A 288,358-nucleotide genomic window follows, 5' to 3' on the forward strand; every position below is an offset into this window, starting at 1 on the left:
TGATGAGTTCTGGTGCCAGGCATGGGGAAGTAGGCCCAGTGTCACACTATGCAATTGATGAGAGTGTGGACTGGTACAAAATCATTGAAGGGCACTTACCATCTAACAAAATTGTAAAAACTAATCTCTTGGACCAAACACTTTCACTGCCAGCCATTTATCCTACATGATTGTATAAAAACACATATTAGGGGATCCCTGGGTGGCTCAGCAGTTTGGCGCCTGCCTTTGGCCCAGGGCGCAATCCTGGAGTCCTGGGATCAAGTCTCGCATCAGGCTCCCTATGAGGAGCCTGCTTCTCCCACTGCCTATGTCTCTGCCTCTCTCTCTGTGTCTCTCATGAATAAAAAAATAAAATCTTAAAAAATAATAAGAGGAGAATAAGAAGGAATGAGGATTAAAAAGAAGTTGGGATAGTGAATAGAAGGATCAAATAAGAATAAAAAGGTCAGCCTGATTTGTGTGTTCTATAAACTAGAGTTGTAAGACTTGAAGTGATTAAAGCTATAAAGTTTCGGTTATTGGAATATGATTTGAACTTAGCATTGCAGAGCACTATTCTTGAAGCCAAAATGCCCCTGTTATCATAATGTGTGATTAGCAAAAAGACATCTGATGTAATGAGCCAATGTAACAAAATTCCTCTAGAAGTCAGAAATGTCAAATATCAGTGTCTGACACATCCCTGTGATATCTGTAAAATGGGAATAAAGGTAGTAATAGGCATGTACTAATGTAGATGTTAATGTATGGACCAAGTGCCATGGAAGAATAACTTCATTTAGTCCTCATCAAATCCTTCAAGGTAGTTGACCTCTATCCCCAACCTACAGATGAGAAAGTGGGGGCTCAGTAACATTGAGTGGCTTATCTAAGGCACGGCACTTGTAGATAAGAGAGCTCTCGTGGAAACTCATACCTACGGGCTCTTCAGAATGTTTTTCCTGTCATCCTGCCTCCCTTTGGGGATAATTGTACCTACCTCTGTGCTTCAGAGATTGTCTTGAATTTCAACATGGAGAATTCTGGGCACCCAGGAATATGTCTTTTAAAATGGTACCCTAGTGATTCTGATGGAGGAAGTCTATGAATTATATACTGGGTAACAGTGTTTTATGTGTTTTGAGGATAATAAACCATGTCAGTCCTACTAAATATAATGGTAATTGTTATTATTGATTGCTATGAGATTTTCTTGGAAAGGACAGGTCAATTTCAACCTAAAACTCTGAATGAATAGTGTGTGTGTGTGTGTGTGTGTGTGTGTGTGTGTGTTTATTGCATTTACAGGTGTGCATGAACTTCAAGCTCCTTGTCAGCGCTCCCAGGCATGGCCAGCCCTCTTGTGTAGTAGCCTACTCATGCGGCTGAATGACTTTTCTAAGAACCATGTAAGTAGAGGATGGTCAAAGGGATCACAGGCTTGCTTTCTCTTCATTTCTTAGGCATCAGCAGTAAACGGCTTGGCGTGTGTGGCTGGATCCTGTTTTCCCTTTCTTTGTTGCTGATGATCATTACTTTCCCCTTCTCCATATGGATGTGCTTAAAGGTAACACCCTGGGAAATAAACTGGGCTCTTTCTATGAGCTGATGAACCATTAGGACTAAATTCTCTGCCTTAATCTCTTAGATCATTAAGGAGTATGAACGTGCTGTTGTATTCCGACTGGGACGCATCCAGGCTGACAAAGCCAGAGGGCCAGGTAGGACACCCCTGACAAGGATCATGGGCACCTAATACCTATAACTGTTACCACCAAAATTTTCCCCAGCAGCCTCTCTTGATAAGCAAAGAAAAAATCACAGGAAGCTGGAGCCCCTTGCCTGTTTGTAAAATGGGAAGATGTTGTTCTGCTATGCGAGTTAACAGGAGTGACCACTAGACCACTAGTTTGAGAGGTCGGAAATCTGACCTTGTTTCCTAACATTCCCTCTGAGAGATTCAGTGAACAAGAGCAAAGACTTGCTCTGTTACATTGGCCGGACTTCACTTGTTATCAAGACCCCTAAAAGAAAGATAGAAGAATGAAGGGAGGGAGTAAATGGTCCAGTAGATGATTAAGTTACTCAAGGAGACTATTCCAGGAGCCGGTTTTTGATTCTCACTCTTTGAAAAGAGCTAATGGAAAAAGTAAAAAGGAATTTCTTCTCCTGGCAAGCAGAGTAATAGAAAGCTGGAAGCCATTGTACAATTCCTTTGATCAAATGTTGTGTTTCTTTCCATCCTTTCTCTACCTTAGAATGAAAACTGTTCCAAATTCTTCATGTTATAAGAAGATGGGATTTGGTGGAAGTGGGGGGGAGGGGTGGACATGGGAAAGTGTTAGGTACTAAAACTCTAGAAGTTAGGTATTGATTTAATTCTCATAACTTCTCTTGGTATGTATGTAGTTGAACTATATCAAATTGCTAATATTTGTTTTTGATTCTCAAGCATGACAATTTCACATGATAAATTCTAATGTTTTGAAAGGAGAGGTCATAAAGTACATTTTAAAAAGTACTGTTATTTGCAGTACTTCTCTAGTAACATTTGTTTTCTGCCTCCTATTATGACTATAAGCCCTTGGGGGTGGGGGGCAAGAACTTTCTATTCACTGCTATACTGTATGTGCTCTGTACTTGGCCATGCACTATGGTAGGCACTCAGATATCTGTTGCATAAAAAAAAGAGAAATTTCAAAAGCAGAAGCTTGTTAAGAGGCTTGGTCATTTCAAGTAGTATAATCCTACTTGTCTGATTTCATGAACAATGTATGGGAGAGAGGGCAAGAATGACTTTTTATGGTTGTTCTTACGAGTTTGTCCAAATATAATTCATTCAACTGAGGTATAACAGACCAAGGTTTACCCCATCCAGGTCGTTGCATCTGGTGGGGCCGAGCTTATAAGTAAAGTAAAACTTCATTTGAAAGAAGTAGACTAGCTATAACTTGGAAGTCTCTAGAGAAAAGTGTATCTCTTTTAAATGAATTTTCCCAGAAGATTTCACCACTAAATGTCCCAGGATAATTACTCTCGTCATACGCGTCTCTGGGGCAAATGAGTCCCCTCAGAAAGCCATAAAAGCTAGAGGGAAACAAGCCAAATTGCCAATTGTTTTCCATTAAACCTCTCCACTTTTGTAAATTGTAAATTATTCCTTAATAATGGAAAGTATTAATAATAAGTGTTACCACTTCTTGAGCACTTAATATATACCCAGCACTGTGTTTAGTACTTTATTTCATTATCGTGTTGAATCATGCTTAATCCTCGCTACCATCTTCTAGAGATTCAGTAACTGAAGCTCAGGAAAGTTGTATGTGTTCCCAGGTCACAAGCTAGTAAGTGCGAGGGCTAAGACTTAACTGTAGTTTTAGGAGTCATGACCCCAACCAGTGACCTGGCACCAAAAACGGAGGTAAATTAGGCCACAAGCCTCACTGCAAGTCTCAGGAGAGTTCAGAGACCAATGGAAAGAAAGCTCCTTAGCAGTGTTTTCTGTTGATGCTACCAGCCATTTGCATGGTACACAACCTACAAACTTGTTTCTCCCTTGAAAACAAAAACAACAGCACGAAATCTTTCTGGTGAACAAAAATGGATTGGTGTCTCCATCTTGCTGACATGCCTTGTGGTTCTAATCTTTGTAACTCTTGCTGTAGAGAACATTCACCAGGCTCATGTGAAGGATTCATGGGATCCTCAGTTGAATTTCTGTATCCCCACCCTTCCCCTACCCAGCCCCAAATCCAAATACTTCACAACTCAAAGAGAAGTGAAAGTGTTTATAATTGGGGGATGCCATTATCTTTGAACTAGAACATAGCTCTGGAGAAATAGCAAATTCTGAAAAACATTGGTTTTAGGGACTTGGAAATATATTTTTTTAAGATTTTATTTATTTATTCATGAGAGACACTGAGAGAGAGAGACAGAGACATAGGCAGAGAGAAAACAAGCTCTCCTCAGGAAGCCCGATGCGGGACTGGATTCCCAAACTCCAGGATCACGCCCTGAGCTGAAGGCAGAGGCTCAACCGCTGAGCCACCCAGGGGTCCCAGGACTTTGAAATTTTAAGGAGATTTTAATTCTATTTCTTCAGTATTATTGAAGATGAATGAGAAAGCTGACAGTCAATGATATTTAAGATAAAATATCTATTACTTAAATCTTTTTTTGTACAGATATTTTTAATAAGGACACCAATTTCCAAAATATCTTTTTAAATTAATGTCAAGGGATGGCTGGGTGGCTCAGCAGTTGAGCATCTGCCTTTGGCTCAGGGCGTGATCCTGGGGTCCTGGGATCGAGTCCCACATCAGGCTCCCTGCATGGAGCCTGCTTCTCTCTCTGCCTGTGTCTCTGCCTCTCTCTCTGTGTCTCTCATGAATAAGTAAATAAAAAATATTTTAAAAAATTAATTAATTAATGTCAAGTTCAACTCGGGTAGAAGAAGGTTGAGTGTTTTAAAAGTAAAATCTAAAAATTAAATGTCAAGGATCTTTAGCTTTTTACCACAAGATTTTAATTTCTAGGGAATCACTTTTTTTTAGTCACTGACTGGAAGGAGGAGCTAATTTTCCCTAAAGTTAGAGGAGTACATATTGAAGATTGTCTGAGAAGCGTTTATAGTCTCATGAAAATAATGTGTCATATAGTTAGGAGATAATTTGTTGTAGTTAGTTTTGATAGGATAAACTTTTAAGCTATCTTTTGTTTTTTATAGGTTTGATCCTGGTCTTGCCCTGCATAGATGTGTTTGTCAAAGTTGATCTCCGAACTGTTACTTGCAACATTCCTCCACAAGAGGTAATGCTGGGTAGAAATAAAACCTGTATCAGGCACCTGGGCCACTCAGTGGCTGAGCATCTGCCTTTAGCTCAGGATGTGATCCCAGGGTCCTGGGATCCAGTCCCACGTGGGGCTCCCCGCAGGGAGCCTCCTTCTCCCTCTGCCTGTGTCTCTGCCTCTCTCTGTGTATCTCTCATGAATAAATAAATAAAATCTAAAACAAATTTAAAACCAAACCAAACTAAACCTGTATCTTCCCCATTACATGGACAGTTGAAGTTTTACAACATGTTTTCAAACTGTAAGGGACCTGCTTGAGGAACCAAAGGTGGGCTTTGCTTTTCCAATTGAGAATAAAGCTGATGGCAAGGGCTGGACTGTTATAAGATTTGCAATGACTTGGAGGGGCAAATCCCAGGAAAGAGAGAGAAAAGATGCAGTTGGCAGAGAAACTGGGATGGAGAGCAGTAGATGAGAGGCTTGGAAGAGTCAGATAAGTCATATAAAGGAACTGGATTTAATTTGGTGGAGGGCAGGATCTGGTTAGGATATTATCCTCACTCTCACCTATCCAGAAGGTTTTTTAGTAAAATCTTTAGCATTCACTTTTTTTGTGAGTGATTGGATGCAGCACAGCTGGTGGGTGTGGGGAAAGAGCACAGAGCCCATCTGCATTTGGATTTCAAATAATTCTTTCCAGTTCATAAAGTGCTGTAAATAAATATCCAAGGCCAGTAGCAAGGCAATAGGGAAGAGAAACAGAATTACTAAGAACCAAAACGATCCAGGAAAACGAAAGAAAATGTGAGTAGGGCCTATAGTGCAGGAGGGCAGAAATGATAGAGGATTATGAGTCAATGTTCATTTTCTTTTCTCTGGTCCAGGAAACCCAGTCAAGACTCAGCAGTTTTAGTGACCGATCATGGTTCTTTTCTGGCTCCATAGTCCATAATTCTATATGGGAGTAGAGAGTTCTAGGTTCTGCTACTTTGGGTCTGCCAGAGGACTCTCAATGGCTGCAAAGCACCTTGTCACATTATTCAGAATATTAACACAGAGCCTCTATAAAAGCAAATAGAGGGGCTCCTGGGTGGCTCAGTCGGTTAAGCATCTGCCTTCAGCTCAGGTCATAATCTCGGGGTCCTGAGATCGAGCCCCACATCAAGTCCTACATTGGGGTCCCTACTCGGTAGGGAGTCTGCTTCTCCCTCTCCTCTCCTCTCTCTCTCTCTCTCTCCCTCTCCGTCCCTCCCTGTCATATAAATAAATAAAATTCAAAATAAAAAATGTTTAAAAAGCAAATAGATTTGTGCTTATTCTCACCATGTGCTTATTCTCACCATGGCAAATCATCACCAACAAAGATGATATCATACTCTAGCCAGGGCAGATTTTTGGTAATGTTGGCATCATGCTCTCCTCCTGCAGAGAGGGCTCTTAGGCTGCCTGACACTTTGTCATTTGCTGTGAAAGTCATAATAAACATGTGATTTTCCCTATCCTTGCCCTCTAGATCCTCACCAGAGACTCTGTGACTACTCAGGTGGATGGAGTCGTCTATTACAGAATCTACAGTGCTGTCTCAGCAGTGGCTAATGTCAACGATGTCCACCAAGCCACATTTCTGCTGGCTCAGACTACTCTGAGAAACGTCTTAGGGACACAGACCTTGTCCCAAATTTTAGCTGGCCGAGAAGAGATTGCTCATAGCATCCAGGTAAAGATGCTGAGAATGAATAGCCTGTATCTTTGGTTCATTTATTTTAATTATCAGACTATCAAATATCAGTAATTCAAAGAACCCCTCTCATGTGCATGCATGTGCATTCACACATGCAACACACACACACACACACACACAGCTGCTGTAAACGCTGACCTTCAGTTTGTGGTTTTATTCCTTTACAATCACAAGGTGTAGATTTAAATATCTGAGCAGGAGGAGGAGAGCTGTAGGAATTGTACACCTTATCCATTTTCTTTGGAAACTTGGAAAATACAAGTTAGCATTGTACACATTAGGCTTTCCTGAAGAGGTTAGCATCCTTTTTAGTTGAAGTTGCTCCAGAAGGGCCACCACTTCTCAAACACCCCATGTCTTTCTGCACTTTAGTGGAATATTAGAGCAGGATTCAATTGAGACAGCAGAGGCCTGTGATCCCTGGAAAATCTGACATGGCAATACCTATATCAGTAATTATGTTAATAGTAATCATTATTCTAATATTGATGAGAATGTTGCAGGAATCCATCTCACCCCTTGCACGCCCTAGTTTATAGACAATTACATTTCTGTGTGGTCCGAAATCAATTGTACTTTGATTCTGAACCTCCCTTCTGTAAGTTGGGAGGGAAATTCAGCTTTGGTCCTTGGCATCTCTTTCAGGACCTATGGTGGCACACAGACCCCAAAGTTTTATGAAATATTGTCAGTTCTGTATAACTCTGCAAATCAATTGTAAGAGCCCCATGAGTTTGACAACTCAGATGTTTCCCCAGCTACAGTCCAGTCACTGGGTTCTTGGGAGGTCTCACCATGTCCCACAATTCTGCAGAAATCATGGAAAGGCAAGAGATGGCTTGCCACTTGGTAGCAGAGATCTCTGCCGCTGCCCTCTGAACTACCCATCTGGTCTCACTATTTCTCAAGGCGTGCATTTTCATCCCTCCCTCTGCAGGATAACCAACGTGACATCATCGGTGGTCTTAAGTTTTTACAAAGGACAAGTATGTTTGATTTTAGGCTGCTTGTGCTATATATATATATATATATATCTGGCTACCTGGGGAGTAAAACTAGCCCACAGCAGAGGTTAAACAGAGCAAGGCACATAATATCTCAAAAAATACCCAATAACATTTACTGAGCAATTGTGAGTCATTGGTAGATCTCTCACATGTATTATCTCCAAATTCCATAAAAATCCTGAAAGGAAACCTTTTATAGATGAGAACACTAAGCATCAGAGAGGTTAAGTGGCCCAGTGACTCACAGCTACAAATGGCAGGGCCAGGACAATATCCAGGAGTGTCTGAGAAGCCCATGTGTTGCTGCCTACTTGATGTCATTGACAAGAAAACGTGGGGTATTTGCTCAACTCTAGATGGATGGCACATACTTCATTAGGAATAGTTGAGGTGGGGGGTCCTGGTACGTCCTGAAAGATCTGTCAGTTTAAGCTTCTGAATCCTTCTTGGGAGTCACTTCAATTCCTGGGAGTGATCAATAAGAACTCCTTTTCCTTTCCCAAATTGTCTCACTCCAAATGCTGCAAATACTAAAGGAGACAAAGCAGAGGAATTTATCTTGCGAATATAAAGCATGTCAGAAATTTACATCATCTGTGTTCTGATCGATGTCCTTTCTTTTGCTTTGGAAACAGACCTTACTCGATGATGCCACGGAGCTGTGGGGCATCCGGGTGGCCCGAGTGGAAATTAAAGATGTTCGGATTCCCGTGCAGTTACAGAGGTCCATGGCGGCTGAGGCTGAGGCCACCCGGGAAGCCAGGGCCAGGGTAAGGGCCACTCCGTCCACACTGGAAGGCAAAATGCCCAGCTTTGGAGCAGATAAAGATGGACGTTGAATGACAGATCAGGCCTTCTCAATTATTTTGATAAGAATAGGGGTTCTTTTTCATACTTTTTACTGAGAATTTCCTCCTGAATTAAAAGGTAATAGGCAGCTTAATACATCTTGAGGATTTTTTTAAAAAGATTATATTTTTATAAAAAGATTATATTTATTTATTTTAAAGAGGGAGAAAGAGTAAGTGTGAGCTGGAGTGGGAGGCAGAGGGGCTTTGGGAGAGGAACAAGCAGACTCTGTGCTGAGTGCAGAGCCTGATGTGGGGATCAATCTCATGACCCAAGATCATGACCTGAGCTGAAATCGAGTCGAATGCTTAAACTGACTGAGCCACCCAGGCGCCCCTATCTTGAGGAGATTTGGCAACAGGTCTTGGGTCAAGGGGTGCTCAGTAAATGCTTAGTGACTTAGCAAGGTGGGTCCCAGGTCTGGCTGCATTTCAGTCCCCTAGACAGAACTGACGACAGCAAACAGTAATTCTCAGGCCTCACCTCAGACTCAGTAAGGCAGTCTCTTGTGGCTTAAGAATCTACATTTTTATAAAGCTAGTAATTATGACTTTTTTATTATTATTGAGGTACAGGTGACATACAATGCTAGATTGAGTTCAGGTGTACAACATACTGATCTGACAATCCTATATATTTACTCAGTGCTCACCCCAATGGGTGTAGTCACCATCTGCTATAGCCAACCTGGTGCCTGTCTTTTGAACATTGCTGTTAAGTGTGGTAAGTTGTGCTGAACTGAAAGGGAGTGGTGATGGTGATGATGAAACACAATCCAGGTTAGAATTACAAGACGTGAGCATACCCTGGCCTCGAATGTTCTTGTGTCTGTTGGACCTGCAGCCTTCATGTCGGATGGATTTTCTGGAGTATCAGAAACCAGATAAGATGAGAGGCCTTTTGTATACTTCCTCAAGAACTAATGAGTTTTTCTCTACCCTCATCCCTCCCCCATCTCTGGTTTATCTGGGAAGCTCCAGGAGCGTCTCACCAGTGGACTTGGTGGGTGGTTTGGCACAGAGGTAGTGAGTACCCACTCCTGAGGCAACCGAATCAGCCTTGGGCAGGAGAGAACTAGAAGGGAAGCCAGCACTTAAGAGAGCCTTCCAGTGGGTGTTGTCAGACTGGCACTTACTGCTCCTGGTTAATCAAGAGCAGAGAGACTTGAAACAGTGCTTACATTGTAAGAGTGAGGCTCAACTGGCAGCAGAATGCAAGAAAAACATCTCCTAGGGCGAGTAAAAACAAGAGAGAGAAGCCAGGTGGAGGCCTTGGATTTCAGACTTCCCTGAAGGCTAATGCAGGGTTGGGGGCTCCAGAGAGATCTCCGAACAGAATTAGGGTGACCTCCCAGTCTACCGGGCTGGGTTAAAGGCGGTGCTCGTATTTGGTTTGCAAAGGAAATCTAGGGACTCATAATTTGTCAAATATCTCCCCGCTTCCTGCAACCTCCTCAGATTCTCCTACACCATTAGAATGCGAAACTGTCCCCCTTGCCAAAGAAGTAACTGGATGAAACCCGCGTGGCAAAGTGGGGTCTGGCAGAGAGGCATCAGGATGCCGCTGCCAGAAAGGGAAAGCCCTTGTTATAGTCGCCAACTTTTATGTCTGAGCTCTTTTTAAAAATTTTTATATTTTTAAAGATTTTATTTATTTATTCATGAGAGACACAGAGAGAGAGGCAGAGACAGAAGCAGAGAGAGAAGCAGGCTCCCTGCAGGGAGCCTGATGTGAGACTCGATCCTGGGTCTCAGGATCACACCCTGAGCCCAAGGCAGATGCTCAGCCACTGAGCCACCCAGGGGCCCCTATGTCTGAGCTCTTTTATTTCTGCCCCTTTTAGGTCCTTGCAGCGGAAGGAGAAATGAATGCCTCCAAATCTCTGAAGGCAGCCTCCGTGGTGCTGGCCGAGTCCCCCATAGCCCTGCAGTTGCGTTACCTGCAGACTTTGACCACCGTGGCCACCGAGAAGAATTCCACCATCGTGTTCCCTCTGCCCATGAATATCCTGGAGGGCATTGGTGGCATCAGCTATGATAACCATGAGAAGGTTCCCAAAAGAGCCTGAGGTCCTCCCGCTGTCGCCAGCCATTGCTTTGGGAGTCCCTTCTAATTCTCAGGAGAAGCCAGCAGCTAGAAGTGCTGAGAATCGCAACATCACAGAAGCAGAGGGACTCGCCGCTGGAATAGCATTAGCAGGGAAAAGCCATAGAGGCTATTAAAAAAAAAATGAGGGCTGTGTACTACCTTTATTATTCAAGAGCATTAAACGACTTTGCATTATCCTTATTAGTCATTAGATAGCAGGCATTCCTGATTAGAGCAGGCGCTTTCTTGCAGTAGGGGGAAAAAATCTTTGGGTGACCGTGACTAAGATTTCAGCATTATTTTTGATTGGTTTTAAGAAGCCCTCTAGATAATTTATAAAGTAACAGAGGCCTCCTATTTCTATTAGATACTTGCTTTTTATAATGCCCAAGTGACTACTTGCTAAATCTCCAATAATTACAACACCCCCCCACCATGTTTGAAAGTCTGATTGATTTTGGAGTGAAAGACCCAAGCGGCATTGAGGTTTCCAGCTGCAAACTTACAGCTAGCCCAGGGCAGACTGCACCCAGCTCTCTTGCTGCCTGGCACCCTGCCTGGAGCGGTGGCCTGTGCTCAGCCTCTGGGCACCTTTGTCAGCTGGAGGGAGAGGGCACAGTACTTACAAGTGAGAATGTTTATAATGGGTGCTGTCGGTTGGGATCACTGGAGAACATCATCCCGTGGACTTCATGTTTTCACCCATTACCAGTCCTAAGAGCCACCAGTTGTCAAGAATTGTTTGCAAACTCTATTCTCTCCCTCGCAAAACCCTCCAAACTGTTGAAAATAAAGAAGCCATAGAATAGAATACAGATGTGATGCATTTTAAAAATTGCTTTATCAGAGGTTTTTTTTTTTTTTTCCTACCATGGTACAATTTTCTTTTGAGTTCCATTTTGAGAGACAGGCTAGGATTTTTTGTTACCATTTATTGCATGTCTGCTATGTGTTAACACTGGGCTCAGCCCTTTATGGATGCCAAGGGGTATCTTTATTTTGCAGATGAGAAAGTGATATCAAGAGGTTGAATAACCTGCCCAAGATCCTGCAGCTAGTTTTGGGTTAGGATTTAAAACTAGGTCTGACTCCAAAGTCCTTGCTCTTAAACATCATCCAGGTTTCCTTGGGGGAGGTGGGAGGAGGGCAGGGATGGGGCTCTTCCCATTCCCTCTTGTATTGCAGGTTCTGGAAGCGTAGGTGTCCACTACGGTTTTGCACTGTCTTCAGGAGCGTGAAGACATGCACGCACATGTGCACACACACACCCCACCTATCTCACGCTCCTTTTCACAGTGCCTACATACTCTCTAGATAACCCCAGCCTTACATTCTCCTCCCCCAACGCCCTCATCTCTGCTCCCCTCCCCTCCCCTATGTGTTCCCCTCACACACATCCTGTCAACGTACAGATACTTGCTACATGTAAATGTAAAATAGGGATCGCATTCTACCTTTGGTTTTGTAACTGCTTTTTTCATGGAACCGTATCATACTTGATATAAATTCTAGACAACTCATGGTTAATACATTTTTAGTAGATTCTACTGACTCTATAACTCTAGCACTCAACTTTAACTCACTGAGGTTCATTTTTTTTTTTTCCTTAGAAGCTAAACACTTGCATTTTAACAAGAACTGGTGATAGAGACCTATCATAGCTCATCCCCAGCAGCCAGAATCCGAGTCGATGAAGCGCATAGACACATAGCCAGTGACTGTACATCTAATGAATGGTGGTGCAGGGACTGACCACAGGCTTGGACACCTGTGGCATTGGGGTCACCTGAGGGGGGCGGCCCTACCTGTACAAGGACAATTTTTGAGTGCCCTTCCTACTCTGCTTCCAGAAACCCATACTTCTTTTGTTTTCCACGATTGCGCTAAAAATGCAAAACTTCATGTCAATGTATAGCAAACTCTAAACTGGTGGTTCTCCCTGAAGGTCAGAGTTCTCTCACTCATTAGATACTCTTTTTTGAAATGCACAGCCCACTGGCATCCTCCTAGCGCCAGAATAGGGCGTGAGAGAGAGCTGTATCAGAATCTCTGGGCAGATGTGGTTTGGAAACTCTCTGGGGGATTCAAATTACTCCACTCCTCCGCATTAAGCCTCATTAATTCTTTGGCATTGTGATAGGTCATTTATTATATTGCTTACTAAGGGGCTGACTGAAGAAGTCTCCTTTGAAAGAAAGTATTTTGGGGGGCAAATGGCAGAAAAGAATCAGGGAAGGTCAGGGCTCTCTTGGAAGGGAGGAGAGCTGGAAGGGAGGGCAGGACCAGGGCCGACTAGGGGGAGGGGTAGTTAGAGGGGGATGACTGGGGGAGTGGGGGTGGAGGAAATAGCAGACAACCTCTCAAAGAGAGGGAAGCATCCAATCTTTTCAGGTGCAGACCTGGATCATAGTAATCCCCAAGAAGATCTTTTTCTTTTAAGATTTTATTTATTTATTCATCAGAGACACTGAGAGAGGCAGAGACACAGGCAGAGGGAGAAGCAGGCTCCCTGCGGGGAACCTGATGCAGGACTCAATCCCAGGACCCGGGAATCACACCCTGAGCCAAAGGCAGACACTCAACTGCTGAGCCACCCAGGCGTCCCCAACTATCTTCTTTATCTGTCTCACACTCTGGGCCACTATCTATCTGCCCAGTCCCCCAAGGACCAGGTACCAGACAACTAGGGACAGCCCTATGCCCCAGACCCCACTGAAATTACTCGAATTGGTTAATCCCCAATCTGTTTATCCTGCTGTGGCTGTTTCTGCCCATGGAAACTAGTGCTTTTGCCCACATTTTCTCTTGTTCCCTCTACCTCAGGACTGACGCTGTGTGCTTCCCTGTGTGTGGCCCCTTGGTGTAATGTGCCAGCTCCCTTTGGGATCTGTGGGTATAACAAACGTTCTTTTCAATGGCGATTGTTTCTTGATCTGTTGGCTTTGTCATATCTGAATAATAATAAAACTTAACTTTAAAAACACCGAATCATGAGCCTGGGGTTCTCATCCCCATAGAGAAAGTACTTTCTCTAATTTATCTACACAGAACAGACACCTGTTGTTGTTTTCTTAAAGATTTATTTGTTTGTTTAAGAAAGATGGAGAGAGAGAGAGGGAGGGAGAAAGAGAATGAGGGGAGGGATAGAGGTAGAGGGAGAGAGAGAGAATCTCCAGCAGATTCCATGCTGAGGGAGAAGCCTAATGCGGATCTTGGTCTCATGATCCTGAGATCACGGCCTGAGTCGAAAACAAGAGTCAGATCCCCAACCGACTGAGCCACCCAGGCACCGCAGAGCGGACACCTGTTTTACCATGCATAAAGTGACTCTGAACATAATATACTCTACGTGGGTCATACCCACAGAAAATCGTATGTCTGTAAACTACAAACAAAACTTCTTTGATTCAGGCCCCTGCTTTGGAGGCCTTCTCTGAAGACACTTGGGAATCGCCAATGCCTCTTAACTTAGTGGTGTCTTTAGAATTCAAGCCAAGTGGTGGTGTTCGTGTGCAGGGGGCAGTGGGGCTTCTGTCCTCATCGGAAGGGGCAGAATGTGTCAGGCCACAGCCACTGTATTTTATTTATTTATGAGAGACACAGAGAGAGGCAGAGACACAGGCATGTGTTGTAATGCAGCGTATGTGTTTCAGGTTCATTATCTTCTGAATGGTTTCACCTCTGAGGAAATCCCGGGGAATATTTTTACCTCTTTTTGCATACACCCTTCTCCAGATGTTCTCCCCCTGGTGGGTACCCTGCCTCAACTTCCTTTGAAGATAATCTGTGCCCAATAACCTTCTCTACCACCTTTAACCACTTTGCAATCAGTCACACTTAAATTTCGAGGATGAGATCTTAGCATCTTGAAATGCCTTTCAGTCTGCTGGGAGTAGGATTTTCAAAACTTGCTACCAATCTTCCTCCGTGGCAGCTTACTGGCATAGCTGTTGGGTAGGGGGGAATCAGTATTGTGTGGGCTCAGATTAGCCTAACTCTGTCTGCTCCTCCTAGTCAGGTCTACCTTCACTCATTCTGGCTTGGAGAATTTTTCCTTAAAGTGGGTGCCTCTGGGGTGATTGTGAATTTATGGCATGGAGATTTTATCTCCCAGTCAATATCCAGGTGTGGCTGGATCATGAATCTACCCTTCCTTGGTCCCCTGCCCTAACTTCCTGAAGGCGAGGCTTTCTCCTTAGTAGCTGGGAAATTTCCCAGCACACACGCTTTTTCCTTTTCTTCTATAGTGAAGATGGACTGATCTTCTCATTTCTGTGGCTGATCACAGCGTTTCTGCTACAACTGGCCACTTCTTCCCCCAGTGCTCCACTCCTTTTCTTGAGATTATCCTTCAGTAGCTCTAAAAGAGGCTGTCCTTGCATTTCCTTCTGGTATTAAATAGTTGTGGCCACCTATTAAAAATCTGACAATATAAGAAGTCAAATGATAACTCCTTTGTGTAAGTCCCCCAGCAATGGATCTAATTAGTTGATTCTTCCTCATTTGTGCAGCCTGGCAGGGTTTCATACCTGTAGTAAGGCCTAGACACTCTGCTCCCCGGGACAAAGTTACTCACCCAAATATGTAGTTTCTTCTAAGTATACTTTGCCCCTGACAGGCCTCCAGCTGTGTCTACACCTGTTACCACTGGTGAGTAAGCACTGAGATGCTGCAGGTAGATCCTGATGAGGGGCGGCAATATTTGGTCCACCAGCATCAGAGAGGCACTGGGAGCACAGGTCCCATCCTGGAAGCCTGAAGGAGCTTTATGCTTCAGACCCAGAGCAGAAATAACTGGCATGCATGGCAGACTACACGAATTCTTGGATTTTAGTGTAAACAAAATTTACAGAACGAACCACAATCCCTTGACCATGTTAACACATTTATATTTACATGGGCTTTATTTATATTAAACATGTGATATATTTCGAGAAAACAGTTGTAGTTAGGAAACACAAGTGGTAGCAAGAATTATTTTAGACACGGAGGGAAGACTGAATGCCTCCAAATTATTTGCATAATTGGCTTCTCAGGGATAAGCTTCAATAGCCAGCAAAAATGAAGTACCCTAGCAAATAAACAACAACAACAAAAAAAAACCTAGACCCTGTTAGTTTTTGCAGAATTCCCATGGGAAAATCACGAAGGCTATTAAGCTCTGAAAATAATTCCATCACACACAGATATGTCACTCAGTGGCTAGATAAATATAAATTTACTGAGTGTTTTGGAGGGCTTTTGGAGGAAGCAGGCACTTAATGCAATTATAAAACACACAACTCCTTGTACAGGCTGAAGTTTTCTTTTAGAGACAAATGGGCTTAAATAATACCTTGCCAAAAACTTGAATTCCTAAAACCACAGAAAGAGACCCAGCTTTGTCCTTGTAATGTGTCTTTTTGTAATGTGCTCCATTTTGGGCCTTACAGAAATGATTTTTTATTCTTACCAGTAATTGCTTTTCTAAGATTTTTCAGTGATTTGTATTGTAACGCTCTTTATTACTAATGTTAGCTTTTAAAAACCCACATTTCTCTCTTTTCTTTCTTCTTTTCAAAGTCACAGTACTGATGATTTTTATGTGAAGGGACGATCCAAACATTGGGAAAATAAATATCTGTAGTAGAAATTCACTTAGAATTTTCAAGGAATCGTGTGATCAGTGTAGGCAACATTTGGCTAATAGTGAAAGGAACACTGTGCATTTAATAATTACAATTGAAAACACTTCAATGCTGTTAACATTTTAATAGTTTTTTCGTTTTGCCATTTATTTCATCACAAAGTATTCAATCATACAAAACAACTTCATATACGTGATCTCTGGCCTTTTATTTTTACTCAATTAAACCCTTAAAGGGATTGTGTGTGTGTGTGTGTGTGTGTGTGTCTTAAATGTCAGTGTTGAAACTACTGAGAGAAAATCAAAGCACAGATCATCATTACATTATTCAATATGATGCTTTTGATCTTTTGAAGGGAGCTCTTCTTTCTATCATCCAAAAGCCTTAACATTTTATAAAGAAGGGACACTGCACAAATGCTAGGTTTACTTACTAGCTTTCAGATGAATAAGAATGCTAATTATATAGTGGAAATGGCAATGGTTTCAAAACTAAAAGGGAAGCGTTACTGGAAGAATGTAAATCTCAGAGGAAGAAAAAAACCTAGTCAATGAAAGAAAGGAACCAAGTAAGGAAGAAAGGAAGGAAGGAAAATAGAGATGTCATAGCTACAGCAGGGTTTGGTTTTGGTTTTGTTTTTTTCTTCTGGATGTTGTTTTTAATAAAACAATACTGAAAAAAGAAGCATACACAAACAGATATAATGGAAAAGGTAAAACATGTACTTGAAAGATAGGAAAGAAAGCAAAATTGTTTAAAAGTCTGTGAATTTAATATTCTGGTCTGTTTTCCCAACAAAATTAAAATTGGAGGGAGGCTCACATTAGTATAGTTTGTTTCATCAACTTTAGTTCAACAGAGAACCAGTTTTCTTTATTTAAAAGGTTTCTGTATGATCTTTCCAGTGAAAACTGTAGAAAAATATCATGCACTTCTATTTTAAAATCTTATTAAAATCAAAATAACTATCAAAGTTTAGTCTTTCATTCTTAACATCAAAGGATATGGCAACAAGAAGAAATAGTGAAGGAAACTTTGAACCTATGGATAATATTTTCTGAAAATTTTTATGTCATTACTAGGCAACACTGGAATCAATTCTAGGAAAACTCTTATTAAAGAAACGTAGTAATCTTTGAACTAATGTCAAAGAAAAATCCCACGATAGTGTGTTTACACAAATGACCACTCTGTTGACCTTCTTCAAAATCTCCATATGAACCCTTTCAGTTAAACCTGTATGTAGGGTCATCTTTTTCTAGAAATGAGATCTTTGGTTGTTTTTATACACACATGTGCCTGTGTGTGTGTGTGTGTGTGTGTGTGTGTGTGTGCGTGTGCGACCGCGCGCCAGATAATAGTAGTATTTATAGTTCTCTGCCAAAGTACTCATTTCTAAGCCATGGGAGTTGGTCTGATTGAACATTTAAGTCCTATTCATCATTTGCCCTACAGTTAGTAAAAACACCTGTTTTCTTCCTTTTGTTATTACTTTCATGCCTAGAAGAAATGAGTCTCAAAGAATCATAGTTCCCTTGTTTTTCAAATGAATACCATTATGTAAATTTCAATTTTGCAAAACACTTGGATCTTTAAAGATTTTTTTTCTTTTTTCCTTTTAAAGGACTAACTTGGTCTCTAAGTCAAAAATAAATATTTTCAAAATCGGAGCAGAAATCCCATTTCCAACTTTAAAAATCTAAATGTCATTAGATTTTTGCTCATCAATTCTGCTATTATTGTTACTTTACTGTTTCTCAATCTAGGACTATTTTAACCCTTAGCACTGATTTGTATGAGGAAAGTCTCTGTGATTTTCATACAAGTCTATTTCCATTTTTAAAGTCGACCCTGGGGTTGGTACCCTGGAAAAGACTTAGAGGTATGATGACTTAATAAAGAAGTTGTTTGAGGCTTACAGAACTAAATCCCTTCATATTGAGCCTAGAGTTGGTCCTTCATATAACAAATGCTATGCAGTAGCGTGGTAGAGGAATTCTAGTTGACAGTGTGGATGCTCGCGGGAGAATGCACTTCAGGAGGCGTTGGGGATGTTAATGGACGGGAACAAGAATTGATGTGCCATATCCTATTCTTGGAATAAAGTGGGCCTGTCCTCCATTAAGAGGAAAAGAATATGCAGGGCTACCCACATCCCTGTAATGGATTCTCTCTGTGTAGATTTGTGAAGGGCAATTCCATTAAGTTATTGATCTGAAATATTTTGCATTACAACTATGATCAGAATGATCCATAGCATCTGGGGTTCTTTTAGATGAAAAACAGCAGACTCCACTGTCGGTGCTCTGGAGAGATTTTTAAGTTGTGGTTCACAAACATGCCTGACTTGTTCTTGGTCCAGGGGAAAACGCAATGCAAATCTTGATTCCTGTAGTCTAAAGGAAGAACTACATTTGATTATAACCTGCCAGAAGACCAGGGAGGATATCTTGGCTTCTGTTTAATCTCTCCAAGTGGCTAATCCTAGGTGAGCATTTAGTAAGTGTTAACAGAGAGAATGAATTGTAATAAATAAAACCATCATTACAACGTAATGATGTATTGTAAAGCTTATAGTTCACGTGCTAGGAGAGCTCCTAAGGCTTCATATATATTTTTGTGCTTGGGGTTTCCTATGCAGTACAATTTCAATTATATAGTTTAAATTAAGGTCAGAAGCTACTGAGTATCTAAGGAGTGATTATAGCTTACATCCTGTTGTCTATAGGAAGTTATTTTATGTAATTGTTTTGATAATACCAGCATAATTCTCTAAAAACAAAATACTGGAAAAAGGGTCTGTTTTATTGAACAATAAAGCATTTTTGCCTGATTCTCTTTTCCACTAGAAACGGTATTTTTATGATTAATGTATATAAAATCACACATTAAGTAAATAGATATAAAGAAAATGATGCCGAAATCTAAGCATTTTATACTCAAGAAAGCTGTATCTGCCTATTTCCCACAGACCACAGACTGTTTTCAAGGGGAGGAAGGAAAGGAAGAAGAGAGAAAGGAGAGAAAGAGAAGGAATAGGCAGAGAGGAAGAAACTTTTCTTTGTTAAGTAAAGATAGACAGGTCCTGTATTTTGTAAGCCCTCCAATTCATATATGGCAGTCTCATTAGAAAAACTAATTGTATTGTGAAATCTGATATCAAACCAGTGTGGCCCAAAGGCTCAAAACAGACTTGTGGTGATGTTGCTTCAGTGATTAGTATATTCAGTGATAGAGTGGCTCACGATTGCACGAGAGTCAGGCTCTGAAGCAGCCTACTGCTTCCCAGCTACTAAAGGAACACAAAGTCGACTGAGAGGACTTGCTCTACCAGTCTTAGTGAATTGAACCCAGTGCTAAGCCGTGAAAAGGCTTTTCGAAGCTTTTGAACGCTATTTGAAGCTGTTTAACTCATGCTCATTCCTATACAAGTTATGAGGTGACTAAAGTAGCTAAGCATGTACCAGAAGGCAAAGCAAAAGAAAAGGGGATAATTATGGAAGCATTCATGTTTATTCGACAAATGAACTCCTGGGCTATACAGTCCCTTTGGGGGACTTTTGAGTTATAGGTGGTATCTATAAATCCCCAATGGAAGGAGACTCTAGTCTACCATATTCTTTGAAAGACTTTGAATGTGAAGTGCAGAGCTGCCCAAAAGAAGAGAGGTATTAGATACTTCTCATCCGTCTCTCAGCACCAGTGTAGATTCCTTTTTTCAGTAAAGAGATGGATGGGGCTCACGGACACCAGATAAGATCCATCCCACGAGGATGTCCAGTGTGGCCAGGCTATGGAAGCAAGTGAAGAGATTCTAGGCAACACTGGAGGATTGGTTAGCCCCTAGGTACAGTTCTTTTTCTCCTGACTTTATTTTTGCTTGAAATACATTTACTAGCTTTTGGAAGATTGGTCATTGGACAGCTGACATTTTCCTTCCCTTTCCAACTGAAATTTTTGCCATTTGGTGAGAGTACATTTTTTTTTTCAGAAAGGCGATGGGAGCCTTGCCAAGCAAGCTCACTATGTTTCTTGGTTTTTAACACCGTAAGCAGTGTTACACATTATATTTCCAGATACCGAGAGGGACCTTGCAGTACCAGCTCACTGAACTGGAGATGTCAGAGAATGCTGCTCTCCTCCCAGATCAAAGAAGATGGCATCTCCAAGGCCATCTCTGGAATGACAGTTGCAAAGATTCCCATTTTTAGACCAGATGTTGATTAGAAAGTTAATAAAATGTCCTGTGGCCAATGTAAGTTCTGGACATGGTTGTGTGATTATACCACTCTGAGGGTTAGCTTCATGTATCATCTGTCAGAATGTCTTTTATTCAATAAAGTATGTAGAAGAGGCATTTGGTCAAACATATTATATTAATAAATACCACTTTCTCCCTCCACCACCCGTAATGAGATTTCTCATTATCATTTATGGGTTCAATACTGCAAATATCTAGGCTCAGTTCTTAGAGAACATTGTCTTATAAATGTGAATCTAAGTCTATAGCATTTCTTCATCATCAAAACTCCACCAACCCTCTCACTTCCCACAAATGTTGAGCACCAATAAGGTATACTATATCATGCAAGAGCTTGACTACAGGAGAGTCTTTCTTTGACAATCTCTTCCAGCCTTAACATATTCTTTGGTTTTAAGTTAAATAAGCAAATAAAACAAGGAGGCTCTGACGAGGATGAAAAACAATTCAAATCCAAGCTAGTGAGTTACTTCCCCTCTATCTTTCCTTCCATTCCCTTCCACGTAGTATAAAAGCTGAATTATGGGTTGAGCCACCCCTGGTCATAATTCTATGCTGTTTTCGCCCATGAGAAAACTTGTCCTAATAAATGGTGTGTTTATTATTCTTGCAGACTACTCATTAATACCTTTCTAGGAAGAAACTGTTATACAATGAATAAACAATGTGGTAATTGCACCTTTAAGATTCGTACTCATATAGCAACAATAGACTTATCTTAAACTTCTGAGAGAGTCTGCAGCACCTTTGAGTAGATTTGTCTCCACTGTGTAGAGAAAATGTCTAAAATGAGAAGTCCATTCCTGGCAGTCCATCTATGGCTCTGTGTCCCTGTGTCTGCCACCTTCTGGGCCAGAGGAAAGCTGTGGTCTGTGGTCTGCATTTGTTTCTTTGATGCATGAAAGAGTAGACACAATTCAAATCCAAGGTTATTCATCAGTACAGTCAGGTCTTCTGAGTAGCTTTGAAACGGAAGCCCCCAGTTCTCTGCTGTTTCCAGAAGCATTTGGGTTTCTACTGTTTTTCTGAGGCACTTGGGGAGGAGGCTGAGTACCACCTGTGGTCATCAAACCTCTGAGCTGTCACAGTGGTGGCTCTGCGGAGGCATCATGGGCTTGCTGCTGCCTGAGCACTTTAGAGCATCCTTTCTCCTGGCGCCCTTCTTGCTCTTGCACATCATCACTGTGATGGCAGCAAGGCAGAGGGTTAGCAATCCCACCGCGATGCCGCCAACGACTGTGACCAGGCTGACCTCAGAGCTGGGACGGTTGAGCTCCCGGGGGAGGACGCCGTCAGGAGGAACTCGGCCTTGGGGGATCAGCTTCCGGCTGCTGCGGTCCAGGGCAATGTGCTGGATGTTTGTTCCCCGGTTGTTCTCAGCACCTATTTGCCAGGCCAGTGGGGGTGAGCTCCTGATCTCCCTCTTCTTCCGGCCCTTGCTAGTTGCCTGGGGCTTCCCTGGTCTCACTAAGGAGTGGTGCTGGTGCTCAGTGCTTCTTTTGCCAATGCCTCGATTGGCGTTGTCTTTTGATCTTACTGTGTAGACCGTGTGTATGTACCATTCTCGGCCCAGAGCGACCTAGAAAACACAACTCTATTTGTTAGAAAATTAAGTATCATGCCAACCTCATTCATGACTACTGCAAGAGAAACGAATGGCAGAGACCATAACATAATTTATTCAGTCTACAGAATTGATATACTTAATGTTTCTGCATGTGTAGTATGTGCAAGGCTTTGTGTAAAGCACTCTGAAATATTTTACGTGGCTCTTGAGGAAGTGTGTGCCAGTAAATACTTGAAATCTGTGACTTGTAGCCATTGAATGTCAGCACTGTAAAGAACTTTAAATATCACCCGGTTTGGGGTGCCTGAGTGGCTCAGTGGTTGTCTGTCTTCAGCTCAGGTTGTGATCCTAGGGTCCTGGGATCAAGTCCCACAACGGGCTCCCCACAGGGAGCCTGCTTCTCCCTCTGTCTATGTCACTACCTCTCTCTCTGTGTCTCTCATAAATAAATGAACAAAATCATAAATAAATAAATAAATAAATAAATAAATAAATAAATAAACAAACAAACAATCACAGGGCTTAACTTATTAATCTAAAAATGGGTAAATAAGAATGTCTAGCAGTTAACTAACTTGCCAATATCACTCAACTAAGTTAGTGGTATCGCTTCTCGGCCTTTTGGTTAAGATCAAGTGAACTAAGTTAGTGGCAGAGGAAGGACTAGAACTCAAAACTCCTGACCCATGGACTCTCTCCCAGTATATCTGGCTGCATATTTACACATAAGAGGAGGTCAGTTTTTCTGCTTTTTCAGGGCCTGTGAAAAGAAGGGATTGTCTGATGGCTCTCTGAAGCCGTCAGGATTTAGAAGGGGTCTAATGCATTCAGAGTTAACAGTGAAAACAATTTTCAAAAGTTATTCAAAATAACAAATATACTTCCTTAAGATTCTTTCTGTAGTTTGAATAAAGATAACATGTTTGGCAGCCATCCGCCTGCCTGGACAATTTTCAGTAAATTTCCTAAAAGGTGTACTTGCTTCCCCATTCACAATGGGAACACATCTCGCAATGTGTTTGTCCGGAACACAAACACATCTCGGAATGTATTTGTCTCATTTGCCCGCTCAGTCTTATGGTCACCTGTGCCTCTTTCTACTGTCTATTGCTGGGTTAGGATATTCTTAGTTTATAAAACTTTTGAGGGTGGGGATTTACGAGTTGTGCACACTGGTTTTTCTGAATCCAGCAGTTGATACAAGATCACTCTAAGATGATCATGACAAGTCAACAGGAAGGAACCTTTGGGAATAAGAAAAGCAGAATTTCCAAACATCGGACTTCGATTTACATTCTGGGCTGAATAAGGGTCTTCACTACACATAGACTTAAAATAATGCACTAATGAAAATAATAGCAGCTAGAGTTCAGAGAATGCTCACCCCACGCCTACTCTGGTATGGGGTGTGGTTTACCTACATTATCTTATTCGATGTTACTGTTACTTATGCAATATTACTATCACTGCCATTTAGTATAAGACACTTGGATCATCTCAACATTAAGTAATTTGCGTGTGTTCACAGAGCTGTTTTAAGTGGCTTACTACTGGCCCACCTGAAAGAGTGGCATGGAGTCGACTTTAAATCCATCAGATCCAGGCTGATTCACTAAGAGAATAGCTTCAGGATCATCCATTGCTAGTTTGGCATTAAACAGGACATTTCCAAAACTGATGGCTTGTGTCTCTGGTTGAGCTTTGTCCTTAAAGGAATAAGGAAAATGAGGAGTGCTGTAGATCATACCAACTTTTGCAAGTACAGAATGTTTTCTTTAGTTTTGTGCGAGTACAGATTACCTTAAAATGTCACCATTTACTTTCATTTGAAAAGACGCTATTGTTTTTGAGTATCAGACGCACATTTAACTTCGAGCATCTATCTTGTTCATTGTTTGGGTCAAAGCACTTACCACAATTTTAAATCTATATAAGAGTGAAGGAGAGTCGGCTAAGCAGCCATATTCTGCATTTGTGGGATTATATTTGGGAACATAGCCATCAGCTCCAGTGCACAAGAACACCTTCTCAATGCTGCAGTAAAAGGAGTCACCCAGATTCTGGACAGGATCTACCATGACACGACCATAGATTATATCACCTGAAACAGAGATGTGAAAATGTCACTTCTGTCCACGTGGCACTGCAAACAATTTGTGACAATAATGCCACTAGAGAGCACTCCCTTCTTTTCCTCCTCTGGCATCAAGTGTTGAAAGACCTTTAGGATCTCACTCACTCCCAGGCCTCAGATTCTGAGACCACTTTGGGGACCAGGCCACAAGTGACTGAAGATTTATTGACCCTTGAATGCTCGGTCAGTAGTGGAAATAATCTCAAGGCTTGGCCTATAATTTAATATTCATGATTGTACTGTGGTTAAAGTCAGCTTCATATAAATAAATAATTTATGCAGAATGTAGACTAATAAAGTCTATAAAAAAGAAAAGAGTGATAAAAAGCTGAGTTGGCTTTATTTGATTTTGAAAGAGAGCTTATGGAAATTCCCTAGTAGTCAATCATGTATTTCACAGCTATTACTATGTGTGTTAGGTGTTTTGCCAGGTGCCAGGAATGAGCCACTGGACCAGACAGATCTAACCCTTGCCCATGAGGCATTTACAATCTCAAATATCTGTAGTATTTGTTCCAAAAGTCACTTAAGTAAGGGAAATAGAGATTAACTTCCCCAGAAGAAAAAACATCCAGTCACATATATCCAATTTCAGTGGCCTTATGCTATCCTGGCCAAAGTGGTAAAGATCCAGTTATCTTCACAAAACCATCCCATCACGTTATAATTTCCCCTCTCAAACATGATCCCAATAAAGCAAAGAACAACAGATGCAGTGGCAAACAGCAGGTGTCGCATTTATGAAATGGATACCTTCTGTGAAGGCAACATCACTCTCTTGCCCAAATCCCATGGATCCGTCAGACAACCAGAGACTCTTCTTGGACAGGAGGTACATTTGGGTGTTCAAGCTAAACTCAGCCGCCACTGGATCACTGACCTAAAACCGAGTGTGAAAGTCCTTTGAGATGTTGTCAATTGTTCTGGGGGTGCACACAGACATTATTCACAGACACACACATTCGATGACATGTAGAACACTGAAGACTGCACTGCAATTGTCACATTCAAAAAGAAAAAACTAATGTAGGGAATTGTAACATGGGCTTTGAAATTCTTGAGAAAGTAAAACTGGCGAGTTGAAATTTTTTTACTCCGACTAAACAGCATTACTCCAGTTCTTTTCCATTGGTTTAACGGGGTTTGTAAGGGACTTGTACATGTCCTGGTCAGGCAAAAGCCAACACCTAAGATAAGTCCTTGGACACAAAGTGCCATCACATTTCTTTTAATCCATAATGGCAATTAGGCACTTTGAGATGGCATGAATGACAGGACATTTATTTCCTTGAAGATCAAGAACAAGACAAAGAAGGTACAGAAGAACTCTGGGGAGAGTCCTCAAATCTCCAAGGTGGCAAACTCCAGAAGGAGACAAGATCTTGGGAGAAAAAAAAATAACCCTTGTGTCCTCTTCAACTACGGATTTTATATCCTGGACCAACAACAAAGGGCAGTTCTTTCCTGCTTCCTTCTTCTCTTGCTTCCTTCCTATCTGCTTTCCTTTTTTCTCAGCATGCAAGAAGTCAAGTCACTATCTGAATTTTATTTATTTTTTTACTGATAAAAGTAAGCCACGACCTCTTAAAGCAAGATTTCACGGGAAGGTAACTCCAAGAGACGCACCTGCTGGAATCGTATGTCGAGGTCAAAGGTGATGGGCTCTCTGGGGCTGCAGGTGACTGGCAGGTGGTACTCCTGATGCGATGGAGCAGTGCAAGGTAGCAGTTTCACGGTGTAGGTCCCCGAATAGTCACGTACCTTCAAGGAGAAGGGAGAACATTCATTTTTCATGTAAGGATCTGAGATATGGTCAAAGGCAACAGAAAAGGAAAATTAAGTAAGAGCCTGAGTTACTTACTGCAAAGTCAGACACAAAGCTCCACTGCTGCACTGGCTGGTTATAGGTTGGTTCACTCCTGATGAGGCGCAAGGAGAAGGTCAGGCCCGGGTGATCAGCTGACATGATCATTGAGCTTGTAAAGGATGCTAGAAAATGCCAACAATAAGGTGTATAAAATAAATAAATACGGGGGATCCCTGGGTGGCGCAGCGGTTTGGCGCCTGCCTTTGGCCCAGGGCGCGATCCTGGAGACCCGGGATCGAGTCCCACATCGGGCTCCCAGTGCATGGAGCCTGCTTCTCCCTCTGCCTGTGTCTCTGCCTCTCTCTCTCTCTCTCTCTCTCTGTGACTATCATAAATAAATAAATAAATAAAATTTAAAAATAAATAAATAAATAAATAAATAAATACGGTAGAATGGTTGTAAGAGCGCATAAGAGTTTAGAGTTTTCCAAGTACCTTATCATATATCGTTTGCATTTATTCTTTTTTTTTTTTAAAGATTTTATTTATTTAATCATGAGAGACACACACACAGAGAGGCAGAGACACAGGCAGAGGGAGAAGCAGGCTCCATGCAGGGAGCCCGACATGGGACTCGATCCCAGGTCTCTAGGATCACTCCCTGGGCCGAAGGCAGGCACTCAACCACTGAGCCACCCAGGCATCCTGTTTGCATTTATTCTTAATACTAAGCCTTCAGAAACAGAGTGTTGGTGTAATTATCCCCATTTTGTTCCCAGAGAATACGGACTGAAGCTGATTATAGTGACTCTCCCAAGATCACACAGCTAGGATAGGATATGTGCCTTCTGATTCCTAATTCAGGGCTTTATCCACTCTATGATTCTGTCAAAAGGGAATTGTGTAGAAATGCTCAAAGAGTTCAGGGCTACTTTCCAGGGAGGCACAGCAGAGCCATAAAAGCTTATGTGAATGTATTTATTGTGTGCCAGAGCTATGAGTTGAGCTTTAATCTCTCAGCCTCCACATAGCTGGGCAAACCCAATTTCTGAGTGGAATCTAACTTTAATTAGATTGCCTGCAACGGTGTCTAAATAAGGATTCAGTTTGCCAGAAAGGTAGGCATGTGGGAGGGACCTGTAAAGACCAAGAAATCCTTTTCCAAGGCTGTCAATTAGAGTAAAGCAAAATGATTCTTGAGTCTGTATTGTCATTCAGTTTCAGAAAAATACAACGAAACCTCTTTCTCTTCTGATTTTTCAGCCCTATTCCCTCCTTTGTTTGGAGCTCAGAATCAGAAAAACGAAGGCCGTAGAAGACAGTGAGTGAACTATTTTTCCCCGTCCATCTGACAATAGTTGGCAAACGGGCAAAATATGCAAAACTAAGTTGGTGATATGGAGAGTCAAATAAAATATTTCTAATAAAATGTCCTTTATAGTCCAAAAAAAGCCTGGACATTGGACTTTAGTGGCTGCCTCCTTACTGGTATTCAAAGCTCAGTGTGCCACAGTTAGTAAAATGACATAGCCAATCTTTATTGAAGATAATTAGTTCACATGTCTGAAATTTAAGTGTTGCAGTGAAGTGCCACTTCCAGCTCTATTATAAAGGTTTCTCACAGTGTCTAGAAAAGAGTTATGAACAGAGAAGTCCTTGCTGAACAAATAACCTAACTTCAACTTTTTATACAATAAAATTGAAATAGAGGAGGAGATTATGGTTGCTAATGCTCTTTATCCAAGGAAAACTCCACTTGAACCAAATGCAGTAGAGTTTTCTTTTAAATTTGCTTTCATCATTTTGTATTTTCTCTCAAAGTCTACATCGATGACAATGGTTTTGTAGCTTCGGAAATGTAGCTGAGCAATCATCAAGCCCTCCTGTAGAGAAGTCACATTGACAGTTCATTTGAAATTAAAGGTTTCTTTTTTTGTCTTAAGATTTTATTTATTTATTCATAAGAGACACAGAGAGAAAGGCAGAGACACAGGCAGAGGGAGAAGCAGGCTCCATGCAGGGAGCCCGATGCGGGACTTGATCCTAGGACCCCGGGATCATGCCCTGAGCCAAAGGCAGATGCTCAACCACTGAGCCACCCAAGTACCCCAAAATGAAGGGTTTCAAAGCTCACTGGGAGGCATGTTGAAACACGCACACATGTGGATATGGAAAAATCTGTGTCCTGTTGTATAGGGAGTGGCTCCTGGTGGATAGCAGGGCTTACCGGGATGAGACAGCACAAACAATCCATGGAACTGAGCCTCTGTCTTGAAGTTCACAACCAAGCGCCCCTCTTCACCAATGCGCATGCTAGTCGGGTAGAGAGAACCTACATGGGGATAGTGCATAAGAATGGAAATACTGGTAACCAGGGACTCCTTATGTGCAGGATTTCTTCCAAGTTTGACTTCAGATATGTCTCATCTTTAAGTGTTCTAGCCAAAGGGTGTTATCCGAAGAATTCTGAGTGAGAAGTGAAGCAGACGTGTTCTGTTTCTTTGTTTTGCTTTGCTTTCTAACAAGAAAAGGTGTCAAGAAGGGAGGCAAAATAGAATCAGGTAACATGAGTGACATCAATATGAAATATACAGATTGATTACAGGAGTCCAAGATTTTTTTTCCCCTTTTAAAAGCTTTAGTCTACATAAATGAAGCCAGAAATTGAGACACAATAAAACTATCAAATTTTGAAGATTTGGGGACATGGAAGTGTGTCTCTGTTCTCCAGAAGTATTCCAAATTCTATAGGCTTAATAAAAACCCTGGAGCTTTCCCAAGACATCAGCCGTTTGACCAAAGTCAGTTCCAGATATAAGAAAGAAACATGAGCTCCTTATGTAGAACAGGAGAACCACAGCATGGATCCATGTTAAAGTTTCCTTAAATATACATTTTCTAAGGCAAGATAGGGAATTAAAACATTGAAATATAAAATAATCTGGAATAATCACCCAGGGTGATCATATTACCTTTCACATAGTTTCAGGGCAATTTTAATCTGTTTAATAGCAATTTTTTTGAGACTTTAGTTATTTAGTTGGAGAGAGAGAGAGAGAGAGCAAGCATGAGAGAGGCTGAGCAAGGGAAAGGCAGAAGGAGAGGGAAAAGGAGAGGCAGACAACCGCTGAGCAGGGAGCCCAATGCAGGGCTCAATCCCAAGACTACGAGTCATGATCTGAGCTGAAGGCAGATGCCTAACCAGCTGAGGCGTTTGGGTGCCCCTAAGACAGCAAATTTTGATGCAGTGTCACTAGTATCGTCTCTCTGGCTCCTAGAAAATAATGCAGACATGATGCTCAGATAGGCATGGAGCCAGAACAGTAGCAGGTGCCTGAAAAGAAACTGCACTCATTCTACAGATAGATAATTAGCTTTATGTTTCTGGACTTTGAATTATAATTCTGACACAGAGATTGAAACAAATTTTGGCAGATGATGATGGGCTCAGCAGTTAGTTGTACTTACACCACTCTTCCAAGATATTCAGCTAAAATATCACAGAATAATAGAATTTTAAAATAAAAAAAATTAGAAGCCTGGCCTACCTTTGAGAAGAATCTGAGTGCCACGAAGGTTAAGCAGTATATGTTTAAGATCACAAAGCTAGTTAGCTGTGCAAGCCAGAACTAGAATCCAGGATGTATCTCATTTTCAGAAACAAAATAGCACAAATTTTTCTCTTGGGTTCATTTCTTATTTTCAGTTGGAACTTCCTCTACACATTTTCTAGAATCTAGGAAACCCATAGACTGTGTTGTGTAATGCATAAATGATCAATCACCTTACAATGGACTATAAGGGCTAAATATCCATGAAATGTATACAGTATACTGCGGTCACATACTATGCGGAATTCGAGGCACTGATATGATTTTGCTTTTCCGTGGCAAAATGAAAAACAATCTTACCTATTGAATATAAAAATAAAATATATTAAAAGTCGCTTCTATTATTCTTAGCTACGGTAAAACAAAAACAAAAACAAAAACAAAAACAAACAGACCCTAAGTAAGTCAGCTAGGATAGGAAAACTAGTCTTCCAAATTACTAACCCACCTTGGAGCTCGGCTTCTGGTGGGCTGCCGATGCCCTCATTCCACAAGATGGCAGTGTCATACACGAAAGTCAGGCGGAGCTCCGACTTCAAGTCAAAATGCTGCCAGCCCCCTACGCCAACGGGGGAATGGAACACATACGAAACATACAGAGGCACCCGAAGGGTCACATAGGACTGCACCAGATTCAGGACCTAAAGCGATAAAACGATACCTGTCAGCAGGATTCGGGGTTAACTAGCTTTGCAGAAGCCTTTTTCTCCTTTCACTCAATGAGACATTTTGAGTGGCCACTGAGGAAAGGAAGCGACAGCATTTATACTCTTGCCCCCTGACAATCTTAGAACAATGAACTAGTTGTTATCACATGGTCTTCCTCTGCAACACAGGATATGCGGTCGAAATCTTGAAAGTAAATTGCATTATTTGGGGTATATTACACCTATGCAGTCCTTTTTGTTTCATAACAGCTTTATTAAGATATAATTCACACACCGTATAATTCACCGATTAAAGTAGACAGGACAACTGTATTTAACGTATTCGGCTTAGGTGGGGGGATGCAAATTCCACCCACAATCAATCTTAGGACACTTTCGTCACCTCCAAAGGGAATCCCAAACCTATTAGGAGTCATTCCCTCCTCCTCCTCCTGGACCCTGGCAGCCACTAGCCTCTTTTCTGTCTCTTTGTATTTGCCGGTTCTGGACATTCCATTTACATGAGTCCTACAATTTGTAGTCTTTTGTGACAGGCTTTTTTTTTTTTTTTTAACTTATGTTTTCAAGGTGCATCCATGCTGCTGCACATTTCAATACTTTTATTTCTGAATAGCATTCCTTTGCATGCATATGCTGCACATATTTATCTGTTCATTCGTTGATGGACAGTTGGATTATTTCCTGTTTTGAGCTGTTATGAAATAACACTGCTATAAGGCACTTTTAAATTATTATATAAAGAAGACAGGAGAGATTTAGAAGCAGACATGTTTAGTAATGACATGTAATACTTCATATGTCCCCAAAATAATTAGTTGAAATGAAGTGTCTCATTCTGAATTTTATACTTTCCCTTTTCAGGTATTTAGCAGGTGAGTTAGGAGTAGTGGAGGATAAACTAATATTTATTTATTGAGCCTCTAAGTTCACAATAAAAGCTATTTAATATTTTTAATTTTGATATTTTTATTCTCCCCCATAATTATATTTATATGTATGTGTGGATACCTGGAAGGTTGGATGGCTGGGGGATGGATGGATGGATGGGTGGATGGATAGATGGATAAATGATGCACAGAAAAGCAGAGAGAGGAAAATTAGGGTTCAAAGAAGCAAAACAAATTTCCCATAGAATTCTTTAAGTCTCCTGAACGGCCCTGCCAGTATTAGAACCCAGCCTCTGGCCTGTGTTTTTCTATTCTGTCACACCTCATCACATTCCAAACAAAGCTGAGGGCAGTCCTGGGATCACCTAACCAACCTTATCATACTTAATTCTCAAAATAGCTGGGCAAATATAGCTATCTTCTTCTACACAAGAGGTGATGGACCTCAGTCAGATCATACCCTTTAGACGTTCCAGCTGGGCTTCCTGATACCATTCTAATTCTATTTCCACACTGAGCTGGTAAAAGAGATCACATACATTTGTTAGTGAATAATATAAACCATGATAACAATTTATCGCTTTGTCAGAGAGTAAAAAATAAACTTGTTAAATTACAAAAAAATGATGACCTGAATTGCCAACAAAAATACATAGAAAGAAAACCATCATCTGGGACACCTGGGTGGCTCAGTGATTGAGCGTCTGCCTCTGGCTCAGGACATGATCCCAGGGTCCTGAGATTGAGCCCCCCCGTATCGGGCTCCCTGCAGGGAGCCTGCTTCTCCCTCTGCCTGTGTCTCTGCCTCTCTCTATGTGTCTCTCATGAATAAATAAGTAAAATCTTTTTAAAAAGAGAAAAAAAGAGAAAAACCTTCATCCAAGCAAATTATTTGACTCTTAGCTGTGTAGCATCCAGCACTCCCCATCATCCTCTAATCCAGCCAGTAGAAGAGTGGCTTAGCAACCAAAGTACTTTGAGATATTTATTAGTTAACAGTCAATATTACTGCAGTCAGTGAGAACTTGATCTTGTAGTGCAATTTTAACACTCAGTGTAAAGAAGAGTGATTAAGTCAATGTATATCCCACTGGAAATTAATGTTTCATCCTATGATTTTAATAAACCATCGTCTTTAAAAAATTAGGCTTTAGGAATGAGTTTCCAATTAAACTTTCTAGTATAATTTTTGCCAACATTATACTTTATCAAATGTTACTGAGTGTGCTCTTTTGGAGAAAACTATAAATACTCACTTCCTATGAATAATTTACATGGCGCAAAGCTCCCTGACCAATTTTTATTTTCTTTCATTTGATTCTTGTGATAACCTGGAGTTTGACCATCTCTGGACATGGAATCAGCATCTTGTTGCATTTTCTTCTTCACCATGGCCAGGCCTTCTTTGTCTGCTTGGAATTTCTGTCTAGAGTAATTGGTACCAATGGAACAATGTCAATTATCTAGATCCCCTACCTGTTCATTCTTGTAAAACTGAAGAACGCAATGCCGTCAATCTAACTTCTGGACATCATCTTAATGAGGACTTAATTTTCTTTCAGGCTGCATCACAGGGATTTTTAAAGTATTTGTCTATACTAAAAGAAATAGATGTTAAATCTGGTATACTGCTCTCAAAGCAACTGTGACATGACAAAGGAGTTTACATGTCCTTACAGATGCTTGAAGTTTCTTCAACAAAACCAAATGATACTTCAAATTCCATGTTTAAAGGAAAAGTAGTGATGCCTGGCTGGCTCAGCGGTTGAGTGTCTGCTTTCAGCTCAGGGTGTCACCCAGGTCCGGGGATTGAGTCTCATATCATGCTTCACGCAGGGAGCCTGCTTCACCCTCTGCCTCTGTCTCTGTCTCTGCCTCTCTTTCCATATCTCTCATGAATAAGTAAATAAAATCTTTAAAAAAATAATTAAAGGAAAAGTATAAGATACAACTTTTCTAGAAAAGGTCACTGATATAAATTTCTAGTACTGCTGCTGCTGCTACTAAGTGGCTAATAATGGGCGCCAGTATATATTTGGAGAGTATTGCCAGCTGAAGAGACCAAAGAAATTCTGCTGGGCTGTGTCAGGTGGGGAGGACATGGGAAGAAAAGGAAGGAAAATAAATATGCTAAATTAGAAATTATACATAGAATGTCACCTAAGGTGGGCACTGGTGTTGAGTTAAATCACACTAGATTGAATTCTTCACTCATTCGGGCATCCAGTTTAAGCTACCCAAATTACATACTTCAGCTTTATTGAAGTAGGCAGTATATATACACACTGTTTCTTACAGAAATTGGCAGTATATACATGTACTAGTAAAAACTATCTATATTTACTTTGCTTCTCTGTAACTTTCATTTGAGCAAGGTTGTATTCTACATGTGTTGAACTTCAGCCTGTGAAGAACTCAATTGGCTTGCCCAAGATTATTCAGTACAATCAGTGTTAACACCAATTATCTAGACCAGCACTACTCAACAAAAATACAATGTGAACCACACATGTAATTTAAAATTTTCTGGTAGCCAGACTTCAAAAAGTAAAGAGAAACATGTGAAAACTGATTTTAAGAATAGTTTACTTAATCCAATATGTTAAACATATTACATTTTAATATGCAATAAATATAAAATAATTTTTGAGATTTTTTTTGCTACTCTTTGAAATCCAGTATGTATTTTACATGAACAACACAGCTCAATTTTGAATGCTCTGTAGCCACACATGGCTAGTGATTACCATATTGGGCAGCACTGATTAGACTCTTCTAACCAAGGTCTTTTATTAGACCATGCAGGCTGGAAAACAATGATTATTTTAAAATACTTTATAATCCAGTATCTACCCACCTTTATGTGGGATATGTGGTTTGTGCTCACTTCAAAGGTTACAAATTGAACTAGAGCTGTTAGAATATTATCTGAGGGCTACCAGTGGTGTGGATTTCCCACTGGTTGAAATTTCTTTCTGTTGTTCCTTTTGTTTCCAGAAATGTATCTATGTCATCAAGATGGTGGTGTTTGTGACTGTGTAAAGATGCTCATAAATCTCAATAGCTTGCAGTAAAGCATGTCCTTAGCCAAGGGATTAGCAATACTAGAAGTCTACACATCAAGGAACACTTGGAAGAAATAAACATTGGCTTCTGGCCAATTACAAGCCTTTCTGAAGGTCAGTGGGCTCAGGATGCCCAAAGGACACCCTGAAATGAGGTAGGGTCAATATTGATCCACAAATTCTATGGTATTAAGGACAACTCTATGGCATATTTGTGATAATAGAAATTATCTAAATGACCAACAACAGAAGAATGGCTAAATAAGTTATGATGACCCACAAGGTAAAATATTATGTAGCCATCAAAAGTCATGTATCTAAAGAATTTTCCTTGTCATAAGAAAATGCTCACAATGTTAAGTTAAAAAGCAGTATACAAGATGGCACAAATAACATTACACTGCTGCTATTAAAAATGTGTATGTACGTTGGAAAGCATTAGAAAATCTGTCTGTGCACAGTGATAATGGAATAATAAGGTTTGTTTTTACTTGTTTTTAGTTCCCCAGCTTTCCGTGATGCTATCACTACTCTCACTTAAAAAACAAAGAAACTACATTATTAAAAAATAATTTACAAAGTTGACAAACTGAGAAGCAACATGCTCCAGGAAAGTCACACATTCTGGATTCTTCTTGCTATTTCTTGTAAAGTGATTTAGAGTGACGTACATGTGAAAAACACTAAATTCAAGGACTAAGCATAAAATAATGGGATGGAAAAAGATGACTTCTAAAGCATATCCTTGCCCCAAAGTACCATGTTTCTAAGTCAAACACACAGTAACAAGGAAGAAAAATGATTCCTCAAACCAAATAACTAGGAAAAAACACATTTACTTTTCCAAAATCATTCCTTCTCCTAAGTAAATTACAATTTGATGTTTCAAGTGCACTTCCTTGGGGTTGCATTTCTGTAGCTTATTAATGTTCCTTGAACGATGTTATCAGTGTTTATGTAAGATTCTGACCTCACAACACCAATAGCCAGGATCCTGAAAAGTGAAATGAACTGAGGGCTTTCACTTGTAAAAGAAGTTGTTTTCTTTTCTTTTCTTTAAAGATTTTACTTATGAGACACACACACACACACACAGAGAGAGAGAGAGAGAGAGAGAGACAGAGAGAGATAGAGAGACACAGGCAGAGGGAGAAGCAGGCTCCATGCAGGGAGCCCGACGTGGGACTCGATCCCGGGACTCCAGGATCACGCCCTGGGCTGAAGGCGGCACTAAACCGCTGAGCCACCCGGGCTGCCCAAGAAGTTGTTTTCAAGAGAAATATCACCACCAAAAATATCCAATGGTTTTAAAAACTTGGTTTAACTTTAATAACTATTTTGCATCACAAGTGCTTTTTTATTGTACACCAAAACAATTTAAGTTTTTATTTACAAAACACTGTTTTGTCACATACAACATACAGTGGAGCAGTACTATTTATTTATTTATTTATTTATTTATCTCTAGTTTTCTTGCTACCTGCTTCTATACGTTAAAATCATTAAAAATGATTTTAGCATTGCAGATCATTAGAAAAGTCTGCGTTTCTTTTTCTTGGCAAGTAAAATTCTTAACTTTTATAAGAATGGGGATTGAATCTTAAAATTCTACGTGGTATGGTCCCTGGCATAGAGTAGATGTTCAGTTCCTTTTTCTTTAATGAACGAATGCGTAATGATTAAGGTGGGAAAAGCAGAAACAGTTTTAATATCAGCTAAAGCTGGCTCTAGTCAAACTGCATAAAACTTAATAAAACTTCATTTGTTATTTAGAGGTCACTATCTTGGATATTTCAAGAGATTCCTTCAGCTTGGCAATTCTTTCTTAGAAGTTAAATAATCTGAATGTGAGAGGTTAGGGAAGGTAGAGAATCTTTTAGAGAGTGTTAGAAACCGCTTTTCAGTCACAAAAAGAAATGCAGGGGCTTGCCAGTGTTTGTAGCGGTAGCTTTCGCCACTAAGAATGCACAAAGAAGAAAAGTCAGATGTCATATTGTTCCTGGGGGAAGCAATTACCAGTTAGTAAAATTTGTTTGTATAGTGACTGTGTTGATCTAAGGTGCCAAGTCTAGAAAAGGGCTAGAAGAGACAAAGCCACATCTATTAAAATACTTGGCTGGGGCTGTCTGCACTTGGCAGAGGACAAACAACCTGGGCAGAGGACCTGGGGCAGCACTGGCTTCCTTCAGGATCTGTTGTCCAGCAGAGTGACCAACACACCCATGAAGCTGCTATGAAGCACATTTAGCTCATATTGACGGTTTATCTTTACTTTTCCCCATTTTCCCATCCTAAATTTGGAAACGTAAAAGTTTGCAAAACTCTTATGAAACCCTAAAGCAGAATCTTTTCACCAAGTGTTTAGTTTGTTTTCCTTCAGATGTAGCCTCATAAAATGTGTTTTCATTTCTATCCGATCTGCTGGTACTCAGGTGATGCTGGAAACCACTGTTGGTAAGGCACCGACTTGTATAATTTTATCAGCAAGGGTGTAGATGTAATCTGGCATGTGTTTTCATGACCTCTGTAGGGCAGCATTATGGTCCCAAGGATAGACAGAGAAGTTCATTTGCCTTTCTTGCAATTGTATCTGTGACCGCATCCATTCCTCACACACACCCAATAAAATGACATTTAATTCACTTCATTAAATGTCCAGACAAGAATCATGATGTAACTTGGTTAAAAGCACAGGCTTACAAGCAAATTGAGTTTGGGCACATTATTTGAATTCTCTTTGCTTCAGCCTCCTCATCTCTAAAAAGGGGGAAAATTCATAGTTATTTCATAATGTTGCGAGGACAGAATTTGTGGAAATATGCGAAGTATTTAGAAGAATGTGGGCGCATGGTACACATTAAATAATTGTTAGCTATTACTATTATAATCATTGTTGTTATTGTTAGTACAATGATTAGGTATTTTCTCTTCTCCTGTAGAACCAAAACTAATGGGGACCATCAGGGAAATATCTGAAAGAACTATATTTTTTCCAATTTTAATTATTTTCTTCCTCCTCACCTATATTTAAGCAATGTGTGTGTTGGGGAGAGGTGCAGATTTAGGAGCATATCAACAGCTAGGAAAGAAGTAGAAGTTTAAGCCCAAGGAACAAAGTGGGGGGAAAGGAGATGACCATCTTTGAGCTCTACTCTAGAGCGAGCAACATGTCTTACTAGATTATATTAATGTTTAGTTTACACTGAGGCTTTTAATGTTTTATAACAAGATTCTGAAATTTCGGGATGCCTGGGTGGCTCAACGGTTGAGTGTCTGTCTTTGATTCAGATGATCCTGGGATCCTGGATTGAATCCCGCATCAGACTCCCTTTGGGGAGCCAGCTTGTCCCTCTGTCTGTGTCTCTGCCTCTCTCTCTCTCTCTCTCTCTCTCTCTGTCTCTCATGAATGAATGAATGAATGAATGAATAAATAAATAAATAAATCCTGAAATTTCAATGATTTACATTGAACCTGGTCATCTATTTATGTTGATCATCATGGTGATGCTATTAAATTTATTTTCAACAACGCAAAAGCAAAACAAAAAAAATCCTTTCAGAAGAAACTCCTGTAACCATCAGGCCAGCTTAAGAAGGTAACACAAACTAGTTAAGAAGTGGATGGGATAATTCTTCTATTCCTAGTGTTAGGTAACACAAGCCTTTCAAGTAGGTAAATTTTAACCGAAAAACCTGCAGTTGCTAGTTTTCACCTAAGGGAGCAGAACCACTGGCAGCTCAACTATAGAAGCAGGGCAGTGACTTTCCCAGCTGGCAGTGGTAATGGGAAGGAAAAATACGAGTTAAACAAGTAAAGAGAGGAACAATATTTAGCAAATACACAAGTGGCAAAGTACAGTCAGTTTAGCTGAGCATTTTATGGTAAGATTTAGTCAGAAAGATAAATGCATCAGAGGGAATGGGTTTGTATTTAAAATGCCCTTCAGATCCTGGGGACGTTGGCAGATGTAACAGGACAGGACTTGAGCGGGCAAGTGCAGGGTTCTCATTAGAGAGGGCTATCTGGGTTGCAGATAGGAAAAATCAAAATGTGCTGGCATTTTGCGAGATGATGGAAAACATTCTTGAGAGTGAAAACAGACTATAGAGGAGGTAAGACCCACAGAAGAGCCCCATGGTAGAAAGTGATCGTTAACAAAGAGCTAGAACTAAAATGTAATCCTACCACCATATCCAATTTTGTTTATGTGGTAGATCCTGTGACTTACACAAGATCCTGAGAGAAGAGCAACCAGAAAGAAAACAGGGATGATTTAAAAATGGATTGAAGGGGCACCTGGGTGGCTCAGTCAGTGTTTCAATTCGTGATTTTAGCTCAGGTCATGATCTCAGGGTCATGAGATCGAGCCCCATGTCTGCTCTGTGCTGGCTATGGAGTCTGCTTCAGATTCTCTCTCTCCCTCTCCTCCTGCCTCCCCACCTCACCCTGCTCCCACTGCTCACGCTTTCTCTTTCTCTAAAAAAAATACAAAATACAAACACAAATACAAATGGATTGAAAACAAGCTCTGTGAGTAACAGTTAAAGGAACCAGAGATATTTGACCTACAAAGAAAAAGGCTGAGGTAGATTCATTATTATGAGTCTATTTTTATTCTGGGGGCAGGGCTTTTTTTTTGCATGTCTTTCTGGTGGCAAAGATCCACTGGGGAAGAAGGACCGAAGAGGTAACACAAACAAGAGCTTATGTAATTTGCCTGAGGACGCAAAACTAAAAAAAACATCAGAGCAAAGCCAAATCTTGGTCTGCATTTGCTGGGTTCTAATACCCAAACCCTTTCCACTATTCCACCCTGTGTTCCTATTGGTGTTTGGGGATTTTCACTAATCCATGCAAATCTCTAAATATTTTACTGCTTTCAGAGGAGATGGAGATAATGTCTTGGGGTCCAATAGTCTCCAGACATAATGACTGGCTGCCTATTCCACATCAACACGAGCTGAACGTGTCAGGTTTCATAGCTCTGCCATGGGGCTAAACTGATACTCCGTTATTATCTCCATTTCTCACACTACTACTTGTTTTATGCTTTAACAACACAAGGATATAGCATGGACAAAATTGGCTTTACTGGGGTTAAATCTTGAAAGACTTAGTAGAGGGCAGCTCCAGTGGCGCAGCGGTTTAGCACCGCCTGCAGTCCAGGGTATGATCCTGGAGACCCAGGATCGAGTCCCATGTCGGGCTCCCTGCATGGAGCCTGCTTCTCCCTCCACCTGTGTCTCTGCCTTTCTCTCTTTCTTGCTGTGTCTCTTGTGAATAAATAAATAAAATCTTTTTTTTTTTTTTTTAAAGAAAGACTTAATACATCCTGGGTACCATTCAAAAATTTAATGTGTAAGTCGACTCACATAAGCTCTTTGTTTGTTTTTTAAATAAATTTTATTTATTTATTCATTCATGAGAGACACAGAGAGAGAGAGAGAGAGGGAGGCAGAGACACAGGCAGAGGGAGAAACAGGCTCCATGCAGGGAGCCTGACATGGGACTTGATCCCAGGTCTCCAGGATCATGCTCTAGGCTGAAGGCAGCGCTAAACCGCTCAGCCACTGGGGCTGCCCATAAGCTCTTTTGTTTAGTCCAGAGTCATGTTTAGGACAGAGTCATGGCTTTGGGTCTGAACATTCATCATACTTTTGAGCCACACCCAGCATATTTCAGATTCTCTATCATAACTACTAATGGAGACCTTGCTTCCTTATCATGTTGACAACAACTCTGTTGATGATGGTGGGGGTGGGGATTGTGTGTGCATGTGTGTGTGTGTTGTGTATGTTATGTGGAAATGTTTGTGTAGTACGAAGAGGAGTCAGTAACTGTAGTGGAGAAATAACAATAAGCTTTCAATAAAAATACTTTGACTATGGTAGTGATGGAGAAATGAAGCAGACTGGGAGGGAAAGGGAAGGAAACTAGGGAAGAATAAAGAGGATAAAAGGAGAGTAAGATGGCAGAAGAAGAAGAAAAGGAGGGAGAAGAATTGGATTGGCCCTAAGGATTGTAAATCCTCACTTTAGATGGTTTAGGACACATCATAGACATCTGTGTGTGTGTGTGTGTGTGTGTGTGTGTGTGTGTGTATGAAATGATAATGTATACTTTGAAACAAAATCAGTATTTGGATTTTTATATCAGAGTAGACTTGGGAGTTTATGGCAACAATTATACAGTGACCTTTTGATATAAAGATAATGTTATAAGCCCATTTGCTAAAAAAATGTGTCAAAAATTTAGACAGCTTGGTTCAGAAATAGACATGAATTTTCACACCACCCATGTGAGTTCCCGCTCCTACTTAATGATCTATGCCACCAAGATGAAAGACTGGAGTTGGGATTTAGTCCTCATCTGTATATCTGAACAAAACCAACTGGTTTTTCCAGTGACGAAGCTCAGATGTTCAAAATTCCTACCTGTCCGTCTGTCCCGATGGTTCCTCCACAGTTGGTGAGAAGTTCTGACATGTCATAGTAGCTAACAAACTCCCATAAACAGGCTTCCAGGTTCAAGTTTCGATAGAAGCGTAAGGTACTGGAACCTCTGATAGATGAGCTGTACTGGTAAGGATGAGTCTCTCCAATTACTTCTGGATTTTTCGTAGCATCAGTTAAGAAGCCATGGTGAGTCTTCACTTCAGTGTAATCTAGAAGATTGGAGCACTGGTGGTTTCCAACTCTTGAGCCATCAGGACTGAGGGTGAGCTCAAAGTTGGAAAGCTCTTTAGTGGAGATCACAGGGAGCATACCTGCAAGGAATTGTAACCATGTTGCCACTGTCACCAGCAAAGGACTTAGAACACTTATTTCTTTATCCTCGAGAAGACAAGTGTTATAAAATACTGTACAGTGATTACTACCAACATGGTGTCCCAGGGATCTCATGGCATTTTTCAGGAGATCTGTAACATTAAAGCTATTTTCATGATTCTAAAGACATTATTTGACTTTTCCAGCATTATTCCCTCAGTAGCACACAGTGGAGTTTTTTAGAGGCTACAAGTCCTCATATATTGCCATAGATTGAATGCAGAGGTAGATAAAAGAATTCAGCTGTGTTTTATGAAGCCAGCCATTAAGAGTATTTTCAAAAATGTAAAAAAAAAACAGCAATTTTTAAATTTCTAAGTTATAGCTATTTTTCTGAAAAGCATGGTTTTCACATTAATATGTAATAGATTTGTTATTTTTAAATGAACAAAAAATAAGTATTTAATAATTCCTTATTTTCATTTTAAATCCAGTCAATATTTATAGATATAACTCATAAAAACAATAGGCCTTTGAGATCCTATTTTTGAGGATGTCCTGAGACCAAAATGTTTGAAAGCTATCACTATACAGTATAAGCTAAAATATTTTAGGATTTGTGGGCCGTAAGGTCTATGTGTCAACTGCTCGAGGTTGCCATGGTCAGCCGAAAGTTGCCACAGATGATTTGTAAAAGAATTAATATAACTGTACAATAAGACTTTGTTATGGACAATGGATTATAATTTCGTATAATTTTCATGTTCCATGAAATACTGTTTTTCCCTCAAACATTTAAAAATGTAAGAAATCCATTTTTTAGCTTGAAAGACCATATGAAAGCAGGCAGCAAGCCAGATTTGGCACAGGGGCCATAGTTTTTTGAGCCCTGGCATGAGCAATGCAGCAAAAAGAACCATGAGAAAGGTGTTTTCCTGGAACCTTTCCCATCTCTTGCTCTCAGAGCAGAACTCTGGCCTAACAAAAGAACTGGTCAGCTTCTATCATGTTCTGGCAGAGCTGTGGTTATTGACCACATCAGACAATGCAAAGGAGTAGCATGAGGGACCAGTCTTTTTTTTTTTTTTTTTTAAGATTTTATTTATTTATTCATGAGAGACACAGAGAGAGAGGCAGAGACATAGATAGAGGGAGAAGCAGGCTCCCTGCAGGGAGCCCAATGTGGGACTTGATCCCAGGACCCCACAGTCATGGGGTTATGGCCTGAGGTGGAGGCAGATGCTAAACCACTGAGCCACCCAGGTGCCCTGGGACCAGTCTTTCTTTAGGAACCATTATAAGGGGACACCTGGGTCCCCTGGTCACCTGGCTCATTGATCAAAGTCTGTTCCATCGTGCTTGGACAATGTATTAAATTTATTTAATTTTACAGAATGCTTAAATCGTCAGACTTTTAAAAAACAAGATAGAAAGAAAGTAGAATGACTTGAAAGAAACAGAAAGGCTTGAAGATCATATTGCAAAATGAACATTTATCATCTGCTTGGTGATTTCAAGTATTCAGTGGAATCAACCAGGTGATGAGGAGCCCAAACCACTCCCATGGATGTGCTTACGCAAGCCACCTACCATCTATGTGTGGCATCGTGACGGTGAGCTTGATAAAGTTCGTGTACTCTGGGTCCTCGGGGCCTGTGTAGCGCAGCTTAGCTGAGAATGGCTCTGCTCCCACTGTCCCTGGCACCCTGGGCTGACAAAGACCTCAGGGAAAAATGAACATATTTATGCTAAAAGAACGTCATAGACAACACCTAAAGAATATTTTTAAGCTAGACACTATAATTTTTTAAATAATAAAATCAAAAGTTCTCTGTGGACTGAGGCATGGCTAAAAGCAGCTATAAAAAAGTCAAAGGTCCTGGTGTGAGAAGTAAGTATAGCAGACAGTTTAGTAGCTACTTCTTATTTTATAAGGTTTGAGGAAAAAATAGTAACTGTCCAATGTACTTTAATACACACTGGACATTCTAGGTTATATTTACAAAATCATTTTAGTATAAAATGTGAACACAGTGAAAAAGGATTTAAGCCAACAGGAACAATAGCCAAACTGTGGAAGGAGCCTTCGGTGTCCATCGAAAGATGAATGGATAAAGAAGATGTGGTCTGTGATTACAATGGAATATTCCTCAGCCATTAGAAACGACAAATACCCACCATTTGCTTCAACGTGGATGGACCTGGAGGGTATTATGCTGAGTGAAGTAAGTCAGTCGGAGAAGGACAAACATTATATGGTCCCATTCATTTGGGGAATATAAATAATAGTGAAAGGGAATATAAGGGAAGGGAGAAGAAATGTGTGGGAAATATCAGAAAGGGAGACAGAACATAAAGACTCCTGACTCTGGGAAATGAACTAGGGGTGGTGGAAGGGGAGGAGGGTGGAGAGTGGGGGTGAATGGGTGGCGGGCACTGAGGGGGGCACTTGACGGGATGAGCACTGGGTGTTATTCTGTATGTTGGTAAATTGAACACCAATAAAAAATAAATTTATTTAAAAAAAAAAAGAAAACCAACAGGAGAAAGTAACTATAGTTTAATTGAGTGAATTGGATGTTTACCCTAGAATAATATACCTATGACTAGTCATAAAGTAGCATTATTTATAATCAAATAAACTAAAGGTGTACTTATTTTTAAAGCAAAAACTAAAGTCTCCTTAGAATCAGAGAACAAAATGTATACAGCAGAGTTTTCCCTCTATATAACTTCTTACGGCATGTGAATTATAAGTTATAATTTATAATATACACACTGATACAAAACATACTGATACTGATATGCACATACACATACTGAAACACATGATAGTGTAAGATTATGTTCTATTAACCATCTAACTATCTCTCAGTGAGTCTCTTTTGACACGAAAATCTTCCTCCAATGTGTCCTTCTAAAGAATTGTGATGTTTTCATTTTAATGTTATGGAAGGGATCAAGATGCTGGATTATAATCAAGAACACAATATATAATCTCTTTTCAATTTATACATAACAAAGGAAATAGACAAGTATTTATTAGAATAGCAGTAAAATCAGAGGCAGGCTCCAGAACCTGGGCTGCCTGTTTTATTAATACGGGGATTCCTTTTAAGGCATTGCTTAATTGTTTTTCCTTTTGGTACCAACTCAATAGTTTGGCTTTAAGAGATATTTAACAACCATGTGTTTTAATTCTAACAAAAGAGCATGTTTACTATATATGTGTTTACTATATATGTTATCAATAAATATTCGTCCTGAGTATATAAAGGCGGGACGTATAACCTTTCTTTATGCAACAATGGTTCTTTATGAATCAGTGTATGTAAATAAAGTTTTAAAAACAGAATCTTATAAACAGACTTATTTTAAAAGTCTAACTTTAAAGTTCTTCTGCAGAGTGAAGGATTAATATATAAAGTGGATTTCTTGTCTTTTCACGGCTGCTCTAGCTACATTCTATTCTCCACCCCCGATGTGTCTGGGCTCCAGCCCCGGACACAACCTCCCTTGTAATCACAAGGTGTCGGCACCTGTACATATCTCTGCTAGCACTGTCATTCATCCCTCTGTCCCGGTCCCCAGCAAATTCCTACTTGTGCAATAAGCAGCTCATCATGTCGGAGCCACGTTGTCCAGATCTGACCTTTGCATACCATCCTGCTTCCTCTCACATGCTCCCCCATTTCTCTGCTTGTAGTTTCCAGAATATTTGGTGTTCTTTCCTGCTTCTATGAGTCATTGCTCATGTTTTTTTCTCTCTGCTATTTTCAAGATTCCAGTCTCCTGACCCACTCAGGGTAGAACTAGTCACTTCTACTGTGTGCCTTTTCCGGACTAATAAGGTTTATCTGTGTCTTCCGCCTGTTCTCCTCGAGAACAAGAGTCTTGCTTCCTTTTTCTTATCGCCAGCAGAAAGCATAAAGTCTGGCATATAACAGGTGATCAAAAAAAATGTGTAATGAATACACATGTATTTTCTAATGAGTATTTCTGTAAACATGGACATCATTTTTTAAGTACTTGATGGCAAATATTAAGGAATGCATGCAGGCATTTGGGAGAACTAATCACCAGAAATCAGATATTCATAATATTCCATGGTATTTCAGTGGTCTTAATATGAGAATGGTAGCGCATTACCTTCTTCTCTGCCGATGGTTACAATAGGGCTCATCAGCTCCAGGCCCTCATTGCCATTGGCATTCACAGCACGGGCCGCACACTGCACTCTGGAGCCGGGCTGGAAGTATATGGAATCCAAGGTGATCATCTTGGACGATGTAAAAAAGGTGTCAAAGTCCACTTCTCTCATGGGGCTGGTCACACCATCAGGGCCAGCGGGTGCACTAATTAGCCATCGGTACCGGGTCAAGGTGTCATTGATATTTTCACTTGCACAAATAGAACCTGTTTTGTCATAGTCTGAGTATTTAGGGTTGCAAGCCTATGGGAAACAAATAACCTGTTAGGGCCATAGTACAGAACAATGTGGAAGTTACACTTCTCAAGCTCTCTAGCCTAGTGTTTTCCTTGATGCCTTTTTCCATCTCTACACGCTATTCATGCAACCTTCACATTTCTATTCTAGCCCTAACAGTGTTCATGGACTCTGATTTCAAACAGAGTACTGGACATTTCCACTCTAACTTGATGCACATAAACTTGTTATGCTCTGCATCATCTCATGAATCTCCAAGTCCCAAATCATTCTTGTTCTCCCTCCCTCCCTCCCTCCTCACTCTCACCCCATCCCCCCTGGTCCCCCACTTCCAGTGGGTCAGTGTCCTTGGCTGACTCTCTTTTGCAATGTTCAAGTTGGTGCCTTCCTTCCCATTCCCATTACCACTTCTTATCTAATTCGGGATCTTTCTAGTCAAGTGACACACTGTTGCAAGGTGACACTCCAAAATACCCTCTTCTCATGCCATTCTTCTGTACAAGATCCCCCCACCACCCAACCAATGAAATCCACAGCCCTTAACATTTGTTTATTTTTTTTAAAGATGTATTTATGTATTCATGATAGACAGAGAGAGAGAGAGGCAGAAACACAGGTAGAGAAAGAAGCAGGCTCCATGCCGGGAGCCCGACGCGGGACTCAATCCCGGGGCTCCAGGATCACGCCCTGGGCCAAAGGCAGGCGCCAAACCACTGAGCCACCCAGGGATCCCCTAACATAACATTTAAAGACCTCTATAACTTGGCACCAAATCATTATTTGTGCCTTGGTAATTCAATAAACATTTATTGTGTGACTATTATACGTAGGGTCATTTTACCAGTTCTGTTGTTATACATCCCAGTTTTGCTCACAAGGAGCTTATAATTTAGTCAGGAAAAGGCAAGTAAAAAAAAGTAATAATAATATGCCATTTTAACAATCGTTAAAAAAATATTTTATTGGGACACCTGGATGGTTCAGTGGCTTGGCGCCTGCCTTTGACCCAGGACGTGATCCTTGGGTCCTGGGATCGAGTCCTGCATCAGGCTCCCAGCAGGGAGCCTGCTTCTCCCTCTGCCTGTGTCTCTGCCTCTCTTTCTGTGTGTCTCTCATGAATAAATAAATAAAATCTTTAAAAAAGTAATAAAAAAATATTTTATTTATTTATTCATGAGAGACACAGAGAAGCAGAGACACAGGCAGAGGGAGAAGCAGGCTCCCTACAGGGAGCCTGATGCGGGACTCGATCCCAGGACCCCAGGATCATGCCCTGGGCCAAAGGCAGGGGCCAAATCACTGAACCATACAGGTGCCCCTAATATGCCATTTTTTAATGATAATCCTCTAGATGTAGTTTGTGTTGTAATCCCTTCTTCCTGGAACAGCCTCCCCTTGTCTCTTTATCATAAACTGTTAAAACACCACATAACCACCCCAAGCCTCTCCTCACACATGGAGCTGCAGCTCTAGCTGGTTTGTGACATTCTCATGGTAATGATCACTCTTGCCCTCTGGTAGAGTGACTGACTCCTGAATATTTTTCTCTTCCTTATTTTTAAGTTCCTTGAGTACAGAGTTCAACCCTTATTTATTTTTCTATCAATAGCAGACCCTGAGATAACACAAGATAACACACTGTGTATGCATCAGTTAATAAACCTTTGTTTATTTGTTGGATTGGATAACCTTTGTTATTTGTTTGTTGGATAAGGAAGAAAAATGGGAGCTTTATGTGATTACTGTTATATTTTCCTATCGTTCAAAGCTTATACCTCAAAGTAGTCCCACTTTTTTTTCTTCATGGCAAAGCCAATACTATATTGGTTAACATCTATAATTATTTTAAATAGCTATTTAACAATTTTTCTCAAATTTTTCAATTTCCTACTCACTGTAATACAGACAACAGGATAGCCAGACACAGGTCCTGCACTATCTTTAGCTCTGGAAGTGTCATCATACATCAGTAATGACACAATTTGAGGGACAGATGGGAAAGTGACTTCCGCCATGCTGTTCATTTCTTCTATATACACAATGGCTTTGGTGACCTACAAGGAAAAGATAATTATGCGTGATTATCAAAATACTTGGCTCAAGGAGTATCATTTGTACAGTATGATACCTAGGATGCTTGACAAGTCCCTGGCTTCATTATGATGAAAACTATCACTCGCAGAGCTCCAGCAGGGTAACAGGCCCTTTGTAGTTTGTTCTAGGTGACCCTGACACTTTGGCCATGTCTTATGGCACTGGGGGAGGGCACATGAGCCCAGAGCAGCATGGGTTGACCAGTAGCCCATGAAGTATTTGGGTTCTAATTTTTTCTGCAAATTGGGATGATTGTAGCTAAATCTGTCTTGGGTTATGACATGAAAGATCCATGAAAAAACCAGTTAGTTGGCAGGGGGAAGAAAGCAGGCTGAGGAAAAGCAGATCCTAGGGGTCATGTGATAGCATAGTCATGCTGACATGGATGCTGGCAAATATCGAGGCTTTAAATGAGCTAAGACCATTAAGGAGGGCACTGGATGTGAAGAGCACTGGCTGTTATATGCAACTGATGAATCACTAGCTTCTATTCCTGAGATCAACAATACATTATATGTTAACTACATTGAATTTAGATAAAATTTTTAAAAATAAATGAGCAGAGACCAGAAGTGTAGCCTGAAATCTGGGCAGAGTGAGATACAGTCACAGGCAAGAAAGGAATCTGGAAACATGTACTGGTAAGCTGCCAGGACACCTTGCTGATATATTTGTCTTAGCTCCTGAAAAACCTTCCAATATCTTACATATCATAGGTTGCAAATCTCTATCTACCAGCATTTGTAAAAGAAGCTATCACCTGAAGAGACTTGAATGAATCTCTGTTCCTTTCATCCCAAAGAGCTTAATAGAGTGCTCCATAAAAGTAACACTAAAAGAATAACTTTTAATGGGATCAAGACTTACAAAAAATATATGTGGAAAAAAATTTTCTGCCCATACTTCTTGATTTTTAAATATGACTTAAAAAAAAGTAAGGCACTGTAGCAGAAATACCATCAAGTAGTAAGGATTACAAAATGATAAGAAATACTTAGGAGGAAACAATCTCCCCAATTTGATCTCCTACTAAAAGTAAAACAAATAATAAAAGAAAGAAATTTAAGTATGGGTTTATCAACATCGGTCTGTGTCTACAATTATTTAGTTTTAAAAACTATTTGAGGTTTAAAGTTCAAAATTCTGTGGAAAAATGTTTACCTTGAAGAAAATCTGGTTGATGAAACTATGAATTTAATAAGCACAGAACATCAGTATTAGGATCATAACATTTTGGTCACTGAGGCTCTGGGCAGCAAGTTGATAAAACTAGGACTAGCAGTGGGAATTGTGAGGGTTAGCAAACTGTGTTGTGGATGATAATGTATGTTTTAATGAGCAGCAACCCTGAATTCATAGTCTCATCTTTGTGCTGAGATGATGCTCTCTCTCTGGAAGTGAGTCTCAAACTCAGCAGTTGCCGACTGAAATGGGAAGGCTAAGTGGGCTGACATAGGGCTCACTGCCTCTAGTCTCTGAGTTTCTAGACACGTGATTTTTCAGAGAAAAAGTAATAGGAACACTATTTATGAGGTGATAAAGGGATTATGCACATCTCCTTTATCAAAGGCTTGCACAAAATCCCATTAGTCAATTGTACACAATGTGATGCTCAGACCCATTTTCCTCGATTAAAATGCTGGCTCTGAATTCATATCCATGTTCTGTTACGTACCTGCGTCTCTGCCACCATGTTCTCATCGGGTTTTAGGTGGACAGTGAAGGCCTCTCTCATCTCTCTGATCCCATCGAAGATTACTTCAATGTTAACAATATGCTGGGTTTCTCCCTCCTTAAACTTCAATTTCTACAAATGCAAAGTCACAGATTTGAGACTTTTACATGTGAATATGTGAAGTTTGTCTCAAGTTTTCTTGACAGTGACTCACAATGAGGAAAACACTGTATGCTGTGGCTCAGTATATTTGTGCATGCGTGTGTGTGTGTGTGTGTGTGTGAATAAAATGGAATCATGAGTTTGAAAAATATCACTTTTTTTCTGCTGTATGTTTTGCACCCAAATATTTTCCATTCTATTGCATCTCATCCAAAGAAGATTCTAATCAGAAACTACTAAATTGATTTGTTGACTCACAGCCTGAAAAAACACTGAGTTGTGGAACAGAAGATTAATCATGCTAATACTGAGGCATAACCAGATAAACTGGCCTCTTGTTTCCAGAATTTCTGAAATGACAGGACACAAGTCAAGTGACTACAGTGGCAGATATTAAGTGTGAATGTGAATGGCACGTATAAGTGTATATATGGATAATAGAAGGTGGATATAAGACTGCTGAGCTTTTTAATATTAGATCAAATTATGTTTTCAAAAGACTTTTTCTGTTGTTGATGTTCATCTTGGAAATGCAGAAACTTTTTTTGGTAAATGTCAATAGGTATGCTTCCCTTAATCCTGTCCCTCCTCACTAAAATATCTGCTATATTGTCATGAAAATAAACTCAATTATAAGAATCCTTTTTTTAAATGATTCATTTCAGGGACACCTGGGTGGCTCAGTGGTTGAGCATGTGCCTTCAGCTCAGGCTGTGATCCTCAAGTCCTGGGATCGAGTCCCACATCCCCACATCGGGCTCCGAGCTTGCTTCTCCCTCTGCCTATGTCTCTGTCTCTCTCTGTGCCTCTCATGGATAAATAAATAAAATCTTTGAAAAAATATCAAATAAATTATTCATTTAAGAAGTCTTAAAATATTAAAAATTCAATGATTTTATTGAACTCAAGAGTCAGCAGCTACCCAATACTATAAGACTTGGATAAACTATTTTGTTGGTTTTACTATACCTTTTGAGAAACTGGCTCAGAAGAAAAATAAAAAAATATAATGCATAATTGTTCCAATTAGAGAATATAGCAGATGCTGTTTCTGATGCAACTGAAGTTCAATCATTATAATTCTAAATTATAAATTCTTTAAAATGTGGCAGAAGACAATGTGTCTTCAATGTGTTTTTCTTCTGCTACCTCTATTTTTTTTATTGTCAATTATGAAAAAGATTTTTTTTTTGAGTTAGTCATCCAGATTCCTCTTTAAAGTAAGTTCTGTTTCTAGATATAGCCATTTTCTACATTAGCCTTAGCATGCTGTTGGTCTTAGTCTTAGTATTAGTCTTAGATTTCTCACACTCTGAGAAAGAATTTAGGGTTCTTGTGTCAGAGGATGAAGATAGGTGATTATTACTGGCTCACCAATGTGTTCGGTCTGACTTGTATTACATTTCATTAGAAAATTAGTTTCTAGGGGCGCCTGGGTGGCTTGGTCAGTGAAGTATCCAACTTTTGATTTTGGCTCAGGTCATGATCTCAGGGTTTTGAGATCGAGCCCCGTGCTCTGCACGGGGCGTAGAGTCTGCTTAACATTCTCTCTCTGCCTCTCTCTCTCTCTCTCTCTGTCTCCTTTCCATTTGAGCACACTCTCTCTTAAAAAAAAATTAAAAACAAATAAAAACAAAGAAGATTAATTTTTAAAATGAAAAATATCTGAGGGTTTCAGAGGAAAATACAGATTTTTTAAAGTTCTTTTGCACATTCCTGCCTGGCTAAAGTCTGCTGGTCATGACAGTACAGGCTTTTCTCAGCAGGGAATGGGCTTTCTGATTCAGTAATATTCCCATCATGTCAGTTCCCCCTCATATTTCACTCATTGAGTCTGATGCTCAATGGACAGAGCCACCCAGGAACCCCTGATATGTTTAAATTATTGCTTTCTTACAGTACACATGCTAGTTGATAGTTAAGTTTCTTCAATTACTTTAGTCCTTTATCTGCCATTTTAGATATTTTTAGCACAAAAAATATTTCAAGTTTCTTTTTTATCTTCATTATTTCTATTTATTTGTAAGGAACTGACCTCAGTTTTGACCATAAGGGAGGAATTAGAATATGGGTCAGAAGAGATTAAATTTTTTTATCATAAGCACTATAAACAGCATGCTTACATTTATGGATTAAGAGACACAAGCTGATTTACTGTCATTTAACCTTGTTCTGACATCATTGGACAATTTGCTACAGAAGTATAACTTTTATTTATGCTTCAGCAAAAAGAATTATTTTGTTTCTAAGAAAAAATCTTCTGTTAAAGGTCATATTGTCCATCTTTAGAGGATGTTTCCTTAATGTAAAATCTGTTCCTGCTCATTATAGGAAGACTAGGTTTTTCTAATTTAGTGGCTAATCGGTTTTTTTTCCTCTCCTTTTGGGTTGTAGGTGATTTATTTCGAATGTTATCCTTCTCTGCAGTGAGAATAATCTGAGGATAGCTCTGAAGCTCTACTGTTGTCCAACTGTTACCATATATGCAAAGAAAACAAGCTCCTTTGTAGAAGATGTTCTTTTTTCTATTGTCTCATCAACTTTATTCCTGACTTAGTAAAACCTATTCGTCACTTTCTAAACTTTTTTTTCACAAGTTAGCAGATCAAGATGAATGCCTGAAGTTCTAGGATCAAGAACTACCAACAGGTAGTTAAAGGTGGGAAACTAGAAACAAAGTGGATAAGTAGAACTCTACATAATTTATAAACTTAACTTTGCACATCAATTTACATCTATTCTGTCAACAAATAATTCATAGAGAACTGATTTGTATTTATTATTCATAAAAAATAAATACTGAAATGGTTCAAAACTTTGAAAGAAGAGGAGGATAGATGAAAACACCCAAAACGAAATCCTAAGGCCTGGAAAATTCATGATCTCTTTGGTTGGCATTCCACCAACCTTTTATTGCCCTCCATTAACACAAAATTTTGTAGCTTAAAGTTTTAGATCATTGGTGTTCTATAAACTAAAAAAATATCTCAGCTATCCTGAATATTTTCAGTGTACCAGAATATTCTAGAATAGATTTTAGTATTTAATTACCATAATGAAGGTAAAACCTATTAAAAGTAAGAATACATTCAGAATATAAAGTTATCTAGTCTATTCAAAATTTTCCTAAGTGCTCACACATAAGCCCTGTAAACCAAAAAGGGAAATTCTGGAACTAAAGTCTATTGCCTTTGTTTTTCTGAAGGAACTTGAAATTAATGTAAAGGAGTATGACTATTTTTATTTCACTTGGATATTTCCCTTCTTTTTCTCAAGGCTGCCAGTGCCAATACATAGTGGGAGCACCACCCACCTGGGAGCAGACCCTGGGAACCCCCATACCTTCTGACACAGGGTGATAGTCTTCTCCAGAAGTGGCTGAGCCATCCTTGGTGTGGACTCTCACAATTGAAACCTTTGAAGTATCTCCTTGGCGAATCACTGGAATTTTTACAACCACCGACTGTCCTGGTTCCTTGGGTTCGCTCACGCTAAATCTGGTTTCTCCAAATTTAATAACAGTCTCTAAAATTGTGGGAAATATGGACAAATTAAAATGTAAAGGAAATGTTTTTTCCTCATTTCTAATGTTTTGTTCTATATGAAGAGAGATTAATTAGTACTACACTCCTGGCTTCTCTCTGTCCCCTCACTCATCATTATTGGTGAGTGGGTAGGAGAAACCCAAGTGTTCCTTCCTTGGGATTTAACCAGCCTCAGGGAGCATGCACTCTGGGCAGCCTCTATGTGCCATGAGTCTTATGGGAGCGGGCTCCTGGGAGTGGGAGAGGAGGGAAAAACTGCTGGCCCAGGGCTACCTCTACTCTACAGAAGGTATGAACATTTGGGATTTGCCAGTAGATGTAAAGCATATTCTCCAACATAAACTTTCAATTTTAATCGTTTATTTGGTTTCCTGTTGGTCTTAGTCTATTTTTCCTATTTCTCAATTGCTTGAAAACCCTAGTCTGAAAAAGAGGGTTATTTTCTGAGCCACTTAAAATGTTAACATAGATGGAATTCAATTCCTAATTTACAAGTGAGGACAAGAAATAACTCCTTACTATCAGCATCATCTTGGATCCTTATCAGAGTTTCATTTTGTTCCCCAACTGCAGCCCCAAAGGGGGAGTCGCTACTTGGGGTTCCAAGAACCAGGCGGAGTTCCTCTACCTCTTCATAGAGTTTGTCATCCATCAGCTCAAGTACACAAGGCTTTTCAGTCTCACCTGGAGCAATGATGACAGCATGTCTGTTATATCCATCCCACCATCACATTCCAATCACATCCCAGGCCCAGAAGGATATATGAGCTACCAGAATATAAACACCACAAGGACAAGAATGTTGCCTTTTTCCTGCTCTACTGATAGGGCAAAAGATAGTATCTGGCAAGTAATAAGCCTCAATAAGTATTTACTGAATAATGGCTAAACGGTTGAACATATGCATTGAGAGCCCCTATTTGTATGGGGAATTTCTTTAATGTCTGTTTTTAAGTTTTGCCACTCATCTTAGAAAACAAGTAATAAAGAGTAAATACCAATTTTATGTATGAATTTCTAGCATTATGATCAGGGACCAAAACTTAGCAGCCTTGTACAGGATGATCAGAGTTAATTTCACACAGGGATTAGTTTCTAGTACAATTACTGGATCAAAGTGATCAAACATTTTAAGGCTCTAAATTCACATTAAAATCGTCATGCCTATTTCCTTTCATTTCTCTCATTTGAACACTATTTTCCAGCATTGCAAAATGTACACATTTGCTGTATCACCGAATACCTTTTGAATAAACAATACGGCACATCGCTGGAAACTAATTTGTAAAATGATAAACCAAAAAGACACTGATTCAATCTGTAACAATCCACTTCCCCTTATTATCTTACAGTACAGAGAAAGCCATGTCATAAGCATGTTGAAGTCAAGAACATACATTTTCCTGATACGTATTTCTAATCAAAAACATGGCTTCCTCAAATTCCAAATAAAAATGTCAAGCTCCACCTTACCAGGGAGGAACAGGATGACAGAGCTATCAATGTTTGGACGTTCCTCAAAGTCCGTCATCACCTGTGCAGACCCCTGTCGTGTGTAGCATCTCACTGAAGACCTATAGTGAATGTCTCCACTCCTGTGGATCATTGCAACTATCTGCCCATCGTTTTCATTGCCAGTATATACTCGTTCTTTGAACTGCATCTTAGGCACTGCAAAAACAAATGAACGCGTGGATCAAGATGAACAGAAATTTTCTTAAGGAAAATGGCTTTCAGAAAGCATGGTTTAGCAGAAAGAATAACGAAACAGAAGTGAGCACTGGATTCCAGTTTCTACCCAGTCTCTTGACAATACTTTGGCCTTAAGCAAATCACTTCAATAAATTGCTTTGATTTTCTTATCTGTGAAATTCTGCTCTATTTCATGGAGTAGGCAGATGCAGTGAAATGCTAAAAAGTAGATAAGACCAGAGACTTTAAGATATCCATATCTATCATATGTTGCTTAATCATGAGCTTTTCAGAATTTCTGAAATTTCTGAATAATTTCTGAATTATTTCCAAGTAACCCTTAATATTGTGCACACACTACAACCATAGACCATGTTAGAAAAGTTGATAATAGATACAGTATTATACATATATTATATAAAGATGACAATGGATATAGTATTATATACATAATATTAATGCATATATAAAATGTTTCTGATAATGAACATTATATATATATTTTAGGTGATATTGATGATGGATGAATTAAATATAGGTCTCATTAAAAATAGGTCACACTCTTCCAAGCAATGTCAAGATCATCATAGTTAAAATTGTTCAGAATTCCTTTGTGAGGATGTGTCAGAGAGCTCTACCACGTGGCCAGCAGCTGCTTGTCTTTAAACTATGTTTTTGGCACCTTCTCAGGGAAATTTCAAGAGTGTCTGCGTGTAAGAAGATGATAGACTTATGTTGAGAAGTAGAAAAAGACCATTACACGTGGCTCTACCCATCTATGGCAAGGGAACACAATCAAGATATTGATGACAATCTCACTTTTTTTTTTTAATGTAAGAGGAAGAATAAAAGTTTTCTTCTGAGACTGCCTGATTTTATCAAAATGGTCAGAAGACACAGCAAAGACACATACAGGATATTGTTATGAACTGAACTGCATTACCTCTAAATTCACAGGTTAAAGTCCTAACCCTTACAAGCTGAAAATGTGACCTTGTTTGAGGCTCTGGTCTTTGTAGAGGTAATGAAGTAAAAATGAGGTCATTAGAATGGGCTCTAATTTAATATAACTGCTGTCTTTATAACTAGGGGAAATTTAGACACAGTGGCACACGTAGGAGATGTAAAGACACATTAGGAACAAGATGGGTATGTACAAGCCAAATGAGAGGCATGGAGCGGATCCTTCCCACACAGTCCTCGGAAGGAACCAATCTGCCGACACCCTGATTTTGGACCTCTAGCCTCCAGAACCGTCAGATGAGAAATTTCTGAGTCTATAGTACTTTGTTATGGCAGCCCTGACAAACGTATACAGGTATATAAATCTAAGTTCATCATTTTTCTTAAGGTGTATATAAACTCCAGCCTATCATTTTACTCATCATTGTAAATTAATAAGCACTCACAGTCGGAGACAGAATCATTTATGGAAACCGTGGCTTTGCTGGGCTCGCCGAGGGCAGCGTTCATAGGCATACGAAGCACCAGTTCAAATTTCTCAATTCCCTCCAGCACTGGTTGCCCAAGATCATCCAGGATGATAACACGAACAGTCTGCATGTTGACTCCAGGTGCAAAATCTAAATTCCGACTGATTCCCACATAATCTGTTCCGGCTACACGCATAACAGAAGAATTATTCCATTGGGGACGGACGAAATTAAAATTATGAGACACAAATTATGTAGATCTATTTATGATTCTTTAAAAAATATCTGTAGACCAGCATAACATTACAGAAGAATACATTAATGAAATGCAAAGGACTAGTATCATATCGGTTTTTGAGACGGTAGAACAAACGTCAGGTTCTGAACTTCATTTTATTTAGGCCTAGTGAGTTATTTTAGTTTTCGTTATATAACCCCTCTATTTTTATTTTGGAATTCTTGAGTGGTGCTAATAAAAATCAGGTCTGAAATAATCAGCGTGACAATCATATACATGATTATCACAAATTACCTAGGAAATATATACATTTAAATTTTGTTAACATCAGTTAAACATCTGTATTTATTTTCCAAGTCTACAAGAGAATATCCTACTTCAATGTATGTTTGCCTGTTGTTGGTTAAAGCAACACATCTCAGATATAAGCTTTTGTCCCACATACTCCACCCACACTCACCTGAGGCAGATAAATCCTTTATTCTCAAAGACCTATTTGATTTTTGGCTGACTTTGTCAGACCTTGGGGCACAAACCTAGTGTTGACACCTCTATTGATGTCTGAACTAGTTACAAACAAAAGTGTCCATCAATCTTTAGGCACTACATTCATAAAGACTGGGAATGGGCGATGAGGGTTTGATATTATTGCTTCTTTGTTTTCATAACTTATGTTCTTCTAACGCTCACTTTATATGTATTCTCTTAACTTCTGAATACACGACTAAGAGTGTATCTGCCCTTAACTCCTCTTTTTAAATTTCTATCTGAATCTCCTTGTAGTTCTTCTTGTATTTTTCTTGTCCTCTGTTTCTTCGTCTTTGTTTTCACATCTCTCTTCTTCTGATTTGAATTTTTTCTTAAAAAATAACATTCAGTGAATCAAATACTTCTTGGACATTTACTACATTCAAAGCATTTTGCTGGTTCAACTACATTAAAAAGGTTAAAACTTAAGCTTGGCTTTTAAAATGGTTTGGCCCCTACTGGCTTTGTGTGGTGAGTGTGTGATGTGCGTATGATGCACATGCATGTGCACGTGTGTGCATGTGAGAAAGAGTGTGTGTTGTTGGCAATTTAGAAGGAATAAAAAAGGAAATTTCTAATCCTATGCTTACCCTATACTTTATGATCAACTCTTTGGAGATGTAAATTCCAGAATAAAAGGTAAGCACATATCACCTATATATCACCTATATAAGCACATATTCATTACTTATATAATGAAGTGTGGAAAAGTCTTTGGATCTAAAGCATTTATGGGGACATTTGGTTAAAATGAGGAGGAAACCAAATTGGAGATGCATGTACATGATACTTACACGTCATTTGGTTTCTGTGGGTGGTGGCCAGCATGATCATTCTTGTGCACACCAATGCCATAATATTCTATGGTAGGTTTACCAAGTGTACAGAACCAATTCATGCAATAAGGGCAATAGAATTTACAGTCATCATGTCTGCAATGCAGCCTCTGATTTGTGGCTTTTATTTATTTATTTACTCGTGGGAAACACAGGGAGAGAGAGAAAGAGAGAGGCAGAGACACAGGCAGAGGGAGAAGCAGGCTCCGTGCAGGGAGCCCGACGGGGGACTCGATCCTGGGTCTCCAGGATTGGGCCCTGGGCCGAAGGCAGGTGTTAAACCGCTGAGCCACCCAGGCTGCCCTGATTTGTGGCTTTTAAATGTGTTTTCTCACAGTAATAAATACAGCCTAGACTTACCGACGATATGATAACAATTTCAGAAAAATTTCCATTCATCCAGAATGCTTTAATAGGAGCGAAGTATTTTAGTTTTGAAGTATTTTGTGTCATGCTGAGTTGAACCCTAGAGAACAATCAAAATAGCTGCTGTAGGAAACTGCTCACCATCAGCAGAGGGAGGATCTGTTTTCCGAGACCTCACGGTGACACTGGAAGACCTGGACAGGTCGGTGCCTGTTCTCCACACCCGCAATTCCACATAGCCGGCGCTCTCGTCCACCAGGTACTCGACATCACCAAAGTAGAAGACAGGTTCTGTTAGAAATGAAACAGTGTGCCTGAGGTTAATTTTTTTTTTTTCCACATCAAGCCCAATGGACGAAATTCCAGAGAAGAGTTAGTTTCATTTTACTGACTCCCTTATATTGTATTTTCTCCTTTCAGAAGATAACATCTCTTTAATCTGTAGATTTATACAATTTTCAGGTCAAAAGGCCTCTGCTGAAAACCAAAAATACTTATGGCTAAGTGCCTACTGGAACATTCTCATACTGAGGATTCAGTTACTCTGTTCTCCATGTGCAGGATTATAAGGAACTCTAAATGTACTTCCTGTTAAGTTTAGCTGGTTAAATGACCCCCAAATGAAGCAAAACACACAGGCTGAAATGTTTTAAGTTTGGTAAGACTGCTCATTGTATTGTCTTTTACTGAGCCCTCATCCTACATTATGACATCTTCTCATCCGTTTACATTTGGCCTTAATCCAGTGTATCTGGATCTATGATAATCACTGCACAAATAACACCTATTGGCATAACTAGACTAAATATGTATGATTACCAGTCCTGAAGACTCTAAAGAGACCTGGACATGATTGCAGGTTACCTGTAGAGTTCTAGGGTGCCCTATACCAACTGAGGTTCCCCTAGAGAAATACACTCATACCAAGGGATTTGTCTTAAACATGTAAGAAAAAAATGTGACTTAGGTCATTAAGGTAGGACACATGCTTTGGAGACTGTATTTTTCTCCTGTATTGGTGATGAATTGACCTAATTATTATCACTCTGATTCTACCCGTGACTGACAGTTTACCTTGTAAAAAAAGTCTGAGGGGTAGCAGTTAGTTGAATAACGGTGGACACTCAGTGATAATTTATGAGCTTACTTATTAAAAAAACTCACTTTGAAATACTTACAGCCCATAAGAAAGTGTAGAAATAATACTAAGAGTATATTTTTACCCACTGTGAGCTTATTTTATGACCAAACTTTGACAAAGATAAGTTAATTTGAGTGTATATTTTTACTCACTGTGAGCTTATTTTATAACCAAACTTTGACAAAGATAAGTTAATTTGAGTGTAGACACAGAATAATAGCTCTTTGAATTGAGAGGTTTTAGTCATCTGTGTCTGGTTTCACAAGACTCAAAAGGACTGAGTCTCAAAGGTCATATAGTTCAGCACTGCTCTTAAGACACAATACCCTTAAAGAGATGACCATCATGTTTCAGAGTATCCAACTGAATTACTAAACACACAAAACACACAAAAATCAAGCAAAACCCTACAATCATGGCTTATAACCAAAGGCAATTTCATTCTGTGCACTGTTTAAATTGAGCATAAATAAGTTCTTTATTTTTCTGTCCAAACAAATTACCTTTATTAAAACTAGATAGTTACATTTTCTTTGTTTTTTTTTTCATGGGCAGGGGAGCATAATAAAAAGCATGTAGTTCCTCTGAACTCTTGAATCATACAAAGCCAATCTTGAAATTTTTGTCTGCATATTTTGGTTCACGGGGTGATGAATCTGGCAGGGCATATCTCACCCCTTTCTTATCCTTTCAACTTGGACGGTGTGAGGGCAAGTGAGTGTGTGTGTACAGATGGAGGTGTTAGCTTATTAACCTTAGTTAGGTAGACCTCAAATACAAGCCAATAAATTCCTTACATTTCTCACACCTAAATAGGTGGCAGAGGTGAAGACAGAACTTTAGAAATGCTTATTCTGACCAGATGCCCAAACCAGGCACATCTTTATGTTTTTTCAAAGGCTTTTAACATTATTATGCAGGCTTGCTCATTGATATCCAAGGTGATCTCTATCTCTTCACATTGCTCGCAAACCATAGCATCATACATATTAGGTTTCTGAATTACGGGACAGAGCCATGAAATGAGGTGAGGGGGGCACCTCTATAATAACAGCACCTCCCATCTTCCGGTCTCCCTCCTCCTCACAGATATGTAGTAATAATGGGATAGGTTAAGACACATAAGGGAATATGGCTGTTAAGCACCAAATGGGCTACATATCAGAGGCAAACTGATACAAAACATGTGTGTATTCAGATACATTCTGTAAATAATACATCAAATATTTTTATGTTATAGCTTAATGTGTACTTCATATAAGGAAAAATTAAGAGTCCTATGTAGTACCCGGAAAATTATCCAACTTGTCAATCAGTATAAAGAGTAATGATAATAGGTCCCATATTAGAAGATGAGCTATGTATCTGACATATATGCTTTATATGTACGTGTGGTATGTGTGGAGTGTGTGTTGGGGGGGCGGTATGGTGTGTGTGGCAGAGTGGGGTGAGAAAGAGAGGAGGAGGGATCCCTGGGTGGCGCAGCGGTTTGGCGCCTGCCTTTGGCCCAGGGCGCGATCCTGGAGACGCGGGATCGAATCCCACATCGGGCTCCCGGTTCATGGAGCCTGCTTCTCCCTCTGCCTATGTCTCTGCCTCTCTCTCTCTGTGACTATCATAAATAAATAAAAATTTAAAAAAAAAAAAAAAAAAAAAAAAAAAGAAAGAGAGGAGGAGAGAGAGAAATGTGAGGGTCTGGCACTTCCATAATTGCTTACTATACGGTATGTTGTTACCTCCAGCAGAAAGAAAGGGGAAATGGAAGAAAGGGTTTAATCCTAAATGTCTCAATTTTACTATAGCAGCCAATAGAAGGTATTAGAAAAGATATTTATTTCCTTAAAATTAATTTTTTGAAAATCAGTGGATTTACTTACGGGATTCCTCTCCCTCTCTGGGCTTCACTGATGACAACTGGAAAATCGATCTATTAATCAACTGTAATCATTTCCGTTAAAATACAGAGTGATTAATGTAAGCTTAAAATACAATAGTTTGTTTTTAAGAGAACAATTCTTTTTTTTTTTAAAGATTTTATTTATTTATTCATGAGAGACAGAGAGAGAGAGAGAGAGAGGGGGGGGCAGACTCACAGGCAGAGGGAGAAGCAGGCCCCATGCAGGGAGCCCAATGTGGGACTTGATCTTGGGTCTCCAGGATCACACCCTGGGCGGAAGGCAGGCGCTAAACCGCTGAGCCACCCGGGCTGCCCTAAGAGAACAATTCTTGTCATTTCTTAGGATATGAATAAAAATGAGTGGCTAGACATTAATATCTCTCTATCTTTTCAGTATGGTTGAATGAGAACTGAAAAGAATAATCATTATTACTTCAGTTTCTCAATACCTTGTCAAAAATCTCCACAACTTAAATATTGTGTCTAATTGTTACCATTTGGACAGAATCTCATGTAATATAAATGAGTTAAAAATCCTGCAAGCAATGAACTGAGTTATAATCACTCAAGATAAATGGCAAGATGCTCCTGGAACATTTTACCGTAGGTAATAAGCAAGTAAAAAGAAGCAAAGGTTAAATAAACCAAGACTGCCAACAGCTGAAGAATACCTACGCAGAACCCAAAAGAACTGCTTGTTGTGGGAAATTGTTATAATTTATGAGAAGATTTTATCTCCCTTCTCTTCTAGAACATGTTTGTTTGTTTTGTCTAGGAGCTTGGTTTCTCTTAAAAGTTAACTGCGGACCATTGTCTATTAGTTTTGTAAAGACTCACAGTACAACTTCAAGTACTTTAGAAAAAGCCTATTTATTCTGTAATCTCATCTCAAATAGGCACTGTGCTGTGTAAGCCCATCGTCTTAGTGGAGAAAACCGACAGTGGCTGATACTACCTGGAATGAGAGAAGACTCTAATAAAGCCACGAATTCCATGGCCTTCTCCACAAAATATAAAACAGTTATTCCTTGCCATTCCAGGGCCCATTACGTTTGCCATTCCAGGGCCCATGTACGTTTATTCCCTCTGCGGAAGAAGGATACGTCATATCCAAATAGTGTGCACGAGAGCAGTGTAGGGGAGGTTTTAATTTAGCCTAGTGAAATAGCACGAGAGCTATAGGGGAAGTTCAAATATTCTCCTATCCTTGGCGGTGTTACACTTTGGGGTAAAGGGCACAGAGGAAGGTATTGACTACAGACAAGTTTATGTTAGCTCATTAAACAATAACATGCTTGTAAAGAATTTACCTTAAAAAAATTAACACACTTTTCAGGGTTGGGGATACCTTCACCACAAACAGCCAGGATGGGATTGTGTCTGTTCGTTATATATGTGATTGATGAGGAGGCTTGGCCTGCCACATAAGACACACACCAGCAACAAAGACAAAGGGAAAATAACTTGAGTTTCCCCACAGGGAGAAAGTAAACTTTTTTTTTCTAAGTCTGTGGTGTCTAGATTGATGTTTACAATTACATTGTGTCTCATGAGATGAAAGAAGTAGGTGCCAGTAGTAATTGCTATCTGGAGCCAAATCTTATTTACTCACATGTCCACAGACCATCAGTCAAGCGAGCTTTGTGGTTCTAACATGTTGGCTAAGAACAGAATGAAATACAAGATTTCATGCTGTCTTTTGGCTTAGTGCTGAAAAGATTACAAAGAAACCTCCCTAAATTATTTCCAACTCAGGTCTCTCTTCTGAGTTCTGGACCTAGATAACTAAGCAGCCTACTCAACCCTGTGAGGCTTCCACACAAACTTCTTCCAAACGGAGTCAGTAGAGTCCCCTCAACTGCCCACTCCTGGTTTCTCTTGGGCTCACAAGTGCCACTTCCCTAGATTCAGCCAGTACACTTGCCATTTTAATTCCCCCAACAGCCACTCAGCCACGCTCTTAACTAAAAAGGTCATTCCTCAAAGCAAACTTCATCATGGTAATCCAGCTACAGAAAACCTGCCAGTGTTCCTCACTGTTCTTAGATTGTTCACAAATTCCTTAACATGATATTCAATACATCAGAGCCTCTGGTCTCACTAAGTCTCATTTTAGGCCCCCTTTTACTCAGTAGTCTAGTGTCTTGAATGTCTTAACTGTGTCACTTCTAATCTTTGCTATACCACCCCTGTAGTTTTCCACACTCCTTTCCTCCTCCTCCTCACAGGGATAACCCTTGCTCCTTCCAGACTTCTGTCTAGAAGCTACTTGTGCTGGGAAGCACCCTGTCTTCCCCAGCAAAGCCCCCACTCTCTCCACAGGTGGGGTCTCCGAGTTTTCTAAGGAGAGGAATTAAGCCTCCTTTATTCACTGGTGTTTCTCCAATGCTTAATGTAATGAATACATGGCAGTAGGTGCTCAATTGATATTGCAGAATGAATGAACATCAATACAATAGGATTATTTGTTTTCAGGACAAATGAATAAATACATCTTTGTGGTGGGTGAGTTAGAGGAGTATACTTTTGGGGCACCTGAGGCTCAGTCCGTTAAGTGTCCGACTCTTAATTTCGGCTCAAGTCATCATCTCAGGGTCATAGAATCAAGCCAACCTCTGGCTCCTCACTCAGTGAGGAATCTGCTTGAGATTCTCTCTCTCTCATCTCTCCCTCTCCCTCTGCCTCTCCCCCCTCTCTGTTGGTCTCTCCCTCTCAAATAAATCAATACATTTTTAAAGAAGACTCCACTCTTAGCATCAGGTAGTGGGAGAAGCTTCTGAAGGAGGAGCAAGTGGTTGTCCTTGGAGTAAAATGACTTCAGAGGGCTGCCTTTTAGATCTGGAGGGAGTCCAAGGGGAAAGGGGACTGAATCACAGTGAACTCAAAGAAAATAGGTTCTTTTTCTTTTTCAATCCTCTGTTCCGAGTTGGATGTGCATCAGAATCACCAAAGATTTAAAAACTGAATTGATGCTAGGCCTCACCTCCCATTTATGGAATCAGAATTTCCAGCAGCTGCCCCAGAGGCAAGAACATTTTTCTATTTTGTTTTTTGTTTTTTTAATGAAAAATGTTTTTTAGAGTAGTTTTCTGTTCACAGCAAAATTGAGCAAAAGGAAAAGAGATTTCCCATAGACCCCCAATCCCCTCCCACACTGCACCAGTGTTTTAAAACACCTGTACAGGTGTCAGCAATCTGCATGCATGTTTTAGCTCATGTGCATGTCTTTACCAAATCATGACTACTTGCTGGATATCACACTGATTGTTTTGATTCAGGATCTCCATTCTCACGATAACCTTATGAGGTATGTACTGTGTTATCTTGTTTTCACAGAGAAGGAAACTAAGGATTAAGGAGGTTAAGAGACTTGTCCAAACTCACACATGAGGGAAATGGTGGACACCCAGACAAAGCCCGAGTGCTTAACTGAGCTAACGTTAAAATGCAAGAGAGGGGGCTACCTGGGTGGCTCAGTGGTTGAGCGTCTGCCTTCAGCTCAGGATATGGTCCCGGGGTCCTGGGATCAAGTCCCACATCAGATTCCCCACAGGGAGCCTGCTTCTCCCTCTGCCTATGTCTCTTCCTCTCTCTGTGTGTCTCTCATGAATAAATAAATAAAATCTTAAAAAAAAATGAAGGCAAGAGAGGAATCATAAGACAAAAGGTTTTCAAATACCAGGTGTTGTATAGAAGTGTTGAATCACTACACTGTACACCTAAAACTAATATAATATTGACATCTGCTTAAAGGCAGCTTTGTGATTTTATATCTTACATTCTCTAATCTAGCAGCAATAATGAAAAATTGAAGGTAATATGCCATTTCTTTTTGGTAGCTTTGATAATTTTCTCCTTTAATGTTAACATACTTGATAAGGAAAGGTAGAGCTATGCTCAAAACAAGATAAACATCTCTGTGAACTAAAAAGGTAAGAACATCATAGTGGTGAGTGGAGCCAAAGTGAATGGTTCTACTCGTCTCTGAAGTCTGGAGACAGGCTGTAAATCAACATTTGAGTCATAGAGACCAAATGAAAACATAATTCCAAAGTGAGGGCAAAAATACAGATATTTTCTGGCAGCAAAGATGAAGAGGTTTTACTCATCTACAGATGCACACTGAGAAACTGCTAGAAGCACAGAAAAAATAAAAAAATTCAAAAGGAAGAACTGTACCTGCAAGAAGAGAACCAATAAATAAAATATTCTGGCAAAACTATAGGCATAGGGATCCCTGGGTGGCGCAGCGGTTTGGCGCCTGCCTTTGGCCCAGGGCGCGATCCTGGAGACCCGGGATTGAATCCCACGTCGGGCTCCCGGTGCATGGAGCCTGCTTCTCCCTCTGCCTGTGTCTCTGCCTCTCTCTCTCTCTCTGTATGACTATCATAAATAAATAATAATAAAAAAATGTTTAAAAAAAAAAAACTATAGGCATAAATAACAATCATAGTTGATATATTTAAATAGCAATATTAACTAAAGTCCAAATATGACTTAAAGCAAAATTGTTAATAATGAATAACTCTCTAAATAAAAAGTTCACAAGGTTTTTAATAATCTTGAACTTGTATTCAAATAGGTAAAGCAAAAATTGACATGATTACAGGAAAGTACTGATTATAATTATAGTGGGTTTTTTATTGCACAACTCTCAGAAAAATGATAGATGAGTTTGAACAATCTGTAGAAATATAAGAAAAGGCAACATAATCCTTGCCTCATGTATGTATGAATCTCTGCTCCTCAAAACAAAAGATTAGTATCCAAAATAAATTAAAACTCCTATAAATCTATATCAAAAATTCCTTTTTCTTTAAGGTTTTTTTTTGTTGTTGTTGCTGAGTTACAGACTGAGAGAGAGAGAGAGAATGCACGCAAGTGAGGAGAAGAAGGAGAGAGAGAATCATAAGCACAGAGCCTGACATGTGCTCAATCGCATGACTCTGAGATCATCACCTGAGTTGAAATAGAGTTGAACGCTTAACTGACTGAGCCATCGAGGCACCCCTAGCAAAAATTCTAACAGCAAATGGAAATACTGGAGTTATATAAACATTCAAGTCTCAGAAGAGGAAACTTTCACCATCATATGTAAATAACCTTAAAATGAGACATTATTTAATATTCGTAAGATTGGAAAAACCTAAATGGTGCAACAGGATGAGAAAATAGACATTGTCAGATGCTACTGGTGGGAGTGCAAATAGATTCAATCACTTTAGAGAGATTTGGCAATATCTGATAAAATTAAAATTGTATATTCAGCATGACCCATCAATTCTACTTTTTGGTAGCTTCCTACAGAAATTCTGCACATGTATACTAAGAAACATTTACAAGTATGTTTAATGCAACATTATTTATACTTACTAAACAAGGGGAAAACACAAATGTCCACGAATAAGGGAATGGATAATTAAAACTCATCTAAATGGAATGACTAAGTTGTACACCTGAAACTAATGTAACATTGTGTGTCAATCATAACAAAACAAGACCAAAAAAAAAAAAAAAACCACACACCTCATATAAATGCATCAAAATAACAGATCTTGAAAACACCATGCCAATTTTTTAAAGAAAAAGCAAGTTGCAATAGATACATATCCAGTTCACCATCATTGCTGCTTTGGAGGACTATGGTAGTTGAATGATATCACAAGGGACTTCGACTTTATGAAAGCGTTTAATTCTTTTAAAAGATCTGAAGCAAATGAAAAATGGTAACTGCTAGTTTTAGATGGTGTGCACCTCATCCTATTTTTTTTTTACATTTTTGTAATAAAAAATTTTACATGGTCGTTATAGAATGGTATGCATACGATGATTCATTTTATTAAAATGTATGTGTACATTGTTAATGCATAGAAATAAGACAGAATATATGACAAGCTGCTAACTGGTTATTTCCCAGGGGTGGGATTATGAGGAAATTGACCTCCTTTGCTACACATTTCTTACATATATTAATTTGCGTTGTAATTATTTAAACCTAATTTTTTTTCAAGTAGCATCTTACATTGTAAATAAAAACAAGGGGGAAAAATCTGATGAACTTTCTCCTATAAATAACATCTTCAAAAAATTAGTTTTAAATAATTTTGACTGGGCGTTTGCCTTTTCTTTCAAGATATACTTTAAATACGTAAACATACATTCTTAAGAATGACCTCATAGCTAGTTTTTAAAGAGCATTTTCAAAATTCTTGTTGAAAAATAAAGTTCAAATGTGTATTTAAGGGGAAAGCTTAGGAGTATGTATCAGTTTAAAGGCATGTTTTGACATTTCTTTTTCTTGCCAACTATAATTTTCTCAGAGAGAATAAAGAAAAGTCAGTACATGTCTAGAATGCTGATAATTTAGGGAATGAATCTTCCCAAGATTTCAGCTGAGAATACACGGTGAGACTTTCTCCAAAAGGATAATGTTATCAGAGATTTTACTGCCAATCTAGTTTCACCCCAAAACTCTGATTTTGTCTTACCCAGGGTCTCTATAAGTTTAAAATAACATTTAAATGTTGCGGTCATCAGAGTTTTCCACCATCTAGTAGCATTTGAAAGTTTTTCTGAATGTTCTTTATTCAACAAATGTTGTTGAGCATCGTGTTTTCTAGAACTGGTGTTGTGGGGTTCTTTTGAGAATATTTTATTTTTGTTTCTATCCAAAATGATACACTGCATAAACAGAAGGGGAAGGAAAAACTGGTCATGAGCCACTAAATGATTCATCAACCCAATGGGATGCAACTTAAAATTTCCTAAACATTACTCTTTATGCATGTCAATGTTTCCCAAAGGTGGTCACAAATCTGTACTGTCCCCGAGGGGTTTTTAAAATGTAAATTCCTGGGGTCTCACCTCAAATCAACAAAATAAAAAACCTCAAAAAAATTTAAACTGTTTCAGGTCAACAGCCTATCCAGTAGAAGTCTGAGAATCGCAATGTGTGTGTGTGTGGGTGGGGGGTGGGGGGGCAGTACAGAGACTGTGCCAGGCAACAGGTGCCATGGTGCAGAGGCTCTTCGCGTGTTCCAGTGTGCTGGAGGCAGCAGGACAGCATCTCAGAAAAGAAAATGTGAGCTTGCAGGCTGAGCAGGTTTTAATAGCAGTGAAAAGGACGGATGTCTCAGAAGGATTAGGAGCAGCCAAGGCCTGAGCATGCGTGCTGGGTTAAAAAGAGGTGAGGTTCCAGTATCTGGAGTTCCCCAGAGTGGAGAAGGTGAGGACCCAAGTTGAGGTGACAGCCAATGGCAACTGTGTGCATTCTTGCATTGGATGCCAAGAACTATCGAAAATGGGCCGTCATTGATCATTTTTAAGCAGAAGTGACACAACAGGAACTTGATTTGCAAAATGGGAACCAGGGTGGATTGAGGGAAGCAGGGCGAGGCTAGAGGCTGGAGAAGGGTTAGGGAACTACAGTGGAAGGAGGAGTTAGGAAGATCTTAAGATAGAATCTCAAAGTGGGAAAATTGAGAATTAGGCTTGGAGTTTCCAAAATAGAGGGGCGGTGCTTTGTGATCAATTAAATGTGGCAGGTGAAATGAAGTGGATGCCAAGGGATGTCCAGCTTGGTCAACGGGGTGGTTTTTTAATTGCGAAGGGTATTCATGTTGTCATTCATGGTGCTTTTGCCCACCGGTTGCTCTGTTCCATAATCATTCTCTCTACTTTCATTTGCTATCTTTCTTAGAACTCTTGGATGATGTCTCTGTGTCTCTCATGAATAAATAAATAAAATCTTGAAAAAAAAAAAAAAGAAGTCAGATGAGATGGGGCACCTGGGTGGCTCAGTGATTGATTGTCTGCTCAGGTCATCATCCTGGGGTCCTGGGATCAAGTCCCACCACAGACTCCCAGCAGGAAGCCTGCTTTTTCCTCTACGTCTCTGTGTCTCATGAATAAATAAATAAAATATTTTTTAAAAAACCCAGACGAGAGTATCCTCTAGACTTTCACAGAGATAATATATTTAATTAAACCTAACGTTACAAGTGGTTGGCTTGTCACAGGCTCTCGATAAACAGTAATCATTATTTTCATTATATAATACAGATACTTTCTATTCATATGTTTATTGTTAGATCTAAAACCTAATATAACGATAAGTGCTAGACAACTAAATGGTATGTATGTGAGAAAGGATATTTACTTACAGCAAGTGTGTGATAGGAGAAGATGTTATAGCCACACTGTGGAATACTATGTAGCCACCAAAGAGAATCCATAAGAGTTTAAAAGTGATGGCATAAAAAGCTTTTCATGAGGGACACGTGGGTGGCTCAGCCGTTGAGCATCTGCCTTCAGCTCGGGTTGTGATCCCAGACCCAGGGATCGAGTCCCACATCAGGCTTCCTACGAGAAGCCTGCTTCTCCCTGTCTGTGTCTCTCATGAACACTTAAAATCTTTTCTAAAAAAAGATTTTCATGATATATTGCCCTGGGAAATAAATACAGCATGAGCTCATATGTATAATATGATCATATAGTAATAACAAATATGTAGTATTTTCCAGGCCTCTGAACTGCTCTAATACATATATCTCATTCAATCCTCCTAACTACCCTTTGAAGTAGGTACTATTACCATCTCTACTTTATTGATGATAACTACTGATGAAGTCCAGACATTTAAGATCAATAGCCAATACATGGAAAGGAAACCAGACCATCTGCCTCTAGAATATGTGCTAGTTGAGACTTCACACAGCAATAATTACCTCTAATCAAAGTGAAAATAAATATGTGCATTTGAGTGTGTATATAAAAAAATCCACTCATCACACTTAAGTGACCTCAAGGAAGAGGTATGGGTTTGGTGTAGAAGATAATCAGACTCTCACCATCTAGTTGATATACCTCTTTTTAGTACTCATGAATAGTTTTGTGATAAAAATATTAATACTAAATGAGGATTAATCCGCATAACATACCTCCTTTAAATACAGCTGCAAAATATGATTAAAGAAAAAATATTAGAGAGCAAAAAGTCTTCCCTTTCCTGTTAAAATTTTTAAGACAGGGGCACCTGGGTGGCTCAGTCAGTTAAGCATCTGCCTTCTGCTCAGGTCATGATCCTGAGGTCGTGGGATCGAGCCCTGAGTTCGGGTTTCTGCTCAGCAGGGAGTCTGCTTCTCCTTCTCCCTCTGCCCCTCCCTCTGCTTATGCTCTCTTTCTCTCTCTCTGGCATATATCTCTAACTATATATCTATATCTGTATCTACGTATCTTTATCTGTATATCTTTAAGACTTTTTTTTTTACCCCTAACAGGTTCTGGCATTTTTACCGACTTGCTGTGATATTTCACAGTGCTGTGGATGTGTACACTCTCTCAGGAACTGAGAGAGTTATTTCGCCTTCAAAGAAACCATTATCTCCGTATCCCAAGGCCCTGAAAAATTTGTCTTTCCTTTCTTCTATGTAACCCACTCCCAGTGGACAGCTGTCAAGACAGTCCTGCCTCTGACACTTCTCCCACTGCACTTGACACGCTATATTCAAATGACTCATCCACTCATTTGTGTTCCTCATTAGATCTTCCCAAAGGCAGAAATCATGTATTGTTCATCTGTAAACTCTAATGAGAAGCATGTAGACTGGCATAGAAGGGGGTCATCAAGAAATGTGTGGAGACGCAAGCGAAGATTGATAATTGCTTCCAGAGTTTCTAATCAAAAGTAATTATTGTGGCTCCAGAGCTCATCTTGTGAGTGAGAATACACCAATTAATATTATGGTTAATGTCATAGTAATATTACAATATAATTGCCACATTGACAGAGTGTGTGCCTCTGCAAGCCACATTAGAATGTCTAGAATTATTTTCCCTCTTTCTCTGAAAACAAGTATCTGGAAAGGTGAACATTTTCAGAACATTTTCTTTAAAGATGTGTAACGAGAGTCTCCTTGAGTGACAAGACAGGAACACAACAGTCTATGTAAGAGAAAACTAAAATATTAGAACTCAGCTGTGAGATATTCTTCATCAAAAAAATCATCATAGAAGGGAAAGGAAATGAGGTATCACTCTATGCTTAACCCCCGCCCCCATACCCTTAAAATTGTTACTGCTCCAAAAACCACTGATCAAAAGGCATACTTGTACATTTTCATTCCTACTGACTAATCTTTCTAAGTAAGATTTCAGAATCAATGGAGACTCTGACATCAGGGTGATTTATGTGGGAATCCCAACAGCTGAACGAAGAAAGATTATGACCACCAGTGTCACACAATCTGTGTGAGTTCTCAGGAATAAAAGCATGTGGTTAACACTTGAATAATAAATAATCTTGACCATAGACTGCTCAACAATTGACACTTGAAACATGCCTGCAGGCGGCAGAGGAGGAGACTCCAGAAAAAATAGCTGAGAGGAAAAAATAGCTCCATTTCAAGCTGAGAGGAATGTGCTCCTTTTTTTATAAGAATCCTTCTTCCTTATTCCTCCTTGTGAGTGCTACACAGTAGCAGCTTTGCCTTTGCCCCATAGCTTCTAGCATAGTAGGTGAAGAGGAGACTCCAGAGTCTTCCATCCTTTTGTGTTTCAGTGGGGAAAAAACACACCCAACTGTTCCACGGGCCATGGGTAGGCACTTCTGAAACATATGACATTGGGGAAGTCAACCTCTTTGGTTCTTGGATTTCTGGTCTCCAATATGAAGATAATCCAGTTGGGTCTGTGTGAAGTCACAGCACCAAGCTTTCAGGTCCATGCACATTCTTCTTGCCCTTGGAGACTGGTGTTTTCCTTGGCAGCAATTTCTCTCATTTAGCATTCACAGAACCTGTTTGTGCTTAATTCCTGCATCCTTTATTGAAAAGAAGGTAGTTGCTTCTTCTCAAGGAAAGGAATGGTTAGAAGACCATTCCTGCCTCAGAAATGATTTGCAAACTAAAAGATAAACCCTAAACCAAGATGGTAAAAATGTAGACATGATTTCTCCTATGACTGATTACATTCAGGTAAAATGTGCTCAGTAACATATAGGACTCCTAAGAAACCACCTTGTTTTATCATTCAGACTTGTGTTTTGGTTTTAATTTATAAAGAATCAAAAAACTAATTTTTTAAAAAAGTAAAATTAAAAAATAAAGCCATAGGGGCAACTGGGTGGCTCAGTCTGTTGAGCGTCCAACTCTTGATTTCAGCTCACGTCATGATCTCAGGGTCATGAGCATAAAGCCTGTGTCGGGCTCTGTGCTCAGTGGGTAGTCTGCTTAGGATTCTCTCTCTCCCTCTCCCTCTGCCCCTCCCCCATTCATGCTTGCTCGCACTCTCTTTCTAAATAAAGAAAGAAAGAAAGCCACATCCCCTCCTAGCGTATCTCTCCACACATCCTGAGTTGGGATGGAGGAACAGTCATGGCTGAGATATGTGACCTTAGTGGTTAAAGGGCAGCTCAGAGAGGAGGTCAGTAATGGAATCGGGCAGCTAAATAAATGGTTTTTATGGAGAAACTTAAAAGCCAATTCAAGGCTATTAGGGTTCAGATAAATATAGTGTCACTTAGAAGCTGTTGAGCATCTATAATCTAACAGCTAAATAGAAACTGGAGCAGATAGAGTTGTCCAGAGCAATGGCAATGCTTCTTTGCAACCTTTAGGTGGGAGACTAACCATTGGTTGTCAAGAGATGGACTTCAGAGAATTCAAGTGAGCTGAAAGGTACACATTTTTTCTTAAAATGTACACATTTTGTTCTTATTTTAGCATTTTGTAAACACATGAAATGTATTTTTTTTAATAAATAGAGCTGTATTCTCTTTTGGCTTTTTTTCATATTATAAAAAGTAGTAAATAATGGTAAGACTATTAAAGGTAGCCCTGGTCAGTCTGCTCTCTCTAGGCATTCATCCAGTCATCTATTACATATTTACTGAACACCTATTATGGACTAAACGCCATGCTCCATGCTGGCCATACTGATGGAGACACAGCCCTTGTCTTTGAAGAGTTTCTGGTCCCATAATTGAAACAGAAGGTCAGTTGCACTGTTGTCTTGACAAGAAGAATAAGGCTAGCTAAACATACGGGTGTTCTAAGTACTTTACATATACTCACTTACTGATTCTTCATTACAGCCCTGTGAGATAGGTGTGATCCTGAGAAAATTGAGTACTGACAGGTGATCTATCTCCTAAGACAGAGCCAGGATTAGACACCAGGAAGCATGGCTTCTCAAGCAGATAGTCTCCATGCATGAAGCAATTCTAGTTATGCTACCTGGTTTTGCTAATTACTGATGTTACAAATTATATCCATCTCCTTGCTCATTCTTCCCATCTTAAAATTACCATAAATAATCTTTCACTCAATACTGCCACACCATAGTTCCATAGTTCATAGCCAGAAGCACCACTATTTGATCTGAGAGTTTTTCCTTTCTTCCTTTCCCTTGAATAATAACTTAAGAGACTATCCATTATCTTTAACTTTTCAGCTCCCATTAACACTGAAATTGTTGGTACATGGCTTCATCCTCCAAAGCATCCAGTAATCTTCTCTCCAAGTTGACCGGTGCCCTAGTCCTTGCTAAATCCAACTGCCTATTGGGCATCTGTGTTCCTTCTTCTCTCTGTAGAATTTAAAGCCATGGACCATACTTGTCTTCTCTTCCTGAATCTCTTTATCCTCTTCCTTCTGTAATACCACTCTCCTCTGGTTATTCTCTCATCTTTCCCCTGTTCCTTAATTGTGGGTGTTTTTCTTTTAAAGGACTAAAATAAGAAAATGGCCATTAGGTGTTCAACACATTACCTACACAGTAAGTACAAGTTAGTGCTAGTCAGTCATTATTCTTATTAGTAGCTGGATTTTGAGGCATTGATGGGAGTTAGCCAGGTAAAGCATGAGGAGGTGGAGGGGGAGGATGTCCCAAGCAGAAGCAGCCCACAGAGCTTCACCTGTTTAGGCAGAGCATTTAGTATGAATGGTACACTGCCCAGGGTGAGGAGGTGGGGGCGGGGTGGTAAGGAGAGAAACAGAAAGTAATGGCCAGGCCATACAGGACCTTGTGTGCTAAGCTAAGACGTTAGAACCTTAGCCTAGAAGTTGTCATGGAGAGGTAGGGTCAGTTTGTTTTCTTTTAATAGAGAAAGAGAGAGAGTGAGTGTGCCAGTGTGTGTGTGGGGGAGGGGCAGAACGAGAGGGAGATAGAGAATTTTAAGCAGGCTCCACACTCAGTGCAGAGTCCTATCAGGCTCCACCTTACCACCCTGAGGATCATGACCTGAGCCGAAACCAAGAGTCAGACATTTCACCCGCTGAGCCATCCAGGTGCCTAAGGTGTGCTCCGTTTTAAGAAGGGAGGGCGTGATAAAATAAGCATTTAGGGGGTCTGGAGGATGGATAGGCTAGGGGTGGGCAGATTGGAAGCAGGGAGACAAGTTCATAGCAACTGCAGGAATCTGGGCAAAGTATGAAGCTGGCTGAACAAAGTGGCTGGCTGTTCAGCTGAGGAAGACAGTAAGGATACGGTGTTCAAAGATAAAGGAGGCAGAGTTAGGGATTTGGGGTGGGGGTGAGAGGAAGGAGTCTAGCACTGGTAGAAATGCTTATCAAGATTAGGAGCACAGGAGAAAAACCAGGAGGTAAGAACTACCTCCCTACTCGTTTGTGTTTTCCTGATTTGCTTTGATTTCTTTCGGAGGTTGAGTCACCAGACCCAGGGTAACTAGTGTGCCTCTAATACTTTTCCCTTACTGTTTCAAAGGAAAAGAAGATGACTCCATGCAGAAGTAAATTATTGGGTTTTCCATAATTACAACACAAGGGTTTGTCAGTTTCTCTCTTCACAGAAATGTCAAGGGATGCAATGTTTTGAACAAAGTAAAGAAGGTCTCCTCAGAGAATTAATCACACATCTTCTCCTGCTAATAGTTTATTTGTCCCCTGAGTACATTGAGCTGGATCCAGTAACAGTGGTATTTAGACATACCGACATTTTAAAGAACTTCAAAATATGCATTCTGGATCAGTGTCCGTTAAAACACGCTCGTTAGATTCAGTGGGAAGACGGTGATCCTCTGGGAAGAGGGTATAAATTCTGTGTCTCTTTCAGCCCCGATGCATAGTGTAGATAGCATTTCATCTGTTCACTGAGCTATATACACACCTTGCACCCTCAACCTGCAAGGTGTAATATCAGCCAACCATTAGCCATATGGTATGGTATTAGCCATACCATTTACCACTGTATCTCATATTTCTAGGATATCCCCTTGCAGCAGGGAGAATGTGAAGTTCTCTCTGGCCTTGGCTTTTCCAAGCTTTCTCTGGCAATGAGTGTGGTCTTGAAAAGTATCCCTCTGAATAAATGTGATTCTTGAAGAGGAGGAGGTGGAGGCGGAGGAGAAGGAGGAGGACGAGGAGGAAGAGGAAGAGGAGAAGGAGGAGGAGGAGGAGGCAAGAATGAGCTTCTTGTTGATATTTTCAGCCCAAAGCTTTAGCTTTGTGATGTACTTCCTGGGAGTGTGACACAGGCTGTTTGTGAAACACCCTCAGGGAAATTGAAACAGATATATTGCAGCCTGAGGGGGTGTAAAAAGAGAGCTCTTTTTCTCTCACAATGCCTATATTCTGACTATTCAGACTTTTTAAAACGAGCTAATAATGCTCTACCTACCATTTAATTTATTTTCATAGGACTGTGTTTAAACTCGGAGACTGCTGATCTTGTCCTGTGACTTGGCTCATTCCCAAATGTGTGGTTGTCTTCACAATGGAGAGATTGTCACAGCCTAAGGGGACATGTGATAATGCACATCAATTTGGCAGCTGCCAACTCGCCTGTCTTCTCAGGTCTTTGTGTGGAGGAGACCTAGCCTTTCCGGAACCGAGGCCACACTGGATGCTCCTTTGAAAGCTCCCATTACACGGGGAGCCCAGTCTTACCATTTGCCATGTTGGATCTGTTTGTCCCCATACATTGGGCCTGTCTTGTTTACCACCGTGTCCTCAGTGCTTTAGGGAGCACCCAGCAGTTAGTAAGGTGTGATAAATATGTAAAAGTGAGGACAGGACATATCTTCTGTTGCTTTTACCCTAGGACAGCATCTGGCATGTTAGAGATGCTCAGCAAATATTTAAAATAAATACGTGTATGAACATATATGATGCAAATGTGTGTTTCACTATGACAGGATGAGGACCATTTTGTCAGAGAAAGGATGAAGAAGGTATTTATTTCCCTTGACGTGTGAAGGGAAATTTTTAGTTGTAATTTTAAGTGCTTCAAATAAATGGCCTAAAGAAAAGAGGTAGTTTTGGTTTTGCTATCTTTTATATTCCCAAGATAGATCATTATTGTGGTTACTTGATATAATAGTGATATAGTTCACTAGCTTTATCAGATAATATTACCATGTTCTTTACCAGGCAATCTTGTCTAGGTCAGCAGTAAGATTCTTTGCATCATTTAAGGGAAGATTTAAGGCTAATTACAAGAAAGGTATGTATAAGATTTATAAACTAGGAATAAAGGGAGAAAAAAGATCCAAATGTCTGCTCCAGTTAGAACGAACACCTGCTTCTTAGGGAGTTCATCAAACCTATCTGTATTGGGGCACCTGGGTGCTAAGTGGTTGAGTGTCTGCCTTTGGCTCAGGGCGTGACCCCAGGGTCCTGGGATCGAGTCCTGCATCGGGCTCCCTGCATGGAGCCTGCTTCTTCCTCTGCCTGTGTCTCTGCCTCTGTGTGTGTGTATATGTGTGTGTGTGTGTGTGTGTGTGTGTGTGATGAATTAATAAAACCTTAAAAAATAAAAACAAAACCTATCTGTACCCTGTGAAAGATCACACATATCCATAAAGAGAAAGGAGGTACACAGAGAATGTGGTGACCCGGTAAAGAGCCCTAATTCCAGGAGAATTGCTTCTGGTTGGTGGCAGGTTTTATAAGGAAACAAATGAACAAGATTTACATTTCTACAGTGACCAATGAACTAGTAGAACAACGGTGTCAGAAAATAGTACATATATTCTAAAAATTTTTTCTTACTTTTTCCTTCTAATACCATAAAAGGAGATACTGTTGTCCATTTAAAAATGGAATTTATGAAGTGTGTTTTCCACAACAGACCACAGGTACATATGCCTTGTCTGGACTTAGTGAATAAATCATCATGCCTCTGTGAGTTCACTGTAGTATTTCATAGACTCTGGCCTCGCCTTACATCACAGGACGTGAAGGTCAAGTCTTTGAAGTTCTGCCTTTGGCCAAGTTGTAGCTTTGAGCTTATTGGCATTTTCTTTGTGCGTTATGATTTCAGTAAGAGGAGGCACTAGACCTCTGTATCTGGCAAATAATTGGCAATTTCTGATGCTAATAATAGCATTTATTAAGGGATCTTTTGTAATTTCAACCTCTCGTGTTGTTATTGTTTTTATTGTAATATCTTTTAGTAATTTTAACCTCACAAAAATCTGAAGTCTAGTATGTGAAAAGCCACTTTTCAGATTTATGTGATTTTTAGCACATAAAGATGTGACTGAGATCTGAGGTTTCTACAAACGGTTAGTGATCTACTTCCAGGGTTTCAGTGATAATAAATCAGCAATATTTATCCTTTGATGTCTACAAGATGGTATTACATGGCCAGCACCCACTCTCCTGTGTGGAAGAGATGAGAGGCATTTAATGTTACTGTGAAAAATACAAAACAAACAAAAGACAGCATTCATTCATTCATAAGGACTTGACTAAGAGAGCCCAAACCCGATCCTTCAGAAGTGGGCAGATTGCTAAATGATGGAGAAAAAGCAGTGCTGGGGCATCAGGGTGGCTCAGGGATTGAGCGTCTGCCTTTGGCTCAGGTCGTGATCCCAGGGTCCTGGGATCGAGTCCCACATCGGGCTCCCTACAGGGAGCCAGCCTCTGCCTCTGCCTGTGTCTCTGCCTCTCTCTGTGTGTCTCTCACAAATAAATAAATAAATAAATAAATAAATAAATAAATAAATAAATAAATTTTTATTAAAAAAAGAGCAATGCTGTTCCTCATCAAGTTGAAGTACCAGAAGGCACTACTATGGTTTCCTAATGATCCTTGGAATTAAAATTGGTAAAATGTGAACCTGAATAGTTTATATACAAAGTTCACGCCTAAAGCCTGTACTGTCAGCATTTCAATTATTCTAGGATTCTCAGGTGCTGTATACATACATATAAGAGTACATAGCTTGTTTCACCTTGTCATGTTCTCTATTAAGATACCTCTTACTATCTTTGAGTAGTACATGTAGAATCAGAAGGCAGTTGTGTATAGTCCATGAGGTGGGCAGCTGAATGGTCAGTGCCATGGTCCCTCCAGTCTGCCTAGCTAGATGCTTTCCAGCTATGTGACCCTGCGTAAGTCACCTAACCACTCACAAATGATCACATGGACGCATAATAAAACCTCACTTGTAGTTTGTGCATCTGTGTGTAAAACGAAATAATTCAAGCAAAAAGCTTAGCACACCTAAGAAGATGCTCATGTCAGTTATTATTATTTTATGACATCTATGCTATCTATGAAGCCCTAAGAAACAAAGACACGAGTTAATTTAGTATTGTGACCAGTATGGTCCTATTCAAGATCAAAATCTTAATGTCTTAGAACCACCTTAGCCAACCACATGCCTGCAGATTTACACCTCATGCAATTTAAGAGCTTATTTCTGGGCAGACTGGCCCTGTGTCCCGGCCTGATTCCCTGTGCTCACTTTCCTGTGAGCCACGAAGGCATTCTTCAATGTAAGTTATACAAAATGATTAGCTGGTCTCATAAAGAGCTCTGGAGCCTCTGCATCTTCTGGTAACAGTGGTGAATGTTTTCAGGTGCCTAGCAGGAGAGATTCAAGTGGCTGCTTGCCAAGTGTGTGTGTGTGTGCAGTCGAACCAAGCTCTCATGCCTTTCCTTCTGCGATCAACAGTTTTTAAAAGACTAAGGGAGTTCACAGCAGTATAGCAGCAAGGTCGTTTAGAACTACTGGCCAAAACCGGTTGAGTCAAATGTACTCCCATTGCTAATGAACTCCCTTTGGACTCTAGCTCATGTGCCTTATTTTAAAACATGCCCCTGCACCTCAGCCTACTGTGCAGCTGTTCCGTGCTTACAGCTGGCCTCTGGGCTCTGAGGCCAGCTGGGTTCAGAATTAGGTAGAGAGGACCAGGAATAGGGACCCGGAGGGTCCCCTCACTGGAAGTCTCACGTCTCGGGACCCTCCTAACTCAGATTTAGTGAATGACTCACTCATTCACATCCACAAATGCTCTTTTTCTTACTTTCTCCCACTCATGCATTTGTTAATAATGAATTAAGCCCGTAATTTCGCACACCTGCCAAAACCATTATAATTTTAAAAAACGATATGAAGTAACTTTTTATATAAAAGGGCTTAGGGATCCCTGGGTGGCGCAGCGGTTTAGCGCCTGCCTTTGGCCCAGGGCGTGATTCTGGAGACCCGGGATCGAATCCCACATCGGGCTCCCTGCATGGAGCCTGCTTCTCCCTCTGCCTGTGTCTCTGCCTCTCTCTGTGTGTGTGACTATCATAAATTTAAAAAAAATAAAAGGGCTTAAATTTAACTGAAAAGTTATATAAAATGAGGGAACTAAACCGCACCATTTTAAAGTTATTCTTTTTAAAGATTTATTGATTTATTTGGGGGGTGGGAAGGGGCAGAGGGAGAGAATCTTCAAGTAGACTCCCTGTGAGCTCAGAGCCCAGATACGGGGCTCGATGCTGCAATCATGACCTGAGCCGAAGCCAAGAGGCAGATGCTTAACCAACTGAGCCACCCAGGAACCCCAATGTTAGTTATTTTAAAAAGAGGCAATATCTAAAACCAGTTTAAAAAAGGACCTAAAAGGGAACTTACTGTTTGGCAACTCCAATAATGTGCTTCATTTTGCACATTCCCACAATTTTCTTGTTATATAACAAGTGATACTTAATGACTCATCTGCAACTAACAGCCCTCAAATCTGTATATTAATATTTAGTAGACAGATATTCTAATAACCTTTAATGATTCTACTTGCACACCTAAACTTATTAGAAACACGTGAAATTGTACTGCTTAGTGATTTACACTTTTACCCTCTCCTCTCTTTCTTATGGGTCTCATGTATCCTTCTGCTTCCAATTATCACCATCAGGTGGGCAACTGTGCATGTAACACAAATCCCTAACTCCAGCTTTGTTGGTTCTGTATTTATGGAGTCCTACTGCCCAGGTTCACTGGTGAGAACCCATAATGAACTTGAACTTGGTGTATTTAAATAGAATTGATACATTTTAATAGCATTTCTCATCTTCTTGAAATCACCTTTCCCTTGGCCGGTTCCCTCACCTAACCTCCTATAATACATGGGACCTCCCTTCTTTGAACCTGTCGAGTACATAGTTTTTTTAGAAACTTATTTTTTAAGTTTCCCTCCTCCCTTCTCTCTGCAGGTGTTTTTAGTAGCAATTTGTTTCCTTGCCAGCCTCACTGTCTCACTCTATGCTTTTGGTTCTAATCCTGTTCACTTCCATGCTATCGAATTTATAACCTCCCAACACAGCTCTGATTTTTGCGCTCTCTTTTCAAACACTTCCAGGTGCTTCCTATCCAATAAATTCAGAACTCCTTATCACATTCAATGGCACCATGGGAGGCTTCAAACCTCTTTCTCAGACTCTATGCTCATAATGATGCACACCTCTCTTTTCTTTAGTGAGGTTTTAAAGTGCTCTCATACAGATCATGTTCGGGCTGCACAAAAATTCTGAAAGTAAGAAATTCAGGTGATAATATCCTCATGTTTCATTTGAGGAAAACAGACCTGAGAAGACAAGTGGATTAGTCAAGATTCCTTGACTGAAGAATATAGCAAAGTGTATGTATAGCCTGGGTCTGAGATTTGACCCATGGAGTTGAGCACTCAACCTTCCTCAGAAAGGCACCCTGGTCAAACTGAGTGGTTCACTGGTCCTAGAGCCCTTCCCTCCCTCAAGGTTTCACTTATGTAATTTTGGAATACTTTGTTCTCCATTTACCTGAGTACTTTCTGCCTGTGAAAGCCCCTCTCTGTACCGCCTCTGACTCACAGAGCGATCACGTGATTGCTTCTTAGTCTCCCTTTTACTGTTTCAGATTATTATTATAACAAATGATTCTCATGTAACCTTTTATGCAGCACTTAGTTTTGTTTTGTTTTTTTTTTTTCTTTTCTACCAAATAGACTGTAAGCATTGTGAGATTCTGGCCTATGTCTTAAATGTCTCTGTAGCTCCCTACCTATTGCACTTTGTGAATGCACAACAAATATTAGCTGTGTGTGTATATGATACGTGGGACTCAAATTTTTTTAGATGGTGGGATATTTCATTTATTGTTTTATGTTGTTGTTTTTGAAGTGTAGAATACCTACAGCATTGTATCTAGAATCCTTGCCATGTGGAAAACCCGGTATAATCTTTATCATTCAGTGCACTGTGGCAATACCTTTCACTCACTGAACCTCCATTGGCATTCATTAAATCCTTAGCATCACCAACTGTTTTAAATAGTCTGCTAATAGCTGCAATGAATTAATGATCTTGAGCAGTTAGAGACTCATTTTCCCATGTCTTGATTTTTAATATTGTTCTAACTCAAGCATACTAAATCAGAACGTAACCTTGTTTTGTCAAGCTGTTACTTCAACAGAATTTGGCCCGATCCTTAAAATGACTGGTCTGGCTTTGCTGAATTGGAGCTTACCTTAATGCAAATAATACCGTTAAAGAAGAAAAAGGTTGGTGACTGGGTCTTGAAGCTTGGCACAAATGAATAAAACATATTTCACCCACACGCTACATACCACAATGTATTTTTCTAGTATTAGAAGTGGTTTTTTTCTCTAAAGTAGTCCTGCTGTTGAGAAAGCTTTTCTGACGCCAGTAAGCTTTTGAATGGCACTAAATTGAGTTACATTTACCATAGTGCTCACCACGCTGCCTCTGCCATGTCCCTGGACTCATATCTAGAATGGTAATTTGTCCCAGGTGGTCAAGGAAGGCAGCCACTTTAGCTAAAACCCCTGCAGGTTGTCACATAAAAGCAGAAAATGGATTTGGCTCAAATGTTCCTTAATTAACTTCCAAAGACTGACAGCAAAGATGACTGCAATACTGTTAGCCTGGACTTAATACCCTTCCCAATGAACAGGTGCCGTAACCACTACTGAAGTACTGAGAACAGAAGACATTCATGGAGGATGCTTAGAGCCGCACAAAATGGCAGCATTATTCTTATGTCTGTGTGTAGCTCATGTGCAAGTCCCTTCTGAACACAACGAAGCCTTTAGCTGTTTCTTAAAGATTCAACACAAATTTGGCCAGGTGAATTTTTGCACTTTGAGCGTCTGTTATACACTCAAACCCTTGGTGGGGATCTTCTGATACTGGGACCTGTATCCACAAGTGGTCCAGGTCTTAATCTTCCCTCTGTACAAAAACATCACTTCATAGCTTTAGTGAGGAATAATCTAGCTTTGGAGAATCAATTCACTTTTTAAAATTCTGATCGTTCTGTGTTACAAAGTTCCAAACACTATTTCTTTTTAGGGAGTGGTTAGATCATTTGTCACCTGGTGTACCCATTATCACAGGAACAGACACAGCAACCAGAGCAAAGAGTGTTGTTAGAAAGTCAGGAGGAATGTTTCATCCAGGTTATGTAACAGGCCTGAACATATTCCCTACTCTAGTTACAACTTATGGTGACTGCAAGATTGCCTACCCTCAGAAACAATACACTTCCCCTCCCTACCAGTGTGGACCTATATTTATTCTTTTCTAGATTCTATGACAATTTGCCTCCCTTCGGTTGTCATTAGGTATTACTTATATTTTAATCCTCTTGATGATTTTCAGGATTCATTATAGCCTAGTGATGAAGCACATTAAATCTGAGCGAAATAGACCTAATTTTAGGACATATATCCAACACTATACATCTCTGTGATCCTAAGCAATTTTCTTAGCCTGAGTCTAGTTTTTCCATCTGCCAACGGGAGGAGATTGGGCTTTGAGATTTAACGGGATAGATCATGTAAAGTTCTCGGTACACAGCAAGTGTTCAGAAGTGATAACTGCTCCTTTGTATCGATATTGCAGATGCATGAAATCAGACTTTCTCCCCATTAAACCAGCATTCTTTCTTTTCTCCATGATGAAAGTACTTTCTGGCTAGCAGTATTGTTTTCATTTATAAACTACGTATGGGACAGGCAAAACACACTTATAAGACGTCAACTTCTAAAATGAAAAAAATATAGGTAAAATTAGTATCCCCATTTTATTGATGGAGTATTAGAAACATGAATAAAACTTGACCAGACAGCTAGTAAGATATGAAGTATTCCAACAAAGATGACTACAAAGCAAACTCCTCTTAAATAAACTTTGGATTTATTTTTCACATTATTTTTAAAAATGAGTGAAATATTTGCATGTTGAAAAAAAATCCCTCAAATAGACCTGTTAAAAATTTTCAATGAGCAAGAGAAGTTAAGATAATGATGTAGCTTGTTGCATGCTAGATATTACTGATTTATAATGCTTTATAGCACTTAGACACTGAAATGTGTTTAATTCTTAGATTCTTTCTGGCATTTTCTTTAGTGGGATTTCATACCCTTATAGAGACTACCTTCCTCTTCATTGTTTCCATTGTCTCCTTAGCATTTATGGAGTGCACTCTTGTTTTTTAAAATAAGAGAAATGAGAAAAATATGCCCATATTATAAATAATACAAGCACTACTTTTGCATGTCCTCTTAAGCAAACTTCTTCCATAATTTTATTATCATCAACAGAGACAACGTGCAACAATGTCTCCAGTGCATGACTACCTCTGTCCTAATCTTCAGACCCGTATCTCCATTCTCCTACTTCATGTCCAGTGTTTTGAAGCTGTGCAGGCTCTTCAAACTAACCCGTTCTAAAAGAATCCATTGTTTCATCTCTAAACCCATTGTTCCCCTGTTTTCCCTAGCTTGGTGAACTGGACCACTTTAATTTGACTTCCCTAGCTCGAAACCCAAACATTCTTCAGACTCTCCAGTCCAGTCAATGGCCAAGTCATGCCCACTCTTTCTCAGCAGCATCTCTCGGATGTATCCTGGGCCCTTCATCCTCATACAACCACCCTGTTCAGGCCACTGTCACCTGTCACCTGCATGTCTCCAATAGTCTCCTGAGCAGTTCAATCTATCCTCTACATTTTAGGCAGGGCAGAGTGATCTTTATAAAATGCAAATCTGATTTTGTCATTCTACTTAAAACCTGTTAGTTGTTCCCTATTTCTGTTTCACTAATAATATACAACTACTCTACACTGGTCCTCTGAGACTGACCCCTTCCCCATTTCTCCAAACTCCTTTGGGCTCTGTCAAAAGATTTTTGCTCCATCCACACTTCCAGTCCCCTGGATGCATCGCATGCCCTTAGTTAGCCCCTGCACTTGAGAGTTGCTCCCCTAGAAAGCTACTTTCCTTCTCTCTTTCCTGGGGCACTCTGATACTATCTTCAAATTTTAGCTAACACATCATGTTTGGGTTTTTTTTTTAAATATTTGTCCTGTTTTGTTTTAATATTTTATTTATTCATGAGAGAGAGAGGCAGAGACATAGGCAGAGGGAGAAGCAGGCTCCCTGCAGGAAGCCCAATGCGGGACTCGATCCTGAACCCAGAGATCACAACCTGAGCCAAAGGCAGACATTTAACCACTGAGCCACCCAGCAGAGCACTTATCACATTTATTTTATGCATGCCTCTTCACCTATTTGTGTATCCCCAAAGTGGGAAAAGCCCACGGGTTTGGAAGCTGTGGTTCTCTTGTTTGCTGTTGTACCTAGTGGATGCTTGAACAGACGTACTCAGTTCACATGTTTTTGAATGAATAGATGTACGCAGGAGTGGATATTGGAGTCTCGCAAGGTATTGTTGAACAAATAAATGCATATTCATTAAACAGCAATATTATATTATCCAGAGATTCCATCTCCTGAGTTACTGCAAAGAGTCTTTAAAACGGAAATTTTCTTCTCCCAAAGCTAAATTTGTGCTGTACATTATTAAGCTAAAAATGTTTACATCCTTAATTTTAAAAAAGTTAGGTTAACAAATTTTGAACCTCTTTAAAATACAGGACACCATTTTATTTGTGAATAGGTAATGATGCATGTTTTGGCGAATATTTCTTTTTTGTGAATGCATTCAATGTGTATTTGCCTAGTTTCTTCATTACAGTGAAAGCTTTCTAAGGGCAAGGAGTCTTTATTTGTTTTTCTTTCTGTTATCTTTAGAAACCTTGTGGTGCTCCCCACAATGCAGGACATGAGTGAAAGTTGAATGATTCAATAAAAAACAAGAGATTCCAAACCAAAAGTATTTTGCCCCGATGCAGGAAGATTAATGGTGTACAGTAGCAAATATGTACTCTAGAAACATTTTGACTCATGGAAGAAGGGTAAACACATTTTCGTTTCCATATTTCTCTTCATATTTGTGTGGAGAGGTTATATGGTAGATGTATTAAGAGGACTTTCTTTTTCTTTTTTTTGAAGATTTTTATTTATTTATCCATGACACACACGCACACACACACACACACACACACAGAGAGAGAGAGAGAGAGAGAGGCAGAGACACAGGCAGAGGGAAAAGCAGGCTCCATGCAGGGAGCCTGATGTGGGACTCGATCCCGGGTCTCCAGGATCATGCCCTGGGCCGAAGGCAGCGCTAAACCACTGAGCCACCCGGGGCTGCCCTAAGATGACTTTCAACAGCGAAACAGAGAGGCATCTTGTTAAGTGATGATAATTAAGGTCAGCTATAGTATATTGGGGAGTACATAGTGGATGTGGGAGATATTACTTGGCTGAAGGACACTAACTCTCTTACTCGAAAATTCTTTCTGGCTTTGAAAGGTAGGCAAATGGTAAGGATAAAGATTAGCCAGATGAAACAAAGAGAGTGTTTTCTGTTGTCTGTCTTTTGTACTTTTGCATGAATTCTTCTCAAAAGAGAAAACTCAAGGCACAAGCTATTTCTTTTTTTCCCCTTTTTTTCATGTTTTATTTTTTTAAGTAATCTCTACACCCAACATGGGGCTCTGACAACCCCAAGATCAAGAGTCACATGCTGTTCCCACTGAGCCAGCCAGGCACCCCATCAGGCACAAACTATTTCTTGACCTGGGAAGATTAAGTAAGCCCTTCTGCTCCTTTTTCTATTTCAAAAGTGGAATTATTTTATGGTAATTGAGTTTCCCTCAGGAAAAGGGGTCTAGGATAAACCCCTCTCCTTTTTGGAGCAGGGAACTATCTGTTGGCTTTAATTTTCCATACATTTATTACTTTTCTAGTTATTCGTGTAACAGCCTTGTTGGATGGCTTTCTTTGTTAAACAAATTAGAATACTGAGAATAACATTGCAAAATATAAGCTTTTAAAAGTGAGACAAAACAAAAAGGAAATAAATTAATAAACTTAATAAATTAAGTTGAATAAATTAAGTTGATTAAATTAAGTTGATTACAATTGCTTTGATTCTTCCTCATGAAATCGGAAAAGTTTAACCACCTACCAGTAAATGGCATTGTAAAATAAAACTACAACACACGTAAGTGTGACTTTTGCCTTTTTAAAACATTAAATCAAAAAAGACTAATTGATTGATGCAGCCAACTTTGAAATTTAATCACACTGTAAAACCAAGCATAAAATATACATGCATGTTATGATACCTTTACACTCCCATTTGTCTGTCAGAGGTTGTGCCTCATGTTGGTCTGCCTGGTAGGAGGAATAATTTTCAAGTACTTTTTAGTACTTACCATCATCTTTGTCAGGGATGATTGTAACCTGAGTCCCTGGGAACTCTGATCCAATCCTCCCTCCCATGGGCATGCTCAGAAGGACATGGAATGTTTCCTCCTCTTCATACAGGGAGTCATCAATAACAACGATGCGACACATTTTCTCGTGTTCATCTTTGTCAAAGCGGATGACACTGGTGTGGTCCTCCGGCCTGGATATGTAGTCTGAATAGGACAGCACTGATGTTGGTACAGTTCCGCCTGCTGTTCCTGGGGGCAGAGAATGCGAAAGGTGTTTATGCACCACAGGTTACATGGCTGTTTCCAGAAACAATTATTTTCTTTTTTTAATTATTATTTTTTATTGGAGTTCAATTTGCCAACATATAGCATAACACCCAGTGCTCATCCCGTTAAGTGCCCCCCTCAGTGCCCATCACTGTCACCCCAATCTCCCACCCAACTCTCCTTCCACTACCCCTTGTTCAATTCCCAGAGTTAGGTGTCTCTCATGTACTGTCACCCTCTCTGATATTACCCAATCATTTTCTCTCCTTTCCCCTTTATTCCCTTTCACTATATTTTATATTCCCCAAATAAATGAGACCATATAATGTTTGTCCTTCTCGGACTGATTTACTTTACTCAGCATAATACCCTCCAGTTCCATCCACACTGAAGCAGATGGTGGGTATTTGTCATTTCTAATGGCTGAGTAACATCCAATTGTATACACAGACCACAGCTTCTCTATCCATCATCTTTCGATGGACACCGAGGCCCCTTCCACAGTTTGGCTATAGTGGACATTGCTGCTAGAAACATCGGGGTGCAGGTGTCCCGGCGTTTCACTGCATCTGTATCTTTGGGGAAAACCCCAGCAGTGCAATTGCTGGGTCGTAGGGCAGGTCTATTTTTAACTCTTTGAGGAACCTCCACACAGTTTTCCAGAGGGGCCTCCCCAGTTCACATTCCCACCAACAGTGCATGAGGGTTCCCCTTTCTCCGCATCCTCTCCAACATTTGTGGTTTCCTGCCTTGTTAATTTTCCCCATTCTCACTGGTGTGAGGTGGTATCTCCTTGTGGTTTTGATTTGTATTTCCCTGATGGCAAGTGATGCAGAGCAGTTTCTCATGTGCATGTTGGCCATGTCTATGTCTTCCTCTGTGAGATTTCTGTTCATGTCTTTTGCCCATTTCATGATTGGATTGTTTGTTTCTTTGGTGTTGAGTTTAATAAGTTCTTGATAGACCTTGGATACTAGCCCTTTATCTGATTGGTCATTTGCAAATATCTTCTCCCATTCTGTAGGTTGTCTTTCAGTTTTGTTGACTGTTTCTTTTGCTGTGCAGAAGCTTTTTATCCTGATTAAGTCCCAATATTTCATTTTTGCTTTTGATTCCTTTGCCTTTATAGATGTATCTTGCAAGAAGTTGCTGTGGTCAAGTTCAAAAAGGGTGTTGCCTGTGTTCTCCTCTAGGATTTTGATTTATTTTTTATTTTTATTTTTTATTTATGATAGTCACACACAGAGAGAGAGAGAGAGAGAGAAAGAGAGAGAGAGGCAGAGACATAGGCAGAGGGAGAAGCAGGCTCCATGCACTGGGAGCTTGACCGTGAGATTCGATCCCGGATCTCCAGGATCGCGCCCTGGGCCAAAGGCAGGCGCTAAACCCCTGCGCCACCCAAGGATCCCTCCTCTAGGATTTTGATGGAATCTTGTCTCACATTAAGATCTTTCATGCATTTTAACTGTATCTTTGTGTCTGGTGTAAGAGAATGGTCTAGTTTCATTCTTCTGCATGTGGATGTCCAATTTTCCCAGCACCATTTATTGAAGAGACTGTCCTTTTTCCAGTGGATAGTCTTTCCTGCTTTGTCAAATATTAGTTGACCATAGAGTTGAGGGCCCATTTCTGGGTTCTCTATTCTGTTCCATTGATCTATATGTCTGTTTTTGTGCCAGTACCAGACTGTCTTGATGATCACAGCTTTGTAGTACAACCTGAAATCTGGCATTGTGATGCCCCCAGCTATGGTTTCCTTTTTCAATATTCCCCTGGATATTCGGGGTCTTTTCTGATTCCACACAAATCTTAAAATGATTTGTTCCAATTCTCTGAAGAAAGTCCATGGTATTTTGATAGGGTTTGCATTAAATGTGTAAATTGCCCTGGGTAGCATAGACATTTTCACAATATTAATTCTGCCAATCCATGAGCATGGAACATTTTTCCATCTCTTTGTGTCTTCCTCAATTTATTTCAGAAGTGTTCTATAGTTTTTAGGGTATAGATTCTTTACCTCTTTGGTTAGGTTTATTCCTAAGTATCTTATGCTTTTGGGTGCAATTGTAAATGGGATTGACTCCTTAATTTCTCTTTCCTTCAGTCTCATTGTTAGTGTATAGAAATGCCACTGATTTCTGGGTATTGATTTTGTATCCTGCCACACTGCCGAATTCCTGTATGAGTTCTAGCAATCTTGGCGTGGAGTCTTTGGGGTTTTCTATGTAGAGTATCAGGTCATCGGCGAAGAGGGAGAGGTTGACTTCTTCTTTGCCAATTTGAATGCCTTTAATGTCTTTTTGTTGTCTGATTGCTGAAGCTAGAACTTCCAGTACTATGTTAATAGCAGTGGTGAGAGTGGACATCCCTGTCGTGTTCCTGATCTTAGGGGAAAGACTCCCAGTGCTTCCCCATTGAGAATGATATTTGCTGTGGGCTTTTCCTAGATGGCTTTTAAGATGCTGAGGAATGTTCCCTCTATCCCTACACTCTGAAGAGTTTTGATCAGGAATGGATGCTGTATTTTGTCAAATGCTTTCTCTGCATCTATTGAGAGGATCATATGGTTCTTGTTTTTCTCTTGTTGATATGATCAATCACACTGATTGCTTTACGAGTGTTGAACCAGCCTTGCATCCCAGGGATAAATCCCACTTGGTCATGGTGAATAATCTTCTTAATGTACTGTTGGATCCTGTTGGCTAGGATCTTGTTGAGAATTTTTGCATCCATGTTCATCAGGGATATTGGTCTACAATTCTCCTTTTTGGTGGGGTCTTTGTCTGGATTTGGAATCAAGGTGATGCTGGCCTTATAGAACGAGTTTGGAAGTATTCCATCCCTTTCTATTTTTCAGAACAGCTTTAGTAGAATAGGTATAGTTTCTTCTTTAAACATTTGATAGAATTCCCCTGGGAAGCCATCTGGCCCTGGACTTTTGTGTCTTGGGAGGTTTTTGATGACTGCTTCAATTTCCTCCCTGGTTATCGGTCCTGTTCAGGTTTTCTATTTCTTCCTGTTCCAGTTTGGGTAATTTGTGGTTTTCCAGAAATGCATCCATTTCTTCTAGATTGCCTAATTTATTGGTGTATAGCTGCTCATAAGTTTTTAAGATCGTTTGTATTTCCTTGGTATTGGTGGTGATCTCTCCTTTTTCATTTGTGATTTTATTAGAGTGTTTTCTCTTTTGTTTTTAATAAGGCTGGCTAATGGTTTATCTATCTTATTAATTCTTTCAAAGAACCAACTCCTGGTTTTGTTGATCTGTTCCACAGTTCTTCTGGTCTCTATTTCATTGAGTTCTGCTTGAATCTTTATTGTCTCTCTCCTTCTGCTTGGTGTAGACTTTACTTGCTGTTCTTTGTCCAGTTCTTTTAGGTGCAAGGTTAGCTTGTGTATTGAGATTTTTCCAAATTTTTGAGGGATGCTTGTATTACGATGTATTTTCCTCTTAGGTCTGCTTTTGCTGTATCTCAAAGCTTTTGAATGGTTGTATCTTCATTCTCATTAGTTTCCATGAATCTTTTTCATTCTTCTGTAATTTCCTGGTTGACCCTTTCATCTTTTAGCAGGATGGTCTTTAACCTCCACATGTTTGACTTTCTGCCAAATTTCTTCCTGTGATTTAATTCTAGTTTCAAAGCATTATGGTCTGAAAATATGCAGGGGACAATCCCAATCTTTTGGTATCAGTTAAGACCTGATTTGTGGCCCAGTATGTGATCTATTCTGGAGAAAGTTCCATGTGCACTTGAGAAGAATGTGTATTCAGTTGCATTTGCATGTAAAGTTCTGTAAATATCTGTGAAAGCCATCTGGTCTGGTGTATCATTTAAAGCTCTTGTTTCTTTGGAGATGTTGTGCTTAGAATATCTATCGTTTGTAGAAAGCACTGTGTTGAAGTCTCCCAGTATAAGTGTATTATTATCTAAGTATGTCTTAACTTTAGTTATCAATTGATTGATATACTTGGCAGCTCCCATATTAGGGGCATAAATATTCATGATTGTTAGGTCCTCTTGTTGGATGGATCCTTTAAGTATGATATGGTGTCCCTCTTCATTTCTTACTACAGTCTTTGGGGTAAACTTTAATTTATCTGATATAAGGATGGCTACCCCTGCTTTCTTTTGAGGACCATTTGAATGGTAAATTGTTCTCCAACCTTTTATTTTCAGACTGTAGGTGTCCTTAGGTCTAAAATGAGTCTCTTGTAGACAGCAAATAGATGGGTCTTGCTTTTTTATCCAATCTGAAACCTTGCATCTTTTGATGGGATCATTAAGCCCATTCACGTTTAGAGTTACTATCGAAAGATAGGAATTTAGTGTCATCGTAATACGTATTCAGTCCCTGTTTTTGTGGATTATTTCTTTGGACTTCCTCTTTCTTTTATAGAGTCCTCTTTAATATTTCTTGCAGAGCTGGTTTGGTGGTCACATATTCTTTCAGTTTCTGCCTATCTTGGAAGCTCTTTATGTCTCCTATCCTGAATGAGAGCCTTGCTGGATAGAGTATTCTTGGCTGCATGTTCTCATTTAGGACCCTGAATATATTCTGCCAGCCTGTGGAGAGCTCTACTGTTCATCTACTATTTCTCCCCATATAAGTTAGAGGTCTCTTGTCTCTTGCTGCTTTAAGGATTTTCTCTTTATCTTTGGAATTTGCAAGTTTTACTATTAAATGTCAAGGTGTTGAACAGTTTTTATTGATTTTAGGGGGGGAGCCTCTCTATCTCCTGGATCTGAATGCCTGTTTCCTTCCCCAAATTAGGGAGGTTCTCAGCTATGATTTGTTCAAATACACTTACTGGTCCTCTCTCCCTTTCAGCGCCTTCTAGAACCCCAATTAAATGTAGATTTTTCCTTCTGAGGCTGTCATTTATTTCCCTTAACCTTTCCTCATGGTCTTTTAATTGTTTTTCTCTTTTTCCTCAGCTTCCTTCCTTGCCATCAACTTGCCTTCTATGTCACTCACTCTTTCTTCTACCTCATTAACCCTCATCGTTAGTACCTCCAGTTTGGATTGCATCTCATTTAATTGATTTTTAATTTCCATATGATTAGATCTAAATTCTGCAGTCATGAGGTCTCCTGAATCCTTTATGCTTTTTTCCAGAGCCAACAGTAGCTTTATGATTGTGCATCTGAATTGGCTTTCTGACATCGAATTGTAATCCAAATTCTGTAACTCTGTGGGAGAGAGTATGGTTTCTGATTCTTTCTTTTGTGGTGAGTTCTTCTAGTCATTTTGCTCAGTGCAGAGGGGCTAAAAATGAGTTGTACTGGAAAAAGGAAGAAAAAAAGAGAGAAAAAGAAGAAAAAACAAACCAAAAAAGGAAACCAAGAAAACAAAAACAAACACACACAAAAAAAGAAGGAGGGGTATCCTGTGGTTCTATGTACTGTAAATCCCTTGACTTCCCCTGGAGCTTTCCAGTGCTGCTTGGTCAAGAACTTGGTCTTCCCCTGTCCTTCCAGCTGGTCTTCTAGGGGCAGAGACTGCTGTGCTGAGTCTCAGGTGTGTGCACCTGGGGGAGCTGCCCTGCTCCCCCACCAGGTGCACGGCTCAGTGGGAGCTGTCTATCCTGTGAGGCCTCTGTTCCCTGGCGGCCCCTCTCTGTCCCAGGTACAGGGTGATACCAGGAGGGACAACCACACTGGCGGCGGCCAGCTCTCCAGCCCTGGAGTCAGCTCCTGCAGTAACTACCATAACTCCCAGTCCGCAGGGGCCTGGATGCTCCCGGGGCGGGGGGCACTGATCTGCACAGCTCAGGGCACCCCACGGCAGGAGCGTCCTCTCTGTCCTGTGCCCTCCCACTCTGCCTGTCCTCAGGGAGCGCAGGATGCTGGGCTGTGTCCCCTGGCCCCTGGGCTCCGGCCGCAGACCCTCCCGCAGAGCCCCGCCTGGGCTGCTCCCGGCACACTGGGCACTCCAGCCCTTGACTGTGTTCGGCCGCAGGGTCAGTCGCTCTCCCCCCGGTGCACTTCCTCTGTTAGTGACCCCAGAACCTGGGGGCCCCACTGCCCCTCCTGCGGTTCTGCCCGAGTTCCCTGCTAAGTGCCTTTCCGTCCAGGAAGAATCTGGTGGGGATATTTTAAAGTTCCTGCTTCTCCGGGTCTGGGCTCTCCTGTCCCAGAGGCTCTTCCCGCCTGCCCTCAGCCTGGCTCCTCTCGGCCCCTCTCCCACTGGATTTTTTTAAATTTATTTTTTCCATCTTCCTACCTTATTAGAAGCACGAACTTTTCTCACTGTAGCACTCCAGCTATTCTCTCTTTAAATCTCAGGCCGAAATTTGTAGGTTTTCAGGATGATTTGAAAGTTATGTAGGTAAGTTGGTGGGGACAGGTGACTTGGGGACCTACTCCTCCACCATCTCGCAGCGCCCCCTAACAGTTATTTTCATATGCAACATCTTCATGTTCAGTTCATATATATGAACCTCCTCAGAAATTGCAATAGTGCCTATGTACTGTTTCAGCATCTTGAGTCATCTACACAGTGGTCTCAAACATACAAAGAATATCACATTTCAAGTGTTTTCCTCTCTACTTCCTGCCACTGGACATTCAGTAGAAGACAATATTACAAAATAATAGCACCTACAATTCCAATGCTTCCCGTGTACAGGCAAAGTGCTAATAAGCACTTTTATATGCATTACCTTCTTAATCCTCTCAACACTCTAGTACAGGCTACACATTGGAGGTTTACAGAGGTTACACCACTTGCTCTGGGACCCAGAGCCCAAGGTGACCCTGAAGTCTGTGTTCCCGACCACACTTTCTTCCTGGCTTTCAACTCATGTAACTACACTAATGGGACTTATCACGATTGTCTCTCAGATATCAACCACATATATGACCTTTTCTTTTACATTCTTCGAAAATCTACCTGTTTCTTAGAAAGATATTATATTAATGAATATTATGTATTAATTTTAATTTTGTATCGCATAAAATCACCTTTCAGAGGAGGCTTACCCAATGAGCAAAAGAAATATTTTCAAATTCAGAGGCGGCTTACCCAGTGAACACAAGAAATATTTGAAATTCAGAGGAGGTTTCCTCAATGTACAAAACAAATATATGGAAATTCAGAGCTTCAAACTAGTTTGAAATTAGTTTCTTTTCCTTGGGTATATATTTCTCTGCTTCTCTCTCTCTCTCTCTTTTTAAAAAAGAATCCTCTGCTACTTGATTGAGTTTGGGTGGAGGAAGAAAACTTCAATTTCTTGCACCCCGAACAGCTTTTATCATCACAATAAGTAACCACACAAATCAGATATGTTTTGATAAGTAACAGCAGTGCTCCCAGGCCTTCTTGAAAGAGGTCCTCAGCAGTGTAATAGTGAAGGAAGACTTCTGGATAAATGCTTTTTTTTTTCACCTTATGAAAACTGTAATAGTAAAGCACACCCCTCAAGGCATAATGTTATGGTTTCCACATGTCAAAGAGGCTTATATATACATCTCAGGGTGGCGGGCGCAGTTCAGTTCTTTGGTAAACCGACGTACCTTGTTGTGTGTAACAGATCACCATCAGCTCCTGGCTCACGTCTCCACTCCTCCTAATGGGAATGAACAGCTCACCGACGTCTTCTTCAACAGAGTATTCAGACTGGGGAATAAATACAGTTGACTCTAAGGAGAAAACACAATCACAGCCACTATTGTTTTTGTCAGAGCTTCGAGCAATCCTATGCAAATTCAAATTGCTCTAACTTTTTCCCCTTGCATATTCTTTTAGAATAAAACCGAGTGAGGAGGAGAAAAGGGGAGCAAAAGTATATATAAAGCATGCAGGCTCTGGGCAAGTGAATTCTTAATCTTGAAATAAAATCCAAAGTGGCTTTTAGCTCTACAAATTGCTTTTTTTTCTCAATGGGCTCTTGACAAACTTCCTTTAAAAGTAACTTTGTTCTTTGACATAGATCACCACCTTCCAATGATATAGTCAAATTTAAGAGGCAGAAGAGATGTCAGGGTCAGCATGTCCCACCTTGTACTTTACACATGAAGAAGCCTGGGTGCAGAGAGTTGAACTTGTTTGCCTACGCTTCTTACTAGATGAGTTGAAATTAAAATTTAGATCTCATAAAGTGGACTCTAGTACTCTTTACATCAAATTTGTTCCTTTTGAATGATTAATGATTAAAAATATAATAATGCATTATTCAACACTTGATTATTTTTTGTTTGGCTTGATTTTTAAATAGCAGTTCCTTGGGCACCTGGGTGGCTCAGTTGATTAGGAGTCTGCCTTTGGCTCAGGCCCTGGGGACTGAGTCCCACATCAGGCTCCCTGCTCAGTGTGAAGCCTGCTTCTCCCTCTCCCTCTGCCCCACCCCCTCCATGCTCTCACTCAATCTCAAATAAATAAAAAAAATCTTAAAAATAAATAGTAGCAATTTCTTTAGAATTCATAAGTCTATTAATCAGCTCTAAGGAACATACCTTTGGTATGTCCTTCCTCCCCTAGAAAAAGAACAATAACACATAGTATACAACATTGTATTTATATAATAAGTCTCAATGATTCATTTTTAAGGTAGTTGAAAGACACACTAGATAATAAAAATGGCATAACTAAATTGGTGAAAAATACAGCTCAATGTAAAAGTATGTTGAGTTTGGTAGAACATTTAGCTTGATAAATTGACATGATAACCCACAAACAGACACTTTGGTGACTGTGAGTCTGTTTCACTGAAAGTCGCACAGACACTTAGAAAATGCTTCACAGTTATTTTTAAAACAGCAAGCCATACTGCTTTTGATGATTACAAAAGACCATTAGACAGAAGTGCTCAAGAGGGTCCATGATCCATCCTCTCCACCCTGCCCTGTGCCCCAGTTGCTGACTAATATGAGCCACATCAAAGATTTCCCTTGTGCTCTGGCTTCCAGTTGGGTCAGGCCAAAGGGGAGCATGGGCAGGACTTGGAGGTCAAAAGTAGAATGAGGTCTGTGGCCTTCATTCCCCTGGCTCCTTCAGGGTTTAGGGCTGGCCACACCCTTTCCTCCCCAAGTAAAGGGCCCACTGGACTCCCTCGCTCACTCTTGGGGCTCAGCTAACTTCTTCTCTTGCCCTCAGGCCTAGAGGTGGTAATGGTGCCTTTTCTTACTAGACTTTAGTATGCTTGGTGGTTTCCCAATCTTTGCCTTTGCCTTTGTAAATAGTCATATTATTACATTCTTTTTAAATTACTTGAATTAATTTAAATTTAAATCATTACATTTAAAGAATTGAATGTGTCATTTGTTTTCTTCTGAGATTCTGACTGATAGACCAATTTTAAAAATAGTACTATTAAAAAGCCAAAAAGGGTGGATACAAGATTTTATGACTAATTATTCATTTATCAAATAGATTGGGTGACTTGTACTTGCCACACACTCCTACTAGGCAGAGGAGATATGGAAGTAAGCAAAATCTCTGGTCTTAGGGGGTTTTCATTCTAGTTGGGGGTGGGGAAGAGGAACAAAATAAACAAATATACAAGAATGTATATAGTATGTCAAGAAGTAACAAGTCATATGAAGAGAACAGAGTGTGCTGCAGGGCACAAAGGCCAGGGCAGGATATGTGCCATGGTGGGCCTGTGTTATATAGGTAAGTATCTCTGACAGAGTCACATTTGAGCTGAGATTGCAAGGTGGTAACCAGATGCCCTCCATGAATGACTTACAGAAGAGAATTCCAGGCAAAGGAATGAACAAGTGAAAAGGGCCTCAGGCTAAGTTATGCCAGGCGTGTATAAAGAATGGCCAGGAGGCCAATGTGGCTTGAGTAAACTGAATAAGTAAGAAAGGGCAAGACATGAGACCAGTGAAATGGTGGGTGGTAGAAAGATGGCTTGGTGCTTTCAGGATCACTGGGAGGACTTTGGGTTTAAATCAGAGTAAAATATTATGCAAATAATCAAAGATTACCCAATGGGATGAAAACACACAATGGTTATTCAAAGTCTGCCATAGCAAAGGAGTCAGCCATCATCACTTGTCTTTGGCAGACACTCAAAGGCAGGTGGAGGAGTTGTAAAGCTTTATAGTGGAATAAAGGAGAGGCTGCAAGTGTGCCTTGACAAGAGGCTGTCGGTACAGGGAAGCTGTGGGCAGGCTAACTAGAAGTGGGGCATCCTATGTGACTAGTTACAGGTACACATCTGGTTTCTCTGGTTGGTCTTCAGTTGAAAACGAAGACAAAAATGAGGGAAGCTCTCAGTTATTGATCAAATTTTGACCATTTGAGGCTGATTGCTTCAGAGGCTGTGGTTTTGCTCCCCAGTTGCTGTAGACTGTGCGTCAGAGTTGTATTTTAATATGTGGTCTGTCCACTGTCTGTGTGTATATTTATCCATCTTTCAATATAAAAGCATGAGAAGTCTTTGAATATGGGGATACTGTAACTTGACATATTTTAAGAACATTATTTTTGGCTCTTGTGAGATAGACATTGAAGGCCAAGAGCTGGCAAGGAGCTTAGTTGGGAGGCTTTGCAACCATCCAGGACAAAGATCAAAGAAGACTGGATCAGGCGGTAGCAGCAAAGCTGATATAATATGGTTGTGTCCAGGACATACAAAGGAAGAGCCAGAAGAGTTTTCTTTTCTTTTTTTTTTTCTTTTAAGATTTTATTTTTTTATTTATTCATGAGAGACACAGAGGCAGAGTCACAGTCAGAGGGAGAAAGCATGCTCCCCGTGGGGAACCCGATGTGGGACTCAATCCCACAACCCTAGGATCACAACCTGAGCCAAAGGCAGACAATCAACCACTGAGCTACCCAGATGCCCCCCAGAAGAATTTTCTAATGGATCAGCTGTGGTATGTGAGAAAACAGAAGAGTCAAGAGTAACTCCAAGTTTCTTGACCAACTAGAAAGATGAAAGTGCTGTTTATAGAAGTGGAGGAGACTGCATGAGAATCAGATTTATGGGTGGATCAGGAGTTCCATTTTGGACATATTAAAATAAAGATTTATTATTTATTTATTTATTTATTTGTTTGTTTGTTTATTTGAGGTGTCTTTTAAATATCCAAGGTGAGATATCAAATTCGCCAGTTGGGTATACAATCCTGGATTTCAGTGGATAGGTCTAGATTGGAAGGATAAAAGTGGGAGTTACTGGCATGTTGTATATGAAGTCAGAATAAAATTATTTAGGGAGGGACTGTAGATAAAGAAGACAATGGATCCAGGAACCAGCCTCAGGGCATTTAGAGGTCAGAGAGATAAGGAAGACTGACCAAAGGAGGCTGAGAGGGGTCCCAGTGAAGAGAATAACCAAGGGAGTGTGGATAAGGGAGGCCAAGTGCAAAACATGTTTTTAAGATACAGGGACCGATCAAAGGTTTCAAATGCTGTTGACAAGTCAAGAAAGTTGAGAATCGATCATTAGATTTGGCAAAGTGAAGTCACTGGTTATCTTTACAAGAACTGGCTCAGTGGAGCAGGGGGACAAAAGCCTGAAGGAATGGGAGAGAAACCGGAAGACAGTAGGCTGTTAATGGCAACAGAGTGACATCTGGAAATATCTTGTTTATTTTTAACACGAGGTTTTGTAAGGGTAAAATTACTCCCACTATTATGAAGTAGGATTTTACCAAACATAAAATTTCAACATAGAAATGATCAAAGCACTTCATCAGAAAAAATACACAGAGTGCCATGGAATATTCAAGTCAGGTGTTCAATGAGTTCCAATGAGTTTCTTCATTAACTAACGGAAATGCAGTCTGGTATCACTTAGGTCATTTATTCCAACAGCATTAGTATAAATTTCACAAAAAGTTTTCTTTCTTTATTAAAGTTTGCTGTGGACTGAATGTATCCCTTGAAATTTATACATGGAAGCCCTAACTCTCAAAGTTATGCTACTGGAGGTGGGAATGGTCAGGAAGTAATTAGGCTTAGATGAGGTCTTAAGGGTGAGGCCCTCATTTGGGGATTAGTATCCTTAAAACAAGAGGAAGAGATCTCTCTCTTTCTCAGTCTTTCCACTCACATGCACCAAAGAACCACATGTGATCACACAGCAAGAAGGCAGCAGACCACAAGCCTGAATCTGCTGGCACCTTGATCTAGGACTTCCAGCCTCCAGAATTGTGAGAAATAAATGTCTGTTGCTTATACCACCCAGTGTGTTAGATTTTGCTATAGCAGCCTCAGCTAAGGCAGAGTTGATCATATATAATACTTATCCTATACATCTAGTCTATACTGGCCAACTCTTAGATAAGTTATTCATATAAGTCCCACATAGGGCATTGTAACTTCAGACCTTGAGTCCTTGAGTTTTGGTTCTTCCTACACCTTAAGGACTTGCTGTTAGTACCACCAGGTTTGACTTATGAATAAAAATGGAAGCTAGGTGTCTGGAGTTTGCCCTTAGCTCTGGAGCCCACTCCTGTACTTGGTCTGACAGAGGGTGAACAGGTCCAGCACCATGTTTAGGTCTTCTGCACACCTAACTTTGGACAGAAATGCGTGGTTTATGGGAGAAACTGGAAAAGGAGAGAGGGAGAAAAGCTTCCCCGGCAGATGTTTCAAGTTAGTTCCTCATCCAGAACACGACCTAAACGCTTCACATACTTTTCCCTCCCCACTGGAACTTTCTGTGTGCATCTGTAAAGGATGGAGATTGTGGAATCAAACTGAAACAAAAATACTTAAGACATGCATGATGCAAGAAATGGCATCAGGGATACCTGGCTAGCTTGGTCGGTGGAACATGTGACTGTTGATTTCAGGGTCATGAGTTCAAGCCCCACACTGGGCCTAGAGCTTACTTTAAAAAAAAAAAGAAAAGAAAGAAACAAAAAAAGAAATGGCTTCACACAGGCTCTAACTGATGGGCCAGTTTATACGTATTACAGTTGCCACGGGCTTGTTTATTATGCTAGCACTCATCCAAAACTCAGAACTAGAAGAAAATTTAATTATTTATACCTAGATAGTGCAGATAAAACTAAATGTAATTAAATGCCAACTGTTCTTTAAAGGAAGTATAAACATAATTGAACTTCAAATTAAACTAAAGGAGAGATGTTAAACAAACAGACCAGAGCCCCATTTCTCTTACACTCTCTAATTATGTTCAGTCTTTTAACCCAGAGGTTTCCACACATCTCCATTTCATGTACTCAGTAGATTGTATCTTCATAGAAAATTTAAGAGTTTTCAGCCTGACAAAATAAAGTAGGCTGGCAGTTGAAAAGAAAGTCACGTCTGGCTTCTGACAGGATTTCAGCTTTAGAAGAGTCTCTCCAACCTTTGTATAAATGCCAACTCTCAAAAAGCCATTCAACCTTTTTCTTTTCTTTCCTTTTTTTTTTTCCCCCTGACTGCACTGAGACAAGCCAGCACTGTAGAAGTATGGCAGGGGGAGGGAAGAGGTCAAGTTACACACAAAAGCAGTGAGATTCACTTTTACCAACATCAGCCAAAGGTGTACCCTAACAAAAAAGCATCACCTGATATAAATTAAGAGCAAAAATACAAGACACAAGTCACTGAAGAGTGGGGAGAGGTCGGATATGTTTTATGTAACAAATGTGGAAGCATATGGGCCAAATGAAAATTTCTGGCTCATAAATATATGTAGGAAACTTGAACAATCAAATATTATGGGAAGCAAATTACTCCCTAAATGGTCTAATTCTTAAACTATTTGTTTAAAGGAAATTTTAAAAGACCTTAAGAAGTGAAGAACCAATTCAAAAAAATGAGATGAGCAATATTCATTTCTAAAGGATAAAATTAGGGCAGCCCAGGTGGCTCTGGTTTAGCACCACCTTCGGCCCAGGGCCTGATCCTGGAGACCCGGGATCGAGTCCATCGGGCCCCCGGTGCACGGAGCCTGCTTCTCCCTCTGCCTGTGTCTCTGCCTCTCTCTCTCTCTCTCTCTCATGAATAAATAAATAAATATCTTAAAAAATATTTTAAAAAATAAAGGATAAAATTAGAAGAGAAAGAATATGTTCATAATCCTATGTGCATTTGTGGTTCATTTACTTGGAACAATATTTCTTCCCTTATTAATTTATTAGTTTTTGGCTTCCCCTTCACATCAGCATATCTGAGAATATGGTCCCATTAGACTAGAACATTCTCCCCACAGAAACACTGAATTTAAAACTTCCTTTATAAGGTATTTTGTCATTAAAAACCCAACAGCAACAACACAAACAAGTTGATGATAGCTCTTACCATCTCCTGGGTCAATGATCTCCACTGTGGTCACTGTGGGAAACTCCAAAGCAGCCAGCACCGGCTCTGAGAGAACCACCTGGAAGGTCTCCGACTGCTCATGCTCCCCATCGCTCATGATCCGCACTTTCCAGGTTGCCCTGGTCTGGCCTGGGTTGAACTGTACTTGTTTCTGTGCTTTGCCCTTGAAGTCTTTGTCTTTTTCTGCAGTCCCATCTCTTGTGCCAATACCTTCACAAAAACATGGTATCATTTTCTTAGTTTCAATTAGATTATTTAGGTTTTCCCTGTTGTTAACTTTTTGTGTTACTTTATCCTACATTTCACTAGATCCAGCTTTGATCCCATGAAATGGACAATTGGGTGCAGGTTCCACAGTGAAAGTGTTCTCCTGTAGGTGTGTTGGTCAGCTCATGATTGTTTTATTCTTACCTCATGATGGTTTTCCTGTATATTCTCTGAGCTATGTTTGTGTTAGATGGAACCTCTTATAAAGCAAGACCCCGTAAATTGATTATTCATGTTGTGAATATTCTCACTCCTGCAAATTGGTTCAGTCTAAAAACTCTTCATATTTACTTTTCCATGTGTTTATGCTGCACATGTCATTTGATAAATAACAAGAAAAATTCTCTAACTAGAAAATATAAACCAGTAAGAAACTCTGTTAGTCAAGAATTCTTTGATAATCAAAGTCGTAAATGACCAAGCATAATAAAGAATTACAGTATTGTCTACACATTTACTGGAACTAGGACCCTTAGAAGAATCTAATTCAGTGATTCTCAACATGACCACAGCCAGGTTTTTTCTTGTGGAACTCTTCAGAATTCCATGAAACCATGTGAACAGAATGGGAGAGCTAAATATTTATAGTTATTATAAGTAGTACGTTTGGCTTACTCTGATGGTTCACTCAAGGTCAACTGCAGTGAGCTGGGGAGGCTGAAGGATCTCTGAGTTTTTCACTACATTACAAGAGGATCTTTAACATTACTGTACCATGTATTCAAATCGTAGATTATCTATAGTCAGCAGTCAACAAATTCAATGTCATAGAAAAATTATAAAATTGCAGTAGCACTTGTGTTAGTGGACCCTAAGTACTGAATCAGAACCTCTTAGCAAGTCAAGTTAATAATTTTCAAGCATATTTCTTTAAACATTGGCATTTTGAGAGAAGTTGGTAGGAAAAACAGGCTTTAATAGGGAAAAATAAAATCTTGTAACTATTAGATTTAAAAGTCTGAAAATAAAGTCTTTCTAACATTTCTCATTTAATTGTTTCAGACAGTTGTTCTGTCTTTTTAGATAACAGTCCTTATGTAAGATTAGTGTATTTATTGCTTCACCTGACTAACATTACTGCTAGTCTCATCTTAAAATGAAGATGAAAATAAATATTTCATTAAAATATTTTTGTCTTACAGAGCTCAGAAAAACAACTGAGATACAAATGTTGCATTTTCTTTTTTTTAAGATTTTATTTATTTATTCATGAGAGAGACAGAGAGAGAGAGACAGAGAGAGAGGCAGAGACATAGGCAGAGGGAGAAGTAGGCTCCATGCAGGGAGCCTGATGTGGGACTTCGATCCTGGGACTCCAGGATCACACCCTGGGCTGAAGGCTGGCACTCAACCCTGAGCCAGCCAGGGGTCCCGCATTTTCTTTTTATTAGTAGGTAAAACATGATCTATTTAATGTCAGTAGGAAAAAGTGCACAGAATCAGGAATTTTAGCACTACATATTTTGTTGAATGTTACAGACTTCCTGTTAGCTCTCTAGTTCCTAATGCACACAGGCAGGTTGTCAACACCTCTTGGGTCCACCATAATTCGCTGCCAAGGTGATGATGATAGGAATCATTCTGAGGTTCCAGTGTACATGCTGCTCATTGATCCATCTATCCCCAGTGGCATGAGCCAGGCAAAGAATCTTTTATTTGGTGTCTGATAACCACTGCCCACTTCTCTGTTTTGTTTTGTTTTAGCAATCATGCAATTTTCCTTGGGATTCAAAAGGCAGTTAAAGACAAAAAGGAATGAGTATAATACAAGGAACTTCCACTAGTTCCAACTAGTCATCCTTACTAAGTGATATCAAGTTATCCACCTAAAAAAATCGTATGTTATAACACCAAATCTCACTGTTGCTGCTAAAAACATGTATAATTTTTTGGGTGGATTTTATAAAATATGCCCAATTATACGTAAGTTATAAATAGGCAAAACTGTTGATTCGCCAAGCAAAGAGGAATGGACTTCAATTTTTTTAAGATTTTATTTATTTATTTGAGGGGGGGGAGAGAGGGGAAGAAGGAAAGAGAGATAGAGAGAGAGAGAGAGAGGGAGGGATAGCAAACAAGCAGGGGGGAGGGGCAGAGGGAGAGGGACAAGCAAACTCCTCATTAAGGAGGGACCCCAATGAGGGGCTTGATCCCAGGACCCTGGGCTCATGACCTGTGCCAAAGACAGATGTTTAACTGAACTGAGCCACCCAGGTGCCCCTTCATCTTGTGAAAAAAAAGAAAAAGGCTGTTGTTTTAAATTGTTGATATGCTTCTCAAACATGAGATAAAACTAAAAAGGACAGGTTATATTTTTAGAGGATTAAAATAAGACAGATGAAATACTAAACTTGTTTTGGATCAAAAATAAAGATTTTCTTTTTATAGTTAACACACATACCTACTCTGAGTATAGTGCTTATCTATCTTGTTACTTATAGTGTGATCCATGGACTAGCAGCATAAGCAACATCTGAGAGCTTATTATTAGAAATGCAGAATTTTAGAAATCCCAGACCCACTGAATCAGAATCAACATTATAACAAGATCCAGGAAAAACTCATGTGCATTAAAATCTGAGAGTAGGTAGACACATACTAAATACTTCATAACTCCACAAGGACCTTTACATAGGTGCCCATTTTAATAAAGGATGAAGAAATGGCATATAGACTGTGGAGGCCACAGATTAGTCCACATTTTCATATAATGTGGTGGATGGGACAGTTCAAGTGCACACAATGCTCAAAAAATGCTCTTACTTGGAGATACAAATATTCAGCTGGTAAACCATATATGTTATAAGTAACATTATTAGATGGGGCAAAAAGAATTCTGGAAATTAAAAAGCTTACAAATTAGGCTTAAACTTACGCTTTTATTTTTTTCAAAAAGAATTAATTATTAAACAAAACATATTACTTTGATTTACTGAGTGAAACCACAATTGCATCTTTTCCTCTGGCATGAAAAAATGGCACAGAGGTCAAGCAAGGTACTTTTGGAAGGAGAGAATAGATTTCATACCCTACCTCTGCCACAGAGCAGCACGGGGATCTCAGGCAGGTTATGAACCTCCTCAGTTGCGGAGAATTTAAGAAGCACCATCGTGGGGTAGTTCAGAAAGTTAGCTCCGGGGCCAAATTTCAGCTCTGCCCCTTGGTAGCTTTGGACATCTGACAACCTCTCTGTTTCTTTACCTGCATAATGGGGTTTATCAAGACACTCCTCTTATGGGGTAGACTATGTAAGGTATTGGGCACTAGGGCTGGCACATAATAAGAACTCAATAAATGTCAGCTATGATGGCCACTTCATAGTCCATTATGTAACACAATGCCTGGCACTGAGTAAGCACTCAAGAAAATATCAGGTTGAGTCAGCAAACAAAGTAAGTCGTTAGGAGTAAGAGACAAAAGTAAAAGTACCTAATGTGCCTAATGAAGTATCTTGTTACTTAGTAAATGCTCAATAACTGGCAGTAATAAAATCTTTGAAATTCAAACACCCTTATGAAATGCAAAGACATATTTAATTTATTAATGGGTTATATTGGTTATAAAATGAAAAGTTACCTCTGATAAAAAAAAATATATATATACACTTCATGTAATTCATGGTTTACTAGCTGTGCTCCTAAAGGTAAGTGACAGTCTGCCTTTAGAGATCTTGTAAGCTATCTAATTCTAAAAGTTCGTAAGTCAAAGTGGAGGTTTTAGGAAACAGGAACATGAAACACATTCATTGTAGAGCTTCCTGGAGGCTGCCTTCCTCTTTAATCTGCCTTCTATTCTCTATCCCAGCTTGAATCCTACTGCCATCTTCAGTGATTGATGGGTGTGGGCCACACACAGAAGTCTTTCCAACTTCCTATCTCCCCAGGTTACTAAGTAACGTGAGGTTAACCAAGGAGAGTTAAGAACCTTTGTAGAATAGCTGGAACTCATCTCCACCCATAGGAAATAAGAGTTCACAGAAAAAATAACATTGGGAGAGAAAAAGAGCTCTTGTTTGACATTTTAGGATTCAGCTTTAAAAAGAAAACGAAGAGAAAAATGTGGAAAGATTTCCCATTTCAAAATATCTTTCAACTGTTAACTTTTCCATGAATTGCGTGGATTTTGTGTATGTGAGTAAATTGAGTATACCCACCAGGAATTCAGGCAAAATGCAAATAGGTGAAGGCATCCTTAAGAATTGCTAAGGTTCTCTGTGTTTTAGTTATTTTCCCCCTATTCTCAAGCACAAAGCACAGTTAAGGCTCATCACTCGCAATAAGTAAAACAGGATGAGATTCCTGGTCTGCAGAGCACGTGTGTGTGTGTGTGTGTGTGTGTGTGTAAAGAAAACATGCTCCTAACCAGAGAGCAACAGGAGTGTTCCCTGTGCTTTCAAAGGTTGGCACAGAGAGTGTAAATGACAGCTGAGAAGAGGTGCGTGCAAGCAGAGCTGCTCTGGCTGCCGAAGGTCTGCAGGTGGACCAGTTCCCCTTGAGCTAAGTAATCCTAAGAGATCCGCAGACCGTAGTGTGAAAATCCCTCTTCTACAGTTAAAAAACAAAAGCACTCTTTAAGAAAAAAGGGAGTAATTAATATCCAGCATCCAAACATCAGAGGGAACAAGGTGGGTGGGTGGGGACTGTGGCTGTGGCTAAGGCATGGTTTGTGCTGTGTGTGTGTGTGTGTGTGTGTGTGTGTGAGTGGGCATGTGCGAGTGCATAGGGATCTACTCATTAAGGCTTTTGCAAATTTTCAAATAATTGTTTTGCAGACAAACACAGGATTGCTCAGTTTTTATTCTTTTTTATTGCCAACATTTTCCTAGATTCCTATCTTAGCTGACAATGAAAGCTCTTTTACCTCATGAAAATTCTATCAGCCTAGATGTCTATAAAACCCACAATACCAAAAATAATATGATTGCTTGGGGTGCTATCACTTTTCATCAATATGCCAAATATTTTGTGCCATGTTAGTCTTTAAAGTTACCAATATACCTACTTTTCTCTATTTTATGCCTCCGTGAAATTGAATGTGAGCTTGGATTGGCTTGAAAAAAGCCCTTCTTTTTTGCTTTTGATTCTCAGTTTGATTTAAAAGGGAAAAGCAGCAAAAAAGTATTTAATATTTTACTGTTGGTTCTGAAGAAAAGTCATAATGTACATCTTTTATGTATTTTTTGTACTTTTATGCAACTTTTTGTGACCTGTGGCAGAGCATTCTAATGCAACAAATAGTAAATTACACTTCAATGCGTAATAGGTTACTGAATGTTTTTTCATTTGCTTATTATTAAAGTGGCCCTCATATATTTTTACATTGACATTCCTGCAGATTTGTATCTTATGGTTAAATTACAGATTCGCCTAAGCCTCTTCTAAGGTCTAGTGACGTTTATAACTTTTTAATTTATGAGTGGTTACCGTCATTTTTGTAAGGTTAAATAACCTTAGAGAAAGATCATATGTAGGTAGAAGGTTTGGAGAGGTATATGCAACTGGTTACACATTTCCTATATTTGCAGCCTTTTGTCTCTGTGATTTAGCCTTGACACAAAACTCTTGACAGATTCTTTAGCAGTTAAAGAACCTTTAAATGTCAACATTCCCCTAAGCTTTAAATCTAGAGCAGTAAACTAAACATATTTTAATCATGGTAAAATTATGAACTTTCACTAGAAAAAGGGGGATTTTGAGACAGAAGCGCAAATTAAACTTACTTATAAATGAAGTCTCTCCCAAAAACCCTCTACGTTTAAGAACGACATCTAGAAATTTGGAGTCCTCATTGATCAGGTAATATTCCTTTTCAAAGGAGATCCATGCCCAATTCAGACGAAAATGTTGCTTGGTTAATTTGTTTCCTCCTAGAAAACAAAAATTTAAAGCCCCAAATCAGTGCTTTCTTGAATGAATGACCTTAAAAATTCCACGGATGACTTTAATGATGCAACGTTAAGAATCACTATAGTTACTTGGTTTGACACGCAGCTCCAGAGCGCACACCTGGAGATACGGCTTCTGTTCGGCGACTGTCCTACAAAAATACAACAGTCGACATAATCCGTCACAAAATTCCTTGATCTTTAGAAGGCAACATGGGTAAGGAGCACACAGGTAAGGAGCAACCGGGAAGGAAGGGGCACACGGCGGCGTCCAGAAGCAATTCCATCAAGTTGCAGGATTACCCACACTCCACAAGGTGTCGCCGGAGAGCAGGTTTTCTTTCTGAAGCGGGTCTCAAGGCTCATTTGTGGGGTTAAACACACACACACAGATTCACAAATACCTTTTTCTGGTTCACCGAGCAATTGGGTGGAAAGCTTTAATTATAACCACTTAAGAAAAAACAAATACCGCTTCTCCGCCTCCCTTCCCCGCTCTACCCCACTCCACTCCTAAGAGCAAACAGCTCTTTTCATTGACTCCATCTCCTCTCCAGATAAGGCTCTGGGCCCCCACCCCCACGCCCACCACCCCGGAGCCAGCCCGCCAGCAGGAGCTGCCCAGCTGTGTAGGGCCTCTCCAGGAGAAAGCTGCGGGCCGGGAACATGAGAGGAGGAAGGGTTATCAGCTCATCACTCTGCAGTATCCCTCCACTTCCTTTGATCTACACCAATTATTTCAGAGTAAAGTGAGGTTTATAAACAAAGGCCTTGGTAACGTCTTTTAAGTCTTTCTGGAAAAGAGTGGGAAGAAGCCCAAATAACAAACACAGCCAGAGGCACCATTTTAACTCTAGTTTCTTCTCTTCTGAGTTCACACAGAGAGAGCTACTCTAGAGAAAAAGAAAGGAGTCAGGAAAACCTCAGGACTTTAATGGACTGAGGGCAAAAAAATCCGCACAAGGGGAAACACCGAGAGAATGAGTACACGAAAGAATGTTCATCTTGGCTAGAAATTTTTAACATAAAAGTCAGAGTGACTTTGAGTTATCAGTTGACGAAGAAGAACACTCAGTGCAGCAGAAATTATTTAGGGAAGACATATTTTTAAAATTACTGTGTTCGTGTCCTACTGTTTGGAACATTGCTTCTAAAAAGTAATAGGTAAGGAAGACGAGAATAACATTTGATCAATTAAATTAACAAAGAAGACATTTCGGATTTCTCACTGATTATTATATGGAAGCACCTTTGTTTTCTCTCTCACTTCGCCATCATTTAGATTGTGACTCCATCGAGCCCCAGATTTTTTCCCAAACTTCTTGTCGTGCTGTGCCAAGTCATTCCTTGTCCATCCTGACACCTCTAGCCTCACTCACGTCACGGTGCTTCTATACAGAAACATCCAGTCACACCCAACTTCTCTGAACATGCTGGTGGTGCTTGCACAGGCTCTGTCTCCTGCTCAGAACACCTTTAGCTTTTCTGCTGCTGTGTTTACTTCTACCTCTCTACCCAGTGATTATAATTCTTTGTCCACATGCCGGTATGTGCTTCCTCTAACTGCCTGAGTTCCTCGGGACAGGACTGGTCAAATTCATCCTAGTTTCTGAGTCCAAAGTAGGGGCTGCGACACAATAAGGATTGAGGAAACCTAGGTAATAAGTATGATTTTTAGGAGTAGAGTGTCTACTTTGTGACTCCTGCTTGTTTTATTCCCTTTTTTTCATAATGCTTTTCAGCCAACACAAACCAATAATAAATTAATTCTTGAGTTTTGACTGTGGGCAAAAACACCTGACCTCTTCAGTTAACGCTTGTGCTCAACAAATGAATTTTAGTTGATAGTTCTGAATACTTTATTGCTCTTTCCCTTATATCCAAGAAGAGATCACAAAGCACCCAGTTTCTCTATTTCTCTAAATTCTGACACTCTTTAGCTAATTGTAAGATCTGATTCTAATCCTTTCCTTAAATATTCCAGAAAATATCACACTTCTAAATATTCCATATCTTAGGAATATTTAATCAGTGAGGCCTTCACATTCTATATAAAACAGCCCCAGTGCAAACCGCAGCGTGCTCTAGGCCCATATTCTGATTAATTTTTTCTCCACAGTGCTTCCCATAACCTCGTATCCTATATATGTTTACTCTTTTGTCTATTCACTTTGTCTCGCCCTTTTGCAACACATGAGCCAGGAGGGAAGAGATTTCCTTTTGCCTAACTATTAGAGAAGTGCTTACTAAATGAGTGAGACACACTCTACAGTCTCTGTTGAAAGAAATTCAGCATTTTATTTTTTTTTTAATTTTTATTTATTTATGATAGTCACAGAGAGAGAAAGAGAGGCAGAGACACAGGCAGAGGGAGAAGCAGGCTCCATGCACCGGGAGCCCGACGTGGGATTCGATCCCGGGTCTCCAGGATCGCGCCCTGGGCCAAAGGCAGGCGCTAAACCGCTGCGCCACCCAGGGATCCCTGAAAGAAATTCAGTAGCGCTTCATTTCTCAGGCAACATTAATATCCTACATAAATGTAACAGAACTCTTTTGGTACTGAGTCTTTTGTTTGAAAAAAAGAAGTAATCGTTTTTAATAAAGGCTTTCTAAAACGTCCTGCATACTTCTATTCTTAAACCCTATGTGAAGGTTTTAAATGATTACCTATGAATGTAAATCACTGGGATTTGTGTTTATCTAGACATCCCCAGGGATTACTGATGATTCAGGACCTATTTAACCCTTTCCTTCCGTTATGAAGTAGCTTGCATGGTTTTAGGAATAGCTAACTTCATCTCTACTTACAAACGTATAAAATTTTCTCGGATTGATACTTATGTTCCAGATGAATGAAGGTGCCAGGTTACTGGTTAATCAAGGGTTTCAAGAGACACACAGCTAAACAAGTTTGCCAGGATTTCATATGTCTGCTGCTTTGAGATTTTATTTTATTTTTTTTTTAAGATTTTATTTATTGATTGATGAGAGACACACGGAGAGAGCCAGAGACACAGGCAGAGGGAGAAGTAGGCTCCATGCAGGGAGCCCGATGCAGGATCGATCCTGGGACTCCAGGATCACACCCTGAGCTAAAGACAGATGCTCAACCGCTGAGCCAACCAGGCGTCCCGAGATTTTATTTGAAATAAAATTCAGAAATAGTACCAAGAAACTTCGCTCTTGGTACAGTGACATGTGCTAGGAGAATTGTTTTAAATGCTTAGCATTCACTCTAAACCTGGGCTTTATAAATACATATTTTGCTAGAAAATATGAAGTTAAGTGTATAAAGCTTAATGCTGAATAAGTAAAATGCTACATCACCTCTGATTTATATTCATGTGAATCCTACTGCGTTTTGGAATTTGTAAAATCTTAGGTACTATTTCTCATGCAGGAGTAGTACAGGGATCTAAGGGATAAGCTGCAGTTTATTGCAATTCTTGTTATTAAAACTGACCTTGCACAGTTGAACTTTGTATTTTATCTAAAGAATGAAAAGACACATTATTTATTCATTTATCACATGCCACGCAAACTCCTCTAGAACCTTGATATGTGGGAATAATAAATGTTAATACTTTGACTAGCAATCGCTGCAGCTTACTGAATGTGAAATTGTAGGTGAAATTAACGTAAGCTATTGACAAATTTTTACTGCAATTTTACTTATTACTTACTTTATTATTTAATTTCATTTTGGGGGCTTATTTTATTACTTTGTTTAGTTTCTAGAACAGACTCTGTCATCTGTGATGCACAATGAACGAGTCTCAACGTCTCACTGGAAACAAGCTAAAGTCCCTAGCTGTGTCATAAATCCATAACAACAGGTGCCTGACAGCTGATAACCACACTCCCATAGGCTTTGTCCCCAAACCCTGACACTAAAGCCATTAAGGGTTTGATGAAAAGACCTCTTTTGAACTTTTTCCAGCTGGTCTTTAGGATTCTTCATTTTCTTTTTCAATGGGAACACAATAAGGTTTTTTTTGTTTTGTTTTTTGTTTGTTTTTGTTTTTTGTTTTTTGTTTTTTTTTTAGAATAACAAAGAATCACAACCTTCAATTAACCCCCCCTAAGAACACAGAGCTGCCTGCTTTCTCTAAAGACAAATTACACATCTTCAATACAAAACTAATGCCATACCTCTGACTTGTTTTGGTCAGGGTAATTTCTGGGTATCCATTTAGCTTTGACAATTTTTTAAAAATGTTTTCACAAGTATTTTTCTTGGAGAAAAGTTAGTTACTGATAGAGCATAATTCTATTGGTTAGCTTTTTCTAGCTTGCTAACTTTTTGTTTGCCCAGAATAAAGTTCAAACTGAAAGCTGAAACTGGGAATCAACTGTACAGCCATTTTAAAAAGCTGGACATGTCTTCTAAGTGAGCGATAGAAATAGATATTTATATTAGAAAAGATGAAGGCAATGGTATTACCTCATTTACTGGGAAAATTAGGTGACTAGAGCTTGAAGCAGTTTTGTTCCTTTGCCTTAGAAGGCAAGGACAGTGGTTAACAACCATGCAGGTACCATCAACATCTGTGTTACTATTTATAGTGAAAATCAAAAACTAAAGCTAAAATAAGGGATTTATTTCATTGCCATTTCTGTACTAGAATGGTCTTTTTTTTTTTTAAGATTTATTTATTTATTTGAGAGAGAGAGAGCATGTGAGCAGAGGCAGAGGAAGAGGAAAGAGAGAATCCCAAGGAGTGTGGAGTTCAACGCAGGGCTCGATCTCATGACCCTGAGATCACCAACTGAGCTGAAACCAAGAATCAGACACTTAACTGTCTGTGTCACCCAGATGTCCCTAGGATGATCTTTTAAACTTTGCTTTGCCTTAGAATCTTCCACACAAGAAACTTTAAGAGCTCCTAGAGCCCTGTCCTTTAGTCCTTAGGTGGATTTCAAAGTTTACTGAAAATCCCGGATGCAAAGCTGAAGTCAACTTGGCTTTGAAACATCCCTCCCCTTACCCCTGAGAGTTGACATTCAATGATGGGAGATGGCATAAATACACATATGGCTCCCCTCCATATTCTGAGAACATACAGAGAGAATTTACAGGATGACTTTAAGTAGGCTCCATGCCCAATGTGGGGCTGTAACTCACAACCTTAAGATCAAGAGTCACATGCTCTACTGACTTAGCCAGCAAGGCACCTCGATAATTTTTAACCTATAGGACAACAATATACACAGGATGAGTTCTGGTGCAAAATACCTCCTAATCCCTCTAGAGAATCTCACAATAATTTGTTCTGGGATCTCGGTTTAAGCATAGCTCCCATCCAGGATTCATGCCTATCCATGTTTGTTTGCAGAACTGAAGTGACAGACTCTATGGAAGGTGACTTTTTTGGGCTATAAAGGAGCTTCTGGAGAGAGGGCTCATTGTAAGAGACATGGATGGGGATACCTGGGTGGCTCAGCAGTTGAGCATCTGCCTTCAGCTCAGGGCGTGATTCCCAGTCGGGGATTGAGTCCCTCCCTCATCCGGTTCCCTGCGAGGAGTCTGCTTCTCCCTCTATGTCTCTGCCTCTCTTTGTGTGTCTCTCATGAATAAATATATAAAATCTTTTTTAAAAAAAAGTAATAGACATGGATGTGTCAGCCACAATAATGTAGACTCTGTACAAAGTCTTTAACATTGTGGCAAAGTAGAGATTCAGAATTAAGTGTGAGGGTGTTAATCATCTCTAATTCATGCCCAGGCTTCTGAATGAACTTTTGGTTCCCACGAAAAGAGAAAACCGTAAGTGGAAATTTATTATTTTTGAAAGATTTTATTCATTTGAGAGACTTTGTGTAAGCAAGAGACAGAGGAGGAGCAGGGGAAAAGGCAGAGGGGGAAGGTGAGAAGTAGACTCCCCCTGAGCAGGGAGTTCGACGTGGTACTCCATCCCAGCACTCGGGGATCATGACCTGAGCTGAAGGCACAGGCATAACTGACTGAGCCACCCAGGTGCCCCTCATAAGTGGAAATTTAAAGAGATACTTAATCTCTTTCACACCAGGTTCAGTGCAGGGCTCTTTTGAACATCCTCTTCATTTGATACACAACAACAGAAAAGTTCACCACTGGCGCCCAGGCCTGGTGGCTCCTGGGGCTGTATGCAGGTCCCTGCGGCAGGGCAGCGGGACACAGATACTGGGATTCCAGGCAGAGCTGTGGTGACATCATAGGGCTGCACTTTTTATGGGAAACACCCTTGAGTAGAAGTATGGGCTTGACCAACCAGAATTGGCACAACACAAGAACTGACCAATCATAAGAGATCCTGGCCAAAAACAACTGGAACTCAATCTAGTACAGGTGTAAACGGGCTGAATATTAGGTCTGCACTGGGGACCTTGAAAACACTCGGAGGGGAGGGCTGGACACAACGGAGTCATAGCGTCATTTTGGTAATACCCACATCATCTCAATGCATGTCACAATAATAACCCTGCCAATGAGGCATTCCGACATTCTATGAAAAAGGAAAATACTGCGGGCTAAATTATTAGCCTTAACCAAGTATGTGATAGATCAAGGATTCACTTGCAGCCTGCTAGTATTCTTTCTATACTTCCTCTGAGTAACCAGATTAACTTCATTTAGGTCTGTGTTCTATTTACAGATGACTCCAACTTCATTTTAATTTGCTCTAATTCCCTTTACAAATGAGTGCTTCAGAATAGAAGCAAACCTGGTGATCTGAGTGTGTTTCCCTCTACCAGCAGCAAACCTTTTCATGCTAATGAGAAGTGAGGCCGACAAAAGGCAAGAATCTGGTGGGAAAACAAAGGGGTGTTAAGGAGAGTTTCCAAATATTTGAGGCTGAATCATAGAAAAGTTAACAGGAGCTACTAGTAAGACCCGCTTGTTTTATGAATGAATATGGGGCCATAGCGAAAAGCCAGGAAGCTGGAAGGAAAACGCTTCCAGGCTGAATGAAGTGCTCCGTCAGGGCACAGCTAGGTCAGAGGGGCAAGCCTGAGCCTGCAGAAATCTTCCCTGTTTCATTCAGCTTGTCCGCCTCCCCAACCCCATCCTCCCCACCCCCCACAAGGAATGGAAAGTATTTATTTTCAGCCCCTGTAACAAAAAAGAAATGAGAACAATGAATTTACATCTCCTAACCTTGGGCTTAAAAAAATATTTCCTTAATCTAAACTTAATTTAAAGGTGCAAAACTTTGCATTCTTATTTAGAAGTTTAAATCCAGTGGAATGAAGGCCTCCCCTGCTGGTATGCACGGCCCAGACAAGGAATTCAGGTGTACATCCACAGAAGACAAAGGACAAAGCAAACATATAATTGCAAGGTGAGCTCTCATTTACAGCATGCAGGTTACTAGATGCAATCAAAATTAAAAGCTAACTTAGTCCTCTCAATGCTGTGCTCTGAGCGGCCAAGGAAACTTTGTTCTGAAAAACAAAGTGTGATTCTGTGTTTTAAACAAGGACATAAGGACATAAACTAATTCAAGAAATAATTATGCAGGTGAACAATACAAATATAAACTTCAAGCATTTTGGAGCAAGAAGGAAGGCTGGATTTCATATTTGCTTATTTTCTCCCAGCTGCATTTTATCAAGATCCAGAAAGCTGTGATTTAATTAAGATTAGCAAGCAGCCATTGGCAGAAGAGAAGTAAAACCTAGGGGTTTTCAGGTCTAGTCTTGTGGACTTTTTATTTAAACTGTGATTTCAAATATTGTTCAATATTGAACAGACAAGAGTCTGGCTCCCTGCTCAGCCGAGTGTCTGCTTCTCCCTCTGCCCTTTTCTCCTGCTTGTTCTCAATCTCTCTCTCTCTCTCAAATAAATAAATAATCTTTAAAAAAAGATTTATTTATTTATTTTTATTTATTTATTTATTTATTTATTTGAGAGAGAAAGAAAGTCCACACACGACTGGGGGTGTAGAGGGTGGACTGCAGAGATTCCCCAGCAGACTCCTTGCTGAACGCTGAACCCATCATGAGGCTTAGTCTCAACACTGAGACCCTGACCTAAGCTGAAATCAAGATTGGTCTCTTAACCAACTAAGCCACCCAGGGGCCCCAACAAATAGAATTTTAAGAATCCCCCAAACCCTATACTTTCATAGAAACAATAACTGCTTTATCAAAAGCTGAGTTAAGTTTTGTCAAGAAGATCCACACCTTCTCCTGCCTCTGGGGAAAGGAAAAAAAATACAAAACAAAACACCTGGTGCAGCAAGACTTCTTGCATGCACTGCCTGAAGGCAACACATTATATAAATTTACTAGATCTCTGGCAACACATTCTTAAAATAAATTTACTAGCCTGAAGGTCTCTGTTCAAACCAGAGCCTAATTCCTTTTGTGGCGCCAGACATCTCCCCCACCCCAGGGAAACTCTATGGGGAAATGAAAGCAGTGCTTGGAGCACCTCTCCCAGTAACCGGTTTAGCACCATTTAGTTAATTCCCTGTGAAGTGAGGTTGTTTTCTAATTCCTATTTGTATAACAGCACCAAGCACATAACACATAGCCATTGCAATTAACAAGGATTACAGTTTGAGCTACATTTTGGATTATCTTTTGAAAGTGTGCTGTATCCACACTGAGAGAAATATATAAGAGAATAAAACCCCAGAGGTGCCTTAATCTGTTAAAAAAAAAAAAAAAAAAAAGAAGAAGAAGATGAAGAAGAAACCTTCTTTAACCTAAATTGTTTCTATTATTACTGAAATTTAAATTTGATGGCTGGGGGATCCCTGGGTGGCGCAGCGGTCTGGCGCCTGCCTTTGGCCCAGGGCGCGATCCTGGAGACCCGGGATCGAATCCCACGTCGGGCTCCCGGTGCATGGAGCCTGCTTCTCCCTCTGCCTGTGTCTCTGCCTCTCTCTCTCTCTCTCTCTGTGTGTGACTATCATAAATAAATAAAAATTAAAAAAAAAATTTGATGGCCGGGAAGGAGGGATGAAGATGGAATGACAGCATAAGAGCCATTCTATGAATTAAAATACGGTGAGTGAATTTTCACCCAGAATCCTGGAATATTAGAGCTGAGAACACAATGGAGACACTTTAGAATTAGTCTGTTACTATAGCTGTTTTCAAGTCTTGAGTCAGGACACATGTTCATAGGTCTGTTTGTGCTCAGCAGCAAACATCAAGATTTGAAGTCTTGATTTCTAGACTTAAAATTTATTTATTTATTTAATTTTATTATTATTATTATTATTATTTTTAGACTTAAAATTTAAAAGAAAGATTGTGGGATCACATCTGGTTTTCTGGCTATTGCTCCTGTGCTAAACTACAAAAGCCTTGTCTTTGAGGTCTGTCAAGGAAGGAAGGGGAGAGGGGTGGGGAATGAAGTAGACTATCATCAATGTCATGTTTGTTTTCCACATTCTCTTTTCATTTATTTCAGATTAATTTTACAAAGCTAGCTTTTGTACTTAACTTGTGTATTATTTAATTAGTCAAACCCTTTGGTGATTGCTCTGATCCCTTTAAAATTATTCCAGTGCCACAAACACAGCCCTCTTTTTTTGCTGTCTCTGATTAATATAAAAGCCACTCGTTTGCATAGTTAGCTACTAAAGGAAAAAAAAAAGACATAATAAGTATAAAGACAAGTCAGTATGGTCTTAGAGCACCAGCCCTTGTAGGAAAAAGATTTAGCCAAATACAGCATTACAAGAGTGTTCTGTTTTGTTTTTTAAAGATTTTATTTATTTATTCATGAGAGACACACAAAGAGAGGCAGAGACACAGGCAGAGGGAGAAGCAGGCTCCCTGCGGGAACCCTGATGCAGGACTCCATGCCAGGACCCCGGGGATCACGACCTGAGCCAAAGGCAGCTGCTCAACCCCTGAGCCACCCAGCTGCCCCACAATACTGGTTTTTGAACAGAGCTCACAGCACATGTTGTGAAGTACAAGGATAGTTCACATGCAGTCCTCTCTAAGACTTAGACTCTAGTAAGGAGGGCAAACCAAATATCCTACATAAGTTATAATACAAAATGTAAAGGTAAACCGGTGAGCGTGCAGTACCTCTGAACCACCCAGAGGAGGGAAGGGAAAGGAATCACAAGGAAACAGGTTCCAGAGAAGGAAAGCATGTGCACCAAAGTCCAGCTTTGTGGGGTTTGCAGAAATAAAGTGGGGAAGGAAGAAATAACCTGCAAAGTGAGGAACTACTAAGGGACATGGGGTAGATGAAGACATAATCTGAATTCTGCCTAAGAAATATTAACTTGGTAGAATTATTTAAGGAGTCATATGAATAGAGACAGACTAGGAATCAAAGATACCATTCACACATACCCCACAAATACCTCCCCTGCACAATGGGATTTTTTTGACAGCGGAAGAGAAAATCTGCATTATGATATAAATGAGTCTATAAATATTGCTGTAAGGAAAATAAAAATTTTGTATGCATTAAAAGAGCAATTCCTAAAATATTAAAATTCACCCATGAACAAACCAAATGGCTAACCAAAGATGCCCACAGTAAGCAGCCAATACCATGAATACTCGAACTACAGACCTGACATAAAGTCTTGCCAAACTACCACATCAAAGAACTCCTTATTAAAAATTTTTTGGCAACTAACTTTGTATGGATGGAAGTCAAGAAAGACTATCTTCCACTGAATTTTACCAAAGTTCTACAGTCTACACTTTCTAATAAGTATGTTTTAGAAAGACATTCATGTCTTTTTAAAACTTTGCAAAACTGTCCATTGCGTTTAGACAATAATTTACAAGTTGGATGCTCTTGCTTTCTAACCAGAAAGTTTAAAAAATTTTTAGTGTTTAATTCACTACCCCTGTCTGTTTAAAGAAAACTACTCATACTGAGGGAAAAATATTATTATAAATCAGAAGCCATTATTAGTAACAATGATAAGGTATTCTAGTGATCCTTCAATAGCCATCTGGGTTAAAAACTTTTAAGTAAACATTGTCAGCAAGCTTTATGAGTAACTTTTGTAACAAACCAGGATGAGAAACTAAAACCTTTATTTAAAGGTCTCACAATTTAGGCATGCTATGTCCTCAGGGCTTGAAATTTTAGGCCTTATTTAAATATGCATAAGGGATACCTGGGTGGCTCCCCCGTTGAGGTCTGCCTTTGGCTTAGATCCTGATCCCTGGGATGGAGTCCCACATTGGGCTCCCCACAGGGAGCCTGCTTCCCCCTCTGCCTGTGTTTCTGCCTCTCTCTCTGTGTGTCTCTCATGAATAAATAAATAAAATCTTTAAAATAAATAAGCATAAAATCTGAAGTCATAATACATTTTTTTAGTTCTGAAGAAAATGGTATAAAGGAAAGTACTTTAAGAGCTCATTTATTTTGAGCAATAGAAAGAAACAATGACTACATTTCTTGGAAGAGTTTTGGGCCTAAGTGTTTATTTGGTAAAAATCCAAATGCATACCACAGGTGAAAGTTTCTCTCTCTCTGTATCAACCAACTTAAAAAAAACATGATTAGTGTGACAAATTCTTTTAGGCCAAGATAAACCATACAAGTCATAATATAAGCCTAAACAAGTAGTTCTCAGTGTGTGGGGGGAGGGGTGATGGGAGAGAATAAATGATTTTGCCCCGTGGGGACACTGGGCAATGTTGGGAGATGTTTTTGGTTGTCATAACAAGGGAGAGGGCGGGGAAGCTACTGGCACCTAGTGGGTGGAAGCCTGGGGGGTGAAGACCAAACAATGCACTAGATAGATCTCTCTCCTCAAAAATGAATTAGAATTATCTGGCCCAACCATGCTATGGAGAAACTCTGGTCTAAACTTACTTTGTACATTTGTGTGTGTGTGTGTGTGTGTGTGTGTAATTATATACATATATTTACACACATGATATATATACATTTTATTTTTTTTAAGATTTATTTATTTATTTATTTATTCAGAGAGAGAGAGAGAGAGAGAGGCAGAGACAGGCAGAGGAAGAAGCAGGCTCCATGCAGGGAGCCCGACGCGGGACTCGATCCCAGGTCTCCAGGATCACACCTCGGGCTGCAGGTGGCGCTAAACCACTGAGCCACCTGGGCTGCCCCATATATAAATTTTATATATGTATATATATATATATACACAAATATATAAATATGTAATATACACATACACAACCTAACATAAACATATTATCTGACTTTACTCTTTAAATTTCATGTTTCATTCTTGATTGATAATACATGTGGTCAAATGATGGACCTGCCTCCTCTTCTTACATGAATATGCAGAGCTTTTTTAAAACCGTTATGGATGTGGAAAAGTTACTACAACAAATTTTATGCTCTTGTTGCAGCAGTGAACCAGTAGTTTTTCTACACAGTCAAATTTATGGCCAGTCCTCTGGGAGGTAAGGACTGAGAATCTTTAGACATGCACCAGACTGGGGACAGCTGGGTGGCTCAGTCGGTTAAGCGTCTGTGTTCGGCTCAGGTCATGATCTCAGAGTCCTGGGATGGAGCCCCATTTTGAGCCCCACATAGGGCTTCCACTCAGCAGAGAGCCTGCTTCTCCTCTCCCTCTGCCCCTCCTGCCACCCATGCTCTGTGTCTCTCTCTCAAACAAATAAATAAATAATGCACAAATAAATAAAATCTTTTAAAAAAAAGAAATGTACCAAACCGTGTCAAAGTGATAGTGTATGCATGATTTAGATTTTAGTAAGAAATAAAATATGTGGGTAATGATTTCCATTCTAGAGCTGTTGAGCAGATGACATTTCACTAGGATGCCTCTGAGCTGAGAGTATCAAGCAGAAGGGCTTTTCTGAGGCAATTACAGTAAGAAAGCAGACCTAGACACTGAACACAGGCCAGTCAACTTTCCATGACTTTCCAGAGCTGAGAGAAGAAACGTTGAATATTCAAATTCCTGTGTGTCCTGGCATCTGCACACATATACATGTGCACGTGTACACAAAGCCTTACTTTGCTTTTACAAAGAATAAAAATACAGTCTAAAACATTCTCCAAAAAATATAGAATGCAGAGCCCTTTATACCGTTTTCCAATGCGCGATTCAGGAAAGCATTTCCCAAAATATGTTTTTTAAAACCTGTTTTTCCTGTTAATAGGTATTATGTTTTAAAAAAAATCACTCTGAGCCAATGAGGAAGGAAATATCCTGGGATTAAGCGATGCATACGGAATTCTTTACTGCCACATGTCTTAGGGTCTTTAATAGGGAATGTATACTAAGACACATGGAAGGGATAGAGCCTGCAGTATTTCCCAGTCTCATTTCACCAAATGGAACCCATTTTTGAAGGTATCATTTTGAAGGAACCCGTGTTCGTACTTTGTGACAAATTGGCTCTGGGTATAAACCATTTAAAATCCAGATATGAGCAGACTCTTGCACAGTATTGACCACATCCAAGTAAGATAATTTCCAATTGTCCACATTTGACAGCAAAGGTTGGAATCTCACATCACAATTAAGGAGCTCTCCCTGTCTATTTGCTCTATAAACTATGGTTCAAGACAGTTCTGTTTCCTAAACTAGATGGCAAAGTAAACATGGCATGAGTGCCAACAAAAGTAAACTAATTTCACATACACACAACTGATTACTGGTCTCCTTGTTCCCGAGAGACCACAGGTATGGTCAGAGACACAAGTTTTGCTTTTTTTTTTTTTTTTTTTTTTTTAATAGCTTAACAGTATAGTGTCCCAGCCATGTTTTTTAATTAGTCAAATGCAGGATCAGATGTCACCAGAGACAAAGATTAGGATTTTGGCTAGTTCCAAAAAACACAGCTGAAATCACTAACAATGTACAATGAGCCATGTCAGCCTCCCATTTTGAGTTGGATCTTACTCCCTGTGGATATTTGAACCCTATGATCTGCTCAACTCTGATAAGGGATTTAAAGGCTTACTAAAAAGAATGCTTCTGAAGCTATTAAAACAACCGGCACGGGAAGAACAGACTAAGCCGGGTTTTAGAAAGAGGATAAGGCTGCAACAAAAACTTCAAGGCTGATAAACAGATAAAAACAATGTGAAAGCACATTGTTCCCTAGTCTGTACTTCTTCCTCACCCTGATCAGTAACCACTTCCCATGAGAGTGACAATAAATGCAATAGTTCTGCACTCATCAATTTTAGAAGGAAGCGGAAAGACATCTTTGAGTCATCAATTCATATCTCAACGGGCTGCTGTAATGATATTGGCCAGTTCTACCAGGAAATACCTTTTCTTCACTGAAGAACCAAATGAATTCCACTACTGGGTTATATATGTCTGGAACTGTACATCCACCAGGTGCTCTGGAGATTTAGGGCAATGCATGAGTACACACACACACACACACACACACACTGGGCCATTAGGAAACAAAAACGGAAAACCTCTAGAAGATAAAATTCACACAAAGAGAAAACCAAATCATGAGTGCTTTAAAAAAATAATAGGAAAACTATCTTTGAGGAGCATAGAAGCTTCCCAGAATGCTTTAAGAGAGGAACATCTCATAAATCTGTGAGTACCTTGCTGATGATAAAGGGAATGAGATGTGGGGAACACCGTATTTCTTCCCTTTTTTACTGTCTTCTCTCAGTGGGGAAGGGCCAGGATAGGAGGGGGTGGGACTTAAACAGGAAATCCCTGAGAGACATTAGAGAAGCTGGATACAATGAATTTGCACAAGGGAACCACAATTGCCCTAGCTCGCACTATGGTATCTATGCTAGCTTAGAAGGCTGCACCTGGCCAGCATTTGCAATTCTGCCCTGGTTTCCACCAAAGACCCAGGCACAGACGCCAAGCAGGCAAGCTTTGTGTACCTCCTGTCTTGGCAAGCTTCTCTTCCACACCTTGACTTGTTCTCTGGGGTGGTCAAATCCCCTTCTGGGCATTTAAAGTCCTCGCTCCTTGCAAGCTGTCCCTCCAGCTCTGCATTTTCATTCTTTACTTCTAACCTAATTACAAATTCTTGTCCCTGAACATTGTCAGCTATGGGACAACTTAGGTTAATTACATTTTTCACCCTTAAATATGCATAATTTTATTTTTGCAAGGCTTCTTATTAATGAGGAGCCTCTTGACCTTACCTATCCTTTTCCTAGAGGAGACATTTTTAAGTTCCACTAACATTGTTGCCTACTCTATATTGTTATTCTTGGCTAATCTAGAAAGGAGAAAAATTCATAAAAACCATACAATTGACAGATGAATGGATAAAAAAGATGATATACCCATAATATCATATAAAAATATATTACTCAGCCATCAAAAAGAGTTAAATCTTGCCCTTTGCCACAATGTGGATGGAACTAGACGGTATTATGCTAAGTGAAAGAAGTTAGTCAGAGAAAGACAAACATCATGTGATCTCACTCATGAATTTAAGAAACAAAACAGATGAATAGAGGGGAAGGGAAGGAAAAATAAAATAAGATGAAAAAATGAGAGGGAGGCAAACCATAAGAGACACTGAACTCTAAGAAACAAACAGAGGGTGGTTGGAGAGGAGGTCGGTTGGGAATGGGGTAACTGGGTGGTGGGCATTAAGGAGGGCACTGGATGGAATGAGCAATGGGTGTTAAATGCAGCTGATGAATCACTACATTTTACCTCTGAAACTAATAAAAAAAAAATCCTATCACTGGTTTGCTTCATCTTCCTACCACCACCCACTGCCCCCACCCTTCACCCATGCCATTACTAGAGAGAAAGTTTTGGCTAGAAAAATGATCTTAGTACTGTGAGTATAAATGTGAGCACTATGTTATGGCAAAATCCGGATGAGAGCCTCATTGCTCTTTATGGCCAAGACAGCTAGACAGCATTACAACTCTTTCACTGGGAAGAGTCTAAAGACACATGGAGCTCCAGCAGTACTCAGGTTTCTTTCCTACTTATGCACTTGTTTATAGGCCTCATCAAAAAATCAAATAGTCCTGGGATGTCAGGAAGAAAAGAGTCCCAAGTTATTCAGCCTCAGTCTAGAGTTCCTGGCTTGCACGAATGGTTTAAAGGCCAAGTGAGGACAGATGACTGGACATGAAAGCAACTGTAAGAGTTCTAGAAAACAATGTATCCCTGTACATCTTGTAATGAGTGTTTGTGCTGCCCTTAGTGAGGCAAGATTCCCTTACGTCTATGTACACAGATCACAAGAGTGAGAAATGGGACTGGATTCTTCAGACAGAGGGATCATGAGGACTTGAATGTGTGCATCACCAGAGTGTGAACTTGGCACAGAGGCCAAAAACAGAGGCTAGTCATGAAAAGCCAGAGAAAGGAGGAAACATGAGGTAGGCAAGCACGGGCAGGCAGGAGTTCTCACTTTTGCCCCCAGCTCTGTTCTAAGAATACAGATAACAGCCCCACGCTGACCTTGTTGGCCTCCTGGTTCCAATCTGTGCCCAGGATATATTGGATTAAAAAAAGAAAAACCCAGCTTTTCTACGGGCAGGATTTATATCCAAGGTGATCAGAGAGAACAGTGATTAGATGAATGTGCCAACCTAGACTTCTTAGGTCACTAGAGAAGGGGGCAAATTATGAGAAGTATTTTAAATTTTAATTTTTTTCCCTTCTTAAAAATATTCTGAGAAAACCACAGAGGAAAGGTGAAAGTGACCCTCGTGTTTTCAGGGAGCTGATTAAGCACCAAGCCTGATCTTTAGAAGTAGTTGTACCAGAATGAAAAATAAAGAATGATCTTATGAGATGTTAGGGAATGTACCCAAAGCTTTTAAATATGGCATGGCAGTCCAAGTAATTTATTTAAATGAGGTGTGTTTCGGGATCGGCTTTGCAGCTGAGATTGAACTTTCTATGAATATGTATCACAAAATATGAATAGTGTGTTCAACAATACTTTTTTCTTTTTTTTGTTTCAAGTATTTATTTAAATTCTAGTTAGTATATATCACAATAAAGGTTTCATGAGTAGACTTTAGTGATTTATCACTTAAAAGTAACAACCAGTGTTCATCACAACGCTTTTCTTTTTAAAATAAAAATACGCTTTAAACAGAATTTAAAATAACTGAATGAGATTAAAACCTGGTTAATTTATGAATAGTTACCTCCAATCTTCCAGATTATACCATTTGTGTTCCTTTTAGTTCCACTTTCTTTGCAGGCATCAGCTTAATATATGAGGATTTTTGGGCCACTCTTCCGAATTCATGTTTTAATGGCCATGACTAAATTAATTCTAAAAAAGTAAATTAGCTTTAGAGAAAAACAAGATGTAATCTAAATGTATATTTTTGACTTCTGGTGAGGAACAGGTAATTCAGTGAACTTCTATGTCATCTTGGTTTATATAAAAACTAAATAAATAATGGCTGTGATTTGTTACATTAGATCCTCTGAGTAAAAGTACTGTTGAAAATCTGCCTAACACCTAGATGAGGAAGGTGGCATTCCCTTTTTAAAGAGGTGACTTCTTTTCTATAGAATTATTTGTAATTATTTTAAATTTGGTAACAAGTTGGAGTCATTCAGAGAAAAACTAAGGTTTGCCCATAATCTATAAGCTAGAGCTGTAGTAATTGAATATTTTAGATGCTTTTGTTCTGAAAAACATGGATGTTAATAGTTTATACTCTTACCGGACACTTTTTAAAAAAAATTTTTATTTATTTATTCATGAGAGACACACACAGAGAGAGAGAGGCAGAGACACAGGCAGAGGGAGAAGCAGGCTCCATGCAGGGAGCCCGATGTGGGACTCGATCCCGAGTCTCCAGGATCACGCCCTGGGCTGAAGGCAGCACTAAACCGCTGAACCACCCGGGCTGCCCTAGCGGACACTCTTTAAATTCAAAAACATCTGTGTGTTGACTCTGTTCACTTTATCTTTTTTCCACCTCTCTCCTTCTTTATTTGTAAGATTTAGGGGAATTTGTCTTTATATGTTTTGTTTCCAAAGTATTTCTTTCTTTTTTTTTTTTTTTTGTTTCCAAAGTATTTCACTGACCTTCAGCGATATATTTACCTGTGATCGTTTCTATCAAAAAAATACATGTACACCCATACATTGCTACCTGTTTTATTAGCCCATTTACTGTATAGGTAGTTATGAGTAGCTACCATGTATGGGGCACTGTGCTAGGTGCTGGGGACATGGATACAAAAGGCAAGCTCATGATGTAGTAGGGGAAAAGACAAAGGCATCTCTACTGCCCTGTTTGGTAAGGATAGAAATATCGGAGAACAAAGGGTACTACGGGTGTTAAGAGGAGGCACACAGACAGGCTTGAAGGTGCCGGAACAATGATGAACAGCTGTTATTATGCTGCTCTGTAATAAAGTGATGCCTCACGGCTTACTGAGAGTTTAAGGCTTTCTGTACTGACACTAAATAGCCCCCATTGTGCCATTTGAGTTTCTGGGTTTGTTTTAAAAAAGATTTCTCTTCCTTCCACTATTCTAAATAGTCTGCTGTCACTTATGCTATCGATGTCTGACTCTTTTATAGACTCTCTACCCCCATACTAGGGTTACCCATGAAGTCTTCTGGGAGCCTGAAATAATGAGACAACTGAATGCAGGCTCTAAATGAACCAAATGAGAGATACTTTGCCACAATCAGTCTTCTGGGGAAAAGGACAGTGGTAAAAAACGTATCATCCAGAGGGATAAAAACTTGTGTGGAAAATGTACTCAAGCATGCCAAATATAAAGTTGGCTGCAGCCAGCTTTACAGCCATATATTGATTGTATGTCAACTGTGGATTTGGACATGAGGAGACCCCCCTCCCCCACATAGGGGCCTATCTATGAGCAAGGTGCATGGACTTAGAGCATAAGTTTTGTTCATGAGAGGTTCATTTTGCTTACTTACTCCTTTTTTTTTTTTTTTTAAGATTTTATTTATTTATTCGTGAGAGACTCAGAGAGAGGCAGAGACATAGGCAGAGGGAGAAGTCTGATGTGGACTCGATCACAGGACCCTGCGATCACTACCTGAGCCTAAGGCAGATGCTCAATCACTAAGCCACCCAGTTGCCCCTTACTTGCTCCTTCTTACCAGTGTTCTATATACATAAATTTGTCAAGTATGCTGAGCTTTATGCATGTGAAATATTACAGTATTTTCAGTCCTAGTCCAATGTCTACATTATCCTAGAAAACCTAGTTCAGACCTTGCTTTTGGGCCATTTCTACCAACAATATGAAAGCCTTTGCTCTGATGATTATTTAACAGTTGCAGTAAGTTGTAAGTGTTGGTCCTTGCCAATGTAGAGAGAGGGGACCAAGTTAAATCCTAATTTAAATCCTAAACTCAAAACTCATTGGAAGAACTATTGTAGCTAGTAAAAAAATAAAAGGTTGAGGTTCATGATTAGAAAATTACACACAACTGACATTGTGGAATCTTCTACCTTCTTTGGAAGCCCCTTGAAAATTATAATCCTAAAACAAAAAGAATGGGATGATCCCCCAAGAGCAAGAGAATAGGAAAGAATGCAACACAATCACATTTAAAATCTGGAAAACAAGAGTAACAGATTTGGAAGAGTAGAGAATGTTAAAAATGAAATCGGGACTGGGAAAACCCAAAGACCTAATTTGTATCTAAGGACACTAAAAAGGCATCTACACTGATGGTACCACAGAGCTCCACACAGCTAGTGGGTTTTGTCTCCTGTGCCAAATTCACGTTCTGGTACCCTTACGACTCCACATAATTGCTCTATATGAGGAATCTGATCCTATTTTTCATTTTAATGATCCCTGTCCCATATAAATTGGGGAATTCTGCTTCGCAGAACACAGCAGAAATAGTCATTAGACTTACAGTGCCTATTTTTGCAGATCTCTAATAGTTGTATTCATTTCTATTCATCTGTTTTAAGTGGGTCTGTAAACCACTCAGGCTGAGTAGGGGCTCTAAACATAGGCTCAATCACAGGTAGAGACATTGAAAACCTGAACAGTTGGGTATCCTGTAAGGAAGAAATTTTCAAGACAAGAAAACGACTATCTACTTGTTATTTAATCAAAGTACTACTTTGCCTTATGTCAGTTCGATAACTCAAAGATGAACAGTAGAAAAAAATATTCAGAAAAACCCCAGTGCCTTCTTTCTCTCCAGACAATGGATCAGACTCAGCCCTGGATTTACACACTTTGGCTTTGGAAGAATTTTCACTGGTGTTTTGATTAAATGATTCCCACTTTTACTTCCTCACAAAAAAAGGCATGCCTAGAGCGGTGGCTACATAACCTTCCATGTGGATAATGACTTTCCATGACTGATGGAACACAGCTGCTTCCTATCAGTGAGAAAATGAAAAGAATCCTTTCAAAAGGTTAGGGGTCAGGGAGCTCATTAAGTGAAGTGCTATTAAGGTAACAGCTTTCTCAGATTTGTGATGTTCCCTAGGATAAACGAAGAGCAAGTAGGCCCAGTACTTTAATTCACTTCTGACAATGATTTCCCTAGAAAAACAGAGCCCCACACTTTCAGCTGTTTGCCACATAACTACTTTTGACAGACTCAAGCTGACTTCAACTGTCCCTGTATATTGATTTTTCAGAAAAATTTACTACGCTCCAAGTTTGTGGTAATTCCATGACTTGCTTCAGGGCACAAACCGTCTTCGTTAGGGAGAAATTCTGCTTATTTGTAACTTGGAATCAATATTTCTTTCATGTTTTATAATGTGTTAAAAGAGCACAGGATACTGCTGGCACTTACTCATTTTTCATTTCTGAATATCTAGCACTTCTGCCCCTTCCAGTGCTGAATCAGGCATAAGCCTCACTTGTTTCTTTTGTGGCCATACTGCCCTCTTCTAGGGCAGGGTGGTTTTGTGGAAGAAACGTGAGCTTTGGAGTTAGCTATGTAGGAATGTGAATCCCAGCTCTCCCAATTACTATGCACCACTTGAGATACCTTATTAAACTCTGTGACTCAGTTTCCTACCTTAAGACATGGAGTAAATAACTTACCAGTAAGGAATTGTGAGTAAATGAGTATAAAGCCAAAATGTATATTCTTTAATATTATTACAGAAGTTTTGCGTGTGTGTGTGTGTGTGTGTGTGTGTGTGGTGTGTGACCTGTATGTACACAAGAGAATTGCACTGCTGAGCAGTGAAACTTTCCAGAGGAATTGTCTTCCTTGTCCCTATTAGAGAAGGCAGAGTCAAGCCTTGCAAGTCCAGTCCTCATTCCTATCTTCCTTTAAACTAACCACTATTAATGGGGCAAGCTTCCAAATTAATGTAACACATAAAAGTTTCCTGAAATCTTAATATGCAAGAACTCAATCTTCTTAAATGATCACATACAACTGTGTTTCTATTTGCAATTAAAATTTTAATTATTATACGTATTGGTGCCTACAGGGCCAGTAACACTCTACTAAATTTTTCATCATGACAAGTGCTGTAAAGTAATCAGACCCAGTACAGAATGATCCATTTGTTTCCTAATGAGGAATAATGCTTGCAAATAATCTTCAGTCTCTTTTGCTCTTGCAGCAAAGACTATATAGCACAGAGAGTAACACGATCATTAAGTGCACCTACTGACTCCAAGTAATATCAATTCATATATTTTCAAGTTCAGTTGAGAAGCCATGGCTTCTAATAGTGCACACATTGGTAAAACTCCATCTCACACTGTTCACATTTAAAATCTCATTTAGTTCACTTTGTTGTCATTTTTAATGTATATAAAACAAAATTATACATATATACATATTTTAAATATTTTATTTATTTGAGAGAGAGAACGAGAGCACATGCATATGAGCAGGGGGGAGGGGCAGAGGGAGAGGGAGAAGTAAGCTCCCTGATGAGCAGGGAGGCCCGGCTCGGGGTTCAATCCAAGGACCCAAGGATCATGACCTGAGCTGAAGGCAGATGCCCAACCAGCTGGGCCACCCAGGCGTCCCAAAATTATATATTCTATAACGTGAAACTGAGTATGCAATGGAAGTATTTTAAAATCATTTTTTCTCGGGGATCCCTGGGTGACTCAGCATTTTAGTGCCTGCCTCCGGCCCAGGGCATAATCCTGGAGTCCCAGGATGGAGTCCCACGTCAGGTTCCCTGCATGGAGCCTGCTTCTTCCTCTGCCTGTGTCTCTGCCTCTCTGTGTGTGTGTCTCTTATGAATAAATAAATAAGTAAATTTCTTAAATCATTTTTTCTCCATAAATTATTATTTGAGGAACTTCATTACTTACATTTTAACTAATTATTTATTTATATAACAATATATTGAAGATGTACTAAAGTGGATTACTATCACACACAACTTAAAATTTCCTTGAAGTTCATAAAACACAATGAAAATTCTCTGTAAAGATACAGATTTTTTGGGCTTTCAACTGCCACAAAGACACAGTTAAATTTTAAGAGTGGAAAGAACGGTTGAGGAACTATGATCCATCCTGTTATTTAAACAGATATAAATATAAGCCACTCTAAACTGAAGGATAAGATTGTATCGGCCTCAGCAGGCAAGGTCCTCTGAATGCACTCAGACCTTAATTGTGTATATAAATTTGAGGTGTTGACACCAGTATCACATTTAATAAAATAATCACATACTTTAAAAAGCAACTTTAAATTACATTGTAGTATATAGTCTATTTTATCATCAATAAAACAAATTCTAGCAATGTACTACATCACCTAGTAAGACCTGGAATCCTGCTCTTAGGGGTACCAGGTAGGACCTCTTTGGGAATCAGACGAATAGCATGAAGGCAAACCATATTAGCTTTGTAAAGGTTGGGGGTGTTGGGGGTTTTGGAGGGATATGTACTAAAAGAGTGAATACGGGAGAGCCAGTGAAAGAAGGAACATGAGAGGAGACTTCATGGAGAAGTTGAGACTTTGGCTGAGTCTCAGACAAAGGGATGATCAGAGCAGGCGGCCTCAGGCTTCTAGAAAGAGCCCTTCTCATACCAGCAGAAGAAGGTTTAGACCAATTTTGTTTCATGAAGCATCAGGTTGAAGCAGGTCCAGAATGCCAGGCAGAGCAGCTAACTGCTGCCTTATTTTTTTTTCCTTCCCATAAAAATAAAAAAAGAGGACTCTACATAATGAACCCTCTGTTAACATTATCCACATCACAGCAGGTCTTCTGGTCCCACTAAAATTGGGTTGTGCAAGATCATCAATTAAATCTAAGTTGTCAAATCCATTGGGCAGGTTTTAGCACTTGTATTCCTTTGTCTGTTCTCAGTATTTGCCATTAAAAAAAAGTCATATTGAATTATTTTTGAAATTCTCATAGTGATGGTGGCAATTATTATTTTACAATTATCACTACTTCATAATTTCTATTCCTACTCATACTTTCTTCACCAATAGCAATTATTGTGTACTTACTATGGGCTAGATATCAACGAGTTCTCTACATATATGATATTATCTCATTCTCAGGTAAATACTATGAGATCGATACTTTTATCAAGCCCATTTTTTTTAAAGATTTATTTATTCATTCATTTAGAGAGAGCAAAGAGAGAGGCAGAGACACAGGCAGAGGGAGAAGCAGGCTCCACGCAGGAAGCCCGATGTGGGACTCGATCCAGGGTCTCCAGGATCACACCCCAGGCCGCAAGCGGCGCTAAACCGCTGCGCCACCAGGGCTGCCCTCAAGCCCATTTTCAAATCAAGAAACTAGGGCTTGGGGATCCCTGGGTGGCGCAGCGGTTTGGCGCCTGCCTTTGGCCCAGGGCGCGATCCTGGAGACCCGGGATCGAGTCCCACATGGGGCTCCCGGTGCATGGAGCCTGCTTCTCCCTCTGACTATGTCTCTGCCTCTCTATCTCTCTCTGTGTGACTATCATAAATAAATAAAAATTAAAAAAAAAAAAAAAGAAACTAGGGCTTGGAGAGGTTGGTTACCTTGCCTAGTATGATATTCTGGTAGCTAGTATTTCTGGGACCAAAGCTCAAAACTGATGTGACTCTAGGGTTTGTTTGTTTCCAAGCTCTCTGGATGTCTCATGGGTCTCAAGCTCTTCATGAGCTTCTCTTTCTCCAGAGATTCCTTAGCTACTCTCCTCTCCATGGTTCTATGCTTAGCAGTCTGCTGGTTTTACATTCTGTGTCTGACTTATCTTGATCCATTCTCATGGCTCCAGCTCCTATTTGACTCCAATTACTTTGAAATCTGTTGATTCATCCAATTCACATTCATCAGTTCCAGAGGGAGATCATGCACCTTCCGCTGCACGTCTGCCTTGATGTCCTATAAGGCACTTGGAACTCACATACGTCCAAAGCTGAACTCATAATTTTTTCCCACAAAGATGTTTCTCCTGTTATGTTCTATATTGTAGGAAAGAGTGCTCTCGTCCTCTCAGCTACCAAAGCAGAATATGAGTTGTGCTAGCTTCTGCCACTCATTTACTTCCATATCTAATCAGCCAAGCCCTAAACATCTTTGGAATCCATCCTTCCTTTTCTTTGCCACAGCAACTTTCTCATTTCAGCCCCACATAATCTTTCTGCAATAGCTTTCTACCCGACGTATCTGTCCCCCATTTCACACTCTTCTATCTGCCATCCACCCTTAATTTCCTGATAATCTTCCTAAAGTGCTACTCTATATTATACCATTTCCATTAGAAAATCCCTCACTAACTCCCTATTACCTTGAGGATAAAGTCTAAAACCTTAGAATGACATGCAAGAACCTTCATAATTTGTCATCTTACAGTCCAGACTCATTTGCCTGGTGCCTCCATGCCAACTGTTCCCTAAAACACAAAGTTCTGGCCCAGAAACATGATGCGTTCCACTCTAATATTTAGTGAATATCAATTATACACCGAACACTGATCTATGCTGTTTCCTTTGCTGCTATATTCTGCTATCTTAGAAATTTCTTGGGAGTTGCTTTAATTTACTATTAATTCCAGTTTTCAAATTATAGGTCAGAACTGGTATGTAGTCCACATACCAAAACAAAGTTTTCCTGTAGTCTCATGAATGCTAGATAATCTCCGGCAACTTGCACTTTGCCATAGACATTTGAGAAAAATATAATATTTTATTTTTTCCTTTAGATTTGTTTGATCCTGTTTTTAACTGCTAAAAATCTAAATAATAAAATCACGTACATTCCATCCATCTAGTATTAAAATAACAGCTGTTTAGAGACCTTTTTGAGTTCCTAATGGTTCAAAAGCTAAATCTGTTCGTTCTTTTATTCATTTATTCAACAAACCTTGAAAATCCTTGATATGCAAGAGCTGCATTAGGGGTAGAAGATGAACAGATGAAGGAGACATAATCCCCAAGGGGAGATGGCCAGGAACACCAACAACTAAAATACCCACCTTTGGTACACACACCCACATACACACCCACGCACACACTCATTCAGGACTCTTGTGGCAGAGGGAACAGAAAGAAGTTGTTTCACATGAGTCACTAAAGAAGATATGCTAAAGCCAAATCTTCAAAGACAAAGAGGACTTAGTTTAAATAAAGAAGAGAGTATGGACATTTCAGCCAGAGAGACTACCAAATACAGAGGCTACTAAAAGTAAGCGGTTAGAGAGAAGACAAATAAAAAGGAAATAAGGAAGTAGGAACAAAACTAAACAGCTCATATGTAAGCTACCCATCTGTATATCTTCTGCTGAGAGTTAACACTATCCATTGGTTAATGGGATTTCTATCAAAAGGAAATATGTTGGTTTTTAACATCAACATAACGTTCTCTCTGTGGTGGTTTTTCATTATTTAAACTAAGAATGATCAGTTATTCTAAGCTTTGTCTTCCTAATGGTTGAGGTGTAACCAAGAATCTATGGGTCTCTTTGTTCCCTAAGCCACGTGTTCAGAACAGGCTTCCTGTATAATATCACGTTGCCTACCTAACATTAGAGAACATACTGTCTTAAACATTTGGGCAAAGGATGTAAAAAATGGAAATATTTCATTGTAAAGCATCAGACAGGTTTTATGTGTTGAAATCACAGAAACTATTCTGATAAATTATAAGTGCCTTTTTTTTTTCTAACTCTGGTTACAGACGGCAGTTTCGAAGACGTACCAGTGAATACAATCACGAAGCTTCCAAAAAGCCTCCCTTCACACGGTCTCTCCAGCTGTTTCCAGCCATCTGCTGTGCGGCCCACGGTTTCCTTTTGAAACAATTTCCTAGCACCCCAAGGCCAGGAAGCCTAAGCCAATTAAGGCCACTTGCTAAAAATCATTCTTTACGAATAGGTTACTTTCCAGTTAAAAATTATCTTTTCAAGGTTCGAGGTCTCTTGTATCGTTAAGTGAGCTCTGGGGCGAAGGAAAGCTTGGCGGCACAGAGCGGGGCGCTCTCCGCGGGGCGGGCGGGGCTGCGGGCGGGGCTGCGGGCGGGGCTGCGGGCGGGGCTGCGGGCGGCCCCTGGGAGCCACGCTCTGGCGCCCTGTTCTGCCAATTTGCACACGAGGTCACAGCACCTCTGTGAGAGGGGCTGGTGAGCAAAACCCTGCTTCCCCACCCTCATCGCCTAGAAATAGCGGCGGGGACGGCTGTCCAGACGGGGGGGGGGGGGGTGCACAGGTGCACGGCTCCCCTGCCCCCCGCCAGCCCCCACCCGAGCTCACCGCAACTGAGCAGTTTCTGACACTGCGAACTCAGCTAGGAGCCCCCCCCCCCCCCCCCCCCCCCACTGACAGAAACAGTTCTGGACTCTTCGCAATCGTGTGTTAAGCCGTTTGGCGACAACTGCAGCGTCCTAAGCAGTCCGTGGGTAAGCAGTTTTTCAAAGCTTTTTCTACAATTTGTCGCTGTGATGACGATTACTATTCCGATAAATGCACTTTTTGGTGCACTAAGAATAAAAACTGAAAAGGAAATGGCAAAGGAATGGTTATTTTTTTTCCCACAGGTATAATCAGAGAAAACCACCAAAAAGAGCACGTTAACTCCCTCCTTTTTTTTTTTTTAAGATTTATTTATTTATTTATTTATTTATTTATTTAGAGGCAGAGACCCAGGCAGAGGGCGAAGCAGGCCCCATGCAGGAAGCCCGACGTGGGACTCGATCCCGGGTCTCCAGGATCAGGCCCTGGGCTGCAGGCGGCGCTAAACCGCTGCGCCACCGCCACCGGGGCTGCCCCAACACCCTCCTTTAATGAACTTTACTTGCAAACACAGCCATTGCTGCGGGTGGATGCTGCTGTCCTAAGTCCCCACTTACCTAAATTGGACCATGTAATTTCTAAACTAAAGGGCACATTTGGATTAAAGGGATTAACATTTTATACATAATGGTGGTCTCAGTTTCTAACAACTATATAGGGTGAAGGGAATAGACTTCTTCATAAAAAGGAAAGTAGTGAGTAGTAGGTTTTCTTAGTATACTTCAACCAAAATGACATATCACCGCAGATCAAATGGAGAATCAGATATAAGAATCCAGCTGTCTTCTATGAAGACATTAAATAGACAGCTAAAAATGTATATAGCAATGCTACTCCTCTCACTAAGAACACATAGTTATTTTTGATAAAATTGTAGTATGTTATAGGTTCATTATTGTTATAGTTAAATGAGTATACAGTTAAATGAATTAATACATGAATACATAAAAGTCTTCTCAGCTTAAACTATGGTACATATCAATAGATATATCCCTAACAAAAGCTTTTTGAGGTCCTTAACAAGTTTTTCAGAGTGATAGAGGTTCCAGATCCAAAAAACCTGAGAACTGCTGTTATACAATATGCACAAACAATAATTTAATCACACAAGACTTCAACTGAAGAAAAATCTTTTAACTGGTTATATACATAAAAGGCTTCATAGTTGCAAGACAAATACATTTCTTCCTACAATTTTCATCAAACCTCTCCTTTCTCATATTAGCCTATTCCTCTTGCCAGACTAAAAAATGCATGCTGGATACCAAAAGCTCAGTAACTGTGATTATTGTAAAAAAAAAAAAAAAATACACACTCTATTTTTATAAATCAAAACCTCTTTAGGACACCTTAATTTTACTTGGTTTGTTTACTTGAAAATGGCTTTTTAAAATAAAACCATAAGTGGCTAATCATAAGGTGATCTATTTTATTACGTGATTGCTTTCCTTGCATTAACTTATATCTGTTAATGTATTCATTTGGCTTCCTAAATATTTATTTAAGTGGGTTACTTCTTTGAGACTAGAAGATTCATTTTTATTAGTATTTCAACATTAAAGGTAATTCTATATCATACAATCTGTCAATGGAAGCTTGTGATTCCAGAAGATATGTATCAGCGGTATTTTGTCCAAAAAATGTTAAAACAATAAAGCAAAAGAAAGGAATTTGAACTGAAGAATGATATTATGCCTCTGTTTCAATCCCTTGCTGCAGGTACTTGTGGATTATAGATTCTTAAAAACTCCTTTGTTTTATTACAAGAAGAATCCTCTGCTGTTTTCCGAATACATTCCATCAGTGTTTAATGAAATCATATCAGTGAGTGGGACTCAACATTTTAACTGAAGGAACAGAATTTTTAAAAAATGTGTGTTTACTGGAGATGCTAAGGAGGAGTAGGATTTCATAAAATGTGTTGTGCTTTTTTTATTCCTGTTCTAGTACAGGCACATGTTTCTGTGAGCTTTTCTGTGGTCTCCCGTTATCTTGTCTGTGTTGAATCTGCCCATCCTCAGAAAAAAACCGCTGTCCTTAGTGTCCTCTCCAACAGAGGCTGTTCTGTACCTAATATCTACTCTCCACAATATGAAAAAGAGGGGCTGATCTATTCCCTACTCCTTAGGGCCCCACAGAAGATGGTAGGTCTACTGCCATCTCTTAAAAACCTTTTTCCTCTTTGACTCCCACATTGTAGTCTAGACCTTGAGACACCTTGCTCTATGCTGGATGACTGTGGCAGCTGGTGAACAGTTTTCCTCTCTGTCATCTGCTGCCAGCCTTTGTGTAAGTAACTCAAGTACTACGATGAAGCCTCCTTCATATTCCCCTGTTAACTACCCTTATCACTCTTGCTTCAATGATTTCTTCCTTTCTGAACTTCCAACTCCATCAGTTCTACTGGCGTGCTTCAGTGATATTTTAGAAGGTCTGCAGAGCTAGAGGCACTGCACATACATTGTGGAATTTGAACCTGGTCTGTCTGGCTCCAGGGTCAGTTTTTCCCCCCATATCTTCTCAGCAGGGGCCTGGTCATGGTGATCTCTGAATCACGACATAGAACCTAGTAGTCTAGCATAAAGCCTTACACACATCAGGAATTCAACAGACACTTTGAATTGACAGTATACTTTGAAAATATGGCTTTGATAGCTAAATTAGTTTATGAGGTGAAAATAAATCACATATTATAATGAATACACAGTACTGATGTTTCCTCATTCATAGCAATTTCTGTTCATATAAATGTATTTATATATATATGTATATATAAATATATAATATTTATATTATATATAAATGTATATATATACACATACAGCTTATGGACCTGAACAGTAATAGCTGCTTGACTGACGTCAACTATTTATAGATCACTCTGTTCTGGGAAGATGTTTTATTTTGCAGCTGGTAATATGGGTAAGCTTCAGGAGAGCTGGCCTGTTTTTTCAGAGTTGCTTCCCAGGCCTTGAACAACAACAACAAAATAATGATGACATGTGATTGTTGATGAGTTTTCTTCTCCTCTTGTCAGAATGCATATTCTGTTGACCATTCTTTTTTACTTGTCTAGGACTATTCTGGTTTATATCAGTTGTCTTGGTTTTCAGTGTGGTTGGTGCTCTCTTTCTCCTCAAAACTATCCTGGCTAGATAATGGATTACACAGTCCACATGACCTCTGCAGATAATGACAAGGGATCATAGGAAACGATCTGAAGGTCACTGGAGGGGAGGGGGGTAGGGGGCATGGGGTAACTGGGTGATCCACAATAAGGAGGGCATGTGATATAGATGTAATGAGCACTGGGTATTACATTAAGACTGGTGAATCACCAACCTCTGCCTCTGAAGCCAATAATACATTGTATGTTAATTAGTCGAATTTAAATAAAATTTTAAAAAGACTTTTTTGGGGAAAAAAAAGGTCCCTGTCAAGCTAAGGCATCCAACAGAGAGCTTGCTGCTTGGCTACTTTTCACTGTCATCGTATAATTTCCAGGACACCCCATACCCACTCCAGTAACACCTATATACTGTCTTTAAAGCCAATTTATCTAAGAATAGTTTTTAATTATTTACTTTGTTTTAGTCATTATAATTTTTTCTTGTTTCATACCTAGTTACTGAGTAAAATAAAATCAGTTAAGCAGAAATTCTTTATTTACTCAGTGGCTACAATTTCTAGAAGTTAATATAGACTTCTCAAAGCCTTCTTGAAACTTTTTTGTTTCTTGTCACCTTTATGGAGAGTACTTTAATATAAGATTTTGAATGGAGCACTGTTAAAAAAATTGAAATTGAATGCTAAGCTTTGAGTCTTGCGTTTGAATTTAAATTCAGGAAGAAAAGTATGGATTCTTTTAATTTAGATGGTATTCATAGAAGCATTAGCATTTCTCCAGCAAAGACAAGATAAGAACTGTGGAGAAGAAAAACTTCAGAAAAATTGAGTTTCATAAGACTTTCATAGACATTTTGATGTACTTGAGGGAGATTTTAGACCCTAATTAATTTTTTTAGAGACTTTAAGTACTCTCTATACCTAACGTGAGGCTTGAACATACAACCCGAAGATCAAGAGTCTTGTGCTCTACTGACTGAACTGGCCAGATACCCCCTAGACTTTAAAACTTGAAAAATCTTGTCTTTGAAATTTATAAAATAAACAAACAATAATATTTCTGGCTATTTCTCTCATCTTACCTGCAGCACCTATAAAATGAAAGTGAGAAGCCTTATCTAGATGACAAAGCACAGTTCCATAAAAGTGTTCTAGCCTTGTAAGGGAAGCTCTGAATACATCGCAAAACACATAGGTCCAAATAATGGGTTTGGGGGAGGGTGGGGAGTGAGGGTGAGCTGCCTGAGGAATAGGCCAAATATAATTCTTTTACTTTCTTCTTGCAACTTTTTCCAAGAAAGTGCCAAGTCTTAATGAGAATCTCCAGCAATCCAGCATTCCTTTCTCCCAGAATAAGATATGATTCACACTGATAGAAAAGCAAAAGTGCACAGAAATCCCTCCATCACACAAGTGCCTTTATTAATCACCTGCCCTTTATTAATCACTATAATCACTATAGTCCATATAGTAAGTTCTTATGTTCCATTTGCATTTTTACCACTGAATAACAATTAGCAGAGAGAATCACTTTATAAGCAAAAAAGAATACCCTTTATAAATACCCTTTATCCATTAAATGTATACAAATCCATCTCCTCCTTTTTTAAGAAGACAAATCCATCATAAGCATACTGAGACAGTACAAGAGAAAACTGAAAAATGCCAGTTCTAGCAAAAACCTTTTTACATTGCACCTGGGCCCAGGTCTGCTCTGAGATGTGCACAGCAATGGAATCCTGGCTTAATGAACAATGGCAGTGTCCTTATACTCTTTCTAAACTCTTGTCCATCATGACTTTACTTGCCTCTATCATTCCTAAATAACTATCCTAATAATTTGAGCAGGGGGTAGAGTTGCTCCTCTTTATTTATCTACTTCATAGACTTGTAACTTTGTTCTGTTTCCTCTGTTTTATCACTTAACAAATCTGTATAAAACCATAGTTAGCCAACATAAGATACTTGATGTTTACTGCCAGACTGCATCTAGACTATCATTCCTCCTGATAGTGCTAATTCATTATATGAAACACAATTTTAAATACTCTGTAACTAGGCACCTTTGAAAAAAATATTAACCACTGTTTGACCATAAATGTTAAACTCCTAGTGATGAACGAGTCCACAGTAACACTTACGCAGAGATCTAAAGCAAGCCTCGTCCATGTATCACACATACAGTATTTTGTAGTAATATATCACTCACAAGTGAGTGCAGGGCTTTTGAAGAATTCTTTGGTATATAGAATTGACTAAGACTTAATCTAAGTCCTTTTGTAAGACTGAAGATGCTGGAAATAAAAGTAGCCCAAATCCTAGTTTGATCAAGAATTTAGTGATCATTAAAATAATCTAAAAATTATAATCTCATAGAAGCAGCCCGAGTGTCCAGTGGTAGATGAACAGATAAAGAAGATGTGATGATATATATACATATATAGGAATATTATTCAGCTATGGCAAAGAATGGAATCTTGCCATTTGCAATAATATGGGTGGAGCTAGAGAGTATAATGCTAAGCGAGATACTTCAGAGGAAATCAAATACCATGATTTCGCTCCTGTGGAATTTAAGAAACAAAGTAAACAAGCAAAAGGAAAAAGAGATGAGAGAGACAAAGTAAGAAACACTGTTAACTGCAGAGAACACACTGATGGTTTACCAGAGGGGAGGTAGGTGGAGGATGGGTGAACAGATGATGGCAATTAAGACATGCACTTGTCATGATGAGCACCGGGTGGATGTATGGAACTACTGAATTACTATACTGTACACCTGAAACTAATATAAACATAAATATAAAAAAATAAGAGAGGGCAAGCATAAAAAATTTAAAAAAATCACAATCCTGGTGGTGTTGGTATAATGAAAATTATATGCTATTATACTTCTGAAACTGTGACAAATTCACATTCTTTTTGGACAATGATGTGGCAGTACATTTCAAGGATGACCTACAAATTCTTGGTACCATCTGATAAATAATCAGCAGAAGAAAGGTACCATATGCACAAAAAAATTCATCAGTCGATCCCATAGTGTGCATAGTGTGCATTCATGAGTTCTTTGGAAGAACATATTCTGATCAGTATGCTAATTGGTATTCCCTGAAAAAGAAAATGTCTGTGATCAAATGAGTACAGGAAATTCTGAGTTAAAGCTTTATTTTCTTCAGAACTCTTAAACTTGTGTGACTCTTTGGGATGAAGATAAAGTAAGCATCACTTTCTAAATATATCTGACTATGAGACTATGGAGCATCTCATGAGCTGAGCGTTCTGCAAAATACATTCGTAGACATGAAAGGGTGGGGAGTCTTTGCGGATGTTCTTTCTAAATCACAAAGCTTTTGTTCCCTGTTACATGGCCTTCTGAATAACCCAAATGGAGAACATGAGAGCTCATGCTCATTGTATATTCATGCCTATAGTACTAGCCCTGCTTGGTGAAGATGGTAGTCCTGCCAAAAACGAAACCTGGTCATTATCAGAGACTCAGAATGCCACTAGGTAGAAAAAAAGATAATGTATCATGTGCCCACCAGAGCAAAGCTTATCTGAGGATTCTGGGTCTGAACATACCATGAACTATTTATGTGAATTTAAGTATATCCTAAAACTCACTTTCTTCATCTAAGAAATGGGCCAACATCATGTCCAAAATATGTTTGTAAGGTTAAGTATGACTTACCTGAAGTTTTGGCAATGTTACTGGTGTATAACTACCTTTTCCTAAGCCATGTTCATACAACGAGTTTGAATTAACTTGTTTTGAGTTAATAGCTTTTTCTTTTTTTCTATACAAGCCATTTATTTGAAATGCCAACTATGTGTAGGATAAAGTCAGTGCTACATGCTTATCAGTAACAGTAGAAAAATAGAACCAGTGGAAACCTTTGTACAACCGTAATGATACTCAAAAGAGAAATCTATCGTTTCACAATGCTTCACACAGAAGAACTCAAGTTTGGAGGTACCTAAATAAAAATACTATATATTTCTTTAAAAAACACTATGTACAATTGAAGCGTAAACAAGTTTTACAAAGTACTGGTTATGCAGGTTGTAGAAAACACTTGCATAGGACATGAAATCAGTTTAAGAAAAATTTCTGAGCCTTCAGCATTGAAGGCACTTGACTTTATACCAGTAACAGCACAACCACAAGAAATGCAGTGTTAGAAGATACCACCTCTCTGAAGTACAGATGTGGTACATAAACAGCTAGTGGGGTTCAGGAATCTTTAGCTTTCAGCCACCCCATCTAAGAGCAGGATTCCATACCACCTGCCCGTGGAACCCAGATACACAGTCACGTGTAGGTACACAATGAAGCTTCCAGAGCTTATCTTGTCTCTTAGAACCCACATAAACACACAAACACGAGAGGTTATTTTCAAGACACACACCTGCAAGTAATCTTTCTATAGAACAGCCACAGCATTATAATATTCAGAATGTGGAAGAATGACACATGGTCTGAGGGTTTTCTAGAGGAAAAAAAAGATCTGAAGACTTGCCAATAAAACAATTATATAACAGCTACTGCAATCTACAGGACAAAAAGACAACTTAACATTTCATAAAACATTGTTCATACAACAGTGTTAATGGAAAAGAGTAAAATATCTTTTAGTGTGTGATGTTAACTCTTTTAGTAACGTTATGTGTAATGAGGTTTGAAAGTAAACCACTTAGGTAGACAAAGTAAACCACTGCAGAACCGGGAATAGCACCCATCACTGCTGCTTTAATAGTAACTTTCAACTGAAAGTTGAAGGTCAACAAAATAATAATTAAAAAAAAAAAAGAGAGAGTCGGGATCCCTGGGTGGCGCAGCGGTTTGGCGCCTGCCTTTGGCCTGGGGCGCGATCCTGGAGACCCGGGATCGAATCCCACATCGGGCTCCCGGTGCATGGAGCCTGCTTCTCCCTCTGCCCGTGTCTCTGCCTCTCTCTCTCTCTCTCTCTCTCTCTCTCTCCCTGTGTGACTATCATAAATAAATAAAAATTAAAAAAAAAAAGAGTCAAATAAACATTTCCCTTTGAGTTCGTTCCTAAGGTAAAACCATGAATGCCTCAGAATTGGAAAACAAGTGTCTTACAAGTGTTTCATGAAACGCGTTTCCCCATGAATGGCGGATTACACATATGAAAACCCCTATTTTGCTGAGTAGTTACTGAGAAACATTCACCCTTCCCTTGTGGAGATTGGGACATGGCAATGTCAGCCGTGAGCTCCTGTGGCTCCTGCTGCCCCCCAGGCCCTGCAGCACCACCCACGTTCTCATGGACAAGGGCTGCCCGCTGGCGGAAGGTGAACAGCCAGTCAAAAGAAAACCCAATTAATAGGTGGCAATTGCAATAAAAAGTTATTGAGGACACAAAACCAAGAATTAGGTAAAGTTTCACAGCTCTACAAAAAAGACTCAAATATAAAGATCTTGTTAAAAATCCTTAATATCCAACTGGTTCTGGAAATGCCAGGAGAGCTTAGGTTTAGGGGCGTGTGCCTAGAATGAGCTAATGGGGCACAGGCCATGGTGCGTGGGAATCTGAAACAGCTGCTTTTCACTGATAATTTTTGCCTTTCATGCTGCTATTTCTTTTCGAGCCACAGGGGACTTTGAACTTAGCCATCAAAATCACAAAACTAAAACCAAAAATGTAAGTAGAGGACCAACAGCTTCTTGAAGAAACATGGACCTTCTCTTCCCTCTCCTGGAGCTAAATGGTAGTTCTCTAAACCACTGAAGGTGGCGATTGACTGACAGCCTGATTGTCTGCAGCCTTGAGAGGAGATCTGGTATTTTGAGATATAGTTCTCCTGAAATTTCTAAACCAAGGGAAAAGCCAGGTCCTACAGCCTAAATTTTATATTATACATACACTTTTTTCCTAAGAGCAATCTTACCCAGACTTCACATTTATCTTAGTACAGCATTAACAGATTTTAATGCCAAGTAAGCAATACAGAAGATTGGAGAGATGGGTTCCAAACCCAGAGGCACACAGCTAATCTACCCTAGCCACCACACTTCACAAGATATATTAGAAGTCCACTGATGCCTACCCTAGCACACACACCACACCTGCTTACCTTCTCCAAGTCACACCAGTCCACAATCCCACAGATTAAAGCAAGTTCCTCTCTGTACACAATTTAGTCAGATCAGCTACTACGAGTTTGAATTGTTTTTTCCATCATAAAATTACCCACTAAAATTATGAAATACTATTGGCAGAAGCAAAACAGGTCTGAAGAAAGATGATTGAGATGCTTTGCAGTGCAGAAAGGAGGAGAACATGGCAATATTTATTACATACACAGATAATTGCTGCCATTGCGGTTTGTTTGGTGTCCATTTATACATTTATGCACTAGACTTTATTGATGGCTTACTCTGTGTCAAGAGCTACGCAAGGTGCCAGGTAAAATGGTGAGCAAACACGGTCCCTGTCCTCAGCCTGAAATACTTTAGCTATAAAAGTTTTCAAATGCATTTGAAAAGTGCAGTGTTGCTCTCCATTTTTTAAAGCATTTAAAATAAATAAAAAGAACAATACATTACCAAGAGCGGTTCTTTTACAATTACTTACATTAATGATATAATAAAGATTTCTATATCTTAGACTCAAATCTAAAATCTAAATACCTACGATTTAGAGTTGCTTTGGTGCAATAGATGAAAATTTCCAGGTGAGAACAGTTGAAATTATATCTAAGGCATAAAAACCACCTCTAATAAGCTTTGGGGAACTGAAACAATACCGTCTCTGCACCTTAATTAAAGTCAGTCAAGAATCTTACTTTGTCAGGCCTGACAATTACCACCTTTCATTTCAACTATTTTAATTAAAATACCCAGCAACTTGGCAGACGTTTTACCGATTAACTCAACTACCACTTAACTCTTTTAGAAACATCTATCAGATTCCAAATTAAGGTGCAGCAACAGCTGTAAGTTCGTTACATGCGTAATGGGTAAATATTTTTATTTCCTCCACCCACAATCATATGCCTATACTGAAACATCACACAAGAACGGTTTGGGCAATAGGATAGGGTATGGGGAAGCAGCTGCGATTTCTTTGAGCTCCCCATGACCATGATCTTGACTAGTGAAGGGAAAAGAAAAAAGAAAAAGAAAAAAAATATTTTCCAACCTCTCTTTTGGTTGCCTTTTCCAGCATTTACTGAGGGCATCTCAACCATTTAACAACCCTCCACCAGTCCCCCTGCCACTGCACACATGATAGATGCCATTTACAAATTTATACCTCCAGAACAGTAGTGACTATATTTTTGATGCTCTGGCATCTGGGGCCTTGCTGCTGGTGGGGGAGAGACTGCTCCCTCCCAGTCAACCAACAAAGGTGAGCTGAGCCAAACTGAGAAGCAGCAAGACTCCTGGTCATCATGACGTCATATCTAATCACCCATGAAGCTGGCCTCTCCAGGTTGACCAAATACATTTATTTTTGGCTTAAGGGAATTTCAATTTTCTTTTATCACTTTCGAAAGAAAGGCCCTGGAGGACACAAGTGAGTGGAGGACACAAGTGAGTAATACTATCATAAGGATAAAGTGTATGTTACATAAAAAACTATATTGGGAGTTACTCACTTTTCCTGGGTCTCTCCCATGCATACAGGAATATCCAAAAGGATGCATAATATTTGCTGCATCTTCAAGAAAAAAATAATGATGACTGGAACCAAAGTCCCAGAGTTCTCCATAAGCAACCTGCCATGCTACAGATTCCTGGGAGAGTTATTTCATAGGAACTCTCTATTGTGGACTGAAGATTTGTTCCCTCTTCTCATTCCTATGTTGAAGCCCTAACCCCTAGTGTGATGATATTTGGAGATGGGGCCTTTAAGAGAAGGTTGGGGTTAGATGAGGTCATGAGAGTGGGGCCCTCTTGACAGAATTAGTGGCTTTATCAGGGCAGGAAGAGAGATCTCCTTCGGTCTTTATGCTCATGCCCTGAGGCCATGTGAGGACATAGTGAGAATCAGGCTATCTGCAGTCCAAGCAGAGAACTCTCACCAGGAACCAAAGTGATTGGCACCCTGACCTCAGAGTTCCCACCAAAATTGTGAGAAAATAATTTCCTTCTGTTTAAATAAAAACTAAACTAAACTAAACTGCTTCATAGCTATTGGTTGGTGGATTCCAGTACTCTATCTCTAGTGTAAATTCTAATTGTCACATGTTTGCCATGGGGTCTTGGTTAAATTACTTTATCTTTCTGAATCTCTACATCTTTTTTTTTTTTTAATTTTAGGTAAGTAAGGTATTTTTTTTTAATTTTTATTTATTTATGATAGTCACAGAGAGAGAGAGAGAGAGAGAGGCAGAGACACAGGCAGAGGGAGAAGCAGGCTCCATGCACCGGGAGCCCGATGTGGGACTCGATCACAGGTCTCCGGGATCGCGCCCTGGGCCAAAGGCAGGCGCCAAACCGCTGCGCCACCCAGGGATCCCTCTACATCTTTAAACTATAAAATATTTTATCCTAGAATGTTCTCATGAAAACGAAGTGAGATAATGCATAAGGCTCATAGTAAACATTCAGTAGAGTTTGGTTCCCTACTCTAAGCAGGGCTGACTTTCCATCTGATGGCCGTTCCTTCTTACTATACCTCCCACTACCCAACACAAACTAGTTCTAGATACTATATAACACATAGGACAGAAGGACTGGCAAGCAAAAGGACAATCCTTGAGCCTAGCCACACTGCATCATCTGACTCACCAGTAAATAAATCTCAAAGAAATACAAGCCTAACTCCAGAAACATTAGAATTATAACAAACACAGTGTTGGTAGAGCAAATAAGAACATGGGTTCTGCTACCCTTGGCTTGCATATTGCCTCTACTACTTACTATATGACCTTGAACAAGTTACTTAATTGTATCTCAGTCTTCTCACTTGTAAACATGGAGGTAAGTAATAGACTCTACTTATAGGACACTTGTGAGAATTAAGTAAGCTATTCACTACAAAGTGCTTGGAGTGAATGCCTGGGTTCCAGTCCTACAAGAAAAGATGTGAATGATTATTTTTCTCAATTCTCTCAGAGTGGTACATAGCTAGAACTGTTGCACATGCATGCTAAGGAAGTCCATTCATTTCATACAATGGATGCTTTTAGGCATTAGGGATTAATCCCCTCATGGAACCTCAGTTGAGAAGAGCTCAATACATAGATTTAGAAAGAGCCCAGTAAATAGTAGTTGTTACTAAAGTTCTATTTAGAAGACAGTGAAGGTACAATTACATCACAGCTCACACACAACAAGGAGTCGAAGAATCCTTTCCACACATTTCTTTTTTTTTTTTTTTAAGATTTTATTTATTTATTCATGATAGTCACACAGAGAGAGACAGAGAGGCAGAGACACAGACAGAGGGAGAAGCAGGCTCCATGCAGGGAGCCTGACATGGGATTCGATCCCGGGTCTCCAGTATCGCGCCCCAGGCCAAAGGCAGGTACCAAACCGCTGCACCACCCAGGGATCCCTTTCCACACATTTCTTAATCAAAAGTTTTTCCTTCCCATTCCTTACCCCAATTCACCAAAAGCTAACAATGGAAACTGTCTTCATGTAAGTAGGAGCAGGGAAGGGATTTCAGGTAATCATAATTTAATTTAGTATTCTCAAATATTTCTTCTTTTAAGTTTGAAAAAAATGTATGCATGTGTTCACAAGCTCTCCACAGTGCGCATTTACTATGTGCCAGAGAGAGATGATAACTCATTTAGGATGAATAAACAAATTGACTGTGGTGCCTCCCCCCGCACCCCAGGGTATCTCCAGCTATGTTTTAAATACTTCAAAGCTTAAAATGTCAACATTCAGCTAAAATTTTTTGCAAACCTCTTCAACAGATTGTCAGAAATGACTAATATAAAGCACTTGAAATCTTATGTTTGATATTAACTCTGGGTCATAGACTGAATCTCTGAGGTCAATTCAACAGGAGTTAGGAGGGAAAAATATTACCAGTTATAAACTCTGTTTAATTTTCTTTAGATCATCTTTTTAAAGCAGAGGTTCTCAAAATGACACTGCCTGAGCCCTACCCTAGACCTACTGAATCACAAACTCCGGGGGTTGGGTCCATTAATCTGTGTTTTAACAAGCCCTCCAGGTTATTTTGATGCATGCTAAAATGTGGGAGCCACTGCTCAAACAATATAGACTTAGCTTAGTCAGTTAAGCAAGGAAAAAAAAAAAAAAAAAGAGGTCAGAATTTCAGGCAGGATTTTGAATCTACTTTTTCTAAATCAGTGTTTCTTAATCTTGGCTGCTTGAAGGAGATATATGTATATATATATATATATATATATACACATATATCTCCCAGCTCCAGAGATTCAGATTCCTGGACTGGATTTCTAACCTCCCACCCCCCACCCATTTTTAAAATCTGACCAGAGTCAGGGACACCTTGGGTGGCCCAGCAGTTGAGCATCTGCCTTTGGCTCAGGTTGTGATCCCAGGGTCCCACATTGGTCTCCCTGCAGAGAGCCTGCTTCTCCCTCTGCCTAGATCCCTGCCTTTCTCTCTGTGTCTGTCATGAATAAATAAATAAAATCTTTTAAAAAATCTGACCAGAGTTGATAATTTATTCTCTCTAAAGCTATATGTAATCTACAGGAGGGAAACTATCCATCATCTTCAAACTATTTTCAGGACTTCATTTTCTGGCACTAGTAGCTTTTGAAACCGTAAGAGATAATAGACTTGTATTTATTCCACTAAAATGCAAGTGTAAAATATTACTTAATTTATGTTACTTTGAATAAAGTTTGGGAACTTTCATCAAAATAATAGGGTTCACTGGTGCTAAATATAAAGAGCTAGGCTAGCCTTGGAAATAAGAGTCATGCAACAGCTAACACTTTTTCCCCTGAAGCTTCACAATCTGTGGATATTTTATGGCTTGAATATGTGTCGCCTAGCCAACCACTCCTTCTTCGTAAGAGTGTTATTTAACTGCCTTTTGGACAAATATCAGCAGATGTCATCTTTGATACACCTGCATTCGGCTTGGTTATGGGTCACGGGACTGTTCTGCCCTACGGATCAGCTTGCCGCTGTCACACGACAAATGCACCCACTCACTATGAAGCTCTTTGGCTGGCGTTCCTTCTTCCCACCCCAGGGGGCTCCCCGGGCCATCCCTGCTCCCCTTCTAGTGTGCCATCTCCATCCACGGCGGTCCTTTGGGGTTGCTCTTTCTCACTCTTCCTGTCCCTGCCTATGTTCTCCATTACTCTCTTTCTTCTGATGTTTTGTCAAGTTTATTTCACTTTCCTCAGGATCTTGGGACATTCTGGACTTCATTCATACATACTGTCGGCCAGTAAGAATTTGTTTTTCTTCTGGACCTATCAAACACGTGATAACTAGCACCTGTTTTCATCGCAAGCCATGATCAAAAAGATCTCCAACTACTTCCACTTTTTTTTAAAGACTTTATTTATTTATTCATAGACACACACACACACACACACACACACACACACAGAGGCAGAGACACAGGCAGAGGGAGAAGCAGGCTCCATGCAGGGAGCCCGATGTGGGACTCGATCCCGGGACTCCAGGATCACGCCCTGGGCCAAAGGCAGGCGCTAAAGCACTGAGCCACCCAGGTATCCCCCTCCAACTACTTCCACTTTTAAAGACACTCTTAATAGTACACCATCCATACTGTGGAGACGAAGAATACATCTTAGAAATAGGACTCCTTTTTCTGGACCCCCAAATTCTGGATACCCTAACATCTATCTCCCTCCTCATCCCAGTGGGGTCAAGAGGTCCCATGTACAGATATAGCCTTTCTTCCTCCCTTTTGAATGGTTGCCCCTTCCTGGTTTCTTTAGCATCTGTCATTTTGCCTAATTATTTGCAAAATACTTCTTAGCATCTTCAACTGGCAATTCAGTTCAAACTGAGGATTTCAAATTTTTGCCCCTCAGGCTCTGGGCTGGAAATCTACTGTTACCTATTCTGAGCTCAGGCTCAGAAATCCTGTCTGGGTCCAGGTACCTAATTTTTTAAAGATATTATTTATTTATTCAGAAGAAACATAGGCAGAGGGAGGAGCAGGCTCTCCGCATTGAGCACGATGTGGGATCCTGGGATCACACCCTGAGCCAAAGGCAGGTGGCTCAACCACTGAGCCACTCAGGCATCCTCAGGTACCTACATGTATCAGGGCATGGCTCAGGCAACTTTTTTCTTTAATTTATCTAGACCACTCTGGTCTGATTTTATAAACTTAGGATTTTGCATGTCAGATTAGAGACACAGCTAGAATCTACTGGAACATACATAAACCCTATAGCTTTAAGCAATGTAGCTTGCCCATGCTAAGAATTTAGCAAAATTTTGTTCAATTGAATTGGCATCATTCAATGTCAATCTCTGCAGATAAACTTCCATCTCAATTATAAGTGATGGTGGGCCAGATGATTTTCTTTAAACCGTCAAGTATCAACAAGATTATAGTAAATACAGATTAATGATACAGAAAATACATCAAAGAAAATTACAATGCTGTTTGTACATGCCATGTATCCTTAAGTAACGGGGAAATCCTACCACTAAGACTAGCTGTGGGCCAAATGATGTAATAGGCTAGAAAGAAAATTAGCATCATTACTCTTTCCCTTTTAATGACCTTCTTTATTATCCTTTTCCCTTACTTCCTGTGTACTCAGGAAGCTGCTGATAAATCTTGTTTTGAGCACCTCCTAGAAATTCTTGATGACTTTTGCATATGAACCTCAAAGAAACTAATTCTAATGATGCAATTTCAGACAGTATGGCAGGCAGTAGGGTAGATATTTTTGCATGGGAGGACCTAGCTGTGTCCCTTGAATTCTGCCAACATGTGGACAAACCTGGACCTGACTCATCACTTGGCTTATTTCCTACAAATAGGATGATTCCCTACAAACAGGCAGAATAATGGCTCGCCAAAGAATCTACAACCTAATCCCCACAATCTATGAATATGCTAGTTTATGTGATAAGGGAAGTTAAGATTGCATATTAAATTAAGGGTGACATGAGCTAACGGTGACATGGGGAGATTGTCCTGGAATATCTGACTGAGGCCAATATCACCACAAAGATCCTTTGAGGTGGAAGAGTGAGGCAGAAGGTCAGCATGGCAAGAATACACATTCTCCTCTAGAGCTTCCAGAGTAACATAACCATGTCTACACTTTGATTTTAGCTCAGTCAGACCCATTTTAGAATCCTGACCTCCAAACTCTAAGATAATAAATTTGAGTTGTTTTAAGTCACTAGCAGCAACAGGAAATTAATATAGTAACTTAGAGAAATTTACTTCAATTCTTTGAGTTTCACTTTCTTCCTAAATACATGGAGGTAATAGAAATCACCGATTGTTCTTATAACAATTCAATGAGTTGACTTGGGTAAATTTCTTGTCACATAGAAAGTATTCAGTACATACTATTCCTTACCTCTTCTTTCATTCTGCTGGCCCACTACCAAACTGCCACCATAAATCTTGCAGTGATAGCTACATTGAGGGTATATAATTAACAGATAATTGTCTAATAATTTTTATAAAATTATCTCTTAAATGTATTAGTGTGATTTTTTAATACTAAAAGGAAAGGGAGAGAAACTGGTAGAACAAGAGCCATTAGCAAATATTAAAAGGAAACTCTGTTTATGTACAGCTTATCACTGAAGGATGTAAAATTACTTCTGAGCTAGTAGATGCTCTGTATAAGCATGCCAGGAATTCAAAGTTCAAAAGATCATTACACCCATACTTTCTTTCCATTAACACTAAGAGGGAAAAGGAATGCCAAAGGGGGTATTGGTCTCATCAACTCTTCAAAGCAATAAGAATGCTGCTTGATTCCACCTGTTAGCAGTGGAAGGGAGAATGTAGATGGATCCAAAAATATCTTTTCACTCTAGAACAAGGGTGCCATAATTAGTCATGTTAATTGCATTGAAGTCATTTAATAACTCATCTTTAAAAATATAGACCTTTTAAAATGTCTGCAATTATTCAAATAAATTATGGAATATAATTATACACTGGGATATAAAGGCATCATTAAAAAAACATTGTAGATCTCTATTGTTTTAGAAAGATGTCCAAAACATGGCATGAAATGTGAAAGCCAAGAATCAGACTAGGAATGTTGAATGATGCCTTTTTTTTTTTTTTTTTTTTTTTTGGTAAAGCACATGATAAGGAAAGATACACAGCTAAATGCTCATCATGATTTTCCCTGGTTAGTGAGATTATGATAATTTCTGTTATTTTTAGTTCTACATTCATGAATTTTCCTTTAATGAATATGCATACCTGTGCAAAAAGAAAATCTTAAGTAAATCCTATTGATGAAAACTCACAGTACTAGTCTTTTAGGTAGTAAAATGAAAATGTTTTTAAGGAAAAGCTCTTAACTTTCTATATATTTATCAAGATAAGGATTTAGCAATCTTTACCTGAAAGATCATTTTCTCAAGTGAAGATTGAATCCCAGAAATTCAGAATTAATATCTAATCCAGCCTCACCCTATCTAATAATTAGTTTTAACACCCTTGACAATGGCCATTTAGTTGACTTGAATACTTCTACCGACAAGAAGATACAGGAAGATTATCATGACATGACAGTTTAGGTTAATTGCAGGCAGCACATCATAGCTAGCCTATCTATTCATATCTTTCTCCTACTTCCACACTTTGGTTGTCGTCCCAAACTTAAGGTATTTAGAGTCATTACAACAAAATTTCTCTTTACCTGGATGCACACATTGGGAACAAATAAATAGAGAATCTAATTAAAACTTGTGCGCATATGTATGTGCATACGTGTGTGTACGTGTGCACACGCACATGCACTCAGGCATTTGTAGGGAAGATAAGAAAGAGCAGATAGGATTCCTGGGCCAATGAGGTGGGAATAGGTGTGATGAAAGGAGAAGGAGAAGTAAGGTACAAAAGAAAGCTTATAATGAAAATATGCTGTGTTGATGATTTGGAACCCTGAAGATGTTTCCTAATGGTTTTGCAGTATAGAAGCAGCTGGAAGCAGGCTGGTAAGAATTTTGCTTATACATATACTTTTCTAATTAAATTTTTTAAAAATGTGAATATGGTTGACACACAATGTTACATTAGTTTCAGGTTTACAACATAGTGATTGGACAAGTCTATTATCTCATGCTTTGCTCACCACAACATGTTTACAACATCATTGGCTACATACTCTCTGCTGTGCCTTTTATTCTCATGGCTTACTCATTCTGCAACTGGAAGCCTCTATCTCCCACTCCCTTTGACCTGTTTTGCTCTCCCCCCTCCCCGTATCCCACTCCCTCTGGCAACCATCAGTTTGTTCTCTGTATTTATATGTTTGATTCTGCTTTTTGTTTATTCGTTTGTTTTGTTTTTTAGATTCCACATATGAGTGAAATCATATGATAGCTATCTTTCTCAGTCTGAGTTATTTCACTTACGTATCATTTTTGTTTGAAAATAGCAAAGCATATTATACAAACTGCTAATAGAATGGATCACAGGAAGATTCATAATGGCTTTCTGACATGAGCAAGAAAAGGAGGCTTACAAATATCCAATCATGTAGAAAGAGCTTGTTTTTGGTTTTCTTAGAAACCTTTTTCACTCCAGTTCATCAGGATAAGAAAAGAAGAAAAAGGTCTCATCTCTCCAATGTCCCCTTAAACTATTTTAAAAGAAATCATTCCCCCCTCTTCTTCATACTCTGACTTAAATCAATTCTTAATTTAGTATGTAACTTTGGAACTCAAAAATTCTAAGCATAAATTATTTTCAGTTAAAATTTATATTCATGTAGCACTTCCTAGTTTACAACAAACTTTGTGATATTACTTAAGTTAAGTTTAGACTAAGGTTATATTAATCTACCTTAATGCAAAAGGTATTTTTATCCATACATGGGAAGCTGCAGAGTTGGAAAAATAAGAGGTTTGACCAAAGTTATGGAAACTACACGGCCAAGATAGGATTTAAACTCGTTCTCTAGACTCTAGATCCTGCATTCTCTCTACAATACCATGGATCTTGAAATGTAAATGTCTCTAAGCCATTAGCAGGGGCATTATGGACATTTAAATAGAACAATTTTGTGGAAAACAAATGCCTTCTATTAAAAAAAAAAACAACTTGGTCCTTTAGAAGTAATTGTTAGTAGATTTTAAAAATTAGATTAGGATCTAGAAACTAATTAGGGCTATTAGACTTTTATAGACTCTTCTGCTAAATCTTGTTGTCTAGAGGATTATATTAAATTCTATGATAGTAGACACCAGAGTTTTTCACCGGTGGGACTACTGACATTTTAGACTAGACAGCTCTTCGCTGTAGGAGGCTGTTCTGTGCATTGTAGGATGTTTAGCAGCAGCTCTAGCTTCTCTGCCCACTAGATGCCAGTAGTATTTCCTCCACTCCAATGTAGTAAGTCAAAAAATGTCTCCAAATGCTGCCAAATATCTTCTCAGGGACAAAATCGCCCATAGTTGAGAATCATTGGTCTAAACAGGGGAAGAAGAGCTTGCTTTGAGGTAGAGTGATCTGACAAGTTGCACAGAAATTAAGACATGAGTGGTCCTTTAAAGATAAGTAGAGCAGGGCACCTGACTGGCTTAGTTGGTTAAATGTCCTATTCTTGGTTTCGGCTCAGGTTATTATCCCAGGCTCGTGAGATGGAGTCCTGCATGGGGCTCCATGCCTAGCAGGAGTTGGCTTGAGATTCTCTTTCTCCCTCTCCCTCGCCCCACTAAAATCAGTCAGTCAATCTTTAAAGATAAATAGAAAAACATGAAATCATACCTTAAAAGAGGGATAACATGAATAAATGTGTTGATTGGGAAGATTGTAAGTAGGTATAATGGTAAGAAATCCATTTGAGGGGGAGTATAGGTAAGTAGGAAGAGATACAAGAGGAGGAGTTGGTTGAGGCCATACAGTAGCTGCTGTAATCGCATTACCTACAGCACAATCTAGTCAGTAGATAAAGGAAGAAAATGGAAGGTTTGAGCAGGTCAGTGATAAAAAAAATGATGCCAAGGAAAGATAAATCAATAATAATAGTATATATCACAGATTCATTACCTTCTATGCCCACCTTCCTTGTGTCACGTAGTCTGTAAACACTGCTGAGAGACTGCTACATCAAAATTATGTTCTCATTTTTACAGGTGGGAAAACAGAGGATTAAGGGACTTGAAGCTTAACAAAGCTTAACTGACTTGCATGCTATCACTCTGGTAACAGGTGGCAAAGCTGAGAACTGAGTTTTCTGAGTCCAAATCCAGGGTGAACTCCAAATCCCATTAAATTACAAATGCAAAGACTTCCTCTGTGAAGTATTTTGTTCAGGAGAAACTCGCAGTTGGGGAGATGAGAGAGGGGTCATCAGTTAGAAACGACTGGAAAAATTCAGCAATTCCCAGTACTCAAAAGATGCCCACCGAAAGGGTCCAGTGAGAATATGCAAATGGAAAACAGCCAATTGTGAGGACTGGTTAGGTGGAGGATGGGGGAGGAAAGCTAGAAGATGTGCAGATGACTGAGAGGACAGACCTACCATTAAGAGAAATGAGGACAACAGAAGAACGGTGTCTGATAAAGTACCCTGACTACAGTAAGAATTACGTGTCAAATTAAGTTGCCATCCAGAAGTAATTCAGAATTTAAAGAAATATTTCCAACCTTTTTTATATTATTGCTTTAAAAGGTCAATTTTGGAGTTCACTGCAGGAAAGTGTTACTAACTTATTAAAGTATAAAACTGGTCCCCCCCCAAAAAAAAAAACAAAAAAAATTTTAAAAATTTAAAAAAAATTTTAAAAAAATAAAATAAAATAAAAAATAAAACTGGTTCCCAAATAGGAATCTACTAGGATCCCACTCCAGATGATGAACTGATTCCTTAAGTCAGTTTCAGAAATTCACGGGTAAGCCACTGTATTTGTTTATTTTTATTGTTTTTAAGGTTTTATTTATTTATTGATGAGAGACACAGAGAGAGAGGCAGAGACACAAGCAGAGGGAGAAGCAGGCTCCCTGTGCGGAGCCCGATGTGGGACTCGATCCCGGGGCTCCAGGATCACGCTCTGAGCCAAAGGCAGATGCTCAACTGCTGAGCCACCCAGGTGTCCCAAGCCACTGTATTTAAAACTGTTTGTGGTTACTGTCAATTTTTTTGTGAACAGTAATAGTAAAGTGTTAAATGCTCTTTTTAATTTGAAATTACATGGATTCAGTTCACTTCAGTTTTTTTATAGAAAAAACTGCTTTAAAAACTCTAAAATGATGATTTTTAATTTTTTAGTAAGTGGTAAGACTTTTTAAAACAATCTGCACATGAATATCATGAACTGGTGATTTATTTGATCAACACATTGAAACTGCGAATTTCTTTCTTTCTTTCCTTCTTTCTTTCCTTCCTTCCTTCCATTGTTCTTTCTTTCTGTCTTCTTTCTTTTTTTCCTCTTTTGTTTCTTTCTTTCTTTTTCTAAACAGAGAGAATCTTAGGCAGGCTCCATGTGCAGCGCAGAGCCCAAAGCAGGGCTCCATCTCACACCCCTAAGATCACGGCCTGAACCAAAATCTAGAGTTGGATGCATAATGGACTGAGTCACCTAGGCACCCTAGGAATTTTCTTTTAAAGGACAAAGCTTTCTCTGAAATCTCAAAATCAAATGCTATATGGTATCTATCATTCTGAAGACTATAATGGATGGTCTTCACCACATTCACTACATACATTTGTACAGTGAATATTTTAGTCAAGCAGGTGAAAATCGATTTAAAGATGGACATCTTGAAAAAAAAGGACTTATTTCTGACATTTTTACTTTATCACATCATTTAGCAACATCATTTATTTAGGAAAATCTCCAATATAAAATGCTTTAATAATCCATTTTATCCCTTACAGTGTTACTTTTCTCCCAAATTAAATGCAATAGATATCAATGTTTTAATTGACTTGGTGCCTTTTTTATGAATGTTGACTTTTATCATGTACAGACTTGAGGTGGGCTTGGACATGAGGATGTGCAGGGAAATGGCTGGTGGTTGTCTCAGTTTTGTCAAAGTCATGTTGCAGAAGGGGAAAGAATGAGTCTATTAAGATAGGGTATAGGGCAGCCCGGGTGGCTCAGTGGTTTAGTGCCACCTTCAGCCCAGGGTGTGATCCTGGAGACCCAGGATGGAGACCTATGTCAGGCTCCCTCTATGGAGCCTGTGTCTCCCTCTGCCTCTCTCTCTCTCTCATGAATAAATAAATAAAATCTTAAAAAAAATAAGATAGGGCATAAATTCATTTCATTCTCAACAGTGTCTTAACATAAATCAGTAAGATTTAGTGTACATATTAGAATAAGTAAGTCAAAGAAATTTCAGCATCTGCAAATGCTAAAATGCCTAAAAGCTAGATCTCTGAACTAGAAACATATCCATATGCATAGAAAAAGAAACTCCACTTTATAATAAGCAAGATAGAGTTTGATATCACCATAAAAGTCTACACAAAGAATATTGGAAAAGCATATGTTTATATACACCTATGTGTGATTTTTTTAAAAGATTTTATTTATTTATTCATGATAGACAGAAGGACAGAGAGAGGCAGAGACACAGGCAGAGGAAGAAGCAGGCTCCATGCCGGGAGCCTGACGTGGGACTCGATCCCAGGACCCCAGGATCACGCCCTGGGCCAAAGGCAGGCGCCAAACCGCTGAGCCACCCAGGGATCCCTGTGATTTGATATTTAAAAGTGAACACTAAGTTTCATTACTCTATATTTTTTAAACTGGTAAGACTATTCTGTTTTCCTTTAGATTCCTCTCCTCACTTCTGAAATAATTCTACATAACTTTAAGAGAAAGTAGAAACCAGTTACTTACGTTCAGCATTTATTCACAGCTTCACTCTGAAAATATTTATTGGCATTCTACTCAGTACCATGTGGAGACTAAGCATTGGACAAGGACACACAGATATAAATGAGGCAGCTCCTGCAGTGGAGAAGCTTTATAAACACAAATGTATGTAAGGGGTGCAATACAAAGTGGTATGCTCTGAGCTGGTATACCAATTGCTAAGATGGAGAATGCCATCCATACTGATTAACAGAAGATTTAAAACTTTTTAGGATCAAGATTCCAGCCCCCAAAGCCTTGAAGAGCTCATATTGTTAATCAACATATTACACTGCCTCTCCCTGATCCTAAAATATTAAGTTCCACAAACCCTGCACTCTAGCAAACTAATTTTTATAACTTTGTCTATGAATAGAGATATTAAATATATAAGACTCTCCTGTATTTTGTAAGTCTTAAAAATAATTTGGATCTCATTGATTAATTCAAAAAATCTAGGAGTACATTTAATACCATGAACAATATGATTGACGTTAAGAGCGATTTTCTACCAATTGGGAGGTACCAGTCACTAGGCAACAACCAGTTTTAAGGACTAAGTCAGGGCAGCCTGGTGGCTTAGCAGTTTAGCGCTGCCTTCAGCCCAGGGCATGATCCTGGAGACCCGGATCGAGTCCCACGTCAGGCTCCCTTCCATGGAGGCTGCTTGTGTCTCTGCCGCGCTCTCTCTCTCTCTCTCTCTCTCCATGAATAAATAAATTTTAAAAATCCTTAAAAAAAAAAGTTCCACTAAGGGCTAAGTCATTGGAAAAGTTTGATCCCATGTCAAATCATGGCCCTGGAAGGGTATCTTTTAGCTTGTGAAAGCTGCTTTAAATAAAAGATGGTATCAAAATAAAACATACTGGGATCTATATATATATATAGAGAGAGAGAGAGAGATGATATATATTAATTGGCATGATTTAAATCACTATATAAATCTATATATGGGTCTCTACATAAACATTTTGAATATCATCCCTGAATACAAATATGAGTAGTCATGGAAACACAGAGCAAGAGATGTCTGACCCTAAAGACATGAGTTGAAGTCAAGGAGAAGCTGCTATCTGAAACTCAGTCTCTTGCAGAGGCAAGAGGAAGGACATTCAGGAAGAATGAGAAAGAAAAGTCAGTGCACATGAACTAGCATGGTGCGTGGGGGAAACCTCAGTAGGCTGTATGGCTGGGTAGACTGGACATGGCCAATGTATACATCAAAAAGGGCCTGAATTTTTTCCGGGGTTTAAGAAGACACCATTAGCGAGTTGGAAAATAAAGGTGGCCTCAGATTTGCATGTTAGAAAATCAAAACTGTGGCAGCAGAGGGGAAGATAAGAGTTTTTTTTTTTTTTAAAGATAGTTTAAAAATCACATTTGTACTTTTAGGTAATTATGGAAATGGTACATCTGGATCAGAGGGGACAGCGGCAAGAGACAAATCCATTAGGAAACTTGTATTATGAAAAATTTATTTCTTTGCTTGATAAGTAGTTATTGAGTATCTGTGTGTGCCAGGCATTGAGGATACATCAATGAAAAGCAAAGATAAGAATGCCGGCTCTCACAGATACAGTATTGTATTACAGTGGTGGAAATGGCTAACATTTCTATGGCACTGACTCAGCACTGATCATTATTTTTAAGCAGTTTACATCTATTAAGTCATTTAAGATAAACCTCAACATGGTTCTAACGAGGTCAACAGGAATGGAGTTAATGAAGGAATCTGATTCAATAGGAATTCAGGATGCCGGTAAAATTAACTGGATTTAGTAACCGGATAGTCACACATGGTAAAACAAAAAGACTCCTGAGCTGTAGGTTGCAAGGTTAATTTTTTCTTACTGGTTAATAACAATTTCTGAAATGGTTCTATGTACCCTACTTTCCTTAATTTTACAAAGATTCAGTGCCCTTTACTTGGGGCTATTTCTACATAAAAGTAAGAAAAGAATTATGGGAACCCAGAATGGCTCTTTCCTGTCTCTTGGATTTCTGAACTAGTTTTGCCACTTTATTTTCAATTTCTGAAGTGGCTCTCCTGAGCTAAGCTTGAGAACACTGTTTTCTGTGTTCTCAACTCATGCCTCTAACAGCCATATAAGTGGAGTCAAACGTAGCAGGTGGGGGCATTACCAAGACAAAATAGTCAAACCTTTCTGAATCAGCGAAAAAGTTAAAAAAATAAAAAATAAAAAATAAAAATTGGAGAGCAGGTACTTCTGTGGTCTCAGGCTGGAAGAATGTGGTCAGATCTCTCTTGAAACAAAGAGAATTGTGCCTTGGCCTCCTTCACTAAAAGCTACTACTGAGGGTGCTATTTTCTCAGCTTGGTTCAAAATTAACGTGAAGAATTAAAAATAGTTCTAAATTGAAGACCAAACATCGCTATGTGATTATCTTCCCTTCAGCTTTCTCTTTTTATGTCTTGATATAGTTGATACTGACACCCTTTGCAAAAAAAAGTAAATCTTAGGTTATATGGTTCCTAGCCATGACTGAATAATTCATTCTGGTAATTTTTACCTAACAATGTAGACATCTGAAGCTACATTGTTTCCTTAACATGACATTTATTCCTCTCATGAAAAATGACTTAAACACAACTACTTGGCAATTCTTAGGGGCAGAACCAGATTTATAAATGAGTAATTTCCGTGAGTTTACACTGAATATTAAAGAAAACAGAATATTAAAGAAAATTATTTTTGTCTCATTTACACAAATTTTTCTTGGTCTCAGGAAATGTATGTTACGAAATAGATCTACATTTGTGAAGCAAGAACAAAGACACCTGTATTTATTTGTGTGTGTGGCTCATTCACCACTTTTTCATGAAGTTAAGCCTCACTAAATTTTATTTTTTCCTTATTTGCAATCAGGATTAGGTATTACATTTGTCCCTTTGACTTCACTGGATAACTACAGAAAGACACCTGGCTTTAATACTTATTCCATGAGTGTCTCGAGCTGCTTAGGGCTCGGCTCGGTGTGTTAGATTTGCAATCGAACCTTACATTTGAGTCTCACATTTTCTAAACCCAAATGTTTCAGAATGCTATTGTTTTTTTAATTTTGTGTCTTTTAAAGATTTTATTTATGTATTCATGAGAGACACAGAGAGAGGCAGAGACACAGGCAGAAGTAGGAGCAGCCTGCCCGCAGGGAGCCTGATGCAGAACTGGATCCTAGGACCCCGGGATCGCGACCTGAGCCAAAGGCCGACACTCAACCCCTGAGCCACCCAGCCGTCCCGGAGTGTTACTGTTTTTTATAAAAGCAGGTTCCTATATTTAATCTTCAAGTTTATAAAATCTACACTCTCAGTTATTAAAAAAGAAGTAAAACATATAAACTGAGCTCGAGAGATTGTATTTTGTATTTCCGTTCTTTGACCAGAGGGTCTCAATTGTTAGCTTCATGAAAATTTTTGTTAAGCTACTTACTAATGGCAAAACGACTTTGGAAGTATTCTTAGCCTTTAAACTCAGCATTACAGAAGTGTTCACCATTTCTCCATTTGCATCCCTGTCTTATTCCATCTCCACCAAAAAACAAATAGATAAACTTTCTGAACAGCTGCCGTGAGAAAGACTGGAGAGAGGAAGAAGAAAGAAAAGGTGAGAAGAGGGGATCCCTGGGTGGCGCAGCGGTTTGGCGCCTGCCTTTGGCCCAGGGCGCGATCCTGGAGACCCGGGATCGAATCCCACGTCGGGCTCCCGGTGCATGGAGCCTGCTTCTCCCTCTGCCTGCGTCTCTGCCTCTCTCTCTCTCTCTCTCTCTCTCTCTGTGACTATCATAAATAAATAAATAAATAAATAAATAAATAAATAAATAAATAAGAAAAGGAGAGAAGGAGGTGGGAAATAAGCAAGAAATGAAAGAAAAATTGGAAAAAAAAAAAAAAAAAAAAGCCCTGGAAACCCTTCAAGAGGTAATCTCAAGCATGGTAGCTCCTGCAGTCATTACTCAGAGGCAGGAAGTGTGCTGCAGGAATGATCCCATTTCCATGAATTACCTTACTTAACCTTCAAAAAGAACCTTATTAGTTAGAATACTACTATCATCCCACTAGGCAAATGAAACCAAGGCTAAGAAAGACTCAGTCACTTAGTTCAGGGTCACATCACCAGTTACTGCAAAGGGCAGAGCCAATAGTCATTCTGGTTCTAACTCCAGAGGCTGTGCTCCTAACTCCTCTGATGGCAGGGAAGATAAGCAGGGTCAATAGGCTGGCCTTCCTGTATACACATTTCAAAGTAAAGCATCTCATAATTAATATGCTCAAAATGACCTCTTAGTTTCCTCTCTGAAAGCTTTTCTATGCAGCTCCCACCCTATCCCCCGCCCCCCACCCAAGTCTTTTCCATCTGAATGAATAGTGCCTCCACTCTCCTCTGGCCAAGAAGCCCAGAATCATGCTTAAGTTCTCCTCGCCCCCACGCCCCGTAATCTAATCTGTCAATAACTCCTATAGGTTGAGATCCAAAATTATATCACATCTATCTTACTGCACCAGCCTCATATTGATCTCCCTGTTTTCCCCTGGTTGCTTCCCCTGAATCCTCTACAGCTGCAGGAGTCATCTTCTCAAAAAAAGTAAACTGGACCCTGCCACTCCTTTGCCTTAGAACAAAATCTAAATCATTGTGCTGGGTTTATGAGGTCCTGCACCATCAGGCTCCAGTCTAACTCTAGCCTCACCGTGCGTGGCACTCTGCTTTGTTAACTGAGCTCCTGGCACGTTGATGCCCTTCTGGTCATTTGAACACACAGAGCTCAGTGCCTTTGCACGTGCTTTCCCCTCAGCTCGGAACACTCTCCCTCCCGTCTTCCTGTGGCAGCTTCATCTCATGCTAAATCTAAGATCAAATATTACCCTTCAGAAGCCATTCCTGACAGCTGCTATCTCAGATTTAATGATAACCTCCCTAATACTTTAAACACTTCATAAATAAATGTTTTATTTGTCTACTATTTTATCATCTGAACCCACTGGAACCTCAGGTCAAAAAAATCACCACTGTTACGTTCATCACTGTTTTCCCAGAATCCAGTAAATGCCTCAAATATATTGGGTGCTCCAAAAATGCTTGTTGCATCATTTCCATAAATAAATGAACAGCGAACCTCTTTGTAGCAAATAAGTTTTGCCACAGAAACTCTGACCCTTCTCTAATATTACATTCTGCCTCTCTTTGGATTGGCCCGGGTTCTAGCAAATATAGAATCATACCAATTACAACTGTGTACTACATCACTAAATACTACCTTCTATTTTGCCCAGCCACCCAGTGCAAACTTAAAGGAAAGAATGGGAATGTTTTTGAATTATGTAATATTTACTACACATAAAATATTTGACTTGAGATTATGGTATTTATTTTATTTTTTTAAAGATTTTATTTATTTATTTGAGAAAGAGAGAGACAGCGAGCACTAGCAAGAGGAGGGGCAAAGAGAGAGGAAGAAGCAGGGGGGGCCCAATGTGGGGCTCGATCCAAGGACCCCGGGATCACGACCTGAGCCAAAGGCAGCCACTTAATCCATGGAGCCATCTAGACGCCCCAAGATTATGGTATTTTAATCACCTATGAAAGATCTGCTTAGTCTTAAAAGTTGACTATCATTGGTTTTGAGAGTAAATATAGAATTACACTAAGCCTCTAGAAACGTGACTAGTAAGGTTTCATATTCACCAGAAGATTTAGCCATTTAAGAAAATTTTCCTGTAAGCCAGTAAGACAGTATGTCTATATGCTATATAATTTTGGAATGAACCCAAAGAAAAGTGACTAATTACATTTACTTTATACTTTTCTATTTAAGAGATGTAACTTCTTTCATGGACACAGTACAGGTACCTTACAGTCAATGCTGCTAAAGGCAGGGCTATGCTATAGAAAGACCTGGATGATTTGAGCAATTGTAAACTGTTGAAAAGAGAAAGGCTTACAAATGTTTAGCCATATTAGCCAAGAGCCCTTCCCAGGACATGTATTCTAGTAGAATCTTATGCTCTCTCGCAGATTAGAAATACTTGTCTCCGTGCCTGACGTTACTTCACCATCTTATTATAACTCCATAAGGCACTGGTAGCTTTCCTCTGGCTCTCATGTCACTGGCAATTAATTTTATTGCCAAGAACGCTTGCTTTTTTCTCTAAGCTGAGTATGTCTGTATAATCTTTTAATGCTTGTACTCAAATCTCATTTTCCAACTTACTGCACTTATTTCTATTTTTCCTGCCTTTCCTTAAAATTCAGCTAATTAATAAAAAATAAATAAAAATAAATAAATAAAATCCAGCTAGTTGTCAATAATGACTGCCTTAAACCCTGAGTACCTGGTCACTTTTGAGCAAAAATCTGTGCTCCTTCTAACTAGAACGAAGAGCTTCTAGCGTCCTTGTATCTCAGTAGTCTGTCATCAAATATGGAATACAATCTGAATGCCTTGTCCTTAACTGACATGTCATATAAAGAAATGACTCCACAGCTTCTTCTATTATGTCAAGATACTATTTATATCTGTCGATAGCATATAAATTAAGGATCTTGGCAAATGAAAAACTGGGCACCAAAAGACATAAAGACAGAGGCAACAAATGTCTGGCTATGGACCAGATGCATTGCAATGGCCAACACAGATACCGTATCTGACGCCCCAGTCTTAGTGCCAAAGCAGGAGACGCAACTCTCTCCAGCCGCACCCTAGTCACATGAGAGTTCAAATGAGGAAGCAGCAAACCAATTTTCACAATGGGGAGAAACGTAGGGCTCCTCCTCCTCAGTATATCAAGCCAGATGGATGATCACACCCAATTCTTTCTTCTGCCCATCAAAAAAACATCTTGGATCTGATGCTGAGGGCTTGAGACTTAAACACATGAACAAGAAACTAATAAAAATGCATGTAATGACATTTTAATGGGGACCGAGGATACTTTATGCTAATAAGAGCTTTCTACTTCTCTACCTGGCACCATGTCTCTTATCACAAGAGGCACAAAACTGGGGTAACTAAAAATACTTAAGGTAGTAGCGCTGACTTTAACATTACACAAATTCGGGATGCCTGGGGGGCTCAGTGGGTAAGCATCTGCCTTTGGCTCAGGTTGGATCCGGGATCCTGGGATCTAGTCCCACATGGAGCTCCCTGCATGGAGCCTGCTTCTCCCTCTGCCTGTGTCTCTGCCTCTTTCTGTGTCTCATGAAAAAATAACGTCTTTAGAAAAAATTTTTAAATAAATAAACCATACTGATTTATAGAAAATACCTATTTTCTTTTGAATTTTAAAGATGTACAATTGTTTATATAATATATGACAACTTTGTTTTTTTCCAGAGAACTCTTTAAGAATAACATGAGCTCCGGACTGTTGGTTACTGGGAATCTGAGAATCTCTTCGGTCTTCCGTGTATTCCACTGAAAGTTTCAAAGGAATTTTCACAGCAGTTGGTTTCATGTGTTTAAAAATGTGAAAGCTCTACTAAAAATCTTTCTTGGTGCCACAGGGATTTAAATTAATGCTAGGATAAGACAGTGTTCTAAAGGAATGCCAAGGTCCACTGGCAATTGTTTAGAGAAGCTTTTCTTAGAATATGATGTAATTGATCTTTATATAAAAAGGGAGTGCCATTTGCCCATTTATTGATTTGTTCATTTTAATATCTGTTAAAATATTTACCCTGTTTTCAACCCCGCGGAGGCACTGTGGTACAAAGATAAATGACACCTTTTTTTTTATTTGAAGGAGTTCCTTCTCTACGGGGGCGGGGGGGGGGGGAGGGAGGGGGAGGTCTTCTCATCAGCAAATAATCAGAATACAACATTCCTGTAGATAAAGGTAGGGATACAAGCACAAAGAAGGGTGTGGCTACTTTGTCATCACAATGTTGGGAGCAACTCTGGAGAGGAAATGTCACTAGAGTCAGGTGTGTGGAAGAGGGATGAACTTCATCAGGGTTGAGGGTGGGACACACCAGGAACAGTGGTGTGAGGTCAGCTTTCACATCACAAGGAAGAGCTAGAAAAGTTCCTCCGAAAAAAAGACTCAAAAGAGACAAATCACTTTCATGTTTGAATACTTTACAGGAAAATCACAGGGCATCTAAAGGCTGAAACGAAATCAGAGAAGATGTTCGATTAAGAGCAGGCTAAAAGACTACAAGCTTTTGTCTTCTGCTAAAATGCTGAGCACTAGATCTGGAATTGGACTTCAAAGAGGCAATTATCAAAGGAGGATGTTTTTTTCCAGATCTGTATTATTATTATTATTTTTTTAAGATTTTATTTACTTATTCCTGAGAGACACAGAGAAAGAGGCAAGAGGCACAGGGCAGAGGGAGAAGCAGGCTCCTTGCAGGGAGCCCCATGTGGGACTCGATCCGGGATCCGGGACTCCAGGGGTCACGCCCTGAGGCAAAGGCAGACACTCAACGGCTGAGCCACCCAGGTGCCCCTGTAGTATTTATTATATTGAGTTCATCTCAGGAAGATAAAAAGGGTGAAACAAAAAGAAATGGAAGATGGTTCGCTAAATCCACAGGTGATTGCTATGCTGCTCCTTAGCGGGAGCCATGGATAACAAGAGCATCTTCCCCAACTTCAGAGTTTGATTTGTATATAAATTGTTATAAATTTTAACTGTATGGTAGTTCACTGGCCTCAGAGTACCTAGGTCAATGGCCTTTTCATATAGTATTTTCATGTTCTTTACTAACATTCCAAAAACTGTATTTCATTACTAAATGATCTTAAAATGATCATTTAGTAATTCATTTTAAGAATTACACTATGATAGACTATGTAATTTAAGATTTTAAGGACTGCATAACATTTTCAGGACTGCCATTACTAAAAAGCTTCTATGTTTATTGGGCATATAGAATAATTTCCAGATTGTTGTTTGAGTCCCTGGTGACATGAATAAGACTGCAAGTTTTTGCTTCTTAAGAGTCATGTCTTAAGAGGATTATTACATCTTGCATAACTCCAACTACATATTCACAAGTTTTTCCAAAGCTTTTTCTCGCTCTATAACTTCACATACATTATGGAAGCGTACCTGTTTCATCCTAACTCACATATTCAGTGTGGGTTTTTTTTAAGTTTCTTTAAAATTTAATTGATAAAACAAAAAATGGTACTGTAAGGTTGATCTGATTTGTGTTTATCGGTACTTTAGAAAGACTAACTTTTTTCCACATTTATTTTTTTAAAAAGACTTACACTAAGATATCAGAAAAGAATACTACAAATTTGAGTACATGGTGACCTCTAAAGAATTCTAAAATAGGGCAGCCCTGGTGGCTCAGCGGTTTGGCGCCACCTTCGGCCCAGGGCGGGATCCTGGAGACCCAGGATCGAGTCCCACGTCGGGCTCCCTGCATGAAGCCTGCTTCTCCCTCTCCCTGTGTCTCTGCCTCTCTCTCTCCCTCTGTCTCCCATGAATAAATAAATAAAATATTAAAAAAAAAAAAGAATTCTAAAATAAAAATTCACACTATACAAGAGATGAAACTTTTTGCCTATCGATAGATCCTACTCCGATTTCATTCTCACCAGTAAACATTCTTAAAATCTTGGTCAGAAGAACACAGAAAACATGGAGTTAACTCCCCTCTTTGCCTATCCTGAATAAATATGGAGGTTACTGCTTATAGAAAGAATCCCGGGATTCAAATTAGCCTTTAGTTGCCTGGTTATGAAATTTGAGGAAAGTCAAGTACCTATTTTTTTGTGTGTTAGAACCATTTTAATATAATTATACATATCTGCCAAATCCAGGAAGAAAAGGTTTGTGCATATGTAACTTTTCCAGTGAACATCTACAAGCATAAATGACAATGATCTCAATTTATAAACTCATCAGGGTCAGATTAACCAATGTCTCTTTACTGCTAGGCTGATCAACAGTAAATTACAGATGAATTAGTGTCCTTTTGTTTCTCCTCTTTCACTCTCCTTGTCCAGAGAGTTTCTGTGCAGCTCACCCCCAGCCAAAGGTAAACTTTTTAGATAAGTACTCAGTTGCTCTGAATTTGCTTATAATTATAAACTATTTAATCACAGAAGAACCCCTGCAGAAGTGGAGTTTAAGGCGGCATATATAATAGGAGATCACAGTTTTGAGGTCTAGCACAGATTAAAAACCACAGATGTACCATTTATATAAGACATACACGGATTATCTCTTAAACTACATATTGACTCCTTGTGAACCTTATTTTTTATATCAAGTAGTGCATCTAGGAAGGTCAATTATCTATTTCTGTGGCTCAGTTTCCTCATATGCCAAAAAGGAGCAGTAATGTTTTTGTTTGTTTTTACTAAGCTTACATGAATGCTATGAAGGCAAAACTGCATAAACAGAAACCATACATAAGATTAAGATCCAATTGAAAGATTCCTAAAATATAAAAATCTGTGTGTGTATGTGTGCATACACGTTACTATATGGTAAAATCCTGACATTATCTATTCTTCAAATGAAGTACTTTTTCTTGCTGCCATTTGGTAACAGCCCCAAACTAAAAAGTGGTGACTCTGTTTAAGCACCATCCCATTAGTGATGGGTGGTCCTAATCCATCACTACATGGTAACAAGATTTCTGTGGCTGGTCAGTTTCTTATGCTGACTTAATTAAATCTGAAACAAAAGCTTTTAGTTCTCTGCTTTCCTAAATCTGTTCTTGACTTCTGAAAGTAAAAGTTTTATTTGATTTTCTAGGTTACTCAAGGATTATGCTTGCTCCAGTAATTTCCTTAGCCACTGTCCTAAAAACACTCTTGAGGACTTGGAGAAGGTGAATTCAATGGTTTGGAAAGAGAATTGGAGTAGACAGTTCTTAATTTTAGGCCATGGTACCCAGATGTGAAAGACCAGAAGCATTTCATGTACTCTGTGGAGATGGTATAAGGATATGTTTACCATCTTTGCATAAAAGAGATGATAATAAATCACAATGGCTGAATTCGGTAGCCAAACCCACTGATCCAAAGAGTCTGTCATCACCTATGTGGGAAGAGAGAGTCACCCTTGATAGAGGTCTGTAACTTTGTGGACAGATAGACACATTAGGAGAAGTTAGGCGACTTTTCTGAGACCTGGATCCCTCCAACTAAAAAACATGAATAATGCTTATTCATAGGATTCAAGTACCTCCAATAATTCCTAAGACATATAGATCTTTGAGAAGTGTCAAAACATACATGTGTCTTCATAAGCATATATTCTATTACATAAAATTTACATTATTAATCATGAAGATTTTGAAAATAAAGGTTCATATTACATTCTATAAAATCTGATTTCTTTCTAGAGTGTGTTTTTAAAAAAATTATTCACTGTATTACCAAGACATATCTAATTGGATCAAAAACTCAAAATTCTGGGCAGCCTGGGTGGCTCAGCGGTTTAGTGCCGCCTTCAGCCCAGGGTGTGATCCTGGAGTCCCGGGATCCAGTCCCACATCGGGCTCCCTGCATGGAGCCTGCTTCTCCCTCGGCCTGTGTCTCTGTCTCTCTCTCTCTCTGTCGCTCATGAATAAATAAATAAAATATTTTTTAAAAACCTCAAAATTCTTAGTTTAATATTATTTTTATAGAAAGGAAGGATATCTTTATTTTTTGTTACCACAAATATTGCCAGTATTTTTTTTTTTTTATTTCTGTTTGGCAAAATTCCTCATACTCCCTAGAGAAGTGATTTTGTTAAAGATACTTTTTAAATAGTATTGCATTTCTCATTCAAATGTTAGAGTATTTTACAAGACAGTGCAAAAATCCTAAAAAAAATAAGTATCAGATTAAAACAATTTTGAAATACATACATGAATTTTTATTTTTTCATCTTGCAGGTTTGTTTCTGTGTTTATTCTGCCAGAGGGAAATTTTCTCATATCAGGTGAATTAAGATAGATTCTGTTCCATAGATAGTTGCCAGAATCTGCCTGAGCCTGGTAAGTGATGCCGTATCAGCAGCGAGAAGAAAGCTCTAGAACAATATTGCTGGAATGTTTCCCTCTCCTGCTCTAAAAAAGGTCCTGAAATGATTTATTTCCTATTTCTATAAACACAACCCTTAGACACTCAGCTATATTTTCAGCAAATTCAAAAACAAACCCAGTTTCTTCAACTAACCATTCCTCATGTAATATTTTGAAATACTATGCAGTATAATGTTTTCTAAAGTTTAAATACAGGGCAGCCCCAGTGGCACAGCAGTTTAGCACCGCCTGCAGCCCGGGGTGTGATCCTGGAGACCCAGGATCGAGTCCCGTGTCGAGCTCCGTGTGTGGAGCCTGCTTCTCCCTCTGCCTGTGTCTCTGCCTCTCTCTCTCTCTCTCTCTCGTAAATAATATCTTTTAAAAAAAATAAAATAAAGTTTAAATACAGATCAAAGTTTTAAAGAAAATTCTACCATTCCATCCAGCTAAGGAAAGAAATGTGCAGAATAGCAGAGTAGCGCTGTGTCAAATTGAGAATGTAAAAAGTGAAGAGAAAAAGCAAAATATTAAATATGATATCTTAGAACCATTTGATTTCAAACATTTTTTTGGTAATCTTAAAGAAAATCATGCTTTTGCTATTGAGGTATATTCATTCACCCTAAGTGACAAACCTGGTGCCTCAAACCAGTAATTTAGTCTATACATCTTGATCTACTATGAAGATTTGAATTATTTCAGAGTTCCACTCTAAAGTTCTTTTTAGTAACAGCAGACTTTCCCATTTGAGCATCAAGATTCAATAAACATGCTATTTTTTTTATATATTGGCTTCTTAGAATTGGTTTCATCTTAAGATTCATTATACCAGGGGCAGCCCGGGTGGCACAGCGGTTTAGCGCCGCCTGCAGCCCGGGGTGTGATCCTGGAGACCCGGGATCGAGTCCCAGGTCGGGCTTCCTGCATGGAGCCTGCTTCTCTCTCTGCCTGTGTCTCTGCCTCTCTTTCGCTCTCTCTGAATAAATAAATAAATAAATCTTAAAAAAAAAAAAAGATTCATTATACCAATATGCAGAATATTAAACTATGATTTGGTTACCATAAAAATAAAGGCATCAAATTTATTAAACATCCAGCCTCTAGGGAAAATCAAATAGTTGAATCCAAATTAACACTTCTTTTACGTCCCCAGCATACACCCCAACAGATGTCATTTTTCAGAGCTGTGGTCACGTATGTCCTGTGATATTTTAAACACATGCTTTTTAATGCTTCAAAAAATATGGAAGGTAAGCATGTCATCTTTTTGAGAGATGACATAATAGCGTGCTTTTTTTAAAAAAGCATCATAAGAAAAGAGACAACTGGGTCGGAATCATTTCTTTTCTCCCTCTTTCCTCTCTTACCCATATATCCCCCCACTTCCTGTGTCCTGTTCACACAACACATGTGCTTCCTGAGGTTCTTTCACTTCTCCTGAGAGCCTGACAGAACAGAGGCATCTTTGTGATGAATCTAGAAGTGGCCAGTCTTTCTCCTGCCCTACAGGATTAGGAAGAGAGCTGAAAAGAGAGTGACCAACAGCCAGGGCTCACTGGGTGAGCAATGACAATAAAATTGCTCAGGAGATTCAGATCACAAGCCATGGCCTATCCTCTGCAGTACTCGTCAGATTTCACTGAGGAAAATTTTAGCTAGACTCAGTCACAAAATCCCCCAAACTAAGAAAATCGTTAACCATACTGAGATTGGTAAGATAAAACACACTCACTTAGCACTGATTTCCTGGTGAATACAATTATCCACCAGCATTAGTCCACACAGCACCCATGTACAAATGAGCAAAAGGCACCCATATTGGGCGACACACCCTGGTAGGCACATAGCCTAAGTGTGGAGCGGGCTGGATTCCAATATCCTCTTGTCACCTCAAGAGGACACCATCATGCAGAACATATTCTGAACAACTGGACATGGGGATTCTATTTACATAGATCTTTCTTTTTGGTGCTTTACAAATCCTAAGACGAAAATAATATAACTGGAACATTTATCTATCCTCATGGCCAAGTAGTACTGTGTCAGATGGAGAATGTAAGATTATCTATTGGCAAATGACAAATTCATTCAGGATAAATTCAGGTGAGCATAAATAAAAGGATACTTGATACAGATTCTTTGTAGTGAAGTCATCAAAGAACAACCAATAAAAGTCACTCTCCCTGTTTATACTAACAGAAGAGTGAATACTTACCACCATCTTCAACTGTAAAATGGAACACATCACTTGTGGCATTGGCCCCCTCTTTTAAAACGTAGCATATTTTCATGTCATCAATGTCACCTAGAAAATAACCCAAGAACAAAATGATTCATTACTAGGGTGAGATTGGTGACCCATTACTTATGGTAGATCTGACTGGCTCTTCCTCTTCCGTAACTGTGGTTAGCTTCCCCAATTCTAAGTGAAGCAGTGCTATCTTATTTCTCCTATCTCTAAGCCCCGTGATTTCAGCTGTCCCATGGAAATCTGATCCCTTATCCAGATAGAGTGCAAGAGTTAGGTTATAATAATAGCAAGGTGTTGCCCCTCCCGATGGTATCTGCATGTTCATACACCAAAGAAGTGACTGTCTTAAATACGGAATGTCAGATTTCATGACAGGTGGAAAGGGAGATATTTTGAGGCATAGCAGATTTCTTGGCACTACTGAAATCACACTCTTTCCCTCCCTGTAGCGCTGGCCCTCTGAGGAAAGAACTTCCCTGCCCTCCTCTGGCTAACGTTTCTTACCTCTTGCAATATACAGTGGGCTGTTTTTAAGCTTTCCAGAGTTTGAAAGAAAAAAAAACCAAGGACATTTTAAATCCCAAAGATTGAAATAACTGTCATGACTCCAGAAAATAATTAGAACAGAAAACATCTAATAAAAAACTGAAAACTTTATTCATAGTGAACAGTTATTCTGCCTCAGGAATGCGCTTTCTGTTGCTTCCTGTCTTAGCTCTCGAACTTGTCAGCACAGCTTGTTTTCCGTATTGACTAAGATATAATTTAAAAATGTATTTACCCATTTTACCAGTTCCTCTCCTTAATGACGCCGTGATGCTCATGACACAGCATTATTTGATATGGGCCAGGCAGGAAGTAGTTATTTCTAAGGCTACATACAATCAAGATCACAGCTAAAAGTAGCTTCCACAATAACATGTGGTTAGTGTGTGCTCTATAGTTTTCCATTTTCTAAGAGTTAGTTCATGGTATGAATAAGAAAATATTGTTATATATAAGAAAACAACTTTATGAAAGCATAAGTTCAAGTGATGCAAGCTACTGGGATCAACAGATGACCCTATGAATTTCTAGGACTCCACTTGACAGATGTGAAATGTACACTGTCCCTTGGCTCATACAGTTCTGAGAGGTGACTTGCTTACAATCAGACATCTGAGGAGGGAAAATCTGACTTAATAATTAATGGTACCTTTTTGTAAAAGGGGTACTCAGAGATGAAGCCAATTCAAGATGTTTCATTTTCCCTTAGCATTTTATTTCTAACTCTACTCTAATTTCCCCAATTTCTGCCTAGTGTCATTTGTATCTTTCTGCGTGTCTATCTTTTTCAGAAGACTGAAAACTTCTGGGATTGTTTGTTTTCGTCTCAACTTCCCACAGTCCTTTGCTTAGAGTCTAATATTCAGAATGGCTCAAATGAAAGAGCTCAGAGGTCTGGTGGACCACACTTGGACCTCTACCTACACGTGTGTGATGCTTCTACAGAGGTAGCGTCAAGCCCCTGCAGGCTCTTTATCTGTCTACTCTTACAACTCTGACCCCTTACAACCTTTAATTCCTCAAGAAGGAATGAAGGCAACTGCCTTCTGAGGACACATCTTTAGCCTAAGGACAAAGCCCGCTGGTCACGTAGCGGAAGACCTTTTTCAAACTTCCCTATTCCTTCTTTAACTGTGTAAAAAAAATCTAAAGGTTCTACTATGAGAAAAGGAAAAATTTATTAGCACGCCCAAGCTGTGTACTGATGTTTTCTTGCATAAAACTCTAGTATTTAAGAGACAGTTTCACTGAAATAAATCGCCACTTCAAAACTGATTTCTTAAAAACTTTTTTCTAAAGTGAACATGAATGCAATTGTGACACGCAGGTGTCATATTTTCCCTCCAAGTTGGGGCATGCAATATTGATTAGCTGGAACAAACCAAAACTCTTTTTTTCTGTATAACTCAATTAATAACTCATGGTTCAAAAAGGGGACTTCTAAAAAAATCTCAAGTAAGTAAAGCCTGTGACCATAGTTCTGTTATTCTATAGGAACCTCTAAAACTATCAAAAACATCATAATTTATATATAAACACTCACTTCTGAAGGCACAGTAGTATTAGGAAGATCAAAACCTAGGAGCCAAAAAAAAAAAAAATGCTATTTCTTTCACTAAACATCTAACAATTACCTGGATTTTCTTCTAATCTTTGATCATGCATTGGATTTATTTCAGTTCATGTGTACAAGCATTCCATGATTTTGTGTTTTAGTTTTAATTCTAAGTTCACTGACATGCCTGGTAACCACATCCTGGTTCAAACTCTTTGGAGAAATTTCTGCAAGTGATCTATATCTCCCACAAGCTATCATTGTGTACTTACTATAGAGAAAAAAGTCCAGGTCCTTGAGACAAGTGATTTAAGCCCGGGATGGAGACAACAGGGGCATCTTGGTGAAGAGGCAACATTGAAATAGTTTATTTCTTTAATTTGTCTAATTTTACTTTGTTAGGTCTTCCTAATAATAAATTTGAATGATGTTTAGAAATGAATGGAGTTTCTTCTAGGGACCACTTAGTGAATCGGTTTGGGAATAACCTTCTTTTTTTTTTTTTTTTTTTTTTTTTTTGTGGAGGAAAAAACTAAACCTTATTTATTTTTTAAAACTGAATCACTAGGAAAATAGATCACAGCCCTGAGACACCAAATGCAGGCTATATCATCATTTCAAGTAGTAAGTTGGTAAAAAGACAGTAAGGTCTTTATCAAAATGAAAAGGTGCTAACCTTCTTTGACCGCATATACTAACTTGACTTAACCCGGAGCACTGAAAATCCATCAAAATGTAGCTCAGCTTAAGGTTACGGAAAAACAAAAACAATTACAACACAGCACCGTCCTCACTAGAGACGCTACTTTTTCTCTGCAAAGAGAGAAGCCACAGTAGTTCTATGATGGAGCCTCTCCGTTTTTACTCACCCACCTCTTCTCCAGAAGTAACCAGCCTAAACCAAACTGCAGTCTCAACTTGTTCAAATGAGTGTTCTGTGGTGAACTACCAACAGTTTTCCTAGACAGTATTTGGGTTCTTATTGGAATGTGATCATTTCTCTTAAGAATGTATCTTCACTTTTTATAATAAACTGGCTAATCTAGATTTCCAAATGACCATAAAGAATAAGCATGTCCAGTGTCAGTGAGAGAGAGAGCACAACAGTCTGTAATGAAATAGCATAACTTGGGGTTCAATATTTATGAAATAATATTCTAATATTTTAAGCTGTTGGACTTGGTCCATAGAATTTGAATTAAATCGTCTGCCTGTCTTCATCTAAAAATTCCTTTAAAAAAAATCTTTAACATCAGATTATTCTTTCAGGTCAGAGGAGCAATTTGAAGTGATATTTTCTATCCTGGAATATATTCCTTTTATCCTCTTCACTTTCCATGAAAAGAAACCAGTCTAAGATTGCATGGCATCTCTGTCCTCAGAAAGCCTTCACACAGAAGTTTCCTGCTGGTCTGGCATAACACTTGGCACTCAGGTTTTCCTGTCCCTGCAGGCCCTAGAATATAGTCAGGCTTTCAGCCAAGAATCAGGAGGTTGGGAGTGCAGGGCTACTTGCCAGCATCTAAAACAGAGAAGTAGTTCACTTTAACACTATACTTTGCGACATCCGTTTATTAAAGCATTTGTTAGAGCACAACACTGTTGCAGGAAAAGAATACCCCCACTGGGATGCCCTGAGGGTAAACTTTATATCTACTCACAGAGCCCACAGAGGGCCAGATGGAGTTTCCATCCTGAGTGGTGAGGTTTTCGTGAAAGCCACCCAAAGCCCTCTGTTGTGAAGGTGGCACGTCGGCGAGAACGGCCCTAACTCCCAAGCCAGCATACTTAATGGGCTTCTCCCTTCAGTCACTGAGTAAACTCTGCAGAGGTCACCTGCCCTTCCTGTCTCAGACTGTGTCCACACACAAAGAACACCTAGATTAGCAAAACGCTCTAGCCTTAAGAATGCAGATGCTTGAAGCAACGGGTGCCTGTCACTGTGTCTGAAAGAGGACACAGAGGACACGCGAAACGAGGAAATAATTTCCTCTTTCTCTTCTGCTGTTCATCTTAGTAACATATCTTCAGGTTCTTGACAAAGTGAATGTGTATTCCGGTGATGGGCATATTGTCGTACACATCCGTGTGCGTGCTCTGTGTGTGTGTGTCATGACGGCATACCTTGCACATGTAATTGCTAGAACTCTAGACATGTGCTTACCTCTCAGGTCTCTGGTGTTTGCCTAAGTCATAAGATGTTATAGAGGAGTTCTAAATCTACAAAGTCTCTATAAATACATTTTTTTCCAGGTGCAAAGTTTCTAAGAACTGTAGCAGGATTAGAACAGCGCTTCCACAGTTAATCAAAGTGACGTGAATCTGAAGGCTCGGTGTGAATGGTAGGAGAAAATGACAGTTAAACGAATACACAGAATTTAGAAAGCACATCTTTCTCTAAGGTGCCAAAATGCTCCCCAGTCCCCTGCAGCGTCTCCAATAGGCCACTCAGAGGACAGGGGTGGCAAACCAGTCAGAACTGAAGAGCCTGCCTCAGGGTCAACTCACCCAAGTCCGGCTCCTGCCTTGGCAGCCTACCTGATATTCCTTCTAAGGCAGATTGCCACATGGGACATAGGACAGGAAGGGAGCTCTTCTCCCAGAAAAGTGAGTCCCTTTATTCCTCACCCCACCCCCCTTATGATCTATTTCTCTTTCCTTTCCTTCCCTTGGACTCAAATTTGATCCCCTACTTGGAGTTTTTGGGGATAGCCATACCCTCAGAAAAGAAGACTCATGTTTTCTGTTGGGCATAAAGAAAGAAAAGTGTGCCATACCTTGTGTAAACTGAGTGACACTGTGGTTGCCTCTGTCCAGATTGAGGAGATACCCATGTTGAGGAGCTCCTGTCACAATAAACCTGAGAGAAAAACGTAAGCTGTCTCTGTCCTCTGCTTTCAATACTTTGCTTGTGATCATGAACCCCAAGTGGCCGGTAGCCAGAGGGCGAAGCGTGGAAGCCCCTTTGTTCACTGCAATCTGGGGGATGCTATCGTCAACAGCTAAGACCTGGATTTTCATCACTTGGGGTCTCCTCGTTTCAAATATTGTATCAGGGAAGACATAGAACTCTGTATGAGAACTGTCAGTCACCGTGAAGGAGAAGCTGTCTTCGCTTGACTCGGTGCCATCATGTCTGTAGCTGATTAAGTTTTCATTCAAGTCTTGCTTGGTAAAAACCATGACAGGTCTGGTATTGTTGAATAAGAGTTGACCATGAACAGGCACCTGGGTGACGATGAACTTCAGGAGTTTGTCAGGAGTATCTGGGTCTTCGGCAGTGAGTTCAAAGGGAGTGATCAGCTTGTTTTCACCCTCGCTGACAACCAGGTTATGGATGGTGACTACTGGCTTTTTGTTATCCACATCACTAATGGAGATACGGAATGTCCGGAAGACAGGGTTACGTCCATCCGTGACTTGAAACTCAAAACTGTCCATCTTGACCTCATCATCAGCTGTGTGGATGTAGTAGATTTTGTTGCCAGCCAGTTGGAGCTGAGTGAAAGACATGATGGAAGCTCCACGTTGATCTGTGCACTCTAAGTGACCTCTCGTGGGAGCCCTGGTGATGGTGAAAACTAAGTTTTCATCAGGACTGTTCAGGTCACTTGTGCTTAGGAGGTCTGTTGTGAGGGTGACTTTGCCTCCTTCTTTCAAGGATACCCCCTTGCTTATCACATCTGGGAAGACAGTGTCAATACTCCCGACGGAAATGTAAAAGTAGCGATCTATCAGGGCGTTTATTCCGTCAGTCACATCAAATTTAATAAGGTCCCGAATGCCCTCTTGTCCAACATGGACATACTGAATTAAGTTTCTGTCCACTTCATCCTGGGTAAAATTCATGCCGAGTGTGATATTTTCAAAGGCACCTGTAGGTTTTTGCCTCTGCAATAAGCCATGTCCTGGCCCATAACGAATAACATAAACCAAAGATTTGTCTTCCGAATCTAAATCAGTTGCCATTAATATTTTGTTGTTGATAATTTTGGTTTCCCCAATTTCTATTTCTAGTCCATTATTGATGGTCATTCTGGGGGTCTCATCATCAACTGGGATAACAATAATGGGGACCGTCCTTTCCACTGAATGCCTACCATCTGTTAGTCTAATCACAAAACGGTCTTCCTGGGTCTCAGAGTCATCATGCTCATAAATAATGCTAGAACTCTCTATGATCTGGTCCAAGGTAAAGCTTTCAACCAAAACTGTGCCATTTATCAGCTGGTTCACAATGTGACCGCGAGTAGGAAATTGGGTAACAGTAAAAGTTAAGTCATCGGGGGGAATGTCAGCATCAGCAGCATTGAGGATGGGCGTGTCGATCACCAGACTCATGCCTTCCATCACCATAAATTCTCTCATAAATATTTCTGGCTGTTCATCATTGGTGGGAATGATGACAATGGGGAATAAATGTCTCTCTGAAAAGTTAATGCCATCAGAGCAACGAAATATAAATCGATCTTCCACAGGTTCTACCCCTTTATGGACACTCTGGACATAGTTAATATGACTCTGCCTGAGGTCTTTCACGGTAAAGGCACTTATGGCAACTCCTGCTCTTGACTTCTCAGAGCCTGGGGCTGGAGAAATGTTTTCAACATAACCGGACGTAGGCTGAATAACTATAGTGCATAAGATGTCATCATTTAGTGAATCGGTATCTTCAGCACTTATATGTGCTGATGTTACAACACTCTTATCACCTTCCACAACTATAAACTGTTCACCTATAGAAATTTCTGGAGCCTGGCTATCGACAGGGAGGACGGTCACCCACACGGTGACTCCTTGGATAGTACTGCCACCTATTACCCATTCTTGAGACATATCCGACAGGCTCAGGTTAAAAGAGTCCCCTTTGGGCAACAGGCCTATCTCACCACTAGTGTGGGCATAGACGACAGAGCCCTCTAAAATGTCTCTTTGGGTAAACTGCTCTGCTGGAACTCCGTTGACCAGGATTTCACCATATAAGGGTGGATCTTCCAAGAGGAAAGTCAACATCAAGTCATCAGTGTCCTCATCAGTCCCCTTGATAACACTGGCAGTGATTTCGGTAGCTCCATTTTCTAAAACATCTAGATATGACCCCAGAGTGCCAGCAGAAAGGCTCAGCATGGGCACCTCATCATCCACTGGCTGGATGTTCACTCTGAGAGTGATTGGCACCACGTGGTGCGTGTCGCTGACCTCCAAGGAGCAGCTGTCAGTGAGGGACTCATCTCCATTATGTGCATAGGAAATCCGACCCTGTTTTATATCTTCCAAGTGGAAGACCTCCCCTACGTGCAAAATCTGTCCAGACACTCTCATGTGGCCGTGTTTGGGTGCCTGAGTGAGAGTGAAAGAGATGTGTGCCACGTCTGTGTCTACGTCATCCACACGCAACTCGGTCTCGCTCAGGACATGGTGGCCCTTCTCCTGAACAGTGAAACCAGTGTTGAGGATCTCAGGTGGTTGGTTGTCCACTGGCTGCAGGTAAAGGGTGAAGGTGCCTGGGGCCACATTCCCAGCTTGGTCTTCCACCTGGAACTGGAACTGGGCCACTCGGGCAGCCACTCCTAGTTCTTGATCTGGAGGTTTGTAAGCAATTTTATGGTGGTTGATCTGGGCTTGGGTGAAATGGGCCACCACGACCGAGGGCTGGTCTGTTAGGACCAGGGAGCCCAGGGGGGCTGGCGAGTGGTTTTCATCTGTGTCCATGGGGGGCTGGGTCACTGTGTAATGGAGTTCCCGGTCATCTGTGTCCAGGTCGGTGTAGCGCAGCCACTTCTTCCTCAGCGGGGTGAGCTGGGACTCCTGCACCACCATCCGCAGGGGACAGCCACTGCCCAACTCTGGAGGGAGGCCGATCCACCGGATGAATGCGCACCACAAACCTGTGCGGTCCTGACTGATTAGGGGGGTCATGGTTATCTTGGACGCGAAACGTGAACTGGTCAATCACTGGCCCAGGACTATGGGGCCCCGAGTGCCTGTAGAACAGCCTCCCCTCTCTTATGTCCTGCTGCCGCCATTCTGTCACTGCTTTCTCATAGAACTCTCCCTGTTTCCTCCAAGGGCTCCCAGTAAACTCCTCCTCCTCGTGCGGAGGATGAGTTTGGCGGAGAAGCAGATGCCCTATCGCTGAGAAGGGCGATTCCAGCACAAAAAGTAGCAGAGAGTCCTCTGAGTCAATGTCAGCTGCACTTAGAGCAAGGGGCAGGATGGGCACCGTTTCACCTTCCGCCAGTGTCAGCCCCGTGTTAGCATTGAGGACTGGTGGCTGGTCATCCACAGGCACTAAGGTGATGGGAAACAGGAACTGCACCTGGTGCCTGCGTCCTCCGTCCACCATTCGAAGTACAAGGTTGTCACTCAGTGAGCCATCTTTGTCATCATGATGGTAGACCACCTGGCCGGCCGCTAGCTCGGCCACCGAAAAGGTCTTAGGGGCCGAGTTGCCGTGGGTGGCACCCAGGAGGACAAGGTGACCATGCCGGAGCCCAGCCACCACCTCCAGCTGCACTGCCTCCAGGTCATCCTCATCGCTGATGACCAAGTTTTGTGGTCCACTGCCTGCGGGGCCTGTGAGGGGCCGGGACTGGCCCTCGTAGAGAAGGAGGCCTGTGTTCCGGGTGACCACTGGAGCCAGCGTGTTCATGGGCTTCACCACCACCATGAAAGCAAAAGGGTCTGAGGCTGCTCCTTCTGGATCCACTACCTCCAACTCCAGTTCAAAGAGCCGCTCTCGGTCAGAGTCCTCAGAGGGCGGCTGGTAGGCGATCTTCAGGAGCCGCAGATCCCTCTGAGTGAAGGAGGAGAGGGGCAGGCTGCGGTCATCGGTACTTACCAGGTAGCCCTGGCCCAGCTGGAAGGGAGCGGTGAGGTTGAAGACCAGCAGGTCAGGGGGCGACTCTGCATCCTCCGCCGCCAGCATGTCGGGGGTCAGGGCGGTCAGGACAAACTGATCCACCTCCACCATCATCATGGCCACAAAACTGGGCTTGGGCGCAGTGTTCTCCGCCCCCCCTCGGATTCTCACCAGCACCTGGAAGTGCTCCCTTTTCAAAGCAGGCCTGCCCACTGGCGAGCCTCGAGCGCGCAGCTCCACCACCATGGGCACCCAGTCCCTGTTGGGCGACCGGCCGGGGGCCGTGTGGCGGTAGCGCACGCCCAGCTCCTGGAAGGCCTTGCAGTCCATCAGGAGAGGCTCCTGGGCGCCCCCGTCGCCGGCTCCACCGGGAACCTGCGGGTAGCGCAGCAGTTCCCCGTAGCGGGGCAGCGCGCTCAAGCCCGACAGGATGCCCACGCGACACTCCTCGGTCTCGGGCTGGTAGGCGAACTCCAGGCTCCGCGCGTCCAGGGCGTTGCTGGTCCCCAGCAGCTCCTCCACGACGAGGGGCAGGTTCCGAGTCACGACCTCCAGCTGGGTGAAGACCACCTCCACCTCCAGCGCCAACGGTAGCACTGCGGCCCCTCCCGGCGCGTCGTAGCGCAGCTGCAGCCGCACGCGGTCCCGCGACGGGCTGCGAGCGCCCAGGTGCGAGTAGCGCACCTCCCCGGGGCCGAAGTCGCACGGGAAGCGCTTGGGGCTCAGGCGGCCCGGCCTCTGCGCCAGCGCGTCACTGTCCAGCACGGTCACCGCGCAGCGGTCCCCCGGCTGCACCTGCAGCACCAGGTCGCGCCGCGGATCCAGCCAGACCTCGCGGCCGAAGGGCACCCGGAGCCCCCGGTTCGCCAGCACCACGGCCTCCTCGGCGAGGACCCCCGCAGCGCCCGCGGGATCCGGGGACAGCAGCTCCCGGCCCGGGGCAGCGGGCCTGTGCCCGGGCGCGGCTTACCGGGGACAGGAGAAGCGGCAGTAGCAACAGCAGGGGAGGCGGCAGCCGGGGCACCGGCTGAGCACCGGTGGCGGCGCGGGACGCGATCCCGGGGGCCCCGGCCGCGCGCATGGTCGGGGTGTTGGAGCCGAGGCAGGTCCGCGGAGGGGGCGCACTCAGTCCCCCGGCACCGGGCCACAGACCCCGCGGGAGAGAGCCGGCAGCTCCGCGCTCCGCGCTCCGCACTCCGCAGCCGCCGCCGCGCCGGGGTGGAAGTTGCGCTGCGCGGGCCGGGCTGGCGCTGCAGCGAGGGTGAGGAGCGCCCCCGCCCCGCCCCGGCCGCCCCGCCCCCGCCCCCCCCGGCCGCTCACTGGCTGCGAGGGCCCAGTCCCTCCGCCCCGGCGTCCCAGGTCCCGGGACCCCCGGCTTCGAGGGAAATCCCTCCCCGAGTACCCCGTCACCCCGTCCTCCCCGGAGGCCAATCGTCGGTCCCGGGGGGAGGCCCGGAGTCGAGGGTTGGGTAGTGATGTCCGTCAATCAGCTCCTGGGGGCCGAGGCGGGGAAACCGCGGGGGGGAGGAGACCCGAGGCGCAGCGAGTGGCGCCGGAGGGGAGGGGCTGGCGGCCTCCCGCTGCCCACCTGGGCTCGCGCCCCTCTGCGGCGCCCGCTCTTCAGCTGCCTGGGACCCAGATTACCCGTGTTAGCTCCCACCCCCTCCATTTCGAAACAGCCTCGCGCGGGGGGGTGGGGGGCCGTGTGTGTGCCATTATTGCTCCCTGAAATTTGCAGACCCGAGAGGAAAGCGATTCGCAGCGTCGCTCGTATTTGAATCGAAACCCAGAGCAATTTGGGAAGAAACTCGGGGCACATTTGCAAAAGGACAGCTAGCTTGAAAAGCCGAGGCCAGAGCAGGCCGCTCACCAAGGCCGCTCCGCGCCCACCCCACCCCTGCTCGCCGCCTCTCGTAAATCACTAGGGGCACAGTCCTTGCATTGGTGACTTTTGAACAAGCCCCTCCTCGGCAACCAAAGTTCGTTCCGAGTATGAGGGGGGAAAGAGGGGTGGGGGAGGGACATTTGGAACGCAGGAGAAATGCAGTCCGATCGGAATCGCCAGACAAGCACCAAAAAGTAAGTTCTAGGAAATGCAGCCCCAGGCTGTCCCGAAGCCGCCGCCGCCCGGGTACCTGTCGCTAGAAACGTTCGCGTTCCCGTCGCAGCAATTAGACCAGGTGCAAACTAAACCTACTTGTCAGCAGCACATTCCTTTGCGAGCCGGGAGAACTGATAAATATCCGGAGGGCGAACGAAAATAGGTTGTTAGCTCCCTTCTCTGTCGGCCGGTTCCGGAGGCAGAGCTTGAGCTCTTCCTGCCCCCTTGTGTTTGTCCGGTTTCAGAAGCGTGTGGATTCCCCTTCTGCAAGGTCTCGCTGCGCCCACATCTCGGAAGAAACGAAGAGGAAAACAGAAGAGCCCTCGCAGTTAAAACCCAGCCATTTCCAGAGTAGGTTCTTGAGCAGTCCGGTTTCCTTATCCTGCCTGATCAAAGTGTTTTGGGCAATGTTCTGTTTTGTTCAGTATCACAAATCGGGTTATTGGTTGGAATATCGAATTGGAATAATGGTCATCCTGCACTTTCCCTGTTTAAAGATAGATTTGGGAAAGAAAAGAGTGTAAGAAACTGCTATGACAGTTTAAATTTCAATTGAAACTGAAGATATAAAACTCGTGTGTGGATGCATTTCAGGAAAAAGTATTTACCTCATTAACCCTTTCGGGGAGTTAGCCTCCGCTGCTCCAGCCCAGAGTTTTGATCCCTGCCTGGCACACTCACAGCTACTTTCCAGGCCACAGGTCAGCCTCTACACAGAGGATTGCTGGGAAGCCTCAGATTCCACTCCAGGAAGGCCACGGGGCGTATCTGTCCCTGGGAGTTAGAAATGGAATATTCTGAAATCTTTCAAAAAGAGCCAGGGAGAGGGGGAGAGAGATTATTTTCAAGGAGCCACTCATACAAGCAAATGACATTTAGTTAGTTGAATATGACTTGAACTAATGCTTCGAGCTTTGCACTTTTGGGGAGCTTTGAACTCCCACTCAGATTGATGAATGTATTTTGCAATTTAGTACAATGAGCATCCAGGAACCTAAAAGGGATGTGACTGAAATTTGAAACATAGGAGACACACCCCCCCACCCCACCCCTAGTCCAAGGCCACCAATTTCCAATTCACTTTGGCGTTATTATTTTATAGCTTCTTATACTTACTCATTATTGCAAACAATTCAAATGGAAGTGACGAGGGGAAATTTTACTCTTTCCTCTTCACAAATAAAACAAATGGAAAGATGCCAAATGAAACAGAATCTCAGTTTCAGAATATGGTTCTTTATATATTATATTTCAAATTCTGGTTATATACTTTGAAAAATGTCAGCTGGAAGCAGAGTGATTCTTGTTCAGGCATTTGACCCTGGGCATACTCTGACCAGGACCAGACCAACAGCCTGACCCTTGATGCTTCTCAGTGGCTCCAGGGTTTTCCTTTCTTCCTTTTAAAGTCCAGCTCTGTTTGACTTGCAAGCTATGATAAGATCAGCATTTGAAGTATGGTAGTATGCCTGAAGGGCAGAGTTCAATATTTTGTTTCATGGTAAGAAGAATAGAGGGCCAGTTATTTTTAAGTAGCCTAAGGAAATCAATAAACTGTATCTTTTTTTGACTTTTTGATTTAGCCTGCCTTGAAGTGATGGAATGATTCTTAGGAATTTTTTTTTGGAGGTGGGGCAAATGCCTTTGTTATTTGTTGTTGGAGTTTTTTTTTTTTTTTCTTTAATCACATAGCGTAACACATACTGTTATTTCCTTAAATATATTTCGCATTCATGGTTATTGATAAAATAGTGAAATATTAAATTCTCATCTGAAAGCAAGTTTTAGTGATGATGACAATATAGGATAGATACCTCAGTGTTAAAAGATTTCTATATTTCTTAATTGGTGAGGAAATATTTTGTGGCCAATAGTCTTAATATCATAAGGGATTAAATAAATTGGCAAACTTGTAATTTTTTAAATCTGAGCTTATTCAGTTCTCCTTTCATTAGCCTTATAACACCTACTGTGCATCCTCTGGGCAAAATACCCTTTAAAGTAAATTTTTAAAGTCTCTAAGCATATGAAAAACACACTAAAATTTCTCCTCAAAGTGACTACAACTGAAACTAGTCATTGTTAAAAGTTAAATGATCTCTGACCTAGAGGTAAGCACCAGAGAACTTATTTCCTAAAATAAAGAAGGTTATGTGATGAATGTGAGATGCAGGTGAGATATTCAGGTGTATACTGAAGGCAGGTCTGGGACTCTGGGTGAACATACATCTGGTTAAATTGTGAATGTTACATTGTCCTTCTAAAGTTTCTCTTTTCTTATTTTCCTCTCCCGGCCTGCAGGACAGCCACACCTCCCTCCCCCGCCCCCCATAGAGATAATGGCCTCAAGGATACCAATAGAGTACTTTCAGATGAATGATTGAAGCTTTATGCCAAGCATTTTAATAGTTCTCAATAGAATTTTAGTCTTTGAGAGCTTCAAAACCATGGCTTGCCTATAAACATCAAACTTGACTGATTTTGCAGAGCAACAGTGAAGGCATAAATAGCCCTGAGCTGACTGACCAAGACCTGGGTCCCAATCTTGGCTCTGACATCCACCAATTAACTATGTGACCTGCAGCAATTCTCTCTTTTTTGCAACTATAGTCTCCATTACTGTAAACCAATGGACTCAGTCTTCTTGGACAAATTCCTTCTGGCTCCCCTTTGGTTTTGGTGTTTGGTGCCATGAGACCAAAATTACGGATGACCTGCCTTTTTGTTTCCTCATGGTACTTTTTAGTTTACTGTGCTCCTTTTATCTGCAGTATTCTCCCTAAATGCCTGTGGGAATCCATCGGAAATTTAAGAACCATGCTAACCTTGCAGACCACTTGCTGCAATCTTCTCATTTTATAGTTGAGGAAACAGGAGCAAGGAGGTTAAGACCCAGGAGTGGAGCTGGAAAGGCAGAGAGATGACTAACATGACTGCAAAGCCCGTGTCCATATCTTACCTTAAGCTCCAATTTAGCCTTTAAGGATGATGTCAAATACCTACTCCCCCATGGAAACTTCGTTCGTCTACTCGATTTAGTACAAGCTGTACGTGTTTTGACTCTCTCATACCACCTTCTCCCCTTTGCACCATATGCCTTTGCTTGTGTCTCTCTTAGGAGATCACTCTTGCTATGTTGGGTTACAGAGGTCTGTGTTCTTGTGCCTTTTGAAGGCATCTTGAGCCTACAGCCTGCATTTGCTTATCCTTTACCTTCATAAGGATTTTACTAAATATTCATTACATGAAATTAGATCACAATTTCTCATTTCCCAAGCAATTTCACTTGAATAACTCAGCCAGATTTGACAACAGTTTTGCAAGGTAACCAGGTCTGTTGTTCAGTTTTCTTAGTAGTGAGCAACAGAAACGGACTGGCTGAAATAAGCAAAAAAGGAAGTGAAAAGATAGGGAGACGCTCCCATAATTTCTGGAAAGGCAGCAACATAAGTCTCAGAAAAGTGAATGTGAACCAAAACCCAGAGCTTCTGCTTGATAATGGTCTGTGGGGATAGCACTGAGCACCGCTGGACACTGGAGCCTCCAGGTGACACTCCCACTGTGGCCAACACCAAGTGTAAGTCGGCAGCCCTGAAGCCACTGCCTCTGCTGCTCTTGGACTCAGGTGTCACTGCAGCCAATGACCAGCGATGTTTCCCTCTCTGTCACTATAAAATCAAAGGTCTAGGCAGGATCAGATTATAACAGGTTAAGTAGCAACATTATCATTTAATGTTTGAGAAAACAGAGACATGGCAGGTTCAGTGATTTCTTTTTTTTCAGGTTCACACAATTATCGACAAAACCAGAAGTAACTAAATTAGATGAAATACATGAGTTTGAATTCAAGTAGTCTACTGGAAGCTGCTTTTCCTTTTACATTCTGATACATGCCATTCTTCACTTTTAAGAACTTTTGGCAAACCTTCCTACTTTTTTTCTTCCTCCAAGAAGGGTTATTGAGCACTATAGAGTAGGGGAAGTGGCTCACAGCAGCCTTATCTTCTGACAGCCTTTGGTTGTGGGGATCGCTGGATGTCTGTACTTGGGAACCTCCTCAAACCCCACAGTCATGAAGATCTCTCTTGTGGCGGCAAGTCATTCATGGAGGAGAGAGGTCAGCTCACCAAGGCTGCGGAGGCCTGTGCTGAGCCAGCAGGAGGAGTTCAGTGTGGCCTGGAGGTCAGCACAAGGCCCTGACCTGGCACCCTTTAAAATAGCTTTCCCAAAGATTTGGCTTGTGGCTTGTTGTGCTCTTTTAAGCCAGTGATCCCGGGCATTCATATCTGAGGATTTTCCACTTGTAAGTTTTCAAACAAAACTCAGAATGAAGTGGAATTTAAACACAGTTTGAACAAGAGACTGCTGCTCAGCTGAACCAACAAGAATTGAAACAAAGAACAAATAAGGAGAAAAGCTCTTCTCTTATTGGGATTTATGGCATGACTTCTGTAGATTTCTTACAGCAATCCTATTGTTTGACTTTCATTAACAGGCCTCTGTGGAAATGCTCACTGTGTCCTTGGCACAGACAAGAGGAGATTGAACCAAAGGCCCCCTTAAACAGTGCTCTCTCCTGTCATCTTTCTGGTGTTTTAAGTTCTAAGTTCTGTGAGAGGGTGTAATGCAAGGGATACATTTAAATTAAAAAAAAAAAAAAAGGTCTATTTGTCTAATCCTTAGACCATCCAAGGTCAAGTGGCAAGTAAGTTGCGGAGCTAGAACTCCAACCCATCTCCGTAGGCTTTCAATGCCCCTCTTCTATAACCAGAATAACATATTTCCCTCATGTATGTCCCGATATCATTCTATAAATTGTTTACATTATTTAGAAATGCAGATAATCATACATTTGAAACTGATACAACACTGTATGTCAACTCTACTGGAATTAAAATAAAATAATTTCTAAAATAAAAAGAAAAAAAGATCTATCTAATTTGAATCTGAGGTGAGTGGTGCCCACACTTCTAGAGGGGAAAAAGCTCCTTTACTTGAGTTGTTCTAATACAGAAGTACAAAGTCATAACCTACAGAAACTATCACAGATTTGTTTTCAGGAATAATTACTTGAGATGAATCAGTTCTTGAAAATGATTTCATTAACAGATCACTTAAAAATTTCCAGAAATATTCTCTTTTATTGTTTGTGTATGCATCAGTCTCCACAATGCCTTTTCCCCCCAGTTTTCTAGCCTTGACTGGAAAGACCAGCCTTGCTCCTGCCAGCACCAACCCCGGGCTCTCCAGCAGGGCTCCCCAGATTCACTTCCTGGAGGGCCGGTCCTGTTATCTTTTTTGGCAGGTCCGCCAAATTCCAGTTCCCCATCCTCTACCTTCCTGTCTAGTATTTACCTTTCACCATCTAGATTAGAGGGTCATTTGGCTGCAGCAAGAAATCCTCCAATGACAGAAGATTTGCTACTCGGGTGGAAGTCCGGTTCATCACTGAAAAGCTGTAATTGTTAGAAAGCTCATCCTTCTATAAAGTTGGAAACTGCCTTCTGGTGACCTCCATCTGTTCTCTTCTGTGGCATGAAATGGATTCTATCTACTCCTGCTTCCACCTGACAGCTCTCAGGTATTTGAGGTCAACAATCTGACCCCCACCATGTTATCTTAATCCAGACTAAATATTGATGCTTTGCTCAACTATTCCTTATGACACGTTCCCCAAGGCCCCTCGCCATTTTGTTCACTGAATCTCAGTGTCTCTTTTAAAAGGTGGCACCAAGGCTCAATAGCTTTCTTGGGATTGCCTAGCTGATAAGTGACGGGGCTGGGATTTGAACCCAGGTAGTATAGATCCAGTGATGGGGTTCTTCTGTCTGTTCTTCTGACAATTCTATCTGTCAACATTGTGCCTCAATCATTTATGGTTTAGGGATATTTTAAAGTAGAACAAGCTACATCATCCCCCTAAACAGCTTTTGACACAGTAGAAGGAAATTAACTGGAAAGATCCCCAGCTCCATTCTTACCTTTTAAATTCTCAAAAAATAATAAAAAATAAATAAATAAATAAACCACAGCATAAATAAAAAAGGAAAAGAGAAGAACAAGAATGCTAAGGTATGAAGGGTGTGTACGCTGTTACCACATTTGTTTATTGTTGATATATTAGTTACTTCCCAGTGATTGGATGATATTTTTATTCCTTTGAAGTCGTCGTTGCAATTTCAAGAATTTATCTTAGGAACTAATCCAAGGTTGAATTAAGCTCTATATAAATAAAGATGTTTATGGTACTCTTACTGATTTTAAAAAGTCACAAAGAGGGATGCCTGGGTGGCTCAGCAGTTGAGCATCTGCCTTCGGCTTGGGGCATGACCCTGGGGTCCGGGATCGAGTCCCACATCGGGCTCCCTACATGGAGCCTGCTTCTCCCTCTGCCTGTGTCTCTGCCTCTCTCTCTGTGTGTGTCTCTCAGGAATAAATAAATCAAATCTTTAAAAATTTTTTAAAAATTCAAAGCCACAAAGAAAACTAAGTGTCTAAAACAAAATTGTCTAAGTGTCTAAAATGGAAAGATTAAGAAAAATCTAGTTTGTTGATTCATTTCATTGGCATGTATATTTTTAAAATGATAATTATGTGAGGGAGCATCATGGAGGATGTATAATATTAAATATGTATGCTATGATCCCAGTATATGAAAGTAATATAATATACGGACAAGAACTGTAGTAATATGCAAAACAGAAATCATTGCTCTGCTATTGGTAGATTTGTGGATGGCACTCTTTTTTTTTTTTTAGTTACCATATTTGTAGAATTTATTTTAAAAATTAAAAATTATTCAGATTTGTTTTTTTAATAATAAATTTATTTTTTATTGGTGCTCAATTTGCCAACATACAGAATAACACCCAGTACTCATCCCGTCAAGTGCCCCCCTCAGTGCCCGTCACCCAGTCACCCCCACCCCCCCGCCCTCCAGATTTGTTTTAAAAGCTACACCAAAATCTTTTGAAAAGTGAACCAAAGTCCCACTCTTGAATTAAATTTGTACAATAATTCAACATATTTAGGCCCGAATGCTTAATATAAATATTGGTCTTGCTACAAATTGTAATCCTTCCTCTCACTTCTCTTAAGACATTGGCTTGCACCTTAATAACAATTGTCATAATAAAAACAGCATATACCATATGCTTTATCAATGGGCCAGATTATAAATATGGTTGCCAGAAATGTATACCTTTTCTTGCTATTATAAAATATCACGTGAGCTACTTCTACTGCATTTATAGGCCTTTGCACTTTAGGATAGTGAATCACTTGTAATTGAGGGCAGAAAGTGAAAAGTGGAAGGTACTTCTTCATGACCGTTAATGAATATATGCTTTACCCAATAAATATATGTAGATGTGAATAAAAGATTTTTAATACAAAGTATATTCAAAGTAATGTTATTTATTTATTTTTAAAATTTTTAAAAGATTTTATGTATTTATTCATGAGAGAGACAAAGAGAGAGGCAGAGACAGAAGTAGGCTTCCTGTGGGGTGCCTGACACAGGACTTGATCCCAGGACCCCGAGATCATGACCTGAGCCAAAGGCAGACATTCAACCACTGAGACACCCAGGCATCCCGGAATGTTATTTATTGAGCTTAGAAATCTGAGAATATCAGGGCATCTGGGTGACTCAGTCAGTTAAGTGTCCGACTCTTGATTTCAGCTCAAGTCATGATCTCAGGGTCATGAGATCAAGCTCCTCATTAGGCTCAATGCTGAGCATGGAGCCTGCTTCAGATTCCTGCTTTCCTTCTCCCTTTGCCCTCCCCTAAACTACTGTTGGGGGATGCACACATGCTCTCTCTTAAAAAAAGAATCTGAGAATATAATTTATGTGCCTTACTAACTTTCACACAATGTTAGAAATAATGTGTAAACTGTTGATTCGATTATTTAGTGATTTCTAAAGCTCAGTACAAGAACATCTCTTTTCTTTTCCTAGCTTTACGCTTACTTCTTGTATGTGTGACCTTACAAATGTTGCTTAATTTCTGTTCTCTATATTCTTTGATTATATAAGAAAAAGTTGGGCAGCCCCAGTGGCGCAGCGGTTTAGCACCGCCTGCAACCTGGAATGAGATCATGAAGACCTGGGATCGAGTCCCAGGTCGGGCTCCTGCGTGGAGCCTGCTTCTCCCTCCTCCTGTGTCTCTGCCTCTCTCTCTCTCTCTGTCTATCATAAATAAATAAATCTTTAAAAAAAAAAAAAGAAAAAGTTTTTCACTGAACAAGATAAATCATTTTAGCCTTATGGTAAGGATCAACATATTCATGTTACCTTTGAAAATGGGTTTTAAAGAATAATACCAATATCCAAGGTTTTGAGTAAAAATTTCAGTTTTTCCCTGAAGAATCTATATTCAGGTTGAGTTATTCAGTCACTTAACTTACTTAAATGTGTAAATGTAACATGCAGTATTTGATTTTTATATATTTATATATAATTAAAATTGTAGATTTGTTATTTAAAATTTTGAACTCTTATTCAACTTAGCTTTGTCAAGATACATTTACCACAGACATCGATCTGTGTGCACAAGAAGTTACAAAATGGATGTAAGGCAGAATGTAGGACTTAGAATTAACTGAGAAGTCACTTTACACACTATGGTAGGCAAATGATGCCTTTTCATAAATGAGCTAATCATATTGAGTTCTAGGCTATGACTGTCCATTCCTATCACCTTGACCGCATTAACTCCATGTTCCATGCAAACAAGACAACACCAGGAAATCCATTTAGATGAATATGTTTAACAAGTGCTGTTATTATTATTCACAATACTTTGGGTTGCTAGGGCCAGATGATTAGGGTGGCTACAGGAATAAGGAGAAAAAAGAAAGACTAGAACATTTGGAAGTGAGAATGTGTTCACCATAAGTAATTTGAGAAAATAATTTTGTTTGTAAAATGTAATCATATTTCCTACTACTTGTAAGAATATTCAGATTTCTCACTTTCCTTGTTTTACAACTTAAGAAAGCTTACTAGAATAATAGGTGACTAGAAGAACAAGAAAAGTGAACTCTACTGAAGTAATTTCTGGATCTCCTTAAAGTTTTCAAATTCCTACTGCTTTGAACTTAATGCACCTGCTGCATTCCCATAACTTACATACAATTCTTATCATTGGCATTGACTTCTTGGAAGGAAACAGTAGTTTTTTACTTCCCTTTCAATTAGATTCTTTGAGTTTTGTGACTCAATGCATCAAAATCAGTATATAGCATTAATAAGATCAGTAACTATTTCTTATATGCCTATTATTCATGATTTTGAGCTTAGAGATGGTGATTAAAACCTTGTCCTGACCTTTAAGGGTAGGACATCAAATTGAACAGACCAGCCCGGAATTAGAAGGAACTAAGGGACATTGGAAGGGAAGTAAGAATAATATACAATTGAATAATGAATATTGCAAGGTGGATTAAAGAGCAGGGAGTAAAAGGTACTCTAGGTACATGAAGTAAGAGGAAGGTTTTCATGAAGGATGTGGGCTTCATTTGGAAAGGGAAGGATGAGTTTGGATAACTTAAAAAGAGGAGTGCCACAAGAGAAAGCTCGGAGGTTTGGTTAGACCTGCACCTGAGTAGTGATAGTTATGGTGAAAACAGGCTGTTTGTTGGTATAAGGAAAAGTATTGATGAGTAGGCTGCAGTTTCTCAGGTTAGAGGTTCACTAAAACAACAACAACCACATATTAAGATTTAAAAATGAAGATAGAAGGAGCTATTGGAGATTTTGAAAGTGATGGATTGATTATAGCAGTATTTTAGGAAGACGAATCTGACACCAGCTCTCTGCAAGGTGAAAAAGAATGTAGTGCCTAGGACATCATCACAATGGGATAACTGGTGTCACTGCAGAAATAAGGAGAAAAAGAAAAGACTAGTCTGTTTAGAAGTAAAAATATGACCATGCAGGTAATTGGAAGAAATAATCATTGGATGTTTACTGTGTGCAAGGGACTAACTATGCTTCGAACAGACAGAAACATAGGGAGTAAGGAAGAGAAAAGAATTAAAGACGGCTGTCTGGTTTCTGATGGGAAGAGTGAAAAACGGATTTCACCAAGAAGAGGACGTGTTATGGCTCTAGCGTGTGGGAAGACTTTAAGGGAGGGGCCCAAAGAACTAAACTCAACACAATCTAAATAAGAGATTTTGCCTCAAGTTTTTCCAAAAGAGTGTGCGTTAACATCCGTGTGTACGTACCTGCATCTACCATACTACTATATCTATCATCAAAGGAAGGGAGACTACAATTATATACACAAGGATATTATGTTTCTTTGATCTACTTCTGGTGTAAAACTGTTATGTTTAAAGATATTCATAATGGGCTCTGCTTAGGAGAGTGGTTGTAATGTTTCAAATTCCAGCGGGCATTTTTCTTCTAGCTCTTTGCACTGTTATTTAGATTTTGAAATAATATAATTACAGTATTTCGACTGTGAATCTTGCAACTTAAATTCTAGAAGTTACCTTCTTTTCATTATGTAGCCAAATTAGTATTTTTTATACTTAGCTCTTTGAAACCACACTGTGTATAAAACTTCTCTTTCTCTTTCTATCTTTCTCTTTCCTTCTTTCCTTTTCTTTCTTTCTTTTGTCCTTTCTTTCTTTTTTTCAGACAAATATTTTATGGCACACTCATGCTTATTCTTCCTAATGCCTCAAGATTCCTGCATGTTGATATCTGTCTGGCTATGTATTTGACTACAGCTTTCCAGTGTGGGTGGATGGTTTTTGTAAAAATATGCAGTTAAGCTAGATGAGTCTTAACTCAGAAAAAAAAAAAAAATATATATATATATATATGTTTGGGTTCTGTGTTTTATCTAGAAACATGTTGCCTTTATAGGTATGCTGATGTAGGTATATGATATGGCACAAGATTATCCTTTTTTTTTTTAACCTTAAGCCATGATGGAATATCTGACTTTAACTGCTCGCTCTATGTTTCCCAGAGCATGTGGCCCATAGTTCTCACATATAATTGTGTTTCCAGTTAAGCTACTGTGAGTGCTTAAAAATACTATCTTGGATGCTGAGTCTGCTCTGCTGGCCCTTGCCTGTAGGAGAACTATTAAAAGAATAATGGAAATACATGTACATGTATACGTAATATAAAATATATTGTGTGTAATCAAAATACTAAAAATTTATCAAACATTCCTCATTTTGAGAGATTATTCTATGATATCATGTGGGAGTCGATGTCACTGAAAGTAGTGGTGTCATATAACTATAAATATCAACATATTTCGCAAGTGTTCCAGATAATATTAGATAGGGGAAAACCAGTCTATTAAAAGAACTAATTGATGCCTCCAAATGCAAGTAGATTCTAAACACGCTGTCTTTCTTGGAATATGTTGCCTGCCCCCATCCTGGTGATGTGAATAAAGGAAGACAACTCTTGGAATATCAGAATCCATCTGACTCCTCCAAAAGAACACAATCAATTCCTTTCCTGATACCATTGCAATGACATATTAGATTTTAATAATATTAGAAAAATCTCAAAGATTGTATGAGAAGCATTGGGTCTGATTTATAGAAGTTCTTAAAAACTAGCAACAGAAGTCAAGCAATTGGAGGGGGGTATATAAAATACAACATCCCCACTTTGCTGATGGTGTTCATCATTAACAGAGTCAGTCATACGTTCATTACATGTATAATGCTAAAGCTGGGACAAGGATTCTGAGCTCTGTGCTGGTCTTTCCATAAGCCAATTTAAATTACAAGGAGTGCCCAGGGCATACTGATTTCATGAGACCCTGAACCCATCATGGTGCAGCTCTTCCTGGGATGGGGAATGGCAGCCACGGCCCATCACAGAAGCATAGATATACTAAGATATCCCATTACTTCCCTGGTAAGTAATACTTCCTTTTGGGGGATTTGGGTGAGGCAGCATATTCTCCCCTTATTAAAGGATGGTAGGACAAAATACGAGGGTTGAAGCAGACAATATCTGGTTCATACTCAGGGAAGGTTTGTTGAATGAATATTGTGTAGGGACGCCTGGGTGGCTTAGTGGTTGAGAACCTGCCTTTGGCTCGAGTTGTGATCTGGGGGTCCTGGGATTGAGTCCCGCATGGGGTTCCCCACATGGAGCCTGCTTCTCCCTCTGCCTGTGTCTCTGTCCCTCTCTGTAATCAATAGAATAAAATATTAATAATAAAATCTTTTTAAAAATTGCATAAATGCTCTAGATGCTTAAGTCATGAAGCTAAAACAAAAACAAAATCCTGTCCTAAGAAGCTCACCATTTAATGGGGCTAAAAGACAGACCATCTGATGGTGACAAAACACTTGAGTAAACACTCTAACGGAGCTATGCCCTGGAAGCAATAGATGGGTAGGGGGGAACTGCATCTCCGCCTGTGGGAAAACAGGCAGGAGGTTTTCACAGTGAAGCGGAAACTCAGCGGAGGCCTGAGCAAGGGATTCGTACCCGTCCATCAAGTCGACAAACTAGAGGGCATCTCATCACTGACCTCGATGCCCCCATGGCCGATTCAGTTACTTGTGGCTGAAGCTCAACTTGACACTTGCCCTGCTGAGCCACTAATTGCAGAAATGTCTTTGATCGTGTTCTCAGTTTCCACTTGGATACAACTGGTGCCCTCTGTCCCTCTTTCCTTTTAACTGACGTTTTGCTTTAAGCTTTGTTTGCCCAAATCTAAGTTCTTACTTAGCCTTTCTCACATCCTGTCGTCCGATCACCCACTCTGAGCCCTAACTTTGATACTGGATATCTTTTTAACTTTCCTGGTTTTAAGAACAAGAAAGCATGGTATCTGGTGCTGTCAGAAAACCCCATGGTGACAGGTGCCTTCTGACTTGAGAAAACACAATAATATTTAGGGGCAAGTGTGTCACATTGACCTCGAGGCATTTATCGACAGGCTGAAAACAATTAATGAGTGCATATTTCTGCACTTGCGAAGAACAAATTGTTGAGATAATTATTACTGGAGAGTCACTTGTGAATTCTTTCTTTTAGAGTTCCTTGTCTTTCCCTCACTGTTTGGAATCTCATTTAAAAACATCTGATAGGGATCCCTGGGTGGCGCAGCGGTTTGGTGCCTGCCTTTGGCCCAGGGCGCGATCCTGGAGACCCGGGATCAAATCCCACGTCGGGCTCCCGGTGCATGGAGCCTGCTTCTCTCTCTGCCTGTGTCTCTGCCTCTCTCTCTCTCTCTCTGTGACTATCATAAATAAATAAAAATTTAAAAAAAATCTGATAAACGACTCTTTGTCACATACTGCTCTGTGCAAAAAGAAAGTTAATTGACTCTCACCTCTGGCTTTTTGTGCTTGGTTAGTCATTCTCAACCAAGGGTGATTTCTGTCCTCAGGGACTATATATATATATATATATATATATTTGAATATATATATATATATTATATATATTTGACCATGACAGAGAGAAACTCCAGAAAATATTGGAAGTAAAGCTCTGAATTAAGTGAAACCAAAGAGCTGGAGATATTAAAGAAAGAGAGACATCAACATGCATTCAGTCATCACTGAGCAGGGAGAGAACAACAGGGCCCGGAGTACAGCATCCTTGGGTGACCCTTTGTGGGGGAGAAGTGATCATTACTGTAATTCTACTTTACCCCATAGGCTGGCATGGCAGTAGCATGATTTACAGTTCTCTGCTTCTCACCAATCTTTTTTTTTTTTTCCCAGCCAACCTTTTCCTTGTACTTCTGAACAAAACAATTTTGGTTTCCAAATGGGACTTGTCGTGTGGACCTTGTTATTTATTTTTTATGGCAGCAATGGACTAATTTTTGTGCAGTATTTACACCTGTGGCAATTTTATCAAGGTGATTGACCGCTTCCCTGTAAAATGCACACCTGCACATTCCCCCAGAAGTTTCCTTGAGGTTTCAGGGAGTTCATGGATATGAACACACCCCCCCCCCCACCCCTCCACCCCCCACCCCCTGCCAAGCTCATCCACAGAGTCCAGGAGTTCATGGATCTTAGATTTAGAACACCTGCTTTCTAGAAACTAAAAGCAAAGCACACAGAAGGCTAGACTGATGTTTCGACATAGGAATTGAAGGGGAATGGAGCCTGGAAACGCAGAGCTGTGATAGTGAGGGGCAGTAAGAGAATCTTCAGATTAAATCCCTCTGCTGAATCATAAAAGTCATCCTATATTGTCCTAGTTTCTGAACGTTTTGAATTTTATTTTTTTAAAGATTTTATTTATTTATTCATGAGAAACACAGAGAGAGAGGCAGAGACCCAGGCAGAGAGAGAAGCAGGCTCCATGCAGGGAGCCCGACGTGGGACTCAATCCTGGGACTCCAGGATCACACCCTGAGCCAAAGGCAGACGTTCAACCTCTGAGCCACCCAGGTGCTCCCGAACGTTTTGAATTTTAAAGCTATTAAGCTAAGGTGGACCAATGCCAGGATGAATATCCCTACTAAATAGCCTTGGATTCCTCATAAGTGTGCTCGGGATGAAGCCCTGTTTCTCAGCTTCAGTGTGGCTTCAGCTACGGATGCAGATGCTCAGATGGAAATGAAAAATAGAAAATACTGTGTGGAAACAGTGTAAGCTTCCTCCATGGGGAGTATGTTGCTTTTCTTGCCCAACTTATGTTAACCTTGGTGTTTTCACTGATTTACTTCATGACCATGGGCAAATGACAACCTTAGAGCTGTAGTCTTTCCCGCAAAATGGGAAAACCTTCCATTTACATCACCTGGTGGCTGGCACCATGTGTCTGTCTTTGATTCTCAAGGGTTTGAAGGCTGTAAAAATTCTGGTATGACTGCAGGCAAAATACCTACATATTTGACATAATTTGCTCTTAGGCAGATTTCATTATGCAAACAGAGAAACGACACATCATCAAGTTTGAACCTGTAGAGCACAAACAGTGCTCTTTCTCTCCACCCCTGCGTGTCTCTTTCTGCCCGAGTAAGCGTGAAGAAAAGCAATGGTGCCAGTCTGAGAAGCAGATACAGGTTTCTCGAGGCAGACCACATGCAGAGGTACCATAGGTTGCAAGGGATGTAGTAGAGTGAGTTTGCAGGCAGTGAGCTAGGTCCCAAGGCCAGTCTTTGGTTCCAGGCCCCGTCTTGAGTTTACGTTATTCATTCGCTCAGGCTTTGAGCTCCTGTTGCTGAATTAGAATATCAAACCAAACTAAACAAAGCAAAGCAAATGGTCTCTGCCAAGGAGACCGTCCAATCGTCCCAAGACTAGTGATAGAAAAGAAAATCAGCAAGAGAAAAACCAAGAAACATATGATCCTCTCATTGGATGCAGAGAAAGCATTTGACAAAATACAGCATCCATTCCTGATCAAAACTCTTCAGAGTGTAGGGATAGAGGGAACATTCCTCGACATCTTAAAAGCCATCTATGAAAAGCCCACAGCAAATATCATTCTCAATGGGGAAGCACTGGGAGCCTTTCCCCTGAGATCAGGAACAAGACAGGGATGTCCACTCTCACCACTGCTGTTCAACATAGTACTGGAAGTCCTAGCCTCAGCAATCAGACAACAAAAAGACATTAAAGGCATTCAAATTGGCAAAGAAGAAGTCAAACTCTCCCTCTTCGCCGATGACATGATACTCTACATAGAAAACCCAAAAGTCTCCACCCCAAGATTGCTAGAACTCATACAGCAATTCGGTAGCGTGGCAGGATACAAAATCAATGCCCAGAAGTCAGTGGCATTTCTATACACTAACAATGAGACTGAAGAAAGAGAAATTAAGGAGTCAATCCCATTTACAATTGCACCCAAAAGCATAAGATACCTAGGAATAAACCTAACCAAAGAGGTAAAGGATCTATACCCTGAAAACTATAGAACACTTCTGAAAGAAATTGAGGAAGACACAAAGAGATGGAAAAATATTCCATGCTCATGGATTGGCAGAATTAATATTGTGAAAATGTCAATGTTACCCAGGGCAATATACACGTTTAATGCAATCCCTATCAAAATACCATAGACTTTCTTCAGAGAGTTAGAACAAATTATTTTAAGATTTGTGTGGAATCAGAAAAGACCCCGAATAGCCAGGGGAATTTTAAAAAAGAAAACCATATCTGGGGGCATCACAATGCCAGATTTCAGGTTGTACTACTAAAGCTGTGGTCATCAAGACAGTGTGGTACTGGCACAAAAACAGACACATAGATCAGTGGAACAGAATAGAGAACCCAGAAGTGGACCCTCAACTTTATGGTCACCTAATATTCGATAAAGGAGGAAAGACTATCCACTGGAAGAAAGACAGTCTCTTCAATAAATGGTGCTGGGAAAATTGGACATCCACATGCAGAAGAATGAAACTAGACCACTCTCTTGCACCAGACACAAAGATAAACTCAAAATGGATGAAAGATCTAAATGTAAGACAAGATTCCATCAAAATCCTAGAGAAGAACACAGGCAACACCCTTTTTGAACTCGGCCATAGTAGCTTCTTGCAAGATACATCCACGAAGGCAAAAGAAACAAAAGCAAAAATGAACTATTGGGACTTCATCAAGATAAGAAGCTTCTGCACAGCAAAGGATACAGTCAACAAAACTCAAAGACAACCTACAGAATGGGAGAAGATATTTGCAAATGACGTATCAGATAAAGGGCTAGTTTCCAAGATCTATAAAGAACTTATTAAACTCAACAGCAAAGAAACAAACAATCCAATCATGAAATGGGCAAAAGACATGAAGAGAAATCTCACAGAGGAAGACATAGACATGGCCAACATGCACATGAGAAAATGCTCCGCATCACTTGCCATCAGGGAAATACGAATCAAAACCACAATGAGATACCACCTCACACCAGAGAATGGGGAAAATTAACAAGGCAGGAAACCACAAATGTTGGAGAGGATGCGGAGAAAAGGGTTCCCTCTTACACTGTTGGTGGGAATGTGAACTGGTGCAGCCACTCTGGAAAACTGTGTGGAGGTTCCTCAAACAGTTAAAAATAGACCTGCCCTACGACCCAGCAATTGCACTGTTGGGGATTTACCCCAAAGATACAGATGCAGTGAAACGCCGGGACACCTGCACCCCGATGTTTATTGCAGCAGTGGCCACGATAGCCAAACTGTGGAAGGAGCCTCGGTGTCCAACGAAAGATGAATGGATAAAGAAGATGTGGTTTATGTATACAATGGAATATTACTCAGCTATTAGAAATGACAAATACCCACCATTTGCTTCAACGTGGATGGAACTGGAGGGTATTATGCTGAGTGAAGTAAGTCAGTCGGAGAAGGACAAACATTATATGTTCTCATTCCTTTGGGGAATATAAATAATAGTGAAAGGGAATATAAGGGAAGGGAGAAGAAATGTGTGGGAAATATCAGAAAGGGAGACAGAACGTAAAGACTGCTAATTCTGGGAAACGAACTAGGGGTGGTAGAAGGGGAGGAGGGCGGGGGGTGGGAGTGAATGGGTGATGGGCACTGGGGGTTATTCTGTATGTTAGTAAATTGAACACCAATAAAAAATAAATTAAAAAAAAAGAAAATTGCAAATTTTATCAGCAGTGTGGAAGCAGTCCAAGGTGCCCCCTCAACCCCCCCGTAGCATAATGTTCATGGCTTTACTAAAAGTTCTCTCATTTGTGGTATGAAAATGCAATGGCATCCAGAGATTTAATGGCAGATTCCATAATCCAAACGTAGAACAAAAAACTTTTTTTTTTTTTTTTTTGAGTTTTGCTTTCTTTATGTAATGACTAAGGATAGGGAGGTTTTAGCTGCTGCTTTGGGACCTAACACTGCAGGAGGTGTGAGGTTCTGCCAATAGCCACTGCCCGGTACTAGTGGTCACAGAGGAACACGGGAGCCAGACAGCTGGATGTGGTGAGAATATACTATTATTTCAGGAGAGACATTGCAAGTGAGTCAAGTAAATGAAAGGTACAAAGATAGAAAGATTTCAAGAAAAGGTATTTATGTGAAGGGGTCTGAGAGAAATGGGGCAGTTAATTATTGTGCAATTTAAAGAACAAGAAAGTTAGAGATGCCTGCGTTGCTCAGCGGTTGAGCATCTTCCTTCAGCTCAGGGCGTGATCCCAGGGTCCTGGGATCAAGTTCCACATCGTTCCGCATCGGAGTCACCGCAAGGAGCCTGCTTCTCCCTCGCCTGTGTCCTCTGCCTCTCTGTGTCTCTCATGAACAAATAAATAAAATCTTAAAAAAAAATAAAGAACAAGAAAGTTAGCACTACTCTTTCTCACTTTTGGTTTCTGGGACACGACAGCAGTACTTTAATTTGCAGGAAAGCCAGAGCATAAAAGCAAGGGTGGCAAGAATGGAAAGGAGCTCCTCTTCATCCAGCATCCCTTAGTGAATTTTCATGATTCAAAATTTAACATGTCAAAGGCTCGTTTGTTCACTTCAAACTTAGTTTTTTTTTTTTAAACCTTGTTCTTTCTTAGAAGGCATTAGGGAGTTGTGGGTATAAAAGCACTTTGATTTTCTGCCGCATAACTCTGTAATCTCTTAAATTCCCAATTTTCTCATAATATTGATCTCAGGTGATTGTGATAATTAAGGTAAAGAGTATCACCACTGAGATAGCGTGGGTAACCGTGGCTCTCCCAACTTTCTTCCTTGCAAAAAACTTCACCAGTTTATTCAGTAGTTAACATAAGACTCACACTGCCATTGTGTGTAGATGTGTGTGTAGGTGTGTGCACGTGTGCATGCATGTGCTTACATTTCATAGCTTTAAACTCCCTGAAAAAGGATTTCTTTTTGTCTGGTTTTGGTCCGTTTGTGCCAGGAAAGTGCCTGGCACATAATAAATGCTCAGTAAATGACTGTTAATCGAGAGTTATGTTGCTTTATTAACAAATCCTTTAATCGACTTTATAATGTCCTGAATTAATACAAAGAAAAAAGCAAGCAAAACCAAATCTCATTGGAATTGTTAGTGAGAAATACTCATATAATCCCATCACCACCCGGAGCAGCTAACTCTTAATATTTGGGAGAAGCTAAGAGCATCCCTAACAGAATAGTGCTGAATAATAGAGTCAATTCCTATTTATATCTCCCAAGTGTTACACAGATTGTAGGGAATTTCAGCATTTCTCTCAGAGAGGGATTAAGAGATGAGCAGAAGCAAATAAATGCATGTGTTGCACGTCAGGAGGTGAGACTATACATAAGAAAGACCGCCACTGCCCAAGGGTGTGGGGTAGTGTGAGAGGAAGAGATCCTCCATCCTATCTTTGGACCAAGACCACACCTGGGAAGAAGGGCAATAGCTTCTCAGAAATTTATTTCATTTGGGAGATTGCAAGTGTCTCTCATCTTTTCGAAAGGTAAACAGAAGCCCTGCCACCTCCTCCTGACTCCTATCTCTACCCTCTACACACACGGGGGGCGAGAACACCCCAAAGGACATTAACATTGTCTCTGTGCTCTGTGAGAAAACCTGTGTTTTGAATTACTTACGAAGAAGGAAGGAAGAAATCTTCAGAGTAGAGACAGTCTCTCCTGGAGCTGGTATCATCAGAACTAAGCTTTTGAATTGAGAAAAATGACACTAATGTCCTTCTTGTCCACCTTTCTGTTCCTAAACCTCAGATGTGTCAGATACACAGTGCTCAGAAATTTTTTGAAAAAGATTTTATTTATTTATTCATGAGAGACACAGAGAGAGAGAGAGAAGCAGAGACACAGGCAGAGGGAGAAGCAGGCTCCATGCAGGGAGCCCGATGTGGGACTTGATCCCAGGACTCCGGGATCACGCCCTGAGCCAAAGGCAGATGCTAACCACTGAGCCACCCAGGTGCCCAGTGCTAAGATTTTTAGAACAAAATACATTTTGCCTTATGGTCCCCTCCTCTTTGAGCGAGGATAGGCATGGGGGTTAGGTGCATCACCTTTCATGTTTCTCATAGAAGCAGATGATGAAAAGCACTATCGTGTGCCTGAAAGCCTTCCAAAAGGCAATATTAGAATGAATGTTAGAATTTAAACCTGGAATTAATGCTTATAGTGGAAAAAAAAGTATTTTCCATATGTTGTCTTTGGGAGAACTTCCCATCCAATTTTTTTTTAAGATTTTAATTATTTATTTAAGAGAGAAAGTGAGAGAGAGAGCATGAACATGAGCAGGGCAGAGGGAGAGGGGGAAATAGACTCCAAGCTGAGCAGGGAGCCTGATGTGGGGCTCGATCCCAGGACCCAGGGATGGCTTGAGCCACAGGCAGATGCTTAACCAACTGAACCACCCAGGTGCTCCCCATCCCAGTTTTAACATGAAGACAAAATTGGTTCACTTCTTGCTTCCAGAGAGGAAAAGGTTAAACTTGTTCCCAAATCTAAATTTTTCCTGCCTTAGTTTTTGTTGTAATATCAACTTGTAAGAGTTACTGCCTGTAAACAGCTGGGGTCTTGCTCAGGTCTTCATTTCCATGACTCCTATAAACTCATAGTAAGAAGAGGATTTGGAGCTGATTTTGTAATCAGCCCCCTTTCTTTGCGAAGCATGGTTAGCAGATAAAACATAGAGTTTTTAGAAAAAAGGACAGTGGAAACTTCTGTCCCTGTTCTCTTCTTCTAGAGAGAACAGAAAGAAAACTACTGCAAGCCTGTTTATTTAAAGCCTATTTCAGAAGGTTTACCAAGGAGGCCAAAACACATGAGGCTATTGTGCTTTTTAAATTTTGTTCTCTAATCTATCCATCGATAAAGAGCAGAGCTCAGGATAAGATAGCAAGAGATTCCAAATTTGCAGTCTAGATGAATCAAGATTTAAACAAAAGAGGACAACTAATATACTTGTTAGAGCACATTTTTTCCCCATGCTCTACCCTATCCTCACCTGTTTCTCACAAAGGTAATAAAACGTGATTGATCTCATTATCATCTTTAAAGTTCAAGGTAACTACTGACAGATTTTTGGGAACAAGGGAGTCTGGATCTTTGGATCATCCCTTTCTTCTCTGGGTGTTTACCTCAGAGCCAAAAAAAAAAATCAACTTTTTCTCTCAAGTTTCAGTTTAAATTCTAGGTTCTGTGTGATCACCAAATAGTTTGGGGGAGAAAATATATCTTTTTTTCCCTCTGAGTTTCTAGGAACCAAAGAATAAGTATATAAAGAAAATGGTTTAAGTATATAAAGAAAATGGTTTAAGATGTTTTGTATTCTGTTATATTGTCTTGTTTCCAATATTATCTGTTTTTACATATTCATAGCTGTTTCTGTATTCTTCATTTATTGTAGCAGTATCATTTATTTATGTGAAGGTGCAAAATTATGGTGATTTCTTAATGTCTCGCAAATCCCAAAAATTACATAAAAGACTCAATTTTTAAAGAGAAATATTCAGTTCTTCTAAGCTTCTCTTTTGTCTCTAGCTCACCCAGCAATTCCAAAGCCTTTTGATCAAACCAGTCACAGTGTGATGTCATCTCCACGGAGGCTCTGCCCCATACAAGTTTCAGGTTCCACTGGAGCTGCCAGCACAGAGGAAGGAATTCAGTAATGGGTGAGTCTCAGGGCAGAAGTGTGTATGTTGTAGGTCTCCTTCCAGTACTTTAGTCCAAAGTAAAGATCCTAAAGGGCTATGGAGATTTCAGATTCAAATTTAACTAGACCCAGATTGGGTATTAGGGCTTTCAGCCCAAGGCTTCAGTGTCTTCAATTCTAGAGTGGGAAATAGGCAGACCATGAAGCATAAGCCCAACTGTGTGTCTGGGTACACATGGAAGGCATATGTGTATGGTGAGGGTTAGAGGAAGGGGACGGGGGGTGGACTGTGGAAGAGGGGGGCAGGTAAAGGATCAGCGTATGCTTACGGCAGCAAGAATAATTATACTCTGCTGCTGCTGCTGCTGCTGCTGCTGCATGTTGGCTGTCTAAGCCCACTGGAATGCAGATTGCCAAGATGAGGACTGGCTCACTATCTGAGCAAGATCGAAAGTTCAAAAAAGTTAATGACCACTTATGAGAGAAGCTGGAGAATTTAGTCACTAACTAGTCCATCTTGGAAGCAACCCAGACAAGAACATACGAGCTGGTTTTGTGTGTCTCAGGATACGTGCGAAAATGCCCTTCTTCCATTCATCATGGGCTTTGATATCTTTCAACCCACTCCACGTAGTCGAGCCACACTTGAATGTATAGGTACTGTTACCGTCTCAAGTGTGATAGAATAAAAAACATGATAGTCCATGAAATAGATCAACATTTGGTTCTATTTGTTTTGTGACAGTGGACACAGCACAACGTTTTCAATTAAAGTAGAAACAAAAAAATCATGATACAGCATGAATGCCATCTCCTATGTGTTTATTGTTACTACACCAGCTCATGACCCATGAATCATGAAGACTCCTGCCTTTAATTTAGGTAGGGGATGTTGCTATTTGTACCTTTTGATGCTACCAGATCCAGTATGTTGCAAAGAAAGCAGGTATCTGCTTGATGGCAGAGACTTTTGATTGTCACAGATTCCATTTTCTCTTCTTGGCCAAGTATAAAAAGCACATTGTGTAGCTTCCTTTGAAGTTAATTTGGTGCTGTGTGACTGAGTTTGGCCATGAGAAGTGGGCAGAGATGAGGTACGTAATTTCCACCCCTGGTGATAAGACCCCATGTGAGATCCTCCTGACTTTCTCCTATGTGGGGAGATGAAAAGATAAAAGAAGCCTGCATTGCTGATCCATTGCTTGAGGTACAACTGTTCAGACCACATCTAATTGCTGTGTGATTAAGAAATGGATTTTCCTGTGAGAAGCCCCTGAGATTTGGGGGCTAGTTTAGCCTATCCCAGAATCAAGAGGGATAAACTCGCTTGTTAGGGGACATTTGAAATGTACTGAGATACATCCTAAAGAAAAATCAATCAACAGCAGGGAAGAGGCAGTTAACACATTTTTCTTTTGGATAAACTGGAAAACAAGGGATCTGAAGCTTAAAACCAAGCTCAGATAACCTCATGTTGTTGAGTGAATTATTTATTGGTGTATTACGAATTATACCAAACGTAGCCATAAAAACACTAAACATTTGCTATTTCCAGTTCCTGGGGTTCAGGAATCTGGGAGTGGCTCAGCTGGGTAATTGTAGTTCAGGATCTCAAGTGAGATTACAATCAAATGTCAGTTGGGGCTCTAGGTCATCTAAAAGCTGCACTGAGGCTGGAGGATCCAGTTGCAAAAGCAGCTCATTTGTATGGCTGTCGGCTAGAGGTCTGTTTCTCTCCCATGGAACTCTTTTTAGGACTCTTCACAGCATGCAGTAAATTTCCCCCAGAGTGAGGGATCCCAGAGAGAAAGGCAGATGCCCCTGTCTTTTATACTTAGTCTTGGAAGTGACCTGCCATATACCATACAATTCGGACTCTAACTTTGGTTATATTTCACAGATGAAGAGCACAATCTCCTACAAGGCTGCCCTCAAGTTCAAACACTAGCTTCAATCTCAGGGTTCCCAGACCACCTGCACTTTTGAACAACTGGCTACATATTTGTGGGCTCTCACTATCCCCTCAGGCTCAGTAATTTTTTGGAATGACTCAGAACTCAGGAAGGCACTATGTTTACAATTATTACTAAGGATACAGATCACAACCAGCCAAATGAAGAGTCTAAATGGCAAGGTCTAGAAGGGTCTCAAGCGCAAAGCTTCTTTGTCTCCAGGACACATCATCCTGGCAGTATTGTTGTGCATTATTACCACCCAGGGAGCTCACTCGGCTTCGGTGATGTACAGAGTTTTCATTAAGGTTTTGTTCTGTAAGCTTGATTGACTGAATCTTTGACCACGGTACTAAATTCAGCTGGCAGCCTTCTGTTTCCTCCCAGGAGAACTGAGTGGCATCATGTGGCTCTAAGTCCCACCCCAGTAGTCACATGGTTGTTTTTTCTGGTGTGGCTTGCCCTCATTGTGGAACTATCTAGAATCAGCTGATCAACATAAACCATGGTGTGGTCTGAGGGGTGCACTATGAATAACAGACACTAACCCTAACTTTTTGTCCCAGGAACCAGGATGAAGGCCAGGAAAATTCTTTTTTATACAATATCATGCTTCTGCCATATTCTATTTCTCTACAGACCATCTCTAATACAATTTGAGAAGGGGCTACACTATAGTGCAAGCACCGGAAGTCAGGGATCATTGGGAGGCATCTCAGAGGCTGCCCACTACACTTAACAAACAAAATCAAAATATTCACATATTTTTGGAATAACATTGGAATTATTAAATAGCAGGCAATCAACAAATAATTTGAGTGTGAATTGAAATGTGGTGAGTGAAATGTAATTTTTTTCTTTTGGAAAAATGAATCACATTTAATTTAAAATTATATCAATCACATTTAGCTCACATAATAGTATTTAGGAAAGAACTAATGGAAATATGAATTTGTATTGATGGGGTAAATTTTTTTTAAAGTAATATTACATTGAATATAAATTAAGAAAAGTAGTTTTTAATAAGAAAGCTTTGTAATCTATCCTAAGATAAAAGAGGGATGAACAAAGATCAAATAAAGAAAACCAGGATCTTTTATTTGGCACTCATTTTTAGATCAATATGTCTGAGTTAAGGGAAATTCTTCTGTTTTCGTGCAATCAATTTTCTTTCCTTTCTAATATGACATAGAAATTAATTATAAGCCACAATCTTTCTACTAAATTACAAAGTAAAAGGATTTAAGGTAAGTGTAAGAACAACCAGAATTAATCTTTAACTAGAGTTAAAATAGCAACTCGATTATATGGCTCAATAATTAATGAATACAGTATATTTAAATAAGTGTGTTATCTTTATTTCTTTAATCATAAATTTAAACCAAATGACTTTGGATGCTATCATACTTAGAAAATGTAACTAGGTATAATCTATTTGGAGATTAAGTTACAGATTTAATTTATTTTTTTTAAGATTTTATTTATTTATTATGTGAGAGACACAGAGAGGCAGAGACATAGGCAGAAGGAGAAGCAGACTCCTCACGGGGAGCCCGATGCCAAACTTGATCCCAGAACCCTTTGATCATGACCTGAGCCAAAGGCAGACATTCAACCACTGAGCCACCCAGGTGCCCCTACATTACAGATTTATCTTATTCCCAAATCATATGTTTTTTATCCTCTGACCTGAATCTTTTCGTCATTGAGGCTTGCTGGTATAAACTTTTGTTTAATTCTGTTGACTCTTCTTTTGACAAGTGGCCTTTGAAAAGGGCCTCAAGGACCAGAAGGGAGTATGCTCTTTTACAGAAATTATTTCTTATCTTCATCTTTATTGAGGAATAGCAGAATTATTATAAAGTCAAAACAACTCATTCTTTGCCTTTTTTCCTTTGTGCAATATAGCAAAATACACAGTGCAGTAGAAATCTCTCAAGAAATACAGCTTTGGGTTTGAGAGTTGCCTTTTTGAGGAGTTATTTAAAAAAAATAAACTAGCTTATTTTTAAATCATCTTGGATTAAATCTCAGCAATTGTCTGGCAGCATAGATGAAATATGCATAGAGGACATTCAGAGGCCAATAAGGCTTAGAAGAATTATTTTATTTATATCCACAAGAAGACAAATATCAAGGGTATTTGAAAATAAATCAAGCAGGCAGTGGAGGAATCAGACAATTATGACTTGATGACAAAAAAAGGCAATTTCTTGCCTGGATATTCAGATAACAGATTACAAATTCCCACGAAAACAGGATCCATGTATCAAAGCTTCTCAATTTAACTGAAGGCAGTGAGCTGTTAGGATTTAGTAGATTCTGAGATGCACCTCACCAAGACTGGATTGCTAGAAAGATAAATTCTAGTCCTGTCCAAGAATTTAAAAATCTCTAGAAAAGCTCTATCTTTCATCAGTTTTCATTCTGATGAAATCTAGGAGTCTGCCTAGCAGATAGTTCAGTCCACAGTGCATGATAGCATAAACTGGCAGTAGCATTGACAGGAAATAGAGTTGAGACCCAAAGCTACTTTAAAAGACATCCCATCCCTGGGTGAGAGTTATTTTCAGAACAACAAATTAAATGATGGTATCTGGGCCAGGACTTGGACCATTTAAAAAAAAAATCACTGAAAGCAGCAGCAACTATTTTTTGATCATATAACTTATACGAAGGTCTATGCTTGACTTAATGAAGAAATAAACAGACATCAAAGACACCATTTTACTTTCAAGGTGTTTAAACAGAGTATAGAAGGACAACTCATGAATAAAATTAATTAAACATAAAGAAAATGATCCAGCAATTTCCCTGAACTTGTGAAGCTAATGTCTGAGTAAGCCTATAGGCACAGGGATCTCTGAAGTAAAAAGAGCTAGTTCCCTGAGTAAAGAGGGGAGAAAGATGGTATTTACACCAGTTTCATCAGAACCGTGGAAATCTGAAGATGAATAGAGTCAGGAGCCTGAAAAGGTCGATTTGGGAGCAAAAGTGCGAAGTGAAGGATTTTAGTACTTTTTTACTTTAGATAATAGTAAGTTCTCAAAGATGGGTCTTTCAGAAGGATCAATAAGTTGACCACCTTCAGAATGAGCTGTAGATAGAGAAATGCACAGGCAGAGAGCAGGAGGCCACTGGGGTAATGGAGATTAGGAGGACATGAACTTCTACAATGGCAATCGTAAAGTGAATCATAGGAAATTATTGATAGTTGACCATTTGGGACCTACATAAATAGAAATTTCCTATGGTTTGATAAAGTAAAGAGCTGGCGAAACTCAACATTTGAACAAAATATGTGAAAGTGACTTGAAGAAAAATTCTACAACGAATAGAAATAAGAAATCTAAGCTAAGAGGGATGCCCAAGTGGCTCAGTTGTTAAGTGTTTGTCTTCAGCTCAGGTCATGATCCCGGGGTCCGAGATGGAGTCCTGCCTCAGGCTCCCTGATCAGCAGAGTCTGCTTCTCCCTCACGCTCTGCCCTACCCCTCACTCATACTCTCTCTCTCAAATAAATAAATAAAACCTTTTTTAAAAAGACACTTAGGGAAGGAAAACCAAATGGCATGCTTCCCACCCCACCACACTCCCCGGTAGCATGCTTTTTAGATGAAGTGGTGAGGCTAGGTAGAAAAGCCCAATTTTAAATATATTGGATTCGAAGTGGCAAGGGGGAAATGTCTACTGGCAGTTGGAGATGCAGAACTGGAACTAAGGGTAAAGTCAAGGATGAATATATGTGTTTGGAAGTTCACCTTATAGGTAGGAGCTTATTGAGGCCAGGAGAATGAATGGGATCTCTGAGGAAGGAATGTTGGGTGAGAAAAGAATAAGATCAAAGACACATTTTTAAAAGGGAGGGACAAGTGGAGAAGGAGGGATCAGAAGTTGAAGGGGAAATGTAGTGGTTCAGTGGGATTTCCCCTATAACATGAAGTGAGTACCAATTATTGGTCTTAAACTTAGAAGATGATTCATAATTTGGGAGGAAGCCAGCTCAGTAGTGGGATGGGGATGAAGCCAGACTGTTTAGAAAAAGTGAGGCCATGGATGAAGGTGGCTGTAGCTTTCTATGGAAGAGAGGACAGGACCAGCCTGTAAGTCTGCCTAATTAACGGAAGCAAAATTTCAGCTATGCTCTATAACTTTGGCCCCTAAAGAAGGATAAGCAGTGATCTCTTAAGAGTCCTGTGCGTGTTTGGGCTTCTCTATGGCCCTCGCAATCATTTCCCTTTGAGCACTCTGGAATAAAAATAGATGAAACTGTCTTTAAAAAGTTGCAGTTTACAGTTAAGAATGAGAGCCATGTTGACCATATTGGTGTTGATCGTGTTCTTGTGAATTCCCACGCCTACCTCAGCTGCCAGGCCTGAAGCATTCACATCCAGGTGCAGGAAGGCTGTGGAGGCAGTTTGTACAGTGCGAGACTGCCAGGGCCCTTGGATCAGGAGTCAGGATAAACCTACAGAAGCTGGCACATGCAGCTGTGGCCTAGAAAGAGCTGCTTCCTGTTCTCAGTTTTTGTTTAGCCCCAACAGTGGAACCTTAGTCAAATGCCTTCCACAGCAACCATCTTGACTCAATACATGAACTTACTGATTCCAATTTATATTATTTCTTTGTGAGACATTCTCATAGTTTGGGTTCCATGGTTATTACATTTATTTCTATCTTATATATGTTTTTATTGTTTGAGTTACTGAAAATTGTTTAAGAATTACATCAGCACCATGTGGGAATTGCAAATAAAGCTTGTCACAATCTGGACAATATGAAGATAATAGGAAAATTAACTAGATCATGTTCACACTGCTATATCCAACTGTACATTGAATCTTGATTTCAATCACTGAAATATTTTTATTATGCTAAAGAAAATTTTCCTCTATAATTTTTTCCCTAACTTGGTATGATTATGTCTGTAACTTTAGTATTAAACTAAACTTTTCATTTAGACTCAAAATGACTTTAGTATTAAACATAGTGTAGTGTTAACAGTCATTTTCTTGTAGTAGACATCACACAGAAATAGGACTCTATATAGGCAAAAGTCTATACTTTTGCCTCTTTATGCATAAATACCCATTGTGAGGCTTATGAATTAGAACACTCTACCCTCTGCCTTCTGAGCCAGACTCTGATCCCTACTGTCAGGGAGATGTCTTAGAACCAGCTTGGACCAGAACTGGCAGGAGTGGATGGGAGATAAAAGGGCAATCTACTAAGTACTTATATTAGTTGCATTTTCTAATGCAGGCTTATTTAATTTTTTTAGCTTTATTGATGGATGTTGAAATGAGGAATGAAGGAGATAGACTTTAACATTTTCTTTTTCTTTGAAAGTAGGCTTGATGCCCAATGTGGAGCCCAACAGAGGGCTTGAACTCAAAACCCTGTGGTCAAGACCTGAGCTGAGATCAAGAATCAGACACTTGGGGATCCCTGAGTGGCTCAGTGGTTTAGCGCCTGCCTTTGGCCCAGGGCGTGATCCTGGAGGCCTGGGATCGAGTCCCTCATTGGGCTCCTGGCATGGAGCTTGATTCTCCCTCTGCCTGTGTCTCTGCCTCTCTCTCTCTCTCTCTCTCTGTCTCTGTCTCTCTGTCTCTTTGTGTCTATCATGAATAAATAAAATCTTAAAAAAAAAAAAAGAATCAGACACTTAATTGGCTGAGCTACCAGGCACCCTAACATTTTCTTGACATAAAATAAAAGAGGTAAGAATAGGATATGGGATTTTACTATAAGTAACATCATTAGAATTTACTATTGTGAAGAGAAATTGTAAGGAGCTCAGATATGGGTAAAACAAATGCCTTTAGTTTTTGAAGAGCTTATAATCCAAGGGCCTACTGAGGTCACACTATGATAAATGATAGCCACTGAAATCTATGTCATGATACAGAAAATACAATTTAAAATTAACAGAAAAGGAATATAGTTCCTTCTACTTTTTGTGTGGGAGGGATATGTGGGTTACTAATAATGGTGCCCTTAAATCAACAAAATCTATTGGGTGCCTACTGCATGCCAGGTGCCGTTCTAGGTTCTGGGAATGCAGCAGTAAAAAGTCCCTGCCCTTGTGGAATACATCATATATACCTCTTGTACTAGGCACTGGGAACATAGAATGTTTCTTAGCCTTAACAACACTCTCCCAGAGGTAGACAAATTTGCAAACATTCAAGTAAATGCAAAAATACCATGTACTAAGTGGAGAAACCATTTCTCAGATAAGTCACAGTGGTGGGGTGACATTTATTTAAGAGTATTACAGGAAAGCTGTTGTCTTAAATAAAGCTGGTGAAAAGTCCTTAGCTAAAATTATAGATGCCTAGAAAATAGATATGATACAGGACATTAAATTTAGCTTCTGTTGTTATTTCCATTTTGAGATTGGCAAAGCCAAGAATAGCAAGTGACAAGTATCCCTATGGCTTAAGGAAGTTGTCCAAACATCTGTGCAGGACTTCTGTTTATGCTTCCCACCTGGATAGTGTTGGTTGAACCACTCTGAATCAACTTATTTTTTTCTTCATTAGTTCTGTGCTTAAAGCTGCCCTCTAGGAATAAGACATAGAGAACTCAGTTTTATGAACCTGGTTAGTGCAAGATTTTCCTGTCTTTGGTGCGTACACCAAAGGAAAAGGTGTCTTTTAACAATAACGCTGTAACAAAGACAAGTTTTGTTGGCTGATTTGTACATAACCAAAGTGCTAATTACTGTCAGAAGAGAGGTTGATAAATTCCCCCATAATCTATTCTTCATTACCAACTCCTATTCCTTGGGCCACATAACCATCACCATTCTCATTAGCTAGACATAAATGTCTGCCTGAATTGTATCCAAGATGTATCAAAGAAAAGACCTAAGCATCATAAAATTCTTGCTCTGACCTTTTCTTCAGTGTACTTCAAAGGACTCCTTTAAATAGTGTTTGATCTCTTCTTTTGGTAAAGAGCCACAAACTAAATAAAAATACAGCTATTCTAATTTTACAAAAGCCATGTGTAGCTATTACTTGGTCTTCACAATTATTTTAGTAAACAAAACGCGGGTCTTGGTTACAAGAAACAGCTGCCACCTGAAAAAGAGAAGCGCGGTGCTTTTTGCTGTTGGCATCAGATCAAGACTTCCATTCTTTTCGCCAAGATTTTCTCATTGGGTTAAAAGACAATGATGAAACCATTGCAGAAGAAATAATGATTTAGTCCATAACTGTTTTCTTGGTGTCAGGGTAGAAACAAAGCTTCATCTGGTCAGGGTTCCGTTAGTTTCTTTTCTCTTTAGAAGAGAAAATGTTTGGGACCTAAATAGGAGCTCTCTTGGCCTCTACATTGAATGGGCAAACATAGTGGTAGGCAAAACTCTTGGGACCTGAGCACATAGCAACAGAGTGCATCAATCTATACTAGTAGTCATTGCTTTCTTTACCCCCAGTACATGCACAGCTGACAATGTTATTGAGGCAGAAGTAGGCATCAGATTCAGCTGTCTTCTCCTATGCTAGACATTAGATTTGCCAGAAATATAAAATAATGCCAATTTCTCACTACTTTTTTTTTGTTTTAGAGAATGCAGTTATTTCTCATAAAAATATATTTGCTTATGGTAACTTTTCATGAGATTATTGCAGTTGGATTAGTAAATTAATGAATAAATAAATACATCCTTTAGAAATTTCTCAAGTTTCTAATATAGCAAATATAGAAAAGATATCATCTACATAGGCATAAAATTTTTAAGATCCTCAACAAATACTAAGAACATTATCAAGAGCATGAAAAGCTAAAAAGCATAGAATTGTTTTTCTACATTATTATGCAGGAATAATCAGGAAAGAGGGTTTTTGTTTGTTTGTTTGTTTGTTTTTTTGTTGTTGTTGTTTTGTTTTAGCAGCAAAAATCAGGAAGGATCATTGTCGAGTGTGTGTAAAGGACTAGAACATTGGTTCGAATGTAATTCGGGTCTTTGTGTTGGGAGTTCCTGCCATCTCGCTCAGACATATTCAGATAATAGAGATCTTAGTGTGTAATTCAGGAAAATAATTTAGGTATGCCAGGGTAGCATTGTGTGATACTATGGAGATTGGAGTCAGAAGGCTTGAGTTCGAATCCTCCCTCACCATAGTCCAGTGGTAGAATCACTGGGCACAGTATTTTCTTTCTTCATGTCTCAGTTCATCTGCAAAATGGGAATAAAAGTACTATGTAACTTACTGCTTTGCTTACAGGAATGGTTATACAGATTGAATGAATATGGATCAAATGAGTTAAGAGCCGTAAAGCCATCAGGGGTATGACAGCATCATAGTAACCATTCGTTAAATACTATCCAATACTCTGCTTCTTCCTATCCTATATCCTTTCGTTTCTCCGACAATATTTCGTTTCTCCGCTAATATTTTATTTAATTTTAATTTTATTTTATTTTAATTTTATTTTATTTTTAAAGATATTTTATTTATTTATTCATGAGAGAGAGAGACAGAAAGAGACAGAGACACAGGCAGAGGGAGAAGCAGGCTCTATGCAGAGAGCCTGGTGTGGGACTCGATCTTAGGACTCCAGGATCACGCCCTGGGCTGAAGGCGGCGCTAACCGCTGAGCCACCTGAGCTGCCTAGTAGCTGATATTAGGTGGTCACTTGACAAAAATACGACTCCCTCCACCCCTTTTCTTTCTGTTGAAGTATTTCTTCTCCCATCTACTCTAACTGGGCTTGTGAATACACTGCAGGAAGTTTTTAGGATGTCGGTAACTAAAACTTCAGATAAACAAATCTGGGAATTTCCAACTTTCCAATAAAACAACACCATGTAAACTATGCCAAGAGAAGCAACATCCACACCAACTTAAAAGTGGAGAGACCATGCTTAATACTTAAATCTTTATTTTTGTTTAACGTTCATAAATCTTTGTAAATAGGCTAGGACCTTGAGACATTGTTCTTGGGTTAGGGAGTTTTGGGAAACAATCCAAAATTTGTAATACCAGAGAAGAATAATTCTTCAACAGTGGCAAGGATGGAAAGATTAATGTAGCAAATAGGGATTTTTGTTGTAATGAAGGTCTAATTCATCTTAGAATTGACATTAAACTGACTGGCTACGTGTTTGCCATTTGGCTGTCTTTTCTCACAGTGTCCTTTTTACCCCTTTTGTGCTGCCTCTCTCAGTGTCCTGGTGTTGGCACAATCTAACGTCTTGATTGTAAGAAAAGAACACTTTGCCTTACTTTACCCCAGACGAGTTGTATCAGGAGAGAAAATAATCAGATGAAGAATCTTTATAAAATTGACCTTTTGATATCCATCATTCAATTTGTCTTGGTTCATAGAACTCACCCACAACTAACCATTCATGTAGAGAAAACTGCTCCTTTACAAGAATGAAGAATGAGATTTTGTGCAGTACGAGAACAGGTCTGACTTCAGAGATTCATGGTAAGATCTGTAGCAGTTCATTCTATAAATATGTTGCATTCATACCTATTCAATTCCATAAAGACAAAAGGAGTCTCTAGTAAAGCAAGTGAGGTGCATAGACATTGTCAGCTAAATGTAGATGTAGACAGACATATATAATTTATGCTATTAATATATTAGCAAAATTAGCTCAGATACATTTTGTTTTATTTTTTTAAAGATTTATTTGTTCATTTTGGAGAGACGGGGGCAGGGGGTGGTGGGGAGGCAGAGGGAGAGAATCTCCAAGTAGACCTCTGCAGAGTCCAATGAGGGGCTCGATCCCACAACCCATGAGATCATGACCTGAGCCAAAACCAAGAGTCAGATGCTTAACCAAGAGTCAGATGGTGAACTGAGTCATCTAGGTGTCCTGATCCCAGATACATTCTAAAAAGAGTTGTGTGCCCCAATTCATCATTCTCTCAAGTGAACATTTTCTAAGGCCTAAGATTCTCCTACATTTCTGAGCAGAAAAATAAGAGTATATTCCAACATCATCTCCAATGATATTATTAAATTTGAACTCTGGAAGGTCTGCTTTCTCACCTTAGATTTAACAATAGTTTTGTTAGCTTTCCCACTGTCTGGTTGTTGAAAGTAGGAGACCAAAATATATGAGATGTATTATATAACCTTTTCTCTAAGTATCCTAAAAATATTTCATTGTTGATTGATTATTCCACCAAAGTATGGCTTTTAGAATCCCTTTTGCTTAAACTTTATTCCTCACTTTTATCTTTCATTTCCCTAAATTTAATTCACATCTTTCATCTGTTTTTTATTCCTTTTTTTGTATATTTATTTTTCTTTGTTCACTTCTCTACCCTGTCTTCATATACATTTTTTTATGCTCCTCCTAATTCTGCCATCTATTTATATCCCCTAAATGCAGGCCAAATTTCTTCTTTCTTTTCTTCTGATCTGTCCATTAAGGAAGTATTTAGTGCTAATTGTCTTATATACAGAATTGCATTACAAAGGCAATTTAAAATGTTTTCCTCTAATTAAGAAAAAGAAGCATAATTTAAGGTTGAGAAAATCATTAGAAATTGCATCATTTGAGTGTTGGTGGAAGAACATTTCATGCACAATTTGAATCAAGGTGACTTTCAAATTTTCTAACATTTCTCAATAGTATAAATATTTTAATGCTGACGTTCATTTTGTCTTTGAGAGTTTAATAAACAAATAATCAAAACTTAGTCATAAAGAATGTATATTCCTAGTAACTAATGAGTATTCAATAAATGTTTGAACTGAACTGGATTGTTTGTCGAAGTAAGAAAAGAAATCCCACATGGACATTCCTAAAATACACTGGAGCTTTAGTTCAAGGTTCAAATGCAGACATTTAAGCTCAAATGGAGTGACTAATGGTCCTCATTGCATAAACAAATAAGCTAGGAATGCTGAACTATTTCTTTAGGTACATGCCTTAAAACCTATGAAGGTCATGACCTCAAAGGCTCTATTACAATCTTCTCATTTGGTTATTTTGTATATGTCACATCAAATGAATTAAAGGACATTTTCTTGGTTATGACTTTCTGGTTACAAAATATTAAAACTTTTTGTTTAAAATATTTGAATACACAGTTTTATTTCTTTGGTAATACAAAGCTTTCTGAAATGATTTTAAGTACATTTATTATTACTTTTTTTTTTTTTTTTAATTTCCCTGATCTCCGGACATTTCTTCTCTGGGATGAAATTGTAGCAAGTTCTTTGTCACTAAAAATGAGGGGCCGAGATGAAAGTTTTCATATAAAGACAGTAACATTATTGTTTGGTATGCATGCCTGTCATCAGAAATGGTTCAGTCAGAGAAGCAGAACCAGTAGGAGGTATACATTAAAATATTTGTTGTAAGAATTTGGCTTCTGTAGTTGTGGGGGCTAGTTAGGCAGGTCCCACATCCATAGGCCAGACAGTAAGGCTGGGCAGGCTAGACCTCTGGAGCTGAAACTGCTGTCCACAGGTGAAATTTCTTCCTTATGGAAGCATCAGCTCTACTCCTAAATCTTTCAACTGATGAATTGGGAACACCCAGATTATTTGGGATTATCTCCTTTACTCAAAGTCAGCTGATTATGTACTTGAATCACATCTACAAAATACCCTAAAAGCAACAACTAGATTCATGTTTGATTGAATAATTGGGGATTGTAGCCTAGCTAAGGGGACACATTCAAAGACTATCATAAACTAGAAACGTATCAGTTTACTTTTAATAACCTTCCCCTTTATTTATTGCCTTTTAGTGCTTTTTTTTTCCCTCCTTTTGACTTTCTATAGTTCTATATTGTGTTGATTCAAAATGAGTTTTTTTTTTCTTCAGAAAGGCTTATCTTTTCCAAATAAGAACAGTTGTTGAGAGCCAGCTCATTCTGCTCATAATACTTCATCCCAGCTGGGCAGCATGATTATTAACTTGGGATAGGTCATTAAGTCTACTGAAGCTTTATGTTCCATTAGGCACTTTCCAGTAGAACTAAATATAGAGTAACTTCCTTCTTAAGATTTATAACTTAAGAAAAACAAAGTGGATGTAAAGATATACCTAACCTTAATAAATAAAATTTCTCATGTTTTTATAAAGGTTATGAATATATTTGAAGAGTAACTGTTGTAGGGTTACAGGGTTCCTTGTTTCAGGGAGTGGACACAAAAGGGTAAAGTGAAAGTTTGTTAAGTAAACGTGAGAATAGAAAAGAAAGAAAAAAAGCTCTCTAGTTTGACAGGGGTCCCAAATGCCTTGCCTAGGTTGCCACTGAGGGCTATTATGGTAAAAAGGGGAGGGGGGGAACTTGGTACATTTCTTGTCAATATCATGCGGATTTGTAAATATCATGTCTATATTTAGAACAAACAGGGTGGACTTGTTTTTCTTGTGAGAACAAACAACCTGTTCTTGTAAATACCATGTCTATTTCTCCGTGGCTGGGATTTCTGTGAGCCTGGTTGCATAACTCCCTGCCTCAGCCTAGTCACTCTACCTAGCCTCATCTGTCCCTTACTCATAATTAAGAAAGACTTGTAACCACTGTATATTTCTAGAAAGCATCTTGAGCTTATGTTAGAAATGGCCACTTAAAATCAGTCAGTCCTCAACTTTTATTGAATATTTACAATGTATAGAAGTAGGCTCAAGACATTTAGGGTTTTACAGTCTAACTAGTGAGACAGACCATATTCGTTTGAAAGATAATGAATTTAGGGGCATACAAGCAAATCCAAGTACAGATTTCCTGTGTCAGTATGAGCTTATATTTTCAATATGGTAAGGATTGAATACTGTAATAGTAATTGATACAGACACAGAAGGTTTTTGTTTTCATCTATAAAGCATGCCATGTTAACAACCTTGGAGGGTATATAAGAAGCATTATTGTATCTATTAGTTGTGAGAATTATCCAAGTGCAGAAAGTCAAAATAGTCATTTAGACTATAGTCTAATAGTCACCTAGTAGACTATATCTTGTTTACTTCTTCTATTACTGCAGGTAATGCACTCAGGACGTAGCAGATGCTTTAAAATACTTCTTGAAGAAATGAATCATTTTTAACTGAAACATACTAGGGATGATTTTTGCACTCTTTCCATGATCAATGTCAGCTAATCAGGACAGAAATCTACACCAACATGGTTTGTACCATAGTTCACTAGATAATGTGTGTTTCAGGGATTTGCTTAGAAATTCAAGACATTTGCATTCAGCAGTTGCTCAATGGATTCTATGATCTATTTCAATTCATGTAGACACCATTTTTATTAAGCAATTACGAATACCACATATTTCATAAATTTTTTTTTTTTTTTTTTTTTTTTTTTTTTTTTTTTTTTACCTTCAGGACTTTTTAATGTAAACATGCTTGATTAACTAATTTTCAAAATAATGATACAAATTTAGCATTCTTCTTGGAATGGAAGACTTGCTCGGAGGTTACTTCATTCTTTTTCTCTTTTTCAAAAGTGCATCTCGTAGTGCCAGCTGCTTTTCTCGGAAGGAACGCTTGTTTTTTGACCGGACGTTATGGCTATATCGCATCATCATAAAGTTCTTCTGTTTTTTCTTCTCTTTATTTGTGGAACTGGAAAATGGGTTCATTTTGGTTTTCTTCCTCACAAATTCTTTTCGGTCTGTCTTTCCAGCCACTGCTGTTGCTAGTCTTGTCTCCTTGTCAGATTTTGGCTTTTTATGAAGGCGTTCAATGTCCCGAAGAGAAAGTAACTCACCCCTGGGCTCCTCATCATTATCTATTTCAATATATTTCCTCTTTTGGGCTTTCCCTGGGGTAGCGTCGAGTTCTTTCCTCATTTGGGCTATGCGGATTTTCTGGAAGTCTTCCTGAGTTAGAACTCGGCTCGTGCTAATGGCTGCAGCTTTGGCTTTCCGCTCCTCCATGGGCATCCCGTTGAGCTTCTTGAATATTTCTTGCTGCTCTTCATCAGAAGAATGATGCACATCAATCCACTCACCATCAGCATCTGCCTCCTCACTGAGACTGGTACTTTCCCACCCATCTTCAACATTTTCAGCATTCTCTTCTTTTCCAACTTCTAGAACTTCTGCTCCTGGAATGTAATCTTTAGCATCTAATTCTCCATATTCTTGCACTCTTGCTTCTATGGAGGCCTCTGTAGGCTTGCCCCGGAATTTCTTCTGCAACATCTTAGGATTCAGTGTTCGGAAGAGCTGAATCAAAGTTCTAGCAGACATCATCACATTCTTATCTCTGTGTGTTTTATACTGAACTAGGTCTTGGAGAAGTTCTTCAGTCATGGCTAGAGGACATCGAGCTGTTATTTCTTTTATAGCATTGATTCCTACTGTCATGACCTCCCCAGAATTCTTGTCGGTGACAAAATTGTTGGCCACAGTCATGAGCACTGACTGAATGATCTCTGGGGGTACTAAGTGATGAGATGCTTGGGCAGCAAACAGAAGGATCTTTGTTACTTCTCTTTGGTGGGGCTGCAGAAATCTTTGTACAAAGGGATAGAAGTTGAAGAGAAAAAGCTCATGAATTCCCACCAATCTGGAGATGAGGTTCATGAGCATCATTTTCACCTCAAACCTCTCCGTAGAGCTCTCTAGTTGTTTTAATAATTTTTCTGCAAAATCTTGGGGATCATGAATCAGATGAATAGCTGAAAAGTTAAACACCTCTGGTTTCTTCTTCTTTTTTTGTTTCTTGAGCACTTTCATAGCCTTTTCCAACCTTTTCTTGTTTTTGGAGCTTTTCTTCCCCGTGGCATACTGCACTAGCAGGTCTCTTGCTGTTGGTCCTTCATCCTCGGATTCTGAGTCGCTGTCCTGTTTCTCCTCTTCATCTTTCCCAAGGAAAAATGTCAAAGCAGCAACTAATATCTTGGTGACCTTAGAGAAACATGCCGTTGTGATCACATTGACAGTTTTGGCATCATTCCAGATGTTTCTTTTGTAGAGTTCAATCATCACATCCAAAGATATCTTGGCTGCAGTTGCATTGCTATCTCTTAACATGGTATACATGAAATTCTGCAACACAATATTCACTTTATTGTTCTTGTGTTTTGCATTTATATTCTTGATATCAGTGACAATATGTGTGTATAAAGTCTTTCGCAGAAGCTTATCATGGCAACGCAGAAGTTCAAAGAAAAGTTCTAGCAAACTTGATGGATTGATGAGATTCTTATTTCTCAGCAAGATCAAAGCTTTGCAAAATGTCATTCGAAGATCTGGATCCAAGACAGTGTGATTGTAGGAGAGAAGATCTTTCAGCTCTTGGGGAAAGTTACTTAAATGTTCTGGGTAGCAGTGACCAATCTGTGCCATAAACATCACTAGCTCTGCCAGTTCTTTGCTAGGTTTATTTGGTTGTAATTTAAAAACCGCCACATTGGATTCGTAGTGATTATACTGCTGTAGAAACTCCTCGACGTAGGCGGGCGGATCCCGCTTGATCAGATTCTGTAACTGTGGCAGGTTGCTGGGCAGCTTGTTATTGTTTCTGTTAGACATGCTGGTTGCTGAGCCGCCCGCAAGACGCGGTATCATATTTCATAAATTATACTTAGTTCCATGTTTAATTTCTCTCCATCACTCTTGCTGTCTCTCTCACACACAGAGACATGCACATACCATCTATACATGCTTCTTCCTCTATGTTTTCCACATCTTTCTGATATTTCCTGTATTTTCCTTATTTAATTCTGCTGAAATCTCATTTCTTTTATGAAGTATTTGCTATAAAGCCTGTGCACAGCATTGGTTTATTATTTGGGTTTTATGTTTGGCATTATTTTTAATTTGGTTCTGTGCTTCATTTATATAAATATAGTTATGTGTATTATTTCTCTGACAAATGTTTTTGGTGATGATGATGTTTGGGTATCTATCCCTTGCTAAAATTATTACTGTATTTACAAGGAAACTTACTACAGTTTAAATTATTAGCTTATTAGAATTTAAATGATTCATTGCCTATGTATGTATTTAAAAACCATTCTCTTCTATTAGAACCTAGATTTTCTGTATACTTGGTATTGTAAGTTATAAAGACATCAATAATGATTAATACAAATTTTTATATCTGGGGAAAGAGGGAGCTTTCTGAAGTGTCAGAAATACTTGATTTGTTTAAAGTGTGGTTTATATGGATACTCACATTTGACAAAACTCATCAAACATTACATTTGGATTTTTGCATTTCAAGGCACATAAATTACACCTTAGTTAAAAATTCTTAAATATGAACGAGTGGGATACTGGAAGAATTAAAGTGAAAAGGATGGAATTCTTATCTAAATGGGTATCACTGAGCTGTTCCCAACTTTGCCATGGACCAAATTTAGAGAAACACTGGAAAGGAATTTTTCGTTTAAAGTGATATGGCTTCTCAGTCTTCCAGCTATTTTTTACTGTCAATGTTGCTTTGCTTTGTTAACAGCAATAATGAGAGGAACTCTCTGAGTAGAGGAAATATATCCAGGATATGATGGAGGAATGAAAAGTGGGTCCCCTGGTTTTGATTTTAGATATATGTTTGTTTCATAAACAATAATTTCCAAAAGTATGATTCCTAGTTGGCTGTGTATAAAATCTAGTAAAATAGACATTTATAATGAAAAAGTATGTTTATAAAATATGATTTTCTTAAATTTGAAAATATTTTTGTTAACCTACAAAACTAGGACAGAGAAATGTTTGCCAGGAACATTTATAGCTAGAAGACATCATTTATCTTTATCCCTCTGCCTAAAATACTTTCTTCTCATTTTCCTTCTGTCCAAACTCTTAATCATTCCTAAAGACACAGAAAATATTACTTTTTCTGTTAGACATTCTAGATCTTCTCTGAGGTGACCACATTTTGCTCTTCCCAAGTCCCTTCATCTTTCTCACAGAATGCTTATCATATTTTTATGTAATTACATTGGATCACCTTTATGTTTTCAATTAAAAGCAGATGTTCAAAGGTAGACTATATCTTGTTTACTTCTTGTATTACTGCAGGTAATGCACTCAGGGCATAGCAGATGCTTTAAAATACTTCTTGAAGAAATGAATACTTTTTAACTGAAACATACTAGGGATGATTTTTGCACTCTTTCCATCAATCAGTATTGACCAAAATAAGTATTGCCTCAAAATGATAACTTTGTTGTGATAAACGTTGATATTAAAGGGGAAAGTAGATGTTTGGTTCTAAGGTCTCATTATAAAACATCTCTTGATTGATAATTTAGTCAAATGCATTTATTTCTCTTGGTAAAAATATACCCTCTAAAAATGTCATCTTATTTCCTTGCCATTTTCTTCCCTCAACTCTGTGCTCTAAATCACCAGACTGAATTCAGCAGGTTCCCATTTTTTTCTATGTTTGACATACCCTTCTCTGCTTAGGAAACTCCCACCTTCAAGACCAAGCTCAAATGTCTTCCCTTTTTATAAATTAGTACTAGTCCTCCCTGGAATACTTATCTGCATTTTCATCTAATATCCAGCAGTACTTTTGGTATATTTTTTTATTTTTTAAAAATATATTTTTTAAAGATTTTATTTAGTTATTCATGACAGAAATAGAGAGAAAGGCAGAGACATAGGCAGAGGGAGAAGCAGGCTTCCTCAGGGAGCCTGATGCCAGACTCAATTCTAGATCTGGGATCATGACCTGAGCCAAAGGCAGATGCTCAACCACTGAGCCACACAAGTGCCCCATGTTTTTTAAAAAGGTTTTATTTATTTGAGAGAAGGAGAGAGAGTGAAAACATGAGCAGAGGAGGGGCAGACAGAGAGGGAGAAGCAGACTCCCCACTGAGCAGGGAACCCACCCAAGGGCTCCATCCCAGGACCCTGGGATCATGACCTGAGCCAAAGGCAGACACTTAACCAACTGAGCTACCCACGTGCCCCTTGGATGAATTTCTCTATTAAAGCTTTGTCATTTTATCTTTATTTAATTATTGTTTATTATTATCAGATAGTAAGTATCTAAAACCCATTTGTTAAACTCAAAATTTATTTGTTAAGATTTGAAGAAAGGATTCAATCCATCCAACAATCTGCAAATGAAATTATCAGGAGGTGAAATTTGTGGCAAGGTGAATTCTCTCTCAATCCATAAAAGCTTAAGAAAAACAAAAGGTAAAACTTGAATGGAATTATATAAACTAATCCTGATTGCTTTTTGGATTACAAGACCTTGTCCAATATATTATTGTATCTTCAGGGCCCAGCACTGTGCGGACACACAGTGCAAATCAATAAGTCATTATTGAATTCATAAATAGATATATGGGGGGTTATATCTGAGATTCTTAAGGGTCACTTGTTTCATAATCTTGTTTGACATATTACCATGTGACAAATGGGTGTAATGTCTATATGACTATCAGCTATAGTACTGGTCTGAAAATTTTATAAGGACAGAGCTATACTTTGTTAACCCTTTGGTTTTCCACCACTTACAGATGTTAATATGTTTTGAATATTGTTAAATGCTGACATCCTAGGCATTTACAGAATAAGATTTTGCTTTGGTATAAAAGAAAATAATCCTACTTAACAGCTTTCACTCTAGTTATCGAAACTATCTTTCTAATAATGACTGAGTTAATTTGAGCCCATTACATGGTTAATTTGACATATTGAGGCAGGGATAGCAATATTTTCAGTCAAGTATCTTGATATTCACGTAATGAAATAAAACATAATATTTATATATGTAATTTCCTCAGTAGCAAAAATTTACAGTTGCCAAGAAGAGCTTCCCCTCACAAATCAACATCACAAATGTTACCTTTATATTGAATGCTTTGAGTTTTCCTCTAATGCAGTTGTCATGAATGAGAGTTGTCTACATCTATTATAGTTATACATCCTTTAAAATAATTTCTCTTATCAATTCTGCTTTTAATTAACTTCATTGGAAAATGAGTGAGTTTTTATTCTGATTTTGCTCACTTAAGGAAGAAGAGAGAGAATTATATGGTTACATTTTATTAGATCAGAAAGCAGTAATATGTGTTGTATGTCAAAGATAATTCAGTATATTTGCACGACATAGCCTGGAATCTGTTGAAGTAATGAAATCTGTTAGATTTTAATAAATAAACTCATATAAAAAAGTAAATTTTAACTCTTACGAGAAGTTCAAGCCACAGTTAGCTGCTTGATTCTGTGGCTTTTGGATGCTGAGGATAGAATCTAGGGCTTTGGGATGGTTTGGAATCACCTATAGTCAAGAACATACATTCCCTTCAAATTGAATAGGGTCATGTCCTCATGTTCTATAATACACATATTATTCTTTTTTTTAAATTTTTTTTTAAATTTGTTTATGACAGTCAGAGAGAGAGAGAGAGAGAGAGAGGCAGAGACACAGACAGAGGGAGAAGCAGGCTCCATGCACCGGGAGCCCGTCATGGGATTCGATCCCGGGTCTCCAGGATTGCGCCCTGGGCCAAAGGCAGGCGCCAAAACTGCTGCGCCACCCAGGGATCCCAATACGCATATTATTCTAGATCAACATTGTCCAATACAACTTTCTGTGATGAGGGAAATGTTCTATGCCAGAATTGTCTTTTGTCATCACCAATAGCTACACATGACTACTGAGCATTTGATGTGCTGCTAGAGTGACTGAGGAATGGAATATTTCACTTTAATCTTTACTGATTTAAATTTCAATTGCCACCTGTGGTTAGTGGCTACCATCTTGGACAAAGTAGCTCTAGAGAGCCTATTATTAAGGAGTGCCTAGGGCATTCTGTAAAAATTAGTCTGTGCATCCACTAGAGGGTGGTAATAGCAAAAAACAGGCAATTAACTCTATTTGCACAAACAGATAATTTCCTCAAATAGTACCCTCTTCCCTTCTGCGATCAAGAATGAAGGATTCAGAAAAAGTGAAAATTGCAATAAAAGCATAAAATGGGATCTCTTTTCACTTACCAGAACAAAGGATGATTGGACCAATTGTAGGAGTTATTGAAGTGTTTCCACTTAAAAACTGAGGGCTTTTACATATTCCAAATATGCAGTTTGCTTTTAAAGTCATCAAAGATCTTCAGAAATAAAAAGTTACCATTGGATGAGGCAGTGGCATGCTAGCTTGAAAGAACCCTTTTTTGGGGTACTGTACTTGAAACAAGTCTACCTGTCACTTGCAAGCTGTGATCGTTCGAGGTGATGCACGAAAATGATAGGTCCTCAAAAAAAAAAAAAAAAACCTGTTTTCTACTTTCATGGCTTTAAGTATTTCATCTCTTTTTTCATTCCATAAAAGCTATAAGATATGAACACACCAAGAACTCAAAAAATAGTTACATAGTTTCTTACTAAAACTCTTAGCAAACAATGAGGTGATCAAGACATTGTTTTGGTGCCTACATTACCCAGTCAGCCCAAAAGAAGAGCAAAACAAAAACCAAGAATCCTGTCCTACAAATGTACTATTGCTTGGGTCATAATAGAAGTGAGTGTGGAAAGGATTCAGGGAACTGATTCTCACTTCTTGGAAAAAGTGGCCCACAAAATTGATAACCTGACTTTCGCACATGGGAAATAGCATTGTTACATGTGACACAGTTGACTTGGAAAAGCGAATCGTGGAAATGTCACCTGATATCAAGACAAAGATGTTCAATTATTCTTTATCATAAACTATACATTTAGTATTTTCAGTCCTTACCAGTGCCTTTTGAATGAAGGTAATTTTGAACAGTTTGGTTGATCATGAGTGTGGTATATACGGATTGGTGGAAAAATGTGAACATAGATTCAGTGAGCATCACAGCACAGGGAATAAAAACTTTAATGGCTAGAAATAATTTTCTGAGCCTTTAAAGCATCGTTCCACTGTCTTCTAATTTGTTCAGAATAACAGCTTTACACAAATAACTTCTCTGATTCATTATCAGTAAAATGAGGATGGGAGTAGTACATACCGCATGGGGTTCTTAGGGCTATAGGTGACATAACACACGGGAAGTGCTCACAACAGTATCCAGTACTTAGTAAGCACTCAACTAGGTACTATTGTTATTAGCTTTCCTTATCCTTTACATTTGGCAACTCTGCAGACTATTCTCTATTATTCAAAAATTGCTAAATAGAAAGGTTTTGGGTTTTTTAAGATTTTATTTATTTATTCATGAGAGTCACAGAGAGAAGGAGAAGCAGGCTCCCTGCAGGGAGCTTGATGCGGGGACTCAATCCCAGGCCCCAGGATCATGACCTGAGCCGAAGGCAGACACTCAACCACTGAGCCACCCAGAGGCCCCAATATAAAGGTTTTTGAATCTTGATTCTCTATATACCAACTTCCCAAGCTGCTCATTAAGGTCTACCCTTCAATCTTCCACAATTTATGTTTTCTTATATTCTGGAGTTCTCTGGACCTTGAGATTTGACTTTTGTTACACATGGTGGTCAACAATGTCAATAGCTCATATACAGCAGGATCCCTTGTTCCTTTTTCTCTTTTGTGGTCAAATCCTTTTATATATTTTCAGATCAATCCTGCCTGGGATTCAGACAAATTCTCATATATCTCAGAGATTGATAGTCATTGCTGGGCTGGAGTGCTATACTGTTAATATCTTAGTATCTTGTGCTGTCTCCAGCCCTTGAAAAAACTTTAAGCATTACAAAATTAAAGTAGAAGTAACATAATTAAAAGTGAAAATGATTCAATAAACATACGATGAAAAGTAAACCTTCCTTCCATTACAGTTCAAATTTTCTTTTTTAAAAGAGATGATTGCTATCAGCTTCTTCCTATCCTCCAGAGATATTCCATGCATACACCGGTATTTACACCTCCATTTTTTGTATTCAATAGGAGCATACTGTATGTATTATTCTGTACTCTAAGTTTTTTAATCCTTGTTTACTTTGTACTTTAATGTATATTATTCAACTTTTATTTTAACCAATATTGTAAAGGTAAATGGTTTTATAAGAAAATTAGCTCTACTAGGTCAAAGCTAAAAAAATTAGTATCCCTTGTCTTCGTTCTGATTTTCACTGCTCAGCAGCAGTAGTTCACAACTCACATGGCTGTTTCTTTGGTATTTCCCTCCCTATTTATAAATACGTTTCAATTGGTATTTCTGACTTTTCAGTGTCAGGTATCAATGAGAGAGTTTGGGAAAACTCACGTATCTGAAAAAAAGATGTTAATTATACTTTCCCACTTGAGTGGTAATTTGGTGTTTAGAAATAATTCTCTGAGTTTCTAAAGCATCGCTTGATTGTCTTCTAGTTTCCAACTTGTTCAGAAGCTGATGGCACTTTGATTCTTGATCGTTTGATTTTGATCATTTTTTCCCTCTCAGTAATTTTTATAATTATCTCTTGACTCACTGAGTCTTGGGATTTTTCTGATGCTGTTTATTTATGCAGATCTATTGTCTTGGAAACTCAGCAGGCCTTTTCCATCAGGAAACTCAAGCCCAGTGTTGGGAAATCATGTTTCCTCTTTAGCATTTTTTGTTCTCTGTCTGGAAGCCCCTATTTTAATGGTGATTCCTAATTTTCTTATGAAATTTAGATTTTTAAAAAAGTTTTTTCCTTCTACTTTCTGAACAATTTCTTCAACTGTCTTTTTCCAACTCATTTTTTAAAAATTTCCATTTCTGCTATTTTATTTTCAAATTCCTTGAGTTCATTTATCAGATTGCTCCATATTAGAATAACACTCTATTTTTAGCTTAAGAATACTATATATTCTTGTACCTTTGAAGATACTAATTTGAGTTTGAGGAAATTTTTTTCTTCTACTTGCGTTTTCTCTTGTTCTCTTCTGAGTTACTTCTTTGACTACTTTGGCTTTTGTATTTCATATAGAAACTAACTAGAACTTGTGTGTGTGTTTGTGTGTGTGTGTGTGTGTGTGTGTGTGTGTGTGTGTGCTATAGGGGAAGGGCTGTCTCTGTAGTATGATTTGGCTGGGTTATTTTATTGGAGAAGCTCTCAAGAGTTGGCTCTCCATGGATTCTCTCTTGGTCTGGATGGTTTCCCCTGGATGGATTCCCTTTCCCTGAAAGGGATTCTCTATTCTGTCTGGAAGGATGAGTATCTAATGTTTTCTCAGACTTGACTGGAAAAACTGGTGGGAGATTTTTCTCTTCTTATGTAGGTTTTTCACTGAATCCTCAGTTTGCAGCTTCAGTGGCTAACTGCCTTGCCAGCAGAGCCTGGTATCTGGCTCATAATCCCCCAACTCAGCCTTTCTGGAAGGCATCTTGGCTTTCTGCCTTGGTGGGCAAGGGGCAGTTGCTTTGCTGGGTGGGATAAGGGAAAGAATCTGAGGAGCAAATTGCTACTAACATGGATATTTAGCCCGACTTAGGTTTATTCTTAACTGCATTCTTCCTTTTAGAGGCATATGGTCCTTTTAGAGGCATATGCTTTGTTGGGTTTCTCCTGCTCAGATGGCTTTGTTGCTGACCTTCTCGGCTGCCACTCGGGTCCTCGCTTCGTCAAGTTTATGAAGTTAGTTGCTAGGTGTTCACTTGTTTTCCAGCTTCTAAAATCTGGCTGTTGCCATATCTTGTCTTCTATTTGTCTGTGAGGGATATATGGTTTAAAAAATCCCTTTATCATCATCTGAGTGCAGTTTCAGGAGAGAGTAGAGGAAAACACATTTGTTCAATCTACCATGTCTTTATCCTACACTTTTTTTTTTTTTTTTTTTTTTTTTATGATAGTCACACAGAGAAAGAGGCAGAGACACAGGCCGAGGGAGAAGCAGGCTCCATGCAGGGAGCCCGACGTGGGATTCGATCCCGGGTCTCCAGGATCGCGACCTGGGCCAAAGGCAGGTGCCAAACCACTGCGCCACCCAGGGATCCCTCTCCTACACTTTTCATAATCACTCATTTAACCCTGTACATTAGCACATCAAAGACTCCTGTCTGGGCTTTGACCACGTGGAGTCTGGGCCTCTGTCATCATTTTCTTGGCTCCCTATCTACGATTTTCTTCCATCTGGTTCATCTCTGTTTGGAATATGTTTGGAATATGTTATTCCTTTTAGAATGTCTGCATAGAGTCCTAATTGACATAAAGCTAAAATGTATCTAATGAGGTCAAACCTGTATACTCCATCTTCTAGATACTTTAGCTTGCTGTCATTAAAAAACAAAAAAGACAAAAAAGCCTTATTAGTTGCAATAGCTTGGGGGAAAGACTGTGGCCTCAGAGGCCACCTCCCTCCTCTTGTGGTATACTCCATACTGTGTTTATGCTCAGTTGCAGTGAACTGTGATTCTGTTACCCAAATTGTGTTTACCTACCACTAGATGTCTAACCGAAACTTAAATTTATTTAAATAGTCAATTTAAGCATTTTAGAGATCAGAGTTGCTGAATAAATTATTTCCATTAACTCTTTTTAATGACTTAAATAGAAATGAAACAGATTTATTAATGCCTAAGTGTTTTAAATAAATAATTTAAATTTGGTTAACTGTTTACAGTATAAGATGCATTTTTTAGAGATTAAGAAATTAATATCAAATGTAAAATACCCATCTGTAGTTGTGATGACAGTTTAATAAACAGTGCAGGGATTAAAGTTGTCGCCACCCTCTAACATACTCAAACCATTCTTTGAGCACAGTATATTCAGAAGAGTGACATTTGCTAAAAATAAGCATTCTTTTTATTGTGTCTGTGTTTTGCTTTATTTGAAATTGCACTTAAAAGTTTTAAAAATAATCAGTGTTTATATAAAATGTCTTATCATTCAACCTTGCTAGAATAGACACAAACATTATTTACCAATTACCTCGTAGTAACCTTTCTGAGAGTGCATTTCCTATATTATACATACCCTCAATCTTCTCAGCCACAAACATTTCACAATGTGCGGTTAAAGTTTAATCGGCCTTTGTTGATAAGGTGCATTGATGGAGAGTGGACCAACCTGTTCAACTTGTTCTTAATGACATACCATTCGGAACAGACGTTCAGCTAGGCTTTGCCAGTCTCCCAAAGTTCCAGGATGCACATTGGCATGTTCTTCTTTCTACTCACTAGCTACTGTGCTTTACGTGGCACTCCTTTGAACAATAAATCCTTCTAGTAAAGTCTGTTTTTGTCTGTGAAGCTTAGATTTATCACAAATTTCAAAGTTTACCAAGAAAGTAGTCGACTTACATATCCCTATACAACCTGTACATTTGGATTTAAATGCTTTCCAGAGCTTTATTTCAGCAATTATCAAAAACAAAACAACAAACAAAAAACCATAAAAAACAAAAACAAAAAACCCCACACTTTTGCTTGACTACTATTTATTTCCCTGATATATCACTATTTAATGGCCTTGGAAATTAGTCGGAAAAATCCTCACAGATGCTAAGAAAACAGCAGTGACAATGATGGTCACATAGAGCACTTTGCCCCAGAACAAACACAAATTAACTTGAAAATCTTGGCTACTGGTTCATCCTCAATTGTATCTTGCTCTGAACAAATTTTAAAGTGGCTTTCACCAAGGTTACCTAAACATTGACTATTTTTTCTAATTATTGATTGTTTTTTTTTTTCTTTTTAGAGACAGAGAGCATGAGCAGGGGGAAGGGCAGATGGAGAGGGAGAGAGAACCTTACTTAGGCAAGCTCCACGCTGAGCAGGGGACCTGACTTGGGGGTTGATCCCATGACCCTAAGATCATGACCTGAACTGAAATCAAGAGCCCACTGCTTAACCAACTGAGCCACCCAGGTGCCCCCTCATTGATTTTCATACAAGAGTGTGTTTAAATTTAAAATGACATTGACATAATTTACATAATTTTAGAAGGTTCTCTACAGAACATGTTCAACCTCCTCCTTATGATTCTCTGAGAATAATGCTGAGATGTCCAAGAGACTTGCTAATGTCAGAATGTGTACACATCAGAGAATCAGTGAAATAAAATACCACATGCATTGAGCACCGCTTCGTACCATGTGGTGGAGGTCTCTAAGGAGAACCAACAGGGCTCTTTCTCCATCAAGGTTCTGCACAAATTAAGATGTAGGCATCAGAGAAGAGTAAGGTTGCCCTCCTCACTGGGGGACAACTTCCCCTAGGCTTGCCCTCAAGAGGAATAGGCAGGGCATGCTTGATTTATTTTTACTAAAGGTATCAATCCGACAAATTACTCCACTTGGAGCTGACTGAGTTGAGTAATGGGGTATAGAAAGCCCAGTAGTCCCCAGTAAATTCCCTAAGAATTTTCATGGAAAGTAAGGAGTGGGTAGAAAGTATTTTTCCTTAGTATTGTGGGTGCCCCACCATGATTATTTATAATTACATCTACTACATGCTTATTGTTTTATATCTTTCTTTCTTTCTAGTGAACCAGTAAAGAGTCATCCACTTAGTATTTCTAAAAGCTTTGCCCCACATTCAGTAGGGGTTTCAAAATATTCTCATGTTTCTATGTTGGAGAGTAAAGGTTTGAAGCTCTCCCACGATCCTATAAGACAGAACCTTTTCCCATCCACTACAGAAAACTTATAAAAATGTTCATAGATTCCAAAACTTTCATCAGATTCTGTAAGGGGTGTAGGATAACAAATGGTTAGGAATCACTGTCCTCCAGGGAAAGCAGGACTTTCTTGATACTTTGCTTGGTAAACCCAGCCATCCTGTGTCTCTGAGGACAGACTGTGCTGGGAGAGGGTAAAACTTCATTTTTTTCCCTGGTTGATTTGCTTCTATCATTTCACTTGAGAGTCTTGGAATTATCCTGTCTTACTGCTATTCACATCACATATCCAAAAGTCCTACACTGAAAATGGATAAATCTTCCTAATCCTGGTTGTAACTTGGCCTGAAGCTGATTTCCTATCTGGGGGGAACTTTTCCAAGTTCTTAGAAAAGTTTCTGTTAAATCCTTATTTTATGATGCTATCTCTTTGACTCCAGGCAGACCTTACATATTTGGATTCTTCAGTCTGAGATTGAAGGTTGGGATGGGATTAACTATAGATGAAACACTTTTGCGTGACTATTTATTCAACAAATACTTGTTGAGCATCTACTATGTGTCAGGCACTGTCCTGGGCCCTATGGGCATGAAGATGGATAAGATATGAAGTTTATTTTCAGTTTGGGAAAGGAAGTGGGTTATAGATATTATTTTTATGTATGTTGGGCCAAAGTAAAGTCCATTATATATTCCCAGTAAGTACAGAGCCTGACAGAAAGGACAAGAAATAGAAAACTGGAACTTTAGGGATGTCTGGGTGGTTCAGCGGTTGAGTGTTTGCTTTTGGCTCAGGGCATGAGCCTAAGGTCTGGGATCAAGTTCCCCTTCAGGCCTTGCAGGGAGCCTGCTTCTCCCTCTTCCTATATCTCTGCCTCTCTCTCTCTTTCTGTGTCTATCATGAATAAATAAATAAAATCTTTAAAAAAAGAAAACTGAACTTAAAAAAATTTTTAGTTTTTAAAAATATTTTTAGAGAGATAGAGAGAGTGGGGGAGGGCAGGGAGAGAGAGAATCTCAAGCAGGCTCCATGTCCAGTGTGGAACCAGATGCAAGGCTCAATGTCACAACCCCTAAGATCATGACCCGAGCCAAAATCAAGAGTGAGATTTAACTTACTGAGCCACCCAGGTGCCCGGAAAACTGGAACTTTTAAAACACTTTAAAAATAATTTTATCTATGAGGTTGCAACGTGGATTAAATATCTTAAGCCAGAGTCTGAAAATCTTACTTCCCCCTGGGGTACTAGTAATTTCATTTCCCACCATACTAGTAAATGATTGACCTAAACTGAAGTCAATGCCCCTTTACAGAAGTTGATGCAAATGCTGCCCATTTTTAGTAACAGCATGAACAAAACTGTGCCTCTTCTGAGTTTGCTTGTGTCCTTTCTTAAGTAAGGGGAACTCAAGAAGTCATAATACTCCCACCCTATTGCTCAGCATCCTTCAAAAGTTGGGACCCAAAGCAGGCCCACCTAATTGACCCTCCTACCCTTCTTTGTACAAAAGTAAAATTGTTTTCTATTTCTTTAAGCCTTTTCCTTGGGTGAGGTCATCTGAGGACCTTAAATAATAGCAACTTTTTAAGTCTTCAGCACCTCATATGTCCCTCCCTTTGCACTTCTAAATCTTTCTATATCATGAGCTTCAGAATGTGTCAATGGTGTCTATAAGTGTGAGGAGTATATTTATCCTCATAACATTATTGAGCAAGTAATGTTTGCAAGAAATAGTGCAAGGTGTCAGGAACATGTAGTGAACTGACCATAGTCTCTGGAGTTGTGGAACTTCACTTAGTAGAATAGACGTTAGACACATAATGGCATAAGTAAATGGTAGTTGTAACAATCCCTATAAAGGAAATGGGCATGTGTGCGCCACACACACATTACTATGAGAATGCAGAACTTTGTGACCAAATTTACATTGGGAAATCAGGCAAGATCCTTCTATAGAAATGATGTTACACTGTTTTTTTTTGTTGTTGTTGCTTGTTTGTTTGTTTTTTAAGATTTTATTTGGGCAGCCCGGGTGGCTCAGCGGTTTAGCTCCTCCTTCAGTCCAGGGCGTGAACCCGGAGTCCCGGGATCGAGTCCCACATCAGGCTCCTTGTCTGCCTCTCTCTCTCTCTGCCTCTCTCTCTGTCTCTATGAATAAATAAATAAAATCTAAAAAATTATTTATTTATATTTTCATGAAACATACAGACAGAAAGGCAGAGACGTAGGCAGAGGGAGAAGCAGGCTCCAGGCAGGGAGCCCGACGTGGGACTCGATCCTGAGACCACCGATCACACCCTGAGCCAGGGGCAGGTGCTCAACTGCTGAGCCACCCAGGCATCCCGATGTTTCAGTTTTGATCAAAAGGATGGAAAGACATCATCTGTCCTGAGAAGGGAGCATAACAGGACACCTGCCTCTGATGTACTCATGGAACATACCTTTCTAGAAATATGAAAATATTGTTTCTGATTCAGACCTTCTTCAAAATTGTGTGAACGGAAAATTCTTAATCCTTAAAGTGATTCAAAATGGTGACTTCAGTTTAAGTAATAATAAAAGGAGGATTAAAAAAAGTAAAAAATAAAAGGAGGATTAGTAATCACTTGATTTTTGTTACCAAAATACCTAATGCCACCTGTGGTGTTATTAACCTCACCGCAGAGTTGAGATAGCATGATGAACTAGGAAAACAGCTCTCCATCATGCTGATGATGCTTAGGTTAAGACCAGTGTTACTTGTGGTATTTATAACCATTGCAGGCTATGTGCCTTTGTTTTTGCCAGAACTATCTTTGCATTACACTCCATCAACGTTAAGTCTTTATAGTTTAGGTGTGAAAATAAAACATGGCAGGAAAATAAAGCATTTCCTGTTTTAACATCTGGCTATTTCCCCTGTATGAAATAATTCACAGCAATCTAAAAAGTGAGTAACAATCATTAGATATCTGAGGTTCCAGGGACAAAGGCACACCACCGGGGGTGGCTTGAGCTAAGTGCCAAAGATGTGGCATTTTGGGGTGCACATTAGAAAGCAGTTAAGATGATTCTAGTATGCAAGAAAAATAGATGCAATGTGCCCCACAGATAAATTCTCATCCCAAATCTGATCTTGTTTTTCACTCAAAAGCCACCCAATGTCACCACATTTCCACTCTCTAGCTTACTTCTACCCTAAATTTCTATCTTCTATTTTCTATAGTCTATTTTCAAGCATCTCCATGGCTTTGATGGCATATCCCTTTATCTTGATTCTGTGAATTACTTAAGTAATAAATGTTTTGTTCCTCAGCAATAATGTGCTTGATAATATATGTAGCATAGTATGTAATGATCAATGTCTTGAACAGAATAAATTAATCTAACTTGGGAAATTTTAACCTGTTTCTTTTTTTTTATAGTTTAGTGGCATTTGGAAAATACACAAATTTCTGATTTGAACTCTTGAACTAGATATGGTATTCTAAAAACAACATTAACTTTATTAATTTTTAAGATACTCTAACAGTTAAAAGGCAACAAACTGTAGTTCTTAGTAACAATTGCTGTGGAATCAGGTGGACCTGGGTTCAAACAAACTTGGTAAGAATCTCACCTTATTACTTTATCATGATGACCATAGTGTATGTGTGGACTTGGTATTGTATTTGGGCAAGGCTGTCCCCCAACATTTGTAGGACTTGGGCCAGCAGCACCTGGCTGGCTCAGTCGGTTATGTATCTGATTCTTGGTTTCAACTCAGGTCTATGATCTCAGGGTTGTGAGCTTGAGCCCCAGGTCAGTCTGGCTCTGTGCTCAGTGGGGAGTCTGCTTGAGATTCTCTCTCTCTCCCTCTGCACACCCTTCTCAAAAATAAAATTAATAAATAAAATCTGTAGGGATTGGGCCAGAGGACAAATGGAGATCCACATATGACATGTCTAAATATGTAAAAGTTATAAATGACACTAACAAACTGTTAAATAAAAATTTGGTCTACCCTTCTGCCTTGAAAAATACATCCTCATAATGCCAGTATTCAAAAATATGTGTAAAGATGTATTTTTCATATGGCCAGAATTGGCAAAATATCAGACAAAGCAGTTTATTTGTTATTACATATCTAGAAGTTCTGCTGATGGGCCAATGAGGTTTAGATGAACAATAAAATAAAGACCTATAAAGATTTATAATTATTATTCTATAAAATTTATTTTGATGCCATTTTAGCAAAATCACTAGTCATGTTTTAATTAAGATTTTCATGTAAATTGTGTTCTATTGTCAGTAATGATCTAAGGAGTAAAAATAAATAAAAACTATTTCTAGCCAAAGGATATGTATCTATAGAATTTTTTCATAAAAATGTAAGTTTTGTGTAGGTTTTCAGATATTTTTTTTCTTTTAAAAAAGCCAAACTTGCCTTTTAAAATTCAAAGTTAAGATACAAATTATAATTAATTAGTATTGTGTTTAAATCACAATCATTAAATATAACTAAGCTTTTAAAATTCACTCTTTTGAAGATGCAATTACATCTTATTAAAATTTTACAAAAATAAAATGCTTCACTATTCTAGTGTTCAGTGCATGCAGATGTCAACTCGTAGAACAAGTGTTGTGCTGGAGCATTGGTGTGCATCTCTACTGTGTTCAGCAGTGCTATGTTGGCAGCTTGAAATAAGTTATGGTAGAAGTATCTAAACTATGAAAACCAGCTAACACTGCAAATTGGACTCTTTGTCCCCTCCCCCATCTCCAGAAAGCCAATTGTTAAATATTTGGCAGCATAGTACTGAGTATTATGTTCCCCCCCAAAAAATGTATTTCAGAACTTTTCAGATATTAAGAGAATCAATGCTTCTAAGAGTTAAACATGATGAGGGGGGATCAGTATCTGAAGATGTGTCAACAATGGGATTCTTAGTTCTTTCATGAGCGTTTCAGTGGAAGGGTAGAGAGGAAAGAAAGGCAGACTGACTGGTCTATGTGAAGAGTAAGGGAAAATGAAGTTCAAATCTGAAGTGTAAAAAAAATCGAGAACTGTAGCTACAAGGGAGGCAGATGGGATGGAGGGTCACTAGTTCATTGAAGGTGAACTGTCGCTGACAATATATATTCTTTTACATTGATCAGAATCAAGTACTGGGGATATTTAAAAAGCAAATGCTTATTGAAATCTATATCATAAAATCTTCTCATGAGAATAGCTTCCTAGAACATGAATAAAGTTTGTGTCACTTAGATCCAGGAAGATTTAGGAGGTTGGGACTATATTTAGAATATTCATATAAAATTAAGTATTGTTTCAACATATAAGGAATAGTTTTATCCTAAAGTCTCTTAGTCCTTTGATGGTACATTTGTGATGATATACATTAAAGAAATGGATTTTGGAACAGAACTGTGTCAAACTGATAGCCAGTGGTGTCTATACATCTGTAAAACAAAAGTAAAATCTGAGTTAATATCTTAACAGTAATGACAAATATTATTAGTCAAAATAATAAGATGCCTGAAGTTCCAAAAGAATTAATTAAAAAGATGAAGATAATAGCATTGATGGAGTCTTGCAATTGCCTGGAACTATGACAAGTACATGTTTCATTTGATTTTCTTTTTAGAACATCATCTCCAAAGCACCATGTGGCAGGAACTGTTAATTATTTCCACTCACTCGATGGATGATTCGAGAACTGAAGTAATTTGGTTAGGTTCACAGAGAAGGAATTTGAATTCCAGAAATCTTACTGGTTCCAGATAGTTCAAAAAGCAGATCTGGGCTTTTCTTTTCCAGATCAAAGAATTGGCTATGATATCTCCCCCCCTCCCCCCGATATAGATCACAGGTCCTTGAGAATAGACATGGATTCTTTTTCATTTTTTTATCCTTATCACTTAGCAGCATAGTGTCTGTACACAGCATTTGCTTGACTAACATATATTATACTGAATAGACAGGAACTACCTCATTTTTTTCCTATTATTCTCATGTGAAAACACAGGAATTATACTGCATTAAATCTTAGCAGCAAAATCAACATTCGGAAAAATCCAAATGAAGTTCTAAGTCTTGGAGAATGTTTCTATTGTAGCCTACCTGGGAACTTTGCCTAAAATCTGAGTACCATCCTTATCATCCCTGTCTAAATATTCCTGCCTCTTGCAAAGCTGTATCACTAGAGGCTTATCATCTCTAGTGTAATCCTTTGGCAAATGAGATTAAAAATCAAAACAAAACAAAACACAAAACTACACATTACCTGAAACCAAAGACAAAAATGTGATCACAATGAGTTTGAAAGAAGACTACTACTGGTATAGTCTGTGAGATCGCTCATGTTTTCATGGCATCTGGGCATCTGTGTGTATTAATTTCCAATGTGATTTCTCCTATTAAGTGAAAAAATATTAAATCTGATCCAAAATATTTTCTATGAGTAAAATAACTCCAAGTTAAAAAATATCTGTGGTGAATGAAGAAGAAATATAAAGAGAGACGTCAGTTGGACAGACTCCATCTGTTCAGTTTAGTTTGGTATATCATTACAGTATTTACTCCTGAAGTCAAAAGGAATTTCAGTTATGATTTAGATTGCCACGTATCCATGTTACAACAGGAAGACTTGGAGCTTCTCACATACTTGCAGAACTCAGATAGTGCCCATGAAACCTACAAGGAGAGTCTGGGAGTAAGAAAAAGTGGGATTTGTGCAACTTCTTTTAGGAGCCAAGTATGTATTAGGCTCGCTAACATAAGACTTTTCATTTCATTTAGTAGTATTCTGTGGAGCCTATAGATTTCACCTCTTGGAAGACATATGGGTGTCATTTGGGTTGCAAGGATCAATGAATCTTTCTGGTTAACACAAGGAAGGGTTTATAGTTCTAAGGAATTCAAGGGGAAAAAAAAAAAAACCCTTAAAAGACCCTTAGCAACAATTTCTATGTCATCTGTCTACTCTTCCTTTGACAGTGACTCGGCACTTAGGCTCTACATTTCCTGAGTCATCTTGTCACTTCCCTCTCAGTTGTCAGATCAAAGAAATCATTTTCTACTCTATATTTCTATATCTATAGCTTCTATGTATTTTTAAAAATTTTTTATAGCTTCTATTTATTAACATTTCAGCTCATTCATAATTACTCTGTGACTTACAACTTTTTTTCTTCATCATCTTTTAGTTTGTTTGCCAGTTACTAAATTCTTCTGTATGACTCTATTCAAATCTCCAAGAAGGAACAATCCCATTGACCTAGTTCTTTCTTACTTGGGCTGAGTTTTTTGAACTTAAGTTACTTCATTACCATTGGTAAGCCTCTGGATTACTTATCATTAAATCAGATGTCCAACCCTACCCTAGTCAGTTAGGACCATGAAAGGGTGTTTAAACAATTCAATGAGAAAAAATAGTCTCTTCAACAAAAGGTGCTGGATAGCCACAAAATAATAACAATGGACCCTTACCTCACACCGTATACAAAGATTAACTATAAATGGACTAAAGACATAAAAGTAAGGCTCAAACTATAAAATTATTAGAAGAAAACATAGCTATAAGTCTTTGTAACCTTGGAAAAGGCAATGATTTCTTAGGTAATGACACCTAAAGTGGAAGCTGAAACAACTTCATCAATATATTAAAATCTTTTGTGCTTCAAAGGGTACCATCAAGAAAGTGAAAAGACAACCCACAGAATGGGAGAAAAATTTTGCAAATCAATATCTGGTTTGTATCTAGAATGGACTTGTATCTAGACTATATAAAGAACTCACAACTAGGTAATAACTGGAGAAATGGCCCAATTAAACAATGGGCAAAATATATAGACATTTCTCCAAAGAAGTATACAAACGGACAATAAGCATATTAAAAGATGCTCAATAGGGGATCCCTGGGTGGCGCAGCGGTTTAGCGCCTGCCTTTGGCCCAGGGCGCGATCCTGGAGACCCAGGATCAAGTCCCACGTCGGGCTCCCGGTGCATGGAACCATGCTTCTCCCTCTGCCTGTGTCTCTGCCTCTCTCTCTCTCTCTTTCTCTCTCTCTCTCTGTGACTATCATAAATAAATAAAAATTAAAAAAAACAAAAAAAATAACACTATACATTAAAAAAAAGATGCTCAATATTATTAGCCACCAGAAAAAATGCAAATTAAAATCACGGTGAGATATTATTTCATATCCACTAGGAAGGCTATAGTAACAAAAAGGAAAGGGAATAATCAGTATTAATCCAGTATTGGTGACAATGTAGAGATATTGGAGTTTCATCCACTGCTGGTTGGAGTATAATATGATGCAACCATTTTAGAAAAGGGTTTGGCAGTTCTACAAAAGGTTAAACATAAAGTTACAATGTGGTGCAGTAATACTCTTCCTAGGTATATACTCAAGAGGCTTGAGAATACAGGTCAACACAAAAACTTACATGTTAGGTGTTCATAGCAGCTTTCTTCCTAATAGCCAAAAACTGGAAACAACTCAACAAATTAAACAATTAATTTCCAAAAACTGGAAACATCAATTGAAAAATGAGGATAAATAAAGGGTGGTATATAATGAAATGAAATATAATGAAATATTTTTCAGCAATAAAAAGAAATAATGTGCCAACACATACTACAACACGGATGAACCTTGAAACATTATGCTAAGTGAAAGAAGCTGGTCACCAAGTACTCCGTTTATATAATTCCATTTATATTAAGTGTCCTAAATAGACATCCAATTTTTAGAGACCTCAAGTAGATTATTGGTGGTTTAGGCTTGGGGAAGAAGAAGAGGGGTATTGAGAGTGACAACTGAAGGATGTGGTGTTTCTTTTTGGAGTAATGAGAGTGTTCTAGATTTGACTGTGGTTATGGTTGCACAACTCTGTGGTTATGGTTATAGTGAATGCCCCTGAATTATATATATGGAATGGGTGAATTGTATGGTATGTGCATTATGTCTCAATTAAGCTGTTTTCTTTTTTTAATTTATCTGAAAGAGAGAGAGAGAGCATGGGCAGGGGAGAAAGGAGGGGGAAGAACAGATTCCCTGCTGAGCATGGAGCTCGACTTGGGGCTCGATTCCAGGATCCTGAGATTATGACCTGAGACAAATGAAAGCAGACATTTAACCTACGGAGCCTCCCAGGTACCCCTTAAGCTGGTTTTTTTTAAAGCTCGGTTCCTTCCCCACTTGCTATCACAAAGTAAGTTGCCCAAGTTAGAAATTTGAAAGGCATCTTCAATTCTTTCCTGACTCATCTTTCACTTTCACTTAGACGACATTTATTCAATTTCCAAATCTTTTACATTCAACCTCCTTAATATCTCTAAATCTTTCCTTTTTACTTCACTTTTATTACCATTGGTTGAATTCAAGCCGTCACCCTTTATTCCCTGGATTGCTGCCTTCTTTTCCTGTCTTTTCCGCTTGTCCCTAATGAGGGCCCCCTCCATGCTACTACAATGATGATCTTTCTGTAACATCAGTATGATTATGCCTATAATAACCACTTAATATGACATCAATGCCTCTTTACAGATAGGATAAATTTCACGATCCCTTGGCTTAACATGCATGGCTCTTTATGAATTAGTAATGCTCATCTCTATGGTTCCAAGCTAATCCCTCTCTCTAGCCATCTATATGAAACTACTTGTAACATTTTGAACTTGCCATTTGGTTTTAAATCTGCAGGTCCTAGCACATTTACAAGGTCAATATGTCTCTGTTGAAAAATAGGTAAAATAAATGAGAATTACAGATTTTTAAAAAAGATTTTATTTATTCATGAGAAACACAGAGAGGAGAGAGAGAGGGGCAGAGACACAGGCAGAGGGAAAAGCAGGCTCCATGCAGGAAGCCCGACATGGGACTCGATCCCAGGTCTCCAGGATCACGCCTGGGGCTGAAGGTGGCGCTAAACCTCTGAGCCACCAGGGTTGCCCCAGAATTACAGATTTGAATATTACTATATCCATACATTGGAAGCTCTCCTTTTATAAGTAGTAGTTTAATATCTAGAGTCTTTGGGCTTTAGCCCCCAAAGAACCAAATCAAGCATCATGGGGATTGCGTATTTTTTCCTTTTTAGTGTGTCATCATGAGATAGATATGTACTGGCATGGGGGGTGGGGATGAAAAGGAAACGGGTTCTTGAGAGAAGGAAGCCAAGCAGGAGTAATAGCTGTCATGGATGGAAAGAGGACACTATTTGCCACCCAGAAGCTGTGTCCTCTCTGAGCACTGAACAGAGCCAAGCACATTATCAATATTTTGCAAGAAACGAATTATTTTTCACATTAAGTGAATTTTCATTGTACTATAGGACATTTTTCAGTTGTGTAGGGAGGTGTCTTAAAAGATTCTTTTAGGGTATCCCTGGGTGGCTCAGCGGTTTGGCACCTGCCTTTGGCCCTGGGCCTGGTCCTGGAGTTCCAGGATCCAGTCCCGCATCGGCTCCCTGCGTGGGGCCTACTTCTCCCTCTGCCTGAGTCTCTGTCTCGGTCTCTGTTTCTCTCTCTGTCTCTCACGAATGGATGAATACAATCTTAAAAAAAAAAATCTTTAAAAAAATAAAAAATAAATAAAAGATTCTTTTAATCTTTTGGGTGTTTCTATTATTCACAGCATAGATCTTTAGCTTATGTTAATAACCAGGTTATTTGAGCTGTATCTTGATTTGCTCTCTGTTCATTGATTTTATTTTGTTCACTTTAGGTATAATAATGACTGACCCTTGAATGGTTCTGGGAGTGACCCATTCTGGTTAGATCATGAAGATTGTTACTGATATTTGATAAATAAACTTTCATATGACTGCAATGTCAAGATGGATGATACTCCAACCACATTTTTTTTTCAACCACATTTTTAACCCCCTTTTACTAATAAATAAGATTGAACTACTCCTTGATTAACCGAAAAAATTCTGTTCTGATGTAGTCAAACCAATCGGAATCAAGACCACATTAATGATTATTTCAAAAGTATCCTCTAAATACTTTTTTGAATTAAAAGTCAGTTTAATTGAAACAAGTAATCATCAGATATTTCTTGCTTTCAATGAGGAGCAGATAGTCATAGAGCTATAGCGATCAACTCTATTTTGCAGTTATGTACTTAATCTTTGAAGACACAGAACACTCTAAGAATCAGACATCTTACAAGAAGATTACCCTTTGTATACACAAAAATGAGATAGAGGAAAGTATTTATAAGATGAATAGAAGAACATGTTATTCCCAGCCACTGAATTGCATTTTTCTTCTAATTCTCAGAAATTGAGACAAAAGGTGTTCTTTTTGCACATTGCCAAAAGGTCAACAAATAAGGATTCTTTTGTAGTAGAGAGGAGATGAATTTTAGAGCCTAGGCCTTCCCACCCTATTCTTTTATTCCCTCATACATTAATATATGACACACTTGAGCAACTGTCTTTCTTTCAATAGGAGTGTCTTCAAATGTCTAAAGAAAGAATCACCCTGAGACACTGAGCTCCTATAATTAGGATTGATATGTCAAGAGCAATTACTGTGTAATCTCTGTTTCTATCGCATGGGGGTAAGGCTTTTTCAAGAACATTCTCAAATGTTTATATTATCCTTGTGCTCTCAGCATGAAAATACACACAGGTACACACATACATGGACTCTGTGACACACTCCACTTGTGCCCTCATGCACCTACACATAATTCTTTTGGTGTGAAGGAATATTTCTTAAAGCCGTTGTTTCAGAGAGCTGTCTTCCCTGCCTTTCTCTAGATATCTTGGAAAAGTTTTGAGAAACTATGGGTTCAACAAAAATCCTTGACCTTTTCTGACCCTTTTGAAAATGTAAATTCTTAAAAAATTATAATGGCTTATTTCATTCCCATCATTCAGAGCTACTGAATACATTTGAATATACTGAATATGCAATCATGGAAAATTAGTATGGCATTTACCTTTTTTTAATTTAAAATTTAAAACATTTTAAATACTATCACTCTTGGACACTTATGCTTTTTAAATTTTTTGTTAGACATGGAAATAATTAACTTAAAAATGCTTTTTTATCCTTATTCTCATAGCAAAGAATCAATGGATAAAAAATGAAATCCTAAAAACATAGTCCAATTTAAAAATAAAGGCTGCTTTAATACTGTGTGAACCTAGTACTTCTAGATTCTAGCTATGTAGATGAGTTGCAAAGCAATGAACCAACTGACTAAAGAAAAAAAGATCTGAGTCAGTTCCAACAACAGAAACCTATCCTACTCATGTAATTTTAAATTTACAAAAATTTGAAATTTTTGCTTTTATGTTCCTTTTTAAAATGAGCCTTTAAATATCTATTTATAATCTTTTTTCTCTCTCTCACAAATGTCACAATTGTGAAATCAGTGCAGTTTTTCTAATATTTCAGAATACTCCCATAGTTATCACCTTTGTGTGCCACTTTCTGCATAGAGAGATCATACTAACAATGTGTATTATGCACTCATTCAACCACTCTCCTTCTGTCCACTCAACACTGATTATGTACCATGCAATGCTGTGTGCTAAGGATAAAAACAAATCTGAGACAGTCGTTGCTGGAGGCCTAACATAAGCACAGTCCCACATAATGCAATTTCTAACTGGGCACAGGCATACAGCACAGAATTGCAAAGCATTCTCATCGTTATCATCACATTCAAATTTATTTTTGTTTTTTATTGCTTATGTCACTATTTGACATAGTGTTTATATGAACGTCTTGTTGTCTTTTCCCCTCAATAAAATTTTACTTCCTTGAGAGTAAAATAAGATCTCTTTTTATAACTGCTGTAGCTGTAGTATCTGCAGGAATGCCTGTCATGTAGTGGTTTTCCAACAAATATTTGTTGAATGAATAAACAAATGAATTCATGAACATATGAAATGAATGATGGAATGCATAAATGGATGAATGGATGAATGAGTGAACAAATGCAGAGGTTTGCCATCAGGTACGCATGTTTTCACACTGGAGCAGTAAGCTGTGGAGATATTGTGAGCTCTCATGTTTTGAACGGCAAGCAAGCATTCACCAGATGGGCAAAAGAGAAAATATCTTAGGGATAGGGAGGAGAAGGTGCCGTGTACTGGAGATAGAGGGATTGGCTATGTCTGGGAACTGAAAGTCACGTTTAGTTTAGCTAGACAGTAGGTATATCTGAAGGAAAGTATGTATCAGAAAATGACTTGGTTCTATTATAGTAGGAAAAAAAAAAGAGAAAATGAATGAATTTAGGGACTTAGGGACAATGTAATGTGTAGAGATGAATATTTCATCAGGTTTATTAAGTTCCTGGAGATATGGTTGGTCATAATTTTTGTATATGTTGTAATATTATTGCTATTTGTTCTTATTCTATTTTTTTTCTTGTGGTTTAATTTTTTAGATCCTGTACCAATTCCCTTATCATTAGAGGAAATTAAATCCTTTTGTCAGAGGAACTAATGATCACACAAAAGCTGTGTATGGTTTTCAGGTCTTTGAAAGAGGTTTATTACCCAGAGAGCAGAAACACAGAAACACACTTGTTCATCATTATTTATTTCATCAATCTTTACATGTTGGGTATGGTTCTAGACCAAGTATTCATAAGCTGTTCCGGTAGAGCTTAGGCTTTACAGAGCACATACAAAGTCCTAATTTCCCGATTCTGTCATGGTCAGGTGAAGCAGTCATGGACAACACATAAATAAGTGGATGTGATTGTATCCAATACTATTTATTATGGACATGGAGATTTGAATTGTATGTTGTCATGTGTCACTCTTCTTCTTTTGATCTTTTTCAACCATCTGAAAATGTAAGAACTTTTCTTAGCCCTTAAGCCATATAAAAAACAGGTGGTGCAAATTTGGCAGTTGGCCCTAGTTTGCCAGTCCTTGGTATATAACCAAAGGAGAAAAAATGTCTCTTCTCTCATGAAACTTACATTGTAGCTCACAATAAGCAAAGATGGTTATGAGTGCTATTAAAATAAAAAAGAGAATAAGGAGGATTGGGATTGATAAAAGTGTGTGTAAGCCAGAGGATGTGTGTGTGTGTGTGTGTGTGTTTGTGTGTTATTTCAAATAACTTAACTAGGGAAGATTTCTCTGATAAGGTGGCATTCGGCCTGAGTGAAATGAGGGAGTAAGCCATGTGGATGCCTGAGGGAAGAGAGTTCAAGGAGGAAGGGCAGGAAATGTACAGCCCTGAGGCAGGAGCATGCTTACAGTGTTCTGAAGCTGGAAGTGCAGTTTCAGATGTGCAGATGCAACAGGGTACATGAGGAGTAAGCAGCTGACAGCAGGAGACATGAAGCCAGCAGACGTGCTCACACAAAAATACAAGGACCTAGAAAGAGTTCTACTTTCCCTGAGTCCAATCATCTCTGAAGCCAGGGCTCCACTATGGGCAACAAAGGGCCTTTAGTCATTAAGCCAGTTTGAGTTGAGTTTCTTCGCAAATAAAAGGAATGATGTTATATCTCTAAACATTTAAAAACTAGAAATCCCCAAAGATGTGTGTATGCTACTTGACAGCTGACATTTCTAGATATTTCTGAAGCTCCCACCCACAGGCGAGAACACTGAGGCTCATTTTTTTTGCCTTAATCTCTCTCTTCCCAGCCATAAGATTCAATAAGTCTCAAGTTACACACAAAAAGGGTCTGGAAAAGGAAAGGTGTAACGACTACACCTATGGCGACAGGTATCAGTAGATGAATGAAAAAAATGAGCAAATAAATGAATGAATCCACATGTTAATAAAAAAGTACTGTTCATTCATAAGGAAAGCAGTATTATTATTGTTTTCTCTAAGGAAATCACTCATGAGCATACCATAAGGCTCCTGTAATTAACTTAGAGATACTAGTTAAAGCTTCCTATGTACACAAATGCCTGCATATAGTTACTTCTGGCCCACTCCAGATCCTTAATGTCCAGTAACAGGATCAGCAGGGTGACAGATTATACGGGAGAAGCAACTCAGTGTAGTTAAAACATATTCCTGTCATAATCATTTATTTTATTTTAAGAAATTGTGTGTAAAATATTCACACCATAAAAGATACCATTTTAAGTGTATAATTCAATAATTTAATTCAAATGTATAATTCAATTCAATGTAAAATTCATTTATACCATTGTGCAACCATCACCATCATCTTCAGAACCGTTTGCCTCTTCCCAAACTAGAACTCTGAACCTATTAAACACTGACTCTTCTTCCTCTGACCCCCAGTTTCTAGTACTCATCTTTCTATTTTCTCTGTCTATGACTTGACTGCTCTAGGTACCTCATAGAAGTGGAATCAGACAGTATTTGTCCTTATGTGATGGGCTTGTTTCACTTAGCACAATGTCCTCAAGTTTTACCCATTTTGTAGCATGTCTCAGAATTTCCTCCCTTTTAAAGGTGAAATAATATTGCATGTATAGTCCACATTTTGTTTATCCATTCATCAGTTAATAGTCACTTGTGTTGTTTCCATCTTATGGCTACTGTGAATAATGCTGCTATGAACATGCGTATGCAAATGTCTCTTGAATTCTTTGTTTTTTAAGATTTTATTTATTTATTTGAGGGAGAGGGAGTGAGAGCACAGAAGGAGAAGGAGGGGAAGAAGCAGACTCCCTGCTGAGCAGAGAGCTCAATGGTGGGACTTGATCCCAGGACCCTGAGATCATGACCCAAACCAAAGGCAGAAGCTTAACTGAGCCACCTGGGCACCCCAAGTTCTTGTTTTTAATTCCTTGAGTATATACCCAGAAGTGGAATTGCTGGATCATGTGGAAATTCTATTTTTAATTTTTTCTCAAAATTATTTTTATATCCTCTTCTTTTCATTTTTTGGTATATGGTTTCTTCTAATTCATTGGCATTGAATCTTGAATCTAATGAAACAATACCTCAGTGACTTTAAGGGAATGATTTTAGGAAATAAATATCAAAAATAATTCCTGTCGCCAATTAGCAAATATGTTGCAAAGTATACATAATCCACTTGTTTCATTCAAATAAACCATTAGAACTAGTCATGAAAACAAAACTTCATCCTGCTAACATCTCTGAATGTGATATAACTACTCTTGGAATCTTGAACTGAAACAGAAAAAAAGATATGTCAGGCCACCCAAGATAAATTGAATAACATTTCATTATTGAAAGGGATTTTAATAGATTTTTTTTTTCAAAGGAGCGATCCTTATTAATGCTAGAACTGGGTTTCAGCTGACAAGAGTTTCTTCTGAGCCTAGAGCCTGTTTGCCTAACACAAATCTTTCTTTGGATACAGGCACATATAAACTGGTGATAATAATAATTATTATAAATGCAAACTACAATGTTGATAGTTTACTACGTGCCCATTACTGTGATGAGCATTCCACTGTACCTTATGAAATACAATAGATCTGCGAGGCAGTTTTTTATGATTCTCATTGCAGCAGACTCTGCTGCTCTCTGCTGATATATTCTTTCCTCTTAAATGACTGCAGTTCTGTGTTTCAGCTGGACACGTGACTGGTCAGAAGGCACTTCTAAGCCTCCCTTATAGCCCCATTGGGCTAATGCAATATGAACAGAAGTGATGTGTATGACATCTGGGTCGTGCCCTTCAAAAAGAAATACATGTGCGCTTCCTTGGCACTGGGGAGAACTGGAGTGACCACCTAGAACCCAGAGAGGAAAAACTATGTGTTAAGGAGGACGCAGCCTCTAGCCAGTCAGTGAACTCTGGACTACTTCATAAGACAAATCAATTTGTAACTTTTTGAACGCATCATTCTTTAGGGGTTCTGCTTTAGTGCTTAGGCCTTAAACTAAGCAATATAATTTCTTTTGTCGATGAAGGATTATTGGTTAACTTGCCTGCCGCCTCTCATCCTGGGAACATTACATGCACCATCCTCAGTGTTTCCTCTACCATCTCAGTTTCTACAAAACAAGGTATATGTTGCGTACCTCAAGGCAGCGGGAGAAACAAAGTGCATCTGGTAGGGAGGAGCTGAACTAATCAGGATGTCTGGCATATAACAAGGTGTGGGTGGTAGCCAGAGCCCATACTTAGGAATTGCAGACAGAACTCTAAAATCAGTGTTGCATGGCCAGGGAAATGAGCTAAAGACATAGCTATTAGACTTTATTCGGTCAGGGTCCGTAAAACAGCTCTGCTTACAGCACCTTCAGGCTTCCTTGTCTGCCTATATCCTCATGGTGCAGACCGAAAATCCCTTAGCTTGCTATACATGGCCTGCTTAATCTCTTTCTAATTTATATCTCTAGGTTCATCTTCTCTCCAGCCTAACTGTGTGCTTCCCATGGCTCAAGAGCAGCGAATTATTTTTCCTTGAATGTAAATGTTTTCACAGCTTTGTCCTCGCATGTCCCTTAGTAGTGTTAAAAATGGTCTTTTCTCTGAGCTTTCTCCATTTGATAAACTGATTCATCCCTCAAGGCTCTTTATCAGCATCACTCTGTTTGTGAGGTCTTTTCTGACTCTCCCAGGCCTAGGTAAGAACCACTTACTTTTATGTGCTGCGAGGTATCATCCACTTATTTATAATATAGCACTAGTACTATGTGGCCAAGGACTATGTGCTTTCTGAAGGTAGGAAGTTAAATTTCTAAGTGCAGAGCTCAAGAAAGCACTTGGCGTGGTTAGTTACTTCATGGAAGTATGCTGGGTAAAAAAATGATAGATTATGTTAAGGTATGCCTAGTAGATTGAAGTAAAATATAAAATAAGTATAGCTTATTATACAATCCATATTAGAGATGGTAAAATAATTATTGTATTATTTTACATTTGTAAATGTTGCAATGTATTAGCATTATTATTTTACATTTGTACATACTGAAATGCATTAGCACTTTATTACCTCTCTAAATGTTTAGATCAGCCTGCCAACAAAATGATTCTTTTGTACAGGAAAAATAATTTGATCAGTGATGAGAAAATACATTATTTGCTTTTGACTATTGTAATTAACTAGGCAAAAACAGAGCAAAACAAAAACATTCTGGTTGAATTTCAATATGTGAAGAAAGTCACTGTTTCTGGACTTTAGAATTTTCACTTGGTTATTTGGGTGCTACTACAAAAAAATTGAGTTACTCTGGATTCTCTTCTAAAATGTTTCTCATTTCTATAAAACACTTGACAATCAGACCAACTTATGAAATACTAATCAACAATACCCATGAAATAAATTGTTGGAAGCTATTCACTGGAATCCTCTTTAAGGAATGAGAGGTATTGGTAATTAGTGGTATCAGTTAGGGTTAATTAGTTTGAAATGAAGAGAGTTGAAATTCTTGATGCAACAAAGTCATCTTTTCAGGATGTACTTTCTATTTTAAAAAGAGATTGATAAAAGTTGCTATAGCCCAGCTTCTACGCCTCACTCGTCTTTCTGTCATTAGTGCTGTCCAGGTCTTAAAATACAGCGATTTAAATCTCTCTGAATGCCAGAAGCAACAAAGTCTGGAGGTCCAGTGAGCAGCCTGTGTACGGCATTGTTGGATAAGCAGACTCTCCGCCTTAGAGCGCTAGAGGGGGAAATAGTCCCTGTGACTTTTTATGGAGAAACCTACTCTAGGATTCTGACTTTAGATAAAGATAGGCACCGAGTCTTTTATTTTTATGAGTTTCACACCCTTTCTTATGAAGAAGTAACAATTAGAGATCTCTTTGGAAGGATAGCTAATACAATTTTATATAATTAAAATTTCAAGCTGTAATAATAAATATGAAAATTAAAATTGGCTATTAACACAACCACTTAATTGTTTTGAAAGGCCACTTTGCCCAACATATGTTCTGAAAAATTTCAGAAACAGGCTGCAAAGTCATAGAAGACATTTGTGTCTACCTCCAGGTACTACAACCAAAGCTCTAGTCAAGGTATAGAATGTTACCAGTGCTTTAAAAGTTTCCTCATGGGATCCCTGGGTGGCGCAGCAGTTTAGTCCCTGCTTTTGGCCCAGGGTGCGATGCTGGAGAACCAGGATCGAATCCCACGTCGGGCTCCCGGTGCATGGAGCCTGCTTCTCCCTCTGCCTGTGTCTCTGCCTCTCTCTCTCTCTCTGTGACTATCATAAATAAATAAAAAAATGAAAGAAAAAAAAAAAGAAAGAAAGTTTCCTCATGCCCCTTTCCAATTAATCCTGCCACCAGATCCTCCAGAAGCAACTATTATTCTGATTTTTTTTTCCCTACCAGAGATGGGTTTTGCCCATTCTGGGACCTCACATAAATAGAATCCTATGACATGCACATTTTGAGTTTGGCTTCATTTACACCTCAAGGGTTTGGTGATTCATCAATGTTGTCATCTGTATTAGTAGTTCAGGGCTTGTGATTGCAGAGTAGTATCTGATTGTATAGATCTACCATGCTTTGTTTCTCTATTCTCTTATTGATAGATACCAAGGCCCTTTCTGTTTTTTGTTTTTTTTGTTTTGTTTTGTTTTTTGTTTTTTTGGATATTATGACAAAGTCGTAAATGTTTTTGTGAACATAGGTTGTTCTTTTTATTTGACATGATGGAAGATATCACGATGGGGATTATTGGGAGGCAAAATCTAGTCAGCAGACACTTCTTGAAACCTCTGCTGGTACCCAAGGAAACCATCTGATTGCCTATGTAACAGGCTGGGGCCTGCATCTCTTGTGTTGCTCTTGCCAGCCTCATGCCCCAGGATTGGGATTCATGATTCACCCACATTCTTTAGTGTTTCCAGATGACATGATGAGCAGATTCGCTTGTCACTCTTACAGATGCAGGCTGCCCTGCATTTCGTGAGATTGTGTGTTGATTTCTGCCCAGAGTCAGATTGGGAAATTGTTTAACTTGTGTGACTCTGGGATGAAGGTTGGATCTCTTATTCTCTTCTTCCCCTTCACTGCCCAGCAAACTACGGTTTATTAAAAACTCTTTCTGGATGCCCACGTGTAGTCAGGAATCCCAGTCTCATATTTCTAAAATGTAGACTAATTAATTATTATTCAAATAAGTCACGAGAATGTTTGGAGGGATTAGCAAAGCATATGGTAGCTATTAGCATAATGTACAAAATGTTCTTAATCCATTCTTATTTAATTAGTATATGTGAACATAAAATGGAATGAGCTTTAAGTGTTTGGATGAAGTAGATCAAAATGCTATTTCTGTTTTCTGCATTTCTGTCACTAGCACTTATGACAATGCCTTAGGTAGATATTTGATGAATGTCCATTGAAATTATTAACAAATGAATGAACACTGAATGGTCTTCCCCAAAAGGCACATGTTAAGACACAGTAAATATTTTTTTCTCTTATTTGACGGTGACTATAAGCTGCAGCTGGTCAGAGAGTTGACAGATGCCGTGAAAGACGTTTAAGTCTCAAATATCTAAGCACGTCTGGGAGCAGGCTGTTTCATATGTTATGTATCAGGTGTGAGTGGATTAGAGAGACGGTCCATAGCAATTTAGAAAATATAGTTTCTTTTCACAGTCCTGTCCAATAAGGAAAACCATAAAATTAAGAAGCAGTAAAGTTATTTACATGAAATAGAAGCTGTAACCTTATATGGTGACAGTACTGGGTTGTGGTTAATTCTTTCAGCCGATTTAGCAAGTGAATACTATTGAAATGCAGTGAAAGGTCACTCTTTGTGAATCTTATAAAACACTAAGTATGTTGTGACTTAAAAAACAAAATGGTTCAATGACTACTCCCAAACTTGTTGATTTCACCCCAGACTGAAGGCTCAAATACAGTCGAAGAGGTCCAGAAATTTGTCAAAATACAAATAGGGAAAGAGAGAGAGAGCCAGAGCCTGACAGTGAGAGAGAGGGAGAGAGAATGGCAAAGTTCCAAGCATGCCCTCAGCAGAAGAGAAAGGGAGTTTAGGTAAAGTGTGACAAGAGTCCTGCATTCCTGAGGCATGCATCCCCCTGAATCCATATACCACTGGCCCAGATCAGGGAAAGATTGCATATACCTGTTTTGCAGCCAACCCTTTGGGTGTCTGTCAGGAATGCCTCTGGAGCCATTCCTAAATAGGCAGCAAAATAAAATGACAGTGATTATCATGTGCATTAACTAGCACACTTACAGGCATCAATGCTTATCAAAAGAGCTTAAAGATTCGAGGCTACTTTAAGCATACATAGACATAAAATAGTACAAAACAAATCTCTTAATTAACACAAAATTATTCAACTAGAATTAGACCTGTAGGCGTAGAGAGGAATTTACAGTCATTCATAGGTCAAGTATTTGAAGGAAATCCATGAAGAATAGTATTATATACAATAAATAATCCCCCCGAGTGACCCGATGATCATTTTTAGGTGTTAAACATTGGAAAGCAAAGTACTGTTTGCAATCAAATTATTTGAAATAATTTAAGTTAAAATTTTGATATAAGTGTATTGGGGAACTTTAGTAGAATATATTATATTTTTTTAAAGATTTTATTTATTTATTAATGGGAGATACAGAGAGAGAGAGAGAGAGCGCGCGCAGCAGAGACACGGGCAGAGGGAGAAGCAGGCTCCATGCGGGGAGCCCGACGTGGGACTCGATCCCGGGTCTCCAGGATCACGCCCTGGGCTGAAGGCGGTGCAGGACCATTTCTTTAACCCTGAGGTTAGGAGTAAGGATGAGTGGTACAGGATTGAGTTCAAGGCACTAAAACCAGTTTTGTAGCTGTAGTCTTGGGGGAATAAAAGAGTTTTAATCTTATCCTTGGGTTCCAAAGAATGTAGGGAACTGAATAATAAAAAGTGGTAGCATCCTGGCATGTTTCTGAAACTTATAACCACAGAGATATTTATTTATTTATTTATTTATTTATTTATTTATTTATTTATTTATTTATTTTATAATTAACATTTTTTTTTAATTTTAAATTTTTATTTATTTATGATAGCCACAGAGAGAGAGAGAGAGGCGCAGAGACACAGGCAGAGGGAGAAGCAGGCTCCATGCACCGGGAGCCCGACGTGGGATTCGATCCCGGGTCTCCAGGATCGCGCCCTGGGCCAAAAGCAGGTGCCAAACCGCTGCGCCACCCAGGGATCCCCCCACAGAGTTATTTAAAAGTCGCTTTTACTTTTACCACTGGAAGTGAGATCAAAGACTCCTCCCTTTGTTTTAAACTTTGTAACAGTTGATCTGCATTTTGTGGTCTTGAGGGTTGGTCTAACTGGAGCATCTTACATTAGAAACCCTCTGGAACTAAATGAACAGAAGCATACAAATTTGAGGATCAGTACTTTTTTTTTTTTTTTTTTGAGGATCACTCCTTTAGAATCATTAAGATCTTCTTGCCTCTGGAAGGACACAAAATCTATAATCATCATGGGAAGAATACAGGATGTATGGCAAATAGAGCTGTCGCAACTCCTGTTGCAACTCTCCCACCCCACTTTCTAGCCATGTAATCTCGGAGAAGTCAGCCCTCTGAACTTCAGTTTCCCCATCTGGAAGATAAGGACATAAATATTTTAATCAAAATACCACCTAGTTACAAGAATTGTCACAAGACCTGCAAAGAACCATCTGTAAAAAGTTGTAAACCTGAGGGTGGCATGTGAATATTAACTACAATCAATTCTAAATGGTTTTTGGAGAAAAATGCTATATATCTTTTTCTGTTTATTAAATACTTCAGTTGCTTAATAGTCTGTAAGGGCTATGAAAAAACGCACGCACATACAAACACACTCAGGGATTTAAGAATTAATTAGCTCAGAAAACTCTGGTTTCAATATTTTTCTTCTACACACCTCTTTCTAGTAAGTAGCACAGGTATTGTTTTTTTCCAGAATTTGGATCATCACATGATTTTTAGTCAAATTGTGCTTAGTGAGATTTGCCAAATCTGCCCAATTTTCTTTTCTCAGCATTATCTGGACGTAGCTGATGGGTGATGATTATCTTTTTTCTATATGATACGTATTACAAGCTCAGCTCTACAGGTATATATTTATAAGATCCAGTTAAACATTGGAAAGCTTCCATAGTGCTAAATAACAAGGCTGTAGCCTGTAGATTATTTTTTGGTTAGTGTTTCTGTGAAGTCTGATTACTTTTTGTTAATACTCCATTTAGACAAATATTTGAGAAGAGACTTGCAGGAATTATAAATTAGAAAAAAATTAAAAAGTTTGCTGAAGGCAGTCATTAAATTAGGCAGCAAGAGTTTTGGGCTGGGTGGCAAACAATTTGGATTTCTGGTTTTAATTCTGCCATTATATTTGGGTAGCTTTAGGTCATGCTCAGTTTCCTCTTCTACAAAGCAGAAAAGGGGGATGAAATATGGGGACACCATGATCTTTGAAATTTCTTTTACTTAGGAGGGCAACAAATCCTAGGCTTTTATGAGACTCAAGCCTCGAGCACATTTTTGGAATGTTTAGCTGACTGATGTTACCTCCATATGAGGGAAGGGGATTTATGGGGGCCATCTATGTGCAACGTGTATCACGCCACCAATTTCCATGTTCTCTTGTTGCTTTCATAATTTTTTAAATGTTTTTTTCTATTTTATTTTTAAAGATTTTTATTTATTTATTCATGAGAGACACAGAGAGAATAGAGACACAGGCAGAGGGAGAAGCAGGCTCCATTGCAGGGAGCCCCATGTGGGACTCGATCTCAGGACCCCGGGATCACACCCTGAGTGGAAGGCAGACACTCAACCACTGAGCCACCCAGGCGGCCCTGCAACTTTCTATTTTTAAAGGTTACTGAGCATGAGTTTGCCTTAGTGTCTTCTGAGATGAATCAAATGTTTCTCCATGGCTCGGAATGATCTGGAAATATCTGGAAGTATTTTTGCGACATACAGCATGGTATTCTTTACGTTCTCTCAGTGCATGATCTGTAGCACTCATCACGAAGATGAACTGTGCATGTAGCAGTTGGCTCCCTCGATGTTTCCTCTTTCTGCCATCTGGCCTTATATGACTATTTGGAACAAAACATCATAGGAGCAATAGTTTGCTTTTTTTAAAAAATAAACTTTATTTCTTAGAACAATTTTAGGTGCACAGCAAAATGTACAGAAGGTACAAGGAAGGATCTCCTAGGTACTCCCTGCCCTGGTGTACCTATGGGCACCCCATGGGCTTCTCCCATTAGCAACATTTGTTACAAAAATCCATAGTTTACCTCACCCGTTCACTCTTGGTGGTTACATTGTATGGGCTCAGGCAAATGTATGATGACACGAACGTATCTACTATTACAGAATTACACAGAATAATTTCGTTGCTCTAAAATCATCTCTGTTCTGACTATTGAACACTCCCTCCCCTCTAAGCCCTGGAAACTATGGATCTTTTACACTATATTCATAGATTTACCTTTTTCAGAATGTTATATAGTTGCAATCCTACGGTATATTGCCCTTTAGATTGCTTCTTTCACTTGGTCATACACATTTAAGTGTCCTCATGTCTTTTCATGGCCTGATAGCTCATTTCTTTTTAGCACTAAATAATAATCCCTGTCTGGATGTACCAGAATTTATTAATCCATTCACCTACTGAAGGGCATCTTGGTTGTTTTCACGTGTTCACAGTTATGCAGAAGACTGCTGTAAATATCCTTGTGCAGGCTTTTGTGGGGACCTAAGTGTTCAACTCCCTTGGGTAAATACCAAGAAGTGCAATTGCTGGATCATACGGTAGGAGTAGGTTTAGTTTTGTAAGACACTGCTGTGGGACCCAGGACGTTGAACCGAAGTCCCAGGCCTGGCCGAGCAGCAGGACCGGCTCCCTTCGGTGCGGCCCCGCCCCCCCCCCCCCCGCGACCCCACAGGCCCTGCTTACTGCCCACGGCGCTGCCCACCCTGTCGAGCCGCCGGGCACCCCTCCCGGCCCCGGCCCCGGCCCCGGCCCGCAGCCACGCAGCCCCGCCTTGTGCCCCGAAGCCGCGCGGATCCGGGGCTGCTGCGGGGTAAGGGGCCACGCGGGGCCCCTGCGTGCGGGCCCACGGGACCGGGCAACTTTCCGCCCATGGACAGTCCCGCGGGCCCCGGGCCCCGTAGAGCTGCGGCGCCTCTTAGCCTCGGGGGCCAGGTCCCTGCTCCCTGCGTCGGGCGCACCTGGACCCAGGCCCGTGTGTTTGCATCGGGGCGGCTCCTCGGGGGTTTCTGGGATTCGCGATCTGGGGCACGACAACTGCCAAACTGCCTTCCAGAGTAGCTGGATCATTTTGCATCCCCAGCAATAATGAGTGAATTTCCGTTGTTCCGTGTGCTTGTCAGCACTTAGTGTTGGCAGTGTTCTGAATCTTGATCTAATAGGTATGTAGTGGTGTGATCTGGAGCATCGTCTCATGTGCTTTCTACAATCTGCATAAATTCCTTGTGGGGTAGTTTCCGTGGCCGCCACTTCAGACGGTGACCTTTAGAAGGGCAGGGATTCTATCTTTCAGAATGAACACTGAATAAACATTTCGTGCATGCAGGCTCAAATGAATCCAAGATCATATATTTGTGCACCCATGGCTTTCAATGAAATGGCAAAAATTCACTACAGAAATGGAAATAAAGCCCCGGTACATTCGAGGGATAAATCCATTCAAATGTCCAGCCCTTTTATCCAGGTTGTCTTTACTTGGATTTCAAAACCACAAAAAGAGATTTATCCTCACCTGCTCTCCTTGGAGAGTAACAATTTATGTTTATGTTGGAAGTTGCTGTATCTTTTTCTTTTAAAGAAGCCAAATTCATTTATCCGCCATTTATTTAACTCTGAAGGGAAAAAATTGAACTGTGTGATCTTTATGATTTCTTTAAAGAAAGTGATATGTTTTGTTTCACATCACATTCACTACCACACACTAGGGTCAGCCCCTATTTAACAGGGGTGAAGATTTCTAGACCACTGGGGTGTAATAGCTATGCTCAACTCTTTTACATTAGGCAGACCTAAAAAAGAGAAATCAGTGAACCAAGTGTATGGAATTATTCCAGAGGAACAAATATTAGAAACAGGTGTGAGATACTTCCTAGGGAAAAATGAAGCATTAATTCATTCTAACTGGTGGTGGACCATGTTATATTTCCTGAAGAATTATCTGCTTTTAAACATTTTAATAAAGGAGTTAATTATATTGTTCTTTTTAAATTTCAAGCAAATTTTTACAAAACATTAAAAGTAGATAAAGAAACTTTTAGTCAATTATGAAACTACAAGAAATATTTTATTCTCCATCTAATTTCCATATCTTCTGAGCATAAGCTTACATGAAACATATTTTTAGAATATTGAACACCTATAATTTATGCTTTACACTTGTCCTATAACTCATGTTTATAGCAAAATGTCACATATCTAATGTTTATTTTATTATATTTTTTAAAAGATTTTATTTGTTCATGAGAGACACAGAGAGAGTCTAATGTTTATTTTAATGACATTTTATGTTCTTCCTCGTTCCAGAAAGGATTTGAGGTTGTGACATTGAATAAATTGGTTGTTGAATACCTTATTTTACCTTGAAAGGCAACAAAAGCAAATTTAACAAGTGGGACTATATCAAAACAAAAAGCTCTGTAGAGCAAAGGGACCTATCAACAGAATGAAAAGGCAGCCTAACAAATGAGAGAAAATATTTGCAAATCATATATCTTATACAAGGTCAATATCCAAAAAATAGCGAACTCTCACAATTCAATAGAAAAGAACAAACAGTCCAATTTAAAATGGGCAGAGGATCTTAAACATTTTTCCAAAGAAGACATACAGATTACCAGCAGGTACATGAAAAAGATATGCAGTATCACTAATCACTAGGGAAATACAAACAAAACCACAATGAGCTATCACCTCATACCTGTTAGATTAGATGTTTTCAAGTATAACAAGAAATAACAAGTGTTGGTGAGGATGTGGGGGAAAGAGAGCCCTTGTGCATTGTTGATGGAAATGTAAATTGGTACAGCTACAGTGTGGAAATTCATCAGAAAATTAAAAACAGAAATACCACATGAACCGACAATCTAATCTCACTTCTGGACATTTTCTCAAAAAATGTGCAATAGCTATCTTGAAAATATATCTGTACCCCTGTGTTCTTTATAGCATTAGTTATAATAGCCAAGACTTGGAAATAACCTCAGTATCCATGGATGGATTAATGGATAAAGAAGATATGGGCTAGTGTGTGTGTGTGTGTGTGTGTGTGTGTGTGATGGAATATTATTCAGTCATAAAAATAAAATAAAATCTTGCCATTTGTGACAACATGGATAAACACAAGGGTATTCTGCTCAGTGAAATAAGTCAGAGGGACAATTGCTGTATGATCTCACTTCTCTGTGGAATCTAAAAAAAAAACCTGAACTCATAGATACAGAGAACAGTTTGGTAGTTGCCACTGGGGAGGGTAGAAGTGAGGGGGAAATGGGTGAAGGAGGTCAAAAGATACAAACTTCAAGGTATGACCTTGGTAAGTCTGGGGGATGTCCTGTACAGCATGGTGGCTAGAGTAAACAATACCGTGCTGTGGATTTGAAAGTTTCTAAGACAGTAGATCTCAAGAGTTTTCATTACGAGAAAAAAATTGTGTAATTGTGTGGTGATGGACGTTAACTAGTAATTATTTTGCAGTATATGCACATATCAAGTCATTATGTTACACACCTAAAACTAATACAGTGTTGTATGTCAATTACAACTTAATTGAAATGATTTTAAAAATAAAAAAAATCTCTGACAGGCTGCCCAATAATGGATGTCGATTTGTCCAAAATTTAGGATAGGATGATTAAATGTAATCCCGATTCCACTCTCAGAATCTTGCATTTCTGCTGGTCTGCCATTACCTGGATTACTTCTCCAAGTGATGTTCACTGCCTGGAAAAAGAAAATAGTTGTCTGTCCTTTAGGTCTCCATTTTCCTTCTTCCACTCCCTCGAATCCAGTTCATCAACTTTTTATCCCAACACTCCCCAAAATTGTTCCTACTGAGGCCAACAGTGGTTTCTCTATTGCTCATCAGGAGTTGGCCAGGGAGGTCAGTCCACCTCCCAACATCGTTTCTCTATTTTCTTGGTCTTGAGGCCACCACCTTGCCTTGTTTATTCCTGTGCCCTCTTCAGACTCCTTCTTAGCCTTCCACCGAACTCTGTGTGTTGGATGCCCTGAGGCTCATACAATCTCATTGATGAAAATTACACCTACCCGGATGTCCCTCAAAAGTATACCTTTTAATCCAGACATTACCCCAAACTCTAGACCGATATATCCAAATATCTATTGGATATCTCTATTTTGCTACCTAAACATCATGTGTCCAGAGCTAACATATTTCTTCTGCCTTTCCCTCCTGCTCCCTCTGCTGAAGCCACGTTGGCTCCTTGATGTGTCCTCAACCTGCCACACATCTTCTCCCTTCAGGGCCTGCTGTTTCCTCTGCCTGGAATGTTCTCCAGTGTGTCAGTCACGGCTCAACAAGAAGCAGAACCAGTTGGATAGAAAGATCTTTGTTAAAAGGAATTGGCAGTTGTGGGGCTGGCTAAGCATGTCTCAATTTCATAAGCCAGGCAGTCAGGAAAGGAAGATTATAAGCAGAATGGAGCTCCGAAGGCATGCACTGACGATGTCTCCTCTCAAGCAGCATTTCTTCTCTCTCTCTGGAAAGTGTCAGCCCTGCTTTTAAGGCCTTCCAACTGAGCAAGTTAGGCCCATTCAGATCACCTAGGATAATCTTTAAAGTCAACTGACTACAGACTTTAATTACATGTGCAAAACGACTGCACAGGAGGACCTAGGTAAGTGTTTGAATAACTTGAGATGGTAGCTGAGCCAAGCTGCCATATCAAGAATAGCCACTACACCTAGATATCCTTATGATCCTTTTCCTTCCTTCCTTCAAAGTCTTGTTACCATGTCACTTTATCAGAGGAATCTCCCCTGATCATATTCTGTTGATAACATACCACTCTCAGGCAATCCCCAATCCTGCTTTCACTCTCCTATCATTTCTTTTCCCTTAAGGCACTATCCTTACCTTCCATTTTATATATTTTATTTTTTTCTCCCCTTATAGATTGCAAGAGTACTTTACTGTTTTATTTTCTTGCTCTAGCCCCTATACCCAAACGCTGCTTGGGACGGAGTAAGTATTAGATAAATAACATGTTGAATAACGGGGGGCCTCGGTGGTTCTGTCAGTTAAATGTCTGCTTTTGCTCAGGCTGTGATCCCAGGTCCCGGGATCGAGCCCTGTTTTGGGTTCCCTGCTCAGCGGGGAGCCTGCTTCTCCCTCTCTCTCTGCCTCTCTCCTTTCTCCTCTCTCCCTACTCATGCTCATGTTCTCTCTCTTTCTCTCAAATAAATAAATAAAATCTTAAAAAAAAAACATGTTGAATAAATTAATGAATGATACATAACAAAAAACACTTAAAAAAAACAATTTAAAAGTACAATTTTGAAGATGGTTATTGCTTCCTCCAAATTGACCATTTCTTTTGTTGAAATCAAAATGTGCAAAATAAGACATTGTCAAAAATAATGTTCTACTAATGTCTATGTATAATTCAGCTACACACACACACACAAACACAGAGTCTCTTATTGATGCCCCCAAATTACCTGGATTAAGAATGTTATGGATATTTTGCTTCCATGACAATGAACTGGGTAGTGGTTTGCCCTCCAACATATAAATTGGACTCGAATGCACCTTTATAACATGTTTAATCGCCATAAATCAGGAAACAATGTTAATTCAGTAGCTTTTGTCCTCATTTCTGACCTTGTGCCCAAAGACACATTTTATTTTGTGGATCCCCAAAGGTGAAGGAGACTCATGCATTCCAACTGTTTTAAAACTTATCTGAGGCTTCCTGAAATCAATTCCATTCCCCCAGCCAGATATCTACAGCCCATGTCCACACAACGCTTCCTTACTGCTTTCTTGTCTGTATCCCAAACTCCCAAACTGTGTGTAGATTCTTCTCAGGTTTTGAGAGATATAAAGGAATCAGAGCTCCTTTTTCTTGCTGCTGATTTTTTTCCCACCTCTCTCCTCTTTACTATTTCTCTTGCTTCCTGAAAGCCTCCTTTGGCAGCCTCTTCCTCTAGGCCGTCTTTCAGCTGCCACTGGTGCTAAGGAAGATTCACTCATGACTCTAGCCTTTGGTCAGTCATGAATGAGATCAATGCTGTTCTGATCATTTTCTTCACCTCTCTTGTTTCCTAGACCTGATACTTGCTGGAGACCAGCACCCATGTCTGTGTCACTAATAGGGGGTCAGGATGCAGATTTGCATTGTATTTGATAGGATACTTTATTTATTTATTTATTTATTTATTTATTTATTTATTTATTATTTATTTCATTAGGATACTTTAAACCTACATCAAAGCATTCTTTGTACCTCGCTGTCTTGTATACTTTACTGTGCTGTTCCCTGGGAGGAGGACAAGGGTCTACTTTTGTTGTATGCTGACAAAAAGAGCTACAAAGAAAAAAAGATAGAAGGGATTCTGATTGTGTTTGTGACCATGGACATAAATGCTTCTTCATGTAACTATTCATGAATTTACACTGCTCAAACCAAATACACATTTCAAGGAAAAGCTGGAAGATGCTGACAGACGTTTCAAAAGCATTTGAGTCTTCATCCTCTGGCCTAATGTTTTAAAATGTCACGAGTGTATCTATCACATAAAAGAACATGAACAGAAAAAAAAAAAACAGTCAGACAAGCTGCCTCATCAGCTTTCAAAAAAAAGTAAAGTGACTTATTAGCTGATGACATTTTTATTCTCTTTTCATGTGTGGTTTGACATTCCTAAGGTGGCTCTGAAAATATTGCCCCAGGAATAGGAAATAAAAAATTAGCTACTTTGTATGCATAAATCAACTTTATTACATCAGAGCCTTATTTATTTCTGTGGCAAAATGTAAAGCAAGACACTAAATGCTCAATTATTATAGATACTAAACTTTTGTTGAATAGAATATGACTTATCTCTTTTTTTCAGTTATCTATCGTTTTATTGCAATTATCTCTATATACTCTAAAATGTAATAATGTGAATTGATGCCACTGACTATTGAGGTATCTGTGATTTAGGGACCAGATTAATGCTTTATTCTGAATTTTTTCTATAAGTACACTTAAAGATTAGTTTAGTATGAAATAAAGGCAAAACTCTATTAGGAAGAAAACTAGAATCTCCATTGGCTAGTAGACACAGCTATTCAAATAGGTGACTTGTATTAAATTTTTAAAATGACATGTTTTCATGATTTTAGGATAAAATTATTTAAAAAAACAAGAAGAATTTCCTGACTATACCTATTATTCAGACAAGGGAAAGCCTTATAAAATTATTTTAAAAAACAAGAAAAATTTCCTGACTGTATCTCTTATTCAGACGAGGGAAAGCCTTATAGTAGCACAATTAAATTGCTGATTGTCTGCCAATTTTAACAAATGCTCCTTGTTATCTCATTGCGGAAGTCTTTGTCACTTTGACCAAGCTATATAAGTTATTTCCTTTGCTGTGTCCCCTCAGAAATTTGTATGTCTTGCTTTTGAATTACATACACTCCAGATGTCTATGGTGTGTGTCCATGTAATGTTTGTTTATTGTTTTTTTGTCTGCTCTCAAAACCCCACATGGTATGTAGGCTGCGAGAGATGGAAGTGAATAATTCTTTTTCCCTCACTATTCACATCTTTTCTCTTAGGACGTTTGAGTTTGTTTTTCTCTAAGCTTGGAATATTCTTACCCCAGATTACTAAATTGCTTGTTTTCCATCCTCCTTGAGGTTTTGCCCAAATATTACTTTACTTGTGAGATCTTCTCTGGCCTTTTTTTTCTTTCTTCTTTTATTTTTTTAAAGATTTTATTGATTTATTAGAGAGAGAGAGAGAGAGAAAGAGAGAGAGAGAAAGAGAGGCAGAGGGAGAAGCAGACTCCATGCAGGGAGCCTGACGTGGGACTCGATCCCAGGTCTACAGGATCACGACCTGGGCTGAAGACGGTTCTAAACCGCTGAGCCACCAGGGCTGCCCTCTCTGGCCTTTTCTAAAATATATTTTTTACAAAGGTAAAGTCATGGCTCTGATGCAATTAAAAAGTTTTTTTTTAATTTTATTTATTTATGATAGTCACACACACACACACACACACAGAGAGAGAGAGAGAGAGAGAGAGAGACAGGCAGAGACATAGGCAGAGGGAGAAGCAGGCTCCATGCACCGGGAGCCCGACGTGGGATTCGATCCCGGGTCTCCAGGATCGCGCCCTGGGCCAAAGGCAGGCGCCAAACTGCTGCGCCACCCAGGGATCCCAACTAAAAAGTTTTTATTTAACTCATTAGTTAATGAGTGAACCAATGAGATGTTCTGATAAGTTCAAAGGAGACTCTCAATACATAACAAGTGTGTATATGTATATGTCTGTATATTGTGCGTGTGTACATACATACATACAGTCAGGAATGCTGAAATGAAGTTGCTGATGGATGCAAAACTAGTAAATATTCTTTAGAGCAATAACTTTTTTTTTTTTTTTAAGTAAGCTCTATACCCAACGTGGAGCTTGAACTCAACTCAAAAAACAAGTCACATGCTCTATCAGGTGAGCCAGCCAGGCACCCCTTCTATAGAGTGATAAAATGTTTAAAGTTGTCTTTTTTTATGGGGTAAAAAATCAACTGAAACTCTACCAGACAATTTTCATTTACATTGCAATGGCAATAGTTATATTCTTATATTCATTACTACTATTTTTTCTACAAGTTAATTTCTCCCCCTAAAGAGATGTAAAATGGCTTAGTTGACAGCATTCGATCAAAAATGCACATTCTGGGGCACCTGGGTGGCTCAGCGGTTGAGCGTCTGCCTTTGGCTCAGGTCATGATCCAGTCCATTGGGCTCCCTGCGTGGAGCCTGCTTCTCCCTCTGCCTTTGTCTCTGCCTCTCTCTCTCTCTCTCTCTCTCTCTATGTCTCTCATGAAAAAAATAAATAAAATCTTAAAAGAAAATAAAATTTTTAAGCATTAAGCCATCTAGTTCATTGTCACAGATGCTAAAAGTGGTAATATGGACACATTTAACCTTCCTCTTTCCTTTTTTTTCTTCCTTTGATGACAGTGTTAATAAAATCTATAGTGGTTACAATTTAGAGAATATCAATTTAGGTCCTGGATGCCACACAAATGGGCACTTTAGCTTGAAATAGTTAAGTCTGTAAGAAAATGACAAGATAACCTTTCATTAAAAAGCAATAAAAGCAAAAAAAAAAAAAGTAATGAAAGCTTAAGAGCGCTTATTAATGCATGAAGTTACCTATTATGTCCTCGGCATCTCTACCTGATGGATGTGAGAGCTGAACAAGTGGATCATGAAGCTGCCGGGGCACTCACTGCAGTAGGCAGAACACAAGCCCTCTTTTTGTGACCTCTTATTGTTTTAAATACAAGTTGGAACAAAGCTTATTTTGACAGTAAGTTCTAAAACAGTGTGCCTAGAAGAACATCTGTCCTCTGGGTACCTAAGCCTAAAGAACTTAGAACTTTCTCAAACCCAAACTAAACTGGTAATTAGCCACTAAATGCCAAATGATCTGGAAAGAGGGAAGGAGTGGTGGTTTGTTTTTAAAAATCCATGAAATTCTTTAATAATTAAAAGAGTGGATACAGGAAGAGTCTCATGGTTACAATTAATTAACTTTGTTCCTAGTCTCTTATCTTCTTTAAAACTTTCATTAACATCCCTACCTCATCCAGAAAATACTTTTGTGTAACCCCCACCTAATTTTAGCTCTGATTTTATTTAAGACTCTTAACATTTGGAGTACATAGTTTGTACTACTCTCTAGTGAAGGCCATTCTGTTCATATGTTGCTTGGTAATCATGCCCCTCGGTTAGTTCACAGATGTATGCCCTTTCCCTTTGATTATTGGCTTCATGAAGAAGAATGGTGTCTCACTTTCCTTATGTTATTCCTTTGGTATGCTTTTAATTTAGTAGACCTTTTATTCAGAGTCTAATCTGAAATTAAATCATATATAAGGCAACATATTTTGAGAACTTCTATAACAAAGCTCATTCATATTTATTGAGTACTGGAGAAGAGTTGGCTCTCTGTTAGCTTTATTTTAAAAATAACTTAAATATAACTTTTTAAAGGAAGACAGATTTTTGGAACAAATTTCAAAAGTTACAAACAAATAACAAAGTTAAAATTTCTCCTTCTCCAATGCCACTCTTTACTTAGTAGTTTGGCATATGTTCAGACTTGTTTTCTTTTCTTTTTCCTTATTTTAACCAAATAGTATTCTGTTCTGCCCCTTGCTTTTTCACTTGCTCTATAAAATTTCAATGAATGAAATCTTCAACTCTGGGTACTTTTTAATTTTTTTTTTTAGTTGAGTTGAGTTGCATAAAGAATTGACAAAACTGGAAACAAATATTTTATTTCTAACAATTTGTCTACTTCACATGATCTTTGTAAACTTGAAGATGAAAGAAAAGCCTATTGGAATTAATTATCTTTTAAGGGGAATGAAAAAGAAACATTTGGTAATTGGAGTAATAACTTTTATTTATTTCTGTGCTTAAAATGCATTAGTTAGAAGCTCTTTTTTCACTTTTCTAATAACTCTGTTATCATAGACTTAAAATACAAATCTCTCATTAATAAGGTACCTGGGTGGTGCAGTTGGCTAAGCAGTGGACTCTTGGTTTCAGCTCAGGTTGTGATCACAGTTCTAAGATCAAGCCTGAGCTCAGTGTGCGGTCTACTTGAGTGTCTCTATCCCTCTCCGTCTGCCACTCTCCACTGTGCACTCTCTCTCTCCAATAAATAAATCTTCTTTAAAAAGAAGAATCTCTTGTTGCAAATGACACAAGTGGTCATATGGCCCACTCAGTCATTGTGTCAGAATCCATTTTACATTAGCCACCATTTCTGTTAACCATTTTTGTTAACCATTTCTGTTAACCATTATTGTTAACCATTTCTGTAGCAATAGGAATTATAGTTCTACAATATCTTCCAAGGGAGTATTTCCTTTTTCAGAAATATCTAAAAATTATTATTTTTTCCTTGCTTAACTACTAAGTGTTTCTCTACCTAGAACTTTTACTCATTGGGTTTATTTTGAATCTTTGTATTGTATTAGACAAATATAATCCTGTTCAAGTGATATTTGCACATAATCATCATCTTCCTCCTGAATATTCATTCCCTCCCCAAGATAACCTCCTCTCCCCCAATTACTTCAACAGTTGGTTTCATGTTCCTTCATCTAACTGGTGATTTTCTCCTGGTTATATTTCTATTTGGCCATTTTCTTCTTAAAGTACAATGCTGAAAACTGAAGATAATAGTTCAGATGAATTCTAAATGCTTTTAAGTAGAGCAAAAATTTCCTTTTCTTAACTTCAAACTCCTAAATCATTACAGAATTTTTTAAAAAAGATTTTATTTATTTATTCGTGAGAGACACACACACAGAGGCAGAGACCCAGGCAGAGGGAGAAGCAGGCTCCATGCAGGGAGTCCGATGTGGGACTTGATCCCAGGACTCCAGGATCACACCCTGGGCTAAAGGTAGACGTTCAACCACTGAGCCACCCAGGCATCCCTTTTACAGAATGTTTTTATGGTAGAGATTTAAGATTTAGTTTACATCCACTACAAGCACAATGTGGTTACCTCCTTTAATCATTCATTGCAGACATTATTTTGTAACGGTAGAGTCTTTCTAGTTCAGACAGAACCTAAAATTCAGGTAAGGTGATCACACTGAGATAGAGTGAAGCAGAAGCGCATAGCTCCCAATCTCGCTTTCTAATGTAGAACCACCTGCTTTCCTTACAACACCAGAGAAGACACTGAAGTGGGAGGCACGGATACTAAAATGCCAAATGTTTTGATGAGTTGCCTGTCATTTCATTAATTTCATTGGAAGGAGTCACGTGGGAGTGTGAGGATTCATGCTCCCAAGCTGGTCTTTTAGCAACATGCTGCAGAAGGGAAGAGGAGGACATTTCTGATACTGGCAGTGAAAATTCTAGTGTTAATGCCTTCCTCCAATATGTTCTGAGATGCTGCTTTATTCAATGTGAAGATAGTAAAATAACACTTGTAATGATTGGGACAAAGTCACTGTACCCTAAAGAGATCTATTACTGCAGGCTACAGTAATAGTAATAATAATAATAATAATAATAATAATAATAATAATGTAGCCTGCAGTAATACTTGTCATACTTGGATTGTGAGCATTTCTCTTTCCTTCCATTTTTTTTAGAGGTATGTAGGTAAATATTTAGGAATCACAGTGTCAAAATTGTGATTAATAATGAAATTATTAATTATTACAAATTCTTTTCTAGTAGAAACATTGACAAATCCCATGTATGGTATTTTGCGTAAGCAGGTAACATTTTGAGTCTTTCACACTGTAACTTCCGAGTTAAATAAACTATTTTTTAAAAATCACATTATTTGAGTTAATGGTATTTTACTGCAGTGAAAAAAATTCTTGAGAGGACCACATGTTTTCCCTCCATTGGAGAATTAACTAAAAAGATGAATCAATTTAGATTTAATAGAGAAATATCAGAGCTAGGTAAAACCCTAAATCACATTCATTCAAGCTCCCAATTATATAATAAATAAAAAGTGGCAGAAGAATTTCAAGATTTGTTCAAGGTCACATGGAAGATTAAAATAAAACCCAGGTCTTATGGTACCTATTGTAATAACTCTTGGGGTAATGTAATAAGCTTTTTGCAAAATCAGAAGACAGAGGCAAATCAAAGATGCTTAAATAATCAAAACGTTGCACATACAGATCTTCCTCAATTTACCATGAGGTTACCTCCACCAAAAAACCTTTTGTAAGTTGAAGATACTGTAAGTCAAAAACACTTTTAATATACCTAGCCTACCCGAATCCTGGCTTACTTAGCCTACCTTAAATATGCTCAGGACCCCGACATTAGCCTACACTTAGGCAAAATCATCTGACACAAAGCCTATTTCATAATAAAGTATTAAATATCTCATAATTTCTTGAATACTGTATTGAAAGTGAAAAACAGCATGGTGGTATGAGTACAAAATGGTTGTCAATGTATCAATTAATTATCCTTGTGATTGCGTGGTTGACTGGGAGATGGGGCTTGTTGCCCAGCATCATGAGAAAAGATTATACAGATTAAAAATTTGAACTGCAGTTTCTACTGAAGCCTATGGCTTCAATCACATGATTGTAAAGTAAAACAACAACAACAACAAAACATTAAGTCAAAACATTGTTAAGTCAAGGACCACCTGTAAGCAATAAAGCATGAAATCATCTTTCATTGAAAAGATAAACCAATCCTTTAACTCAAGAATTTCTCAACTCAATAGAATGTAGCAGAGAGGAAAGAGAATGGGCTTTATAATTATATATAGTTAACCTTGTCTTGTCATTTACCAGTTATGGGCCAATTACTTAACTGCTCTGGGCTTTAGTTTCTGGACACATTATAATACAACCAGTCCCTTAAATAACTGAGAAGACCAAGTTAGATAATGTATGTAAATAGCCCAGCAGAATGCTTAATGTTATTGTTCTGTAAGCAATAGCTTCTATTTGTTGAAATATGGTCAACATTTAATTTCTATATAGTTTTTATTTCAGTTGTGAGTTCCTTTTCTATGTGGATAACTAAATTACAAATCCATCCTTATTCAGCTGTTCCTTACTGTTATCACCTGCTGGGATCTAGGAAGGCCTGGGAATGAGTGGCAGGGCATGGGCTAGGGCTGGCATTCAGGGACAAGCAGATTTACTGACCTTTCTATGTCTCTGTTACCCACTTAAAACATGTGTGATATTGGATGTGTGTCTGTGTGTGCGATATTACTTTACCTATATGTATATAAGGAAAGAAGAAGGAAAGAAAATAGAGTCTGTTTAATTCCAAATAAACTTTTTTAATTTTTTAAAGTAGGCTTCATGCCCAACATGGGGCTTGAACTCACAACCCTGAGATCAAGACCTGAGCTGAGATCAAGAGTCAGATGCTTAACTGACTGAGCCACCCACGTGCCCCCCAAATCAAACATTCTTAACCATAATGTAACAGTTATTTCAAAAGGATTCATCAAAAGATACAGGTTATGATAAATAAGTTTATACTGTTTTCTTAAAAAGGCTTGGAAAAATTAAAATTGCCAAAAGAAAATATAAGAGTATCAACTTCAGCATACATTTTCTAGCATTGTATTTACAAACACATGTAAGTGTCTATACACGCAGACATAGATGTGTGTATATATTCTACTGAGTCCCATGCCTCAGATATACTTCTGAGCAAACTCTACCTGTATCTCTTATTAGGGGTGGGATAGTCATTTAAACTTTTTTTTTTTTAAGATTTTATTTATTTACTCATGAGAGACGCAGAGAGAGAGGCAGAGACACAGGCAGAGGGAGAAGCAAGCTCCATGCAGGGAGCCCAATGTGGGACTTGATCCCAAGACTCCGGGATCACACCCTGAGCTGAAGGCAGACGCTAAACCACTGAACCACCCAGGTGCCTTAAAAACTTTTTCAACCTCAGTTTCTTATCTGAGAAGTGAAAGTGCTGACCTATCATGGGGGTTTTATGAGAATTGAACAAAGCAATGCACACATGGCATTTAGAGTAGTGACTGGCAAATGACACAGACTCACTGATGGATAACCAGGAAATGTTGTCAACTAAGATTTGATACCTATCTATGGGTTATTTTATTACTTAAATTTTCTCTTTTGTGATGTGCCTGTTTATTGCTTTTATTGGGTAGGTTTTGAAGACAGAATTTAGGACCGGAGAAAAAAAGGCAAAGATTGGTTACTGAGATTGGTCATTACTTTGAGACTTTGTCTTTGAAACAAAATAAAGGCACACAATTCCTTTACCTGGAATACAACATATAAAGTAGGTGGGTTTGATTCAATTCTAGTTATCGACCTTTTATCTTCTTAAATTCATTCAAAGGGATGACATGATCTCAGCTAAGGAGAGGCACTGTGGGGAAGGAATTCTAGCAGGAGCCTCAGTAGTTAGGCAAGTTGGCACTGAGGCTTACTATGATCCAGGCAGTGAGCAGGATATGGGCTCCTGTGCTGAGGGAGCCAGGGTCTACAAGGGGAAGCAGAACTATAGAATACTCTGAGATACAAGTTCCACATTTAAGAAAGACAGTTGAGAGGCTATTGGACTGTGAAACTTGGGCACAACATTCAATTCTCTGAACCTATTTCCTCACCTGATATACACTCAAATCATGGCTGTGAGTTTTAGACATTTGTGAAAGTGCTTTGTGAGTTTCATAGTATCATTATGTAAATAAAATATACAGTAAAAATGCCTAATCAAAAGGCATAATCAAAAAGCTATGAATATTCAAAAGAAGAAATGAATAATGATGATAAGAGAATGGAAAAGTCTTAGGAGAAGTTGACCTTGAAGAATTAAATGCATCCTTTAAAAGAAGTTGAGGTAGAGGAAAGATAATCCATGCAGAATGAACACTATAATCAAAGACACAAGGTTATGAAAGCGCAGGGCATAGTCTAGAAAAGTGAACAGTTGTGTGACTAGAATCTTTGGTGTGCAGGAGACAGACACAGAAAATGAAGCCAGGAGTAGAGCTTGGTATATAACAAGACCCACGATGTCCATACTAATGAATCATACATCATCTTGTAACAAACAAGGGTCTATTTATTATTTTTCTTTTTAATATAATTGACAAGACACCTGGGTGGCTCCGCGGTTGAGTGTCCACCTTTGGCTCAGGTCGTGTTCCTGGGGTCCCAGGATCGAGTCCTGCGTTGGGCTCCCTGCATGGAGCCTGCTTCTCCCTCTGCCTGTGCCTCTGTCTCTCTCTCTCTGTGTATCTCATGAATAAATAAATAAAATCTTTTTAAAAAATTTAATGTAATTGACCTATCACATTACGTTAGTTTCAGGTATACAACATAATGATTCGATATTTATATATATTGTGAAATGATCACCACAATATAAGTCTAGTTAATATGCATCACCACACAGTTACATTTTCTTATATCTTTTAATGAGAACTTTTAACATCTACTCTCTTAGCAACTTTTAAATATACAATACAGTATTGTTGACTGTGATCACCATGCTGTATATTAATTACATCCTCATGACTTATTTATTTTATAAATGGAAATTTGTATCTTGTCACTTTCACCCATTTTGCCCACCCCTTCGCCCCCACCTCTGGCAACCACCAATCTTTTCTCTGTATTTATGAGCCTGTTTTTTTTTTTAATTTTATATTATTAAGTTCTACATATAAGGGAGATCATACAGTATTTGTCTTACTTTGCTTGACTTATTTCATTTAGCATAATGCCCTAAAACTCCATTCATATTGTTGCCAATGACAGGATTTCTTTCATTTTATGGCTAAATGATATCTCACTAATGGATAAATGGTTAAAGAAAATATGAAATAAATATGTATATATTTAGATTGCTTCCATGTCTTGGCTATTGTAAATAGTACTGCAATGAACATGAGGAGCATATATCTTTTTGCATATGTTCTCTTTAGGTAAATACCTGAAAATAGCATTGGCATTGCTGGATCCTATTGTTCTATTTTGCATTTTTTGAGGACCTTCATACTGTTTTCCAGAGTGGCTGCACCAATTTACACTCCCACCAACAGTGCATGAGATTCTCTTTTCTCCAAAACCTCACCAACACTTGTTATTTCTTGTCTTTTTAAAATTCATTCATTCATTCATTCATTCATTCATTCATTCATGAGAGACAGAGAGAGAGAGAGGCAGAGACACAGGCTGAGGGAGAAGCCGGCTCCCTTTGGGGAGACTGATGCGGGACTTGATCCCAGGACCCAGAGATCACGCTCTGAGCCAAAGGCAGACGTTCAACCACTGAGCCACCCGGGTGCCCTTATTTCTTGTCTTTTTAAAAATAGCCATTCTGACTGGTGTGAGTTGATACCTTATTGTAGTTTTGATGATCATTTCCCTGACAATGAGTGCTATTGAGCATCTTTTCCTGCATCTGTTGGCTATCTATCTGGATGTCTTCTTGGGGCACGATTTCTGAGTTCAGGCTATGAAACATGAGGTCTGTGTTTTGGTAGCAATGCAGACGTTGGCTAGGACAGAGGAGAGATCCCATCTGGGAGTCAGCGATCCATTACAATGAAATATTAACAAATAGCTAAACTTGGAGAGTGACAATGTGAATAGAAAGAAGAGAGAAACTACTTTTTTAAAAAAAATTTTTATTTATTTATTCATGATAGTCACACAGAGAGAGAGAGAGAGAGAGAGAGAGAGGGGCAGAGTCACAGGCAGAGGGAGAAGCAGGCTCCACGCAGGGAGCCTGACATGGGACTCAATCCCCGGCCTCCAGGATCGTGCCCCGGGCCAAAGGCAGGCGCCAAACCGCTGAACCACCCAGGGATCACCGAGAGAAACTACTTTTAAGATCTTTCTCAATGATTTATTGCAGCTGTCTCAACTTTCTAGCTATGTAAGAATAGTTCTCATCTCTTTTATAAAACTGTAAATATCTGGGGGTCAGAGTCTATATCTGTTTTGCAGCTATTTGTACTGTAGTGTTTCTTATGAAAATAGTTGAGAGATTGAGTCTGCGGTTTTCGGAGAGATGTGTCATGTCTTTGATTCTTCCATATGTTCCTTAAACTTAGCAGTGCTTTAATAATCATGATGATTTATTTGGTGTGGTTCACACACTGACCCAACTAACCTATTTAGTGAAAAGTCTTGTACTTTTTTTGTTAGTGTGTCATGAAATGTGTATGATATTAGACACAGTCTGCTAAATACTGTTAGTTCATAGTAACAGTTGATGCCCTCGATGCCCTACTAAAATCTCTGAGGTTATTTGTAGAGTTTTTTAAACAACTATATTTTTGAAAGCATTTCTTCCTTCAAACTATACGCAACATTTAGGAGACTTTAGAAAGGAGGTCAGAGCAAAACAAATGAATTTTGTTTGAATTCCATGCTATGTTATTATCTCTGGAGCTGACCCCATCTTGACACCTGCTGAGAAGCTAGTATGCCTGGATTCTGCTAAACAAGGTGACTTTGATAAAGCCCATACCTCCTTTAAGCCCTAAAAATTGGCCTAGGGAAAGAAATCATCCAGAAATATGATGACAGGGAACCTAGCTCTCAAATCCAATAGGCATTTCATCACTATCGTGAAGCTCAGACTGGTAACTACTATCCTCAAATTCTGAAAACAAAAGGACTCATTCATTTAGGGGTTAAACTTCTAAGTTTCAGAGTATATGAGGTGGTGTTAATTTACAATTAAGTTTAGTTTCTTACTTTAGGAACTTTACATTTCTCAAGTAATTTGAAAATTAGTGACTTTCGCAATTCAGATTGCTATAGTAGCCTGTAAATTAGTAGACATCAGTCACATCGGTGCAGCAAAAGCACAGTAATAATGTGGAATGATGCTTTAGGGTAATCTTGGTAATTATCTTCCAAGACGGGACCTTCTCTACTTTAATGGGAGGTGTCTGGGTCATGCAGGTTAAACATAAGGCCTACACTGAAGTCCTACAACTGTGCTCAGATTTAGAACTGCAGGTTCCTGATTTTAGTTTGTTATTCATCTCAGAATCACAATGCTTGAGAAAGTGAAGGTTTTCATGTGAAGATTGAAAATATCATATAAATCAACATGCTCTACTTTGGTCTTCAAAAATTATATCTATTTTTCTAGAATATAGAATTTATTTTTTGACTTAGAGTTTATGTGTATTCTCTCCAGCAAAGAGTATGACAGTTGAAGAAGAAGTAAAAGGTAGGAAAGAAGCAATATAATAGGAAATATGCCCAGAATCATTTGGATTTACAGATGCAATCTAACCCTGATCAACATGGTAATTGTACAGAGATGTCAAATTAAAATTGCTAAAGTCTTTCTTTAATATCTTCTTGCAGTAGCTGAAAAGTGTCTTGACTTCATTTCTTATGCTGTCTTTGTCTGTCTTTTTACTACTCAGTTTTATTAGAAAATTCCAAATATGAAAAAGCTTGAGGGATTATAATAAACACATATTCTTTTTACCTCTATGCATTGAATTTTTAAAATCTTTGTTCTATCATCTATCATCTATCTATCATCTATCATCACCATCACCATCATCTATCCATCTACTGACCTAGCTACACTATGTATGTTACACCATATAAAAGTAATTGTAAAACATCGTAACACTTCACTCTGAAATTCTTGACCATAACTCTGCTAAGAATAAGGACATTCTCCTATACAATCACAGTATCATTGATAGGAAATGAAACAGTAATTGACCATATTGTTGAAGATCCAGTCTTCATTCAAATTTCTCTCATTGTTGCAAGAATATCTTTTGTAGGTATTTTATTTGATCTAAGATCCAACTGAAATTCAGAAATTGCCTTTGGTGTTTATGACTCTTTTAGTCTAGTAAATAGTAGCTATTTTCTCTCTCTCTCTCTCTCTCTCTCTCTTCCTGTCTGATTTATCTTTTAGAAAGATCTAAGCCAGTTTTCTCAGAATATCTTACATTTTGGATTTGTCTGATTATTTCCCCACTAATCATTTAAATCCTCCCTGAATCCCATTAGGTCTAGAAGCTTGGTTAGATTCAGGTTAAATTTGGAAGGAAAAAGTATTTCACAGGTGATATTGGGCACTTCACTTTTTCAGTGTCACAGAGGAAGGCTCCCACTGTTGAGCTGTCCACTATAAGTGATGCTTATTTTGATCACTTAAGGTGGTGACTATCATAGCTCTTCATTGTAAAAGTGCATTTTTCTATAGGCACTTAGTAAGCAGTTGTAGTTGATCTTTTTACTGGTTGCCAAACTATCTTTCACCTATTGGTTTTTGCATCCACTGATGCTCTAAACTTGTACCAATTACATTGGCGGTTACAAAATGGTGATTTTTTTTTAAAAGTATTCTGTTTCTACTTCTATATATACTAGACTTTCCTTCTGTGAAAAAGAGATTTCTTGGGGCACCTGGATAGCTCGGTTGGTTAAGTGTTTGACTCATGATGTCAGCTCAGATCTTGACATTAGAGGAGTGAGTTCAAGCCCCATGTTGGATTCCACACTGGACATGGAGCCTACTTCAAAACAAAACAAAACAAAACAAAACAAAACAAAACAAAACAACTTTCCATTTTCTTTTTCTTTCATTTCATAAATTATCATTATCCTATAAATCCTTGGATTTTAATATATTCATTTGTTAAATAAATTATGCTTAATATTCTTTTTAATTAAAAAAATAGTTCTTATTTAAATTCCAGTTAGTTAATGCAGCATGTAATAATAGTTTTAGGTGTAAAATTTAGTGATTCAATACTTACATTCAAGCCCAGTGCTCATCACAGGTGCACTCCTTCATCCCCATCACCTATTTAGCCCATCCCCACCTCCCACTTCCTCTTTGGTCACTGGTCAGTTGTTTTCAATATTCTTTTTGGTGCAAATTTGGCCAGTGGTAACTCCTTCAGGATAGCCCCTGAGCCCTTTCATGCATGACCACCTTAGTCTTTGAGTATTTCCTTATTTTTGGTTACAAAATATCCTAGCTTTACTTTCTACCTTTCCTGCTCAGACTTGGAATTGATCCTTGGTCATTTGCCCAAAGAATCCAAAGTTTCCTTTTGCCCACGGCCAAGGGTGTGGGGTGGGAGGGGCTGGAGAGCTGGTGAAGATAGTGTAGTAGCCATGGAAATGCACTCTGATCTCCTGCTGTGGAAAACATACCTGGATGACAGCACCGGTTGCTCCTCATCTGGATCCATTACTAAATTCATGTAGAGGCCACACTTCTCATGGCAGCTTCCATCAAAGCACTGGGCATGGCAAGGCTAGGAAGATAGGCTCAATCTGGCAAGATGCAGGACTCCTTCAATAGCTGACTTTTGCTTAAGGACTCTCAATTGGCCTGGCCAATCTTTTCTTGGAAATGTGCACATTCCATGCAGCAGTTCAAGCCTCTTCCTATCTGATCTCTAACTAAGTCAAATTTATCAGTCTTTCATGTTTTCTCATTTGGGGGTATATGTATGGTTTATTTATTTATTTATTTATTTATTTATTTATTTACATTTCAAGCTCTATTCTAAGGACTTTATTCTAGTGAATAGTGCGAGATATAGATAAAGCTTATCTTTTTCCAAATGTCTATATGACTGACCCAACATTATTTATTAAGAAATCCATCCTTTTCTAATAATCTGAGGTGTCACGTTTATATATACTTAGTGTCTATGGTAAAAGGAGTAATATTCTTCCAAAGATCTCCATGTCTTAATCCCAAAACCCTGTGAATATGTTACTTTATATGGTAAAGGAAGTTTGCAGGCATGATTAAAGTTAAAGACATTGAGATGGGCGGATTATTGTAAATTATTCAGGTGAGGACAATCTAATCATGTGAATTCTTAAGAAAGGAAAATCTCTCTTGGCTTTTTTATCAGAGAAAGAGGTTTGTTGACAGAATGAGATTCAGATGCCATGTTGCTGGCTTTAAAGATAAAAGAAGAGGTCCATGAGCAGGGAATACAGACAGCCTCCAGAAGCTATAAAGGACAAGGATATGAACTCTACCATAAAGCCTTGAGAAAGGGCTTCAGCCCTGCCTACACTTTGATTTAGTCCAGTGAGACCTGGGTTGGACTTCTGGCCTACAGAATTGTTAAGATGATACATTTGTGTTGGTTTAAGTCACTAAGTTTGTGGTATCTTATTATAGCAGCAATAGAAAACTATTATACTGTCCATTGTGTACTTTGGCAATGGAATTTTTGTCTGGTTCTATTGATGTCAGTCTCTTCATGTTTAACATGCTACTATTTTAATGTTACACTTTGTGGTATGTTGGAATATGTGACTTCCTTGACACTGAAAGAACATTTCGATTAAACTAGAATTTATTATGCATACTAAACCTATAGTAGATTGACTTCTTACTACTCTTTTATAATATTGTGACCAATTACATTGTTTTGAATGTTAATAAATGCTAACAATGTGTACCTACAAAGCACTACACCCTAAGAGAACAACGGCTTAATGCTTGAGAATAAAATAGGGAGCTTATGTCTTTGAGAAATCTTATGGCAGAGTATAGTATTACGGAAAGTTTTAGTGAGGTAACAGGAAAAGATACATGCCCAGAATTAATAAATAAAATAAATTTTAAATCACCGAATCCCTATTTGCCTGGTTCTGTGCTAAGGAAAAAACAATATATTCCCCATAACTTGAGTTTGCAAGAAGCTTATAGTCCAGTGGGGAGATAGGCAATTTCAGTACAAAGTGATTAGTGCTATGGCAGACTGGGGAAGAGTCTAGAAGAGGCCATGCCAGCAAGTGGGTGGACATTGCCAGACCAAAGAGAAAAGGATGGTGTTGGGGAAGAGGAAAAGTGAGATGGTCTGTGTTCCAATGGGCAGGAGGCCAGGAGTCCCTGGGGAGAAGACAAAGGTTTGCATGTTAGTGGATTTGGACTTTAATCTCAAGGCACAAGACAGAGAGAATGAGAGACCCACCAAGAATCTGAGAGGATGGAAAGAAAACCAGGAGCACAAGGTGTCTCTGAAGTCAAGGGAGAAATAGATGTCAAGAGTGTCAAACATTTCAGAAAGGTAAAGTAGGATAAACAGTTATCAATTGTCTATTGGCTCTATCCATGAAATACTGATCACCATGGTGAGTGATATCATGATAGAGGGACACAAAGAGAAGCTGGTTTTCAGGAGGCTGAGGAATAAATTTAGAAGTGAGGAAGTTGATGTGAAGGAAGAAAGGCAGCAGCTGGAATGCAAGGTGTATTCAGGAGAGGCTTGTTTGTTTTTCTTGGTTTGTTTTTTAATTTAAAGAGATTGAAGGGTTGTTTTTTGTTTTGTTTTGTTTTGTTTTGTTTTGTTTTTTTCTGACAGCATGGAGGCAATAAAAAGGAAGACATTGAGGAAAAGGAGAGCCAGTGCTAAGGGAGTACAAAACCAAGCACGGTAGGAGGATAGAAACATCTTTGAGTGGAAACATCTGTGATACTGAAGTAGAATGAGAGTGGAAACGCTTTCCTATAAAGGGAAACAGGAAAAGATGAGTAGGGATGCCAGGCAGTGCATAGGTGGCATGACAAGAAACTAAAGAATTACTCCTTTACTGGACGGCATTTTCTTTGCAAAGTGGGAGTGGAGGCCATTTGCTGAGGTTAGGGTCTGGCAAGTAGTAGGTGTCCAATAACTATCTCATAAGTCAATAAATAAGTAAAAAAATAAATGTTGGGCAGAAGAAGATGGTTGAGTAATAAGCTCTAGCAAAGTTAAACAGGGCTGGAAGAACTATTGTGGAGAAGGGGGGATCCTCCTGGACAGGAGAGGATGGTAAGGGAAGTTAGAGAAAGGTCCTCATGAGTCAGTAGACACGCTCATCTCAGAGGAAGTCATGTGAGTGTTTTCCAGCTGTTCCCCGCAGCCATGGGACAGGCAGAGGGGGTTTCACAAGCATCTGTGAATGAGAGTAGGGCAAGACAGTTGAGGGAAGTGGCAGGCCAGTGAAAAAATTAATTGCTTTGGGATCCAAACTTAATTGAAATAAGTAAATACAGGTATGGACTTTAGATTGGGAGACAGTAGAACCAGAGATGTTGATGAGGTAGAAGGATGGTATGATATGAACAATAGAATGAGATCATCACAATTATAGTAGGTAGGTTGTAATTACTCTGAATTGGAGAATATGTAGAAGAGCCATTCTGGGAGGTGACATTAGCTAGTTTGGAACCATGCTCAGGGTTCCTATAGTAGAATGGAAGACAGAAGTAAAGATCCTTAGACATCAAGGGGCTGGTTTTCTGGGGGATCATATGTACTGTCAATGATGATGCTATTGGCCAGAATGATGGTGGGACTTGGGTAGACAGGACAGACAGACAACAGAACAGGTACTGAAGTCTTTGGTGAAAGGGCTGTGGGTACAAGGCGGCAATGGTGGTAGTGAGACAAATCAGCTGATAGGAATTGGTAGGCAAATTGCAAACACTGGTAGTTTATCTGTAATCTAAAATCCAAGAACCTAAAACTTCAAATCTTGGTACATATCTAAAAAGAAATAACATCATATAACTAGCATCTAATTGGCAAACATTTGTAGGAATTCAAGACCTTGCCATAAATTCGTTCTCCACTGGCTGTTGCTCATTGGTCTGAAAAATTAGAATCAAGGAAAAAAAAAAACCTCAAAGTCAAGTGAAATGCATATTTTTCTGCAAAAAGCCAGAGTCAACTAGCTTTGGGTACAAAATGAAGTTTTAGCACGTGACTTGTGAATGTAAGCAAAGGATAACAAGGACACCACTGCACCTATGAGAGAGCTTAAAGCAGCTGCACAGAGGCTGGTACTCTCTCTTCACCTGTTTCTGACTTTGCTCTGAAACAAGGTTGATAACAGGGTTGGAAACTGAGTTCCTGGAACAAGAAAGTGTACACTGCATCAGACAATGAGAACCCAGAATTCACCTATGCTGGGTTGAGCTCTTGAGGGTTGTGAACGAAATCTTCAGAAGCATGCAATGGAGATTGGTTCTTTCTCCTAAGGTTTTGGAAAGTGTCAGGGGAAAAGACATGAGAAGAAGAATACAGAAAGACTGGTGAGGATAGGAAAAGGGGGATGGATAGGACCTAGAAGTAGTGAGTCCAGGAAGAAAACAGAGATGCCGTTGTTGTCGTCTAAATCCTTGAGTTCAAATATTAGCTGGGATAGTTCCCTAACATAAGGTCTTGAAAGATTTATACAGCTTCTCTGAGCCCCAGTTCCTTTAGTCTTGAAGAAGGCACAAGAACACGAAGTGAATAGTTATGAGAAAAGGGAAAGCAAATGACCATAGGTGAAGGGTCTACTGTTTGAGAGTCATTGAAAGGCTATTCATTTTTCACTAAGAAGTTGGTATGTCCTATTTTAAAACTATTGTTCTGATTTGTGTTAAACTTGATTAATTTTCGTTTAGAAAAGACCACTGATAATTATGGCATCAGGTGTAGCAACCTAAGTCAGGTTATTTCCTATTTTTGGATACTGTACATATAGCAGCAGTGGCCCAAATCAGCCCCCAAAGAGCCACCTTACCGATAAGCAGGTGGAGCTGAACACCCAGCCAAAGTGCTCCGCTGTCTCATTCTGCCACTGCCTTGATGAGTCAGTGCGCATTCCTGCCCAATCTCGTTGGAGATTTGAATTACACATTGTTTGCTAAACCTGATGCTTGGCCAAAGAGGTACTTAGTGGCACTTATGAAAGAACTAACAATCAAATCACACAACCTTGCCAAAACATCATTATCTTTCCTTTGAGTGATATTTTAAGCCTTACTGTGCTTCTGGTTCCTTTGAAGAGTGCAGTCTCCAGATAGGATGACCATGTTTGAAAACAATGAATAATGGCTAGAAAGCGTGAAGCTGGGATTGCTTCACATTGCTGCCTTCTCACAAAAGGGAAAGGAGGCTAACTCTGAAGCTGGGAGTAAGTGCTAGTCATTGACAGCAAGCCTCTGCACATCAAGTATTCCAGGGAAACTCTACTTCACATTCTCTTCTACAGAGTGTCACTGAATTATTTACCCTTTCATACTTTTTTCTAATTCTTTTATATGTAGAAAAAATTGTAGTTATATATGTATAAGCCTCATAGAAAGAAAAAGAATTAGATATTTGATGTCATTTGTATTTCTCTAGTTGGACTTTTTTAGCTTTTAAAGATTTCATTCCTTTATTTTAGAGAGAGAGAGAGAGAGGAGTACCAGGAAGAGCAGAGGGAGAAGGGCTAGCAGATTCTGCACTGAGCACAGAGCCTGTTGTGAGGTTCCATCTCATGACCCTGAGATCATGACCTGAGCCGAAATCAAGAATCAGATGCTTTACTGACTAAGCTACCCAGGTGCCCCTAGTTAGGCTTTTTTGAATATTAGGCTTTCTTGAATATTAAAATGCATATAAGAAAAATTCAACTTCAATAGTGTTGATGAAGTAAGTTATTCCCCTATTTCAAAATAAATAACAATTAAAAAATATGGATGTAATAATTTTTTTTCCTGAATTTTAGACCACTTTCTTATAGGAATTATTTCCATATCATAAATGGAAAAGGCCCTTGTTAGCTAACATCTTAGAATCTCTTTCTCATTTTGATTTATGTTTTGCAAAGATTTAATAAGTGTCTACCATGTTCTACAAACTGTGATGAGCATATAAAATACAAAAATGACTAGAAAATAGTCTCTGATCCCCAAGTTTATATTATGATAAGGGAATAAGGCATGCAAGAACAGATTAAATGTAAAGAAACACATTTGAGGTTATATACATAGATTTAAAGAAAGACAGAAGGGAAAATTCTTAATTTCACCTAAGGGAAACAAGGAAGGCATCCTGAAGGAGGTGAAATTTGAAGCAAAAAGTTAAGAATATATACATAAGGTCATGAGTTGAATAAACATGTAGTGGTAGGCAGTGCAAAGAGGACAATATCCCGAGTAGAGAGAGAAAAATTCAGAGTACATGTGGTTTTGAGAGTAAAGATGTAGTTTAAAAAATAGTTTAAAAATGTTACTGTAATAAATTTAATTGTGACTAAGAAATGGAAGATGAATGTAAATATAAGATTGACCAATCCTTTTCTGACTTATTAATTCCTAAATGTCTGGTCATTTATGGTGGTCAGCAAAGTTCTTCTCAGAGTGGAGAGGTGTCTAGGAGAGACTTCTTGGTCAAGAGAAACCTGTAACCAATGGGCAAGACTGGAACTCACTTCCAGGTTGCCTGACTTAATTTCATGATATATAAAATTCATGAACAATACAAGGAACAAACAAACCCACGATTAAACTGATACCCAAAATATTCAATGCACATTTATTGTGTTCTGAATTATTTTAAGTGATGGACCTAGCTGTAAATAAACACTAATAAACATAATACTACCCTCTATGTCCATCCATGTTGTTGCAAATGGCAAGATTTCATTCTTTTTTACGGCTGAGCAAGATTCCATTGTGTGTATATATACATATATCACATCTTCTTTTTCATTTCATCTGTTGATGGACATTTGGGTTGTTGCCACAATGTGGCTATTATATATAATGCTGCTATAAACATCAGGGTGAATGTATCCCTTTGAATTAGTGGTTTTGTGTTCTTTAGGTAAATACCTAATAGTGTGATTGCTGGATCCTAGAGCAGTTCTATTTTTAACTTTTTTGAGGAATCTTTCATACTGTTTTCCACAGTGGCTGCACCAGTTTGCATTCCCACCAGTGGTAAGAGAGGGTTCCCCTTTCTCCACATTCTTACCAACACCTGTTGTTTCTTGTGTTTTCAACATTAGCCATTTTGACAGGTTTTTTTTTTTTTTTTTTTTGACAGGTCTTACTATAGTTTTGATTTGCATTTCCAGTGCAATGATGATCAGTGATACTGAGCATCTTTTCATGTGTCTGTTGGCCATCTGTATGTCTTCTTTGGAGAAATGGGGGAGTATTGAGTCACTATGTTGTAAACCTATATTTAGGTAATATTACACCATATGTTAACAAACTGGAATTTAAGTAAAAACTAAAGACTAAAAAAAAGGTATAAGCGTATGAGTCTGTTTCTTGGTTTCTTTCTTTTTATTTTTTTTATTGGAGTTCAATTTGCCAACATATAGCATATCACCTAGTGCTCATCCCCTCAAGTGCTCCCCTCAGTGCCCGTCACACAGTCACCCCAACCCCCCACCCACCTCCCTTTCCACCATCCCTTGTTCGTTTCCCAGAGTTAGGAGTCTCTCATGTTCTGTCACCCTCACTGATGTTTTCACTCATTTTCTCTCCTTTCCCCTTATTCCCTTTCACTACTTTTTATATTCCCCAAATGAATGAGACCATATAATGTTTGTCCTTCTCTGATTGACTTATTTCACTCAGCATAATACCCTCCAGTTCCATCCACGTTGAAGCAAATGGTGGGTATTTGTCATTTCTAATGGCTGAGTAATATTCCATTGTATACATAAACCACATCTTCTTTATCCATTCATCTTTCGATGGACACCGAGGCTCCTTCCACAGTTTGGCTATTGTGGACATTGCTGCTAGAAACATCGGGGTGCAGGTGTCCCGGGGTTTCACTGCATCTGTATCTTTGGGGTAAATCCCCAGCAGTGCAATTGCTGGGTCATAGGGCAGGTCTATTTTTAACTCTTTGAGGAACCTCCACACAGTTTTCCAGAGTGGCTGCACCAGTTCACATTCCCACCAACAGTGCAGGAGGGTTCCCCTTTCTCCACATCCTCTCCAACATCTGTGGTTTCCTGCCTTGTTAATTTTCCCCATTCTCACTGGCGTGAGGTGGTATCTCCTTGTGGTTTTGAGTTGTACTTCCCTGAGGGCAAGTGATGCAGAGCATTTTCTCATGTGCATGTTGGCCATGTCTATGTCTTCCTCTGTGAGGTTTCTCTTCATGTCTTTTGCCCATTTCATGATTGGATTGTTTGTTTCTTTGCTGTTGAGTTTAATAAGTTCTTTATAGATCTTGGATACTAGCCCTTTATCTGATAGGACATTTACAACTATCTTCTCCCATTCTGTAGGTTGTCTTTTAGTTTTCTTGACTGTTTCTTTTGCTGTGCAGAAGCTTTTTTTTTTTTTTTTTTTGTGCAGAAGCTTTTAATCTTGATTAAGTCCCAATAGTTCATTTTTGCTTTTTGTTTCCCTTGCCTTCATAGATGTATCTTGCAAGAAGTTGCTGTGGCCAAGTTCAAAAACGGTGTTGCCTGTGTTCTCCTCTAGGATTTTGATGGATTCTTGTCTCACATTTAGATCTTTCATCCATTTTGGGTGTATCTTTGTGTCTGGTGTAAGAGAATGGTCTAGTTTCATTCTTCTGCGTGTGGATGTCCAATTTTCCCAGCACTGTTTTAAAAGAGACTGTCCTTTTTCCAGTGGATAGTCTTTCCTGCTTTGTCAAATATTAGTTGACCATACAGTTGAGGGGCCATTTCTGGGTTCTCTATTCTGTTCCATTGATCTATGTGTCTGTTTTTGTGCCAATATCACACTGTCTTGATGATTATAGCTTTGTAGTATAACCTGAAATATGGCATTGTGATGCCCCCGGCTCTGGTTTTCTTTTTCAATATTCCCCTGGCTATTCAGGGTCTTTTCTGATTCCATTCAAATCTTAAGATGATTTGTTCCAAGTCTCTGAAGAAAGTCCATGGTATTTTGATAGGGATTGCATTAAATGTGTAAATTGCCCTGGGTAGCATTGACATTTTCACAATATTAATTCTTCCAATCCATGAGCACGGAATAGTTTTCCATCTCTTTGTGTCTGCCTCAATTTCTTTCAGAAGTGTTCTGTAGTTTTTAGATCCTTTACCTTTTTGGTTAGGTTTATTCCTAGGTATCTTATGCTTGTGGGTGCAATTGTAAATGGGACTGCCTCCTTAATTTCTCTTTTCTCAGTCTCACTGTTAGTGTATGGAAATGCCACTGATTTCTGGGCATTGATTTTGTAACCTGCCACACTGCCAAATTGCTGTATGAGTTCTAGCAATCTTGGGGTGGAGTCTTTTGGGTTTTCTACGTACAGTATCATGTCATCTGCAAAGAGAGACAGTTCAAACTCTTCGGGATACAGCAAAAGCAGTCCTGAGAGGGAAATACATTGCAATACAAGCATCCCTCAAAAAACTGGAAAGAACTGAAATACAAAAGCTAACCTTGCACCTAAAGGAACTGGAGAAAGAACAGCAAATAAAACCTACACCAAGCAGAAGAAGAGAGTTAATAAAGATTTGAGCAGAACTCAATGAAATAGAGACCAGAAGAACTTGGAACAGATCAACAAAACCAGGAGCTGGTTCTTTGAAAGAATTAATAAGATAGATAAATAATTAGCCAGCCTTATTAAAAACAAAAGAGAAAAGATTCAAATTAATAAAGTCACGAATGAAAAGGGAGAGATCACCACCAATACCAAGGAAATACAAATGATTTTAAAAACATATTATGAGCAGCTATACATCAATAAATTAGGCAATCTAGAAGAAATGGACACATTTCTGGAAAACCACAAACTACCAAAACTGGAACAGGAGGAAATAGAAAACCTGAACAGGCCAATAACCAGGGAAGAAATTGAAGCAGTCATCAAAAACCTCCCAAGACACAAAAGTCCAGGGCCAGATGGCTTCCCTGGGGAATTCTATCAAACGTTTAAAGAAGAAACAATACCTATTCTACTAAAGCTGTTCGGAAAGATAGAAAGAGATGGAGTAATTCCAAACTCGTTCTATGAGGCCAGAATCACCTAAATTCCAAAACCAGACAAAGACCCCCCACCAAAAAGTAGAATTATAGACCGATGTCCCTGACAAACACAGATGCAAAAATTCTCAACGAGATACTAGCCAATAGGTTCCAACAATACATTAAGAAGATTATTCACCATGACCAAGTGGGATTTATCTCCAGGATGCAAGGGTGATTCAACACTCATAAAGCAATCAGTGTGATAGATCATATCAACAAGAGAAAAAACAAAAACCATAGGATCCTCTCAATAGATGCAGAGAAAACATTTGACAAAATACAGCATCTATTCCTGATCAAAACTCTTCAGAGTGTAGGGATAGAGGGAACATTCCTCAGCATCTTAAAAGCCATCTATGAAAAGCCCACAGCAAATATATTCTCAATGGGGCAACACTGGGAGCCTTTCCCCTAAGATCAGGAATACAACAGGGATGTCCACTCTCACCACAGCATTCAACATAGTACTAGAAGTCCTAGCCTCAGCAATCAGGCAACAAAAAGAAATAAAAGGCATTCAAATTGTTTCTTGGTTTCTTAACTAGAGACCAAACTGATGGTTACTAGAGGGAAGGTGGTTGGGGGGATGGGGGATGGTTTAAATAGTGATTGTGATTGAGATTAAGGAGTGCACCTTGTGATGAGCACTGGGTGATGAATGGAAGTGCTGAATCACTTACATTGTACATGTGAAACTAATATTACACTGTATGTTAACTAATTGGAATTTAAATAAAAACTTAAAAAAATACTAATAAATAGATTCTGGTATAACTTAACAGCTTAGATAATGACACCATTTAAAAATGCGACAATGTGCTGAAATCTGTCCTTTGTTTTGCTCCTTGGATATTCATCCTTAATGCTTTCTCTTTTAAAATTCAGTGACATTCCTATTTAGAAGATCTGTAAGGTGAAAGCTCAAATAGTAAATTTTTAGTATAGCTATCAGACATAAAAATGATAATATGTAAAGATGGGCAATTTACTAGCACTATATTCCTCATTGGGGATTTTGTAAACATCTGAATAAGGCAGCAGGAAAGACATCTAAACTACTTTAGTGTTAGGGAAAATAACAAGATAAAGAAAGCAGAAGAATAGTACATCATGTTTGGAAGCTTATAAATTAGATATCACTATTAGGTCACTGTTGTTCAATAGAGCTGGTTTAGGTGGTTGTATCAATCATTGGTGATTACACCTGTCACTTAAGATCCAGTCTGCTTCTGTCTGAAAGAACTGCAGGAATAAAATCTCATAAAAGATACACTAACCGTAGTGTAATCATGAATTATTGAGCATTGGCAGAACTTAGGGATATTTGGACGCTCTTCTTGATATTGGAGCACCTCCCCCTTACCCTTTCTCCACCCCACACTGCCAGGATCCCTGCTCTGCTCAGTTTCTTCTCTGAAGCATTTGTTTTGTTTTGTTTTTATTTATTTATACATGAGAGGCAGAGAGAGAGGCAGAGACAGACACAGGCCTAGGGAGAAGCTGGCTCCCTGTGGGGAGCCCAGTGTAGGA

At 39.3% G+C, this 288,358-nt stretch overlaps 3 protein-coding genes across 3 annotated transcripts in view; 1 reads left to right on the forward strand and 2 right to left on the reverse strand.

The window, feature by feature from the left end:
* Nucleotides 1-12,698, forward strand: part of STOML3 (stomatin like 3) — a 13,234-nt gene extending 536 nt beyond the window's left edge. The window contains exons 1-6 of the mRNA XM_038573041.1: nucleotides 1-1,549; nucleotides 1,631-1,703; nucleotides 4,712-4,794; nucleotides 6,290-6,493; nucleotides 8,160-8,294; nucleotides 10,217-12,698. The exon at nucleotides 1-1,549 is cut by the window's left edge and continues 536 nt beyond it. Coding sequence (XP_038428969.1) covers nucleotides 1,403-1,549; nucleotides 1,631-1,703; nucleotides 4,712-4,794; nucleotides 6,290-6,493; nucleotides 8,160-8,294; nucleotides 10,217-10,441 — 867 coding nt within the window. The 5' untranslated portion in view covers nucleotides 1-1,402 and the 3' untranslated portion in view covers nucleotides 10,442-12,698. The remainder of the gene's footprint in view (nucleotides 1,550-1,630; nucleotides 1,704-4,711; nucleotides 4,795-6,289; nucleotides 6,494-8,159; nucleotides 8,295-10,216) is intronic.
* Nucleotides 12,699-15,338: 2,640 nt separating this feature from the next.
* Nucleotides 15,339-181,443, reverse strand: FREM2 (FRAS1 related extracellular matrix 2). Its single transcript, XM_038573169.1, is given in 26 exon segments — nucleotides 15,339-21,928; nucleotides 23,476-23,622; nucleotides 23,830-24,017; nucleotides 24,804-24,930; nucleotides 25,677-25,811; nucleotides 25,912-26,039; nucleotides 28,085-28,189; nucleotides 29,917-30,109; nucleotides 40,524-40,855; nucleotides 42,447-42,578; nucleotides 45,006-45,309; nucleotides 47,199-47,357; nucleotides 49,073-49,195; nucleotides 52,569-52,759; nucleotides 53,299-53,463; nucleotides 54,253-54,450; nucleotides 55,881-56,090; nucleotides 58,014-58,163; nucleotides 86,769-87,020; nucleotides 94,556-94,681; nucleotides 101,253-101,483; nucleotides 107,260-107,406; nucleotides 171,364-171,453; nucleotides 176,278-179,356; nucleotides 179,358-181,310; nucleotides 181,312-181,443. Coding segments are annotated over 26 exon segments (9,510 nt in total). The 3' UTR covers nucleotides 15,339-21,415.
* Nucleotides 181,444-219,264: 37,821 nt separating this feature from the next.
* LOC119865824 (protein SDA1 homolog) lies at nucleotides 219,265-221,461 on the reverse strand. The gene has a single exon (XM_038573042.1). It carries the CDS (start codon nucleotides 221,432-221,434, stop codon nucleotides 219,371-219,373), a length of 2,064 nt encoding a protein of 687 aa, XP_038428970.1. The 5' UTR covers nucleotides 221,435-221,461; the 3' UTR covers nucleotides 219,265-219,370.
* Nucleotides 221,462-288,358: the final 66,897 nt, after the last annotated feature.

This window comes from Canis lupus, chromosome 25 (assembly GCF_011100685.1).
Source record: "Canis lupus familiaris isolate Mischka breed German Shepherd chromosome 25, alternate assembly UU_Cfam_GSD_1.0, whole genome shotgun sequence".
Taxonomy (NCBI): Eukaryota; Metazoa; Chordata; class Mammalia; order Carnivora; family Canidae; genus Canis; species Canis lupus.

What these genes read in the sequence shown, in the direction of transcription:
- LOC119865824 (XM_038573042.1), bottom strand. Translation starts at nt 221,434, where the DNA reads ATGTCTAACAGAAACAATAACAAGCTGCCCAGCAACCTGCCACAGTTA.